This window comes from Jaculus jaculus, chromosome 11 (assembly GCF_020740685.1).
Source record: "Jaculus jaculus isolate mJacJac1 chromosome 11, mJacJac1.mat.Y.cur, whole genome shotgun sequence".
Classification (NCBI taxonomy): Eukaryota; Metazoa; Chordata; class Mammalia; order Rodentia; family Dipodidae; genus Jaculus; species Jaculus jaculus.
The window spans coordinates 101,996,682-102,232,914 of NC_059112.1; the positions used below are offsets into that span (position 1 = coordinate 101,996,682).

The 236,233-nt window shown below is 45.9% G+C and overlaps 4 protein-coding genes, 1 non-coding gene and 1 pseudogene across 6 annotated transcripts in view; 3 read left to right on the plus strand and 3 right to left on the minus strand.

The window, feature by feature from the left end:
- Window positions 1-109,474, minus strand: part of Snx29 (sorting nexin 29) — a 459,228-nt gene extending 349,754 nt beyond the window's left edge. Inside the window, exons 1-10 of the mRNA XM_045161574.1 lie at window positions 109,421-109,474; window positions 81,805-81,866; window positions 75,712-75,764; window positions 49,950-50,074; window positions 22,585-22,765; window positions 19,908-19,978; window positions 17,667-17,915; window positions 14,111-14,486; window positions 5,994-6,118; window positions 765-854 (exon numbers count right to left, since the gene is read on the minus strand). Coding sequence (XP_045017509.1) covers window positions 765-854; window positions 5,994-6,118; window positions 14,111-14,486; window positions 17,667-17,915; window positions 19,908-19,978; window positions 22,585-22,765; window positions 49,950-50,074; window positions 75,712-75,764; window positions 81,805-81,866; window positions 109,421-109,427 — 1,339 coding nt within the window. The 5' untranslated portion in view covers window positions 109,428-109,474. The remainder of the gene's footprint in view (window positions 1-764; window positions 855-5,993; window positions 6,119-14,110; window positions 14,487-17,666; window positions 17,916-19,907; window positions 19,979-22,584; window positions 22,766-49,949; window positions 50,075-75,711; window positions 75,765-81,804; window positions 81,867-109,420) is intronic.
- Window positions 109,475-111,811: 2,337 nt separating this feature from the next.
- Window positions 111,812-170,165, minus strand: Tnfrsf17 (TNF receptor superfamily member 17). Its single transcript, XM_045161287.1, has 5 exons — window positions 169,932-170,165; window positions 169,696-169,881; window positions 119,741-119,864; window positions 118,674-118,820; window positions 111,812-112,098 (listed from the first exon to the last, which is right to left on the minus strand). The coding sequence occupies exons 1-5, from the start codon at window positions 170,163-170,165 to the stop codon at window positions 111,812-111,814; spliced, it is 978 nt and encodes a 325-aa protein (XP_045017222.1).
- LOC123453408 lies at window positions 130,212-130,319 on the minus strand. The gene has a single exon (XR_006632801.1). It is a non-coding gene; the product is annotated as a U6 spliceosomal RNA (small nuclear RNA).
- On the plus strand, window positions 169,943-214,369 carry Gspt1 (G1 to S phase transition 1). Of its 2 annotated transcripts, none has more exons than XM_004652266.3 (15): window positions 169,943-170,548; window positions 187,182-187,223; window positions 187,341-187,382; window positions 189,252-189,476; window positions 191,298-191,331; window positions 194,387-194,464; window positions 199,205-199,385; window positions 200,153-200,307; window positions 200,677-200,817; window positions 202,159-202,252; window positions 203,660-203,740; window positions 204,858-205,031; window positions 206,035-206,124; window positions 206,353-206,521; window positions 209,775-214,369. In XM_004652266.3, exons 1-15 carry the CDS (start codon window positions 170,206-170,208, stop codon window positions 209,825-209,827), a joined length of 1,902 nt encoding a protein of 633 aa, XP_004652323.2. In that variant the 5' UTR covers window positions 169,943-170,205; the 3' UTR covers window positions 209,828-214,369. The 2 variants fall into 2 exon arrangements, with proteins under 2 accessions (XP_004652323.2, XP_004652322.2); XM_004652265.3 differs by having other exon boundaries at window positions 169,944-170,548; window positions 189,249-189,476.
- LOC105943621 lies at window positions 196,946-198,032 on the plus strand (annotated as a pseudogene).
- A 6,266-nt stretch (window positions 214,370-220,635) lies between the features above and the next one.
- Rsl1d1 (ribosomal L1 domain containing 1) lies at window positions 220,636-234,019 on the plus strand. The gene is made up of 9 exons (XM_045161680.1): window positions 220,636-220,791; window positions 221,468-221,607; window positions 223,667-223,802; window positions 224,787-224,935; window positions 225,021-225,122; window positions 227,160-227,253; window positions 227,339-227,464; window positions 229,858-230,142; window positions 233,347-234,019. Exons 1-9 carry the CDS (start codon window positions 220,690-220,692, stop codon window positions 233,644-233,646), a joined length of 1,434 nt encoding a protein of 477 aa, XP_045017615.1. The 5' UTR covers window positions 220,636-220,689; the 3' UTR covers window positions 233,647-234,019.
- The last annotated feature ends 2,214 nt before the right edge of the window (window positions 234,020-236,233 follow it).

Consider the following 236,233-nt stretch of genomic DNA (forward strand, 5'->3'; position numbering starts at 1 on the left):
AAATATAAAATCATGTGGAGAGAGAGAAGAAGACAGTAAGAGCAACAGCAATGGTGGTGGCATCAGGGAGACCCTGATGGCAATTTTCCCTGTGCCACCAAATATCCTGTGACTTGGGGCAACTCAAATTTCTCTCAAGCTTCTTTAGTTTGAAAAAAAAAAAAAAGACTGGAAAGATGGCTTAGTGGTTAAGACAATTGCCTTCAGAGCCTAAGGACCCAGGTTCATATCCCCAGGACCCACAGAAGCCAGATGCACAAAGTGGCACATGCATTTGGAGTTTGTTTGCAGTAGGTAAAGGCCCTGGCATGCCTATGATCTCTCACTCTCCCCCCTCTGTCTCTCAAATAAATATTTAAAAAACCTTATGTGCTTATAAATTGCCAGAAAGTGGGTTAAATGCTTTAAAGATATACATTAACTGAGTAACTTAAATTTCATAGACTATGAGGATTAATATTATTATCAAATGCAAAGTAAGAAAATAATGACAGCGTGCTCAGAAATGGCCCCAAAAGTGTAGAAACAAGGATGGGGGTAAGAAAGGAGGTTTGATGGGCTCTGTAACTTCTTTCGGGGCTGAGGGCAGAGAGCCGCGGGCATGCTAGGCACGCTCTCTCAACTGAGCCACAGCGGGCCTGACGCCACATTGTGTACAGCCTCTCTGAGGGCAAGATGCCCGTCCTGAGACACGAGAGTGGCCGGCAGGCGCCGCCTGTCCCGGGAGAAGAACGCAGCACAGCGCGGAGCCGTCAGTCAGCAGCGCGTTGCTATGGACCTGTAGCACAGGGCAGGCGTGGGCAGAACGTGGTCCTCCGGTCCTGTCCCGTTCTCCAGGCTTCCCACGGGGACATCTGTGCAGAGAACAATCCACAGAGAAGGTTAGATTCCACTGTCAGCCACTCTGGCTGACAAATGTCCCACGTGTACAGTGGATTTTCATCAGCTACCCATTTCATTTCCTCAGACGTGTTACGATTTGGCACCGTTCACTGATAGAAAGCCCTTGCTCCAACTTCACGTGTGACCTTTTTGACCTTGAAGCAGGTGAAATGATGCATGAAGTCCATATGCACAGCCAACCTCAGAGGACACTTTTTTTGCCTGCAGTGGCTTGTGACGGACACTAGAGGGCAGCACAGACTGACGGTTGGCACGGTCAGAGGCTTTCTACAGAAGTCCGTTTCTCTGCAGAAGAGCACTGGGGGAATGGCATTTCTGAGAAAGGAGGCCGTGAATAATCTCCAGAACCAACAGGTCAGAGATGTTGACAGTTGTCAGATGCATTAGCTGCCATCGCCTCCTTCCAAAAACCAGTGAAAGTCCCTTACGGGACTCTGCAAGGGCAAGGACAGGGGTGGAGAGAGCTCCACCTCCTGTGTGTCAAGCTTTTACCTGGCTGAACCTGAGGGTGCTTGGAGAAGATGAAGAAATGCCTTCCCCCTTCTGCCTTACACCCCACTGTTACGAGTAACGCACAGGCATCACGGGGCGGGCCGGCACGAGGCCCCAGTTCAGTCCCCGAGAGAACGAGGCACTGAATGGAAAATACAGGTCTGCTCCGCCCCTCCCCTCCTTGCTAACCAGTACAGGGGAGTGAAGGGTTCTAGTGAATCAGTGGGTTGTTAAAGGTGCTTGCTTGCAAAGCCTGCCAGTCCAGGCTTGATCCTCAAGTCCCTACATAAAGCCAGACACAAGGTGGTGCACGTGTCTGGAGTTTGCAGTAGCAAGAGATTGTGGCATGCACACACACACACACACACACACACTAATAAATAAATAATTTGCTTTTTTTTATAAAAGGGGGGACTGTTTGTTTTTTAAATATTTTCTTTTTATTTATTTGACAGAGAAAAGGGAGAAGGAGAGGGAGAGAGAAAGGGAATGGGCACACCAGGGCATCTAACCACTGCAAATGATCTCCAGATGCGTGTGCCCCCTTGTGCCTCTGACTAACGTGGGTCCTGGGGAATCGAACTTGGGTCCTTTGGCTTTGCAGGCAAACACCTTAATCACTAAGCCATCCCTCCAGCCCCCGTTTATTTGTTTTTAACTCTGCCTGGCTACCCAACTCTAAGTCCCAGCTTCCAAACTTCAATTCAGCAAACTACCTAGCCTACTTGTAGCCATGAAACTGGCTGGTAGCGCCTGGTCTTGTTTTGTTTCGTTTTGTTTCGTTTTGTTTTGTTTTGTTTTGTTTTGTTTTGTTTTGTTTTGTTTTGTTTTGTAACAGAATATCACTATGTAGCCCAGGTTCTGCTCAATCTCAAATTCTCCTGCCCCAACCAACCAAGAGCTGGGATTATAAGCAAGCACTGTCATGTTTTCTTTCTTTCTTTTTTTTTTTTTTTTTTTTTTTTCAGGGGGAGTAGGTAGTGTCTCTCACTAGCCCAGACTGACCTGGCTTTCACTATGTAGTCTCAGAGTGGCCTCAAACTCTCAGCAATCTCCCTTCCTCTACCTCAAGTGCTGGGATTAAAGGTGTGCGTCACCACACCCAGCTATCTTCATGACATTTTAACAAGGCCTGCCATGTCATTAAATACTACTTTGGTTGTTATTTGGAGACGGGATCTCATTCTGTAGCCTAGGCTAGCCTGGACCTCACTAGGTAGCCCAAGCTGGCTTAGAACTTGAGACAATCCTTCTACCTCAGCCTCCCAAGTGGCAGGATTACCAGCATGCCTTACCACATGCAACCTAAAGTTTATAGTTTTTTGCGTGTATGTGCACGTAGTGTGCCTGCATGCCCATCATTCTTTACCTTGTTCCTTCAGACAGCGTGGCTCACCGAACCCAGGACTTACTGATTCAGCTAGACTAGTGCGGTGGATTGAGTGGATGTCCCCAGTAGGTTCAGGTTTATTAAAGCTTCTGGGATTTCCAGCTGCCTGGCTAGAAGAGGGGTCACTGTGAGCGGACCCTAGAGTCCAGCCCTGAGGTGTTAATGGAGGGCAGATCTGGAATTTCCAGCCTAAAGGTAAGCAGAGTGCTTGGGCTCTGCCCTTGCTTGAGGTGCTGGCGGTGGCATTTCTCTCTGGATGGACCTGTGAAAGGCAGCCATATGGAACTTCCCCTGGATCTGTAAGCTTCAAATAAATCCCTTCCTCCCATAACTTGTGCCTGGTTTGGAAGTTTATCCCAGCAACATGACGCTAACTACAGCTAGCTAGCCAGCAAGTCCCTCGGTGAGGGCCTGAGTTTGGATCCCCATGTCTACAAGAAAGCCAGGCATGGTGCACGCATCTGTATTGTGCTTTGAGTGTAAAATAGACTCGTGTGTTTGAACACTTGGTTCCAAGCTAGTGGCACCATTTGGGAAAGTGGTGAAATCTTTAGGAAGAAGGGAGTCGCTGGGGACAAGCCTGCAGGCTTTGTGACCCAACCCCACGTCCTGTTCCTGTTCCTCCTCTGCTTCCTGTGTGCCGATGTGACCAGCTCTGCCACCTCGCCCTCCCACCACGGTAAACTCAACCCTCGGGAAGAATTAACTCTTTCCTTCCCCAAATTGCTTCTGACCAGGTGTGTGTTTGTCTCAATAAGAAGGTAACCGACACAGCCTGGAACTGAAGTGCAGGAGTGGTGGAGACAAGAAGACCCCCAGGCTTACTGGCTAGCTCAGATCTAGCCAAATCTGTGAGCTCCAGCTTCAGCAAAAACAAATCAGTCATCAAAAGAAAAAAAAATGGTGGAACGTGATTAAGCCATTCACCATCAATCTCTGAACTGCATGCACACGTGCCCGCACACATAAGTACACCCCCAAAAGGAGGGAAGACATGGGAACTGCAACCTGAAGAGTGCCCCTGGAGTTTCAGAAGGCAAGACAGGTAGACAGACAGAGGGAAGAGCTTCATGCGAGGACACGGAAGCAGGCTGGCGTGGCTGAGACACTGAGCAAAAGGCAAAGAGGAGGAAAGGGAGAAGCCAGCCTGGGGGGCCCGGACGGCCACGGTGGAGGCTGCAGCCATGTGTCCTCAGAAGCACAGTGGACAATGGGGAGCGGGCACTCTGCACCTGTGGCTTATGTTCTCAGCGTTCCTTCTGACTGCCAAAGGACGAATGGCCAGGAGCAGGGGACAAGGTGAGAGGTGACGACACTGTTGGAAAGCCATTTTGCAACAACCCAGGGAGGAGACAATGATTCGATAGACTAGGGTAATGGGAGCATTCAGAGGACACTTCCGGGTAAGACGTCGGCATAGCAGCCACACAAAAGCAACCTAGGGAGGGAAATAAGGAAAAAACAACAAAATAGACTCTTCTACCAAAAAGTGAAGGTGCATCAGTTATTATCAACCACAGCAGAGAAGCAGGAGTGAGACTCGGATCTTCTAGAAAGGAGGAAACAGGCCAGGATCCCGGCAAGGCGCTGGCAGCCCGGGCCCGCGCCCGCACCCCTGGCACTGGCCTAGCGTGTGCCAAGGGCCAAGGTTTCATCCCCATGAACTCTGGAAAAGAAAAGGTGGTGACCCGGGTCATACACCTCATCTCTGGGGAGCACCAACAGCATGTCAACAAGAGCTGGGACCCAGGCCACCCCAACAGTGACAAGACAGAGCCTCTGGGTCTTCCAGGCTGACAGCCAGGAACACTGGAAATCTGGGGAGAAGGAAGGTTTTTTTCACAAGGATCTCAGAGGCCAGCCAGGAGCTACATTCCCAGACGCCGTTGTCCAGCGAGAACACCTGGCTCTAGAAGACGGACGTGAATCACAGGCCCGGGAGCAGGTGACCCTCGGCAGCCCAGCCGGACATTTCGGAGGAGTCCAGCCAGGACATGAAGAAGCCACTGAGGCAAAACAGAACGCCAGTGTGTGGGGGTGGGGGGGGGGTCAAGCCCAGCGATCCCTTACAAACCAAGCAACACACAGCAAGACCTGGATCAGCCCTGCAATCCCTTATGAACCAAGCAACACAGAGCAAGAACTGGATCAGCCCAGTGATCCCTTACGAACCAAGCAACACGGAGCAAGAACTGGATCATGAGCAGACAGTTAAGTCTCACGGAGGGTTCCCCACTTGCTCCTAGACCCCACACACACACACACAAACGTTCACACAGCAGCCATGCCTCTGCTGCACGGGCAATGCCAGGACCAAGGACGGTCGGGGGCACAAGGCTCTGGTGGCCTGCGCCAAGAGCAGTCTGGGGATACAGGACTTCTGAAGTCTGGACACGCAAGGCTGATGAATTATTCCTCTCTGGGACTTCGACTGAGACCTGGAGAGACCCCCAAGTGGACATCAACTGCAGTTTTCCACAAAAATTCAGTGACACGGCTGCGCCAATGCTGCTGGCTCCTCAGAAGGGCAGGTGGAAATGGGGGGTGAGAATGAAGGGGAAGTAATGTTTAACAGGGCACAGAGGAGCCCAGGTGCCAGAACTTTATGTACACCAGGGTTTAGGGGGCTCCTCCCATCTCCTACGAGGCATTCATAGTCACCATTTGTGGTGAGCTTTAGCGTAATCGAGTGTACCATCAAGCTACTGAGGCATTCATAGTCACCATTTGTGGTGAGCTTTAGTGTAATCGAGTCACCATCAAGCTACTGAGGCATTCATAGTCACCATTTGTGGTGAGCTTTAGCGTAATCGAGTGTACCATCAAGCTACTGAGGCATTCATAGTCACCATCTGTGGTGAGCTTTAGCGTAATCGAGTGTACCATCAAGCTACTGAGGCATTCATAGTCACCATTTGTGGTGAGCTTTAGCGTAATCGAGTCACCATCAAGCTCCTGGTGGCAGGTGGAGAACCGAGACCTGAGAGTCCCTCCAATTTGCCAACCAGTCCATTCCCATCTTTCAGCCAAGAGCTCCTATAAATGTCCCAGTTCAATAGAAGACCCCCAGCCCCCTCTCAATTCTGGGTGCCCCTGGGCCTCCGACCTCTGGGCTCCCATTCCTACCTGTGCAGATCACTCAGAAACCCCAGCTGGTCCCTGGAGCCAGGGCTCTTAGCAGGGAAGAGAAGGAAGGGGGAGCACCCACCTGCTGGGCTGCAGGAGCCCACTCCGCTGACCGGGAAGAGGACTTCAGCATCACTGCTGCCGTGCAGCACCTGCAGCGGGGCCCAGCTGTGTGCCTGGGAAAGGCACGCGTTCCCATCCAGAGGCCTGTGGCAAGAGAACATAGCTGTGTGACAGAGCCCACCCTGCGGGCTCAGGACTCACCACGGCATCTGCTGGGCCTCCTCAAGTACACAGACCATGATGAGGCTGGAGCAGAAGGGGCCTTGGCTGGGGGTCAAGAGTGTGGCTTCTTGTCCCCAGGGCTTGCTGAGCCTTACCCCCAGTGCTTGCTGAGCCTTCTTTCCTCCAGGGTTTGCTGAACCTTCTGTCCCCCAGTGTTTGCTAAGCGCCTATGAAGTTAGGGGCTGTGCTCACCAGACAGAAAGAGCCAGCAAGACAAACACATGTGAAAATGGAAGAGGAATGAGCTGAGAAGAAGGCTGACAGCAGAAAATGGGGTGGGGGAAAGAGGGCAACAAGATGAGAATGGGATCAAATTGCAGGATGTTCATTTATTTAACTTATCAATAAAAAGATGGGGTTGAGTGGGAGAAGGTCAAGAGAAGTAATGGGAGGGTTGAATGTGACCAAAAGGCACCATGGTATCCATAAACAATATTTACCTAGACACATGGACTGAGAAAAAAAAATGCAAGCCCTCTTATTAAGAACTATATTTTCAGGCTAAAAAGATGGCTCAGAGGTTAAAGGCACTTCCTTACAAAGCCTAGCAGCCTGGGTTCAATTCCCCAATACCCATATAAAGCCAAATGCACAAAGTGCCTCATAGTTTAAAAAGTATTTTATTCAAAAAAGAATCTGAGAGCTGGAAAGATGGCTTAGCAGTTGAGGCACCTGCCTGAAAAGCCAAAGGACCCAGGTTTAATTCCCCAGGACCCATGTAAGCCACATGCACAAGGTGGTGCATGCGTCTGGAGTTCATTTGCAGTGGCTAGAAGCTAGAGGCACCCATTCTCGCCCTCTCAAATAAATAAAAAAATTTTTAAATATATATATTTTTTAAATCTGAGTCTGGAGGGATGTCTAATTGGTTAAGGTACAAGTCTACGAAGCCTAAGGACTCAGGTTTGACTCCCTGGAACCCACATAAGCCAGAAGCACATGGTGGAGCATGCTTCTGGAGTTTGTTTGCAGTGGTTAGAGGCCCTGCTGTGCCTATTCTCTCTTCCCCTTCCCCATAATAAAGAAAAAAAATTTTAAATTCTGAGGCCCAGAAAAACTGGACAATGTCACTGCAACCTGAGCAATTTTGACACTGGACCAGGTCAAGGCCTAGACCCAAACCAAGATGTCATTTCTGCTTCTCAGCCTTTTCATGGAGGCTAGATCCTTCAACAATCCATCAAGTAAACAAGAAAAATATCAAGGAAAAACATGACCACACCACAGGAATCACTTTTACTTGTTTTCCAGATAATTTGCTAACATTCACAAGACAAGTTACAGCAGAAACCTCTATGGATCAGCTTGTTTAAAAAAAAAAAAAAGGCCTAACATAAATAAAATGTATTTTCAATAAAAGTTTAATTTGTAAATTGAAGGGGGAAAAAAAGCCAGAAGATGGTTATGCTGCCCTCATGGAGCTCATATTCTGGTGAAGCCAGACACCCATCAGGTCATCCCGCAGAAGCGTAAGCACAGGTGAGGACTCAGCGGCCAGCACAGTCTCCGAAGTCCAGCTCCACAACAGGAGGCTCGTATCCCAGCACTCTGGAGGCAGAGGCTGCAGGATCACCGTAAGTTCAAGATCAGCCTAATCTACCTGGTGAGACCTTGCCCCTCCCTCCCTCCCTCCCTCCCTCTCTCTCTCTCTCTCTCTCTCTCTCTCTCTCTCTCTCTCTCTCTCTCTCACACACACACACACACACACACACACACACACACAATTTAAATATGGGGGTGGGGAGAGAAATGTAGCTCAGCAGGAGAGAGCTTGCCAACCATGTTCAATGCCCTGGGTTTGATCCCCAGCACCGCAAAGAAAGAAAGAAAAAATAAGAACAGGGAGGTTCAAGAGGCAAGCTGAGGGCTGGAGAGATGGCTTAGCGGTTAAGCGCTTGCCTGTGAAGCCTAAGGACCCCGGTTCAAGGCTCGATTCCCCAGGTCCCACGTTAGCCAGATGCACAAGGGGGCGCACACGTCTGGAGTTCGTTTGCAGTGGCTGGAGGCCCTGGCGCGCCCATTCTCCCTCTCTCCCCCCACTTCTCTCTCTGTCTATCACTCTCAAATAAATAAACAACAACAAAAAAAAAAAAACAATTAAAAAAAAAAAGAGGCAAGCTGAAGGAAGCTGGGGTCCTGAGAGAAGGGGGGACCAGAGGATGTGAGGCAGAGGACGCGGGCTGAAAGTGCCAAGGCACAAGGAGGTGCAGCGTGTTCTGGGTTCTCAAAGAGGGCAGTCACAGGACTCAGGACCGGGCCTCACTGGACCTAGACCCTGGTGGGTAAAAGGACAGGATCGGACTAGGTCATATCTGAGTCCCTTCCCAGCATGGAAGCCAGCTCAAGTATTAACCAGACTCATGTGACCTGTTCCACTGTCTTCTTATCTGCAAAGAAGGAAAGGCGCAAGTGTGTGCAGCCGCAGTAACGCCAGGCTGCTTCTGTTGAGGGTGACCCCACTTGCCCGCTGCGGCATCTGCCGCCTGCAAATCTAGTTGCAATGGCTGCCCAGCCTCCCACCCATATGTGGCTTTTCTTTATATTTTTGTTGCTGTGGTGGTTTGGTTTGGTTTGGTTTTTCGAGGTAGGGTCTCACTCTAGCTCAGGCTGACCTGGAATTCACTATGTAGTCTCAGTATGGCCTCGAACTCACAGCCATCTTCCTACCTCTGCCTCCCGAGTGCTGGGATTAAAGGCATGCGCCACCACGCCTGGCTTGGTTTGTATTTATTTTAAAGCAGAGTCTACCACACTGGAAAGGGTAAATGTTCTAGGCTGCATGGCGTACCCTTGTGTGTTGGAGTTTCTTTACAGCCCTTTAAAACATCACCACCAGCCTGGCTGGGGGCAGGTTTGGCCTGCAAGAGAGCTGGCCAACTCCTCTTTGAAGACTGACCGTGTGCAGCAACACCTCTTAGCCCTCTGCATTTGGGACAGGTCAGACATTTGGCACTGACTAGGAAACCCGGAGGAAAGAATCCTAACAGAACTTTGCAAATGCGCTGTGTAACCCCACAGGACGTGCGATGAGACTCAGACAGCAGGGTGGGAGCCAGAATGGAAATGACTCCCCCCCCCCATCGGTCCTGGCCACTGACCACAGACTCGAGCCAGATCTTAGCTAATGTGGCGATAACCCTTTCCTGAGGCTCTGATCCAGCAGTTGGGGACCAAGGGGAGTGGTCACAAAGGCCCTGCCACACACTCCCAGGAGAAGGCGGCAAAACTGACTCCTTTCTGCAACCATCCACCATCCCTCCACAAGTGAACTTTCTGCTGATCTCAAATACAAGTCTTGCCTCTTCCCAGCAACATATGTGAGTGTGAGATGAAGCCAGGCACACAACATACGGTGAGGTTCCAACTAAAAGTGACCTTCAAGAAATAGCACCAAACCGGGCGTGATGGCGCACGCCTTTAATCCCAGCACTCGGGAGGCAGAGGTAAGAGTTTCACTGTGAGTTCAAGGCCAGCCTGAGACTACATAGTGAATTCCAGGTCAGCTTGGGCTAGAGTGAGACCCTCCCACAAAAAAAAATAAAAAAAATAAAAAAAGACTGGATTCAGTCCTCAAGACAGCTTCACATTAAACAAATAAGTAAACAAACACCACTCAGGACCGAGTTTGGCGTGCAACACGTGGCGGTCCTTTGCCTTTCTACCCCATCTGAGGTAGGAGATCATACTGCTGATCTTTTCTGTGCTCTCCACAAGCTGCCGGGGGACACTCTCCTGTCTGCGCCTCCCACCTCACTGTCAAGATGCTGGGATTACAGAAACCCACCCAGATCAGGATCAGACTTGGGCCCTGCCCCCAACCCTGAGCTTTAAGACAGAAGAGCTGAAAACTCCTTGGGTAGTTGACTGGGACTCAGTGGCTGCACATTTAGATCATCACGTGTTCTGCTTCTCTAAACAAGGACTTTGGTATCTACATGCACAGCTTCTTTCTGAGTCCAGAGAGTGTCCTTGGCCAATCATTACCAGTGGGACTGCTAAAGCAAGGGAGGTAAACTTGCTCCAAGCTCCTGACATTTTGTCAAGGCATTTTTGGCCCTAGCAGCAGCCCCTGGGCAGAGCCTTGTCACCTCCCTGCAAAGCTGCCTATGGGTGCAGGAATGAGGGCCCAGGACAGCCATTTCATCCTGTGCTTGCTTTAGAGCTTGGTGACCCCTACGAGATGCAAGTGTGCAGCCGTGTCTCACGGTGCATTTTGCCTCGTCACTGGGAGATGAGCGTTCACTTGTGTTTGTAGCACTGATTTACCCACCCCCTTTCTTACTGAAGTTAGAGAGCATTTACAAAGTTAATAGGAAAACACCTTTCTGTAATAAAGAACTGGGCATCTGAAGGAAAACAGAAGCACAGCAAACCCTTGTTGTTAATACTGAGCAGGGAGATATCGAGGCAGACAGAACCCAACCTTTGGCCACCAGGTCATCCAAAGCGAGCATTCAACTTTGCTGGCAAGTCTACCTGAGCTACTCCTGGCCTGGCCACACCCACCCTCTGTGCTCCAGTCTCTAGACCTCTCCTGGGACCACAAGCTTAAAATCAAAAGTCAAGTATTGGGCTGGAGAGATGGCTTAGCGGTTAAGCGCTTGCCTGTGAAGCCTAAGGACCCTGGTTCAAGGCTCGGTTCCCCAGGTACCACGTTAGCCAGATGCACAAGGGGGCGCACGCATCTGGAGTTCGTTTGCAGAGACTGGAAGCCCTGGCGCGCCCATTCTCTCTCTCTCCCTCTATCTGTGTCTTTCTCTCTGTGTCTATCGCTCTCAAATAAATAAATAAAATTTAAAAAAAAAAAAGTCAAGTATTACTCGGTAGGCCACCCATTGCTTGACTTCTTCCCAGGTCTCTCTACGGAATGTCCAAGGAAGCACTCCCTGTATGCCAGGGAGAGCCTGTCCATGGTCCGTGCAGAGCCTGGCCCCCAAGACAGTCACCCAGCACTGTCTTGTGCCTTTTACACATCACAATGCCAGCAGCTACCCTGCTAGCAAGCTGCTCTCCCCTGCAGGCTCCACTCACAGCAGCAGAGGTAGGAAGAGCTGTGACTGAGGCCCAAGTACACATGCAGGACCCAATCCAGAGGTGCCTGCCCATATCTATAGAGCCACAGCACACACATTAAAAAAAAAAAAAGCCAAAAATCTAAATATTCAAAAGTGTAGACTGGGCTGGAGGGATGGTTTAGCGGTTAAACGCTTGACTGTGAAGCCTAAGGACCCCAGTTCGAGGCTTGATTCCCCAGGACCCATGTTAGCCAGATGCACAAGGGAGCGCACGCATCTGGAGTTCATTTGCAGTGGCTGGAAGCCCTGGCGCGCCCATTCTCTCCCTCCCTCCCTCCCTCCTTCCCTCCCTCCCTCCTTCCCTCCCTCCCTCCCTCCCTCCCTCCCTCCCTCCCTCTCTCTCTCTCTCTCTCTCTCTCTCTCTCTCTCTGCCTCTTTCTCTGTCGCTCACAAATACATAAATAAAAATTTTTTAAAAACTTTTTTTTAAAGTGTAGAAACATTTAGCAACCCATGACATTGTGATCTTGAAAAAACAACCAACTAACTAGTTACTGCAGAGAAACAGAACCAATGAGAGGAGTTCACTAGCTATAAATACAGATTCGTAACGAAGAACTGGGCTACGTGACTGCAAAGGCTGAGAGAGCCCACAACGGCAGTCTGCAAGCTGAAGCTGACAGTGTGATTCTGAGAACAGAGGTATCAATTCCAGTCCACGGACAGCAAAAGATCAACATCCCAGCTCACGCAGGCAGGCATGAAAGAAGCCACTCCTCTCTTCCTCGGGTTTCTATTCTATTCAGGTCTTCAAGGGCCTGCATGATGCCTCTCCGTGCTGGGGGCAGAAACCTCCTTCAGAGATCCCACCCATATTCCAACACTGACCCCAGCTGGAACACCATCCATGACTTGAGAAACGGGTTCAACCTGGGCATCCCATAGCCCAGTTGCGTTGACCATCAGATAGACACTGGATAAAATAATTACGTAGTAGCAGGGAAAATGTTTGACAGTATAGCCTCTCGGAAGCTGCACATCTGAACACAATGCTAGCTTGGCTGACTGCTTTGCCAAATCTCAACCCTGTGTATCACCCTCGTCTTTCATTAGCCTTGCAGCCCGGGTGGATCACCGCTGGCATGGCCAATTCAAGTGTCCGTGTAAATGACGTGAGCAAAATCTGTTTAAATAGACATAATCTTGTGAGGAAGAAGAAAGGTAATGTTAAAAGAATATGAGGGGAAGAAGAACATAGGCTGGGGGTGTAGCTCAGTCAGTAGAGCGCCTGGCTAGCATACATGAAGCCTGGGGTTCAATTCCAGCTCCAACTAATCAGGGCCTGGGAGGTATATACCTTTAAAGGCAGCTCCCGGGAGATGGAAGGCAGGAGAATCAGAAGTAAGGTCAGCCTTTGCTACAGAGGAGGCCCACGGCTGGCCAAGATATGAGACTGTGTCTTAAAGAGAAATTTTTTTAAAAAAAAGGAGAACATGAAAATCAGAAGCTGAGTAACACCAGAGCATTTCAGTCCCAGGGAAAGAGGCGCTCAGATCGGCTCACCTCGCCCTTGTACAGGCGGGACTGTGAAGTCAGTCAGAATCGGCACCATGCACCCTGCAGCCTGAAAGCAAACTGGTATGTGACAAGAAGATTGGCACCGAGCACCAGAACAGTGACAAGAGGGGTACACCAGCAGCAGCAGCAGCTGACGCGTGCTGTGTCACTCGATGCGCCAGCGTGTGCGACAAAAGCCTTGCATGGATTATTTCTGCCCCCACAACACCCCTACGGAAAGGTGCTACCATGGCCTCAGGTCTCAGCTGAGACCAGAGGTTCTGGGGGGCTCACCCCACTCAGCCCGAGGGCAGCCACCCAGGGAGTATGGTTTTGCCTCCGAGGCCCGCGACCGCTAGGAGCCCCGCTTTTCTGCCGGCGGCCTCCGTGAGCATCGGGCCTCCAGCGTTACGGCAGCAAGCGCAGCAGGACTGAGCTCTGCGGGGAGCACTGGACGCAGCCTGGCCAACAGCTTTACCAAACCCCAATTCTGTGCAATCCTGTTCTCCAGTCTTCAAGAGAGAAGTGGTACCTGCTAACCTCAAGTGACGCAGGAGTCACCTGTCACTGCAGTCATAGGCTGCTGCTGCTGCTGGTGGTGTGTGATAGATTCTTATGTATTCCACGAGAATACATGGAAAGCACTCTCTGGCCTTGGACTTAGTGGCTATGTAGCCAAGGATGACGCTGAACTTCCTCCTGTCTACTTCTACCGGAAGTGCTGGGGTTTTAGGAATGTGACACCACACCCCCATTTATGTGGTGCTGGGGATGGAACCCAGTGCTTTCTGGGTGCTGTGCAACTACCAACTGAGCTCCAGGCCATCACAGTTCTTAGGTTAAGTCTTATTCTCTTGGTCACAAGCCACTTAACTTCTCTCTTGTTCTTTGCAGACCACTAGTCTGTGACTTTTGTCCAGGTCACCCCTGTCTCCCCCTTGAGCTTACCTAGGCTAATGGCAAGTTAGGAGGCAGATTCAATTCATGGAAACAGACTTTTGAGCAAGAAATTCAAAGTACATAGCCTGATGTTAACTTGTATTAAGTACCTTCAAATAGGTTCCATGTCGATGGAGAATGGAATTTCAAAGGGGAATGTGGCGGGGGGGGGGGGTATTACCATGGGATACTTTTTATAATCATGGAAAATGTCAATAAAAATTGAGAAAAATAAATAGGTTCCATGTCCCTCAGTTCTTAGCAAGCTAAGATCCTAAATAAAGACTTGAAGAATGAAAAGCACCCCAAACCAGTACAGAAACCATGCTCCTATTTCACGCACTGCCACGGAAGGGGAAGGCGGTTGGAGCGCTCCCTTTGTGAAGGGCTCGGCAGAACTTACTTCTCGGGTGACTCCAAGTGGATCATGCGCTTCCTGCCGGCTGCGTTTCCATACACGTCATCCTCATCTTCATCCCCATCTTCATCATCGATGCTTTTTACATCAAGCTTCTGGTGCCCCAATTCCCCATTCAATGACAAACTATCAATTTTCCATGAGTTGCTGCTCTGACTTCCATTGGAATTTGGTCCAAAGGGGCTTTCAAAAGTGCACACGACATTGATCGAAGAGCGGTCAGAGTTCTCCTCTGAGCTCTCCCCAGCCCCAGGGGTCTTTTTAAAAACATCCCCAGAGTTCTGCTCATCCTCTTCCTCATCAAATGAGATAATATTGGTCACCTTCTTCTTCTTCTTCCGCTCCTTTTTACATTTAGCATCTGGCAGAAGAAAAGGGCTGATGTAAGAAAAAGCAGGTGAGACACATAGTTTGGGCCGACTCACCTCCAAGTCACAGAAAATCCTCCAGCAGTGTTCTGCTTTTGCCTGTGGAATGTGAGAGAAACAGTGCTGAGTTCTAGAACCCAGATCAAGGGATCTCACAGATCTACTGCCATCCTCTCGGCCAGCTGCCTTGAACTAAGGGATCCAATCTCACTCACTCACTGGATCAGAAGAGTCGCACGTAGAACTGACGCCTGGTACAACTCAAACACAGAGCTGAGCCACCCTGTACTTCCAGTTTAGCCACCAGCTCCCTCCCCATGAAAGAGCCTCAAGAGACCTACAGAGGCAAGGCCACCCCGATGCACAGGACCATAAGACATCAACCACTTCCTTTTACTGTTTCCATATGGAAAAAGCTATAAGCAGCACTGCCCTGGCGATCAGAGCTAAGAGGAAGTCATCTTAACCATCCTTCTTGGATGTCACAACCTCAAGCCACTCCATATAACCAGAGGTGACGTGTGATGCCTCACTGATGTGTGCAACCCTGTTCACAAGCATAGTTCCAACGAGGGTCAGGACTGGTGCTCCATGAATGCAGAAATCTCATTGTCCTTGTTCTGTTTCCCACATTGTTCATGTGGGAGTCTCTGCTGGAAAATGCAAGCTCACGACAGGTAAGTCTCTGTGTGCCAAAGAACTCATGGGGGGAGCCAAGTTGTCACCATCATTCAGACCCAAAGGGAGCAGTGGTGGGGCAGGTCTGAAACACCAGACACTTAGGAGGCTAAGGCAGAAAGATCACAGGTTCAAGACCAGCCTTGGCTACAGAGTGAATACAAGGCCAGCGTGGGCAACTTACTAAGACCTTGTCTCATAAAAATAAAGGAAGCTGGGGCCTGGAGAGATGGCTTAGTGGATAAGTGCTTGCCTGTGAAGCCTAAGGACCCCAGTTTGAGGCTCAATTCCCCAGGACCCACATTAGCCAGATGCACAAGGGGGCGCACGCGTCTGGAGATCGTTTGCAGTGGCTGGAAGCCCTGGCGCGCCTATCCTCTCTCTCTCTCACTCTCTTTCTCTCTCCTCTTCTCTGTCTGTCACTCTCAAATAAATTAAAAAATAATAATAATAATAAAGAGAGCTGAGGGTACAGCTCAGTGGTAAAGCACTTGTCTAGCATGTACAAGGCTGGAGGGTCAATTCCTACCACTAAAAGAACCATTTCAGGGCTGGAGAGATGGCTTAGCAGTTAAGGCGCTTACCTACAAAGCCAAAGGACCTAGGTTCGACTCTCCAGGACCCACATAAGCCAGATGCCCAAGGGGACACACGCATCTGGAGTTCATTTGCCATGGCTGGAGGCCCTGGAGTGCCCATATTCTCTCTCTCTCTCTCTCTCTCTCTCTCTCTCTCTCGCCCTCTCTCTCTCTCTCTCTCCCTCCCTCCCTCCCTTCCTCCCTCCCTCCCTCCCTATTTCTGTGTGTGTGTGTGTGTATATCTCAAATAAATAAAAATAAATAAAATATTTTTTAAAAGAACAATGACAGAGGGATGGCCATGATTATTGAATTACTGCCTTAAGGGATTTGGGGAGTCAGCAACTGGTACTTAACCCCAAAACTTCCACTTCCCAGCAACCCCAAATACTCCAAGGGTGTTTTAAAGCTTTCAGCACAATTGATCTTAACTGAACCAACTTCTGCTTCCCGACAGCCCAGAGTCAGCATGGAGAGCTGTTCTCATTCCTCGGGCCTCTGCTCAAATACCATCCTCATCCTCCCAGCAGAGCCCAAAAGCTTCCACCTGGAAGCATGGCGTGTAGCATCATAACAGTAAGTGTATAGCTCATCTTTAAATATCCTCCACCTCTGCCCTACCCCCACGGAGACTGCACCAGGTGCTCTACACTGAGCACTAAGAACGCAATAAACAGAGGAGTGAATGGATGAAGGGCAGGGGATGGAGAGTGGCCCATCCAGCTTCCTACGGCGGTCACAATCTCTTTTCTATCCCTTATCTCACATTGCAAACTGAAGTTCTCCAGACGGGGAATGTACACTGCGTTACACATTCCGCAAGGATGACTGATCAAAACCTCTGATTGCAGCAAGCCGGAATGTTCAGGCTACGAAACAAATTATCTCAAACTATTTTTTAATTATTAATATATATACATATATATATTTTGGATTTTCGAGGTAGGGTCTCACTCTAGCCCAGGCTGACCTGGAATTCAATATGGAGTCTCAGGGTGGCCTCGAACTCTCAGCAATCCTCCTACCTCTGCCTCCCAAGTGCTGGGATTAAAGGCGTGCGTCACCACACCCTGCTTAAATGATTATATTTATTAAGGAAAGTACAGAGTCAAGGAAAGACACCCATGTGGCTAGAGATCCCATGTGGAGGGCCTGGGGAAAAAGTATGGAAATAAAAAAGAAAAAGTTCAAGGAGCCCCTGCCATGTGCGCAGCTGGGGCTGGGCCTGGACCGAGCCAGGGCAGACACAGCCAAGGGGAAAACTCACCCATAGCTAGAAGTTCCCAAGTGATCAGAAAGAGACTCGGACTATCTTTATGGAGTCCCCTTAATGGTTATTTATTGCTAACCTCTGCATGTGACATAACATCCTTGTGACTATCAGGTAAAATCCTGTTTGGAATGGACAAACAGACCCCTAGCTTCCACTAACCCGAAGGCTAAGCATGTCATGACATAGCAGCTGAGGCCTACAGCAGAGATTTCTCCACTTGGCTATAACCTGCCTTCCTGATATTCCCACTGATGTATTTCAAAAATACCTTGATTTATGACTTTCTTTGTTCCGTTACTATAAAAAGTGCATGAAACTGCTACCACGTTGGAACATGGTATTTGGGGTAACCTAAATCTGTGTTCCCAGGCCATGGTCACTTCTATGGTTCTAGAATAAACTCTCTCATACTCCCTCTGAGGTGAAAGTTGTGCTTTTCCATTGACAGCATGCACATAAGGCTGTCAGCGCCCTCTGAAAGTGAGCAAGGGCAAGAAAAAGAAGTCCAAGCGTGAACTAGATAAGCAAGTGCGTCAGATTCCGCTCCCCTGGAAGGACTTGCAGGTAGCCAGAGGGTCCCGTCCAGCCCACTGTTGTCTTGCCACTGACCCACCGTGCCACCCCGAGGGCCCACTCTGGCTCACCGGCACTGACGATCTTGGACAGGACAGGCAGAGGGTCACTCTCCTGCTCGGGCTTCATGAGGATGGAGACGGCGGAGGAAGATGTGATCTCCCTGAAGAGGCTGCTCACCCCCTGCGTGGACTCCTTGAGCAAGGACGTCATGTTCTGCGTTGACTCTTTTAACAGGTCTGAGACAGTGGGAGCAAACTTGCTCTGCCCATTTAGATCCTTGTTGTCAATGTTAATTGCAAAGAGTATGGAGTTCAGACCTGTCCCCAAAAAAAGGAGAAAACCTGAAGTCCTTGTAGCCAGGCAGCCACACCTCTACCATGAGGAGCAGGACAGACCACAGCACAGTCCACAAGAGGAGGACACTCCTATCTACATCTGTAAAGCCGTCCCAAAGGGTGGGAATGAAGCTCAGCTGCTAGAGTGCTTGCCTGGCATGCACGAAGCCCTGGGTGTCATTCCCAGCACTGTAACGTACCAGGCATGGCGACACACGCCTGTAACCCAAGCACTAGAGAGGAAAGAAGCAAGGGGATCAGAACTTTAAGGTCATCCTCAGCATGTCCCTAGTCTGAGACCGGCCTGAACTGCATAAAACCCTGTTTTTTAAAAAAAAGTCCCGGGCTGGAGAGATGGCTTAGCGGTTAAGCGCTTGCCTGTGAAGCCTAAGGACCCCAGTTTGAGGCTCGGTTCCCCAGGTCCCACGTTAGCCAGATGCACAACGGGGCACACGTGTCTGGAGTTTGTTTGCAGAGGCTGGAAGCCCTGGCGCACCCATTCTCTCTCTCCCTCTATCTGTCTTTCTTTCTATGTCTATCGCTCTCAAATAAAAAAAAAAAAAAAGTCCCAAAACAGGCATGGGCAGACACCATGAGCTGAGTCCAGCTTCCCTCCCTGAAGGTCAGGCAGGCAAATACCAACAAGAACCACCCAGGAGGAGATGACGCTGCAAGTTCTGGAGTCAGGCCACCTGGTTGAGCCCCTTCATGGCCACTTACCAGCCTGAGACCTTAGTCAAGCTCCCTGTAATCTCCCTGAGCTCTAGCTTCCTTACCTGTGACATGAGGACAATGGTCTCTCTTGGGATTATAAATACTGAAGACATCATCTACCAAAAGCACTCAGCTCACCAACCAATCAAAAACATGCACCATGGGCTGGAGAGATGGCTTAGTGGTTAAACACTTGCCTATGAAGTCCAAGGACCCTGGTTGAGGCTCGATTCCCCAGGACCCACGTTAGCCAGATGCACAGGTAGTGCATGTATCTGAAGTTCGTTTGCAGTGGCTGGAGGTCCTAGTGCACCCATTCTCTCCCTCCCTCCCTTTCCCTCCCTCCCTCCCTCCCTCCCTCTCCCCCCCCCTCTTGTTCTTAAATAAATAAACATGCACCAAAGACATCCTTGTAATTACTTGAGAAAAAACTTACACTGGCATCCTATAGCCCACAAAGGAAACCACAGCCAAGTTCTTGTTTTCCTCTCTCATCTCTAGATAGCGCTCAGTATGTGGGTCTTAACAGCAGGTTTTAGAAGAAGAAAAAATAATTCTTTGAGTAGAGCCTCACTCTAGCTAGCCCAGGCTGACCTAGAACTCACTCTGTAGCCCCAAGTTAGCCTTGAACTTTGGTGATCCTCTTACCTCAGCCTCCCAAGTACAGGGATTAAAGTTGTGTGCCACCCTGCCCAGCTAGAAGAAAAGGTTTTAAATGAAGCAGTAAAGAATTTGGAAAAATGACACAAGCTGCCGCTTTCATCTAGCTGATTCCATTTTTTTTTGTCATTTGAGTGAGAGTCAAAGGTTTCTCAGTCCCCCAAGTAGCATCAATCCAGGGCCTCCCCACTGCTGACAAGCCACAGATATGACCCTTTTGGGGGCTGTGAGACAACCCTAAAAAGGTGCCTAGGGAGCTCCCAGAGGTCAGGAGGGGTAATAGAGCTGACAGGATCCAGCCAACCTGGGGCAGGGCCAGAGTACAAGGTATATCTCCCACTTCTAATTCTCTGGTTATTTATATTACACCTGCCAGGCCACGGTCAAAGCCCTTCAACCCAGTGCTTCCTTTGCCAAGGTATCAAATTCTAGATAAATGGTCCCCAAACTTCAAGGAAGAACAGTAACAAGAAACTCATCAAGTCAGTGAGGAGACAGTGAATAATCACAATATCCCTAGGGGCTATAAAACTGCTTCCAGGTCGTCTCTGCTCACCTAGCTTCCCAGACCCCAGTGCCCCTAGCCTTAGCCAGGCTTACCAGCTGCCATGGTCGGAAGCATGCTAGACCTTTCTTCATCCATCACAAAAGACCAGTCTTCATAAAAAGTGCTGCAAAATGGGAGAAAGAGGAGGAAAGCTCTTAGTGGTAGTTTTCTGCGTCTGTTCATTAGCCAGGTGGTTCCCTGGGATGGCTCCCTGGAAAAGCCGAGCCTGGTGCGTCATCCCAGAGAGAACATGGTCTGCCTCATGTCTCTGCTGATGTGAAGCTGATGTGATAAACGAAGGTCTGAACACGAATATCTGACAACCTCCTCGTTAGATCGCAGCTTTAGAGGACTGAAATAGACATGCAAATGCATTTACCAAGCAGCAATGCAGAAGATGACAGAGGGGTGGCTTTTCACTCAACAAGGTCTCTGAGAAACAAGCAGGAAATCCAAATTGACCAACAGGGTCTCCGCTGAGCAGGCTAATACAAAAAGACACAATTTCAGAGAGAAATGCCAGAGCCCCCAGGGTTCCATCAGCTAGGGCATTCACTTGTAATGCCTGTCTGAACCACAAACCCAAAGGCCCGAGTTGTTCCTCGAGAGAGCCGGGAGGCTAGCCTGGTTCCATGGATTTCAGTTTGGGGAGGGGTCAGAGGAGCCTACGAGGCCTATCCAAGGTGATCTCGCTAGTAAATGGTACAGGCAGGGCTTAAATGTGGCTCTTCCAAGTCTGATTCAAGCTCTATATGACTCCCTGGTAAGCAATTAACAACCAACTATCCCCATGGCGGGACATCCCTGCCAGGTCACAGAATCCTATAGAAATGGTGCTGAGTGGCCTGTGGTTCAGTGAGAGGTTGCAAAACTAACTGCTGATGAGACTGAATACAACAGAGAGAAAGAAAACAGCTCCACCAATATACTGAGATGGCAAATTGTTAATGGAAGCACAAACCACAAGGTGCAGCTGGCATTTCTACTGCACCTGATTCCCCCAGTTGGGAACCTTTGCGAAACTGAGCCAACGTTCACGCATGTGAATGATCCCTCCCTCTTCCTGTAGAGTTAGGCGGGTAGCTCCTGACTCAGCTAAGTTCTACAGAGACTCTTTCCTAGGAATTTACTTCCCACCTCCAAGGTTCAACTTTGGTACTGAGGATACAACTGACTATTTATAAGTAATCCACTGGGGGAAAAAAAGTCACCAAAACTCATTCTATGAGTCCTGAGTACGTTTCTTGTTAACTAAAGCAGTGGAGTGCTTGGGAGGTGCGGATATCCTCAGGTCCCTGCCTCGGGCAACAGCCATCCCTGCTCTGCAGACCTCCCTTCAGAGTCGTGCTGCACGCTAAGACAAAGTGACACGGGCGTGGCGACAGCTCACGTGAAGGGATGAAAAGACTTCCACATTCTGAGCCAGACCTGGTGGTGCAGACCTCTGATTTAGAACTCGGGAGGCTGGGCAGTAACACTGCTGAGAATTCAAGACCGACCTGGGCTACACAGTGAGGTCCAGGGCAGCTTGGGAGACAGTGCGCGATCAGGTGTGGTGGCGCATGCTTGCAATCCCCGTGCTTGGGAGGGAAACGGAAGGATCAAGGCCAGCCTGGACTACACAAGACCCTGTCTCAAAAAGCCAAACAACAGGGGCTGGAGAGATGGCTTAGTGGTTAAGACATTTGCCTGCAAGGCCAGAGGATCCCAGTTTGACTCTTCAGGACCCACATAAGCCAGATGCACATGGGCGCATGCATCTGGAGTTCGTTTACAGTGGCTAGAGCCCTGGCACGCCCATTCTCTCTCTCTCTCTCTCCTTCTTTCTCCCTCTCAAATAAATAAATAAAAATATTTTTTTTTTAAAAGCCAAACAACAACAAAACCTTCCATACTTTTTCCTGTCAGCTTAGGACTGAGGAAACAGGAGACTCACAGATAAAAACTCCATGACACAAAGATCAACCCGCACCCTGAGACAGCAGCTGGGCCCCAAGTCACGGGAACCGCGCGTGCTGACGGAGTGTTAGCTCCCTGCACTGGCATCCAAAGTCCCTTACAGACATGTGTTCATGTGTTGCATGAATGCATGTATATGCTCATGTAGGCATATGTGCGTGCGTGTGTATGCATTGCGTGTGCATACATGTGGGGGCCAGAGATCGACATCAGGTGTCTTCATCTATCCATTTCCAGATTTTTTTAAAGATTTATTTATTTATTAGAGACACACACAGAGAGAGAGAATGGGTGCACCAGAGCCTCCAGCCAGTGCAAATGAACAACAGATGCATGCACCACCATGTGCATCTGGCTTACATGGAACCTGGAGAATTGAACCTGGGTCCTTAGGCTTCGTAGGCAAGCGCATTAACTGCTAAGCCATCTCTTCAGCCCCTGTTTTTGTTTTTTTGAGACAAGGTATCTTACCTGGGCTCACTGATTCACTTAGACTTGCTAGCCAATGAGCCCGGGGGATTCCCAGTCTCCCCCGCCCCAACGCTGGGATTCCTGGTGTGCACCTTAACACCCAGCATGCCTGGGTTCTGGGGATCTGGACACAGATCCCCATGCTGGCACAGAAAGCACTTTACTCACGGAGCCAGCTCCCGGGCCCCCTTGCAGGCATTCTTGAATTTCTTCTCCCACCAAGTGGCCCCACAGCACAGCTGAACGGACCTGGGCTGCGGGAGGAGAGCCCACTGGCCCCCCGGTGGCTGGACTGCTTACCTGAGCCTGCCACGGTCCGCCAGGAGCATGTGCAGGTAGCGCTCCAGGGAGTGCTCGTTGAGGGCGCAGCGCAGCCACGCGCGGCCGCGGCCCACGTCTGCCGTAATGTGGCGCAGGGAGGAGAAGCGCTGCAGCTCGTGCTTGTTGAGGACCTCCTTCACGTAGAGCCAGAACACGGGCTCTGGGGGGACAGGAAGGAAGCAGCGTGTCACTGGTTCTGCGACGCTTGCCGTCTTAGAGCAGTGGTCCCTGAGCAACTCGGCACACTGCGAAAGAGGGGCTTCCTTGGCACAGACAAGGCGGGAAAAGGAGTACTAAAAGTAAAAATGAGGGCTGGAGAGATGGCTTAGCGGTTAAGCGCTTGCCTGCGAAGCCTAGGGACCCCGGGTCGAGGCTTGATTCCCCAGGACCCACTTAGGCCAGATGCACAAGGGGGCGCATGCGTCTGGAGTTCGCTTGCTGTGGCTGGCGGCCCTGGCGCGCCCATTCTCTCTCTCTCTCTCTCTCTCTCTCTCTCTCTCTCTCTCTCTCTCTCTGTCTGCCGCTCTCAAATAAATAAAAATAAAAATAATTTAAAAATAGATTGAGATGGGGAGGTAATATGATGGAGAATGGAACGTCAAAGGGGAAACTGGGGGGGGGGAGGGAGGGTATTACCATGGGATTTTTTTTAATAATCATGGAAAATGTTAATAAAAATTAAATTTAAAAAAATAGAAAAAAATTTAAAAATAAAAATGACCCCAAAACTTGCCATCTAGAGACCCCTATTACTAGGTAATATTTTCAAAAGCTGCCTTCCAGTCTTTTTTTCTTTATACAAAAATCAACATTTGTAGAAGGCTGAATGATATCCCCAAAGATAACCATATTCTACTCTCTGGAATTCTTGAATGTCACCTACTACTGCAAAAGGGTCTCTGCAAGGAAGGTCAAGGTAGGATCTGGGAGTCAGAGTGCAGCCTGTACAGCCCGTGACCCCAACTGACAGCAAGTATCTTTAGGAGGAGGCAGAGAGGTTTATCCACACAGAGGAGAATGTGGGACAACCAGGGAAGTAAAGGTTAGAATGATGTGAGGGCTGGAGGCATGGCTTAGTGATTAAGGCACTTGCCTGCAAAGCCAAAGGACCCAGGTTCAATTCCCCAGAACCCACATAAACCAGATGCTCAATGGAGTGCATGATTCTGGAGTTCATTTGCAGTGGCTGAAGGCCCTGGCACGTCCATTCTCATTCTCTCTCTCTCTAATAAATAATAAATATTTTTTAGCCGGGAGTGGTGGTGCATGCCTTTAATCCCAGCACTCAGGAGGCAGAGGTAGGAGGATCGCTGTGAGTTCGAGGCCACTCTGAGACTACATAGTGAATTCCAGGTCAGCCTGGGCCAGAGTGAGACCCTACCTCAAAAAACCAAAAAAGAAAAAAAAAATTTGTTAAAGTTTCAGGGCTGGAGAGATGGCTCAGTGGTTAAGATGCTTGCCTGCAAAGCCTAATGGCCCAGGTTTGATTGCCCAGTACCCACATAAAGTCAGACGGACAAACTGGTGCATGTAACTGGAGTGCATTTGCAGTGGCTAGAGGCCCTGGCATTCCCTCTCTCTTCTCTGTCTCCCCATCTATCTCTATCTCTCTGTTTGCAAATAAATTTTTTTTTAATGTTTTAGCAGTAGGAGGATCTCTGAGTTCAAGGCCACCCTAAAACCACATAGTGAATTCCAGGTCAGCCTGGGCTAGAGCAAGACCCTACTGTGAAAAACAAAAACAAAAACAAAAAAAAAAACCCACAAAGTTTTAGCAAGGATGGTGGCCTTTAATCCCAGCACTTGGGAGACAGAAGTAGGAGGATCACCTCTACTTCGAGGCCAGCCTGAGACTACATAGTAAATTATACATACATAGTAAAAAAAAAAAAAAAAAAAAAAAAATTAAATGTACATTGTGTTGTATGGTTGTGTATGCATACATACATGTACGATTTTTATATTCTGATTCATTTTTTCCTAGAGCATTAACATTTTCCCAGCTCAGCTAAAAGTCTTCAAAACACGTCTTTTATTTTTTGTTTCTTGGTTGGTTGGTTTTTCAAGGGAGAGTGTTGCTGTAGCCAGGCTGACCTGGAACTCATTCTGTACACCCAAGGTTGGCCTCAACTTCACTGTGATACTCCTGCCTTGCCTTCCCAAGTGCTGGGATTAAAGGTGTACAGCACCCAGCTCTATTTTATTTCTATTTATTGCCTTTTTTATTAAAATATTTTTTAAATGTTACTTATTTGAGAGAGAGAAAGAAAATGGGCACACCAGGGCCTCCAGCCACTACATCTGGCTTATATGGGTCTTGGAGAATCAAACTGGAATCCTTTGGCTTTGCAGGCAAATGCCTTAACCGCCAAGCCATCTCTCTAGCCCTATTGTTTCTTTTTTTAAAAAATATATTTTATTTATTTATTTGAGAGAGAGAGAGAGATGCAGATAGATAGAGGCATGCCAGAGCCTCTAACCACTGTATACAAACTCCAGATGCCTATGCCACCTTGTGCATCTGTCTTACGTGGGTACAGGGGAATGGAACCTAGGTCCTTTGGCTTTGCAGTTAAGGCAAGTGCTTTAACCACTATGCCATCTCTCCAGCCTTTAGTGTGTCTTTTGAATGTCATAACATATTTTATTTTGATGCCTTCCCAGTGAAACCTAGTTTAGCTATCCTCAGTTACTGCGAGCCCAATTCCCTCCATACAGCAAGGTCTGCCCTGGCATCCTTGTACCCGCCTCATTTCCAGATCCTTAGGAGAGATTTCCATATGCTGCTATTGAGTCCAAGGTTAAGAGCAGGGGGCACTGGTGCTTATCCATAAAACCATCACTCTTACCACTTCTGGCATCATCTCCTCAAAGCTACTTCCTTAGCCTCATGCACACGTGAGCTTTCATAGTGGTAATTCTAGCTGATAGCTCATTTTGTGATCTGCGTTCTTCACACCCTTTTGGCTCATCAATGGTTTTTCCATGCTGCCATTAACACAGCAACAATGGCACGGTTTCTTAAGCATGAACCAAACACGTCACGTCTGACTCCACAGGAACCAAGGCCATCTCCCTATCCAAGACAAAGTCAAGTCAGAAGCCTGGGCAAGTCTCACCCACTTCTGACACACGTTGGTAAGCAGGACAGGTGACCAGAAGATCCATGCTAAATGCAGACTCTCAACCCCCTTCTGCCTCTGCCTCTGCCTCCATGAAAACGAGCTTGCTCCTGACTGCTCGATATACTGCCGGGAGGGAGCTGAGCCTCTGCTGCCACACCCAGCTTCAACCCAGCAGCTCGCAGGCTTGCCCATCTGTAGAATGTGAGCGCCATGGGGCCTTTCTTCCAGAAGGGAGTAAATGCACACAGCTCCCACCACCAACCTCCAGATTACCAAGTTCCCTCCAATACTCATCTGGGACCCATGGCATCCTTCCAGGGAGCCCTGAGTGAGGTGAGGCCAGGCTGGAACAGCAAGGGGCTTCCCAGCCAATGGGCAGGAAGGACAAGCAGTCAAAGAGATCATTCAGTTAAATGATCCTGGCAACTCACTCAGCCATGCTGAGCCTCACATTCTTGTCCTGTGAGCATGGCAGAGAATGGCCTTGGTTATGGGCCAACTGGAGAGCAGGGGAAGGCAGAGCGGTAAACACAGTAGCCAGCCCGGGACGGCCATCACCCACCTGCCGAGCAGGCCCGTATGCTGTCAGCAGCAGCACTGAAATGTGTGTGCACGCGCGTGCGTGCATGCGTGCGTGCGTGTACACGCATAGGTACTTGGGGATCCAGCCATCTTTTCGGATCTTCTAAGCTAAACAGCAAAACAGTTCCCTCAGGTCTGTGACCTCTCCATCCTCATATGTCAGACGTCGCCCCTTCGCAAACTGAGGCTCCGCAACCACACAGAGCGGCTGCGTCCAGCTCTCTCCCCGCCTCTCAGGGCTGTGTGGCCATTTCTTCTGAATTGAACATTGCCTCCGGGAAACAGGGAGGGATGCTCACAGGACTTCCAGGGCTCAGGAAGCTCATGAAAGTACTAAGGGCCACGGCTGGGAAAGCAGTAAGCAGAGGCCACAGAGAGGAGATGCCCTCCAGTCCCAGGATGCCTCTCTCGTGAGTCAGCATCTGAGCTGGGGTGCGCTTTTTGATGAGTCACCCGGCTCCTGTAAGTGACCCCAGTAAAGTCGCTGGCTCACCAAACTAGGTGGGTGGAATCATTTTTGTGGTCGGCTGTCCTCTCCTCTGTGGGGTGAATAAATGTTTGTTCATGTGTCCCCAGGAAGTCACAAAACACTCAGAAACCAGCAAGGAGCCGGGATGGGGGGGGTGGGGTGAACTGGAGAGATGGCACAATGGTTAAGATGCTTGCTTACAAAGCCTGATGGCCCAGGTTTGATTCCCCAATACTGACATAAAGCCAGATACACAAAGTGTCACATACATCTGGAGTTACTTTCCAGTGGCAGGTGGCCCTGATGTGCCCATTCTCATTCTCTCCCCCTCTATCTCTCTCACTCTCTCTAAATAAATAACTAAATTTTTTAAAAATGGCACAGAGGAATTCTTGCCTTGCAAATAAAAAAAATTTAGCCACCAGGCATAGTGGTGCATGCCTTTAATCCCAGCACTTGGGAGGCTCACTGTGAGTTGGAGGCCACCCTGAGACTACATAATGAAGTCCAGGTCAGCCTGGGCTAGAATGAGACCCTACCTCAAAAAACAAAATGAAAATGAATAAAATATTTTTGTGGGTTTTTTTTGTTGTTGTTTTGTTTTGTTTTTCGAGGTAGGGTCTCACTCTGATCCAGGCTGACCTGGAATTAACTATGTAGTCTCAGGGTGGCCTCAAACTCACAGCGATCCTCCTACCTCTGCCTCCTGAGTGCTGGGATTAAAGGCATGTGCCACCGCACCCGGCAAATAAGATATTTTTAAAAAGAAACGAGCACAGGAGAACTTGGGGGGATATGATCCTCAGCCAAGTGTGTGGAAACACTCAACCTCCTATGTTACTGTAACATTTCAGGTCAAGTGATCCTGTCTTCCTCAAAAAAAAAAAAAAAAAAGTCACCTCCCTCTGACCTCAAGTACCAAGAAACACCTTACAGTGTGTTTTCACCTTTCAATTTTGCAAATTGCTTACTGCCAAGAATCCTTTAAAGCCTGTCAGGGAGACGCTGAGGATGGTAGAAATTTTCCCAGCGGGGTCCCGCTTCCACTGCTGGAATTAATGTGCTCTATTTAAAGCGCAGTTCACCTGCCTTTCAGAGCAGGCGGCAGCCATAACTGAATTTGGGGATATATACTGGCTGCTTTGAACCATGGATCAATTCCAACAGTGTGCCAGGACCTCTGCTTCAAAATACTGGAAAGCCAGTGGCCAGCAAGAACAAGAGCCAAGAAACCTGGGGGTACCACTCAATAGCAGGTGACTGGTAGTACCAGTTTCTAGTAGGCCTCAGCTTTTCATTGACAATGCCAGGATTTCATACTTTGGGGGCTATGAGAAAGACAAAAGCTCAGCTCAAATTCTGGTTCAGGTATTGCATGGCCTTGAGTGACTTACTTTATCCTCAGTGGTTCCCATCTGTTCAATGGGAATAACAGCATTTATCTCTAAGGGGAAAATGAGAAAATAAAACACAAAATGCATATCTAGTACAGGCAATCAATCAATGTCACCCATAATGAACCGAAATGACATATAATGTGTTTGCTGACAAAAAGCTATTAATTTCAAATTACTGGGCTGGAGAGACAGCTCAGTCAGTAAAGTGCTTGCTTTGCAAGCATCAAGACCTGAGTTTCACCCACATAAAATGTCAGGGGATGGTGACACATGGCTGCAATCCAGCATGAAGGAAGTAGAGACAGGAGGACCCCTGGGGCTTGCTGGCCAGCTAATCTAGCCTAGCCTAATTGGTAAAGTCAACAAGAGACCCTGTTTCAATGCATATCCCACAGCCCCATGGGGAATAGTTGCAACCCCACTGAAGAGGTTTCCCCAGAGAAATGGGGACAGGGATGAGGGGCAAGAGGGAACCAACACGTGATGTACCCATATAACATGCTGTTAATAACATTTTTTAAAAAAGATGTGGATAGGGCTGGAGAGATGGCTTAGCCGTTAAGTACTTGCCTGTGAAGCGTAAGGACCCTGGTTCGAGGCTTAACTCCCCAGGACCCACGTTAGCCAGATGCACAAGGGGGCTCAGGTGTCTGGAGTTCGTATGCAGTAGCTGGAAGCCCTGGCGTGCCCATTCTCTCTCTCTCTTTCTCTCCCTCCGCCCTTCTCTCTGTCTGTTGCTCTCAAATAAGTAAATAAACAAAAATTTTTAAAAAAAGATGTGGATAGGGGCTGGAGAGATGGCTCAGCGGTTAAGCACTTGCCTGTGAAGCCTAAGGACCCTGGTTCGAGGCTCGATTCCCCAGGACCCCATTAGTCAGATGCCAAAGGGGGCGCATGTGTCCAGAGCTCATTAGCAGTGCCTGGAGGCTCTGGCGTGCCCATTCTCTCTCTCTCTGCCTCCTTCCCTCTCTGTCGCTCTCAAACAAAAAATTAAAAAAAAAAAAAAAAAGATGTGGATAGTGTTCCTCTGGTGACACTTGAGGTTTTCCTCTGGTTTTCAATCACTCATACACACACACACACACACACACACACACACACACAGGCACGCATGCACATGAGCATTATACGTGGAGCCAAAGCCCAGGTTCAAAGGCACATGGCCAGCACCCCATCCCTTTCTTCTGGTACCAGCACCTCTCCCTTGTATGTGTGGAAGCGTGTTCTATATGGTTCCTTGTGAAGGTGCATTTAACACTTTCCTCACCCAAGGACAGCAGGCTGGGAGATTGCCAGGCCACATCAGGGAGCACGGCTCTATGACACACCATCCTCCTAAACCTGCTGGACATTTCCTCATTGGGAGAGTTTTGTTTGGTTGGTTTTAGGGTGTTTGGGGCTTTTTTGCACTAACTTGGACCTTTTAGGCAAGGATCTTTTTTTTTTTAATTTTTATTAACATTTTCCATGATTACAAAATATATCCCATGGTAATTCCCTCCCTCCCCACCCCCACACTTTCCCATTTGAAATTCCATTCTCCGTCATATTACCTCCCCATTTCAATCATTGTAATTACATATATACAATATCAACCTATTAAGTATCCTCCTCCTGTTTTGTTTTTTAAACATTGTTTATTTTTATTTATTTAACAGAGAAAGAGGGAGGGAAAGAGAGAGAAAGAAAGAGAATGACACACCAGCGCCTCCAGCCACTGTAAACAAACTCCAGACACGTGCGCCTCCTTGAACATCTGGCTAACGTGGGTCCTGGGGAATCAAACCTGGGTCCTTTGGCTTTGCAGGCAAACACCTTAACCACTAAGCCATCCCTCCAGCCCTTTTTTTTTTGTTTGTTTGTTTTGAGGTAGGGTTTCACTCTAGCTCAGGCTGACCTGGAATTCACTATGCAGTCTCAGGGTGGCCTAGAATTTGTGGCAATCCTCCTACCTCTCTGCCTCCCGAGTGCTGGGATTAAACACGTACGCTACCACACCCTGCTCACAAGCACCTTTTAGAAAAATTTATTTATTGGGCTAGAGAGATTGGCTTAGTGGTTAAGTGCTTGCCTGTGAAGCCTAAGGACCCCAGGACCCACGTTAGCCACATGCACAGGGTGGTGTATGCATCTGGAGTTCATTTGCAGTGGCTGGAAGCCCTGGCACGCCCATTTCCTCCACCCTCTCTCTCTCCCTCTCTGCCTCCTTCTCTTTGTCGCTCTCAAATTAAATAAAAATAACCAAAACAAAAAACTTATTTACTTATTTATTTTCAAGCAGAAAGAAAGAGACAGAATTGGTACACCAGGGCCTCCAGCCATTGCAAATGAACTCCAGATGCATGTACCACCTTGTGTCTCCGGCTTTACATGGGTACTGGGGAATTGAACCTGAGCTTTGCAGGAAAGTGCCTTGGCTGCTGAGCCATGAAAATATTCCTTATCTTGATTGCTGAGTGCATATTTTTGGCACCCCTCAAATGTCATGGCCAAAGAGCTGATCTCACTGGCCTCGCAGTGCTATTGGCCTGGATCACAGGACAGGCTCCACGGAAAAAACTTCTTCTTCCTGAACCACTGGAAGAGAGGCCTCGTCTCTCACTGGAATATGGGCTAGGGCCAAATTCCAGCCCGCCATATCTTTTGTAATAAAGTCAAACTAGACTATGGCTACACCGTTGGCTCAGTTAGCATCTACTCTGCCTTCCTGTTCGGCGGGAAAGCTAAGGAGTATGACCCAGAGAGTATGACGCCTTAAAGAAGGAGTTTTCAGACACCGGTCCGAAAAGCAGGACCTCTAATGGTCATGTAACCAGGGATCACCTGGGGCCCTTTTGCCCTCTCATGTAAAGGGACCTCCACTTGCAAAGTCCCCAGTCCACACTAGTGCTATGCTACAAGAGAAATGGAAGCAGATTTAGGGGATCAGAGAGCCCAGAATCCAGCTCAACCCCTAGGGTTCGAAGGGCTTTCTGCCACTCGCAACCAGAAGACAGTTAATGTGCCGAGACAAGGAACAAGGACAGACTTCCTCCAGTGCTTCAGGGTGATGGAGGACGCTGGAGGATGAGGGGTACATCTAGCTCACTAGTGCAAAGCTCTGAGCACTGCCCAACAGGAAACGGACTGCCCATTTAACATCCCAGGCTCCTTGTAAAACTGAAGGGTGTCTTTATCACATCTCTAGACTGGGCGAAGCGGCCGGCTCGAAGTCTCTGTGGGACCAGGAGCTCCAATCCCTCAACAAGGTCACAGAGGATGATCATATCTCTAGGCATCCCAGGCACAATCAGAGAGAAGTAAAGGGGTAGGGAAAGCCCATGGCATCCCCCCTTTCATCAGGCAGGTAAAAGCAATCCCAGAAAACCAGGAGGAAACAGGGTAGAGGAAGAGTATCAGGCCTGGCTGAATCGTTCCTGACCCACGGCCTAAGGAGGACACAGCACAGCCCCAAGCGGAATCAGGGTTCCATTAAGCCAAAGTAAGAGACTCAGTCAAAGACATGTAGCATCCAGTGCAAGGTCAAAGGCAAGCTACACCATCCTTCGTCCAGCCTGAGATCTGGGTGGAAAGAGTATCTCCGTCTATGAGGTGCATCTTCTAGCTGGCCACAAGACCACCTCCTGGAACTAGAAAGCAGGGGCTGTGGTCTATGTAGGAATCACACACAACAGAAACTCAAGGACAAAGTATGTAAACTTGGGAATTTTTTTTTTTTTTTTTTTTTTGAGATAGGGTCTCACTCTATCCCAGACTGACTTGGTACTCATTTTTTAGTCCCAGGATGGCCTCGAACTTACAATCATCTTCCCACCTTGCCTCCAGAGTGTACTGGGATTAAAGGTGTGCATCATCATGCCAGGCTAAACAATTCTTTTATTTTTAAGGTCTATTTTTATTTATTTATTAGAGGCAGAGAGAAAGGAAGAGAGAGACAGTGAGAATTAGCACACCAGGGCCTTCAGCCACTGCACATGAACTCCAGATGCATGTGCCACCATGTGCATCTGGCTTACATGTGACATGGAGAATCGAACCTGGGTCCCAAGGCTTTTTAGGCATACGCCTTAACCGCTAGGCCATCTCTCCAGCCCAACAAATCTTTTTATTTGCTTCCTTTATTTTTTCCTAGAGATAGGGTCTTTCTGTACCCCAGACCTGGAACTCACTCTGTATAGCTAGTCTGGCCTTGAACTCACAGCAATCCCCCTACCTCTACCTCCAAAGTGCTAGAATTAATGACATGTGCCACCACACCCAGATGCTTTTCATGAAATTATGGTATAATACATATAACACAATTGACCATTTTACTCTCCCCACTCCCCCCTTTTTGAGAGGTAGGGTCTCAGTGTAGCCCAGGCTAACCTGGAATTCAATCTTATAGCCCAAATTGGCCTCAAACTCATGACTATGGTTTTATATTAGCCTCCCAAGTGATTGGATTACATGAGTGAGCCACCAAGCCTGGTCACTTTACCCATTTTTTAAATATGTAATTTGGTATCTATTCACAATTTTTTTAACCATCAACACTATCTCTAGAACTTTTTCAGCATCTCAAATAGAAACATATCTTCATTAAATAATAACTCCAATCCCTTCACCTAGCTTCTGGCAACTTTTACTCTCTGTGTCTATAAATTGGGGATCCAAATACTTCTTGTAAGTTGAATCATCTAATAGCTGTCCTTTTATGATTTAGCATAATGCTTTTTATAAAAATATTTTATTTAATTGCCAGCAGACAGATATGAGAGACAGAGAAAGGGAGGAGAGGATGGGACGTGCCAGAGACTCCAAATGCTGCAAATGAACTCCAGACACGTGTACCACCTTGTGCATCCGGCTCTACATGGGTACTGGGGGAATGAACCTGAGTCCTTAGGCTTTGCTGGCAAGTACCTAACTGCTGAGCCATCTCTCCAACCCTTAGCATAATATTTTTTTAATGTTTTTGTCTATTTTTATTTATTTGAGAGCAACAGACAGACAGAGAATGAATGAGGCAGAGAGAGAGAGAGAATGACTGCAACAGGGCCTCCAGCCACTGCAAACGAACTCCAGACGCATGCGGCCCCTTGTGCATCTGGCTTACGTGGGTCTTGGGGAGTCAAGCCTCAAACCAGGATCCTTAGGCTTCACAGGCAAGCGCTTAACCACTAAGCCATCTCTCCAGCCCTTAGCATAATATTTTAAAGTTCTTCTTTACAGTGTTACAATGTATCACTACTAATTCCTTTTCTTCCTTTTTTTTTTTGGCTTTTTATTTTGTTTATTGGTTGGTTGGTGGATTTGGTTCTTTGAGAAAGGGTCTCACTCTGCAGCTTTGGCTGGCCTGGAACTCGCCATGTAGCCCAGGTAGGCCTTGTACTCATGATGATCCTCCTGCATCTTCCTCCCAAGTGCTGAGATTAAGGCATTCACACTCATGACCAGCACTTAATTTTTTTTTCATGGCTTTATGAAAAAGTGGAAAACATGCTGATCAACAATGGAAGCAGGACTTCTGACCATGTGTCCCACCTCCTTTTAGGCGTGTGCTCCATCGGCACTGATGTCATTCTGACAGGAGCAAAGTAAAGGACCCATGGAATTTACAAGCTGGATAATCATGGCCAAAGGTTTACAGTACTGAGGCTAAATCTGAGCCTTGAGAGAAAAAGAAGCAAATACAGAGAGAGAGAGAATGGGCATGCCAGGGCCTCTAGCCATTGCAAACGAACTCCAGACACATATGCCACCATGTGCATCTGGCTTACATGGGTATTGGGGAATAGAACCTGGGTCTATAGGCTTTGCAGGGAAACGCCTTAACCGCTAAACCATCTCTCCTCCAGTCCACGAGTCTTCATTTATGAGATGTCAGGATTCAGCACCTCTGACACAGCCAGAGGTCACAAGAGCCAAAGAACCCAACTACACTCAGTCTGTTTTCAGTACTAGGGATTGAGCCTAGGCTCGTGGCAAGTGCTGTACCACTGAGCCTATCACCACCCTTTGTTTTTTGTTTTGGTTTTGGTTGTTTTGTTGTTTTGTTTTATTTTGTTTTGTTTTCAAGGTAGGATTTCACTCGATCCCAGGCTGACCTGGAATTCACTATGTAGTCTCAGGGTAGCCTCAAACTCACAGCATCCTCCTACCTCAGATTCCCAAGTGTTGGGGTTAAAAGAATGTGCCACCACACCCAGCTAACCAGCCTTCTTTTTACTCTCTATTTTGAGACATGGTTTCACTAAATTGCCCAAACTGTCTTCTAGCTTGCTCTGCAGCCTAGGGTGGCCTTGAACTTGCCATCCTCCTGAGGAGCTAAGATGAGCAGCATCAGACCTGAACATGTTGGAACACACTCATGTCCCTTACATGACCACTGATCTATGCCACCCAGAAGTCAAGTCCCCCACCCAGCGCCCCATAGTCTAGAGACCCATGAGCTTCACAGCTAGCTGTGAGACGAGCACCCTAGCTTATGGCTTTCCCTGTAAGGCCACCATTCTCAACCAGTGAGAACAGCTCCATCACCTTCCCCTCCTCCCCAGACACCCCCCTCCCCCGCCCAGCGGCCCATCAAAGCTCAGTATTTTCTCCACAGTGTCAGGAGACATCCTTCCAAGGTCTCTTTGACCAGAAGTAGATTTTTGAGTTCATGACAATAACAGAGAAACATCAAAAGGGAACTGAAAGTGCCCAGGGAAGGAAGGGTGGCAGAAGACTTCCCCTTACAACCAGAGGGTGGGCCCAGGGCTGGCACATGCACCTTCCTCCCATATCGATTTTCCACAGAAATGAAAGTCACCCAGGGGGATTCAGTGAAGCAAAATATAAAACACCTTGCTCTAAGTTAAGCGCGGTCAACCGTTTCCAAAAGTCCCCACCGAGGATCAAGGAAGCCAGTGTCCATCTGTGAAGAAGTGCACAGGAAGCAGAGGGAGGGGGTCGACTTCCCAGGAACATGGGTGCTATGTCCTGGAGTCGCGATTTTGACATAGTCCTTTAGTGGTCTCTGTGACACAGATAGCCAGTGCAGAGGTAAGGAGGGCCATTCAGAGGCCTCATGGGAGAAGGCCTCAGGACTACTGCAGACAGTCCACATGAACTGGACAGGGAGCAGATGAATGACTTTGGGAAAGAACTTCTATATTTCAAGAAAGAATAGATTAAAAATGCCACGAGAGGGCTGAAGAGATGGCTTGGCAGTTAAGCACTTGCCTGTGAAGCCTAAGGACCCTGGTTCGAGGCTCGATTCCCCAGGACCCACGTTAGCCAGATGCAAAAGGGGGCGCACGCATCTGGAGTTTGTTTGCAGTGGCTGAAGGCCCTGCTGTGCCCATTCTCTCCCTCTCTCTCTCCCTCTCTCTCTCTCTCTCTCTCTCTCTCTTTGTCTTTCTGTCTCTCTCAAATAAATAAAAAAAATGCAATGACAGAACACTTTGTGCCCATTAGGGTGACTATTCATTGTTTTAAAAAGGCAAAATGACGGGCTGGAGAGATGGCTTAGCGGTTAAGCGCTTGCCTGTGAAGCCTAAGGACCCCGATTCGAGGCTCGGTTCCCCAGGTCCCTCGTTAGCCAGATGCACAAGGGGGCGCACGCGTCTGGAGTTCGTATGCAGAGGCTGGAAGCCCTGGCGTGCCCATTCTCTCTCTCTCTCCCTCTATCTGTCTTTTTCTCTGTGTCTGTCGCTCTCAAATAAATAAATAAATAATTTTTTTAAAAAAAGGCAAAATGAAAGTGTAAGCAAGGATGTAGAGAAATCAGAAACTCAAGACGGTGCAGTGCATGAAGAACAATTCAGTGGCTTCTCAAAACATTATTGCAAGATTACCAGATGAGCCAGAAATTCCATTTCTGGAGATATGTGGAAAGAACCAGAAGCAAGGAGGAACAAATATTTGTATAGCCATCTCCTCGCAGCGTTGTTCATACCAGTCAACTAGGGGAAGTAGCCCATATAGTGCTGGAATGTCATCTAGCCTGAAAGAGAAAGGCGAGTGTCTTAGAGAACGGAGGAACCTTGAAGACACTGTGGCGAGTAAAGCCAGATACAAAAGAACAAACACTGTGCAATTCCACTTACAATAGGCACCTGAGACAGAATGCCAGAGGCTGGGAGGAGAAGGCTGAAATTTAATAATCGTGCTTATGGAGTATCAGTAGTGATGATGTTTGGGCAACAATGTGAATGTACTTAATGTCACCGAGGTGTGGATTTTAAATGGTTAGGACAGTAAATTTTATTATGCATCTTATTTCATCATAACTTTTAAGAAGAGATATAAAGAAGCTGGGCGTGGTGGCGCATGCCTTTAATCCCAGCACTCGAGAGGCAGAGGTAGGAAGATTGTCGTGAGTTCAAGGCCACCCTGAGACTACATAGTGAATTCCAGGTCAGCCTGGGCTAGAACAAAACTCTACCTCAGAAAAAAAGAGAGAGAGAGAGATAAAGATAATCAAAATTCAGGCCGAAGGAGTTTGAGATAGAACTAGAGGAAGGGAAGAGGACAAGGGGGTAATGGATAGAAAAGAAAAAGAACACTTCCAGACCGGAAGAATTTTGGGGCAGTAGAAACAACAGTACCATCCAAAAGATGGGACTAAAGGTATAAATCAGTGGCAGAGTGCATGCTTAGCATACCAAGCCCATAGGTTCAACTCCCAACACACAAGATAACATAAACAACAAGGGATTCCACCACCTACTTTGGTAAGAACCACCAAGCCACCAAAAGGTAATGAGTAACCCCAAAGGCCCATCCCTCTGGAGTACCCGGCACTGATGCTCTCACTGCTGAACCGTGAGGAGGCCCCAGGGGCACCAAGGCAGCAGACATGACAGAACGGGATTTACGGGGCTCAGGCCACCATCTGTAAGTGAGGACACTCTCAATTATTGTGCATAGTTATTTCAGCAACAAAAGCACATAATGAGCATGAAGGGGCACAGGAAATGCTCCGTGGAAATGGTCAGCAAGGCAAAAGCCACCACTTCAATTAATCAAAGCGAGCAGCCAATTCATCAAAATGCAGAAGGATCAGGTACCTTTGCCAAGGGTAAAGTGCAAATCACACTTGCCTTTCTGGAACAATGGTCCTTCTGCCACTTTCACTTTCAGGGGCCTTGCTTTTTCCTATTGTTTCAATTCAAAATGTTTCAGTAAAAGGAGACCCAACTCAGAATGGCTGGCCTTACAAAGCACCCAGGGATGAATGACCTCACAGAATGTGCGGAGATAATGTAGCTCCAGAGTTGATTAGTTCAGCCACTCACTGACCTCAGCAAGAATGCCAGCACCTCCGTTTCTCAGCTCAGCTGTCCCTGGAGTGCTGACTTTTGTCCTCTGACTTGCCCATTCTTCATGGCTGCAAGGTCACTGACATAGGCCCAAACACCAGTCTCACACAGCTGCTAAAGACTATCAGATCTGCCTTCTTTGCATCTTGAATGGTAAGGAACTTCTCAGACGCCCCTCAGCACACTAATCTTGCCTTCTCTTTGGCCACAACTGTGTCTTGTGTCAATTTCTAAACCAATTACTGGCAAGCTGATGGTTGTGAAGACTGAGCTACCCTGATCCTGATTCTGTCTTCCTGGGGCAAAGGAGGGAGCCTCCAGCTACCCAAGAAATCCCTGGTCTTCAACATCTGGGTGAACTCAGAGATCCAGTACCAAGAGAAACAGGCCAGGATAGGGCGAACGTGTGCGGACGTGATGACTCAGGCTAGCGTCTGAACTGGAAGGGACAACTCTGCAAGACCAGGGTCTGAGAAAACGGACTCCCTCTCCCACCACCGAATCTGTCACGGACGTAGGTAAATCCAGCCACCAGTCAAAGTCAGAGGGAAAAGTTCCACTGGACACTCGGCTCTCAATTCTGGGATTCAAAGGCAGCCAGTCCTAAAGGAGACCCTGGGTGACTCCACCAGAAGGAAGCCTCTCTGGGTTCTCCATCATCAACATATGGACTCCCTCCCTATTCTTGTGGACTGGAATTGGATGTGGACCCCTCATCCCACAGTGCTAGACAAGACAGAGCTGAGCTGAGGGACCTTGAATGCATAACCTCACGGCAGATGGCATGGTGACAGAAGCATGTGCTAGAGGAACAATCATATTACCAGACCGGAAGTCAGGTGGCCAGAGTACAGGGCAGAGTCAGGCTTAGTCTATACCACCACTCACCAAAGAACTCTCCAAGGACACTTTCCAAGGGCAGTGCCCCACCAAGAACGTCTCACTGGCCTTGCCTCCCAAAGGTCACCGCTGTCTCTCATCATGGCCACACTCAAGACCAAGTTCCCAACAGATAAGCCCTTGAGGACACGGACACACACACACACACACACACACACACACACACACACACCATTTCCAACGCACAGCCCCGGCTTACATAATCACATCTGCATTCTGATGAGTTTTAAGTCAGGGATGTTTACAGAAGAACTCTCCAGGCCAGAAGCGAGCAGCAACCTGAATGCAGGGCCCCCAAAGCAGGGCAAAGACAGCAACCTGGAGTGTGGACTTGTGTGCACACTCACTGAACTGGAGTGTGCACTTGTGTGCAGACACTGACACCACCACAGAGCTGAACAGGTGCTGCCTGCAAACCCCTTTCCCAGGCTCAGCATTGAAGGCAACCGTGGGCCCTGATTCAATTCCCCAGCACCCAAGTAAAGCTAGACGCAAAGTGGTACGTGCATCTACGACCCCAAGCCCCTGACAGTGGAGGCGAACCCAGAACATCCAAAGTTCACAGGCCAGCCATTCTGATGTACGTTCCCTTGCAGTCTGGCAGTTTGTTTGTAGCACCTAGAGACCCTGCCCCAAAGGAGGTGGAGCACAGACACCTCCGAGCTGTCCTCTCCGTACGTGCGCCATGGCTGCATGAAGTGACCCCCAAAAAATCTGAGTAACATCGTACACATTGATGAAAGTGCACCTGCAGTGGGAATCTTTCTACAAAGAAAGCTCCAGCTCTCACTTAATCAGCAAATCATCTCACTTGAGGAAGAAAACTGAATATTGCAAACAAATGCAATGTCATCCAGAAGCAAGCAAGCAAGAAAAGAAAGAAAAAGAAAAAAAACAAGTATTTGTTTCATCAGTTCTTCTGTTGCTGTTGTCTTCATGTTTATTTCATTGATTTCTGTCCTGATCTTGATAATCTCTTTCTATCTGGTACTTCTAGGTTTGGTTTGCTCTTATTTTTCCAAAGCAGTCAGGTGAGAGAGAGAGAGCGCACAAAATCCAACTTGTTTTATGAGGTCAGAGTTATCCCGCTCCCAAATGATGGCAAGAGAATTATAGCCAATACAATTACAAACATAGATGTCAACTATTTAAAAATCAAATCCAGTAGCCAGCAGGTTTATTCTAGGAATGCAGGAGTGGTTTGAAACAAAGAATAATCTCCACAACCACAGAAAAGGCCTTTTTGATGGCCAGGCGTGGTGGCGCACGCCTTTAATCCCAGCACGCAGGAGGCAGAGGTAGGAGGATCTCCATGTGTTCAAGTCCACTCTGAGACTACACAGTGTCAGGTCAGCCTGGGCTAGAGTGAGACCCTACTTTGAAACCTCCCCACCCCCACAAAAAAAAAAAAAAAAAAAAAAGATGTGAGCTGGACATGGCGGTACACACCTTTAATCTCAGCATTCAGGAAGCAGAGGTAGGAGGATCACTGTGAGTTTGAGACCAGTGTGGGTTTACAAAAAAAAACAGAAAAAGAAAAGGAAAAAAAGCCTTTGATAAAATTCCAGACATACTTATGATAAAAACCCTTAGCAACCAGCTATAGACCTGAACTCTCCTAATCTGATAGAGCCCCCTAGATCAGGAGTAAGACAAGTCCAGATGCCCCCAGCTGTTCAGCAGCATACCAGAGGTCCTATACAGTTAACAGAGCAAGAAACAAAAACCTTGCCAGGCGTGGTGGTGCACACCTTTAATCCCAACACTCGGGAAGCAGAGGTAGGAGGATCGCCATGAGTTCAAGGCAAACCTGAGATTATATAGTAAATTCCAAGTCATCCTGAGCTAAAGCAAGATCCTACCTTGAAAAAATAAAAGTAGAACCACTGGGAGAAGTAAAATCCACTATTCCCAAAAAGAAAATGTTGGGGCTGGAGAGATGGCTTAGCAGTTAAGCGCTTGCCTGTGAAGCCTAAGGACCCCGGTTCAAGGCTCGGTTCTCCAGGTCCCACGTTAGCCAGATGCACAAGGGGGCGCACGCATCTGGAGTTCGTTTGCAGAGGCTGGAAGCCCTGGCGCGTCCATTCTCTCTCTCCCTCTATCTGTCTTTCTCTCTGTGTCTGTCACTCTCAAATAAATAAATAAATAAAATTTAAAAAAAAAAAAAGAAAGAAAGTGTTGGAAATGGTGATTCCCTCTCTCTCTCTCTCTCTCTCTCTCTCTCTCATAATTCCAGCTCTCAGGTGGTAGAAACAGGAGGGATCATACATTGAAAAACAGCCCGGGCTACAGAGTAAGTTCCAGGCCAGTCTGGAGTCCCTGCCTCAAAAAAAAAAAAAAAACACTGGGGAGAATCAAAACTCACCAAAGGGCTGAGAAGTGACAGTGGAGTGTTCAGCACTGAGACATGTCTATCACACTCTCCAAGGCTTAGTGACCTTGCAGAAGACCTTGCAGAAAGAATGTAACAGCCAAAGGGAGGGGAGGAGTGCTTTACAATACTGTCTTCCAGATACAAAGTGGCCATGGCACTCATGACCTCACAGTAGCTGATGCTACATCCTGCAGAATAGGAGGGGGAATGAGGACATCAAAACAGAACAGAGGCCAGGCGTGGTGGCACACGCTTTTAATCCCAGCACACGGGAGGCAGAGGTAGGAGGATTGCTGAGAGTTCGAGACCACCCTGAGCCTCTATAGTGAATTGTAGGTCAGCCTGGGCTAGAGTGAGACTCTACCTTGAAAAACCAAAAAAAAAATAATAAAAAGCCTTGAACCGGAGTCTTTAAGCTTCACAGGCAAGCGTTTAACCACTAAGCCATCTCTCCAGACTTTTTTTTTAAGAGAGTTAGAGGGAAGGAGGGAGGGAGGGAGACAGAATTGGCATGCCAAGGCCTCAGCCACTGCAATCAAACTTCAGATGTTTGCATCACCTAGGGGGCATGTGCAACCTTACACTTGACTCACCTTTGTGTGTCCAGCTTATGTAGGATCAGGAGAGTCAAACATGGGTCCTTGGGCTTTGCAGGCAAGCACCTGAACCACTAAGCCTTATCTCCAGCCCCAGCAGAAATTCTTTTTTTTTTTTTTTTTTTTTTTTTTTTTTTGGTTTTTCGTGGTTGAATCTGGCTCTAGCCCAGGCTGACCTAGAATTCACTCTGTAGTCTCAGAGTGACCTCAAATTCACAGCGATCCTCCTGTGATCTGCCTCCCAGGTGCTGGGATTAAAGGCATGTGCCACCATGCCCAGCTCCCAACAGAAATTCTTTATGGTCTAAGAATAAACAAAGATTTCTTAAGCAGAACAGAAAAGCTGGATAAGTAAGAGGACAGACAAATGAGACTATGAAAATGAAATACTCTGTCCCTTAAAAGAAGTGGAGGGGGGAGAAAAAGTGGAGGAGACTGGAAAGAGATGGCTTAGGGGTTAAGACTCTTGCTTGTGAAGCCAAAGGATCCAGGTTTGATTCCTCACATAACCAGATACCCACATAAACCAGATGTACAAAATGGCACATGCGCCTGGAGTTTGTGTGCAGTGGCTAGAGGCCCTGTTATATCTATTCTCTCCCCCCTTTCTCTTTCTCTCCCTAATATATATATTTTGGTTTTTCGAGGTAGGGTTTCACTCTAGTCCAGACTGACCTAGAATTCACTTTGTAATCTCAGTATGGCTTCAAACTCATAGCAATCCTGCTTCTTCTTGATCCCCCTACCTCTGCCTCCTGAGTGCTTGGATTAAAGGTGTGCACCACCATGCCCACTTTGTCTAATATATAATTTTTTAAGAAAAGAAGTGACAAGGGCTGGAGAGATGGCTTAGTGATTAAGGCTCTTGCCTGCAATGCCAAAGGTTTGATTCCCCAGGACCCATATAAGCCAGATACATAAGGTGGTGCATGTGTCTGGAGTTAGTTTGCACTGGCTGGAAGCCCTGGCATGCCCATTTTTTCTCTCTCTCTCTCTCTATCTGCCTCTTTCCCCTCTCTTAAATAAATAAAAATAAAATATTTTTTAAAAAGTAAGGATGGGCGTGGTGGTGCACACCTTTAATCCCAACACTCCAGAGGCAGAGGTAGGAGGATTGCTGTGAGTTCAAGGCCACCCTGGACTCCACAGTGAATTCCAGGTAAGCCTGAACTACAGTGAAACCCTACCTCAAAAAAAAAAAAAAAGAAAGAAAGAAAGAAAGAAAGAAAGAAAGAAAGAAAGAAAGAAAGAAAGAAAAGAAAGGGGAAAGTATGGGGGGGGGAAGGAAGGGAATTACCATGGGATATTTTTTATAATCATGGAAAATGTTAATAAAAATTTAAAAATTTTTAAAAAGAAGAAGAAGAAGTAGGGCTAGAGAGATGGCTTAGCGGTTAAGCGCTTGCCTGTGAAGCCTAAGGACTTTGGTTTGAGGCTCGATTCCCCAGGACTCTCATTAGCCGGATGCACAAGGGGGCACACATCTCAAGTTCATTTGCAGTGGCTAGAGGCCCCAGCACGCCCATTCTCTCTCTCTATCTCTCTCTCTCTCTCTCTCTCTCTCTCTCTCTCTCTCTCTCTCTCTCTCTGTCTCTGTCTCTTTCTCTGTCTGTCACCCTCAAATAAATAAAAGATAAACAAAAACATTAAAAAAATAAGTGAAAAGGTCAAGCACGAGTGGGAAAAGATGTCCACAGAGCTTGAATCCTAGCAGGGCAGGACTTACAACTACACTATACAAAGAACTCCTATAAGTCAAGAACACAGCAACCTAACAGAAAAACAGGCCACAGACTTGAACAACTAAATAAGCCCAAGGGGCTGGGATCAACAGTATTAGTCACCAGTAAATGACAAGGCCACAGTGAATTACTTATCACACACCCTTCAGGATAATACTAGGTGCTGGCCAGGACATGGAACCACAACTCTGGTCCAGAACTAAATGCTGGTGGAAATGCCAACCACAGTCTCTCTGAAGCTCAGGGCACATGAGTCCCACGACTCACTAATTTCACTCCTAGACTCGGGCGAAATGTGTATACACATTCACCAAAACACACGTACAAAAACACTGCTCACAGCCACTCGCGAGAGAAAATGACCCAAATGTCATTATTAGTAAAGCAGGTAAGTAGACTGTCAAACAGGGAACATAAATGACAGCAAATGAGCTCCTGGTGCACTAACAACATCGCAGAACCTCACAAAACAAGGATGTGTGGAAGAAACCAGACACCAGGGACAACACAGTAAGTTACATGCAAAACTACATGAATCAAATCCCTGGTGGTGGTGCAGGTTTTGAAAGTGAATGGGCCGGGCATGGTGGCGCATGCCTTTAATCCCAGCACTTGGGAGGCAGACGTAGGTGGATCGTCGTGAGTTCAAGGCCACCCTGAGACTACATAGTGAGTTCCAGGTCAGCCTGAGCTAGAGTGAGACCTTACCTCAAAAAACCAAAAAAAAAAAGTGAACAGTCATTAGAACTCCCCAAAGCCACTGGTTCTTTGGAGATCATTGTCTTACAACCTGTAAAGAATTAACAGGTATACATAGTCAAGGTGGCAAAACTTTATTCTTAGAAAGTAGAACAGAAGGTCAGGCATGGTAGCGCTCGTCTTTAATCCCAGCACTCTGGAGGCAGAGGTAGGAGGATCACCATGAGTTCAAGGTCACCCTGAGACTACACAGTGAATTCCAGATCAGCCTGGGCTAAAGCAAGACCCTACCCCCCCCAAAAAAAAAGGAGGTGTAGGAGGAAAGAGAAAAAGAAGAAGAAAAAGAAAAAGAAAAAAAGGGAAAGAAAAAGAAAAAGTCGGGTATGGTGGCACACGTCTTTAATCCCAGCACTTGGGAGGCAGGTGTACATAGTCAAGCTGGCAAAACTTTATTCTTAGAAAGCAGAACAGAAGGTCAGGCATGGTAGCACTTTTCTTTAATCCCAGCACTCTGGACGCAGAGGTAGGAGAATCACCCTGAGTTCAAGGCCATTCAGACTCCATGGTGAATTCCAGGTCAGCCTGGTCGAGAGTGAGACCTCGAAAAACCAAGGGGAAAAAAAAAAAAGGAAGGAAGGAAAACAAAGCAGAAAGCTCCCAAGCCGGGAGGGACCCTGAGCAAAACACCCACTTGGACACTGGGACCAGGGGTTCTTACACACTCAGGAGTGCAAACAGGCATCCGGTCGGGTGGCTTGGTTGGTGACTTTGGATGTACATGGAGATTCCACCCTGGGGGATGTAACTCGGGTACCAGTCAGGTGTACTGATTGGATACTGTGAATACACACGGGGTTCCACCCTTGGGGGTCTCAGTCAGACATCACAGGGGCGTTCATTACATTGAATGCAAAACGCTGAAGAGTCAGCTTTCTTGATTAGGTGAATAGCGAAAGAAGCCCCTGGAAACCCAAGATGGTGAAGAGCGCCGAGACTCCACCTTCTTTGGTGCTACCTGGTGGCTGGGCCTGCAAGCTTCCCAAGACCTGCGCATACTGGGTACACCGTGAGCCAATCAGCGCCTCTCACCTTCACTCAAGCCAACCAATCATAGACTTGGGATGGGAGGGCTTTCCCACTCAATAAAAGTTTAATTTAATAGGTGTGCCTTTAATCCCAGCCCTTGGGAGGCAGAGGTAGGAGTATCGCCATGAGTTCAAGGCCACCCTGAGAGTACATTGTTAATTCCAGGTCAGCCTGGACCAGAGTGAGACCCTGCCTCAAAAAAAAAAAAGTTTAGTTCCCATGGAAACTCTGGGTTTTTCTAACTCTGGAAGCCTCCTCCTCACAGAGGAGTCTACTTTCTTTGCCTCTCTGAAATAAACCATTCTTTTAAAAAGCCTTCTTGCCTCTTAATTCCTTAATTGGCAGAGAAAACGGACCCAAGACCCCTACACTGTAACAAATGTATGTGCATGACCCTTGGAGATGTAAATCAGGCATTAGGCCAGGTAGATGCAGATCAAGTTGGTTATTTTGAATGTATGTGGAGGGTTTTGATAGAAAAGGAACAAAGGTGGGCTGGAGAGATGGCTTAGTGGTTAAGGCACTTGCCTGCTAAACCTAAGGACCAGGTTCGATTCCCCAGTATCCACATAAGCCAGATGCACAAGGTGGCACATGCTTCTGGAGTTCATTTGCACTGGCTAGTGGCCCTGGCGTGCCCATTCTCTCTCTCATTCTCTCTCTCTCTCTCTCTCTCTCTCTCTGTGTGTGTGTGTGTGTGTGTGTGTGTGTGTGTGTGTGTGTGTGTCTCAAATAAAAAATAAAACAAAAAGTGAACAAAGGAGCTAGAGAGATTACTCCACAGTTAAGGACACTTGCTTGCAAAGCTTGCTGGGTTTGTTCCCCAGTACCCACATAATACCATATGCACAAGGTGACACATGTGTCTAGAATTGTTTTGCAACAGGCCCTAGCGTGTCTATTCACTCTCCCCATCACCCCCCCCCCCCGGTTGCTAATAAATAAATAAGTAAAATATTTTAAAAATAAAAGGAACAAAGGCTGGTATCAGCTGACATTTTGGTGACTCATGGTGTTGCAGGCAGCTCCACATTGCTGGGATGGAACATCTCACCAGACAGTTGATGGGAGGAAGGAGTTTATTTCAGCTGACAGATCCAGGGGGAGTTCCATCAGTGGTGGAAGAAGCCGCTTCCATAAACTCAAACAGCAGCAAGCAACAGGCAGGAAGCCCCAGAGCTCAAACTGCTCTCCACACACCTTGGGGCTGGAATTAGATACCACCACCATCCAGTAACTCGCCTCCCTGTGCCAAGAGTCTGCCTGTTAGGAGCTGAAGTTGCAAACTCAATGTTAATAAAACATCTGAGTCTTTGGGCCACACATTTACACTATCACATTCAAACTACCACACATGGTGAGTTGGGCTTTTTGGAATTCAGGATCTCAGAACCTGGACTCAGTTCTCTGGACTTGTCTTTTGTGATACTCCTTTGGAGCTTGTAACCCAAACTAACCACTTTCAAATTTGAGGCTGTTACTCCTAATCCCAAACAGTACGAAGAATCAGAGTAACATGTACCTGTGAGGAAGAGGTGCCCAGGTAGCTGGGCCTGGAGTGATGACCTTACGTAGCAGGAACAGGAGTGACAGTGAAACGCTTCACATCTCTGGCTTACGTGGGTCCAGGGAATCAAACCTGGGTTCCACAAAGCCGTCTCTTCAGCCTATAAAGTCTATAATTTTTAAATGTTGGCAACTTTTTATTCCTTTTTATTTTATTTTTATTTATATTTGAAAGAGAAAAAGACAGAGAGAGAAGAGAGATGCAGATAGATAGAGAATGGGTGCACCAGGGCCTCTAACTGCTGCAAACAAACTCCAGAAGCATGCGCCACCTTGTGCATCTGCCTTACATGGGTCCTGGGGAATTGAACCTGGGTCCTTTAGCTTTGCAGGCTAAGGACTTAACCACTAAGCCATCCACACAGCCCAAATGTTGGCAACTTTTAAAAAAAAAATTCCCAAGCACTCAGGAAGTTGAAGTACGAGGATGGCCATGAGTTGGAGGCCAGCCTGAGGCCACAGAGTGAGTTCCAGAACAGCCAGGGCTAGAGTGAAACCCTGACTCAAACGAAAGAGGCCTAAGCACACAGTCCTCCCTGTAGCCTAACCCCAGAGACTATGAAGTTCTGTTCATGGCAGGCAGGCCGCATGACCTACTAACTGTGATTTTCAGCATTTTGACCAGTCAGTACTTGGAGGTTGGACTTCTCTCTCTTCACATGATAATGCATCTTTGTTTGGTTGTTGCGGTGCTGGGGATTGAAGCTAGGGCCTCAAGCATACTAGGCAGGTTGAGCTGTATCCCAGCCTCAAAAGACACAGTCACTTTCCCTTTTGCTAACTGGACCATCACATAGGCGGAGGAGCAGGATGGGCCTGGCCTGCAGGCAGCAGAGCAGGGTCTGTGAAGGGCCGGGACTCGGAAGTCAACTGACTTGACTGGAATCCTCAGCTCTGCCGCTGTCAGCTGTGCGAACTCGGGCAGATTATGAAATAATCTGAAATAATAAGGACACTATCGCCTGTCCTGAAGTTGCCGCCATGTTAGCAGCCTACGCCCATGCTGAGACCCTGTGGCTGGGCACAGAACTTTCTCACCAAGCCCACCCTACCCTCTGTGAGGCGGGTCCTGCAACGTTTCATCTTACCTACGGGAAACAGACACTCAGTCGCAGCTCCAGTCTGACAAGTCCCCCAGTGGCCTGTACCCCGCTGCCTGCCTCCTGAGCAGGGTCTCAACCGCCATGCTGCATCAAGCCCCCAGCCCAGCAGCCAGCAGGGAGGAGGAGAGGAGGGGCCTCATGTCTATCCAGTCCTTCGCTCTGGACTTGACTGTCTTCATTCTGTCCCAAAGGGCTGCTCCAGAAGCTCTAAGAACTACCACAAGAAGTCACAGACCTGATCGTGGCTGATAAGCCAAGACCCCCCTCCCTCAGGACTTTAATCGCTCACTGCACGGGAAGAGGTCTTAATCTTAGCCCAGGACGGTGGAGCAGCTTGGGAATGGTTAATTAACACATCGACAGTGGCAACAATGAAGCCCTTGGCAGCCACCCAACGGCTAAGCTGCTCCACTCTCTTCCCTGCTTCTAACTGGCACAGGCGGCCACACATGCCACTCAGCAGAACGCAGCCAGAGCCTCTGCCCGCCGCCCATCAGCTCTTCAGGGCGGAGGTGGAGACGGCATAGGAAGCCACAGACAGGTTGGAGAACTCAGCACTGCAGAGACTGATGCATCGGGGCTTTCCTGATACTCCGGGGGCCGTGGAACACAGACGAAGGTTCTAGTCTGAGCAGAGACAGGAAGAGCATTCTCCAAGGCCCAGAGGGCAGCGCTTTGGGAGCATGAGGTGAGGGAGAAGGTGAAAGTTAAGGGTGCTGGGGGAGGGGTACAGACCAGCTACTGTTAGAACAGAGGTAGTTTAAGGGCTAGGGAGATGGCTCAGTGGTTAAAGGCGCTTGCTTGAAAGGAGGTGGTCACTACAGCCTGCCAACATCCCCTCAGGGACCAAGTTCTCCTTACCTCACTGAAAACACTTAGACTCGAGAGACTTTCTCAAGGTCACAGATACCCCGAAGCAAGCTTGCCTCTGAGACCAGAAGTGGCCCTCACAGGATAGAAGCCATCACCAGGCTTCTTCCACAATGGTTCCTTGAATTTAACCATGTGCCACCGGGCCCACCCCCACCCCCAGTCAGGATAGAAACAAGAAGAAAAGGAGGCCCGGGAAGCCTGGGGGGCTCTGGGAGAGCTCATCAGGCAGTGCCAACACTGAAGCGCCCCCGTGTGAAGGCCGCTGGGACCACTGCCGACCCATGGGGCTGACATCCGAGGTGGCCAGCACAGTGGGCAGTGAGACCTGCAGGATGGCGAGCCCAAGGCTGGCCTTCCTCTGGCCTGGCCCTGTCTTAGCTGAGCTTTTAGAAGCAGACCCAGGAGCCCTGAAGAAAATTCAACAGCCACATGATCCCCTGGAAGCAGTCCCTGGACCCCAACAGAATCACATGCATTTCTGAAAAGAAGAATCAAAGATTTGCTGAAGGGCTGAGAGAAAAAGAACAAAGCAGGTAGGCAAGCACGTGCCTGTAATCCCAGCACTGGGGAAACTAAGGCAGTGGGATCACAAGTTCAAAGACTGCATAGGCTACATAGTGAGACCCTGCCTCAAAACATATTTTAAAAAGTAAAGGACGTGAAAAGGAAAAGAAAAAAGAGACATAGCAGCCTTCGAGGACAGGCCAAAGAGTCACTCTCATTTCCACAAGCACCTCCGCCGGACATGGTGGCCCTGAGTGTTGGCTGTGAAGGAAGAGAGTCAGCGAAAGAAGACACATTTTTCTCGCAGGAACACTTGCACTGATTAGCACAGGGACAAGAAAAATTCAGGAGCTGGAGGTGGCAGCCACTACAGAGTGGCCAAGAATCTGTCCTTTGAAATGTGGGGGAGGGAAGAGGAGACCCCAGGCCATCATGGAGTCCCATGACATGAGGAACTTCCAAGGCCGAGCCAAGAGCAGATCACTCGTCTGCACTGGGAGGCAGCCAGGGCCACTGTGCCCGAGGTGTGACGAGAACGGAAGCAGCCGACATACACGGAAGGCCATCAAAGGCTCACGCTAAGCACCACGTGGCTCCAGGTGCTGTAACGAGTCTCATTTTCTCTGTCACTGGGGACCTTCTTTATAGCACTGAGCTGGATGGTGCCAGAGCTCGGGGCTCACAGACCTGCTGAAGGCAATCATGTAGCGCCAAGCTATCCCCATGCATAAAATTAAAACATGATTCATGTCCCAGAAATTGCCACACCGCGTTGGTGAAATAAGCCCGTGGCTGGAGGCCGCCGAACCCAGAGGAGTTGGGAGCATGCGGCTCTGACAGTTCTGCACAAAGGGTGACATCACTTAAATTACGGTGCCAGACAGGGCCTCTTTTTTTTTTTTTTTTAACTATAATTAAGACAGGGTTTCTGTACACACAAGCACACAGCTCAGCCCCACGCTGAGTGCCTTGCCCACCACTGAAAGATAAGTAAACAGGACAGCAAGGAAAAGGCTGAGCAACCCCCAGCCGCAGTACCTGTCTCGGTTCTGCTGGCGAAACCTGCCGCCTGCTTGATGGCCGCCGCGGTGAGCGCCAATCCCCGACTCCTCTTCATGCCGTGCTGCAGGACAGCTTCGAACTGGGCACACAGGCAGGTCACCCTGCGGGAGAACCAGGGACTCATCAGCCCACCCTGGGACACGAGGGGCAGCAGGGTGACCCCAGCATCTTCAGGATGTAGCAGGTGAGTGACCAGGAGCAAACCCGGGGACGCCCCTGGACTTGACAGGCAGAGGCTAGGAAACTGACCTGGGCCACTCTACAACACCCCCCCCCAAAAAAGTTTGTGTTCATTTAACAAAATCAGGGATACCCCAAGGCCTCAGCATATGCCTCAGTAACGATGTAGGAGGAACGGGGGAAAGAGTGTGGGAGCCAGGTAAGGAAGGGGAAAGCCGATTGAAAACACACCAGTTTCTATAGGGAAGGGCCAGGGGCTCGCTGTAACCGATTCATAAGTTTCAACTCTTAATTCATATCACATCCAGTCTAAGAAGCAAGATTACATTTTCAGAGAATGAATTCACTAGCCTGCCAAATTGGAAACATTGTGTAATTTCATGGCCTGTTACGTAGACTAAAAATAATATGAATTCCGATTCTTGTTCTTCATTTTGTTATGAGAGATTACATCATGAACTCAGATCCACAGTTGATGGAATTTTCAATTAAGTTACAACTGCTGTGCATTTAATTGAATTTATTTTTCAATAACAAAAAAAAAAAAAAAAACCCAGGAGATTCGGGAACACATCTGTGGAAAAATGAGGTCACAGCTACTACCTTGGGTTCTCAGCATCCATCCAGGGCTCCTGGGCCCGTCTGATCACCACCAATGCTGAGAAACCCAGCACATCTCCCCCATGCCAGGCCCTGCTCTGGACTCTGAGGTACAGAGGCGGGAGTGAGACACAGGCCTTAGTGCCTTTATACTGTTCCAGCAGGGGGAGAACAGGTAACCAGATCATGTCAGTTAATTAAAACTTTGAAGAGAGTCAGCGCGGAGCTGGAGAGATGGCTTAGCGGTTAAGCGCTTGCCTGTGAAGCCTAAGGACCCCAGTTCGAGGCTCAATTTCCCAGGACCCACGTTAGCCGGGTGCGCATGTGTCTGGAGTTCGTTTGCAGTGGCTGGAGGCCCTAGTGCGCCCATTCTCTCTCTCTCTCTCTCTCTCTCTCTCTGCCTCTTTCTCTCTCTGTCTATAGCTCTCAAATAAATAAATAAAAATGAACAAAAAAATTAAAAAAAAAAAAAAAGAAAGTCAACCAGGAGGGTGATGTGGTGGGTCGAGATGAGGCCAGGTCAGGTTTACATCCTGTGGCCTGACTGCAGAAAGCCTTGGAGCAAAGACCTCAGTACCACAAAGGGCAGCAGATTAAACAGAGGCCCAGCGCAAAGGCCCTCAGAGCACCGCCATCCGGTTCAACTTCTAATCACAAGAGCCCCGCCCCCCCCCCGTTGCCACCCCTGTAGTAAGGATACTCCAGCTGTTGGTCACACTGTGGGTGGTGACTCGCTTTCATACCTACTATTTCCCTAGCTCCTCCCATCAACATGTTAATACCTGGAAAGGCAGGTACTATTATCTCCACTTTACACCTGAAGAAACTGGGGTCAGAGACATTCAAGTAGCAACATTTGTACTGAGCACACCTGCCCGCTGAGCCACTACACCCATGCCACCAACACAAACAGCCTCTGCTCTAAGAGCACTTGGCTCGCTCCCACACTCAACCTTCGGCCTGGGTACAGCAGGCCGCTCTAACGTAGCATCAGCACATCCAGAGCTTGGCGCTGAAGTCTCTGCCCGAGACAGACATCACTAATCCATCCCAGCACTGGAAGCCACCACTGACTAGTGCTGAATTAGCCGCTAGTTCCTACCTCCCAGCCTGTCTTTCCTGGGCCCTCTGTACCTAGCTTGGGCCTGGTATCCAGCAAGTGCTTCACACATACCTTCCCAGTGGGTAAGAAGCGGGGAACCCAGAACCGACCCCCACACTGAAAAAGCCATGTAGAGGAGCAGATGTTACTCTTAAACATGAGCTGTGCACTGACTACGTTCTCTCACAGCCACATGGGCATCTATCTGAGAGCTGACAGTACCACCAAAACGACATGACTTCTCAGTAACCAAATATGGAGTGAGACCAGGGCCTCATCTCAAAAAACAACTCTGGGCTGCGCTTAGATGTCTGTGTCGTTAACCACTGCCTAGCACTTGAAGCGGATCTCTGCAAATACAGCCATCCATTTAACCATCTCTGGCAGTTTGCGTGGCTCCAAAGCACAGGTCAATAATTGCGCGGCCAGGTCCAGATAAAACCAGGTCCCTAAGGGGAAAGGAATGCAGACAAGCCGGAGAGCAGCTGCTCAGCCCCTGGGGTTGGGGTTGCCTCATCAGCTGGGCCTCGCCAGGGCACACGGGTTGAACTCACAACACAGTGGAACCACCCAGGTGGGTGCTCCTCTTATAATTAGCTCATTGGCACGCCTTGCTAAATAAAGGGCACTGCAAGCTCAACCCCCTTGTGCTCTCTTCTCACCTCTCCATCTGACCTGAGCTTGTATTTGCTGGTCATCTTCCTCAAGTGTCCCTCCTTCAGGAAGCATTTCAGTGTGTTCTCTGGCTTTCAGCTTTTCTCTAAGGCCCCTTGCCCACCACTCTCAGTGTCAACGATCTAGCTCCACAGGGCCCACTTCCTGCTTCCTGTGAGGTGCCCCTGCACTATGGAGAACGTGACCCAGATGGCCCTTCCTTTTGGAGAACGGAGGTAATGGACTTGATGCGGAGTTTGGTAAGAGAGGCCTCTCAGGAGAGCTGATACAATTTGCAGTTCAAATCCAGGTCGGCTAAGAGTAGGGGAACCAGGGAGAACCCCCTTGCCCACACACACACCAGCCTATCCTGTAGCTTAAGGTGAGCATAAATGGTTGAGAACTGAGTTGTGGTAACAGATGCACAACTCAAAAGATTTACCCAAAAACCAGGTCTCGGAGGCTCAGCATATAGCTCAGTGGGTACGGTGCTTGCCTCACATGCACAAAGTCCTGGGTTCAAATCCCCAGCACCACATGAACCAAGTTGGTGCCACATCTCTGTAATCTCAGCACTCAGGAAGTGGAGGATCAGCTCAAAGTCATCCTTGGCTACATGAGAGGCTGTTTCAAAAACAAAATAAGTCAATGAATTAAGTACTACAAGAGCTAGATTTTTATAGTAAATAAATTAAATCTATTCAATAAAGTCATTTAAAAACAAAAGTTTTACGGCCAGGCGTGGTGGCACACGCCTTTAATCCCAGCACTCGGGAGGCAGAGGTAGGAGGATTGCCGTGAGTTCGAGGCCACCCTGAGACTCCATAGTGAATTCTAGGTCAGCCTGGGCTAGAGTGAGACCCTACCTTGAAAAAAAAAAAAAAAAAAAGTTTCACCGGACGTGGTGGCACAGGCCTTTAATCCCAGCACTTGGGAGGCAGAGGCAGGAGGATTACTGTGAGTTTGAGGCCAGCCTGAGACTACATAGTGAATTCCAGGTCAGCCTGGGCTAGAGTGAGGCCCCACCTTGGGAAAAAAGAAAAAAGAAAAAGAAAAGTTTCCAGGCTGGAGAGATGGCTCAGCAGTTAAGGTGCTTGCCTGTAAAGCCTAAGGACCGAGTGGATTCCCCAGTACCCATGTAAAGCCAGATGCGCAAGATGGCGCATGTGTCTGGAGTTTGTTTGCAGTGGCTCAAGGCCCTGACATGCCCAATCTCTCTCTCTTTCTCTCTGCCTCTTCCTCTCTGCCCCCCCCCCAAGTAAATAAATAAAATATTTAGGAAAAAGAAAATGAAAAAAGTTTCCCTCAAAGTATTTGGGGAAAGCCTGATAAAGTAATAAGGGAACTGGTGAAGAGGAAAAGAAATCGCATCTTCCTCAACTCCATCTTCGCGGCAGCCACAGCTGGCCCACAGATCAGTCACCCACGTGCAGCTCTTTGTCCGTGCCCAGGAACTACACACCCTCCAGGTGACCGGCCAGGAGCAGTCGCCCAACTCAAGGCTCATGTGGCCTCGCTGGAGGGCATCGCCCTGAAAGATCAAGCCGTGCTGCTGGCAGGCACACCGCTGGAGGGTGAGGCCAGCCTAGCCCGGCATGGGGTGGAGGTCCTGGCCCCCCTGGAAGTAGCTGGGAGGTCAAGTCCATGCTTCCCTGGCCCGTGCTGGAAAAGCGAGAGGTCACACTCCCAAGGCGGCCAAACAGGAGGAGAGGAAGACAGGCCAGGCCAAGGGCAGATTTGTTTTGTTTTGCTTTGTCAATGTTCTGCCCACCTTTGGCAAGAAGGGCTCCAGTGCTAACTCTAAAATCCTATGTAATCTTGGCTTTTGCTAATAAAGCCACTTTGCCCAGGCAGAAGAAAGAAAGAAAGAAGGAAACAAACAAACAAACAAACCAAGCAAGCAAGCAGACAGAAAAAGAGAAGGGGAGGGGAGAGAATAAAGAAAAGAAAGATAGGGGCTGGAGAGATGGCTTAGTGGTTAGGCACTTGCCTTTGAAGCCTAAGGACCCTGGTTCAAGGCTCGATTCCCCAGGACCCACGTTAGCCAGATGCGCAAGGGGGCGCACGTATCTGGAGTTCGTTTGCAGTGGCTGGAGGCCCTGCCGCGCTCAATCTCACTCTCTCTATCTGCCTCTTTCTCTCTCTGTCACCCTCAAATAAATAAAAATGAACAAAAAAAATTAAAAAAAAAAAAAAGAAAAGAAAGATAGAAAAAAAGAAAAAAATTGCTGCCACCTGCTGCACTGGAAACTGTACATCAACACCAGCATCGCGGGACACTGCTGGACTTCCCTAGCTCCTGCCAAGATTCCGCAAGCGCCTCCTTCTATAGTTCAACACTGCCTAACGTGCAGTCCTAGAATCCTGCTTAATGGTAAATGCAGGACAGCTAACACGTCAGCCATAAATGCCATCGCGGCTGTGGATATGTGTGTGCGAGAGAGAGAGAGAAAGAGAGAGGTATATGTAAGCATGTTCACATATGTATGTGGACACAATGGACACATATGCATGTGGAGGCCAGAGGTCAATGTCAGGTTTCTTCCTCAGTCATTCTCTGCCTTAAATTTGGGGTAGGTTTTTTTTTGAGGTAGGGTCTTGCTCTAGCACAGGCTGATCTGGAACCCACTCTGTAGCCCAGGCTGACCTCGATCTCATGATGATCATAGTGCTGGGATTATAGACATGAGCCACTATGCCTTACCACACATTTATGTTTTATAAATTAAGTCTATAAAAAGGGTCACACATTTTGCCCTCGAACATTAATAGCAAAAATCAACCCTAGACTACAATCTAAAGTCAGGTAAAGATTCAGTAACAGAACCCCCCCCCCAACATTATTATTTACACTAGTGGGAAGACAGGAACTGCTAAATACTTCATACTGGGGGAACTGGCTAGGTGACCCTAGCACAGGCTGTAATGTAAACAGATGCTGCTGAGTCCTTGATACATTCTCCAGAGCTCATATTAAGTGTACATGTTTGAGATACAGTGAGACATGAACATTGAGCCAGGTATGGAACTTTCAAGTATACTCAGCGACGCCAACACATGCCCACAGCTTCTGAAGGGACTCGTGGGAACCCATGAAGAGCCACTATTCCTCAGGCTTTCCTTGCTGTCACAATTCCCTGATGCTAGCTCATTTTCTAAAATAAGCGTTGAGAACATATCTATGCCCCAGGAACCGGAAGTACTGCTGCCCAGAGCCAGAGGTAAAGAACGGGCAAGGTCAGACAGGAAGACGAAGGCGACGGCTCGCTGGTCGGCCAGTCTAGCAGAACAATGGTGAGCGCCGGATTCAGGAAGCCAGGTGGAGGAGCGATAGAGGAGAACCCCTGACTTCCCCCTCTGGTCTCTGCACGTGTGTGCATCCATGCACGCGCATCTGCCCTCACTGGTGCATGCACTACACACACACACCACTCATACCACACCACACACATACTACACCACACATACAAAAAAGAAAACTGGGGCTGGAGAGATGGCTTAGTGGTTAAGCGCTTGCCTGTGAAGCCTAAGGACCCCGGTTCAAGGCTCGATTCCCCAGGACCCACGTTAGCCAGCTGCACAAGGGGGCGCACGCGTCTGAAGTTCGTTTGCAGTGGCTAGAAGCCCTGGCATGCCCACTCTTCTGCCTCTCTCTCTGCCTCATTCTCTCTCTGTCTGTCACTCTCAAATAAATAAATAAACAAAAAAAAAAACTTACCTATAAACAGTGAAAAGCTTAAAAGAAAATCTAAAAGACCACATGCACACTCTAACATTGAGGAAGTTCTCTAAGTAGATAAGCAGATGTATAGGTTAAAGGAAAAAAGTTTCAACATGCTAAAATACTAGATACCACTGATTGTACTAACAAAGAGGATGACAAGCAGATTTAACAAGATCATTCAGGGGCTGCAGAGATGGCTTAGCAGTTAAGGTGCTTGCCTGCGAAGCCTAAGGACCCATGTTTGAGTCCCCAGATCCCATGTAAGCCAGATGCACAAGGTGGCGTGAAGGCAAGGTTGCACAAGCACACAAGGAGGTGCATATGTTTGGAGTTTGAGTTTAGTGGCTGGAAGCCTTGGCATACCAATTCTCTCTTTCTCTGTTTCTCTCTTGCTCTCATTCTCATAAAAAATAAATAAATAAGGCCAGTCTATTGGGCTTGCCTCAAATATATATACATACATATATATATCACGTGGAGGCAAAGAACAGATGGAAGGTTAGATACTATCATATACAAAGGGGTCTCACAAACTGACAAGAGAATAAATAATCAAATAAGAAAATAGCATGAAGAGATTTGTACACAAAAGAACAAGAAGCCCAAACAGTGGACAAATATGTCCCTTCTTTAAATACTGAGATTCAGTAGCAATTGAGGAAAATGCAAATTAATGTGACAGTGAGTCAACATTTTTTACCCATCAGACTGGCAAAAAAAAAAAAAAAAAAATTCAATAATAGTGATAACTGCTATTAGGGAGAAAGAACGGGGTCAGAGGCCCAGGGAGCTAGCTTAGCAGGTAAGAGCACTTGTCACACAAGCATGATGATCCCCAGCACCCACATACAAAGGTGGGCATGGCCATGCATGCCTATAAGCCCAGTCTGAGTCCCGAGTTCCTTGTGCAGGGGAGGGTAGAGACAAGAGAATGGCTGAGGCTGACTGTTCATCTAGTCTGACTGAAAACACAGCAGCTCCAGGAGCAGAGAGGGGGGGGAGGGAGGGAGGGAGAGAGAGAGAGACCCTATCTCAAGAAAGCAAAGAGGGGGATGGAGAGATGGCTTAGCAGTTAAGGCGCTTGCCTGCAAAGCCAAAGGACCTCGGTTCCACTCCCCAGGACCCATGTAAGCCAGATGCACAGGTGGCGCATGCATCTGGAGTTCGTTTGCAGTGGCTGAAGGCCCTGATGCACCCATTCTCTCTTTGTCTGTCTGCCTCCCTCTCCCTCTTTCTCAAACAAATAAATTTCAAAAGAAAAAGAAAGAGAAAGCACAATAAAGGAGAACACCATTCTCCTCTGGCCTCCACACACATGTGCAAGGGTGCATGCATCTGCACACACGTGTGCATACAGTATACACATACCACAAACACATCAAAAGAAAAAAATTTTTTTTTTTTTTGGTTTTTCGAGGTAGGGTCTCACTCTGATCCAGGCTGACCTGGAATTAACTCTGTAGTCTCAGGGTGGCCTTGAACTCATGGCAATCCTCCTACCTCTGCCTCCCGAGTGCTGGGATTAAAGGCGTGCGCCACCACGCCCGGCCCAAAAGAAATTTTTTAAAAAAGAACTGGTTGATCTTGTGCACAGCTGGTAGAAATGTTAATAAAGCTAGAAACACTCTCTTTGACCTACAATCCAACTTGTGCATCTCCACCTCAGTATATAGGGCAGGAAGTCAGAGGCCTCACTGCAGACAGAACTGGGAAGGGCATCAGGATCCCGTCACAGGCAGTACTCCCTGCTGCAACACCTCCCTCACACAACAAACCATAGGCCCCTTGTAAAATAATGAGAGCAAAATAAGAAAATAATAAGAGCAGGCCAAATGTGCCAACTGGTACAATAGTGGCATGTAAGTTACGAGGGAAACCAAAAGCTCTCTAATTGGATTGGAAGCCTGCTCCATGGGAGGGAATACATGCCTCGTTCTGAAAACCTAGTTTAAAGCCTATGGCAGGGGAGGTCATGAGCGCTAGAAGGTTAATGCCTGCTGGTGTCTGGCTAAATGCATGTATTACATTCACAAAACTGCCCAGGAAGCACTTCTCTTAATGCTCACACCCATATATTAATGCTACTCTCACTTTTGGTTACAGAAGCTTCTCTTTTCAGGTGGCAGTGATCACTTGGATGATGACTCGGAAGGCACCATAGTGCTGAGAAGAAGTGAAGAGGAGTGCTCAGCACTGCAATATCTCTATCACACCTTCCAAGGCTCAGGGTCCATTGAGGAAGAAGTGGTGGAAAGAATGTAAGAGCCAAAGGAAGTGTAGGACTGCTTACGATGCACTCTTCCAGACAAAAAATGGCCTGGTTATCCACAACTTCGCTGCACCTGGCACTACCTACACAAGACCACCATAATAGAAGGACAAGATGATGACAACAAAGTTAAAAAGAAGCCGAGCGTGGTGACACACACCTTTAATCTCAGCACTCGGAAGGCAGAGGTAGGAGGACCACCTTGTGCATCTGACTAACAGGGGATCTGGAGAATAGAACCTGGGTCCTTGGGCAAGCCTGTGAAGCCAAAGAACTTCAGTTCGATTCCCCAGGACCCACGTAAACCAGATGCACAAGGTGGCACATGCGTCTGGAGTTCATTTGCAATGGTTGGAGGTCCTGACATGCAAATTCTCTCTTTCTATCTGCCTCTCTCTCTCTCTCTCTCTCTCTCTCTCTCTCAAATAAGTAATAAAAATATTTTTTAAATGATGACATTCATTTTCTCTCTCCCTCTTTCTCTGTCAAATAAATGTATATATATAATAAAGTATTATTTTAAAGGGATGGAGGAATGGCTTAGCAGTTAAGGCACTTGCCTGCAAAACCAAAGGACCCAGGTTCGATTCCCTAGGACCCACGTTTGCCAGATGCACAAGGGTGAGCATGTGTCTGGAGTTCGTTTGCAGTGACTGGAGGCCCTGGCATGCCCACTCATTCTCTCTCTGTCTCCGCCTCTTTCTCTCTCTCCCTCTCTCTCCCTTTTTCTCTGTCAAATAAATAAATAATTAAAGTATTAAAAATGATGAGAGCAGCTCTTACTTGAGAAGATTTTTTTTTAATTCTATTTATTTCATTTTTATTTTTATTTATTAGAGACAGAGGGAGCAGAGTGAATGGGCATGCCAGGGCTTCTAGCCACTGCAAACGAACTCCAGACGCATGCACCACCTTGTGCATCTGGCTTACGTGGGACCTCAAGAATTGAACCTGGGTCCTTAAGCTTCACAAGCAAGCACCTTAACTGCTGAACCATCTCTCTAGCCCTTACTTGTGAACGTTTCATTTTATTTTTTTGTTTTTATTTTTATTTATTTATTTGAAAGTGACAGACAGAGAAAGAGGCAGATAGATAGATAGATAAAGAGAGAGAGAGAGAATGGGCATGCCAGGACCTCCAGCCACTGCAGACGAACTCCAGACACATGCACCCCCTTGTGCATCTGGCTAATGTGGGTCCTGGGGAATCGAGCCTCAAACCTGGGTTCTTAGGCTTCACAGGCAAGTGCTTAACCACTAAGCCATCTCTCCAGCCCACTTGCAAAGGTTTTAATAGAGGAGTGCCAAAAGAAAAAATAAAAATGCAGAACATTTCTGTCTGATCCAATTTCTATAAAATTTGTATGATATATCCACATATCTTTGTTACATTTGTAAATGATAGTATGAGTCTAGAATAAATAATAAAAGAGCGAAGCTGGATATGGGGGCAAAAACCTGTAAAAGCATCACTTTGGAGGTGGAGGCAGGAGGACCAATCAGTAGTTCTTTTAGACTACCATTGCAAGTTCAAGGCCAACCAGGGCGACATAACCTATCTCAAAAAAAAAAAAAAAAAGTTTTTAAAGCCAGGTGTGGTGACACACAGCACTTGGTAGGCTGAGGTAGGATTACCATGAGTTTAAGGCCAGCCTGGGTGTGGTGGTTTGATTCAGGTGTCCCTCATAAACTTAGGTGTTCTGAACGCTAGTCTCACCAGCTGATGGCAATTGGGAATTAATGTCGCCTGGAGGCAGTATATTGTTGGGGGAGCGCCAACTCCCAGTGTCCCCTTGCCAATGTTTGGCACACTCTCCTGTTGCTATTGTCCACCTGATGTTGGCTAGGGGGTGATGTCCACCCTCTGCTCATGCCATTGTTTTCCCCTGCCATCGTGGAGCTTCCCCTCAAGTCGGTAAGCCAAAATAAGCCTCTTTTTCCCAGAAGCTGCTCTTAGTTGAGTGATTTCTACCAGCAATGTGAAGTTGACTGCAATAGTAAAGTGGTACCAAGGAGTGGGATTGCTGTTAAGACACCTGACTATGTGGCTTTGGCCTTTTGGAGCTGATTTTTAAGAGGAATGTAGAAGGATTTGAAACCTTGGCCTAAGGAATGCCTTGTAGTGCTGTAAGTATAGCTTGATGGACCATTCTGGTCAGAGTTGAAAGGTCTGAATGCAGTAAGAACTATGGAGTGTGAGGTTTGGCTTATGAGGGTGAGAAAGAGCTTTGCTTGGACTGGGCTAGCAGTTTGTGTTAAATGCTTGCTGTTATGCCTGGGTCCTGAGAAGCTGTGTAGGGTTGCTCTGCATAGAAATGAACTGGTGTGAGCAGAGGGATATGGCACGGTAGAAATGAAATCTTTGGGCCTAAATTGCTGCCCACTCACCTGCAATTTGTTTGAGAGATTACAACCTTTCAGATTGGGCCAGCTGACCTGCACTGGGGCAACAGGAAGAATGTAGACTTTTTTGAAGGGCCTGAGTGTTCAAGGAGTGTCCTGTTCTTCAAAGTCTGCTTTATTCCCCCCTGGATTAACAAATTGGCACTCTATCTGGTATTGTGGAGTATAAGAAATGCAGGAAAGAGAGGGTCATTGAATTTGCAAAATGGTCTTGTGTTTTGGAAATGGCCACAGGCAGTGTGAAGCAGGTTTGCTGGATGCCTGCATGGAGACTCCATGGGGCCATAAGGATGAACCATGGATTGCAGTGGAGACCCAGTGGAGATGCCGGGACCACGAGATGGCTGCTAAGGAGAGCTGCCGGCCCCAATGAAGTTTTCCAGGACTGTGAGTAGCCTAGCTGGAGGGGTGGAATTGGAATGCCAGAGACTTATTGCTGGTTAGAATTATCGGACTTGGAAATTTGTCACTGGCTAGAGTTGCTGGACTTGGAGTTACAATTTGATGTTTGCCCTGGTTGTTTTAAATCTGGTATTGGCTGCAGTGTAAAGGTTTATTCTGTGCTATTGTGGTTTGGGGGGGATATTTTGGTATTATGGCTCAGTTAAAAGACCTTGCACTATGGGGATGTATGAGTTTCAGGTCAGCCTGGGCTAGAATAAGACCCTACCTGGTGGGTAGGGGGAGGGAAAGGAAAGAAAAAAGAAAGAGAAAAACACGTAAGCCTGGCAACAGCACAGGCACGCAGGCAGTGGGTTTCAGGCAGGGTGTGAAGGCTGGGGAGCTGAGAGCTGGCCCCTCTGTCCTGCAGACCCCGCCCGTACCCTGCGCATGGCACATGAGACGGTGTCAGCCTCTTTCCCCTCCTTACCGCACCATGCTATGCATACACACTAGATGGCATGATCTATAGGGAGAACACGCATGAGTGTTTTCATGTTAACTATCTTCATGTGGCAAGAACAACACAGAAGCAGCCCGCTGACCTTGGCTTTCTCCGGCAGTGCCACTATGCTGGGCCCAGAGGAGACAGCACTTTGGAATAACACCTCAAGCCAGCCTCTGGCTCAGGATGGTGCACGGACGTGACGTTGTTGTAAAACACAGTACGCAAATGGCCTAGCAGACAAGAGTGTTATCGCTTCCCTGGGACAGCAAACACGTGCATGACAATGCCTTTGCCTCTTCCTGACACCTTCCCACTGGCTGTCTCAGGAATGATCCAGAACTCCCATCCCTCCATTTCACCACTGATGACCCTACAGTCACCCACACCACTGAAGCGTTAGGACGGACCACCACCACTGACTGTCACCACAACTTACACGACCATGCTGTGCTGTCTACAGTACCCTCCACATAAGCACCTACTGGGCAGCAGAATTAATGAGCAATCACCTGGCCTTTCATTTCCAGCAACTACCGAGAAAGGCAGGTACAGATAGGCATAGGAAGAAAATATGTTCAGTTGAGAAAGTTCTTCTTACTGGGCGTCCCAAGCAAACACCACTATAATTACGTATCGCCCCGACCCTCAGAAGTAGGCACAATTATTATTCTCTGATCTCCCACATTGCGGGAGTGGCTCCAAAATCACATAGCTGGTAGTTGGTGACTTATGCCCAAGTGCAAACAGCTTCACACACAACTAGAATGACGAGCACAAAAGCTAACGCTTGTGAAAGCTGACTAGGCTCTGTGTTATGGGCTGCACAAGAGCCTACCTACTACTCCATGCCAAGAGTAGTCTAAACAGCATACCCATTTTACAGATGAAGAAACTGAGGCACAAGAAAGTCCAAAATTTGCCCCAAATCACATGACTTGGTACCACAGTCATACCCGGCTGCAGACTCTGCAATTAAATCCAGGCTCTCTTTAATGGCCCTCAGCTTTCATTTCTATTCGTAATTCTGAGGGGGACACATCCCAACTCTGTTGTGTAATTCTGTATGCAAGAAGACAATGTCTCTGTGGAACAGTAATGCATATCTAACCTCTGAGGTAACTTCCAGGACGTGCTAAGTTCTTGGGCCATTATGTCTGGGAGGCAAAATAATGCAAAGCTATTCTGAAGCCTCACCCTGGGCCAGTGTGACTGGCAGAACATGGAGTGGTTTTAATAAGCCACAAGAATGAACCTTTGTTCTGAGGAGAAAACAGCTAGAAAAGCAGAAATGGCAGCAAGCACTGGGAGAAGCTGGAGGGGCCGAGCTTCCTGAGGCTTCCTGAGGACATTTCTGAAGGGAAGCGCAGACCTATCTCTCTGCTACTTCCCCTAAATGCGGAGTCGCCCTTCAGGAGGATGCCAGATCCTGCTGTGTCAGCCTCACAGGACCAAACAAACCACAGACTCCCATTCTGTGCCCTCACTCCCAGCAGAACACTGTGTCTCGTGGAGGCCCAAACCCAGCAGCAGCTGCGGCCCTGCAAGCACTGTCTCCCAACACTTGGGCCACTTCCTCAACCACTGAGGAGATGACGTGTCATTATGTCTTCAGCTTGTCTCGTTTCACTCATATACATCTGGTTTGTTTGTTTGTTGTTGTTGCTTTGTTTGTTTTTTTTTTTTGGTTTTTTTTTTTGAGGGAGGGTCTCACTCTAGCCCAGGTTGACCTGGAATTCACTATGTAGTCTCAGGGTGGCCTCACAGCGATCCTCCTACCTCTGCCTCCCAAGTGCTGGGATTAAAGGCATATGCCCAGCTTGTTTGTTTATTTTCTTTTAATATTCTTATTTATTTATTTACTTATGAGATGGGGGAAGAGGTAGATAGAATGGGCGTGTCAGGGCTTCTAGCCACTGCTAACGAACTCCAGACACATGTGCCACCTTGTGCATCTGGCTTATGTGGGTACTAGGGAATCGAACTCCAATCATTAGGCTTTGCAGGCAAGCATCTTAACTGCTAAGCCACTTATTGCACACAAAGCCTAATGACCAGAGTTTGTTTCCCAAGTGCCCACATAAGGCTAGATGCATAGTGGTGCATGCATCTGGAGTTCATTTGCAGTGGCAGGAGGCCCTGGAATGCCCATTCTCTCTGTCTCTCTTCTATCTCTCCCTGTTTGCAAATAAATATATATATATATTTAACAACAAGAAAAAGCGATCCACAAGCTTGGCTTAGCTGGGCATGGTAGCAGACACTCAGGAAGCTGAGTGGAACTGGGGGAACAGAGGCAAACCTCTGCTGCTGCTGTGGCCAGGGCCCCACGACATCCCCAGAGTGCCCCACACGCAAGTGCTGCTCAAGCACAGGGCTCTGAGTGCGGCAGCCAGAGGACTGAGATCTGACTGTTTAAAGAGAGAGCTGGAAAACACATATCATTATGAACTATCCTCAGCAAACTGGCATTTGTGTAGGCCAAAATATTATCAAATATTTGTAATTCCATTCAATTTAATACCAAGACAAGTCTTTCCCTCAATATCATTGAGTCTGGAAATGAACAGAAAGGAATTTACTTCTGTGACGTTGAAAACCTAAAATGACATTAAGTACTTGTGGCATGGACCTCTCCCTTTGGGACAGTGTATGCTGAACAATGGGGCCAGAGTGTAAGAGAATGAGGACCACACTGGGAACTGAAGGAATGGCCTCAACTCCCACTCACAACCCATAATCCCCACGCCAGCTCTCAGGGGTGACGAAACTTTCACACCCGTGAAACAGGGCAACAGGCCACCAGCGGCAGCAGCCTGCGGGGCTGCCCAGGGCTGCATGAGGCCACTGACCACCCCCCCCCCAGAGCACCTTCACACCACACAGCACGGCCAGGGGACAGACTTGTCCAATGTGGCGGCCACAGCACACAAGGACTGCGCTTTGGGCCACCCTGCACCTTTCTAAGAGCATCTGCACCTCATCTCCAAGGCTTACTTCTTCCTTGCTACCTACAGGCTTGGGGCACCCAAGGAGACGCCTCGGTACAGAAGTGAACTACCCTACAGAGTTCCCTCAGCCAAGTCCTTCTGGTGGCCAATGGGTAGCCAAGCACCCAGAGACTGGCAGCTCAGACGTCTCTGCCTTGGCATGGCAGTTTTGAGCTGATAGAAAGTCAAAAAGCAGCAGGCATTGACCCCAGTAGCAAGGCTGTTCCTGCTAGACAGCCATTTCTGCAGCATCTGCTCCGGCTTCCACGCCTTCCAAAGCTGCCTAACTCCTTTCTGATTCCAGTGCAGAATTCTCTAAACTCCCCAATAATTCTGAACTTCCTCAATTCTCTAAACTCTTAATTGCTGGAGCCGGAATATGTATGTGTGGTTTGTTTGTTTGTTTGTTTGTTTGTTTGTTTGTTTGTTTGTTTGTTTGTTTTTCAAGGTAGGGTCTCACTCTGGTTCAGGCTGACCTGGAATTCACTATGTAGTCTCAGGGTGGCCTCGAACTCTTGACAATCCTCCTACCTCTGCCTCCCAAGTGCTGGAATTAAAGGCATGCGCCACCACACCTGGCTTGGAATACATTTCTGTTACCTATTACTAAGGGTCCCTGGCAGACACACCAGTCCATTTTCTGTTGCTTCATTAAATACTTGAGATCAAGTAGTTTATAAAGGAAAAAGGTGGGCTGGAGAGATGGCTTAGCGGTTAAGCGCTTGTCTGTAAAGCCTAAGGACCCTGGTTTGAGGCTCGATTCCTCAGGACCCACGTAAGCCAGATGCACAAGTGGGTGCACACGTCTGGAGTTTGTTTGCAGTGGCTGGGAGCCCTGGTGCGCCCATTCTCTTTCTTTCTATCTGCCTCGTTCTCTCTGTCTGTCACTCGCAAATAAATATATAAAAACTTTAAAAAAAAAAAAAAAAGGAAAAAGGATTGTTTATTCAGACTGATGGTTCCAGGAGGTGGGGAACCGAAGGGCAGAGTGCTATTGAAGAACTCACACTCCTTCAACTTGAGGACAGGGGAAGGGCAAGTAGATGCATGAGAAAGAGAGAGGGGGCCTCCCCCCTATGACTAACTTATTCCCAAGAGGAAGGCACTGATCCAATTGCCAGCGCTCCACTGGCACACTGAGGAAGTAGAAATCCAACACATGGATTTGGGGGACAAACTCACAGCACAGCCACTATCCTCTCAGAGATTCCGACTTAGCCCTCCCAGTCAGCTGGACTGTAGATCAAGCAAGGTACCTTGCAGCCCTGGATGAATTTAATTCTTTTATGTATTTATTGATTTATTTTTATTTTGAAACAGTGTCTGGCACAGCTCTAGCCTTGAACTCCCAATCTATCCTCCTACATCCACCTCCAAAGCTCTGGATTGCAGGCTCACACCACTATTAGGCTCTGCCTGGAATTAATCTTTTCTTTTCTTTTCTTTCTTTTTTTACATATCGTTGTTTATTTGAGAGACAGAAAGGCAGATGAGAGAAAGAGAAGAGAGAATGGGCACAAAACCAGGGCCTTCTTCCATTGCAAATAAACTCGATGCATGTGCCATTTCTTGCATCTATGTGGTGGTTTGATTCAGGTGTCCCCCATAAACTTAAGTGTTCTGAATGCTAGGTTCCCAGATGATAGAGATTTGGGAACTAACACCTCCTGGAGGCAGTGTATTGCCGGAGGTGGGCTTATCGGTATTATAGCCAGTTTCCCCATGCTAGTGGTTGGTACACTCTCCTGTTGCTATGGTCCATCTTATGTTGGCCAGGGGGTGATGGCCACCCTCTGGTGGCCTCTTGCCATCATTTTCTTCTGCCATCGTGGAGCTTCTCCTCGAGCCTGTAAGCCAACATAAACCTCTTTTTCCCACAAGCGGCTCTTGATTGGGTGATTTCTACCAGCAATGCGAACCTGACTGCAATAGTAAAATGGCACCAAGGAGTGGGACTGTTGGTAGACACCCGTGTGGCTTTGGCCTTTTGGAGTTGATTTTCAAGAGGTATGTGGAAGGATTTGAAAGTCTGGCCTAAGAGAAGACTTGCAGTACTATAAATACAGAGTTGAAAGACCAGTAAGAACTAGGGATTGTGTGGAGGTTGTGAGAATAAGAAAGAGCTTTGCTTGGACTGGGCCAGCAGATTGTGAGAAGCTTGCTGTTATGCTCATGTCCTGAGAAGTTGTGCAGGGTTGCTTTGTGTAGAAATGAACTGGTGTGAGCAGAGGGATATGGCACAGAAAAAAAAAAAAAAGTCTTTGGGTGAACTGCTGCCCGTTCAGCTGCAATTGAGAGATCACAACCTTTGAGACTGGGCCAGCTGAGGTGCACTGGGGCAACAGGAAGAATGTAGACTCTTTTGACGGGGACTGAGTGCTCAAGGAGTGTCCTGTTCTTCAAAGCCTGCTTTATTCCCTCCCACCCATCCCCCGGATTAACAAATTGATACCCTACCTGGTATTGTGGAGTATAAGAAATGCAGGAAAGAGAGGGGTCATTGAGTTTGCAACATGGTCTTGTGTTTTGGAAATGGCCATAGGCAGTGGGAACAGGTTTGCTGGATGCCTGCATGGAGACCCGATGGAGCCGTTGGATGGGAAGATGCCGGGACCATGAGATGGCTGCCGAGGAGCTGCCAGTCCCAGATGAAGTTTTCCAGGACTGTGAGTAGCCTAGCTGGAGGGGCAGAATTGGAACTCCAGAGACTTGTTGCTGGTTAGGATTATCGAACTTAGAGACCTGTCACTGGCTAGAGTTACTGGATTTGGAGCCACAGAGTTTGGTGTTAGCCATGTTTAAATCATGTATTGCTTGAATATTTCTTTGCTATGTCCAATGCCATATTTTGTAGATGTTTATTCTGTGCCATTATGGTTTTTTTGGAGTTGGGTTTGTTTGGGGTTTTTTTTGGTATCATGGCTCAGTTAGAAATCTTGGACTGTGGGGATGTATGAACATCATTGGAATAGATAAAAACTATGGGGACTTTTAAAGTTGGATGAATGTACTGCATTTTATATCATTTATGATTATCAATTTATGGGGGCCAGGGAAAGAAATGTGGTGGTTTGATTCGGGTGTCCCCCTTAAACTTAGGTGTTCTGAATGCTAGGACCCCAGCTGATGGAGATTTGAGAACTAACGTCTCCTGGAGGGATCATATTGTTGGGGGCAGGCTCATCTCATGGGTGTTATAGCCAGCTTCCTCTTAACAGTGTGTGGCACACTCTCTTGTTGCTATTGTCCACCTGATGTTGGCCAGGGGGTGATGACCACCCTCTGCTCATGCTATCGTTTCCCCTGCCATCATGGAGCTTCCCCTTGAGCCTGTAAGCCAAAAGAAACCTCTCTTTCCCACAAGCCACTCTTGGTCAGGTGATTTCTTTCTTTCTTTCTTTCTTTTTATTTTTTTGGTTTTTCAAGGTAGGGTCTCACTTTAGCTCAGGCTGACCTGGAATTATCTATATAATCTCAGGGTGGCCTTGAACTCACAGCGATCCTTCTACCTCTGCCTCCTGAGTGCTGGGATTAAAGACATGAGCCACCACGCCTGGCTCTTGGTCAGGTGATTTCTACCAGCAACACGAACCTGATTGCAACAATCTGGCTTTGCAAGTAAGTGTGCCATCTCTCCAGCCCTCTGCCTAGAACCTCTTAGGACAGTGAGTTGACAGAAGCATTCAAGGAGATTATTTGTCTTTTTAAGTCAAATCTCTCCCAGTAATCTACTGTTTCCTTGAAGACATTGGTTCTTAGAGTCTTAGAGAAGACTGGTGTGGGGGAGGCCCTGCTCGGGGCTAGGGATATGGTTTAACATACAAGAGGACCTGCATTCAATTCCCACACCTCGGTGGGAGGGGGTAAGGCAAACCCTGTTCTCCAGATGGAGCCAAAAGCACTCACAGTTATATGAAAAGCCTCCACTGTGGGAAAGAAGGGATTCAGTGGAGGGAAAAAGGAAGAGTTGTGGGAGGGAATTATAATCATGGCATATTGCTTATATGTATGGACTATGTCAATGAATTCAGGTCTGGAGAGATGGCTCAGTAGTTAAGACACCTGCCTGCAAAGCTTAAGGACCTGGGCTCAATTCCCCAATACCCACATAAAGCCAAATGCACAAAGTGGCGCTTGCATCTGGAGTTCATTTGTAATGGCTAGAGATCTGCCTCTTTCGTGGCCTTGGTTTCTCTCTCTCCAATAAATAAATTAAAAAAATATTTTTTATGCTAGGCGTGGTTGTGCACACCTTTAATCCTGGCACTCTCGAGAGGCAGAGGTAGGAGGATTGCCAAGAGTTTGAGGCCACCCTGAGACTACATAGTGAATTCCAGATCACAGCGAGATCCTACCTTGAAAAAACGAAAGAAAGAGCACTTAACCACTGAGCCGTCTCTCCACACCCTTTGCCAGGCATGGTGGCACATGCCTTCAATCCCGGTACTTGGAAGGCAGAGGTGGGAGGATTGCAGTGAGTTCAAGGCCAGCCTGAGACTACACAGTGAATTCCAGGTCAGCCTGGGCTAGAGTGAGACCCCCACCTCGAAAACCCAAAAAAGAAAAAGTTCCACTAGGTATGGGAAGGAATCTAGGTCAGCCACATATAAGGTCACCTGTTCATCGTGTTTACTGCAGCCAAGATAAGATTCCCATCAACAGATGAATGGATTAAAAAAAAATGTGCATATATATGCAATGCAGTCTTATTCAGCCACAAAGAATGAACTTTTTAAAAAATCAAAGAAGGGCTGGGCAGTTTCTTGCAAAACCTGATGTCCTGGGTTTGACTCCCCAGTGCCCACATAAAAGCCAGATAGATGCACAATGTGGCTCAAGTGTAGAGTTCGTTTGCAATGGTAGGAGGCTCTGGTGTCCCCATAATCTCTCTTCTTTCTCTCTCTCTCTCCAACCCCCTCTCTCTCACTCCCTCCCTCCCTCCCTCTAGCAAATGAATAAAGATATCTTTTAAAAAACAAAGGAAGGCCAGGAGTGATGGCACACACGCCTTTAATCCCAGCACTTGGGAGGCAGAGGTAGGAGAATCACTGTGAGTTTGAGGCCACCCTGAGACTACATAGTGAATTACAGGTCAGCCTGAACTAAAGTGAGACCCTACTTCAAAAAACCAAAATAAGCTGGGTGTGGTGGCGCACGCCTTTAATCCCAGCACTCGGGAGGCAGAGGTAGGAGGATTGCCATAAATTCGAGGCCACCCTGAGACTCCATAGTGAATTCCAGGTCAGCCTGGGCTAGAGTGAGACCCTACCTCAAAAAAAAAATAATAATAAGGGCTGGGGAGATGGCTTAGCAGTTAAGCGCTTGCCTGTGAAGCCTAAGGACCCCGGTTCAAGGCTCAATTCCCCAGGACCCACGTTAGCCAGATGCACAAGGGGGTGCAAGCATCTGGAGTTCGTTTGCAGTGGCTGGAAGCCCTGGCGTGCCCATTATCTCTCTCTATCTCTCTCTCTCTCTCTCACTGTTGCTCTCAAATAAATAAATAAAAATAAGCAAAAAAATTAAAAAAAAAAAACAAAATAAATAAATAAAGGAGGGCTGGAGGGCTTAGCAGTTAAGGCACATGCCTGCAAAGCCAAAAGACCCAGGTTCAATTCCCCAATACCCACATAAGCCAGATGCACAACGTGGCACATGCATCTGGAGTTTGTTTGCAGCAGCTAGGGGCCCTGGCATATCAATTTTGTCTCTCTTTCTCAATTAAATAAATAATAATAAAAGGAAAGGGAAACTGGCACATGTCTTTAATACCAGCACTCAGGAGGCAGAAGTATGAAGATCACTGAGTATTCAAGGCCACCCTGAGACTACATAATGAATCCCAGGTCAGCCTGAGCTAGAGAGAGACCCTGCCTCGAAAAACCAAAAAAGAAAAGAAAACAAAAGAAGAGAAAAGAAAAGGACAGGGAGGAAAGAAAAGAAAAACAAAATTATGCCAAAAAAATAGACAGAATTAGACAACCTGTTAAGTGAAATAAACCAGACCTGAAAAAAAATATATAGCATATTTTCTTTCCCATATAAAATCCAGAAAGAGATATATATGTGTCAACTACAGAGAGTACAGGAAATCTACATTCTTCAGCATGCTCTCAACGCTGCAGAGGTAGGGTGGGGATGACCAGGGGGGCCATCCTGTGAGGGACGCTGGTGACTGCAAGGGGGACATAGGAGATGCTGCCCTTTGCATTTGTATGGAATTCTGGAGCAGGCCCTTGCCAGGGATGAGGTAAGCTCTTCACCCCTGGAGACCTCACAACGGGTATCTGCCAGGCCCTCTGGGGGCAAGGCTGCTCACAGCATGGACAATGAGGCAGCCTCCTTTCCCTGAAGGTGGCACCTGCAGCCACGCACGGCTTAAAGATGACGCCAGGACTTAGGAACTGGACGGAATGCCCTAAAAGGGAAAGGCGACTTGTCAGAAACCCAGCCTTGAAATCAATTTGCTTGATAAATGTGATGGACAAAGAATACTGCTCAGTCACCCCTCAGTACTTAAGGGGGACTACTTTCAGGATACCCATTGGGTACCAAGATCCAAGGATGCTCAGGCCCTAATATGACCAGGTGTGGTGTTTGCATAGAACCTATGCATATCCTACCATGTACCTTACATCCTCGCTAAACAGCTCATAAGACCTGATAAACATAAATGCTAGGCAAGTAGTTGTTATACTGTCTGAGGATTAATGACACCCAAAGCGGTTGCATCAGTGGAGTGCAAAGGCTTGTTTTTGCTGTGATTGTTGGGGGTGGCAGTTTGGTTTGGTGTTCTGTTTTGGATTAGGGGGTGTGTTGTGTCTGTGTTGTGTGCCAGGAACAGAACTCAAAACCTGGTGCCTCCTAAGCACGTGCTCGATGACTGAGCTATGCTCCCAGCCTCCTGAATTCTTTTCATCTGGGAAGGCTGCCCAGATGCAGACAGAGAGTGACGGTCCACTGCAGAGGCCAAGCCCAGGGCACAACCCTTATCCTAACACTACCAACAGGTTTATGGTCATGCTATGGTTTATATATGAAGAGTTCCCAAAAGGGCTCATGTGTCAAAGGCCTGGTTCCCAGCACAGCAGCATTCAGAGACAGGAATGGGTCTCGAGGGAACTGACTGATCGTAAGGGCTCTGATTTATTTGGTGGGCTAATCCTTCATGGATTATAACTTGGTTTTTTTTGTTTTTATTTATTTATTTGAGAGCAACAGACAGAGAAAGAGGCAGATAGAGAGACAGAGAGAATGGTGGCGCCAGGGCTTCCAGCCACTGCAAAAGAACTCCAGACACGTGCGCCCCCTTGTGCATCTGGCTAACATGGGTCCTGGGGAACCGAGCCTCAAACCGGGGTCCTTAGACTTCACAGGCAAGCGCTTAACTGCTAAGCCGTCTCTCCAGCCTAATTTGGGGTTTTATGAGGAGGTGACAGAAACCTCAGCAGGTAGGGCCTAGTTGGAAAAGTGGGTCACTGGGGGCGACCCCTGCTTCTTCCTATCCTACTGCCCTCCCTCTCCCTAGCTTCCAGGAGTCGAGCAGCTGTACTCCACCAGTACCACGCCCTTCACCAGGATGCCTGTCTTGCCACCCCAGAACAGCAGAGCTAACCAACCACAGGCTGTGGCCATGAGCCACAATTAGGTTTTCCTCCTTTTAAGTTTTTTCGGGTTTCCCATCACAGTCAAGGAAATCTAACAGATACATTGGCCCTATCTTTTGCCCCTGTGAGTCTATTTCCTCATCAGCAAAGGGAAGATAATTCCGCTACATATAAGAGGCCTTAAAGGCTCAGTGCCAACAGAGAGAGAAGCAGGAGCCACGGCAAACAATTATGAGTCCCATTCGCAGGTAGCCATAAACACAAAAGTGCAGCTGTAAACGCTGGCCTAAAACACAAAATTGTACATAATAACAGATACGTCAGGGCTGGAGGGATGGCTCAGCGTTCAGTGCTCTGCCCGTGCAAGTATGAGGGCCTGAGACTGCCAGAGTTCACATCAAGGTCCGATGTACACAGGGACTCCTGCTCAGAAGCAAGTCGAGGTGGAAGAGCAGCTGTTCCCTCCGGCCATCGCAGGCAAGCAAGGGGGCGCACAAGGGCACATATACGTGCACACACCATACACACACGCACAAAACAAAAAGAAAGATATAAAATAAACTATTGCGTAGGAATATAATGGCCTAACTAACATTCAGCATATACTTGCCCCTCAGGAAACAGCACAGCAATGAACAAAATGGTCAAGAAGCCACAGCAAGGTACATGTGTACACCTCATACACACCCACTCACGTACACACTGACAAACCAGGTACATGTGTGTACCCCATAAACACCCACTCATGTACACACACTGACAAGCCAGGTACACGTGTGCACCCATACACACCCACCCAAGGACACACACTGACAAGCCAGGTACACACGCGTGCACCCATACACACCCACTCATGTACACACACACAAATAAGCCAATGTGTCCAGGAAAGGGTGAACCCAGAACAGAACCTGGAACAATGACTGGTGGGGAAGCATTGGGCCCACAAGAATCACCTCTTTAGGTAGCGGAAAGAATGTGAGAGCCAAAGGAAGGGTAGGACTCCTCACAATGTGCTTCCTCCAGACATAAAATGGCCTGGATATCCATGACCTCACACAAGACCATCATAAGAGGAGGAAAAGATGACATCAAAAGTAAAAGAGAGGGCTGGAGAGATGGCTTAGTGGTTAAGTGCTTGCCTGTGAAGCCTAAGGACCCCAGTTCGAGGCTCGACTCCCCAGAACCCACGTTAGCCAGATGTCCAAGGGGGCAGATGCGTCTGGAGTTCATTTGCAGGGGGCTGGAGGCCCTGGCGCACCCATTCTCTCTCTCTCTCTATCTGCCTCTTTCTCTCTATGCCTGTCACTCTCAAATAAATAAATAAAAACAAACAAAAAATTTTAAAAAAAAAGTAAAAGAGAGACTGATTGAGATGGGGAGGGGTATGATGGAGAATGGAGTTTCAAAGGGGTAAGTGGGGGGGAGGGAGGGTATCACCATGGGGTATTTTTTATAATCATGGAAGTTGTTAATAAAAAAATTTTTTAGAAAAAGAATCACCTCTTTACAATGGCTCTTTTTGTTGTTTCTATGTTTTTAATTTCTCCTCCTCTGAGGCAGGGTTTCATTTATCCCTGACTGGCCCCAAACTCGTTTTGTAGCAGAAATTAAACTTAAACTTCTCGTCTTCCTCCTCCTCCTCCCTCAACCTCTGTGCTGAGATGACTAGCATGAGCCACCACATCCACTTTCTGTTCACTGTTTTGAAGGGAATGCCTATTGAAAATCCAATCCTCAGCTGGCTGTGGTGTGCCATCCTGTAACCCTGTCACCCACAGGCTGAGGCAGGCGATCAAGAGAACCCAGGCCAGCCTTGACTGCAAAGATCCTGTCTCGGAAAGTGTAAACTGCCAAGCAAGCCCTCCACAAGAACACACGCGTGCAGTCACACACACGCTCTGACCCTCCAGGTCCACAAGGAGATACGAAATCTGCTAGGTTAATTTACAAGCCTTCCAGATGATTCTGATGTGGGTGGACCTTGGATCCCAAAACGAGAAACCCTGTTCTGACAGAGGGCAGACCTTGTATCAGGCCCTTGGGAAGAAGTGAAGGAGTAACTCTGTGTAACAATGTAGCACCATAAATGTATACTAATATTCTATCATGACAGACCCAAAATATCTGCAGCATGGAGAAGGTAGAAGCAGGAGAAGTGGGAGTTCAAGACCAGCCTGACCTACATTCAAGACAAAAATGTCTTGCAAATCCCCTGAGGAATTAAAAAAAAAAAATTGGAAAGGCAGCCCTTCTGCCCTCAAAGCCAAAGTTCACCAACAGTGCTGGTGGCGGTAGATAAGAGACTAGATAAAAATAACATTAATGGGCTGGAGAGATGGCTTAGTGGTTAAGCACTTGCCTGTGACACCTAAGGACCCTGGTTCAAGGCTCGATTCCCCAGGACACACATAAGCCAGATGTACAAGGGGGCACACGCGTCTGGAGTTCATTTGCAGTGGCTGGAGGTCCTGGCACGCCCATTCTCTCTCTCTCCCTCCGTCCCTCCCTCTCCTTCTCTTCCTCCCTCTCTCTCTGCCACTTTCTCTATCTCTTTCAAATAAATAAATAAACCAAAAAATTTCATTAAAAAAATAACATTAAGTCTGTTGTGGTAAGGATTGAACACAGGGTCTTATACATCTACGTATGTGTTCTACCACCCCCACTAACTTTGCTGTTTTTAAATTTTGAGACAGGATCTCACAAAGTTTCCAGGCTGGTCTTGAACTCATTATGTAGCCTAAACAAACCATGAACTCCCAATGCTCCTTCCTCAGCTTCCTGAGAAGCTGGTATCACAAACCTGTGAAACCAGGACTTGCAGAATATGAATTTTTAAAATTTATTTGTATTTATTTATTTGACAGAGAGACAAAGGAAGAGGGATGGAGAAAGAGAATGGGCACACCAGAGCCTCTAGGCACTGCAAACCAACTCCAGATGCATGCACCACCATGTGCATCTGGCTTACGTGGGTATTGGGGAATGAAACCTGGCTCAGGGTTCGCAGGCAAGCACCTTAACAGCTAAGATATCTCTCCAGCTCAGGATATATATATTTTTTAATTTTCTATTGACAACCTCCATATTCATAGACATTATGACATGATCACAATCCTCTACCATCACTCTCCCTTTTCCTCTTCCCCTGTCCCCCCTCCACTGAACCCCTTCTTCTTTCTAACTAGTATCTCTTCTATTTTGATGTCATATTTTTCCCTCCCAACGCTGGGGAGCCTGAGGCAGGAGGACCTTGAGTTCAAGCCCAGCCGGGGCTACATATGAAAATCTTGCCTTGAGAGGAAGGGAAGCTCCATGCTTACCTGCTGTCAGAATCTGAGGCGATCTCCTTTCTCCCTCCAAAGCGGATCTGGCACTGCAGAGAGAAAAAAGCTGAGATCAGTTGTGGGGATGGGACACTCAAGACAGTGCCAACCAGCCTGCCAGGCCTTCAGGGCGCACAGGGCCTGAAGACTCAGGTGACCCCCTGGGCTCTGGGTGTCAGCCCAAGAGGTAAGAAGTGAACATGGGGGCTGGAGAGATGGCTTAGTGGTTAAGCGCTTGCCTGTGAACCCTCGGGACCCCAGTTCGAGGCTCGATTCTCCAGGACCCACGTTAGCCAGGTGCACAAGGGGGCGCACATATCTGGAGTTCATTTGCAGTGACTGGAAGCTCTGGCGCATCCATTTTCATTCTCTCTCTCTCTCTCTCTCTCTCTGCCTCTGTCTGTCTCCATCACTCTCAAATAAATAAAAATGTACAAAAAATAAAAATGAAAAAGAAGTGAACGCGGCAGGTGCCTCCAGACGGAAGTGCTCACCTGTGGCTCGTGCGGAAGTTGGCAGATAAGGCAGATGGGAAAACTGGCCCACAGTCCTCCACAATGACCTGGAAGCTGCACCCGGCTGCCTGTAGCTGGATACTGCCATAATTAAAGCTTCCACAAATCTGCATTCATGGCTCCTTACTGACAGAGCTCCAGAGTCGGTATGACTGACTGGCTATAAAACTACCACTGCATAGGTCAAGCTCCAAACAAGTCATTCCATTGGACTGAACGACAAAAATCACATGATCATCTCATTAGATGGAGAAAAAGCATTCGACAAAACCCAACATCCCTTCACAGTAAGAGTCCTACAGAGACTGGGAGTAGAAGGACATATCTCAACATAATAAAAGCTATTTATGGGCTGGAGAGATGGCTTAGCAGTTACGCGCTTGCCTATTGAAGCCTAAGGACCCCAGTTCAAGGCTTGATTCCCCAGGACCCACGTTAGCTAGATGCACAAGGGGGTGCGCGCGTCTGGAGTTCATTTGTAGTGGCTAGAGGCCCTGGCGCACCCACTCTCCTCTCTCTCTGCCTCTTTCTCTCTCCCTCTCTCTCTCTCTCTCTCTCTCTCTCTCTCTCTCTCTCTCTCTCTCTTTCTCTCTCTGTTGCTCTCAAATAAAAATTTCTAAAAAAAATTTTTTAAAGGCTGTTTATGGGCTGGAGAGATGGCTTAGCGGTTAAGCGCTTGCCTGTGAAGCCTAAGGACCCCAGTTCGAGGCTCAATTCCCCAGGACCCACGTTAGCCAGATGCACAAGGGGGGCGCATGCATCTGGAGTTCGTTTGTAGTGGCTGGAGGCCCTGGCACGCCCATTCTCTCTCTGTCTCTATCTGTCTCTTTCTCTCTTTGTCACTCTCAAATAAATAAAAATGAACAGAAAAATTAAGTAAAATAACAAAAAAAAAATTTTAAATATTTTTTTAAAAAAGGCTATTTATGACAAACCTACAGCCAACATAATAATAAATGGGGAAAAACTAAAAGCTTTTCCACTAAAATCAGGAACAAGACAAGGGTGTTCACTGTTCCCACTTTTATTTAATATAGTGCTGGAAATCTTAGCCATAGCAATAAGGCAAGAATCACACATAAAAGGGATACAAATTGGAAAGGAAGAGATCAAGTTATCATTATTTGCAGATGACATGATTCTATACATAAAGGACCCTAAAGACTCTACCAGCAAACTGTTAGAGCTGATAAACACCTATAGCCATGTAGCAGGATACAAAATAAACACACAGAAATCAGTAGCCTTCATATATGCTAACAACACACACACAGAGGATGAAATCAGAGAATCACTCCCATCCACAATTGCATCAAAAAAAAATACCTTGTAATAAACCTAATCAAGGAAGTGAAGGATCTCTACAATGAAAATTATAAAACATTCAAGTGAGAAACTGTAGAAGTCACTAAGATATGGAAAGACATCCCTTGTTCTTGGACTGGAAGAATCAAATTGTGAAAATGGCAATCTTACCAAAAGCAATCTACACATTTAATGCAATACCCATCAAAATTCTAATGGCATTCACGGAAATAGAAAAAGAATCCAAAATATTATTTGGAAGCACAAAAAACCTCAAATATCTAAAACAATTTTTGTTTGTTTGTTTTTGTTTTTCAAGGTAGGGTCTCACTCTAGCCCTGGCTGACCTGGAATTCACTAGGTTTGAGGGTGGCCTCAAACTCACGGTGATCCTCCTACCTCTGCCACCCGAGTGCTGGGATTAAAGGCACGCACCACCATGCCCGGCATCTAAAACAATTTTGGGCAACAAAAATAAGACTGGTGGTATCACCATACCGGAATTTAACCTATATTACAGAATCATAGTAACAAAAACAGCACGGTACTGGCACAGAAACAGACATGTAGCTCAATGGAACAGAATGTAAGTCCAGGTAGCTATAGCTACTTGATCTTCAACAAAAATGCCAAAAATACTCATTGGAGAAAAGGCAGCCTCTTCAGCAAATGGTGCTGGAAAAACTGGATATGTATCTGTGGAAGGATGAAATAGATCCTTATCTCTCTCCATGCACAAAAATTAAGTCCAAATGGATCAAAGACCATAATATCAGACCTGAGACTCTGAAACTGACAGAGGAAAAAGTAGGGGAAACACTTAAACATACTGATCTTTCCAAAGACTTTTTGAATATAACCCCAATTGCTCAGGAAATCAAACCACAGATCAACCACTGGGGTCTCATGAAATTACAAAGCTCTTGTATGGCAAAGGACATTGAAGAGAGCAAAGAGGCAACCTACAGAATGGGAGAAAATCTTTGCCAGCTATACATCTTAATATCTAGGATATACCAAGAACTCAGAAAATTAAATAAGAAATCAAACAACACAATTCATAAATGGGCAATGGAACTAAATAGTTCACAAAGGAAGAAATACAGATGGCATATAAACATCTAAAAAAAAAGTTCTAAATCCCTAGTTATCAGGGAAATGCAGATTAAACTACATCTCCTGTCAGATTGGCTACCATCATGAAAACAAATGACCATAAATACTGGTGTGGATACAGAAAAAGAGGAACACTTCTATGCTGTTGGTGGGAAAGCAATCTGGTCCAGCCATTGTGGAAATCAGTGTGGAGGTTCCTGAGACAGCTAAAAATAGATCTACTGGCCAGGAGTGGTGGCGCATGCCTTTAATCCCAGCATTCGGGAGGCAGAGGTAGGTAGATCACTATAAGTTCAAAGCCACCCTGAGACTACATAGTTAATTCTAGGTCAGCCTGGGCCAGAATGAGACCCTACCTCATAAAACCAAAAAAAAAAAAAAAAAAAAAAAATTAAAAGCAGATCTACTATATGACACAGCTATACCACTCCTAGGCATATATCCTAAGGACTCATCTCACTACCTTAGAGATACTTGCTTAACCATGTTTATTGCCGCCCTATTCACAATAGCTAGGAAATGGAACCAGCCTAGATGTCCCTCAACTAATAAGTGGATAATGAAGATGTGGCACATTTACACCATGGAGTAGAGAAAAATGAAGTTTTGAAATTTGCAGGAAAATGATGAATCTGGAAAGGATATACTAAGTGAGGTAACCCAGGACCAGAAAGCCAAATGTTGCATGTTCTCTCTCATATGTGGATCCTAGCTACAAATGACTGGACTTCTGTTTAAGTAGGAAGAAAACTCAGTAGCATAGTCCAGTAAGCTAGAAAGGAGATATAAAGGGAATGGGGGAGGGTACTTAATAGGATGGTATTATATATATGTAAGTAGAAGATCAGATTAATGGGAGTGAAAAGGCCTAAGTGAGGTCAGGGTAAGAGATTGAGTAAAGGAAAGGTGGAGGGAGGGCTAATCAAAATCTAAGAGGATATAGATAAGTCATATAGAAACCTACCTTTTTGGACAATGGAACACATAGGAGCTATAGATTGTTACTAGAAAATTTTCAGTGCCAGGGATGGGATACCTTCCAGTGAGTGGTTAGCTAGGGAGGACCGTGATGCCCCCAAAACATTACAGGTAATTGCCGAGGCCGTTGGTTTCCCACCAGGAATAGATGGTAAGACCCTATTGCTGAAGACTCCACATACTCGGGCTGCAAGGTCACTGAGAAATCCTGCTGGAACTGAGCTGAAAACCATGTAGACCTGCTGGCAGAAAGCTGGAAAAACCCATGCTGCATTCAGCTCAATGAGAGAAAGAGAAATCACCAATGAAGATACTCAACAGTGGACACTGCAAGCCTTAAATTTGGCCAGCCAGGCCAAATGAGCCAACAGGTGCAAAAGTGGCACGTCTGTCATGTTAGAAACCAACCACCCTCTAATTTGACTGAAGGCCCCCTCCTTGAGAGGGAATACATCCCTGATACTGAAAACCTACACGAGGGGTAGTCATGAGCCCTAGGGGTGTAATGTCTGCTGCTGTCTGGCTAAATATATATACTATGCTCATCAAACTACCCAGTAAGCACTTCTCTTAATGTTCATACCTATATATTAATGCTACTCTCACTTTTGGTTAGAGAAGCTTCTCTTTTTGGATGGCAGTGACCTTGGGGTGAATCAGAAGGCATCATGGTGCTGAGAAGAAGTGAGAGAGGAATGCTCAGGACTGCAATATCTCTATCACATCTTCCACGCTCAGGATCCATTGCAGAAGAGGTGGCAGAAAGAATTTAAGAACCAAAGGAAGGGTAGGACTCCTTACAACATGCTCCCCCCGGACACAAAATGGCCTGGATTACCTCACAGTACCTGACACTACCTACACAAGACCATCATAATACGAGGAAAAGATCATGACATCAAAGTAAGAGAGAGTGATTGATTGAGAGGGAGAGGGGATATGATGGAGAGTAGAGTTTCAAAGGGGAAAGTGTGGGAGGGAGGGAATTACCATGGGATATTGTTTACAATTATGAAAGTTGTCAATAAAAAATTAAAAATAATTAAAATAAAATACAAACCACAAGCCGGGCATGGTGCACATGACTTTAATCTCAGCATTCAGGAGACAGAGGTAGAAGGATCACTGTGAGTTCAAGGCCACCCTGAGATTACATAGTCAGTCTGAGCCAGAGTGAGACACTACCTCGAAAAACCAAAAATAAAATAAAATAACCATTAGGCAACCATAGGAACCTCATTAAAAAAAAAAAAAAACTTGCCAGTTGTAGTGGCACACACCAGTAGGAATTTACTGAAGAGGCAGAGGTAGGAGGAGGATCAAGAAATGGAGGACAGCCTGGGCTACACATTTAAAGCCAGCCGTGGTAGCACACGCCTTTAATCCTAGCACTCAGGAGGCAGAGGTAGGAGGATCGCCATGAAGCCACCTTGAGACGACATAGTGAATACCAGATCAGCCTGGGCTAGAGTGAGACCCTACCTAGAAAAATAAATAATTAAAAAAAAAAAAAAGACAGGTCAGAGGTTAAGGTACTTGCCTACAAAGCCTAAAGACCCAAGTTCTATTCCCTAGTACCTACATAAAACCAGATGCACAAGGTGGCACGTACATCAGGAGTTCTGCCTCTCTCTTCAGGGCATGGTGACACACACCTTTAATCCAACATTCGGGACGAGACCGAGGTGATTTCAAGAGTACATAGTGAATTCCAGGACAGCCTGGGCTAGAGCAAAAATCCTGCCTTGAAAAAAAACTATGGATAACAGGTTTGCTTGATGCCTAAACGTATGATCAAAATACATTTAACTTAAAAAGATACTTTTGAGCCGGTCGTGCACCCGGTCGTGGTGGCGCACGCCTTTAATCTCAGCACTCGGGAGGCAGAGGAAGGAGGATCGTCATGAGTTCAAGGCCATCCCGAGACTACAGAGTTAATTCCAGGTCAGCCTGGACCAGAGTGAGACCCTACCTTGACAAACCAAAAAAAAAAAGATACTTTTGGCAAAACTCACAAAACACTACACCTTAAATGGTATATTTTATTTAAATTATGTATCAATAAAATTGATTTTTTTAAGAAGGAAGGAAAACCATTCCCAGATTGAAAAACAACTCTTTGATCACAGAAGGGAAGAAATGATTTCTACATTAAGGCAAGCAAGTGCATTCTTACCTGTTTTACTGCATCTAGCAGTCGCTCCAACAGAAATTGCCTTTTGTCATTACTCTGTGATCCTAAAATGAAAAGAGGATTTGTTACTTCTAGCTGACTATTTGACATTTGACTCTTATTAAGCTTTTCTGACATGATAGTATTCAGCTGACCGCAAAGAAAATGGGTTGATCTTTAATAAAAATATTGGCTGACCTTTAATAAAACCGGTCACAAGCAGAGGTACCAAAAGTCTACATCAGGGCTGGAAAAATGGCTCAGCACCTAAGGCGCTTGCCTGCAAAGCCTAAGAACTCGGTTCAATTACCCAGGACCCAGTTAAGAAGCCAGGTGCATAAAATGGTGTGTGCATCTGGAGTGTTTGCAGTGGCTACAGGCCCTCGTGTACCCATCCCCTCTCTCTTTTTTTAATATTTTTTTGTTTATTTATTTATTTGAGAGTGACAGAGAAAGAGGCAGATAGAGAATGGGCGTGCCAGGGTCTCTAGCCACTGAAAACGAACTCCAGACGCATGCACCCCCCCTTGTGCATCTGGCTAACGTGGGTCCTGGGGAATTGAGCCTTGAACTGGGGTCCTTACGCTTTACAGGCAAGCATTTAACCGCTAACCCATCTCTCCAGCCCCCATTCTCTCTTAAAAAAAAAAAAAGTACCAGGCGTGGTGGTGCACACCTTTTTTTTTTTAATTAATTATTTATTTATTTATTTATTTGAGAGCAACAGACACAGAGAGAAAGACAGATAGAGGGAGAGAGAGAGAATGGGCGCGCCAGGGCTTCCAGCCTCTGCAAACGAACTACAGACACGTGCGCCCCCTTGTGCATCTGGCTAACGTGGGACCTGGGGAACCGAGCCTCGAACCGGGGTCCTTAGGTTTCACAGGCAAGCGCTTAACTGCTAAGCCATCTCTCCAGCCTGGTGCACACCTTTAATCCCAGCACTCAGAAGGCAGAGGTAGAAGGATTGCCATGAGTTTAAGGGCACCCTGAGACTACCTAGTGAATTCCAGGTCAGCCTGAGCTAGAGTGAGACCCTACCTTGAACACCCCCACCACCAAAAAAAAAAAAAAAGCCGAGTGTGGTGGCACACACCTTTAATCCCAGTACTCAGGAGGCAGAGGTAGGAGGATCGCTGTGAGTTCAAGGCCATCCTGAGACTACATAGTGAATTCTAGGTCAGCCTGGGCCAGAGTGAGACCCTACCTCAGAAAATCAAAAAAAAAAAAAAAAAAAGTATACGTCACTAGAAAAACAATAACTAATGAGCCCCAGATTTCAAGATGTGTCCAGGATGGTTTGAGTATCTCAAGTGACATCACAGGGGCTGAGTGTCACCCCTGGCTCCATCCACTCTCGGCTGGCAGCACACACAGCCTCCTGTACCCATACTGCCAAACGTCTCCTGGGGGAGGGGACAATACCGCTCCACTTGACAACCAGAAGTCTCACCCGGCATGTCATTTTCCTAGGAGGACAGGCACCGCCCACCGGACCATCTTACCATGATCATCAACTTCCTACTCCCATGTCACCTTCGGCCAGTCACCCTGGACACTCCAATCACTCCTCTTCTCAGCAACTGAGGCTGAGCTTAAAAGAGTATGGCCAACGAGAAGGAAGCAGAAATGCAGAGATGTGCTAGAAGGGATCTGGGATAGTCCTGCCTTTTTTTGTTTGTTTGTTTGTTTGTTTGTTTGTTTGTTTGTTTGTTTGTTTCTCGAAGTAGGGTTTCACTCTGACCCAGGCTGACCTGGAATTCACTATGTCGTCTCGGGCTAGCCTCAAACTCATGGTGATCCTCCTGCCTCTGCCTTCTGAGTGCTGGGATTCAAGGCGTGTGTCACCACGCCCAGCTAGTCCTGCCTTTTGAGACAAAGAAAAGATGTGAAGGGCATCGTTCCTCCCTCCATCCCCAGGCCTTAATCATAATGGTGCCAGGTGGAGCCACAGCAGTGTCTCGCCTCGATGAAGCCTCACCCCCAGAGGAAAGCTGACAGAGCCACACTGCTAAGCCAGCACGGCTAACGAGGAGCCCTTACCAAACAAACAACTGCATCTGCTCAACCCACCGTGGGCTGGTTGGGCCGCTGCTTTCAGCAGAAAGCACTCCCAAATTCCCGCGAGGAAGAAAGGCCTAGGGCAAGAGAACTTCAAAGTCCCTGGCAGATGGTTGTCAGACTACAGCTGATGCACCCCAGGGGGCCCCACGGGCACCGGTGCCAGGGCCAAGGCTGTGGTGGCACCAGCCCCAGAGCAGTCATTTCAAAGGACAAGTGCTGAGCTGCCCTCCAGCTGCCTCTGTCCTGGGCAGCCCTCCCTCCGTGAGCTGCCCCGGCACGCAGCAGCCAGGCGCCGCCTCAGACAGGGTCAGCGTTGCCTGCAAGCCAAGCCAAGGTCAGCACACGCGAGGCTCTTCCTGCATGCCAGCATCTCCCTCGCTCTTCACAGGCACCTGCTAAGCCAGCAGCTCATGCCACCCAGGGGGAACCGATCCAGTCAGGATTGACTTGACTTCTACCATGTGCCAAATGATGCTCTCAAGTGTTAGAGACACAGGAGGAGCTAAGTGGTTTAACAGTCATCTTCTCGGGGCTGGAGAGATGGCTCGGCAAGTAAGAGTGCTGTCTGCACAAGCATGAGAGCTTCCAGAGGCCCGAGACTGCCTGAGTTTGATGCCCCACCTCCTACATAAACAGCTGGACCTGGCCATGCAGGCCTGTAACCCCAGTCGTGTGGGGAGTGAGACAGGAGAATTGTTGCTGAAGTTAGCAAAATCAGCAGCTCTGGGTTCAGAAAAAGACTCCATGCTGAACCCCATGGATAGAAAACTCATAGACTCCAGAGAGAGCCTCCACTGCTCTCTGACTAACAGTGGGGACACACATCAAGAATTCTCTCAAATAACTACACTCACCTCCTTTAATCCAAGCTGCTCTCTCTTTTGGCTGGAGAATCTGCTTTATTTTACAGTGTACTGGGGAGGTCCAGGATAGATCAATATAACGAGAAAAGATAACTGACTGCCTGTCATGAGATGGGTCACCTCTACCACATCTGCCAGGACCCAGGAGTCATTGCACAGCAAGCGGTGACGTGAGGATTGCCCTCACTAACCTGAAAACCAGTCCCAGGGAGATGGCAACAGACACTGTGGTCACTCAAATCATCAAAACTGAAATGCAGAGGCTACAGAGAACTCAACACTAAATCAGACTTCTGACATGCTGCCAAGGCTCAGGGAGCCTCAGAGAAGAAGTAGGGTTAGCCTGAGGCATGGTGTCGTTCCCCCCCACACACCAGACTGACTGAGGCCTTCAGCACCCCACAGTGAAAACCAATAACCCCACTGATAAAGGCCCTCAAGGTGGAATCGGGTGGGGGAGGGGAAATAAAAGAAAACAACCTTTACCTGAGCGTCGGGCGCACACCTTTAGTCCCAGCACTGGGAAAGCAGAGATAGGACTGCCATGAATTCAAGGCCAGCCTGGAACTACAGAGTGAGTTCTAGGTCAGCCTGGGTTAGAGACAGACCCTACCTTGAAGAGAAAAAAGGGCTAGAGAGATGTCTTAGCAGTTAAGGTGTTTGCCTGTGAAGCCTAAGGACCCAGGTTTGATTCTCCAAGTCCCACATAAACCAGATGCACACAGTGGTGCATGCATCTGGAGTTTGTCTGCAGTGGCTACAGGGCCTGGCATGCCCATTCTCTCCAGGGGCACCACTTTACTAATAAACAAATGAATAAATAAAATTAAAATAAAAATTAATTAAACTAAATGAAAAAGACTCCATCTCAAGAAATACATAGATGAGCAATGGAGGACACCCAACACTCTCCTCTGATCTACACATCTGTGTGTACGCACGCACACACACACACACTAAGTCATAAAGCTAAAATTGTATTCAGAAGAACCAAATCTTGTATAAGTACACTAATGATAAATGAAGTGATGGGAGACAGTCACACTGAAAAGAAAACCCAGACAGAGTTGATGAACACACAGGGAGGTGGAAGATGCCCACTTCAGCCAGTACAGTCTTCAGGGCTCTCTGCACAGGTGACATGGGAACCCAACTTTTTTTAAAGAGGGGAAGCAGCTCTGGGAAGGCACGGAAGGGAGGCATTCCAGGAAAAGCAAGCAGCTGAGGGAGAGGCTGAGGCCGCTCAGGGTCAGCCTCTGGTCTTCCAGGACTAGAAGGAAGTCTTCTGTGACTTGAACAGGAAGTGGAAAAGCAGAAGGGATCACCAGACAGGCCGGCAGGGGCCAGTCACAGAGGGCTTTGCAGTCCAGGGTGCAGAGTCAGAGTCTGCCCTAATGGAACTGTGGCTCTGACGCAGGAATCACCCTTCCGAAGCCTGTGCTGAGCCTAAAACACCCAGGGTTCTTCTAGACCTGGATATAAAAATAAGACACTTGATCCTCAAATGTTAGCCTTGTTGCTTTTTCTGCAAAAAGCTTTGATAAAGGAACACAGACACATTATTCCCACTAGACAAGGAAACGCCTCAGAGCAACATCCTTCGTGATGGGCACAGATAGCAATATCCAAGACCCTCCAGCAACTCTCCTAACATCTGTGCCTGCCCCTGTTCTCTGCTTGGCAGAAAGGTTGGTCTCTGATCTTCCCTCCCCTCCCAACCACCAAGAGAGGGAAGTCGGGCTTGCTTTCTGCCTTTGCCCAAGAGCTACTGCAACGATTCTATTTATACTTAGGCAGTACCACCTACAAATGTTTTCACTATATTTCTCTTATAACCGAAATTGTTCTATTTTTGTATTTATTTTTTGAGAGAGAGGGAAAAAGGCATATATATATAGAGAGAGAGAGACAGAGAATGGGTGAACCATGGCCTCTAGCCACTGCAAACAAAATCCAGACACATTGCTACGTTGTGTGTCTGGCCTACAAGGGTGTACTGGGGAATCAAACCTGGGTCCTTAGACTTCACCAGCAAGCGCCTTAACTACAAAGCCATCTCTCCAGCCCGTAGCAGAAATTTATGTGACAAAAACACAAAATAATCAGAGGAAAATGTATGAGAAAAGCAATCTCTATCTCACTAGTAGCCATTTATTTCATGTGGGTGGGTGGGTGGGTGGGTGGGTGCCCAGGGCCCTGCACAAGCTGGACAAGCAAGTTCCACTGCAATATGCACCCAGACACTACAGAGAATTTTTAGCTCAGGGCTTCTCAAACTTCAGCACCCAGATCTCCTGGGCACCCGGGGAAAAGGCAGGCTCTGACTCAGAATGTGGAAAGTGTGACCAGAGGCTCTGCCTTTCTTGCAGGCTCCTGGCCTACACGTGGGCAGCCAGAATTTAGTGCCCGCCCCACCTCATATGCACCATGCATGATGACCCAAGAGACTGGCTAGGTATTTTGTGCTGCTGTGTGTTCTAGATGGGATGCCCGATGCCCTTTCTTGCCAAGCCCTCTCCTTGTGGCACAGAGAAAAGCCTGTGTCCGAAGCTGTGTGGGTCTCTGCCCAGTGCTCACCACCCTGGCTGGGTGATCCTTGCTGAACACAATCTTGACATCAGCAAAGGTGCCTGTGGCCATCTTACCCAGAACCGACTTATGAGGACTGAGTTTCCCTGGACACAGGGTGACCTCATGACCCCTTATCAATAGCAGAAAGCACTCAAGAGAGCTCCTGGCTGTGAGGAGTAATGAGAGGGGCGCTGAGCAGGAAGTCACAAGGCTTAAGACCTCATCTTGGCCAGACCACTTTCTGGCCGTATGACAAGGACAATCACTTCCCTTCTCTGGACACCAGTCACCGTGTGAGATTATGCTCACCGAGCCTGGCAGTTTGCAAGCACGAGCGCTCTGTGGGGACAGGCAGGCACAGAAGCCAATACTGTCCTTCTCATCTTCTCCAGGGACAAACCCCACATCACACACACACACACACATACACACGCACGTGCGCGCACACACACACACACACGCACGCGCGCGCACGCACACACACACGCTACAACCGGGCCAGAGCGGAAGCTGATCCCACCTCCTGGGCTCCCACGGGAGACTGGCCCATTTCATCCTGACACAGAGGAAGGGGCTCCGCTCAGCAGACAGAATGGAGGCTCCGGCAGGAAAAGATGAGCTCAGGTGCAGCTGCTTCAGGTGGGACCAACCTGTGGCTCACAGGACGTACGAAAGCAGCCCAACACAAACGCAGTAAAGTGTTGCGAGGGGGCTGGGGACATGGCTTAGCAGTTAAGGCGCTTGCCCGCAAGGCGAAAGGACCCAGGGTTGAGTCCCCAGTACCCCCATAAAGCCAGATGCACAGGGTGGCACATGCATCTGGAGTTCATCTGCAACAACTAGAGGCCCCTGGTGTACCCATACACACACACACACACACTCTCTCTCTCTCTCTCTCTCTCTCTCTCTCTCTCTCTCTCTCTCTCTCTCTCTCTCAAATAAAATTATGAGGGCTTTTCCTTTCTTTGCTTTGGTTTGGGGAACTCAATTACACAGTTCTCTAGTGTGAGCTTTGATAAGAACAATGTCATGTTATGTCAGAGAAGGTGGGACACACTAAATCTGCTCACCCTGGGTGCCTGCAACGTAAGTGCAGCAACAGCCCATTGCAAGTGCAGAGCTGTCTCCAGAGGCTACAGCCCAGGCTCCCTACCTCCCGCCATCTCCATCCAACACCAGCACAACCACTGAGCAAGACCACACTTCTCAGATCACCATCAAAATGATGGACTGGGAGCCAGGCATGGTGGCACACACGCCTTTAAACCCAGCACTCGGGAGGCAGAGGTAGGAGGATCGCTGTGAGTTGGAGGCCACCCTGAGACTATGTAGTGAATTCAGGTCAGCCTGAGCTAGAGTGAGACCCTACCTCAAAAAAAAAGGATGTGAGCTGGGCATAGTGGTGCATGCCTTTAGTCCAAGCACTCCAGAAGCAGAGGTAGGAGGATCACTGTGAGCTTAAGGCCACCCTGAAACTACATAGTGAATTTCAGGTCAGCTTGAGCTAGAATGAGACCCTACCTCAGGGGAAAAAAAAAAAAAAAGAAAACGATGGGCTGGGCATGTTGCTCAGAGGTAGAGAGCTTATCCTTGCCTAGCACATGAAAGGGCCCGGGTTCCATCCCAGCACTCCCACAACCCCGCCACTAAAAAAAAAAGCCATCATAATAAAATCAAAATAAAAAGAGGAAATTTATCAGGCATGGTGGCGCACGCCTTTAATTCCAGCACTGGGGAGACAGAGATAGGAGGATTGCTGTGAGTTCAAGGCCAGCCTGAAACTAATTCCAGGTCAGCCTGTGCTACAGCAAAGCTCTACCTGGGGGGAGGGGGAAGAAACTAGGCTTTCCTGAAAAGCCTATGGACCCAGGACTGATACCCCCAGTACCCACATAGAACCAGATGCACAAGCACAAGGTGGTGCATATGTCTCGAGTTCATCTGCAATGGTTTAGAGGCCCATTTCCCCCCTTCCCCCCCCTCAAATAAAATATTTAAATTTTAAAAAACAAGCTGACATTTAAAAATATTTTTTTTAATCTGGGCATAGTGATGCACACCTATAATCCTAGCAAAAAGAGGCAGAGGCAGGAGGATCACTGTGAGTTCGAGGCCACCCTGAGACTATATAGCGAATTCCAGGTCAGCCTGGGCTAGAGTGAGACCCAACCTTGAAAAATAAAAAAAATTAAAAAATAAATTAAAAGAGGAAATATAAAGACACCCTAAAGACTGCCTCCAGGATTCCAAACACACAAGAAACACAGCGGCCCTGCATTTTTATCTCAGAAGTCACGGTTCATGTGAAACTCCACGACGCAGATCAAAAACCACCCAGTTGTCTTTCTTGGCCCTGATTAGATCCTTAAGAGCCAACGTTTATTTTAGAGCTTGCATTCCTTAGGGTCACACATTAATTTTTACCACAAACATCTGGTATGTTGCCCGGAGTCACCATTCACACTGGGTTTGAACACTGACCCACCAGCCAGACGTCCATGAACAAGTTCCTTGACTTCTGTCAGCTTCAGGCATCTCATCGCACAGCTAGCCTTCTGGGACCAGTAAGTGAAAAAACGCACACGCACATCTAGAACAGAGCTTAGCACAAACCAGGCACTCTATACAAGCCCCACAGCATTACTACTGCTTGAAACCAGAAGCCAAATGGCATCAAGATCTCTGGCACCAAGAAGTCCTTTCACCCAGCTACCTTCTCTCCAAAGTGCAGTGAAGCGATCTAACCCACGCCACTGTGATCACCGCCCTCAGAGGAGGAGGGGGAGGAGAAAGAGGGCCCCGGACCGCAGAGAAGGGAAAACAAGCAAGACACAGCTGGCTCCTCTGCAGACGTTCTTTCTCGACTCCTGACGATCATTCCCATTCCAGAGGAGCCCGGGTCACTTCATCCCGGCCACAAACGTGTTTGAGCAGTAGTTGTCACTGCCTCTTCCTGTGAGGGACAGCAGGTGGGGTGGGGGGAGGCAAAGTCAATCCTGATAATCCTCAAATCTGATGTTAATGCGCTACGCAGGAGTGAGAGAGACCAGAGGCCACACTTTCTGTGCCCAGATCGCTGCCCAAGGCTGCGCAGCGAAGCCCGTGCTGAGCTGAAGGTCGGTCCCTGCTTCTGCCAGCAGACTCACCAGAGTGCCAGCACACCACAGCGCCACCAAGATGGCAGGGCTAAAGAAGCAAGAGCTTCATCTGGGCTTCCCAGAACTTCCAAGGGCCGGACAGATGAAGGCAGAGACAGGAGCCCCGGGCCCTGGCACAGGAGGAGTTCAAGGTGGGAGCAACTGCTTGATGGACATGGGATTTCCTCTGAGGGATGAAAATATTTGAGAACTAGATGGGTGTGATGATTATACAGCATTGCGACTCTACTAAATGACAGCGCACTGCTCAATTTAAAAGAACGGTTCAGGGCTGGAGAGATGGCTTAGCGGTTAAGGCATTTGCCTGTGAAGCCTAAGGACCCAGGTTTGATTCCCCAGGACCCACTTAAGCAAGATGCACAGGTGGAACATGTGTCTGGAGTTCATTTGCAGTGGCTGGAGGCCCTGGTATGCCCATTCTCTCTCTCTCTCTCTATCTCTCTCTCAAATAAATAAATAGATAAATGGAACATTGTGAAAAAAGCTTTTCTTTTGGTGGGGGGGGTTTCAAGGTAGGGTCTCACTCTGGTCCAGGCTGACCTGGAATTCACTCTGTACTCTCAGGATGGCCTTGAACTCATGGTGATCCTCCTACCTCTGCCAACCAAGTGTTGGGACTAAAGGCATGTACCACCATGCCCAGCTGAAAAAAAGAATTCTTAAAAGAATGGTTAATTAACTCTGGGTTATAAGAATGTCACCTCAATAAAGAAAATACAGTCAGCCAGGCATGGTGGCGTATGCCTTTAATCCCAGTACTCTGGAGGCAGAGGTAGGAGGATCACCATGAGTTCAAGGCCACCCTGAGACTACAGAGTGAATTCCAGGTCAGCTTGAGCTAGAATGAAACCCTACCTTGAAAAAAAAAGAAAGAAAGAAAGAAAGAAAGAAAGAAAAGAAAATATAGTCACTACCCAAGAAAACACTCCAAGTCAAAGAACAACAGAATTACCCCGAAGGAAGTAGACAGTCCCAGGGAGAACCCAGCCCCACACTGACTCCCACAACAGACACGCTCCCCTTCTCCTACATCTCTCTAGTTGTCAGGGAGGCAAGGTCGACCGGATGCCGAAGTTCCCGACCTCTGGGTAGGTCGGGGTCCCAACAAGAAACTGCGGGGCACACAGGTGAGGAATTCAAGGTGGTGCTGAGAGACTCTACCAGGAGTGGGTGTAGGTAACCTCTCAACCACAGTGACTTCACCTCCTGGAGACTTTCTGGAAGGAGCCAAGCACACCTGTAGTCCCAGCACTCAGGAAGCTGAGCAGAAGGACTGCCACAAATTCAAGGTCAGCCTGAGCTACATAATGAGTCTAAGCAGCCAGGGAAACACAGCAAAACCCTGTCTCAAGAAACAAATGAAAACAGGGCTGGGGAGATGGCTCAGGAGATAAAGAACTTGCCACACAAGCCTGAATACCTGAGGTCAGATGTATATGGGGTGTGTGTGTGTGTGTGTGTGTGTGTGTGTGTGTGTGTGTGTGATGAATAAAGAGGACAATGTGAAGGGAGAAAGAAAAGGATGGGGGAGAAGAAACGAGAGAGTTACACAAACCATGAGACGTGAAAGCAGAGGGAGCGATCAGGAGTGAGCAAAGGGACCAGAAAGAGCGGGGATGAGAGGGGGTCGGGTAGCTGTGTTAGGTAGTTTAGGGTGACAGGGCCCCAAAAGCAGAAATGTCCTTAAGTGTGTCCTGGAAATCCCCACTGACCTAGAGATCAAGAGAAGGATCTCTCCTCTCCTTAGCTCTTAACTATAGGAGTTGCCTAGATCTGTTTTTCCATAAACAACCTGAGTGCCCATCCCCAGGAAGGGAGTTCCCCTTAGCTAGAATTTAAATCTGATCCTGGCGTTGTGGCTGGATAAACTCGGCCACAAACCTTGGCTTCATGGCTGGCCCCTTCCTGAGCAGACCAGCCAGCCCTCGCCGTGGCTCACCTGAGCCCACTGCAATGCGGTCATGAGCAGACGCTTACCAGGTGGCAGGCCCTTCTCCTTGCCGGCTGTTCATCTGTCCTGAACGTCCAGGTTCCTGCCCTGGTAAGCCTCCCCTAGCCAAACCCCTCCCATGGGCTCTCTACACCCCCTCTCTGTACTTGCTCCTCTTTCCTCTCTAAATCCAGCCAGGCATGGTGGCGCACGCCTTTAATCCCAGTACTCGGGAGATCATTGTGAGTTCTAGGCCACCCTGAAACTACACAGTGAATTCTAGGTCAGCTTGAGCAAGACCCCACCTCAAAAAAATAAAAATAAAAATAAAAGGACTGGACAAATGGCTTGATGGTTAAGGTATTTGCCTACAAAGCCAAAGAAGCCAGGTTTGATTCCTCAGGACCCATGTTAATCCAGACGCACAAGGTGGTGCATGCATCTGGAGTTCATTTATAGCAGCTGAAAGCCCTGGCATGCCCATTCTCTACCTGTCTCTCTCTCTCTCTCTCTCTCTCTCTCTCTCTCTCTCTCTCTCTCTCTCTCTCTCTTTCTCTCTCTCTCTAATGAATAAAATAAAATAAAATTTTCAATCAAAAAAATTTTTAATGTGTTTTATAAATTATCTTTCTTAGTCTTGTTTTATCTAATTCTTTGGTTAAAAGCAGACATGAAGTCAGGGTCTGGAGTACTAGGACTATTCCCAAACCCCAGCACCCCATTACAGGGAGAGGCTAGAGCATGAGAATACGTGCTGATGAAAAAATAAAACACCAAGCATGGTGGCGCACATCTCAGCACTTGAGAAACAGAGGAAGATCACTATGAGTTCGAGGCCAGCTGGAGGAGACATAGTGAATTCCAGGTCAGCCCCTAACTTGAAAAAGCAAAACAAAAAAATAAGATAAAATGAAACAATAGAAGGTGGAGGCCAGCTGCCCTACTAAGATAAACAGTAGAAATGAGACTGGAAGACAGGCATCATTTGCCCAAAGAACACCCCAGACGTGACAAAGTCACCGTTTTATCCCAGAGCTCATGCCTTCCAACCTGCAAAAGACCAGGATAGCCCTGAGGATAGCTCTACCACAGTGGGAAAACAGCTCCCTCGGTGAAGTGCCAAGGAAAACCAGGCAGATAAATACCTCACAACACCATTATATAACTATTAAGGTAAGGGGTGGGGAGTGTGCTTGTGATCCCAGAACTAGGGAAGCAGAGACAGGAGGATCAGGAGTTTGAGACCAGTCTCAGCTACATAGTGAGTTGAATGCCACCCTCTGCTACTACATTAGTCCTTGTCTCAGAAAATAAAAACAAAAAATAAACAACAACAACAACAAAAACCTATTAAATCAACTGGAAAACATTAAACTGGCATTCCCCATGTGGTGAATCAGGTGCAGCAAGAAGCAACAGTGGCATGGTGAGACGGAACGGTAACATGGCAGCGGGTCCCATGCACAAAAAGCCAAAAAATATCAAAACATTTGTGGGGGGCTGGGGAGATGGCTCCAACTTGCTCTAGAAGCCTGTTAACCAGAGTTCAGATTGATCCCCAGCACCAATGTAAAGACAGGGACAAAGTAGTATACAGATCAATCATCCCAGAGACAGAGTCAGGAGAACCCAGAAGCTTTAGAAACAACTGAGATTGTCTCAAGAAGTTAAAAAGATGGGGCTGAAGAGATGGCTTAGCGGTTATGAAGCCTAAGGACCTCGGTTCGAGGCTCAATTCCCCAGGACCCACATAAGCCAGATGCACAAGGGGGCACACACGTCTGGAGTTCATTTTCAGTGGCTGGAGGTCCTGGTGCACCCATTCTCTCTCTTTCTCTCTCTCTCTCTCTCTCTCTCTCTCTCTCTCTCTCTCTCTTTGTCACTCTCAAATAAATAAAAATAGTTAAAAAAAAAAAAAAAGAAGTTAAAAAGAGAGGACCAACACCCTGAGGTTGTCTCCTGACCTCCATGCATGATTGTGATATGCACATGCCCACACCCACACATTACATACATGCATACATACATACTCACTCACACATATACAAAAGACTAATAATAGCTTTTGGTTGTCTTAGAAATTAAGCTGAGGGGCTGGGGAGATGGCTTAGTGATTAAGGCAGTTGCCTAAAAAGCCAAAGTACCCAGGTTCGATTCCCCAGGACCCACATAAGCGAGATGTTCAAGGTGACGCATGCATCTGGAGTTCATCTGCAGTGGCTAGAGGCCCTGGTGCACCCATTCTCTCTATGTATCTGCCTCTTTTTCTCTCCCTCTCTAATAAATAAAAAATATACATATTTTTTGAAAGAAATTAAACTGAGGACATGAAAAGATGAGTAACTACCTACCTCACCAGCCCCTCTGTCTACCAAGTTCTAAGTCACCACACATATTACATGCTTGAATTTCTATTTTCCAATGCATCAGAGTCAGAGAAGTGCAACAGATGTCCATCCTCAAGTTCTTCAACAGAGAGCAAATTCCAGGATGTCTGTATCTGGAAGCTTCTTTCACAACACAGACATTTTCACTTTGGACCCTCCAAGAGGGATTAGAAAGCTATATTGCTGAGGCCAATTCCTGCTGCTGCCTGTCTTTTTTAAATAAAGTTTTATTGGAACACAGCCTTCTGCTTCCAGTGCCTGTGGCTGCTCTTGCACTACTATCTGGCCCTTCAGAGAAAATGTTTGCCATCCTGTTCTAGAACATCATAAATGGAGGTTGCTTTCTTTTGCCTCCATGGCAGAAAGGCTGCGTGCAGTGCGTCAAATGAGCAGAATGGGATACAGCCTTTGCCGCTGCTGTGAAGAGAGGGAACTGGAGAAACGCTCTCGAGTAAGGGAAGCACTAGTCCCCATGGAGCTGCGACATGAGCAAGGACAGCAGTGGAGGCCTCCACCGTCCGCAGTTCTAATGTGCTGGGAAGGTGTGTAGACGTGTGTTCACACTTACCTTTAATGTCACGCTGGGTTTTTGCTTTACAAAACCAGCTGAGGGAGGAAGGAGCAAATTTTAAGACACACAGACACAGAAAAAAAAGAAAGAAAGAAAAAGAAAAATGGGAGTGGGCATAAGCCCTGGGGAGTGGGGCAGAGGAAGAACTTCTGCCCAACTTCTGAGGGGTCCTGGGTGGGCACGAGGAAGTCAGGGCCAGGTAAAGGTGCCTCACCCCCACCAGCTTCAGAATACCCCACTTCCCACCCACACACGCTCCCCCAGAAATTCTGGGCCCTTCCATCTGCCTGTCTCAGGTATCACCCCAGCGAGGCCTTCCTCTCATCAAAACCCCAGACACCCCTTCGTGCTTTCTCGGGCACACTCAGTTTTCAGGGGAAGACTTCTAGGGCTCTGGGCAAGCTTCTGACCCGGGTCTGGCCTGCCTTGGGGGTGGGTTAAGGAAGGGCTCCAGGAAGACCCCATGGGCACTCGAGCTCCTGGACTTTTCCTGAACATGTGGGAAAGAGGCCCACGGTTTTACTCAAGCGTCCTTGTGACGGGAGGGGCCCAAGAGCTGCCAGTGGCCTTTGTCCCTCTGTGGATGACAGCTTGCCTACCAAAAACTAGACAGAAGCACAGTCCTGCTGCCTCCTCCACACCTGGCTCCAGCTTGGCCTGAAGCCAGCTAAACCTCCCCGACTTTCTCTCTGCAGGACGCTATGTCCTCCATGTTGATAAACTCACTCTGATCCCCTTCTGCCACATTCCACTGGAGAGACCTGGCTGATACACTTCTCACTTCTCCAGCAAAACCTGTTTGGGTTAGTTTACTCACTTTGCTTCAACAAATACCAACAATGTACAGCGTTTGCTAAGTGAAAAAGAAAAGACTGGGCCGGAGGGATGGCTCAGCAGTTAAGGTGCTTGCCTGCAAAGCCAGAGGACCCAGGCTCGATTCCCCAGGACCCACATTAGCCAGATGCACAAGCAGGTGCGGATGTCTGGAGTTCATCTGCAATGGCTGGGCCCCTGGCGTGCCCACTCTCACTCTCGCCTTCTCTCTCTCTCTCTGACTCTAATAAATAAATAACTTAAAAAAAAAAAAAAAACAAGAAAGAGAAAAGGCCACACAACGCATACTGCTGAATTTCTAGCCGGTCTCACCGCCACGGGAGCCCCTCAGTCACGCCAGCAATTTAAAACTAATGCAACTGCTTTGGCACAAGAAGTGACCACTGCCAGAGACATGATCCAAAGGAGACAGACTCGGCACCACTACTTATCACACCAAGGGAGGGAGGTGGGGAATGAGGGAGGGAAGAGAGAAACAGGTGGAGGGATGGAGGGAAGGAAGAAGAGTTTCCATGAGAGTCACTAGTTCAAACTTGTGCTACTGCTCTCTCTCATGTGGATCCTAGCTACGGATGACTAAAAAATTTCTGTGTGAGGAGGAAAAAACCTCAGTAGCAAAGGCCAGTAAGCTAGAAAAGAGAGATAAAGGGAACAGAAAGGAAGGAAGCGGGGTACTTAATAGGATGGTATTGTGTATATATGAGAAGAATAGATTGATGGGGGTGAAAAGGGCCAAGTGAGGTCAGGGGAAGAGATTGAGTAAAGGAAAGGTGGAGGGAGGGCTAATCAAAATCTAAGAGGATATAAATAAATCATATGGAAACCTACTTTTTTGGACAATGGAACACTCGGGAGCCGTAGATTGATGCTAGAAAATTTTCAGTGCCAGAAATGGGATAACTTCAGTGAGCTGTTGGACAGGGTGGTCCCTGATGTCCCCAAAACATTACAGGCTATTGCCAAGGCCCTTGGTTTCCCTCCAGGAATAGATGGTAAGACCCTATTGCTGAAGACTCCACATACTTGGGCTGCAAGGCCACTGAGAAATCCTGCTGGAACTGAGCTGATAACCTCCTCCATGTAGACCAGCTGACAGAAACCTGGAAGAAGCCATTCTGTATGCAGTTCAATGGGAGAGAAATCACCAGTGAAGATACTCAACAGCGGACACTGCAAGCCTTATATTTGGCCAGCCAGGCAAAATGAGCCAACAGGTACAATAGTGGCACATCTGTCATGGTGGAAACCAACTTCCCTCTAACTGGACTACAGGACAGCTCCATGGGAGGAAATACATCCCTGATACTGAAAACCTACAACAGGGGTAGTCATGAGCCCTAGGGTCTGCTGTCTGGCTAAATGTATATACGATGCTTATCAAACTGCCCAGTAAGCACTTCTCTTAATGTTTATACCCTTATATTAATGCTACTCTCACTTTTGGTTAGAGAAGCTTCTCTTTTTGGATGGCAGTGACCTTGGGATCATCAAGGAGGTCTCCCCTACTGGTGTGGGGGGGTATGACCTATGTGTATAGACAAGGTGGTGGCTAGGTGATGGGTGCTTATCTAGAACGATGTTCACACTGCCATAATTCAGAAGGCATCATAGTGCTGGAAAGAAGTGCCAGGAGTGCTCAGTACTGCAATATCTCTATCACACCTTCCAAGGCTCAGGGTCTATTGCAGAAAAGGTGGCAGAAAGAATGTAAGATCCAAAGGAAGGGTAAGACTCCTTACAACGTGCTCCCCCCACACACAAAATGGCCTAGATATCCATGACCTCACAGTGCCTGACACTACCTACACAAGACCATCATAATAGGAGGAAAAGATGAAGACATCAAAATAAAAGAGAGACTGATTGAGATGGGGAGGGGATATGATGGAGAATGGAGTTTCAAAGGGGAAAGTGGGGGGAGGGAGGGCATTACCATGGGATATTTTTTATAATCATACAAGTTGTTAATAAAAAAACGTGTGCTACCTGCAAAATGATGGATGAGCGACAGGTAACACCATGCAAAATACAGATCTCTATGACGATGATAAAATGACTTCAGCCTGGAGATGAGTTTCTAATTTTTTTTTCATTAGCTTCCCTTACAGGATCATTTTTTTCTGACATTTTCTACTTCATTGTCCCCTCCATGAAATTTTTTTTGTAAAATACTTAATTTATTAATTTGCAAAGAGAGTGAGGAAATATGGGTGTAGCAGGACCTCCTGTCCCACAAACTAACTCCAGATGCATGCACCACTTTGAGTATTTGGCTTTACATGAGCACTGGGGAATTGAACCCAGGCCATCAGACTTTCAAGAAAGCACCTTTAACCTTGTACCATCTCTCTAGCCCACCCCTCCATGAAATCTCAATACTAGATTGATATGCATTTGTACTACATGCATGTCTATGATTTATTCATATGAGCAAACCTTCATATCCCCTGAGAATTATTTCTGCCCAGTCAGGGAGGTGTGGGGGGTTTGGGGCATATGACCTATGTGTATAGGCAAGGTGGTGGTATAGATGATAGGTGCTTATCTAGAGTGACGTTCACACTGTCATAATTCAGAGGCTTCCATAAAGCCTTGGATTTATAGCCTCAAATCTTAAGAATGCTAGGAACTTGACTTCCTATTAGACACCCAGGCAAGTCACACAGCAGAAGGAATCAGTAGGACCCAGTCCACAGCCACTGGCTAGCATAGGAGACATGGAAATGCTTGCTGACTGGGTAACGCTTACATTCCACCGTAATACAGCCTGACTTCATGAGGGGAGAAACGCATTACTAGCATTTCTGCTTTGAATAAAACCACAATATAGGCTGGAGAGATGGCTTAGCAGTTAAGTGCTTGCCTGTGAAGCCTAAGGACCCCGGTTCGAGGCTCAATTCCCCAGGACCCACGTTAGCCAGGTGCACAAGGGGGCACACACGTCTGGAGTTCATTTGCAGTGGCTGGAGGCCCTGGTGCGCCCATTCTCTCTATATATCTGCCTCTTACTCTCTCTGTGTCGCTCTCAAATAAATAAAAATGAATAAAATATTTAACAAAAAAACCCCACAACATTCTTTTTCCATTCAGTTTCAGCTGGTTCTTTGGTCCCAGACCACGTCACTGCTGGAGAGGGCCCAAGTTAATGCCAAAGAGAAAACTGTGCCCTTCAACATTCCAGAACAGTGAGAAAAAGCTGCCAAAATGCAGGCAAGGGGCAGCAGTAATTACCCATGAAGCTCCAAGCTCGGACATCTCAGGCTCTTGGTGCTTGTCTGTTCCACGAACTATCTGACCTCTGGGCCTGGCTTTCCCCACCCTTAAAACAAGGAATTCAGCATCTTGCTACCAGGATTCCTGAGAGAGGACTCACTGATGGAAAGGGGCACACAGGACCTTACACTGCAGCCTGACAAAGGGCACTGTTTGAGCAGTAGTGGCACCAGGAGCCTCCGGGTTCTGTTTTCCCAGTAAAAGCAGACTCATTATCTGGAACCCAGAACTCCTTGGCGTGAAGAGGCTGGCGATCAAGGGTTCCTACCCACTGAAATCTCTGAGAGACAGCGACCCTCACAGGTCTGCCAGCCCCTCCCTTCCTGGCAGCTTACTTATTACACGTGACTCCACATCACTACTTCCCATCAAGGCAAATATTCTGCATATCATTCTATGCCACACTTTTCGTCGAGGTAGAGTCTCGCTCTAGTCCAGGCTGACCTGGAACTCACTCTGAAGCCCAGGCTGTCCTCACACTCACAGAGATCCTCCTCCCTCAACGTCCATAGTGCTGGGATTCAAGCACCCCACTTTTTCCAATGGAATATCGATGTTGCAATACACCTCCAGGGGTGTGTGTAAGTCTACACTATTCCTCTCAACATCTGGAAGGTTGTGTGTCATGTGATCATACCACTCCCTCATAATGGTCCCCTTCCCGTATCTGGCCTCGGGGTGAGCCCTGATCTTGTGTATGCCTTGCCCAGGGCCCTTCTACTGCCTGTGCTTCCTGTACTTGGCCTTGAACCATTATGACCCCTGACTCTATTCACACATTTTGTTTTTTGGTTTATTTTTTATTTTTAAATTTATTTATTTGCAAGCAGAGAAAAGATAGACACAGAGAGAGAGAGAGAGAATGGGCAGTCCTGGGCATCTTTGCACATCTGGCTTTTCATGGATACTAAGGAATCAAACCTGAGTCCTTAGGCTTTGCAGGCAAGTGCCTTCACAGTTTAGCCATCTCTCCAGCCCAGTTTTTGTTGTTGTTTTGGTTTGGTTTTTTTTTTTTTTTTTTTTTTTTTTGAAGTAGGGTCTCACTCTAGCCCAGGCTGATCTGGAACTTGCTCTGTAGTTCCAGGCTGGGCTGGAACTCACAGCAATCCTCCTACCTCTGCCTCCCAAGTGCTAGAAGTAAAGGTGTGTGCCACCACGTCTGGCTCTTTTAATTATTTTTTAGTGGAAAGATTTTATTTACTTATAATTATTATTATAACTTTTTTTTTTTCTTTTAGTAGGGTCTTACTCTAGCCCAGGCTGACCTGGGATTCACTATGTAGTCTCAGGCTGCCCTCCAACTCACATCCATACTCCTTCCTCTGCCTCCTGAGAGCTGGGACTAAAGGCGAGCGCCACCATGCCTGGCTGATTGATTGATTGACTGATTGCCCATGTATACACTCATGCCGCAGTTACTGGCTTTTCTGTGTCCAAACTCAGGTATTCAGTATTGTGCAGCAGAAACTTTATCCACTGAGCCATGTTTCTAGCCCTAAATGGTATGTTTTTGGTCTTTACTTTTATCATTTATGTGTATATGTTATTCCTCAGTCCTCAAAGATGAATTTTTTAAGTTTATGTATTTATTTGATTTGATTTTGTTTATTAATGAGAGAGAGAGAGAGAATGGGCACACCAGGGCCTGTAGCCATTGCAAATGAACCCCAGACACATGCGCCACCATGTGCATCTGGCTTATGTGGGTTCTGGGAAATTGAACCTGGGTCCTTAGGCTTCACAGGCAAGTGCCTGAACCGCTAAACCATCTCTCCAGCCCAATTTTTTTGTTTGTTTGTTTTGTTTTTCAAGGTAGGGTCTCACTCTGGCCCAGGCTGACCTGGAATTCACTATGTTGTCTCAGGGTGGCCTCGAACTCATGGCGATCCTCCAACCTCTACCTCCCAAGTGCTGGGATTAAAGGTGTGCACCACCATACCCAGCTTCCAGTTTTTAAGTTTAAAAAAAAAAAAGGTAAAGACTATACATAGCAAAAACTATTCATTTTTCTTTATGTTATTAGTGTTTTAAAAATTAGATTTAGAGGAAGGGAGGAGGGTACTTAATAGGGTGATATTGTATATATGTAAGTACAATGATTGAGATGGGGAGGTAATATGATGGAGAATGGAATTTCAAAGGGGAAAGTGTGGGGGTGGGGAGGGAGGGAATTACTATGGGATTTTTTTTTTTATAATATGGAAAATGCTAATAAAATTTTTTAAAAAAATTAAATTTAGGAAAGTACCTATTGAATCCATATTGAATTTGTTTCCCAGGATGCTGTGACAGAGTGTCACACAGGATGGCTTCAGACAGAAGAGATCTCGCCTGTCACCTTTCTGCAGCAGGAAGTCTGAACTTAAGACCCCAGTAGGATGTATTCAGGGGGCTTGCAGCAGAACTCCTCCTGCCTCTCCACCACCTAGTGGTCAAAGAACCTTGGGTGCTCTGAGCTGTGGGGACTCATTCCTCTCATCTGCCTGGAATTCACTCTGTAGTCTCAGGGTGGCCTCGAACTCACAGTGATCCTCCCACCTCTGCCTCTTGAGTGCTGGGATTAAAGGCGTGCGCCACCACAGCCCGGCTGCCCTTTTTTTTTAATTACTTATTTATATTCACAAGCAGAGAGAGAGAAAATGGACATGTCAGGGCTTCCTGCCACTGCAAATGACTCCAGATACATGTGTCACACACATTATGCATCTGGCTTTACGTGAGTACTGGGGAATCAAACCCACTCCATCAGGCTTTGCAAGCAAGCACCTTTAATTGCTGAACCATCTCTCCAGCCAGCCCTCAAACAAGTAAAGAATACAGCTAAGGAGCTGGAGAGATGGCTAAGCGGTTAAGGTGTATGCTTGCAAAGCCAAAGGATCCCAGTTCAATTCTCCAGGACCCAAGTAAGAAGGGGGCACACGTGTCTGGAGTTTGTTTGCAGTGACTGAAGGCCCTGGGGTGCCCATTCTCTCCTGCGCTCTCTCTGCCTCTTTCTCTCTCCTGCAAATAAATAAAATTAATATATACATATATTAATTTATATTATATATTATATATTATATTAATTAATATACAAGAATACAGCTAAGGTGCTGGGTAGCGAGCTCAGTCGGTGAAGTACTTGCTAGGTAAGCATGAGGACTACAGTTTAATCTCCAGAATTTATGTAAATGCCTGGGGATGGTAGAACATGTTTATAATCCCAACACTGTGAAGGCAGAGACAGGCAGATGCCTGGGGTTCACAGCCCAGCCAGTCTAGCTAACTAGTAAACTCCAAGCCCATGAGAGACCCTGTCTCAAAGCTCCAGGCCAGTGAGACACCCTGACTCAAGAGAGAGAGGTGGCCTACCTGAGGATGGCACCCAAGGCTGTCCTCTGGCCTCCACACATGCACGCCCATGCACCCACATACATACAAATACGCTTATACATACACGTGCAAAATATAAGAGTGCACTCAACTCTTAAGTGCCAATTTATAGCATATTCAAGAAACGGAAAACCATGCTAGACCATGTCAAAGGGAGCAGTCAGCAAAATCCTGTGAAGACTCCATGGCACAAATGGCCATTTCTTTCAAAGAAAACTGCAAGGGAGCTGGTGCGGTGGTGCACAGCTTTAATCCCAGCACCTGGGAGGCAGAGGCAGGATGATCGCCATGAGTTCAAGGCCACCCTGAGACTACACAGTGAATTCCAGGTCAGCCTGGACTAGAGTGAGACCCTATTTTGAAAAAGAAAAAAAAAATGCAAGGGAGACGGGAAAAAAGGAAAGGGGAACCTACAGTGAAAACAAAAAGACACTGTAAGGCAGGAATGGTGATGTACATCTATAATCTCACTTGTGAGAGGCTGAGGCAGGAGGATCTTGAGTTTGAAGCCAGCCTGCGTTACAATAGTAAGTTAAGGCCAGCCTGGGTTATATAGCAAGACTCTGCCTCAAAAAAAAAAAAAAAGACATTCTGCTCCAGTGGATATCATCAAGAAGGCAAGAAGACAATTCACAGAATGAGAGAGAAGTTTTTAAAATATACTGGTAAGGGACGTGTATCCAGAAATGTTACTGGATCCCAGTAGCTCAATAGTGAAAAAGACTAGCAGCTCAATAAAACATGGACAGAAGATCTGAACAGACATTTCTCCACAGAAAATAGACAACCAGCCCGTGTACACAAGAACCATGCTTAGTCTTACCAGACATTAGGAAAATGCAAATCAAAACCACAGACATGCCAGGCGTGGTGGCGCACACTTTTAATCCCAGCAGAGGTAGGAGGATCACCATGAGTTCAAGGCCACCCTGACATTACATAGCGAATTCCAGGTCAGCCTGGGCTAGAGTGAAACCCTACCTCAAAAAAAAAAAAAAAAAAAAAAACACACAGACATGCCACTTCATACCCACTAGAATATCTGTCGTCAAAGACCGCTGGTGAGGGGGGAGAAGCAGCCAGAACCCCAAATACTGCCCGTGGGATGGAAAATGCAGCAGGCACATTGGAAAACAGACACAGTTCCTTGACTACTTTAAGCAGAGCTTCCCAACCAGCCAGCAGTGCCATTCTGTGCGACGTTAAAGGAGAGAAGTAAAAACAAATGCCCACATCAAAGCCATAGGAAGGAAGGGGCTGAGGAAATTGCTCAGCAGTTAAAGGCACTTTCTTGCAAAGCCTGCAGGCATAGGTGCAATTCCCCAGCACCCACATAAAGCCAGAATCAAAGTGGTTCGTGTGTCTGGAGTTCATTTGCAGTGGCAAGAGAACCTGGCACCCCTCCCACCCACTCTCTCGGTCTGCCTCTCTCTCACATACACACACATAAATAAATAAATTAGTTTCAAAAACAAACTATGGGAACATTCACAGCAACACTGTGTGGGACAGCCAGCAAGTGGAAACAGTCCAAAACCCATCAGCTGATGAGCAGATCAGGAGACGTGAGGCAGCCGTATAAACATCACGTGGCCACAAAAAAAGGAATGAACTATAGATTTGGCTACAGTGGCTGAACCTTAGTGAAAAGTAACAAAACAAAAGTCCATTGCATGATTTCACCTATAGGAAACACAATGGGAAAGTCCAGAGCAGTAGGCGCAGTGGCACATGCCCATAAACCCAGCACTTGGGAAGGAGAGGCAGGGTGATCTGAAGTTCTCGGCTATCCTGGGCTATACAGTAAATTCGGGGCTAGCCTAGGATACACGAGACCCTATCTAAACCAATAAGCAAAGCAGAGACAGAGAGCAGATTGATTAGTTGTGGGGTGGGGGGCGATGAGGAACAACTACCAATAGGGTCCAGACTTCCTCTGTCAGGCAACAGACATTTTCTAAAATTGATCACAGTGAGGCTTGCACATTCTGCGACTACACCAAGATTAACACTTTTAAATATCTCATTCAAATAGACCTAAGGATTGAAAAGACAAACCACCTTGCACAATGCACGTTTGGATCTGAGGCGTGGAAATACACTATAAAAATTATAAGGCAGAGCTGGAGGGACGGCTTAGTGGTTAAGACGTTTGCCTGCAAAGCCAAAGGACCCAGGTTTGAGACCCCAGAGCCCACGTAAGCCAGATACACAAGGTCGTGCATGAGTTTGGGGTTCGTTAGCAGCGGCTGAAAGCCCTAATGTGCCTATTCTCTCCCTCCCTCTCTCCCTCTCTCCCTCTCTCTCTCCCTCTCTCTCTCTGTGTATGTGTTCCTCTCTACTGCCCCTTTCTCTCTTGCAAATAAGTAATAAAATAAAATAAATAAATAATTTTAAAAAATTATAAGGCAGAGCAGGGCACGGTGGCATACACCCTTAATCTCAGCACTTGGGAGGCCAAGGTAGAAGGATCACTGTAAGTTTGAGGCCAACCTGAGAATTCCAGATCAGCCTGGGGTAGAGTAAGAGCCTACCTTCTTTCTCTCTCTCTCTCTCTCTCTCTCTCTCTCTGTCTCTTTCTCTCTCAAATAAATAAGGTTTTTAGGGTTTTTTGTTGTTGTTGTTGTTGTTGTTGGTTTTTTTTGGGTTTTTTTTGGTTTTTTTTGGTTTTTTGAGGTAGGGTTTCACTCTAGCCCAGGCTGACCTGGAATTCACTATGTTGTCTCAGGGTAGCCTCGAACTCATGGCAATCCTCCTACCTCTGCCTCTGAGTGCTGGGATTAAAGGCATGCACCACCATGCCCAGCAAATAAATAAATTTTAATTTTGTTTTGTTTTTCCAAGGTAGGGTCTCACCCTAGCCCAGGCTGATATGGAATTCACTCTGTAGTTTCAGGGTGGCCTCGAACTCAAAATTACAAGGCAGACATGGACACTTGCACATTGACTAAGACAGTTGATGTGCTACGGAATTCTTAGCTTCTTACAGGTGTGAAAATAGAAATAAGTTACATTTTTTTTAAGTATGAAAAAAATTTAATGCTATGCATGAGAGATTGAAATATTCACAGATGAAATAATACAGTGCTTGGGATTTGCTTCAATATACGTAGGAGAGAAGTGGGGAGGGGGTAAGGAGATAAGAACTACTCATGACCTAGTAACTATCAAAGCATGTGACAGTAGCTGCAGTTTATTTACACAATTCTTTTCACATTCGTGATGTTTGAAATGCTCTACTTCAGAAGAGAACAGGGCTGAGAGATGGCTCAGCAGGTAAGAGTGCTTACGGTGCAAGGAAAAGGACATGAGTTTAAACCCCCGTACACACCAAAAAAAGCGCAGGTGGCAAGCCAGGCATGGTGGCGCACGCCTTTAATCCCAGCACTCGGGAGGCAGAGGTAGGAGGATCACCATGAGTTCGAGGCCACCCTGAGACTACACAGCGAATTCCAGGTTTTGGGGGAGGGGAATTGCAGGTGGCCTCACACACCTATAACCCCAGCACTGATGTGGGGGAGGAAACAGAATATCTGGGAGTCACTGGTCAGCCAGCCTAGCAGAAAAACATCAAACTCCAGGTTCAGGGAAATAAAGCTGAGCAACAAAGGACGTCACATCCTCCTCTGGCCTCCACATATGTGCACAGGGAGCAGGCTCATCTGCACATGTATTTATAAGCCGCACACGCACCACATACGACACCCCACGCACCACACATGCACATGGTGGATACCAGGAGAAAGGAAAATTTCCCACGCCATTTATTTTATCACATGTCCCACCAATCCCACTAGAGGAGACTCTTTCATCTGCATTCTCAAGAAGTAGAAACAGCCTGAGGCCTTACCCTGAGGGCAGAGCACAAGGTCAGCAGTGATAAGGGCCCTGAACAAAGAAATGGGCTTTCCTTTGCCATTTCTTCCACCCCAGTGACAATCTTTCCCACAGAAAGCTTTCCTCCTTAACACTCTTTCCTGAAAAGACCTGTGGTATCCTTTTTCTGAGGATTTGTTTTGGCTTTAGAAATAATAACTTTTAACATCTTAAATTTTTTAACTTCCTGAGTTTTGATACTGTCTCTTTGAACGATTAAACTGGAAAAACCAAGAAAGATAAACTGATGGATTTCTTTTAGCTTGTCAATTTCAAATCCTCCTCTGAAAAGGCAAGAGAGATTTTTTTTTCTTTATTTGAGTATGGTGGGGAGGAAGGGAGACAGAGAGAGTGTATGGGCATGTCAGGGCCTCTCTTGCCACGGAAAATGAACCCCAAACTCTTTGTGCCACTTTTTGCACCTGGTTTAAATGGGTGGTTTGGGAATTGGACCCCAGGCTAGCAGGCTTTGTAAGCATATCCTTTTAACCACTGAATCATCTTTCCAGCCTCAGAGGAGAGAATTTCTAATCCAGAAATTTCAGTTTGTGGCAGATTCTGGTCACTTAAAAGGGAAAAGTTGGGACCTACCTCAATAGAAGAGCATGAGGTTAAAATGCATGAGGCCCTGGATTCACTCCTCAGCACCACAGATATTTGCACAGGGACATGGGGAGACAGCTCAGTGGGTAAAGTGCTTGCCACGCAAGCATGAGGACATGAGTTCAGATCCCCAGCACCCAGGTAAAATGCAGGCCATGGCAGAGGTGTCTACAATCCCAGCACTGGGGAGTAGAGTGATTGAGGAAGACACTGAATGTCAATCTCCGGCCTACACACACACACGAACATACATATGCACGTACCACACACATGTGCAAAAGAAAGGATTTTCAGAATGCCAAGTTTCAACCTTTGTATCAGAATGGGCCAAGAAACAACTCCACTCCCCACTGAACCTAGATCTTTATAGAAACAGTGACAGATCTAAGTTCCTGACAATGAACTCTGTATAAAGCACAAGACCAGTTTACCTGAGGGATGTCACGACATCACTGCTAGGCAGGTACTACTGTGAATCTCCACTCTGCTGTGACTTCCAGAAAAGCTAAGTAACTAACTCACAATTACACAGTTTTAAGGGGGTGGTGGAAGAGAGGGGACCAAAAAAAACAAAGAAAGAAAGAATAAGGGGACAAGAACATGGTTAAATTACTGTATGTTTATATATGAAAGTTACCAGTGGGGGGAAAAAGAAAAATTACACAGCTTGACATGGCAGAGTCAGGATTTGAATCCAGGACATCTGGCTTCAGGGCCTGTATTTATGCCAAGGGAAATCACCTCCTAGCAGAAGCCAGTTCATGACATCTTTGCTGTGGATCAGAAACCTTAGTTAGACCCGATCATTTGCTTTGGCGACAGAAGATGGATTATGTCCCAGGAAAAGCCTTTTTACCAGCCCCCTCCTTAAGATCACCAGTTTCACAAACCTTGCTATTGAATAGCAAAAACAAAGGGCATCTAAGTTTTTAAAGATCCACAGAGATACCTTAAAAGTTAGAAACAGAGAAGAACCCTGTTGGCCAGGCACAAGGCTAGGGCCCAGGGGGGATGGATGTGGAGACTGTCAAGAAGAAAAACACACACTCAAAAGAGTGTAGGTGGGTCCTCCAAAGCGAATCCAGATCCCAGAGTGGCTGGAAAGAACGTCAAGGGCCAACTACAAGCTTCCCCTGAGCCACTCCCATCTCCACATGCAACACCCAGGAATGACTTAGCACCAAAACGCCTACAGGACTCTTCAGGGGAGGCAAAGATGTGGACGGAGACTCCAGCCAAAGGACTAAACTTCAGAAGCACTAGGCTCAAACCGGCACACCCACCGCCCTCTCTCTCACTTCCAGCCTCCTCGCCCGCCCATCCCAACCCTTCGCTGGTGGGACTGGTTAGGGCAAAGCGACAGCCCCCACCTGCGATCTGCATTGGGCAAGAAGGGGAAAGGTTGCAGGACCCAAGAGAGACCTCAAACGCTGAGCCTAGGGCAAGAAATGGGCAGGGCTGGGGTACGAAAAGTACCACCCAAATGCAAGAAGCCAGGGCGGGAGAGGAGAGCTGAAAGACGACCAGAGCTACACTGGGGTGGGGGGGGGAGTGTCGGAGGTCGACACCGGGGTGAAGAGAATAAAAGGGACCGGAAGACAAAGAGCTTTGCGAGCTGAGACCTCTGGGGACCCGGGAGCTGCGGGCTCTGGGTTTGCAGACGGGGGCTCCGGGCTCGGCGAACAGTGTCTAGAGATGCTCTTTGGCTCCGTGGGGGAGTGACCGGGTGTCTAGGGCGGGAGAATGGCTTGGGGCGCGGGGCGCCCGGGAGTGTCACTGAATGGAGGGGCTGAGCGGAGGCACGGCAGGTCCGGTGACCGGCCGAGGTGGTGGTGCTGGGGGTGGTGATGGGCTGGGAGGGACTCGGGGAGCTGAGTGGATCCGGCGAGGGCCGGGAGCGTCCGGCCCCGGCAAGTGAGAGCCCTGCAGGGGAGCAGAGGACCACCAGGAGCCGGGGCTGCACCGGGGATCGCGGCTCGGCAGCCAGGGGAGTAATCGGGCCGGCGGGGGAAGGAAGGAGGTCTGCGGGCGAAGAGGCGCGGGGTCCGGGGACCAGGGGTTCGCGGAACGTGCGGCTGCAGCGGCGGCAGCCCGGCCGGGTGACAGCCGTCACTCACCGCTCATGATGCCGCTCCCGGGGCCGCCGCCGCCGCCGCCGCGTCCGCAGCCGCCGAGCTCCACACACAGGCCGGGAGACGGCGCGCCCGCCCCGCCCCGCCCCGTCCTCAGGCCCCGCCCCCTCCTCGGGCCCCGCCCCGGAAGTGCAGCCCCGCGCCCCGCCGGCCCCGCCCCTTCCGAGCCGGAACCAAAACAGCGCGCGCGCCTCGCTCGCCGCCGGACCGCCTCAGGGCGGACGCTTCTCCGAGCTCCCAGCCGCGGACTGCGGTCCCCAGAGGGACACGGGAGCAGCGGGAGCCCCGGCCCGGTGGTAGCCGCCTGACATCCCAGCCCCCCCCCCCCGGGGAGGCTGAGGCCGGAGGATCAGGAATTCATTCAAGGTCGAGCACGGCACGGTGACTCGCGTCTGTAATCCCAGCCCTCGGAGGCAGAGGCAGGAGGATCACCGTGAGTTCGAAGGCCAGCCTGGACTACGTAGTGAATTTCAGGTCAACCCGGGCTAGGCTGAGACCCTGCCTCAAAAAAAAAAAAAAAAGCTGAAAAGGTAGTTCTAGGCCATTCTAGTCTACATGGTGAGTTTGAGACCAAGCTAGAGTAGATGGTGCCCTGTGTGAGAGAGACAGACTGACAGCTACGGAGTGACTTCTAAGCCATCCCGGGCAATTTAGCAAGACTGTATAGCTCAGTGTGAGAGCCCAGCATGTGCAAAACCTAAATCTGGGGCTGGGAAAATAAAGGATTTAGCGGTTATGGCCTTTGCTTGCCAAGCCTAAGGACCCTGGTTCGGTTCCCCAGGACCCGCGTAAGCCAGATGCACAAGGGGGCGCATGTGTCTGGAGTTCCTTTGCAGTCACTGGAAGCCCTGGCGCACGCCTTCTCTCTTTCTCTCTATTTGCCTCCCCGCCCTCAAATAAATACATTTAAAAAAAAATTTTTAAAGCACCTTAATCTCCCCAGCAATCACACACACACAGAGACAAGAAAGAGTGTGTGTAGAGAGAATCCAAAGAGACAGGCAACTGTGCAAACCCCAAAGGCTTCTCTAAGGAGGTGTCAGGATGAAGAACAATAATGAGGGGAGACATCCAGGTGAGGATGGCGTCGGAAGGAATTCTGGAAGGAAGGAGTAGGGCAGAGTTCCGACCTGCCGAGGGGCTGGGGTGTTAGTGGGAGCAGGATGGTGAGTAAGAAGTGGGTAGTGAGAAGGATACGGACTTTTTGGAGGTCAGACCAAAGCGTTTGAGGTTTTCTACCTGCATGTAGGTAGCTGGGGAAATAGAAGGCCACTGCCAAAACTTCAACAGTGTCACAGTTGTGGAATTAGACTTTAAGAAGACATGCCTTAAAAGGAGATATAATGGGAAGAGAAAGGAAGGGAGGAGGGTACTTAATAGGTTGATATTGTATATATGTAAGTACAATGATTGAGATGGGGAGGTAATATGATGGAGAATGGAATTTCAAAGGGGAAAGTGTGGGGTGAGAGGGAGGGAATTACCATGGGATTTTTTTTTTATAATCATGGAAAATGTTAATAAAAGTTAAAAATAAAATAAAAAGAAGACATGCCTCACAAGCCTGGCTTTGTGGTACATGCTTTTAATCCCAGCTCTCCGGAGGAAGAAAGCAGAGGATCTTGAATTCAAGTCCAGCCTGAGCTATATAATAAGATCTTGTCTCAAAACACCCAGGTTCAATTCCACAGGACCCATGTAATCCAGATGCACAAGGTGATACATGCATCTGGAGTTCGTTTGCAGCGGCTGAAGGCCCTGATGTACCCTCCCTCCCAACCCCCCCTCTTTCAAATAAATAAAATAAAGAAAGCAGAAAGAAGGGCTATAAACACTACCACCACTCTCCTATGGCCTCCACTTGCGTGCACAGAGCACATGCCTATACCATACATACACCACACACCCAAAACCCACATCATTTTCTTAAATGAGAGTAAATTGTAATGGGCTGAAGAGAAAGGGCAGCTGGAACTACTGCCATTGGTCCATGCCTGGAGCTAGGGTGACGCTGGCATGGGAAAGGTGGGTGGATATACTAAAAACTCACCCTTTAATCCCAGGCTGCCTCAAACTCATAGTGATCCTCCTATCCCTGTCTCCGAAGTGCTGGGATTAAAGGCAGGTGCCACCATGCCAGGCTTGTTTTGTTTTTGTTTTTTAATTGGGAGTCAAGAATTTAATCATGAAATAAAAAGGATTTTTACAGTTAAGCTCCTGGCAGAAAGAGAGGGGAATAGACCTAACATAGAGTCTCCGAATTCAAGGATGCAAAGCCGTATGATAGCCGATGAAGACATTCGTCCAGAAGAGTAAGAGCATATCACATTTTCCACCTGATGAGACTTTCAAAGTAGCTCAGCACCAGCCGAAAGGTCAATTAGGAGAAATTGATTTCTCTGTCCCATCTGTCCCTGTTGTGACACTTTCCGGAGCAGCTGGCACACTCTTGCAGTAGTCATTGGTTTTAGTGGTGACAAGAATGGTCGCCCCCTCCTCCATGGCTGGGAGCGGAAAGAAGTGGTCAGAATCGACATTTCCCTTGTTCTTGACACAGTCTTCGCAGGTGCACTCTTCGACCGTGTACCCCCTAGGAAGAATCATTTCATCTTCAGTCTTGCTGGGGTCCTGGTCAGCATTGGACATGTCCAGCAGAGCCGATCCTGATGGTACCAAAAGAGAAGCGTCACCTGCAGGCCCTGGGGTGTGGTCGCACGGGGTTAGCAGCAGACATTGGAGCACAGTGCAGTGTTCTATGCGGAAAGTCAGACCAAGACCTCGGGCTGCCCGGGGCTAAGACATGCTTGGTGTGGGGCACATATCATGTTGTGCCATATTTCAAAAATCTAAGAGGTTTCACTTATGGATCTAAACAACTGGACTCTTAAAAATGAGGCAGGTCTAGAGAGATGGCTTAGCAGTTAAGCGCTTGTGAAGCCTAAGGACCCTGGTTCAAGGCTCGATTCCCCAGGACCCACGTTAGCCAGATGCACAAGGGGGCGCACGAATCTGGAGTTCGGTTGTAGTGGCTGGGAGCCCTGGCGCCCCCATTCTCTCCCTCCTTGTCTCTCTCTCCCTATCTCTCTCTCTCTGTCACTCTTACATAAATAAATAAATATGAACAAAACAATTTTTTTTTAAATGAGGCAATAGGGCTAGAGAGATGGCTTAGCAATTAAGGCGCTTGCCTGTGAAGCCTAAGAACCCGTGTTCAATTCTCCAGGTCCCACGTTAGGCAGATGCACATTGTGGCACATGCATCTGGAGTTCGTTGGCAGTGCCTAGAGGCCCTGGCATACCCATTCTGTCTCCCTGTGTCCCTCTGTATCTAATAAATAAATAAATAAATAAAATTATTTAAAAAATTAAAATGAAGCAATAGCTGGACGTGGTGGCGCACGCCTTTAATCCCAGCACTCGGGAGGCAGAGGTAGGAGGATCACCACGAGTTCGAGGCCACTCTGAGACTATAGAGTGAATTCCAAGTCAGCCTGAGCTACAGTGAGACCCTACCTTGCAGGGAAAAGAAATGAGGCAACATAGAAGGGACATGGAAAATATCTTAAAAAAAAAAAAATTCTATCCAGTCATGGTGGTACATGCCTGTAAATCCCAGTACTAGGGAGGCAGAGGTAGGATCATCATGAGTTCAAGGCCACCCTGAGACTACTTAGTGTTTCAAGTCAGCCTGGGCTAGAGTGAGACCCTACCTCAAAAAAAAAAAAAAAAAAGAGGCTGGAAAGATGGTTTAGCAGTTAAGGCATTTGCCTGCAAAGCCAAAGACCTTGGTTTGATTCCCCAGGACCCACATAAGCCAGATGCATAAGGTGGCACATGTTTCTGGAGTTTGTTTGCAGTGGCTGGAGGCCCTGGCATGCCCATTTTCTCTCTCGCTTTGTGTCTGCCTCTTTCTCTCTTGTTCTCTCTCAAATAAATGAATAAAATTGAAAAAACATTGTTTTAAATTTTTTAATTCATTTATTTATTTGGTGGGTATGCCAGAGCTTCTATCCACTGCAAACAAACTCCATGAGTATGCACCACCCTGTACATCTGGCTTATGTGGGTACCGGGGAGTTGAACCTGGGTCCTTATGCTTCACAGGCAAGCATCTTAACTGCTAAACCATCTCTCAGCTCTAAAAGTATTTTTAAATATTTTGAAAGATTTTAAAAGGAGATGTCAGGCGTGGTGGCACATATCTATAGTCCAGCTACTCAGAAAACAAGGGCAGAAAGATTGTAGTTTGGAACTAGCATGTACAAGGCCTTGGGTTCAATCCCCAGTACTGAGGGGGAAAGAATTTGAGATAAAGATATTTCTCATGGAACATTTTTTTAAAGAATTTTTAAAATTATTTTTATTTATTTACTCAAAAGTGACAGAGATAAAGAGGCAGAGAGAGACCGAAAGAGAATGGGCACGCCAGGGCCTCCAGCCTCTGCAAATGAACTCCAGACGCGTGCGCCCCCTTGTGCATCTGGCTAACGTGGGTTCTGGGGAATCGAGCCTCGAGCCAGGGTCCTTAGGCTTCACAGGCAAGCGCTTAACCGCTAAGCCATCTCTCCAGCCCTCTCATGGAATATTTTGAGATCCGGACACAGAATCTCACTCTAGACCAAGCTGGCCTCCCACACTTAGCAACCCTGCTACCTCAATCTCCAGAGTGCTGGGCCACCACACCTGACTGGATTTATTACTATTTACTTATTTGTGTGCATGCATGTGGGGGGTGGGGCACTCCAGGGCCTATAAACAAACACCAAACACTTAGAGTCACTTTTTGCGTGCAGCTTACACTGGCGGCTGGGAATTGAACCTGGGCTGGCAGGCTTTGAAAATAAATGTCTTTGGGCTGGAGGGTGACTTAGCAGTTAAGGCGTTTGTCTGCAAAGCCAAAGGACCCAGGTTCAGTTCCCCAGGACCCACGTAAGCCAGATGCACAAGGGGGTGCACGCATCTGGAGTTCGTTTGCAATGGCTGGAGACCCTGGCGTGCCCAATCTCTCTCTCCCTCCCTCCCTCTCTCTCTGTCAAATAAATAAATAAATAAATTTTAATAAAAGAAAGTAAATGTCTTTAACTAAAGAGCCATCTCCCCAGCCCCTGAAAAAAAAATTAATTTTAAGGAAAGCATCCCGTTATGTTCCTATCCTAAGGCAACTCTATTACACCTGTAATCCCAGCCCTCGGGATCACCATGAGATCAAGGCAGCCTGGTCTACCTAAGTGAGTTTAGGACAGCCAGAGCTTTATGAGTCTTTTGTCTCAAAACAAAAAAAAAAAAGTCCGGGGGGGGGGGCGTATCTCATATAAATAAACTACACATGGGAGAAAAAAAGTACTGCATGGCCTTACTTAAATATGGACGCTGAAACAGCTGAAAACAGAGACAGAAAGTAGAATGGTGGTTACTGGGGCAGAAATGGGAAGGTGATGGTCCGAGGTCCAGAGTGGCAATTCTGTAAGCTGGATGAATCTGCAGGTTCAGTGTTGGACAAGATGGGAATAGTGACTAGGCGTAGATTCCACCTGCTCTCACCTCCAAAAAGAAAGGGAAGCGTGAGGACGTGGGTACGATAATCTGATTGTACTCATCATTTCATCATATATATAAATGTTAATTAGAACGTCATGTCCTACACATAAACACTTTTTCTGAAATAAGAAAGGTCTCGTAGTCCAGGCTGGCCTCAAACTCACTTTGTAGCCAAGGATAACCTTGAAACTCTAATCCTCCTGCCTCTACCTCCTCCGTGCTGGGATTAAAGGCATGTGCCACCGTGGCTTGTTCAGTTGGTGCTGGGGACCACGTCTTAAGTCTTTGTGTCTGCTAGACAAGCACTCTACTAACTGAGCTATATCCCTAGCCTCATACAATTTTTATTTTATGTTTAAAAAAAGTCATTCTTGGAAATAGGGAAATGGCTTTGTGGGTACGAGCACTTGCTGTGTAAGCATAAGAGCCTGGGAAGACTTGAGTTCTATCTCCAGCACACACATCAAAAGCTGGGTATGATTTTTGGCTAGAGAACCTTCACTTTTCAGATGGCAGCAACCTTGGGATGACTCAGGAGGCACCATGGTGCTGAGAAGTGACAGAGGAGTGCTCAGCACTGAAATATCTCTGTCACACCTTCCATGTCTCAGGGTCCATTGCGAAAGAGGTGACAGAAAGAATGTAAGAGCCAAAGGAAGGGTAGGACTCCTTACAACGTGCTCCTCCAGACACAAAATAGACTGGATATCCATGACCTCACAGTGCCTGACACTACCTACACAAGACCATCATAATAGGAGGAAAAGATGATGGCATCAAAATAAAAGAGAGACTGATTGAGAAGGGGAAGGGATATGATAGAGAATGGAGTTTCAAAGGGGTAAGTGGGGGGAGGGAGGGAATTACCATGGGATATTGCTTACAATCATGGAGGATGTCAATAAAAAATAAATTAAAAAAAAATCTTTAGCTGGGTGGCACATGCCTTTAGTCCCAGCACTTGGGAGGCAGAGGCAGAGGATCACTATGAGTTCGAGGCCACCCTGAGACTCCATAGTGAATTCCAGGTCAGCCTGGACTGGGGTGAGACCTTACATCAAAAATTAAAAAAAAAAAAAAATTTAAAAAATTGTAGTAAGGAAGCCAGGTGAGGTGGCACACGCCTTTAATCCCAGCACTTGGGAGGTGGAGGTAGGAGGATTGCCACGAGTTTGAGGCCACCCTAAGACTCCATAGTGAATTCCAGGTCATCCTGGGCCAGAGTGAGACCCTACCTTGAAAAAAAAAATTGTAATAAGGGCCAAAAAGAAATTTTTTTAAAGCTGGGTATGAGCCAGGCATCGTGGCACACGCCTTTAATCCCAGCACTTGGGAGACAGAGGTAGGATCACCATGGAATCAAGGCCACCCTGAGACTACATAGTAAATTCCCCAATACTCACATAAAGCCAGATGCACAAAGTGTTATATGCATTTGAAGTTTGTTTGCAGCAGTAAGAGGTACCACACCTGTGTTCATACTTTCTCTTTCTCCCCCACCTTCCCTCTCTCAGATAGAAGGAAAGAGAGAGGGAGGGAAGGGGGGAGGAAAGGAAGGAAGGAAAAAAAGCTGGGAATGGTCACGCAGGCCTATAACCCTAGTCCTATGGGGTCAGAGACTAGAGAATCACTGGAGCTCCTTGGTCTGCCAGTGAGAATAAATGAGTAAAAATGTGGCAGCTGCAAGTTCATGGAGAGACTTCTCTGGAAACCAGAAGTGTGATAAAGAGCACACCCAAATTCTCCTCTGGCCTCTGCACACTTGTAGTTCTGTAGATGAATGAATCTGAGATTGCTATACACACACACACACATACACACAAATCATTCCCAGGACCAGGGAGATGGCTCAGCACTTAAAGCACTTCCCTGCAAAGCCTAACAACCCAGGTTTGTTTCCCCAATGACCACGTAAAGCCAAATGCACAAGGTGGCACATGCATCTGGAGTTCATTTGCTGTGCCTAGAAGCCCTGGCACAACCATTCTCCCTCTTTCTCTCAAAAAAAATAAATGCATATTTTCAAAAATCATTCCTGGGCTGGAAGATAGTTTAGCAGTTAAGTTGCTCTGCCTGCAAAGCCTAAAGATGCAGATTGGATTCTCCAGGTCCCAAGTAAGACAGATGCACAACGTGGCGCATGTATCTGGAGTTCGTTTGCAGCAGCTAGAGGCCCTGGTGCACCCATTCTCTCTCTCTCTAATAAAAATAAATTTTAAAAAATTAAACAATAAAAAAATCATTCCCTTGTCTATACCCCAGGGTGGAAGAAAGGAGATTGCTTTACAGACTGTACGGGAACAGTGACTATGCCGAGAACCAGAACAGTGGCTATGTGTCTGAGAGGTGGGTCATGGGGAAAGGTGCTGTGGAAATGCCTTGATGCTAACTGGCCCACAAGTGTAAGATACACCTCTGAGACAGGCTCTCTGCTGCTTAACAACTGTTCTTGAGATGGTTAGTCAATCCAGGAGCAACTGGTTACTCATTTCTAACATTTTTGGTAGGAAACTGTTGACCTAAGCAGACGGTCCTTACATTATTGTTCACAAAGCATGACCATGGGCTGGGGCGGTAACAGTAAAGTGCTTTCCCCAGGACACACTCAAAAGACCCGGCCGAGTGGGGTACCTGTAACCCCAGTGCTGGGACGTGGAAACAGAAGGATCCCAGGGGTTCACTGGCAGCCAGTCCAGCCTACTCAGCCAGCTCTGGGCCAGTGAGAAACCCTGTCTCCAAAGAGGTGGACAGCATGCCTGAGGACAACACCTGAGATTGTCCTCTGGCCTTCACACACACATGCACATACATTTCTTTCAAAAGCAGGAACCACTGATCTTGCCAAATGTGCTTGCCTGAAGTAGCAGACTGGGCCAGAAGTTTCTGACAGCAGAACATTGAATCCATATGCTCACTGCTGTCAATACAGCAATTAATGAAGGGAAAAATTGGGATAGCTTAGCAGTTAAGGCACTTGCCTACAAAGCCAAAGGACACAGGTTCACTTCCTCAGGATCCATGTAAGCCAGATGCACAAGGGGGGCACATGCGTCTGAAGTTTGTTTGCAGTGGCTGGAGGCCCTGGTGCACCCATTTTCTCTCTCTCTCTCTCTCCTTCTATCTCTCTCTGTCTATCCCTGCCTATTTCTGGTCTCTCTCTCAAATAAATAAATAAAAATAAAATATTTTTTAAAAGAAGGGGAAATTGGAATTGGAGGTGCTGGCATTGGAAGGAGACATGCAAAGAAAGTGTCAATACCAGAACTTATTTATTTTTTCCAAAGTAGAGTCTCAATGAGGCCAAGACTGACGTGGAACTCACTGTGTAGCCTGAACTGGCCTTGAATTCACAGCAGCCTCTTAGCCCTGCCTCCCGCTGCTAGGATTAAAGGTGTGTGCCGTTATATGCCTGGCTTCTTTTTTTTTTTTTTTTTTTTGAGACAGTCTCATGTAGCTCAGGTTGACCTCAAACCCAGTATGTAGCCAAGGATGACCTTCAGCTCCTGTGTCTCCTGCCTCACCTTCCAAGTACTGAAGTTACAGGTGTGCACCACCACACCCAGCCTAGAATTTATACTAAATATCTACTAACACTCTTGAAAGTACTGTAACCAAACAAAATAGTCAAAGATCAAAAAAAAAAAAAAAAAGGAAATGAAACTCACAAAAATAGACTTCAAAGATTCACCTTCGAACCAACCTGTGCTCTGAAATCCATCCTTCAGTGACTGTGAGCTCACCTTCCTGAGCAGGAAGAGGACTGTGAAAACTACCAAAGAGACCACCACGCTCAGGCCCAAACACGTCCAGTGAACTGCACTTGTTCCTTTCACAGAACTCCTTGTGCCTTCGGGAAAAGAACGTCGCAGAGATGGTGAGGGGAGAACAGAGTCACACCGAGGAGGAGTTCATTGGCATTCAGTTCCCCTAGTTCATTAGCGCCTGACTTCTTGTTGGGTTTGTTTGGTTGGTTTTTGGTTTTCTGAGGTAGGGTCTCGCTCTAGTCCAGGCTGATCTAGAATTTACCATGTAGTCTCAGGGTGGCCTCGAACTCATAGAGATCCTCCTACCTCTGCCTCCCGAGTGCTGGGAATAAAGGCGTGTGCCACCACGCCCGGCTCCATTTCTTTTCTTGAGACAGGTCTTACTTTGTGGCTGAGGCTAGCCTAGAACTCACTATGTAGCCTAGGCTAGTCTTAAACTCCCACAGTCCTTATGCTTTGAGACGGGTCTCATTCTGTAGCCCGGGCTGTCTTAGAACTCACTACCTAGCCCAGACTATCCTAGAACTCTACTTAGCCTGGGCAAACCTTAAGCTCACGCAATCCTCCTGCCTCAAGACAGGTCTTCTGTAGCCCAGGCTGGCCTAGTACTCACTAGGTAGCCCAGGTTGACCTCAAACATGCGGCAATGCCCCTGCCTTAGCCTCCCTGTGATGGGATGACGGGCGTGTACTGCCACCCCTGACTTCATCAGCATTGATTTTTAAATTAGAAACATCATTCAATCAGAAGAGCTGCTCCAAGTCTATGTCACCAGCAGTGCTGGGTAAAACTGAGTTCAGTCCTGAAAAATCACTTTGTGTCCCGGAGACATTTAAATCATTACTTTGTTTCCTTTCTGGTTTTGATTCATTTTATAAAGACACGCACACACGCGCGTGCGCGCACATCTTGCCATCTTCCCTATATATTCTCTGAATAAATAACAAGTCACTATCTAGAGAACACATCACACCGAGAAATCTGCTGACACCGCCTTACTTACTTGTGTCACAGTACCGCTGACATGTCACAGGAGGGGTGTTGGAACAGCGAAGGTGACAGGGTTTGCAAGCATGCAGCAGACTGTCAAAATACTCATTCTGGAAGCACGGCTGAGCCATCTGGAGCTTGTTTGCAAAAAGCGACAAGGGCACAGCACAGAGAGCAACATGGAAGGACAAGGGACTTCTCAGCAAGGGTTCTCGCGCAGGCCAGCCGTCCGTCCGGGAAGGGAGAACGCCCTTGACTTTGTTGGCTGTCACGAGGGGTGCCTCTCTGGTGGCTCAGGATTTGAATACCACCTTTAATCCATGTTTCTGAACTGGAGGCTCAGAGAGGTGCGGGTGGATAACCCAGCAAACCACACCCGAAACAGAAACTCAATATTTTTAGAGAAAAATGTCTAAACCAGGTGACAGTTGCCAGATGAAAACAAGCTGAGGGCATCAGACAAAAGTTCAGTGGCCATTTTCGAACTATCTGCTTAGGAATGGTGCTGTGCGATAGAAGACAGAGAAGAGAAAGGGCTGTACCCCTTAAGAACTTCAGTTCCAACAGGGAACACAGACGGAGGCTCACAGCCATGAGCGTGGTGGTAACAGATGGAAAAGGGAAGGAGGAGTCAAACATGAGAGTCAGATGCCAAGCCTGGACAGATGCGCAGCCCTTGGACAGAAGCAGGGTCAAAGCAAGAGCTTCAGGTGGGGCTGGGAGATGGCTCAGCAGTTAAAAAACACTGGTGAGCAAAACCTGCCAGCCTGGGTTCGATTCTTCATGTAAAGCCAGATGCACAAGGTAGCACATACATCTGGAGTTCTTTTGCAGTGGCTGGAGGGCCCATTCTTTTATGTTCTATCTGCCTCTTTCTCTCTCTCTCTTACAAATAAATAAAATAAATAGTTTAAAATAAAAAAAATCATTAATGAGACTTGAGCCTTGCATGGTAGCACATGCCTTTAATCCCAGCACTTGGGAGGCCAAGGTAGGAGAATTGCTGTGTGTTTGAGGCCATCCTGAGACTACATAGGGAATTCCAGTTCAGTCTGGACAAGAGTGAGACACTACCTCAAAAAAAATTTTTTAATTTGTTTTTATTTTTATTAGCATTTTCCATGATTATAAAAAAGATCCCATGGTAATTCCCTCCCTCCCCACCAAAAAAAAATTTTTTAAGATAGAGGGCTAGAGGGATTGCTTAGTGGTTAAGGTGCTTGCCTGCAAAGCCCAAGGACCCAGGTTCAATTCCCAACCAATGTAAGCCAGATGCACAAGGTGGTGCATGCATCTGGAGTTTGTCTGCAGTGGCTATAGGCACTGGCATGCCCATTCTCTCTCCCTCTCTCCCCCTTTCTCTTTCACACAAACACACACAAATCAAAAAATTATTGAAAAAGAAAGATGGAAGGAGAGGACAGATACCCTGAGGTTTTTTTTGCCATCCACATGCTGGGCATGGTGGTGCATGTCTTTAATCCCTGCACTTGGGAGCCAGAGGTATGAGGATCACTGTGAGTGTGAGGCTACTCTGAGACTACATAGTGAATTCCAGGGCAGCCTGAGCTAAAGTGAGACCCTACCTCAGGAAAAAACAAAAAATAAAATAAGTCATCCATGTCTGCAACAATTCAGTGAAGATTCCTGAAAAGAATCAAGCTTCCAATCTCCACCTAGAACCTGGTTAGAGATGTGGATGCCTGTAATGGCTTGTGTTCACATTTGTTATGCTGGACTCCCATAACATCAGGGCAACGATTCAAGATTGAGTAACATGGTGGTACACATCTGTCATCCCAGCACTTGGGAGGCAGAGGTAGAAGGGTCACAAGTTCAAAGCCAGCCTGGGATACACAGCAAAACCCTATCTCCAAAAAAAATAAAATAAAAAATCCAACATTGAAGCTGAGTGTAGTGGCAGGTATATATGGTCGTAGCTACTCAGAAGGCAGAGGAAGGAGGATAGTAAGCCAGATGCACAAGGGGGCACATGCATCTGGAGTTCATTTGCAGTGGCTGGAGGCCCTGCCACGCCCATTCTCTCTCCCTCTCTCTCTCTCTCTCTCTCTCCCTCTCTCTCTCTCTCTCTCTCTGCCTCTTTCTCTCTCTGTCACTCTCAAATAAATAAATAAAAATGAACAACAAGAAATTTTTTTTTAAATTTTAAAAAGTAAGAAGAAGGCATACCCATTCTCTCTCCCTCTCTCCCCCTTTCTCTTTCACACAAACACACACAAATCAAAAAATTATTGAAAAAGAAAGATGGAAGGAGAGGACAGATACCCTGAGGTTTTTTTTGCCATCCACATGCTGGGCATGGTGGTGCATGCCTTTAATCCCAGCACTTGGGAGGCAGAGATAGGAAAATCATAGTGAGTTTGAGGCCACCCTGAGACTACATAGTGAATTCCAGGTCAGCCCGGGCTACAGTAAGACCCCACCTTGAAAAAAACAAAACAAAACAAAAACAAAAAGTAAAAAGATATTGGACAGATGGCTTAGCGGTTAAGTGCTTGCCTGTGGAGACTAAGGACCCCCGTTTGAGGCTCGATTCCCCAGGACCCACATTAGCCAGATGCACAAGGGGGCGCACGTGTCTGGAGTTCGTTTGCAGTGGCTGGAGGCCCTGGCGCGCCCATTCTCCCTCTATCTATCTGCCTCTTTCTCTCTCTGTCTCTGTCACTCTGAAACAAACAAACAAATAAATAAATAAAAAATAAAAGACAAAACAGATACTTTCACACTATACCGCATGGACGCAAAGACTAATGGCAGTCAGGTATGATTCACACCTGCAACACAGCAAGCACTCGGAATGGACACTGAAGAAGGAAGATCTCCGGTTCAAAGGCAGCCTGAGCCACAGACTGAGACCTGGTCTCAAAGGAAACGAAAAGCCTAGCTGGGGAGATGGCTCAGGGGATCAAGCACGCCGGCTGCACTAACGTGAGGAGCTGCATTCGGGTCTCCAGCACCCCAATCAATGCAGGCGGGCATGGTGGCCCATCGTGCTCTGGAGGAGAAGGTGGGATCCAACTGGCTGGTAGGTTAGCTCTGGGTGCAAGGGAGAGACCCTGCCTCAGTAAATTGGGTGGAAAAGGGTTGAGCAAGACATCTGACTTCAACTTCTGGTCTCCATATGCATGTGTGCGCATGCACACACACACACACATACACACACACACACTCATGTGCACCTGTACCCACACATTCCCCTCACACATGCAGGCATACATACATATGCAACAAATAAATAAAATTTTAAAATAGGGGCTAGAGAGATGGCATAGTGATTAAGGCACTTGCCTACAAAGCCAGTGTACCCAGGTTTGATTCCCCAATACCCATGTAAAGCCAGATGCCCAAGGTGACACATGCATCTGCACTTCGTTTGCAATGACTACAGGCCCTGGCGAGCCCATTCTCTCTCTCTCTCTCTCTCTCTCTCTCTCTCTCATATCTTCTATCTCAAATAAATAAATTAAAATTTTAAATCTTTTAAAAAATTTCCTTAAGAACTCTACACATTATTTTATTGCTAGTATTTCTGACTGGTTTTTTTTATTATTTCTATTTCCTTATTTATGTCTTGTATTGACCTCATTTCATTAAATTGGTTTCCTGTGTCTACTTTCATTTCTTTGATTTCCTTTTTGATTTCTCTGAATATATTTATCATCATTCTTTTGAAATCTTTCTCAGGCATTTCCTCTAAATCAGTCTCACTGGAGGTCATTTCTGACGCATTAATACTTTTTGGTGGAGTTACACTGTCTGGATTTTTTTGTGTTTCTTGTATTATAATGTAGTAATTTTTGCATATTAGATTAATTTAGTGCTTGGATTTTCTAATTATCTGCAGTATTATTAGATGTATCAATCAATCTAATGTTATATCTCTTCAGGGCAGGAGCTTAAGGTGCTGGGTGTGGCTCTTAAGTCTGCGCATTCTTTTAGAGACACTTTCTCATCCACATTCACTGCTGCTCTATCCACAACAGCTAGGAAATGGAACCAGCCTAGATGTCCCTCAACTGATGACTAGCTAATGAAGATGTGGTATAATTATACAATGCAGTTTTTGGTTTTTTTTACCTGTAAAGAAAAATGAAAATTTGAAATTTGCAGGGAAATGGATGGTTCTGGTAAAGATTACCCTAAGTGAGGTTACCCAGGCCCAGAAAGTCAAACACCACATGTTCTTTCTCATATGTGAATCCTAGCTTCAAATGTTTAGATTTTTATGTGAGTTGGAGTAACAGTCAGTAATGGAAGCCGGGAAGCTAGAAAAGGCTCATGAGGGAGGGAAGAGAGGGGAGAACTTAAGGGGAAGGTACAGTAGATATTTAAATAAAGGGGAAGAATATTAGGAGGGGAAAATGGTCTAAGGAGATGGGATGGAGAAGAGGAGGGGGTGCAAAGAGAGTTCATCAAAATTTAAGATTGCCGGGCGTGGTGGTGCACACCTTTAATCCCAGCACTTGGGAGGCAGAGGTGGGAGGATTGCCGTGAGTTCGAGGCCACCCTGAGACTCCATAGTGAATTCCAGGTCAGCCTGGGCTAGAGTAAGACCCTACCTCGAAAAACAAAAAAAAACTTAAGATTTATGAATAAGCCAAATGGAAATGGCTAGCCAATAATATATGCTAAAGAGAGAGAGTCTGGACAGAAGTACCTTGTAGAAGTGAATAATATTGTATCCAGAAGCCATAAATTGTTATTAAAAAAATTTCAGTACCAGGAGCTGGATACCTCCCAGCAAGATTTGGCCAGGGAGGCCCTTGATATTCTCAAAACATTACAAGCTATCATTGCCAAGGCTCTTGGTTGCCCACCAGAACAAGATGGAAAGACCCTATTGCTGAAGACTCCACGTGCTTGGGCTGCAGATCACTGAGAAATCAAGCTGAGCTGAGCTGGAAGCCTCCTCCCTATTGACTAACTGGCATGATGCTGGAAAGTCCTATGCAGCCGGTTGGGGAAGAAAAGTCATTAATGGTGTTAATGAGCAGCGGATCCTGTCAGTTTTACAGCTGGCCAGGCAGGCCAAATGTACCAACTGGTACAATGGTAGCATGTCTGTGATGGGGGAAACCAACTAACTGCTCTCTGAATGGACTTGAGGCCTGTTCCATGAGAGGGAATTCCTGCCTGGTAATGAAAACCTAATCAAATGTCTATGGCTTGGGAGGTCATATGCCCTAGGTGGGAAACTCTGCTGTTATCTGGTTAAATGGATATATTATGCCCACCAAACTGCCCTCTAAACACTTATGTTTAGACCCATTGATTAATGCTACTCTTGCTTTTGGTTAGAGAAGCTCCTCTTTTCAGATGATGGTGACCACTGGGGTGACTCAAAACTCACCGTAGTGCTGAGAAGTGACAGTGGAGTGTTCAGCGCTAAGTGAGACATCCCTATCACTCCCTCAGGGACCATAGTGGGAGAGGTGGTGGGATGTAAGATCCAAAGAAAGGGGAGCAGAGCTTACAAAGCTGTCTTCTAGACACAAAATGGCCTTGAGATTCATGACCTGAGAGTGGCTGATGCTACACAAGACCTTCGTAATAGGAGGAAACGATGATGACGTCAGCCTAGAAGGGTGACTAATTGGAAAGAAGTGACTCATTGGAGGATGGATTTGGGAGGAGGGATGGGATGTGGGAGGAAATTATGATGTATTGTCTACACTTAAGGCAGTGGTCAATAAAAAGTGTTTTTAATGCCAGGCCTGGTGGGGCGTGCCTTTAATCCCAACACTGGGGAGGCAGAGGTAGGAGGATCACTGTGAGTTCGAGGCCACCTGGAGACTACATAGTGAATTCCAGGTCAGCCTGGGCCAGAATGAGATTCTACCTCGAAAAAACAAGAACAACAAAAAAGTTATTATTATTATTTTTTTTTTTTCATGAGAGAGAAAGAGGGAGAGAGAGAATTGGCATGCTATGGCCTGGAGCCACTGCAAACGAACTCCAGATGCATGTGCCACCATGTGCATACAGCTTACATGGATCCTAGGAAATTGAACCTGGGTCCTTAGGCTCTGCAGGCAAGCTCCTTACCTATTATAAAAACTTTTTATTGGGGCTGGAGAGATGGCTTAGTGGTTAAGGCACTTGCCTGCAAAGCCAAAGGACCCCGGTTTGATTCCTCAGTACTCAATGTAAGCCTGACGCACAAGGTAGCACATGCATCTGGAGTTCGTTTGCAGTGGCTGGAGGCCCTGGTGCACCCATTCTCTCTCTCTCTCTCTCTCTCTCTGCCTTTCTCTCACTCTCTCTCAAACAAATAAATAAATATTTTTAAGGTTTTTTTAAAAAGAAATATTTTATTTTTTTAAAAAAAAGAAAGAAACCGGGCTGGAGAGATGGCTTAACGGATAAGCACTTGCCTGTGAAGCCTAAGGACCCTGGTTCGAGGCTCGATTCCCCAGGACCCACGTTAGCCAGATGCAAAGGGGGCACATACATCTGGCATTCGTTTGCAGTGGCTGGAGGCCCTGGTGCACCCATTCTCTCTCTCTCTCTCTCTCTCTCTCTCTCTGCCTCTTTCTGTCTGTCATTCTCAAATAAAGAAATAAAAATGAACAAACAAATAAAAAAAAATACCACCACCACAGCCTCAGCACCCATAACAGCCTCTTCAACTTCAAACAGCACAGGCCTCCTGCATAAGGAACTAAAGAGGCAAGCAGCCCTGCTGAGAGGGACCTCCCTCCCTGTCTCCTTCCTCCTTAGATCTCAGCCCATCCCTCCAGAACCTTGTTTACTTGTGGATGTGAAAAGGCTGATTGGATTTGTAGCTGTTTTCTTAGAAGATTCCCTTTGAAGTCCAGCGCTTATGAAGCTTTCATCCCCATCAGAAACCACACCACATTTTGTCAGCTTGTTAGAAGTTTTCAAACAAGTGTCAGTTTGACATCCAAGATACCCAGATTGTTCACAATTGCAAGGCATGCCATGTCAGTTGAAGTCTGATTTCATTTCCTTTTTTGAAAAATATATTCATCGCTGGACATGGTGGCGCACTCCTTTAGTTCCAGCACTTGGGAGGCAGAGTTAGGAGGATAGCCATGAGTTCAAGGTCACCCTGAGACTACATAGTGAATTCCAGGTCAGCCTGGGTTAGAGTGTAACCCTACCTCAATAATAATAATAATAATAATAATAATAATAATAATAAAAGAAATTTATTTATTTGAGGGAGAGAGAATGGGCGCACCAGGGCCTCCAGTCACTGCAAATGAACTCCAGATGTATGCATCACCTTGTACATCTGACTTACGTGGGTCCTGGGGAATTGAACCTGGGTCCTTAGACATCACAGGAAAGCACCTTAACCACTAAGCCATCTCTCCATTTCTCTTTACTTTTTTTTTTTTTTTTTTTTTTTTGATTTTTCGAGGTAGGGTCTCACTCTGGTCCAGGCTGACCTGGAATTAACTCTGTCATCTCAGGGTGGCCTTGAACTCATGGCAATCCTCCTACCTCTGCCTCCCGAGTGCTGGGATTAAAGGCGTGCGCCACCACGCCCGGCTCTCTTTACTTTTTAATCACTGACTTCTCATGGTGACCCTTTTTCTTCCACTTGAAACATCAGTTCCCATGAGACGCAGAGCATACCAAGAACTGTATCATAAGGTGAATTGAGAAGCTAAGAAAAGCTATCTTCCGCCGGATGTAGTTGGTACACGCCTTTAATCCCAGAACTTGGGAGGCAGAGGTAGGAGGATTGCCGTGAGTTCGAGGCCACCCTGAGAATACATAGTTAATTCCAGGTCAGCCTGGACCAGAGTGAGACCCTACCTCGATAAACAAAAACAAAATCAAAAAGAGAGAGAGAGAGAGAGAGAGAGAGAGAGAAGAAAAGAAAAGCTATCTTCCATTAAGTAAAGTTTTTGTTGCATGTATATATATGTGTGCATATGTTACGTGTGTATGTGTTCCTATTGATGCAGGATTTGGGAGTTCAGACGGGGTCTCCCATAATTTATGAACCCCAGGTTTTGGGTTCCATTCTACCTTTAATAAAGAAATTGTGGGGTTTATTTAAGGGAGATTGGGGTCTAGGAAGAGAAGCTAAACACATGGGAAGTAGGAAACACGCTCTTATGTGGAAACACTGTATAGGTTATAAGGTGCATTTAAGAGAAATCAAGGTCTTTAGGAAAAGACGAACCGAGTTGCAAGCACGTGGGAAGAAGAATTTAGATGTGTGAGACTCAGAAAGAACACACGTGGGCTGGAGAGATGGCTTAGCGGTTAAGTGTTTCCCTCTGAAGCCCAAGGACCCCAGTTCGAGACTCGATTCTCCAGGACCCACATTAGCCAGATGCACAAGGGGGCGCATGCATCTGGAGTTCGTTTGCAGTGGCTAGAGGCTCTGGCTTGCCCATTCTCTCTCTATCTCTGTCTGTTGCTCTCAAATAAATAAACAAACAAACAAAATTTTTAAAAAACACGTGACATCCGGCATGTGCTTTGCTGAAGAAGGAAGGGCTTAAAGCTGAAGAGAAATTGAAGGTTTGGGGAGGAAAGCTGGAGTAGAACCACAAATATGTGGATGGAGCTTATATGCAGACTCAAAAAGAATACATAGCATCCACTATGTGCTTTCCTGAAGAGGGAAGGTATCAAACAGACCAAGAAAGTTAGAAGAGAGGCTGGAGAGATTGCTTAGCAGTTAAGGCACCTACCTGCAAAGCCAAAGGACCCAGGTTCAATTCCCCAAAACCCACGTAAGCCAGATACACAAGGGGACATATGCATCTAGAGTTCGTTTGTAGTGGCTGCAGGCCCTGATGCACCCATTCTCTCTCTCTTTCTACCTCTCTTTCCCTCTCTTAAATAAATCAATAAAATTAAACTAAAAAAGAAATTCAGAGGAAAAATAAGTGATGAAGAGGGTTACGCTCATGGTTACCCTGAATTTATAATAAGTACACAGGTAGCAAGGCTGGAGTTGGGGAGAACACCCATGTGGTAGATTCAGGGACCAGAGTAAAATCATGCGTGTGACTAAAGCAAGAAGTTAACCAAACTAGAAAGCAGAGGCAAGTAGAAAAGTTTAAATTAAGAAATAACACAGTGCGGGCCGGAGAGATGGCTTAGAGGTTACAGCGCACGCCTGTGAAGCCTAAGGACCCAGGTTCAATTCTCCGGATCCCATGGAAGTCAGATGCACATGGTGACACATGCATCTGGAGTTTGTTTGCAGTGGCTGGTGGCCCTGGCGTGCCCATTCTCTCTTTCGCTCTCTCTCCTTCCCTCTGTCTCAAATAAATAAAAATAAATCTTTTTTTAAAAAAAATAATACAATGCTCTTCCATTCCCAGATGGAGGCCAGACCTCATATATGTCTGAGCAGCACAGGGTAAGAGACAGAGAGACACACACACACCTGAGGTAGCATGAGAAGAAGAGAGAACAGAGGAAAAAGGGGAAGGGAGGGGGAGGGGAGGGGAGGGGTGGGGAGGGGAAGGGAGGGGAGGGGAGGGGGGGAAGGGAGGCAATACTGTGATATGCACACTACAAGATAAAATGTAGGGATCAATGAGACTAGTCAGGATGTTTCTGCACCCCACAAGTCACGCCTTGGATGAACCTGAGGAAGATTCAGGTGACACAGTGTTTATTCATTTGAACTCCTGGTGGCAGTAGTGCCTAAGGTTAGTCACTGTGGGACAACTCACATACTCAGGCCAATAAATTCCTTTTCATGAAAATGAGCTTGCTTTCTCTCTCACACACATTATCCTTTTTTTTTTTCTATTTTCTATTTTTTGTTTATTTTTTAATTTTTTTTTATTAACAACTTCCATGATCCCCCTTTTTAAAAGCAAAGTTGGGGTTTTATTAAAGATAATTTAGGGCTGGAGAGATGGCTTAGCGGTTAAGCGCTTGCCTGTGAAGCCTAAGGACCCCGGTTCGAGGCTCGGTTCCTCAGGTCCCACGTTAGCCAGATACACAAGGGGGCGCATGCGTCTGGAGTTCGTTTGCATAGGCTGGAAGCCCTGGCGCGCCCATTCTCTCTCTCTCCCTCTATCTGTCTTTCTCTCTGTGTCTGTTGCTCTCAAATAAATAAATAAATAAAAATACTTTAAAGATAATTTAATATAGGCAGTAAGTACCTGTAAGCATGAGGGCGGACAGAAAGCTGGGCGTGGTGACGCACGCCTTTAATCACAGCACTTGGTAGGCAGAGGTAGGAGGATCACTGTAAGTTCAAGGCCACCCTGAGAAAACAGAGTGAATTCCAGGTTATCCTGGGCTAGAGTGAGACCCTACCTTGGAAAAAAAAAAAGAGAGAGAGAGAGAGAAAGAGAGGCACTTAGAAGGAAAGTAAAAACACACCCCAGAGCAGGGGTTTGGGCTTCTCAAAGATTCACAGAAAGTAAGAGTGTGTATATGGACCTCAAACTTCACAAGGGAAAGTCACCTCTCAAGTCATCTCTTTTTTTCTTTTTCTTTCTTTCTTTTTGTTTAATGGAAAACGCTTCATGAATTTGCGTGTCATCTGTGTGCAGGGGCCATGCTAAATCTTCTCTGTATCATTCTAATTTTAGTACATGTGCTACCAAAGTGAGCACTCAAGTCATCTTTTTGTGTCCTTGGTTTTTTTTTTAGTCTGTCTTTTTTTTTTTTTTAATTATTTATTTATTTGAGAGCGACAGACACAGAGAGAAAGACAGATAGAGGGAGAGAGAGAGAGAATGGGTGCGCCAGGGCTTCCAGCCTCTGCAAACGAACTCCAGACGCGTGCGCCCCCTTGTGCATCTGGCTAACGTGGGACCTGGGGAACCGAGCCTCGAACCGGGGTCCTTAGGCTTCACAGGCAAGCGCTTAACCGCTAAGCCATCTCTCCAGCCCTAGTCTGTCTTTTTAATTTACTTTATTATTAGAGAGAGAGAAAGAGAATGGGTACACCAGGGCCTCTAGCCACTGCAAACAAACTCCAAACACATGCACCGCCATGTGCATCTGGCTTACGTGGGTTCTGGGGAATTGAACCTAGGTCCTTAGGCTTCACAGGCAAACACCTTAACCACTAAGCAATCTCTCCAGCCCTGTGTTATTTTTAATTTTTTTTTTAAATTTATTTGCAAGAGACAAAAATTGACTATGGGCATACCATGGTATCTTACCAGTACAAATAAGCTCTAGATGTATGTGCCACTTTGTGCATCTGGCTTTATGTGGGTACTGGGGAATTGAACCTGGGCTGCCAGGATTTACAAGCAGTCTCCTTTAACTGCCAAGCCATCTCCCAGGCCTTGTATCTCGTGTGTGTGTGTATGTGTGTGTGTGTGTGTGTGTGTGTGTTGTTTTCTGTTCTGTTTTGGAGATAGGCTCTCACCATGTAACCCAGGCTGGCTTCGAACTCACTGTCTTTCCTCCTGCCTCAAGCCCCACCAACCAGTACTGGTATCACAGGCATGTGCCATCGTGTCCCGCTTGTCTCTCTGCCTCAGCAATGCACTTGATCTACTTCTGGATTTCCTTGATGGACACTCATCCCATAAACATTATTAACCAAAACATAAAATCTCTGACATAAGCGCAGTTAACAGGGGAAGTGGATTGGTCAGCACCTCACTCCATCAGAACACGATGCGCTGACTGCTGCACGCAGCGCTGTGCATGGTCGCAAGGCGCTCCTAGGTGTGCATGTTATTCCCATACCCTGAGTCATACTTATTTCCACTGAAGCTACACCTCAGCCCAAGCTGGATGCTTCACCTATCATTTGTGTGTCTCCAAACCTATCTATAATAATTATACTTACTCTGTTTAAAATTTTTTGTTGTTGTTTTTTGAGGTAGGGTCTCTCTCTCTCTCTCCCTCTCTCTCTCCGGCCCAGGCTGACCTGGAATTCACTCTGTAGTCTCAGGCTGGCCTCAAACTCACAGCGTTCCTTCCACCTCTGCCTCCCAAGTGCTGGGATTAGAGCTGTACGCCACTACACCAGGCATTACTCTTTTCTCGGTGTGTGTATGTGCAGTATGTGGTGTGTGTGCATGCATGTTTGGTGTGTGCAAATGCCCACACCCCAAGCACGTGTGCCAGAGAGGGGCGTTGGGTGGCCCCTCTATCACTCTCCCACTTCATTGCTGTGAGACAGTCTCTTGTGAGCCTGAAGCTTGCCGTTTCTCACTTAGACTGGCTTACCAGTGAGCCCCAGTGACCCTCCTGTCCCTGACTCCCTCAGTGCTAGGGTTAGAGATATGTGCACAGGACACCCCCCTCCCCGGCTTTTTACGTAGATGCTGGGGATCGAACTCAAATTCTCATGCTTGCATGGCAAGCGCTCTTCCCAATGAGCTATCTCCCTAGCCTTGTGGACCTATTCTTATATCTAGGTATATAAACATCACACAGTACTGATAAAAATAAACAGAAACAGGGCTGGAGAGATGGCTTGAGCGGTTAAGACACTTGCCTGCGAAGCCTAAGGATCCAAGTTCTACTCTCCAGATCCCACATTAGCCAGACACACAAAAGGTGAGGCAAGCATGAGGTTTCACACTAGGTGGCACAAATGTCAGGAGTGCAGTTGCAGTGGCTGAGGCCCTGGCATGCCAATTCTTTCTCTCTCACTCGTTCTCTTGCTCTCATTCTCTCTTAAGAAAAAAAAAAAAAAAAAAAAAGTCCTGTTCCGCTGCTGCTTGGATTTTTGCGGGGATCCGGAAATGTGGACAGGGAGGCGTGTCTTCGCTTACTCCGTGTGGCCTCCCCACATGTTTACCCCGGCACAGTGAAGCACACCGGTAATCGCAGCTACTTGGGCAGCCGAACAAGGAAGACAGCAAGCTCAACGACCAACATCTGAGAGTTATCCTCTGACCTCTACATGTATGCCAACACACACACACACACACACACACACACACACACACACACACACACATACCCCTTTTGGCTTGTTTTAACCATCTAGCCCAGGCTGACCTGGAAGTCACTATGGAGTCTCAGGCTGGCCTTGAACTCACGGCAATTCTCTTACCTCTGCCTCCCAAGTGCTGCGATTAAATGCATGCACCACCACGGCCGGCTTGGTTTTGGTTGTTTTTTTTAAAAAAAAAATTTTTTTTCGAGGTAGGGTCTCACTCTAGCCCAGGCTGACCTGGAATTCACTATGTAGTCTCAGGGTGACCTCGAACTCACGGTGATCCTCCTACCTCTGCCTCCCAAGTGCTGGGATTAAAGGTGTGCGCCACCACGCCCGGCTTTTTAAAAAGTATTTTGTTTATTTATTTGAGAGAGACAGAAAAAGATGCAGATATATAGAGAGAATACACACGCCAGGGCCTCTAGCCACTGCAAACGAACTCCAGACACATGCACTACTTTGTGCATCTGGCTTAGTTGGTACTAATCTAACCTGGGTCCTTAGGCTTCATAGGCAAGCACCTTAACTGCTAAGCCATCTCTCCAGCCCCCATCCTTGGGTTCTATCTCTGTTTCAGTCAGCTTTGCATTGCTGACAGAAAACACCCAACCAACAGTAACTTGTGGGAGGAGAGGGTTTATTTTGGTTTACAGACATAAGAGGAAGCTCCATGATACCAGGAGAAAATGTTGGCATGAGCAGAGGGTGGATATCACCTCCTGGCCAACATCAGATGGACAACAGCAGCAGACAGTATGCTAAACAGCGGCAAGGGGACAGTGGCTATAACACCCATAAGCCCGCTCCCAACAATACACCGCCTCCAGGAGGCTCCAGTTCCCAAATTGCCACCAGCTGGGGACCTTGCACTCTAACACATCAGTTTATGAGGGACACCTGAATCAAATGACCACAGTTCCTAACACTTGCAGCAACCTGGCGTGATGGCACACACCTGCAAGCCCAGCACCTGGGAATAGAAGCAGGAGGGATCAGAAGCTCCAGGTCATCCTTAGAGTTCATGGCCAGACTAAGCTACACAAAACCATGTCTGAAAGAAGAAAGAGGGCAAGAGAGAGGGAGGAAGGGAGGAAGAAGAAACATTCTGACACACATCCCAACAGGAAGAAGCCTTGAAAACACTGTACTAATTAAAATAACCCTGACCCTAAAGAGGCACACATGGCCCGACTGCGCTTACAAGTCCTTATGAGGCATAGAGAACAGGTAAACTCACAAGGCAGAAAACAAACCAGGAGTTGTAGGGGACAGCAGAAAGAGGGGGATGGGGAGTTGGTTAATGGGTTTGGAGTTTAAAGAGAAGGAAAAAACTCAGTAGCAGAGGCCAGTAAGTTAAAAAGGAGATATAAAGGGAAGAGAAACGGAGGGAGGAGGGCACTTAATAGGTTGGTATTGTGTATATGTAAGTAGAAGAATAGATTAACAAGGGTGAAAAGGCCCAAAGTGAGGTCAAGGGAAGAGATTGAGTAAAGGAAAGGTGGAGGGAGGGCTAATCAAAATCTAAGAGGATATAAATAAATCATATGGAATCCTCTGGTTTTGGACAGTGGAACACTCAGGAGCCACAGATCATTGTTAGAAAATTTTCAGTGCCAGGGATGGGATACCTCCAGTGAGTTGTTGGCCAGGGAGGTCGCTGATGCCCCAAAAACATTACAGGCCATTGCCAAGGCCCTTGGTTTCCCTCCAGGAATAGATGGTAAGATCCTATTGCCAAAGACTCCACATACTTGGACTGAAAGGCCACTGAAAAATCCTGCTGGAACTGAGCTGATAACCTCCTCCATGTAGACCACCTGACAGAAAGCTGGAAGAAGCCATTCTACAGGTAGTTTAATGGGAGAAAGAGATACCACCAGTGAAGATACTCAACAGTGGACACTGCAAGCCTTATAATTGGCCAGCCAGCCCAAATGAGCCAACGGATACAATTGTGGCATGTCTGTCATGGTGGAAACCAACTGCCCTCCAACTGGACTGGAGGTCCACTCCATGGGGGGAAACACATCCCTGATACTGAAAACTTAAAACAGGGGTAGTCATGAGCCCTAGAGGTGTAACATCAGCTGATGTCTGAAAAATGTATATACTATCCTTATCAAACTGCCCAGTAAGCACTTCTCTTAATATTTATACTCTTATATTAACACTATTCTCACTTTGGATAGAGAATCTTCTCTTTTCAGATGGCAGTGACTTTGGGATGACTCAGAAGGTATCATAGTGCTGGAAAGAAGTGACTGGAGTACTGAGTTACATCTTGATCACACCTTCCAAGGCCCAGGGCCTAATGCGGAAGAGGTGGCGGAAAGAATGTAAGAGCCAAAGGAACACACGTTCCCTCCAGACATAAAATGGACTGGATATTCATGACCTCACAGTGCCTGACACTACCTACACAAGACCATCATAAGAGGAGGAAAAGACATCAAAATAAAAGAGAGACTGATTGAGATGGGGAGGGGATATGATGGAGAATGGAATTTCAAAGGGGAAAGTTGGGGGGGGAGGAAGGGTATTACCATGGGATACTTTTTATAATCATGGAAAATGTTAACAAAAATTGAGGAAAAAAAAAAGAGTTTGGAGTAATAAAAATTTTCAGTACCAGGCTGGAGAGATGGCTTAGCAGTTAAGGCACTTGCCTGCAAAGCCAAAGGACCTCAGTTCGATTCCTCAGGACCCACGTAAGTCAGATGCACAAGGGGGCACACACATCTGGAGTTGGGTTGCAATCGCTGGAGGCCCATTCTCTCTCTGCCTCTCTACACCTGCCTATTTCCATATGTCTTTCTCTCTCAAATGAATAAATAAATAATAAAATTTTTTTTTAAAGTTTAGTGCCAATCATTCACAACCTTGATTGATGCCACCAAATTGTATACTTGGAAATGGTTCAAACCAAGCTGGGTGGGACTATGTATTCCTGGAGCCTCAGCACTTAGTAAGTGTAGATAGGATGATGAAGAGGTCAAGGCCAGCCTTGGCTACATGAGACTCCGTCTCATAAAACCAAAACCATGGAGTATTAAAAAAAAAAAATAGCTGCCAGGCGTGGTGGTGCACACCTTTAATCCCAGCACTGGGGAAGCCAAGGTAGCAGGATTGCTGTGAGTTCAAGGCCACCCTGAGAGTACATAGTAAATTCCGGGTCAGCCTGGGCTAGAGTGAAACCCTACTTCAAAGAAAAAAATAGCTGGCCAGAGGTAAATTGAGGCCACATGTAGGTAAAGCCAATAAGAACAAAACAGAGACCCAGGTATACAAAGCACTCTTCTGCACTCCACCCGGTAGCCCAAACACCTTCCAGTGAAAATGATCAAAGACTTACATGTTTCAGCCCAAGAGTAAAGCAAGGGCTCCAACTGTCCTAGAGGCAGTTGTTTGAAGGGCTGAAGCAGGTTGCCTTGAGGAAAACAAGGCAGGCCTGAGGAGAAAAGAGAGACTGTGGGGAGCGTGGAGACTGTGGAGAACCAGAGCAAGCTGGTCCCGTGGGCCTGATGCTGCTGGAGCAATCTATTTGCTAAAAGAAACTGAAAGTCTGGATTTTTGTGTAAATTGGCCTGATTTTCAAATGCTAGCAATTAATTTTAGAATGTTCAACACCACAGTGCAGCCAAACACATGTCTGGTGGCCACTTTCACACAAGAGCAGTTTGTGGCTTCTCTGTCTAAGCTCATTATTCTGAAAACTGACGAGATGCAGGAACTCCACTCCTTGCCCTCAGGACCAGAAGCTCAGGTTGAGGACACAGTCACACAGTTAAGACTTCAGGCCTCTCTCTTTTCAATTTCCTGCGTGGCTTAAGCACATCATTTTCCTACCCTGGACTTTAGGAGCATTGTCTAGAAATGAAGGGTAGACCAGATGTCCTCTGAGATCTCTTTCATCTTTGATATTCTAACATTTGATCTCTCTTCACACTGCCCCAGATTACCCAGGAAACAGTCTGTTTTGGATTTGTGGAAGTAGATGGAGCAGGGGCATTGAAGCAGGGTCTCACTCTGGCCCAAAATGATCTGGAACTCACTCTGTAGCCCAGGCTTGCCTTAGACTCATAGCAATCCTCCTATATCAGCATCCTGAGTACTAGGATCAAAAGCATGCACCACATTCCCTGCTTATTTTTTAAAAAACACAAACCTCCATTCTGCAAGTTTTCAAGCAAGTTTTTTTTTTTAATTTTATTTTTATTTATTTGAGAGAGAGAGAGAAAGAAAGAGAATGGGCATACCAGGGCCTCCAGCTGCTGTAAATGAACTGCAGACACATGCGCCCCCTTGTGCATCTGGCTTACATGGGTCCTGGGGAATCGAACATGGGTCTTTAGGCTTTGCAAACAAGTGTTTAATAGTTAAGCCATCTCTCCAGCCCCCTGCTCATTTTGTTGTTGTTGTTTTGTGTGTTTTTCAAGGTACAGTCTCACTCTAGCTCAGGCTAACCTGTAATTCTCCATGTAGTCTCAGGGTGGCCTCCAGCTCATGGTGATCCTCCTACTTCTGCCTCCCAAGTGCTGGGATTGAAGGCAATGCCACCACACCCAGCTGCCCCTGCTCATATTTAATTGACAAATAATAATTTATAACTCTGACATAGTGACCCACATGGAGGTAATGGTGGCACATACCTTTAATCTCAGCACTTGGGAGGCAGAGGTAGGAGGATTGCTGTTGAGTTCAAGGCCAGCCTGAGACTACATAGTGAATTCCAGGTCAGCCTGAGCTAGAACAAAACCCCTTCCTTGGAAAAAAGAAATCTGGGAGTGTAGCTCAGTGATAAGTGCTTGCCTAGCATGCACAAGGCCCTAGGTTTCATTCCAAGTATCACAATAATTAATAATAATATGTTTATGAGGTACAAAGTTATATTTTGCTATATATATATCCTTGTTATAAGATAATTAAACCCAAGCTAATCAACTTACTCATAACCTCATGCACTTATATGTTGGGTGTGGGATTTTCTTTGTTCATTTTGGAGGCAGCTCAAACTGACCTGGGACTCACTCTATAGGCCAGACTGGCCTTGAACTGGTGGAGATCAAAGGCATGAGCTACCACACCCAGCTGGGTACAGTTCTTTCAGTAGTATTAAAATGAACACATCACACAATCTACCATCAGTGACAGTACAGTCGTGATGTGTATAACCACCACTACAATATTCCAGAGTATTTTCACCATCCTTCATGCTCTGCATCTATATCTCATGTTCTCAGCTTGCCAGGAAAGAAAAAGAGTCCTAAGTGTGTTGATTTAAGAAAAAGAAACACCAAGCCTCTTGTAAGGTGGTTGAAGGAAAGCAAAAGAGCCAGGGATGCCTCCCTTTGGAGCGGCCGGGTGGCAGCCCCTTGGGTCTCGGGGGGCTACCACATCGTCAAGTGATGCCCATGGCAGTGTTGCTGAGCTGTGACCCCGCATGGGGTCCCAATAACATCTGAGCACAAGCAGACCCTTGAGGCCTTGGGCCCATCTGTTATTTTCCACTCTGGTGGAAAATATTTCATTCTACTATTCCACATGGAGAGCTATGAGCGGGCAAGTCTCTTCCCTCCTTCCACAGTAGGATTAGAATGAGGGCTTCCAAACAGACAAGGTATCAGCCTCCTAACGGGTTGGGCTTAAAAGCAAGCACCACCATGCCCAGCTAAGATAGACTGTTTGTCAGAACCCAGGTCTATAGTCAGCACATTCTATTCCTCAAGCCATAGTGAGGCCTGTGAATCATGGGACCAGGACACTTTGCTGCAGACAGTTTGAAAAATGGGTCCTCATTCTTTTTTTTTTTTCTTTAATCCTTATAGCAGGGCATGGTGGTGCATGCCTTTAATCCCAGCATTTGGGAGGCAGAGGTAGGAGGATCATCAAGAGTTTACAGTCAGTCATAAGAGGAGGTAAAGATTATGACATCAAAATAAAAGAGAGACTGATTGAGATGGGGAGGGGATATGATGGAGAGTGGAATTTCAAAGGGGAAAGTGGGGGGGAGGGAGGGTATTACCATGGGATTTTTTTTTATAATCGTGGAAAATGTTAATAAAAATTGAGAAAAAAATAAATAAAATGAAATAAAAGAGTTTACGGTCACCCTGAGACTACATAGTGAATTCCAGGTCAACCTGAGCCAGAGTGAGACCTTACCTTGAAAAACCAAAAAAAAAAAGAAGAAAAAATAAAGAACCCAAATGTCCTTCTGCAGGTGAATGGTTCAACAAACTGGTACATTCATACCACAGAAGTTTATTTTGCAATATAAGAAAAACAGCTATTCATTTCCAGAAAAGTTTGGATACATCTCCAGGGAATTATGTGGAGTGAAAATAATAATAATAATAATAATCAGCCAGGCATGGTGGCGCACGCCTTTAATCCAGCACTCGGGAGGCAGAGGTAGGAGGATTGCCATAAATTTAAGGCCACCCTGAGACTACATAGTGTATTCCAGGTGAGTCTGAGCTAGAGTGAGACCCTACCTCGAAAAAACAAAAAACAAAAACAATCGCCAGAGATTACACAGTATGCTTGTCTCTCCTCCTCTCTCTCCCTTTCTCTTTCTCAGTAACATACACACACACACACACACAAGGTCTCACTATGTAGCCTCTATCTAGCCTCTAATTCACAATTTTCCTTCCTCAGCCTGCTCATTGTTGGATTACAGACATGTGCGTCTGTAGTGGTTTGAATCAAATGACACCCAAAGTCTCATGTATTTTGAATACTTGGTTCCCAGCTGGTGGCAAATTTAGGAAGGTGGTGGAGCCTTTGGGAGGTGGAGCCTTGCTGGAGGATGTGTCAGTGGGCTCAGACCTTGAGGGTTTTTTGTTTGTTTTTGGTTTTGGTTTTTTGAGGTAGGGTCTCACTCTGGCTCAGGCTGACCTGGAATTGACTATGCAGTCTCAGAGTGGCCTTGAACCCACACCAATCCTCCTCCCTCTGCCTCTCGAGTGCTGGGATTAAAGGCGTGCACCACCGCGCCCGGCCACAAACCTTGAGGTATTTTTATTCCAGTCCTGATGAATGTTAGGTAGCTCTCTCACTCTTGCTACTACCTCCCAGCTGATGTGACAAGATGTGACATCCAGCCTCTGCTCTGCTGCGCTTCCCCTGCCGTGATGAATTGTCTCCTGTAAGCTGAAATAAACCCTGTCCCTCCCATTAGTTGTTTTTGGTCAGGTATTTTGTCCTAGCAATGAGAGGGTAGCCAAGCTCTATTCTGTCCTTGTCATGACAAAAAATGTAGGAAATGGAGGATAGATTGTTGCTTGTCAGGCATCAAAAGCAGACAGTGACAGTGAGGGTGTGCCTGATAGAGCACAATGTATCTTATGCAGGTGGAACTGCTTTATATATTGACTGTGACATTGCCCTACAGTTTTGTAAGATGTTACTATGTGAGTTACTTTATCATTACTAGGACAAAATACCTGACCAGAAGCAACTTAAAGATGGAAATGGTGCCAGGTGTGGTGGCGTTCACCTTTAATCCCAGCACTCGGGAGGCAGAGGTAGGAGGATCGCCGTGAGTTTGAGGCCACCCTGAGACGACAGAGTGAATTCCAGGTCAGCCTGAGCTAGAGTGAAACCCTACCTCATAAAACAAAGAAACAGAAAAGATGGAAATGGTTTGTTTTCAGCGTACAGCTTCAAGCGCAAATCCATCCTGGAGGGGAAGTACGGCGGCAGGAGCTGATCACTTCCAGTCCACAGCAAGGCTGCAGAGGTGAAGGATGCTGCTGCTCAGCCAGCTCTCCCCTTGTTGCACAGTCCAGGAACCCAGTCCACAGAACGGCACCACCCACAGCACTGGGCAGGGGAGGTGGAGGGCTAGAGGCAGGAGGATCAGCAGTTCAAAGTCATTCTTTGCTACATTGCAAGGATGAGACATCTTGGGAAACTTTGTTTCAAAAAGAAGAGCAGGGCCAGAGAGATGGCTTAGTGCTTAAGGTGCTTGCTGGCAAAGCCAAAAGACCCAGGTTCAATTCCCCAGAACCCATGTAAGCCAGATGCACAAGGTAGCGCATGTGTCTGGAATTCATTTGCCATGCTGGAGGCCCTGGCGTGCCTGTCTCTCTCTCTCTCTCTCTCTCTTTGTCTCTCTCCCCTTGGCGCATGCTTTAATCCCAGTACTCCGGAAGCAGAGGTAGGAGGATTGCCATGAGTTCGAGGCACCCTGAGACTACATAGTGAATTCTAGGTCAGCCTGGGCTAGAGTGAGACCCTACCTGGAAAAAAAAAAAAAAAAGTGGTACTGGGTGAACATGCTTATAATCCTGCCTGAAGCAGAGGCAGGAAAATCTCAAGTCAAAGGCTGGCCAGGGCTATATAGCAAGACCTTGTCTCGAAACAATCAAACTCAAAGCTGCTATACCAGTGCAGCAAGCAACACAATAAAGAAATACCCCTTCTGGAATCATGTCACAAAGTATTTTCATTCAATGGAACCTCCTGAGTCCTTACCATGGACTAAGGACCATGCTAAGTGCCCTTCCTCTGTGGAACCTTCCAGCTTCGCTACAGCATGTGCAATTGGTTTCCAAGGTGGACCCCATTTACAGAAGCTTGGCGAGAGCCTGCTTCCCCACTGGGAGCCACATGGCCCACAGCTGGAATTTCCCTCTCCAGAAAACAGCGTGGAGTGAAGAGCTTGCTGATCTCTGTTAAAGGCTCCGGAGGGCACTGTTCCCACTCACGGTGCCAAGATACAGGGGTCAGCAGAAACCAGACCTGGACTTCCCCAAAGAGGAAGGTTGACAACTTTGAGCTGTCACTATGGTCCTCCTCTCCCGTGAGAATTCTGGTTCCAGGAGGAACCCCAGCTCTGTTATTTATAGTGCTCGGATCACCAGCTGTAGAGGAGCTCCGTTTGTTTATTGTCTACAGATGACTCAGCCAGAGACCAAAAAGAAATTGCCTGCACCCTAGTCAACTGTTGGGAAGTGAAACTAGAGAGCGTGACTCTAGAAGCCAGCAGAGCACACATGCGCTGTGTGGAGGCACCCAGCAAACCTGGGGTCTTGCTCATGGAAATGCCCATTCCTGGCCGGGGGTGCTCACCAGGGTCTCTCGTCACTGCGAATGCGTGCGCCCTTTTTTTGTGTTGCTGCAATGAATGCCAGATGCTTACGCCTCTTTGGAATGGTATTGTACATATGTAAGTAGATGAGCAAATTAGTGGGGGTGCAATGGCCTAAGCAAAGTCAGGGGAAGAGATCGAGTAAAGGAAGGGCTGGGGAAGGATTAATTAAAATTTAAGAGGGAATGAATAAATCATATGGAAACCTACTTTTTTTGACAATGGCACATCCAGAAGCCATACATTTTTATGAGAAAAATTTCAGTGCCAAGGATGGGATACCTTCCAGTGAGTTGTTGGTCAGGGTGGTCCCTGTTGCCTCCAAAACATTACAGGCCATTGCCAAGGCTCTTGGTTTCCTACCAGGAATAGATGGTAAGATCCTATTGCTGAAGACTTCACAAGCTTGGGCTACAAGGTCACTGAGAAATCAAGCTGGAGCTGAGCTGAAAACCTCTCCCCGTGAGCCAGGTGTGGTGGCACATGCTTTTAACCTCAGCACTCTGGAGGCAGAGGTAGGAGGATCGCTGTGAGTTCGAGGCCACCCTGAGAGTACATAGTGAATTCCAGGTCAGCCTGGGCTAGAGTGAGACCCTATCTCGAAAAACAAAAAGAAGGGCTGGAGAGATTGCTTAACAGTTAAGGCATTTGCCTGCAAAGCCAAAGGACCTTGGTTTGATTCCCCAGGACCCACATAAGCCAGATGCACAAGGTGGCACATGTGTCTGGAGTTCATCTGCAGTGCCTGGAGGCCCTCATTTGCCCATTCTCTTTCTCACTCCCTTAAATAAATAAATAAATAATTTTTTAACTAAAAAAAAAACAAAACTCCTCCCTGTTGACCAGCTCACAGAAAACTGGAAAAAGCTATGCTGTATGCATGCATGCAGCTCTTTGGGAGACAGAAGTCATCACTGGATGTAAACAACAGTGGACACTGCAAGCCTCAAGTTTGGCCAACTGGGCCAAATGAGCCAATAGGTATAATAGTGGCATGTCTGTTATGGGGAAACCAATTGCTCACTAATTGGACTGGAGGCCTGCTCCATGGGAGGGAATACATCCTGGTACTGAAAACTCATGATGGGGGAGGTCATGAGCCCTAGGAATGTAATGCCTGCTTTTGTCTGGCTAATTGCATATATTATGCTCACCAAACTTCCTGGTAAGCACTTTCTTAATGTTCATACCCATATATTAATGCTACTCTCATTTTTGGTTAGAGAAGCTTCTCTTTGTAGATGGTAGGGACCTTGAGATGACCCAAAGGCACCATAGTGCTGAGAAGAAGTGACAGAGGAGCGCTCAGCACTGAAACATCTCTCTCACACCTTCCAAGACTCAGGGTCCTTACAACGCGCTCCTCCCAGGCACAAAATGGCCCGGATATCCATGACCACACAGTGCCTGACACTACCTATACAAGACCATTATAAAAGGAGGAAAAGATGATGACATCAAAATAAAAGAGAGACTGATTGAGAGGGGGAGGGGATATGATGGAGAATGGAGTTTCAAAGGGGAAAGTGGGGGGAGGGAGGGCATTACCATGGGATATATTTTATAATCATGGAAGTTGTTAATAAAAAAAATGAAAAAAAAAAAACAAACCAAGAGGTATGAGCCAGGTGTGGTGGCACATACCTTTTATTCCAGCACTTGGGAGGCAGAGGTAGGAGGATTGCCATGAGTTCGAGGCCACCCTGAGACTCCATAGTGAATTCCAGGTCAGCCTGGGTTAGAGTGAGACCCTACCTCAAAAAAAAAAAAAAAAAAAGAGGCCTGGGGAGGGCTAAGAAATGGCTCAGCAGGGTCAATGTGCTTGCTTGCAAAGTTGGCTGGCCCAGGGTCAATCTCCCAGCATCCACGTAAAGCCAGATGAAAAAAGTATCACATGTGTCTGGCATTTGTTTGCAAACCAGACCCCCCCCATATGCACGTGTAAGTAAATAGAAGATAAAATTTTGAATTAATTTACTTTTTATTGACAGTTCCATAATTATAGACAATAAACCATAATAATTCTCTCTCCTCCCCCACTTTCCCCTTTACAAATCCACTCCCCATCAAAGGTCCTTCCCCTCTTACTTAGTCTCTCTTATTTTTTAAATTTAAAAAATATATACATATATTATATATATATATATATAATATATACGTATATATTATATATGTATATATTATATATATATATATAATATATATGTATATATTATATACGTATATATTATATATATATATATATATATTTTTTTTTTTTTTAGGTAGGGTCTCACTCTGACCCAGGCTGACCTGCAATTAACTATGTAGTCTCAGAGTAGCCTTGAACTCAGGGCCACTATCTCTGCCACCCAAGTTCTGGGATTAAAGGCGTGTGCCACCATGCCTGGCGCCTAAATATTCATTTTTAAACTTATTTATCAGAGATAGAGAGAGAGAGAAAGAGAGAGAGGGAGGGAGGGAGGGAGGGAGAGAATGGCACGCCAAGGCCTCTAGCTACTGCAAACAATCACCAGATGTATACACCACCTTGTGCATCTGGCTTACATGGGTCCTGGAGAATCAAACCTGGTTCCTTTAGCTATGCAGACAAGTGTCTTAACCACTAAGCCATCTCTCCAGCCCAGTTAGTCTTTTATTTTGATGTCACCAGCTTTTCCTCCCATTATGAGGGTCCTGTGTAGGTACCAGGCATTGTGAGGTCATGAATATCAAGGTCATTTAATGTCTGGAAAACTGATTTTAAAGAGTCCTACCCTCCCTTTGGCTCTTACATTCTTTCTGCTACCTCTTCCGCATTAGACCCTGAGCCTTGGAAGGTGTGATAGAGATATTGCAGTGCTGAGCACTCCAGTCACTTCTTTCCAGCACCATGATGCCTACTGAGTTATCCCAAGGTCCCTGCCATCTGAAAAGAGAAGATTCTCTAACTAAAAATGAGAGTAGCATTAATATAAGAGTATGAACATTAAAAGAAGTGCTTAGTGGGTAGTTTGATAAGCATAGTGTATACATTTAGCCAGACAGCAGCAGGACTCATGACTACCCCTGTTTTAAGTTTTCAGTATCAGGGATGTATTCCCTCCCATGGAGCAGGCCTCCAGTCCAACTGGAGGGCAGTTGGTTTCCACCATGACAGACATGCCACTATTGCACCCGTTAGCTCATTTGGCCTGGCTGGCCAAATATAAGGCTTGCAGTGTCCACTGTTGAGTATCTTCACTGGTGTTTTCTCTTTCTCCCATTGAATTGCATACAGAACGGCTTCTTCCAGCTTTCTGTCAGCTGGTCTACATGGAGGAGGTTATCAGCTCAGTTCCAGCAGGATTTCTCAGTGGCCTTGCAGCCCAAGTATGTGGAGTCCTCAGCAATAGGGTTTTATCATATATTCCTGGTGGGAAACCAAGACCTCTTGTTTTTTTAAAAAAAAAAAACTATTTTATTGCCTGAGCTACAGTGAGACCCTACCTTAAAAAACAAACCAAAAAAAGTATTTATTTATTTCAGAAAGAGAGAATAGTAGGGTCCTGTCAATGCTTCCTGCCCACCCCCTGCCACTGCAAATGAACTCTAAACACATGTGCCACTTTGTGTGTCTGGCTTTAGGTGGGTACTAGGGAATCGAACCCAGGCTGTCAGGCTTTGTAAGCAAGTGCCTTTAACCACTGAGCAATCTCTCCAACCCCTTGTTTTGTTTTGTTTCTTGAGACAAGATCTCATTGTGTAGCCCAAGCTAGCCAGGAACTCCCAGCATCCCTCCTGCCTCTGCCTTGAGTTCTGGGATTACACGCCTGGTTTATTTTATTTTATTTTATTTTATTTTGGTTTCTTGAGGCTGTCCTGGAATTTACTATGTAGTTTCAGGGTGGCCTCGAACTCTGAGATCCTCCTACCTCTGCCTCCTGAGTCCTGGGATGAAAGATGTGCGCCACCCCGCCCGGCTACACGCCTGGTTTATCAAAGTGTTTCCACAGTGCTGTTCTTAACACCTTATGAACCGTAAGGAGCCAGAGACAAACACCCAGTGTGTGGCAGAAACAATCTCAGAAAAACATTGCAGCAAACATTGTCCAGGCAGTGTCAGAAATGTCAGATAAGCAATCCTCCACCAGATCTGTGTCTAACTAGAAATCAAGCTATGGAAACATTAAGCCTATTGTGAGCAAACAAAACTTGCCCATAAATATTATTTGTCTGGCTTGCTAATTATAAATCAGCCAATCTTTCCGACGGGCAATTATCAACGGCCTCTAATCACCCAGTTGGAAATGAAGGCGATCGGTGATTTCCAGCCTGGCATTGCTGCTGTTATTAGCTTGGTAACACAAGCAGTATTTAGAAACAACCACGAAGATTAGCACCCACCAGCTGGGCTAATCTGACAATGGCAATTTCAACCTGGAATAGACAGGGTGTAATTATATTTATAGGGGGTACAGCAAAAAAAAATGGGTTCCTGTGCACTAAATTAATATCCCACCTCGCTGTCTCTGACAGCTATGGAAGCGGTGCTTTGGCTCCAGAGGGCACTGGGTAGTACAGACAGAAAGGTTCCCAAAAGCAGGCTGGGGGGCTGGAGAGATGGCTTAGCGGTTACGGCATTTGCCTGCGAAGCCAAAAGACCCGGTTTGATTCTCCAGGACCCACGTATCCTAGATGTACAAGAGGGCATATGTGCGTCTCCAGTTTGTTTGCAGTGGCTAGAGGCCCTGGTGTGCCCATTCTCTCTCTGTCTCTCTTCTCTTTATCTCTCTCTATGCTTGCAAATAAATAAATTTAATTTAAAAAACAATTAAAAAAAACAGCAGGCTGGGGATGTAGCTCAGTCAGTATGGTGGTTGCCTAAAATGCAAAAGGCTCTGGGGACCCTTCCCAGCACTGAGTATCTGGGCATGGTGGTGCCTGTAATCCCAGCACTCCAGAGGTAGAGGCAGGAAGATGAGAAGTTCAGGCTCATCTGTGGGCTATATAGTGAGTTTGAGGCCAGCCTGGACTATCTGAGACCCTATCTCAAAAAAAAAAAAAAAATTGGGGGGTGGAGAAATGGCCTTGCATCTGGCTTCCGTGGGTTCTGGGGAGTCAAACCTGGGTCCTCAGGCTCTCAGGCAAGCTCCTTAACCACTAAGCCATCTCTCCAGCCCCAAAATTGCCTTCTTTTTTAAGGTTGGATAATATTCCGTTGTGTGGGGCTGGGGTTGAGTACTTGCCTTGCATGCATAAGGTGATGGGTGTGATTCCCAGCACTGGGGAGTAAAAACAGAAATTCCATTGTATGAAACTGATGTACATTGTTCATGTGTTCATCTTCCAATGGACACTTGTATTTTTTTTAAGTAGCTTTTTCAGGCTGGAGAGATGGTTTAGTGGATAAAATCCTTGCCTATGACGCCTTAGGACCCAGGTTCCATTCCCCAGGACCCACATAAAACCAGATATGCCAGGTGGCACATACGTCTGGAGTTCATTTGCAGTGGCTAGAGGCCCTTGTGTGCCTAATACTCTATCTGCCTCTTTCTTTCTCTCTAATAAATAAATAAGTAAAATTTTAAAATATAGCTTTAGCTGGGCATGGTGGTTCATGCCTTTAATCCTAGCAATTGGGAGACAGAGTTAAGAGAATTGCTTTGAGTTCAAGGCCATGGTGAGTTCCAGGTCAGCCTGGGCTAGAGTGAGACCCCACCTCAAAAACCAAGCAAACCAACACAAAAAGGCTTTTTCCGGGCTGGGGAGAAGTCTCCATGGGAAAAGAACTCACATGCGCTGCTTGGTCATCTGGCTTTCCTGGGTGCTGGGGAATCAAACCCAGGCCATTTGGCCTTGCAAGCAAGTGCCTTTAGCCACTGAGCCATCTCCAGCCCCAGGATTTAAAACAATGATTTGTGGGTGTATTTATATGTGGATGTGAATATGATGTGTGCTGCAGTGACCTTCTCATTGCTGGGATAACACACCTGACCAAAAGCAGATGATGGGAGGAAAGATTTTTATTTTTATTTATTTTTTATTTCAGCTTATTATCTCCAGGGGAAGCTCCATGACGGCAAGGGAAAGCATGGCATGAGCAGAGGCTGGACATCACCTCTGCCACAGCAGGAGGAAAACAGCAGCAGCAGAGTGAGCTGAGTTCTGGCAAGAGGGAGCTGGCTATAACACCCCAAAGTCCACCCTCAACAACACACCTCCTCCAAAGAAACACACTTCCTCCCACACTGCCATCAGCTGAGAACTAAGCATTCCAAATACACAAGTTTGGGCTGTAGAGATGGCTAAGTGGTTAAGGTGTTTGCCTGCAAAGTGTAAGGACCTGGGTTCGATTCCCCAGTCCCCATGTAAAGCCAGATACACAAGGTGGCACATATCTCTGGAGTTGGTTCATTGCAGTGGCTAGAGACCCTGGCACGCCCATTCTCTTGTCTGCCTCTCTCGCTCTATCAAATAATAATCAAATAAATTAAATTAAAATTAAAAATAGGGCTGGAGCCATAGCTTAGCAGTTAAGGCACTTGCCTGCAAAGCCAAAGGACCCAAATTTGATTCCCCAGGACCCACGTAAGCCAGATGCACAGGGGGGCACATGCATCTAGAGTTCATTTGTAGTGGCTAGAGGCCCTGGCACACCCATTCTCTCTCTCTTAGATAAATATTTTAAAAATAAAAATAAATGGCTAAAATGCCCAGTGTGGTGGCACATGCCTTTAATCCTAGCACTTGGGAGGCCAAGGTAAAAGGATCACTGTGAGTTTGAGGCCAGGCTGAGGCGACATAATGAATTCCAGGCCAGCCTGGGCTAAAGTGAGACCCTACCTGGGAAAAAAACAAAAACAAAAAAAAAAGGTTAATATGGTCTTATGTTATGCATACTTTATCACTACATCATTTGAAAAGCCAGATTTTTTAGAACTGCTACTGACCTTGTTTAGACAGGTATTTCTTATACTGCTCAGAAAGGAAAAATCCCAGGAGTGAGTCATGGAGGAAAAATAACTTATCTGTGGTAAGGGAGGAAGCTCTGAGGAAGGCTGAAGGAATGCTAGTGAACTCTTCCATTATGACGTCAGTGGCTCTCTGTCTGGTGGATATTGCTAATTGCTGGCCTCAATCCCACAATCCTTCTATTCAGCCTCTTGATTGCTGGGATTATGGGTGTGTTTGGATTTACTTTCTTGTGACTGGGACAAAACACCCCACCAAAAGCAGCTGATGGGAGGAAAGTTTTTATTTGTCTTACAGTCTCGAGGGGAAGCTACATGATGGCAGGGGCAAACATGGGCAGAGGCTGGACATCACCTATGCCACAGAAGGTGGAGAACGGCAATAGGAGAGTGAGCCAAACTCTGGCAAGGAGGAGCTGGTTTATAGCACCCCAAAGCCCTCTGCCAGCAACACACCTCCTCCAGCAAGGCTTCATTTCCCAAATTGCCACCAGCTGGGACTGCATGAGTTTGTAGAGAATCTGATTCAAACCACCATAAGGAGTATGCGACCACTTCTTAAAACAAATAACACTACTAGCTGTGTGTGGTGGCACGCACCTTTAATCCCAGCACTCAGGTTGCAGAGGTAGGAGGATCACCATGAGTTCGAGGCCAGCCTGAGACTACATAGTGAATTCCTGGTCAGCCTGGGCTACAGTGAGACCCTACCTCAAAAAAATAAAAAAAAATACATAAATAAAATAAAAATAACACTATTTAAGCTGGGTGCGGTGGTGCATACCTTTAATCTCAGCACAGAGGTAGGAGAATTGCTGTGAGTTTGAGACCAGCCTGAGACTACATAGTGAATTCCAAGTCAGTCTAGGCTAGAGCAAGACCCTACCTTAGGGAAAGAAAAAATACTACTTAGAGCAGTTCCGTGTGTGTGTGTGTGTGTGTGTGTGTGTGTGTGTAGTATGTGTGATGTGGTGTGTATGTAGTATGTGTACATATAAGGCATGCACATGTATGTGCAGTTACTTTCTCATTGTTGAGATAAACACCTGACCAGAAGCAGTTTATGAAAAGAAAAGGTGTAATTTGGCTTACAGCTTTCTGTTAGCTGGTCTACATGGAGGAGGTTATCAGCCCTATTTCAGCAGGATTTCTCAGTGGCCTTGCAGCCCAAGTATGTGGAGCCTTCAGCAATAGGGTCTTACCGTCGATTCCTGGTGGGAAACCAAGGGCACCTGCCCAGTTTTCATTCCTCAGTACCCACATAAAGGCAGATGCGCAAAGTGGTGCAAGAGTCTGGAGTCCATTTGCAGTGATAAGAGGCCCTTACCCACCCAATCTTTCTCTCTAGAAAAAATAAATAAATATATTTTTTAAAAAAGTAAGGTGGTGCTGGGCGTGGTGGCGCACACCTTTAATCCTAGCACTTGGGAGGCAGAGGTAGAAGGATCGCCGTGAGTTTGAGGCCACCCTGAGACTCCATAGTGAATTCCAGGTCAGCCTGGGCCAGCGTGAGACCTGCCTCAAAAAAAATTTTTTTTGATAAAAAAATAAGGTGGGAAGGCTGGAGAGATGGCTTATCAGTTAAGGTGCATGCCTGTGAAGCCTAAGGACCCAGGTTTGATTCTCCAGTTCCCACATGCACTACCTACACAAGACCATCATAAGAGGCACATGCATCTGGAGTTTGCAGTGGCTAGAGGCCCTGGTGCACCCATTCTCTCTCTCTCTCTCTCTCTCTCTCTCTCTCTCTCTCTCTCTAATAAATAAATAAAATAAAATTTAATTTAATTTCACAAAATAAGGTGAGGAGTGATTGAGGAAGACAACTGACATTAACCTCTGGCCTCAACATACACACACACACAAAAAAAAAAAAAGGAAAAGAACTGGTCTGGAGAGATGATTTAATGATTAACATATTTACCTGCAAAGCCTAAGGACCCTGGTTTGACTACCCAGAACCCACATAAACTGGATGCACTAGGAGAAGCATGCACATGCACACAGGTGGCACATGCTTCTGGAGTTCGATTACAGTGGCTAGAGGCCCTGGCACACCATTTCTCTCTCTCTCTCATTAAAAAAAAGAACTGCATTCAGGAAGGTCTGTTTAATCCAAAGCTCATGGTCTAACGTATCAAGAGGTACTTTCTGTCCATTTGACACCACAGCCTCTCTCCACTGAGACCAGGAGCCCTTGACAGCAGGGACTGTCCTTCATCACCTATGGCCGCTCAGTGGCCAGCCCCGTGACTGGCATATATAACAAGTGTCAGGCAATAGTTGCTTTATAATTGAATTTTAATGGAATATTAGTGGAGAGCCCTCTGATCTCCTTACCCTAGCTTTTCTTTTTAGATTGAAGCACATATTTAATACAGTTGTATTTGCCACATCTATACCAATTGCATGTACCTTAGATATATGTTAAAATAGTATAAGAATCATTTATCTTCATCAGCATTTTCTTTTTAAAATTATTATGAGATATGCCTACCCCACCTTTTTTTCTCAATTTTTATTAACATTTGCCATGATTATAAAAACTATCCCATGGTAATACCATCCCTCCCCCGCCCAACTTTCCCCTTTGAAACTCCATTCTCCATCATATCCCCTCCCCATCTCAATCAGTCTCTCTTGTATTTTGATGTCATGATCTTTTCCTCCTCTTATGATAGTCTTGTGTAGGTAGTGTCAGGCACTGTGAGGTCATGGATATCCAGGCCATTTTGTGTCTGGGGGAGCAGAGCACGTTGTAAGGAGTCCTACCCTTCCTTTGGCTCTTAAACTCTTTCCACCACCTCTTCTGCATTAGACCCTGGGCCTTGGAAGGTGTGATCGAGATGTTACTCAGTACTCCAGTCACTTCTTTACAGAACTGTGATACCTTCTGAATCATCCCAAGATCACTGCCATCTGAAAAGAGAAGATTCTCTACCCAAAGTGAGAGTGGCGTTAATATAAGGGAATGAATATTAAGAGAAGTGCTTACTGGGTGGTTTGATAAGCATAGTATATACATTTTTCAGACATCAGCTGATGTTACACCCCTAGGGCTCATGACTACCCCTGTTTTAAGTTTTAAGTATCAGGGATGTATTCTTTCCCATGGAGCGGGCCTCCAGTCCAATTGAATGACAGTTGGTTTCCACCATGACAGACGTGCCACTATTGCACCCGTTGGCTCATTTGGCCTGGCTGGCCAAATATAAGGCTTGCAGTGTCCACTGTTGAGTATCTTCACTGGTGTTTTCTCTTTCTCCCATTGAACTACATGTAGAATGGCTTCTTCCAGCTCTCTGTCACCCACCTTTTTTTTTTTTTAGGACAGTACTCCCAGGATTTTATTAGAATAGTCATCACTCTTTCTTTTCTTTTCTTTCTCTTTTGTTTTGTTTTTCAAGGTACAGTCTCACTAGCTCAGGCTAACCTGGAATTCATAATTCACTATGTAGTTTCAGGGTGACCTCAAACTCACTGCCATCCTCCTACCTCAGCCTCCCGAGTGCTGGGATTAAAGGCGTGCACCACCACAGCGGACTACCCCAGCTTTTAACTGAAAACACATCTATGCTAAAATGACAGGAGAGAGAAATGACAGGAGAATAGACGGACTCACTTCAACTCTGTCCCCAAAGTTGCTGCCACAGCCTCTCCCCACCCCCAACCCTCCTGGCCATGGGTCAGTTCAGAGACTGTGAGATCCCACTTAATTCCAACCCCAGGCTGTCTCAGAGCTATTACATTCCATGAATCTGATCCTCCAATATCACTTTTCACAGCCAGGCTCTGTAACCGAAGGCTCCATTGGCGATCCTATGGCTTCCTGGGCGGGATATCTCCTCCTGCCCATGCCCTGTTCCTCCTTCTTCCGTACCCTGAGGTTTATCTTCTCAACTGGTTCTCTCACTATGATGCCTCTCATGCAACCTCTCCCCTACAGGAATGATTCTGTTGTTAGTTTTTTATATGTTTTTAAAATATTTTATTTATGTATGTATTAAAAGAGAGAGAGGCAGACAGAGAGCGTGAGATAGAGAGAGAGAATGGGCATGCCAGGGCCTCCAGCCATTGCAAATGAACTGCACATGTATGCGGCACCTTGCGCATCTAGGTTAGGTGGGTACTGCGGAATCAAACCTTGGTCCTTAGGCTTCACAGGCAAGCATCTTAACCACTCAGCAATCTCTTCAGCCCATTTGTGTGTGTGTGTGTGTGTGTGTGTGTGTGTGTGCACGCACATGTGTGTGTGTTGAGATGGAGTTACACATAGCCCAGGCTGGCCTTTAACTTGCTATGTAGCAGAGACTGGCTTTGAACTCCTGATCCTCCTGTCTGTCTCAGTGATGGGATCTCAGGTATATGTCACCCATACGTCCCCTGTACTGAGTCTTCATTTCCTTCATTTCCTCCAAGGACCCTCTCTGCAAATTAACTCCAGACACATGTGCCACTTTGTGCAACTGGCTCTACATGGATACTGGGGAATCAAACCCAGCCCATCAGGCTTTGCAAGCAAGCGCTTTTAACCACTAAGCCATCTCTCCAGCCCCTCCAAAGACTCTCTTAATGTTCTCAAAGTCCTGCATTATGACTTTTTTTTTTTTTCGAGGTAGGGTTTCACTCTAGCCCAGGCTGACCTGGAATTCACCATGTAGTCTCAGGGTGGCCTCGAACTCATGGCGATCCTCCTACCTCTGCCTCCCGAGTGCTGGGATTAAAGGCGTGCGCCACCACGCCCAGATCATTATGACTTTTTTACAGCCCTGCCAATGGCACTCAGTGCCTCATGTGCTGGGTAAATACTATACCACTGACCACACTGGGGCCCCAACATTATGACCTGGATTTGTCCTCCGTAAGAGTGTCACTCCTCTGCAGCCCTTATTCCTTGGTACTGGATCACAATTAGCTCAAGGGATTACATTTCTGGTCCCTTGAAGTCTCCCTGCAGCTTCCCGTAAGAGAAGCTCTTCCTCTTCGCGCTGCTCAGAAGGGAAGAGCATCGAGGTGCGTGGTGACAGACCTGCCGGTGCTTCCTGAGGCAGGATGGGGCCCCCAGTGGCCCCTGAGCTGTTGCTCCAAGGAACCCGAGAAGCTTGTGGTGCACACGGATGGGATATTAAATCACACTCAATCCCATCACGAACACTGTTCCTTCCATCGTCTTCTGGGTCTCCTGGTAGGTTCTGAAAGACAGTCTCATTTGGACTCTACTGTGTCCTTGACATACATCTAATGCTTGCTAATGTCCATTTCGAACAAAAAGAGTGAGACTCAGCAAATAATGGTATCTGGCCAAAAATGGAACAATATTCTATGACTTTCATATGTAATTTCAAAATTACCTTCTTTTTGTAAAAAATATATATATTTCTTTTGAGTGAGTGAGGACACCATGCTTTAATGAAGGAAAGCATTTTGACAATCTAGGTCTGATTCATTTAGGACATCTATTAAGCCATGAACTCATAGGGAACAGGCTCCAGCAGCTCCAGCTCTTTTCCATTAGTCCTCACAAAATGCGCATCTCTGGGCGGAGCGGGCTGCCGCTTCAGCTGCACCTAGATTCCCTTCTCTTTGGCCTCCTTCTTCTTCGGATCATTTTCCTTCACCCATTTCAGGAAGCTGTCTCGGCTCTTAGAGTGCTTGATATGCTCGATACGCACATTAATTCTCTTGGCAAGAATCTTGCCCTTGGGCTGGAGGGATGGCTTAGCGGTTAAGCGCTTGCCTGTGAAGCCTAAGGACCCTGGCTCGAGGCTCATTTCCCCAGGACCCACGTTAGCCAGATGCACAATGGGGAGCATGCATCTGGAGTTCGTTTGTAGTGGCTGGTGGCCCTGGCGTGCCCATTCTCTCTCTGCCTCTTTCTGTCTGTCGCTTTCAAATAAACAAAAATAAATTTAAAAAAAAAAAAAGAATCTTGCCCTTGACTTGCTTGTTCACAACAATGCCAACAGCATGCTGCGTGACATTGTAGACTCTTCCAGTCTTCCCATGGTAACATTTGTGGGTCATTCCTTTTGGGACAGTACCCATTCCCTTGATGTCTACAATATCACCCTTTTTGTAGATTCGCGTATACGTGGCCAATGGAACAATCTGTGTTTTCTAAAAGGCCTGGAGAACACATGCCGGTGCCTCGCCTAGTTCCCTTTGTGTTTGTCATTTTGGCAAATTACTGGAAGATGGTGGCTCTAGCCGAAAGCAAAATTACCTTCTTTTCATGACAACAGACAACTCTCTTTTTCTTTCTTTCTTTACTTCTCCACCTCCCGCCCCCAACAAGCTTTCATGTAGCCCTGGCTGGTCTCTAAGTCACTGTGTAGCCAAGGATGATCTTGGTCCTCCTGTTTCCACCTTTAGGGTGCTGGGATCACAGGCTTCTGTGCTACCGCGCCCGGTTTATGCAGTGCCTGGGGCTGGACTCAGGGCAGGCAAGCACGCTACCCACTGAGCAACATTCCCGGCCCCTTGTTTGTGTAGTTTTATTTGTGTGTGTGAGCATGCATGCCACGCGGTGTGTGTGTGTGGAGGGGAGAGGACTACTTTGAGATGTCTGTATTCTGTCTTCTTTGAGACAGGGTCTCTTGCTGCTACAAACTAACTGCTAGACTGCACACAACGGACAAGCTAGCCGGCTTGCAAATGCTGAATTCTCCGGGCCCTGTCTCCCACTGTAACAGGCGTGCTGGGAATCACAGATTCAGGTGCCATTTTACATCCAGCTTTATGTGAGTGCCAGAGACTTGAACCCTGGGCTAGCAGTCTTTGCAAGCAAGTACCTTTAACCCCTGAGCCATCTCCCCATCTTTTTTGTTTTTTGAAACAAGAGCTCATTCTATAGTTAGGGCTGCCCTTGAACTCACAGCAATCCTCTTAGCTCAGTCTCCCAAGTGCTAGGATTATAGGTATGCCAGCCTGGGCCCATAGTGAGATCCTACCTCAACAAAAAAAAAAGAAAGAAAAGAAAACAAGGCCCCACCTGGGCTACAGAGTAAGGCTCTGTCTTAAAAAACTACAACAGGGGCTGGAGAGATGGCTTAGTGGTTAAGCACTTGCCTGTGAAGCCTAAGGACCCTGGTTCGAGGCTCGGTTCCCCAGGTCCCACGTTAGCCAGATGCACAAGGGGGCACACGCGTCTGGAGTTCGTTTGCAGAGGCTGGAAGCCCTGGCGCACCCATTCTCTCTCTCTCCCTCTATCTGTCTTTCTCTCTGTGTCTGTCGCTCTCAAATAAATAAATAAATATTTTTTAAAAAGACTACAACAGTGGGGCGTGGTGGCATGCACCTTTACTTTCAGTACTCAGGAGGCAGAGGTAGGAGGATGCCATGAGTTTGAGGCCAGTCTGAGACTTCATAGTGAATTCCAGGTTAGCCTAGACTAGAACGAGACCCTACCTTGAAAACCAAAAACAAATGGGCTGGAGAGATGGCTTAGTGGTTAAGGCACATGCCTGTGAAGCCTAAGAACCCAGGTTTGATTTCCCGCAGGACCCATGTAAGCCAGGTGCACATGGTGGCGCATGTGTCTGGAGTTCATTTGCAATGGCTAGAGGCCCTGGTGCGCTCATTCTCACTCTCTCTCTCCCTCGCTTTCTGACTGTAATAAATAAATAAAAATAAAACCTTTTTTTTTTTTAAGCCTACAATAGGGGCTTGGGGGAATGCCTCAATAGTTAGTTACAGGTGCTTGCTTGCAGAGTCTGTCAGTCTGGGTTCAATTCCCCAGTCACCCATGTAAACTGGGGCTGGTGTTCCTTTGCGGTGCCAAGAGACCCTGCCATCACATACACACTACACACACACACACACACACACACACACACACACACACGTATAAATAAATATCTTTTAAAAATAAATTTATTTCTGACAAAGAGCACTAGTTTAAAGAAAAACCAGCTGGGCATGGTGGCACATGCCTTTAATCCCAGCACTTGGGAGGCAGAGGTAGGTGGATCACCGAGAGTTTAAGGCCACTCTGAGACTACATAATGAATTCCAGGTCAGCCTGGGCTAAAGCAGGACTCTACCTCAAAAAAGAAAGAAGGAAAAGAGGGAAGGAGGGAGGGAGGGAGGGAGGGAAGAAAGAAGGAAGGAAGGAAGGAAGGGAGGGAGGGAGAGAGGGAGGGAGGGAGGGAGGGAGGGAGGGAAGGAGGGAGGGAAGGAGGAAAACCATTAAGAAGATTTTTTTAACTTTTTAAAAAATTTTTTATTCATCTTTATTTATTTATTTGAGTGTGACAGAGAGAGAAAGAGACAGAGAGAGAGAGAGAGAGAGAGAGAGAGAGAGAGAGAGAATGGGTGCTACTGCTAACGAACTCCAGATGCATGCGCCCCCTTATGCATCTGGCTAATGTGGGTCCTGGGGAATCGAGCCTCGAACTGGGGCCCTTAGGCTTCACAGGCAAGCGCTTAACCGCTAAACCGTCTCTCCAGCCCAAGAAGATACTAAGTCGATGACAGTACATTGGAAGTACAGGTGGCAAAACTGTGAAGACGCTATGGAAACTATAGTGCAGCCTGCCATGGTGGCTCATGCCTTTAATCCCAGCACTTCAGAAACTGTGGTTCAGGAATCCTGGTTTGGGATGGGACTGGCCCAGTTACTTCACCTGCTGCTGTGACCAAACATACAAGAAGCAGCTTAAGGAAGGGTTTTATTTCTGCTCAGGCCGCGAGAGGATGCGAGGCAGCAGGAGGCTTGCTGCTCACAAGGCATCCTCAGTCAAGAAGCAGGAGATGGGCTGGAGAGATGGCTTAGCGGTTAAGCACTCGCCTGTGAAGCCTAAGGACCCCGGCTCAAGGCTCGGTTCCCCAGGTCCCACGTTAGCCAGATGCACAAGGGGAGGCACGCGTCTGGAGTTCGTTTGCAGAGGCTGGAAGCCCTGGTGCGCCCATTCTCTCTCCCTCTATCTGTCTTTCTCTCTGGGTCTGTCACTCTCAAATAAATAAAAAATGAACAAAAAATATTAAAAAAAAAAAAAAGAAGCAGGAGAGACTGGGAAGAGGGGTCAGGCTACTCAAGGCCTAACCCCTTTGTGTCTCACTTCCTCAAGGTCCCACCTCCTGAACTTCAACAATCTTCCCTAGCAGTGCCACTAGCTGGGAACCAAGTGTTCAAACACCTGAGCCTATGGGGGGCATGTCCCATTCAAACTACAACACTCAGCTTTGACCTGCAGCTCAGACTGCCGTGGGGCTACTTACTGAAATGACTTAGGCCGAGTTGCCTCTGGAGGAAGTGATACCCTTGTAGACAGTTCCATGAGTTCAAAGAGATATATAGCCAGTCATACAGATGCAACCAGAGAAGCACAAATGTGCCCATTGCCCTCCCAGCTCTCTGCTAAGTCCCAGTAAACACCAGTCGGTTTTCTCTCTGTAGGTCACAGTGCAGGCAAGGTTTTTCAAGGTTAGTCTCTCACCCCTGCTCACACCCTCATCCTGACTCCTGCTCCTCCTTCCTCTCCTCACACATCTCTTTCTCTTGTATCTCCTCATACGGCCAAGTCTGGTTACCAGCTTCTGATTCTTCCTCCTGAGTTCCCCTAGCGGGATCTTTAAATATTTTATTTTTATTATTTATTTATTTGACAGAGAAAGAGGGAGAGAAAGAATGGGTGCGCCAGGGCCTCCAGCCACTGCGAACGAACTCCAGATGCGTGCGCCCCCTTGTGCATCTGGCTAACATGGGTCCTGGGGAATTGAACCTGGGTTCTTTGGCTTTGCAGGCACACGCCTTGACCGCTAAGCCATCCCGCCAGCCCTGCCCCATAGAGAGATCTTTGTATTCATTTGTTCACTGATGCAACCTATGCTCCTATACTACAAGGAACCTGGGCTATAGCGAGGGAGTTGGGGAGTGAGGCCTGCTCTCAAAGCATCTACTCACAGGTTTTACAAAGATGGGACTGAAGAAGATGCAAAGAGATGAGGCCATTTTCAATTCTCTCTTTTTTGTAAAGATTTATTTTATTTATTTGAGAGCGACTGAGAAAGAGGCAGAGAAAGAGAGGGAGAGAGAGAGAGAGAATGGGCTTGCCAAGACCTCCAGCCATTGCAAATGAACTCCAGATGCATGTGCCCCCTTTTGCATCTACCATTTTCATCTGTCAGACCTCTTCCACACCCCTCCCCCCTGCTCCCTCCTGCTGACTGCCCTGAGAGACTGACCTATGAGAACACCATTCCTTAGCAAGGCATGTTTTCTTTTAAAAGATAAAAATTGCTTCAAATTTAGTTACTTGTCTTTTTTTCTGAGATGGAGCCTGATGTATCCCAAGCTAGTCTCAAATTCACTATGCTGTCACAGATGATCTTGACTCCTGCTCCTTTTGCCTCCACCTCCTGAGTACTAAGATTTACAAGGACCACTTTTTTTTAATATATTTATTTATTTATTTATTTATTTGAGAGTGACAGACACAGAGAGAAAGACAGATAGAGGGAGAGAGAGAGAATGGGCGCGCCAGGGCCTCCAGCCTCTGCAAACGAACTCCAGATGCGTGTGCCCCCTTGTGCATCTGGCTAACGTGGGACCTGGGGAACCGAGCCTCGAACCGGGGTCCTTAGGCTTCACAGGCAAGCGCTTAACCGCTAAGCCATCTCTCCAGCCCCACTTTTTTTTTTTTTTTTTTTTTTTAATGAGAGAGAGAGAGAATTAGCACGCCGGAGCTTTGAACTCCAGATGCATGCACCATCCTGTGGTCATGTGTGACCTTGTGTTACCTTATGTGTCTGGCTTACATGGGATCTGGAGAGTCGAATGTGGCTCCTCAGGCTTTTCAGGCAAGCGCCTTAACCGCTAAGCCATCTCTCCAGCCCCCTTTTTGTTTTGTTGAGCAAGGCTCTCACTACTAGCCCCTGCTTTCTTTTTATTTTATGTTATTTTTATTTTTTGGTTTTTCAAGGTAGGGTCTCACTGTAGCCCAGGCTGACCTGGAATTCATTATGTAGTCTCAGGGTGGCCTCGAACTCATGGAGATCCTCTTACCTTTGCCTCCCAAGTGCTGGAATTAAAGGCATGCACCACCACCCCCGGCTAGTCCCTGCTTTCTTTGAATTCATAATGCTCCTGCTAATGTCTGAGTGTGTGTCCTGGGTCAAATTTAGTTGATTTCTTTAAATTGTCACCTGTGTGGGTTTGGGGGCACCAGAGTCTCTTGCTGCTGCAAATGAGTGCCTGCCCATCTGGCTTTATGTGAGTGGTTGGGGAATTGAACCTGAGCCAGCAGGCTTTATGAGCTAGTGTCTTTAATTGCTGAGCCATCTCCCTGGCCTCAGATTTATTTATCTTAGTTGGCTTTTTCTTTCTTCTTGTTTTTGAGACAGGGCCTTGTTTTGTTGGCTGATCAGACTTGTCTGGAGCACATGTGTTACTGAAAACTGAGTCATACAGAGCAGCACTAGAAACAGAGAGGATCAGAAAATGTTTTCATGTTGACATAGGCCCAGGGGAATAACTTACAAATCTGGGTCCTGAGCTCGGATCAATCGGAGTTTTCATCAACAGTGTGACAGTCAGACATCACCTTGCATTTTTTACTCTGTTAGTGGATTGTAAGTTTCTAAGGTTACATGATTTTGGGGCACAAACAGAAAATTCTTTAGCAGTAAGGTCATATATATATATATATATATATATATATATATATATATATATATATATGAAAATACAAATGTAGGCCAGGCATGATGGCACACACCTTTAATCCCAGCACTCAGGAGGCTGAGGTAGGAGCATCCCTATCAGTTCAAGGCCAGCCAGAGACTACATAGTGAATTCCAGGTCAGCCTGGGTTAGAGTGAGGACCTTACCTTGACAAACCAAAACCAGAAAAGAAAATACAAATGTAGAACAGAAAGCTGTTTGCTCAGGGGCGTTTGTGTCTGGGGCTGCGCTAAACAGATAGCGTACAAGCAGGGTGCGGCTGCATAGATACGGAGGAGACCCAGGGTCACGCTGTCTCCCCGGTAAAGGCCAGTACATAGAAACTGTGTTTTAGAGTATCATCTGGGTCTGGTTTATTTGTATAATTTCTGGGGTTTTTTTTGTTGTTGTTGTTTTCAGTTTTGGTTTCTTGAAGTAGTATCTCACTCTAGCCCAGGCTGACCTGGAATTCACTACGTAGTCTCAGGGTGGCCTCGAACTCATGCTCATGGTGACTCTCCTAACCCTGCCTCCCCAGTGCTGGGATTAAAGGCGTGCACCGCCGCGCCTGGCTATTTGCATAATTTCTTCTAGCAGAGCTGGAGACATGCTTAGTGGTGAAGGCAGTTGCCTGTGAAGTCTAAGGACCCACGTTTGACTCCCCAGATCCCACGTGAACCAGATGCACAAGGTGACGCATGTGCAAGGCCACACACGTGCACGAGGTGGTGCACGCATCTAGAGTTTGATTATAGTGGCTGGAGGCCCTGGTGCACCAACAATTGTCTTTAGCTCTCTCATTTCTCATTAAAAAAAAAAAAAAAAAAAAGGCCACTCTGTTGGGCTTGCTTAAAAAAAAAAAAAAATGTTTTTCTTCCACACATGGACTCAAGCAACCCTCTCACCTCAACCTCCCAAGTACCAAGAAATCCAGGCAAGTGTCACTAGTTCCCGTTTGTGTTTTCTTTGTTTGTTTGTTTTGGGTGGTTAGGTGTTTGAGACAGGTTCTCATGCAGCCTAGGTTAGCCTCAAACTGGCTATGTAACCAAGGGTGACCTTGAACCCCTGGCCCTTCATTTTTTTAAAAAAAAATATTTATTTGAGAGAGCAAGCATGCATGGGCATGCCAGGGTCTCTTACCACTGCAAACTAACTCCAGACACAAGAGCAATTTTGTGCATCTGCCTTTACATGGGTACTGGGAAATTGAACCCAGGTTGGTAGGCTTTGCAAGAAAGCAACTTTAACTGCTGAGGAATCTCCCCAGCCTTTGTTTTTTGGTTTTCTTTGTGGGGGGGGGAAGGAATAATGTTGTGCATTAACATAGCACCTCACCCATGCTAGGCACACATTATAACACTGAGCTATATCCTCAGATCCCATTTGGTTTTATTTATTTATTTATTTATTTTGGTTTTTCAAGGTAGGATTTCACTCTAGTCTGGTTTTATTTTTGTTTTTAAAATCAGGCAACTTTTCGTTCCATAAAACAGAGTAAATGTTTCCACAGGCTAAGCAAAGAGAGCTGGCTTTACACACAGAAAAGGCCAGAAGAAAGCAGAAAAGACCAAAAGGTGGGGTGATCATTTCAATGTGAATTTTTTTTTCTTCTTGTTTCCCCCCTGAAAATGGGGACTGAACCCAAAGCTTCACACAACTGCTCTACCACTGAGCTGTATCCAGATCCTCTTTTTCCTCTCAAGGTATAGTCTTACTCTAGCTCAGGCTGACCTGGAATTCACTATATAGTCTTGCATCTCAGATAGAGAATGGTGCTCCAGGGCCTCTATCTGCTGCAAACAATCTCCATATGCATGCGCCACCTTGTGCATCTGGCTTACATGGCTCCTGGGTAATGGAACCTTGGTCCTTTGGCTCTCCAGCCCCAGTGGATTTTTTTTTTCCCTTTTCTTTTTTCAAGGTAGGGTCTCACTCAAGCTCAGGCTGACCTGGAATTCACTATATAGTCTCAGGGTGGCCTTGAACTCATGGTGATCCTCCTACCTCTGCCTCCCAAGTGCTAAGATTAAGGGCATGTGCCACCACACCTGACTTTAATCATTATAATGAGACAATAATGAGTCCAAGACCATCTGGCATGCCAACATGTTTATAGGAGCCACATGATCCAAGGCTGTGATTAGGTGATAACTTAGTGGACAGCTAGGAGATGTGATTATCAACATTCAACTGTCATTTTTTTTTGTTTTATTTTTATTTATTTGAGAGTGACAGACAGAAAGAAAGAGAGAGAGAGAGAATGGGCACGCCAGGGCCTCCAGCCACTGCAAACGAACTCCAGATGCATGCACCACCTTGTGCATCTGGCTAACGTGGGTCCTGGAGAATCAAGCCTTCATCCAGGGTCCTTAGGCTTCACAGGCAAGCCCTTAGCTGCTAAGCCATCTCTTCAGCCCCAAGTGTCACTTTTTTTCCCCTAGAGGGTCTCACTCTAACCCAGGGTGGCCTTGAGCTCATAGTGATTCTACTTCTGCCTCCAGCACTTTTTTTTTTTTTTTTTTGGACATGGTCTTCCTATGCAGACCATCTATCCTTGAATTTACAACCCTCCTACCTCATCCTCCTGAGTGCTGGGATTACAGGTAAGCACTATTTTTTTCAAATTTTTATTAACAACTTCCATGATTATAAAAAGTATCCCAGGGTAATACCCTCCCTCTGCCCACTTTCCCCTTTGAAACTCCATTCTCCATCATATACCCCCCTCTCAATCAGTCTTTCTTTTATTTTGATGTCATGATCTTTTTCTCCTCTTAAGATGGTCTTGTGTAGGTAGTGTCAGGCACTGTGAGATCATGGATATCCAGGCCATTTTGTGTCTGGGGGAGCAGAGCACGTTGTAAGGAGTCCTACCCTTCCTTTGGCTCTTGCATTCTTTCCACCACCTCTTCTGCATTAGACCCTGAGCCTTGGAAGGTGTGGTAGAGATATTACAGTACTGAGCCCTCTTGTCACTTCTTTCCAGCACCATGATACCTTCTGAGTCATTCCAAGGTCACTGCCATCTGAAAAGAGAAGACTCTCTACCAAAAGTGAGACTAGCATTAGTATAAGGGTATGAACATTAAGAGAAGTGCTTACTGGGCAGTTTGATAAGCATAGTATATACAGTTAGCCAGACAGCAGCAGACGTTACACCCCTGAAGGCTCATGACTACCCCTGTTTTAAGGTCTCAGTACCAGGGATGTATTCCCTTCCGTGGAATGGGCCTCCATTCCAATTAGAGGGCAGTTGGTTTCCACCATGACAGACATGCCACTATTGCACCTATTTGGCCTGGCTGGCCAAATATGAGACTTGCGGTATCCACTGTTGAGAATCTTCACTAGCGATTCTCTTTCTCCCATTGAACTGCATGCAGAATGGCTTCTTCCAGCTTTCTGTCAGCTGGTCTACATGGAGGAGGTTATCAGCTCAGTTCCAGCAGGATTTTTCAGTGGCCTTGCAGCCCAAGTATATGGAGTCTTCAGCAGGGTCTTACCACCTATTACAGGTGGGAAACCAAGGGCCTCGGTAATGGCCTATGATGTTTTGGGGGCATCAGGGACCTCCTTGGCCAACACTCACTGGAAGGTATCCCATCTGTGGCACTGAAAATTCTATGACTCCTGAGTTTTCCATTGTCCAAAAAAGGAGGATTCCATGATTTATTTATATCCTCTTAGATTTTGACTAGCCCTCCCTCCACCTTTCCTTTACTCAATCTCTTCCCCTGACCTCACTTTGGGCCTTTTCACCCCTATTAGTCTATTCTTCTACTTACATATATACAATACCATCCTATTAAGTACCCCCCTCCCTTCCTTTCTCCTCCCTTTATATTTCTTTTCTAGTTTACTGGCCTTTGCTCAGGTAAGCACTATTATCTCAGGCTCTGACTAGAACTTTCGCAAGCACATGGCATAGCTGACAGGGCAAACCTGCTGTTGGTAAATTCCAGGTTCGGTCTAGTGATGACTAAGAGACTGTGAAGATAGGCAGGAACCTAGAGTGAACAGTAGAAAAGCCAGGCTTTCAGACATAAACCGGAACAAGCAATATGTTAATGTCTTGGGAGCAATGGTCCCTGACTGGTGCAGAATGACTGAACTTTTGATGTGAGTCAACTGATTATTATCAGGCTTTCTCTGTGCTCTTGGGTTACAGGTCTTTTACATGCTCAAAGGGGATGTAATGATACAATCATTACCAGCGCGACAGCTATTCCCCATGTAAATCAATGAGCCAGTTCCACCTGGGGACTGTGCTATTTAGACATCTTTTAAGGGCTGAGCTCTGTTACTACAGAGGCAGAGCTGAGCACAGCTGGCCAAGGCCTTAAGAGCTCCCCGTTCTATTTCAGAGTGATGGTCCCTGAACTACCAGACACCTAGAGCTGAGCAACGTTACCACCACTCGGCTTCCAGTCACAGGAAGGAGGCGCTGCAGTTCCGTTTGTACAGCCTCTTCCTTTAGACAGAGGAGCTTGGAAAGGCGATGGAAGAGGTGATGCTGGGAAGACTCTGATCTCCTGGGAAACCACAACAACTGGTTTTTGCAGCAGTTCATTGGAAAGGTGGCTAGCCCACAGGAGATGGCTAGGAAGCCGATTTCAGCATCTGGACCTCAATGTCACTGCGATCGTTACACGGGTACTATCAAGTCCTAATAAACTCACCACCATCTTTCCTTACCACTTATTTATCTTGTGTGTTTTTTCTTCTTCTTCAAGGCAGGGTCTCACTGTGGCCCAGGCTGACCTGGAACTCAGTCTGTAGTCTCAGGCCCCAACTTTTATCTGGTATACATCCCTTTTGGAGATTTATGTATGATATCTGCAGCTCACTCTGGTTCCAAATTTCTATATAAAAGAGCATTCTATATAAAAACCTGACTGAGGACTCCATGGGAAAAGAGTTGAATACTGCAGCCGGGCGTGGTGACGCACACCTTTAATCCCAGCACTAAGGAGGCAAAGGTAGGAGGATTGCTGGGAATTCAAGGCCAGCCTGTGACTACAGAGTGAATTCCAGGTCAGCCTGCGCTAGAATGAGACCCTACCTTGAAAAACCAAAAGGAAAAAAAAAAAAGTTAATATGCAGGTCCAACCCTAGACCAAGTAAATCAGAATTTTTTGGTTTCTTAGTTGGGTTTTTGTCTTATTTAATTATTTATTTTGAGACAGAGTCTTGCTGGCTGTCTTGGAATTCACTATGTAGTCCAGGATGACCTCAACCTTATGGCGATTCTCTTTCCTCTTCCTTGTGAGTGCTGGGATTACAGGCATGTACTTATCAACATACTAGTTGAGTCTGGCTATTACAAAACAAAACAACGAGTGCTTGAAAGGGTCTGAAGAAATTAGAAAACTTGTGCATTGTAGATGGGAATGTAAAAACATAGCTGTGTAGTGCTTTATAAAAATAATAAATATATAATTAACATATGACCCAGTAATTAGACTTCTAGATACATGCCTGAAGAATTGAATGGGAAAGGGGGAGACCAGTTATGAAGGTTCTCAACTGTAATCCCAGCACTTGGGTGGGTGAGACAGGAAGATTGTTGTATTTGAGGTCAGTCTGGGCTACACAGTGAATTCCAGACCACTGTGTGAGACTTTGCCTCGGAAAAAAAAAAAAAAAAAAAAAAAAATGGTGGGTGGGGGGGGGGAAAGGAAGAAATAATGAAGGAAGGACGAAGTGAAAGCTAGCAGACTAGGACTGTAGCCTACTTCAGAGTATTTGCCTAGAATGTGCAAAGCCCTGGGTGTGAGCTCCACCACCTTACAAAATGAAAAACAAATATAACCCCAAAGAAGGGATTTAGACAGGTATATGTAGATCCATATTCATAGTTGTTCTATTCACAAAATCCAAAATGATAAGCAACCCAAGTATCCCCAGCAAATGACTGTGGTGTATACAGATGATATTAGCCAGTCTTTCAAAGGGAAGAAAAGCCTGACACATGCTACTAAATGGATGGTCTTAAGCACATTAAGCTCTGTGAAATAAGCCACTTGGTAAGCTGCAGAGCCCAAGGCCAGCTGCGGAGCTCGGTAGCGATGTGAGCCATGAAGGTAAGGCACAGGACCTGTTCCCAATGGATGGATCAATAGCAATGTGAATGGGCTGCATCAAAAGTGGGGATTGTGCTAAGCCAAAACATTGGGGACAATCAGGAGTTTCCTGCCTTGACACAAGCACCAGTTGGTCCAGTGACAACAGATCAAAGCCAGGGCAGTGGCAGATGTTCTTCCTTTTATAGGAACCAGGTGAGGGTGTGTGCTCTTTGTTAGTCATATGGGTTTGATAAGTTTTTCTGCTAAGGTTTTTTAAGGTTCTTAAAAAATATTTGAGAGAGAGAAAGAAGATAGAATGGGTGCACCAGAGCCTGCCTCTAGCTATTGCAAATGAACTTCAGACACATGTACCACCATGTGCACCTGGCTTACATGGGTACTGGGGAATCAAACCTGGGTCCTTTGGCTTCCCAGGCAAATGCCTTAACTACTAAGCCATCTCTCCAGGCCTTTAAAGTTGGTTCCTCCCCCGCCCCAAGGTAGGGTTTTACTGTAGCCCAGGCTGATCTGGAGTTCATAATGTAGTCTCAGGGTGGCCCTAAATTCATGGTGATCCTTCTACCTCTGCCTCCCAAGTGCTGGGATTAAAGGCGTGTACCACCATGCTCAGTTGAAGGTTATAAATTTGATATGGAATCTAAGTGTTTAGAAAACCTTTTGTTACCATAAGTGTTTTAACATTTTGCCTTTTTATTTTGAAATTAACACTGTGGACCAGAAGAATTTGAGAAAGCAGTAGAGATCCAGTGCCCCCATTATGCTGAGGAAATGCAAATAACTAGAGCACTTTTTACTGGTTTCATTTGCTTACTCCATCTTTTAACTTCTTTAGGTCATGTGAACTGAAGTTCTCAGGACACAGCCTCACCTGTGTTAAAGATTCTACAAGGGTGACTGACTGATTAGAACTTGGTTTTTTAAAATAATTTTTTCTTTTCTTTATTTATTTACTTGTTTTAGTTTTTTAAATTTTATTTATTTATTTGCAATCAGAGAAAGAGAGAGAGACAGAGCAAGAGAGAATGGGCACACCAGGGCCTCCAGCCACTGCAAACGAACTCCAGATATACGTGCCTCCTTGTGCAGCTGGCTTATTTGGGTCCTGGGGAATTGAACCTGGGTCCTTTGGCTTCATAGGCAAATGCCTTAACCGCTAAATCCTTTCTCCTGCCCTAGGACTTTTTAATATTTTTAATTTTATTTATTTGCAAGCAGAGAGAAGAGACAGAGAGAGAATGGGCACGCCAGGGTCTCTAGCCACTGCAAACAAACTCCAGATGCATGTGCTCCCTTGTGCAGCTGGCTTATGTGGATACTAGGGAATTGAACCTGGATCCTTGGGCTTTGCAGGCAAGCACCTTAACCGCTAAGCCATCTCTCCAGCCTGATTAGAACTTCTGTGATTTGGAGAGTTGGAAGGTTGCAGGCCTGGAGCCAAATGATCTTGGGCTATCTTTACATAGCCATTCATCGCCCAACTGTGTGTGTGACTCACATCCCTTTTCACTATCAGGTAGAATCTTTTTCAGGATGTTCAGACAGACACTTGGCTTTCACCAATCCACAGGCTAAGCGTGTAATCAGCATCCGAGGGCTTTCCTTAGTGGAGAGTTCTCTGACTGGCTGTAATCATCCTCCCTGATGTTCCTACCAATGCTTTTTCAAAATACTTCATGACTTTCTTTGTTCTGTTACTATAAAAACTTAATGAGGGCTAGAGAGATGGCTTAGTGGTTAAGGTACTTGCCTGTGGAGCCTAAGGACCCAGGTTCAATTTGCTAGTACTCATGCAAGCCAGATGCAAAGGTGGGCTAAAGGTGCGCTCATTCTTTCTCCCTATCTGCCTCTTTCTCAAATGAATATTTTTAAAAAACAATGTAACTCTTACCATGGCATTTGGGACAACCTGAGTATGTGTTTCCAGGACATGGTCACTCACATTTGCTTCAAGAATAAATTCTCTTATTCCCTTTGAGGCGAGAGCTTTTTTTTTTTTTTTCCTCTCCTTTTGTATTAAAAAAGTTATTTGAGAGAGAGAGAGAGAATGGGCGCACCAGGCCCTTCACCCGCTGCAAATGGACTTGATGTGCATGTCCCTTGATGTGCGACATGGTGTGCTTTCCCCACTGCCTCTGGCTTAGGTGGGACCTGGAGATTCAAACATGAGTTCTTAGGCTTCTCAGGCAAGCACTTTAACCACTAAGCCATCTCTCCTGCCCCCCCCCCTTTTTTTTTTAGTATTTTCGAGGCTGAGTTTTGCTCAATCCCGAGTGACCTGGAAGTCACTATGTAGTCTCAGGGTGGCCTCGAACTCATGGCGATCCTCCTACCTGTCTCCCAAGTGCTAGGATTAAAGGCGTGCACCACCACGCCCGGCTTGTAGGATCTTAACAAGCATCTATTTTCTCGATACTTCACTCTGTAATTTCCAAGCAGATGAGCTGCATTCTGTCTAGACAGACTCCTTTCAGGGGAAAAAAAAATAAATAAATCAACAATGTTTTTGTCTTGGGCTTCACATGGGCGAATGACAGAATTTAACAGGTCCTAAGAATAACAATTCCCGCTTGTGGTAAGACGAAGTGCAGTTGTCTTTGCTTTTCACCTTTCCCACAGTCGACCTGAAGGCAACCTGCCAAGTGCGAGGTGCAGTCATTTAGGTGCTGCGGGGACACTTGGACAAGTAAGGCCATCCAAAAGGAAACCAGTGCACCTAATGGCGGATAAGGAACTAGGTACACCCGAGGAGTCAGGTACTGCCAGACACACCGTGGAATATGGCAGTCCTGTTTTATTTGCAAACCTCCTGGCCGGAAGGAGGGAGGGAGGGAGGGAAAAGTTTTGGGTGAGGGCTTTTAATGACTAGTCAAACAAACCGTGAGTCACTGAAAGTTTCCAGTTAACAGCCCTTTTCTGTCCCGGCCCTTTTACGAGCCACGCTGCAGTGGAAGTTGTAACATCTCACGGCTTTACTGACTCTTCCCCCAAACGAACTCATGAAAGGAAAGACGCTCGGCACCGGCTTTGAAATGTAGGACAAACCGTGGCCGGAAAGAGAACAAGGAAGGGGGACAGAGAGAGGCAGAAGAGGTGCTGGGAAGAAAGGCAAGGACTCTTGAGAGTTGGGAGCATTCTCTTTTTTTTTCCCCCACGTTACAGCAGCTGTCCGTTTTCCTTCATCCGGTGCCCAGCCGGACAGAACGGACCCTAGCGGTGGCCTAAAAGCCTCGCTAGCTGGCCCGCCCCTGCCCCTACCCCCACCCGGGATGACAGATGGGGCCGCCGCTCCTCCACCAGACCTCCGCCTCCTCGCGCTGCCTGCCGGGAGCTCCCTGCCGCTTCCGGTTGCGCCCGGGTTCCTGAACTCCGACTCCCGTCGGCCCCTGGGAAAACCGCAGCGGGGCGGGCGCGGGCGCTGTCGGGACTTGTAGTTCCGTCGTCTGCCGAAATTCGTAGCCGGAAACGGGGGCTGATAAGGCCGGGAACTACCGAGGCGAAGGTACGGGTGGGGGCGAGGGGTCAGTCCACGCCGGGCGTGGGGTTGGCGGTGAGGCCGGCGGCGGTAGTTGGGCTTGGGTGGGAGGAGATCCTCTCGCACACACGAGGAGGGTAGAGCCGCCTTCTCTGCCTTGGCCGGGTGCGGACTCGGGACCGAAGCCACCGCCGAGGACTCCGAGATCGAGTCGTTGACCGCCGGCTCTGCTGCCTTGCCCGTCTTCCGTGGGTCAGCGCGGCGTGCTCCTCCCCGGCCGGACGCCCCCGCCTCCATTTCCCGCCCTCTCTTCATCACACACACGGCCCCCCCGATCATGGATCCAGGCAGCGGCGGCGGCGGCGGCGGCGGCGGCGGCGGCGGCGGGGGGAGCAGCGGCAGCAGCAGCGACTCGGCGCCCGACTGCTGGGACCAGGCGGATATGGAGGCCCCCGGCCCTGGCTCCTGCGGCGGCGGCGGCTCGTTGGCCGCGGCGGCCGAGGCCCAGCGTGAGAACCTCAGCGCGGCCTTCAGCCGGCAACTCAACGTCAACGCCAAGCCCTTCGTGCCCAACGTCCACGCCGCCGAGTTCGTGCCGTCCTTCCTGCGGGGCCCGGCCCAGCCGCCGCCATCCCCGGCCGGCGCTGCTGGCGGCGACCACGGCGCGGGAGGTCTTTCGGGTAAAGGGCCGGGCCGGAGCTCCACGGGTGGGGTGGGTGCGAGGGACCGAGGCGGGGAGGCGCGGCCGCGAGCCCGGCCCGCACGTGTGGGGCACGCTGGCCGCGGCGCCGGCCGGTCTGGGTGGGGCGCGCGGGGCGCCCGGGCCGGGGAGACCCGGCGAGGCGCGCCCCTGCCCTCCGCTGCCCCGGGGTCGCGGTTCCCCGGGAGGACGGCGCCGTAGGGGACCGGGCAGTCCCGCGGCCGCTCGGTGCCACGAGGCCCAGAAGTGAGGACAGATGGAGCCTGTGGTCGGGCGCGCGGGTGGGCGTTGTGTGAGCCTGAGAGTTGGGAAGGACAAACGCCCCGTTTCTCCCTTTGCCTTGGGCCTGGCCTAGGGAGCTTCTCCCGCTGCCGTTTCTACTTACTGGGACTGTAGGGTCCGGTTTAAATGTCTATGGCACCGAACCGACCTGAAGGCATCCCAAGATGCATTGCAAGCTGTTGATCGGCCACCCTGTTGGCTGTCGATACAAAGACCTTTTTCCACCCCCTGAACGTTTAGGGTACTTAACAAAGTTCGAAAAGTGTCACAGAGATTCCTCAGCCTTAACATGTTATGGGAAGCTTCGTTGGTTTGTGTGCAGTTTTTAAGTGGGACTTAAGACTTTCCGTCAGTGACATGTTGAGAATTTCCATCGCTTTAAAATCGTTGACCTTACTTGGTATAAAGCACACTTAGTTCGTGTGTCTGTAGTCTAATGTCACTGGAGACACGAATATTTCTGGTAACTTAATAGTTGTCACATTCAGTAGCTACTAGACCTACTTTGCCATTTCAAGTTTTAGCTTTTAAACATTTTCTTGTATCTAGAGCCTGGAAAGGTAGCAGGCTTTCAAGTACTGGTTTTGTCGAAATGACAAATAAATGAACTCAACTAATGTCCTCGTGCTGGTGCATTTTTTGAGGAACTGTGATAGAGTCTTCCAGAGAAACACAATAGACAGAAAAGGCAAAGGACATTGGTGGGCATGGTCCTAGACGGTCCCAGCTCCTCTTTACTGGGAGGACATTGTTATATTTCTCTGTTTAAAATTCTGAACTTTAATCTGGTGTGGGGAGTATGCCCTCTGTATTGCCAGTAGTATAATCACTCTGGAGGCTGAGGTGGGAGGACAGTGAGTTGGATGTCAGCCTTGGTAACATGAGACACTGCCTAAAACAAGTTTTTTGTTATGTTTTAACTTAAAGAAAGGGGACTAGGGCTGCAGCTCAGTTGGTAGAATGCCCATCATGAAAGAAGCCCTGGGTTTGACCTCCGGAGCTACATGAGCAAGGTGTGGTTGTATGCACCTGGAAACCCAGCAGTCAAGAGATGGAGGCAGGAGGATTAAAAATTCAGTCATCCTTGACCACACAGAGTTGAGGCTATCCTGGGGTACAGAAGACCATGTTTTTGAAGAAGGAAAAAAAAGTGTATGGTAGAACTTGCTGTAAGTAGCAGTATCAAACTGATCTCTGGTGTGGTATGTGTATATAATTCCAGCACTCAGAAGGTCGAGGCAAAGATCAAGAGTTCAAAGCCAGCCTGGACTACATGGCAAGACCCTATCTCAAAAGAATACAAATGAATGAATAAATGTGCTCTTGGAGTTAATTAAGTTTCTCCAGAAACTTGGGCAACTTGTTTTCTGGAGGGGAAAAGATTAAGGGGGAAAGGCTCTTTTGAAGAATAGGTGAACACATTTAGGATTTGGCAGTTTTATTGATTGCGTTTGTTTTATTTGTGTGGGTCGGTGGTAGATACTTTCCTTTGAACAAGGAAGCTCAGCTTTTATTTCGTTACATGCTAAACCCGGTCCTTCCAAGTTCCTAAAAGTGCCTATCTCTACCTTGCTTGCAGGTTCCATTTGTGCAGCCATTTTCTCACTTGGCTCCCCCTCCCTATGGTGTATCCCATTCCTCAGAACTGAGTAGACTTGAGCCTTCACGCAGAGAACTACCGTGCACAGAGCTCTAATTTGTCTTTTTTATAAAAAACATTATTTGGGCTGGGGCAATGGCTTAGCGTTTAAGGGCACTTGTTTGCCAAGCCTGCATCCTGGGTTCAATTCCCCAGTACCAACGTAAAGCCAGATGCACAGAAGTGGCCCTGTGTCTGGAGTTTGTTTACAGTGGCAAGAGACCTTCATTGCCCATTCTGTCTCACACATGCTCTCTCTCCTTTGCAAATAACTATCTTATTTCTTTATTTGGTGGTGGAGCGAAGCATGTAGAGAGAGAGAATGGGTGTGTCAGGGCCTCCAGCCACTGCAAATGAACTCCAGTTGCGTGTGCTGCCTTGAGCATCTGGTTTATGTGGGACCTGGGGAATCAAACTTGGGTCCTTTAGCTTTGCAAGCAAGCACCTTAACCACTTAGCCACTGAGCCAACTCTACAGCCCGAAATAACACTCATTCTCTATCTGCCTTTGTTCTCTCTCAAATATATAAAATTAAATTTTAAAAAGTATTTATAAGAAATTATTTCTATGCATGTATGTTTGTGTGTCTTATCACTGCAAACCAAACTCCAGACACTTGCACTACTTTTTCTGTTCAGCTTTTTCTTAGGTGGCTGGGTAATTAAATGTATAAGGAAGTGTTCAGTAGTGAGAAAGTCCCTGTATAAGGACTAGAGAGATGGCTTAGTGGTTAAGGCGCTTGCTGTGAAGCCTTAAGAACCCAGGTTCTATTCCCCAGGACTCACATAAGACAGATGCACAAGGTGGTGCATGCATCTGGAATTTGTTTACAGTGGGTGAAGGCCCTGGCATGCTCATTCTCTCCCTCTCTAAATGCCTCTCTCTCTCTCAAATAAAATAATTTTTTTTTTTTCTGAGGTAGGGTCTCACTCTAGCTCAGGCTGACCTGGAATTCACTATGGAGTCTCACAGTGGCCTCGAACTCATGGCAATCCTCCTACCTCTGCCTCCCAAGTGCTGGCATTAAAGGTGTGTGCCACCATGCCCAGCTAATTTTTTTTTTAAAGAAAGAAACCAATTTTGGTGTTATTGAATAGACAGTTGCTTTACAACACGACATCCAGATTTGTTTAAAGTGGCTTACACTTGGGGATACAACACTTGGGATACTGGGCTAGAATAGCCTGGGCCTGTGTAGCATGTCTGGAGAAAATTTCCTAAGTTATGATGCAGAGCTGTGTGCATTGTTGGCTTGGGTGTTCAGACTATTCAATGAGTCTTGTTCTGGGGAAAGGAGAAGACAGCTGTAGCACCTGACTGTAGCTCACAAAGTGTTGGGGGGGGGCATAAGGTTGTGGCCCTGTTTTCTTTTGTTGTTAAGCTGACATTTGTGGCTATGGAGAGAGAGTAGAGCTCCAGAATGACCTTTAAAACGTGCCTGTCTGTGATGACTATCTGCCCTCTTCTCCTGGAAATAGGCTGGCTGCGTTTCTTTTTTTCTTTGAATACAGTGCTGCTCAGTGCAACGAGTAAAGGAAGGGGATTTGGTGCCAAGTGTCCCATCTCATGGGCAAGTTGTTGATACACCTGTCTGCAGCCATCCCAAGACAGAACTAGGGATTCAGCGTTGGTTTTAATCTCTTTGAAAATAGAAAATTTCAGGTTTTCAAAGAATGATTAAGAACTCATTTAAGTGTAGTTGAACATAATTTATTTAAGTGCAATTTTCTACAGAATCAAGTAAATTAACCAAGTGATTGTCATTAAAATAGAGGTCTCTGGCTGGAGGAAATGCCTCAATGGTTAAGGCACTTGATTGCAAAGCCTAACAACCTGGATTTGATTCCCCAGCACCTGTGTGAGCCAGATGGACAAAGTGGTGCCTGCATCTGGAGTTTGTTTGCAGCAGCTAGAGGCCTAGTGTATCCATTCTCTATCGATCTCTATCTCTCTACTTGAAAATAAATTTAAAACAAAATTTTAAGGGTCTCAGCTACACATGCTTGGAGGCTGAGGTAGGAGGATTGCTGTTGAGTGTGAGGCCAGCCTGGGCTAGAGTGAGTTCCAGGTCAACCTGGGCTAGAGTAAGACCCTGCCTCAAAAATCAATGAATAAAAATAGGTCTCAAAACTTAGAAGACAAAGTTTATTGTGTGCTAGGACCAACATTTTCTTACAATGTACTTGAGTTCCAGTTAAATGCAGCTCCGAATGAGAAGTGGTGGAGCGCGGGGTGGTAATCAGGGTACTTGGCTTTCTAGAGCAGCCCAGCCTCCCGGGTGCTAGTGTTGGTAGTGGTGGTCTTTGCACTCTTCCACCTCATGTCTCAGCTCTGCCGTGAAAGATGAGTGTAGGGCTGGAGTAATGGCTTAGTGGTTAAGGCACTGCCTGTAAAGCCTAAGGACCCAGTTTTGGTTCCTCAGTACCTGTGCAAGCCAGATGTACAAGGTGGTGCATGTGTCTGGAGTTCAATTGTAGTGGCTGAAGGTCCTGGCGTGCCTGTTCTCTCCTCCCCGCCCCCAAGTAAATAAAATAGTTTTTAAAAAGAGGAGTATAGAATAAAGCTGATAGTCTCAGCAACTCTTTGGAGTAGGAATTGTATCTAAAGTGTAGTAAATGATAACAAAATTTACATTTTAAAAATGTTCTGCTCTGTAGCATTGGTTTTGTGGAGAGATTTATTTATTTTAAAAAATTGAGGCAAGCCCAACAGACTGGCTTATTTGTTTAAATATTTTATTTATTTATGAGAGCCACTGCACACAAACTCCAGACACATGTGCCCTCTTGTGCATCTGGCTTACGTGGGTCCTGGGGAATTGAACCCCGGTCCTTAGGCTTCACAGGCAAATGCCGAAACTGCTAAGCCATTTCCCTTGGCCCCCTACCTTTATTAATGCAAGAGCAAAAGAGAGAATTGACACACAAGGGCCTCCAGCCACTGTAATAGAACTCGGATGCATTCCCCACGTTGTTTGCATGTGCATCCTTGTGTGCTTGCCTCACCTGGTGTGTCTGGCTTACATGAGATCTGGAAAGTTGAACATGGGTCCTTAGACTTTGCAGACAAGTGCGTTAATCACTAAGCATTCTCTCTAGCCCTAAATATTTTATTTATTGCAAGCAGAGAGAGAAGAGAGACAGAGTGGGAGTACCAGGACCTCCAACTGCTGAAAACAAACTCAGACGCATGCCGCACTTTGCATCTGGCTATATGTGGGCACTGGGGAATCAAACCTGATCATTAGGTTTTGCAGGTGGGCTTCTTAACTGCTGAGCCATTCCTCCAGCTCAGCTTCTTGTTTTTAATTGTGTGTGTGCGTGTGCACCTACTTAAAGAGATTGTCTGGCTTGATGTGGATAGGTGGGTGGCTAGGGAATTGAACCCCCTGACTATGTTTTTATGTGTCCTCAAAGTTATAACCACTTATCACTTGATGGATCCATTCCACACCCAGACAGGGTCTCATGTATCCCATGCCAGCTTCAAATGCCAATATGTTCCTGAGCTTCTGCCATTTCTGGCTCTCTCTGCTCCTTGTAGGAGCAATTTTACAGGTTGCAGGCACACATGGCCACAACCAGCGGTTGAAAAAGGACTCTAAAAATTTGTGATCTCTTGCTTGTGCAAGATGCACACTTAAACCACTGAGCCATCTCTCTAGCCCCCTAGTGATAAGCATTGTTGTCTGCAGCAATTTTCCCTGCCTTGGCTTATTTGATCTTGGCTTTTGTTTCATGGTTTCACATGTATGGGTGCCTTGAACATGAGGTTTTAGGGGCAAGTGGTCTGCACTAGTGTTTGAAATTTTGACTGGAATCAAGCTTGTTTGGAGCATGTTTCATTTACTGGTGTATTTATCTTACTGCATTCCTGTGTTTTTTACTTTTTTCTAAAATTATAGTGCATAGAAAAACAGCAATTAAAATTAATCAGACCAAGCTGGGCGTGGTGGTGCACACCTTTAACCACAGCACTTGAGAGGCAGAGGTAAGAGTATCACTGAGCTCGAAGCAACCCTGAGAGACTACATAGTGAATTCCAGGTCAGCCTGGGCTAGAATTATGAGACCCTACCTGGAGGGGGGGTCATCAGTCCAGCTGGGAGGCTGGGTATGGTAGCACACGTCTCTAGTACTGGGGTGGCAGTCAGGTAGGGAGGATTGCTGTTGAGTTTGAGGCCACACTGAGACTACATAGCCAGGTCAGCCTGGACTAGAGTGAGACCCTACCTTGAGGGGTGGGGAAGAACAGCAGGGGATAGTGTAACTCAGTGGTAGAGCATTTACTAACAATTGAAAGGTTCTGAGTTCGATTCCTATCACCATAAGAAAACAAACAAAAATAAAAGCTTGGGGCTGAGGAGACAACCTAGTGGTTAAGCGCTTGCTTCACAAAGCCTGCCAACCCGGGTTTAATTCGCCAACTACTCACACAAAGCAGACCAAAAAAAAAGGCACAGGTGTGTCTGGTTGTTAGTTTGCAATCACAAGAGACCCTCATGTCTTCCCTGAGCACCACCCCCCCCACACACACCTGCCAATGAATAAATGAAAAATACAACTTTCCAAACTTTCCAAGACAAGTTAAGGAAATATTGTAGAGGGCAACATTTAAAACTTGATTTGCTGAGGAAGAAATGTCTTCCTGGTTGAAAAGAAAGAAATGAAACAGATTTGATAACCTTTCAGAGTGAATTAACAGTAGAATGGAATTTTTTTTTTCTTAGATACCTGTTTTAACAGTGAACAACCAGTACAGGCAAGGACACTTGGAGGAATATCAGGATGAATACATTGTGGTCCTCCAGGAGTCTAGAATGGGGTCAGATGTGTTTAGTGGAGACTGGTGTTAAGAGGGCCCTACAATAGAAGTAGCCAAGGAGAGAGGGATAGGCCCTGTCTGTGAATAAAACTAAAGAGAGCCCTATTTTCTGCTAGTTGTCTTCATGAATACTTGGTTTTTGTCTTTTTGAGTCATTCTTGCCTCAAACTTACCATCCTTTGGCCTCAGTCTCCCAAGCGATGAGTAACTTGTTCTTTGAATTCTGATTTACACATAGAATCCCCTTTCCCATTGTTTTCCAGTTTGCCAGGAATTTGCTCAAGTAGACACCAGTTATCTTTGTACAACTTGATTTTCCCACCAACCTGCAGAGGATAGTCTGACTCTGTCCAGGGTATTTGGGTTTTGTTTTTAGCATGTTAACTTAGAATTTGAGTATGCTGCCCTCAATTCTTGAAAGTCTTTGAGAAACAATTTGCCACTAGGTGGAGAGTGGCCCTAGGAGTCTTGGTTGTTTCTTTGAGGCTCTCTAACCCAGGCTGACCTGGGACTTAACTCTAGCTCAGGCTGCCTCAAAGTGACCCTCCTGACTCGTTAGCTGTAAGGTGTTTATTTTATACCAGGACTGCTTAAGTTTTGTCCTTATTTTCAGTAGATTCTAGTAAAGCATAGCTTGATAATAGATGCATCTTGTTACTGTTCTCCAGGTAGGACCAGTTTCCCATTATAATTCTTACAGGGGCAAAGAAAGGAACAGTAAGCATTTCCTGAGCCTCTTTCAGCACTCTAGCCTAGGAGTGGTGATGCTTAATTCCAAAACATAGCCTAACTAGGTAATTGTATGTCATTTCACTTGGAAAAGAAAACAAGAATTGCATACTAAGCAATCTCTGTGCATATCTCCTTTGGGGAGTAGAAAAAATGTTTTACTGTTCTTTTTGTACCTTATTGGGGCAATCTAAAATGGCTTTTTAAAATATATTTTAATATAACTTGTTGTTTTTGAATTAGTATAGAAATCCAAGACATTAAAATTGCTTGAACAAAGTAGCTTTTGTTACTGTACAGAAAGTCTCATCTGGTTGATAGGTGTCATTGCTTTAATGACTGAATAACTAGGTTCTTAGAATGTGAAGACTGGAAATGATTTCAGCTGTAATACAATCTCAGTTTTGAATAATCTGAAGCCTAGGCATGCTAAGTTGTTATCTAAGGTCACTCACACAGAGTTAATGACACAGTTAAATCTAGAATCCAGATTGCCAGCTACTAGTTTTAAGGCTTTTTCTACCATAGCATTCTGTTTGATAATAGAACATAAGGGCATGCCTATAGCTAATTACTGCAACCAGCATGGACTTTCTGACAGAGCCCTGGAATTTGCCTTTATAATGTTGGATTCTTAAAGGTTTTTATAATTAGTATGGGACTGTAAGAGCTCCTTGTGATAGTTGTTTCTTGAGCAGTCACTGCTGCCTAATTTGCCCTTTGATCAGTTAGTCTCTAGTATTTTTATTAGGTTTGTTTCAAGGTAGGGTCTCACTCTAGCTCAGGATGACCTGTAATTCAGTATGTAGTGTCAGGGTGGCCTCAAATTCACAGTGATCCGCCTACCTCTGTCTCCTGAGTTCTGGGATTAAAGACATGTGCCACCATGCCCAGTTTATTATTTTATTTTTGAGGGAAAGAGAAAATGGGCACGCCAGGGCCTTTCAGCCACTGTGAACAAACTCCAGATGTGTGTATCCCTTGTGTTGCATGTGTGACATTGTGCACTTGCGTTACTGTGTGTCTGGCTACATGGGACCTGGAGATTCAAACATGTGTTCTTAGGCTTCACAGGCAAACACCTTAACCACTGGGCCATCTCTCCAGCCCAAGTACTACTTTGTAATTGCTTCTTGCTGCATTTAAGAAAATGTTGGTGTAGATTACTTTAACTGGCTAGTTTGCCTTTGTACTTTTTTGTATGAATGTGTGTGCAGAGGTTGATGTCCAGGGTCTTCCATTTTTCCCACCACCTTATTGAGACAAGGTTTCTTGCTGAGCAGAAGTCTCCCACCCCCATAGGGTTTTCACTCTAGCCCAGGCTGACCTGGAATTCACTATGTAGTCTTAGGGTGGCCTCACACTCTGCCTCCTGAGTGATGGGATTTAAGACATGTGCCACCACAGCCGGCTTCTTGCTGAACTCTGAATTTAGAGCTCACCAATTTGCACTGTCTCACCTGACATTTTACATGGCTGCTGTGATTTGAACTCAAGTTCTAATGCTCGCATGGCATGCATTTTACCCACTGAGTATCTCCCCAACCTTCCTTTGTACTTTTGTTCCTTCCTTACCTCCCTTGCCTTCAGGGCCTGGCTATCATTGTCCATGCTAGTTTCAAGTGATCTTCCTGCATCTGTTTCCAAGCTGGGCCTTAATTGATTGACAGTCTTGCTCTCAGTTCTGAGTGCTGGACTTGCTGTATTTTCATTTTTTTATTTTATTTTTATTTTTTCAAGGTAGGGTCTCACTAGACCAGGCTTACCTGGAACTCACTCTGTAGCCCAGGCTGGCCTTGAACTCAGGGTGATCTTCCTGCCTCAGGCTCCCAAGTGATGGAATTAAAGACATAAGTCACCACCACACATGGCCATTTTCATCTTTAGAATGTTTGGTAACTGAATCAAATCACTGGCATTTTTATATGCTCTGCAAACTTTATTATAAGATTTTATTTTATTTATTTATTTATTAAAGACAGAAGGAGAGAGAGTGTGTGATGTGCCAGGGCCTCTAGCCACTGCAAACGAACTCCAGACGCATGTTGCACCATGTGCATCTGACTTACATGGGATCTGAAGAATCGAACCAGAGTCCTTAGGCTTTACAGGCATGCGCCTTAACTGCTAAGCTATTTCTCTAGACCTCTGCAAACTTCTCTATGAAGTTTGTGTTTACTGTTTTCCAGTATTGCCTGTGTAGAAAAGTGTAATTTTGTTGAGACGATCTGGTCTCCCGAGTGCTAAAGAAGTTTTAGTTCTTTATTTAAGCTACACTTCAACCTGTCTTAGTACATATTAATAATTAGTAAAATTAGTAAATAATTTGTAAAAAATTAAGTGACTGTATGGGGGTGGGCAGAAAAATGTAGTGGTAAAATTACAAGAAAAGCAGTATAACAACCAAAGGAGGGTTGGAGAGATGGCTTACTTGCCTGCAAAGCCAAAGAACCCAAGGTCATCTCCCCAGGACCCATGTAAGCCAGATGCACACGGTGGCGCATGCGTCTAGAGTTCATTTGCGGTAGCTGGAGGCCCTGGCACATCCATTCTCTTTCTCTCTCGCTCGCTCTTTCTCAAATAAATAAAAATTTAAAAAAGATTTTAGCCGGGCATGGTAGCGCACATCTTTAATCCCAGCACCCGGCATTGTGAATTCCAGGCTACTCTGAGACTTCATAGTGCATTCCAATTCAGCCTGGCTAGAGGGAGACCCTGTTGGGTTGGGGGAGACTATGTAGTCTCAGGTGGCTTCAAACTCATGGCAGTACTCCTACCTCTGCCTCCTGGGATTAAAGGCGTGCATCACCACGCCTGGCAGCCAGTAACTTTGTTGTTTTTTTTTCTTTTTCATTGTTGTTTTTTCGAGGTAGGGTCTTGCTATAGCCCAGGCTGACCTGAAATTCACTGTGTAGACTCAGGCTGGCCTTGAAATCACAGTGATCCTCCTACCTCTGCCTCCCTCATGCTGGGATTAAAGGTGTGCACCACCACCCTGGGCTTTGTGATGATTTTTGAGGTAGAGTTTTACTATGTAGGCAAGAGTGAACTGGATTCATGATCTTCTTGAGTTAGCCTTTGAAGTGCTGAGGTTATAGGCATGCACCATTATAATTGTCTTGATTAAGCATTTTTGAAGAATTAACCAAGCATTTGTGCTTAAGACATATAGTTTGGATCAAAATACAGCCTTTATTACCTATGTATATGGCCTTGACCAATTTATGTAATCTGGCCAAGTCATAGTCTCCATGTTCAAGTACTTTGGTCCTTGATAAAGCCTTAAAACTTTTTTTTGTGTGTGTGAGACCACGCCTGGCCCTTTAAAACATTTATACCATAGGTAGGAATTTAACTCATTGGCAGAGTCCTTGCCTAGTGTGCAGAAGGCCCTGGGTCTGATCTCTAGCACAGAAGAAGAAATGTTTTATTTTGCCCTTAAAAAAAAAAAATTATTAGCAAGAGGGAGAGAATGGGCATGCCAGGGACTCTAGCCACTGCAAATGAAGTCCAGATGCACCACCTTGGCTTACGTGAGTACTGGGGAATCAAACCTAGGACTTCAGGCTTCACAAGCAAGCACCTTAACCACTAAGTCATCTCTCCAGCCCAGAATTAAATGTGTTTTGAGGCAGGGTCTCATTGTAGCCCAAGATGACCTGGAACTCCCTCTATAGCCCAGGCTACTTTAACTTCATGGCTCAGCCTCCCAAGTGCTGGGATTACAGATTACTGTTTTAGTTAACTTGGATGACAACATGGCAAGACTCCTCACTTATCATTTTAAATCTGGGTACTGCAGTAGCATTAGCTAGTTCTTTCCTCCTCTATCTGACATTGAGGCCTTTTAATGTGGAGTATGATCATTGTGGTGGTGTTTTTTGAGGGGGATATGATCATTGTATTCGCTGGTGCGCTCTGACAGTGTTCCCCACATAGGTTTAAAAGTGCTTAGTAAAGGTGTGTTTCTGAACTTGAACTTAAAGCTAAGAAAACTTGAAGGCACAGCTTCATTTCTTAGGATGGTTGCTAGCTTCTTTCTCGAGCAGAGAATGAACTATGCAGGAAGTGAGAAAATAGGCCTCGGTGGTCTTGCTCCATAATTGAGAGCATCTAGAAACACTCTAAATCCAGGCTCATTAGTAGCCAGTAAAATTGAATGCCATGTGCTTTATGAAATAAAATGAATGAGCAAGAATTAACTATGTGTGTGACAACTACATACAATCATATCAAGTTTAAAGAGCATTTTGTTATATACCCTGTGGTTTTTCTGGCTCATTCCAAAATCTTTGGTACACAGATGTCACTAGCTTTGCATTTGGTTTTTGTGACCAGTGACCTGAATGGAGAGTTTTCCCCCTTGACTGTAGGAAGCTATGTTCAGCTTGCTTTGAAGTCTTTTAGTTTCATCATTAACATGCATAAGCACTTGATGTTCTCTTTGCCTCTGTAAGTTCTGCATGCTTACAAATGTCCTAGATTGGAGGATGTTTAAAAGACAAAACCACGAACAGATTGTTACTATGCTGCGTGACAACCACCGATAGTCTTATGATAGATGGCATTGTCCTGAGAAGTCCCTTGCAGCCACATCCATGGGGCACATATGTAAACTGAAGAGTTAGTGCTAGAATTTAAGAGGTGAGGTCCAAGTATCTTTGGTTTTAACATGCTCACATTTAGGGGAGAACCCCACTCTACCAGTCATCCAAGTGTTTATACTGCCTTAAGAAAATTGATACAGCTGGGTGTGGTGGCTCAGGCCTTCGATTCCAGCACTTGGGAGGCAGAGGTAGGAGGATCATTGTGAGTTCAAGGCCACCCTGAGACTACATAGTGAACTCCAGGTCAGTTTGAGCTAGAGTGAGACTACCTTGGAGGGAGAGGAGGTTTGATACATTGTAGCTACATCACTGCTTGCTTTACTGCTACAGGTTTTTTTGTGTTCATTTTTATTTATTTATTTATTTACTTGAGAGTGACAGACACAGAGAAAGAGGCAGATAGAGAGACAGACAGACAGACGTTGGTGCACCAGGGCCTCCAGCCACTGCAAATGAACTCCAGATGCTTGTGCCCCCTTGTGCATCTGGCTAACGTGAGTCCTGGGTAATTGAGCCTCGAACCCGGGTCTTTAGGCTTAACCGCTAAGCCATCTATCTCTCCAGCCCCTACAGGCTTTTTTTTTTTAGGGGCTATTTGAGGAAAGACAGGATGGCACTTGTATAACTTAGGAAAAAAACCAGTTAATTCTGATATGTCTGTATATTAAATAGTAGTGATTACAGTATCTATGTCATAGGGCATTTTGAAAGAATAAACAACATATAATCAACATTTGAAGGCTTAGTAAAAAAACAGTTGGTCGCTGGTTATGGTGGTGCACACGTCTAACTAGTAAGTTCCAGGCCCGCAAGGACACTTTCTCAGATAACAGAAGAACAAAGGAGGAGTGTCAGTTGGCATTAGGATAAATTGCCAGTACTTCACTCCTATCTACATCACTGGAGTTCTTTGGATCCCTGTCTACCCATAATAGGTACTCAGTAAATGCTAATTGATAGAATTGAACTGGAGGTATTTATGTAATAAGTGGAAACAGACATTAGTGAATTATCTACTAGGTGCCATTTCTTAAATTGATACTAAACAAACGTGTTTTCTCACTTAATCCTCTCAGCAGGCCTGTCAGCTTGATGATACATCATTTCCCTAACTCTAGTAAATGAAGTAACTGCATCTCACAACTTGTAATTGACAGGCAAGGTCAGCTGAGTCCAACAGTCCTATCACTGCCTTTACTACTACCTCTTTTTGTTTGTTTGTTTGTTTTTTGTTTTTCTAAGATAGGGTCTCACTCTGGCCCAGGCTGACCTGGAATTCACTTTGGAGTCTCAGGGTGGCCTCGAACTCATGGCGATCCTTCTACCTCTGCCTCCCGAGTGCTGGGATTAAAGGCATGCGCCACCACGCCCGGCTGTACTACCTCCTTCTTAAACAGCTTATGAACTTGTGTCACTGACTGGCTTGTTCTGAGGTGTAAGTTTTCCTTATTCTTACAGTTTTCTTCAAAACAGGAAAGGAAGACCAGCCAAAGTAACACACAACTGTAATCTCAGCACTGCAAAATGAGTATATACACCAAATATACTTGGGATAGGGTTCATGTAGCCACGGCTGGTCTCTAACTACCTGTGTTGTTGAGGATGACCTTGAACTTTGGGCCCACTTCCACTTCAGCACACACCACAATACCCAGTTTTATGCTGTTTTGGGGATAGCATCCAGGGCTTAATGCATGCTTGGCAGGTGTTCTACCAACAGAGCTATATATATCCCCAGCCCAGGAGACCTATTTTAATTTTTTTAAATTTATTTATTTAAGAGAGAATGAGAAAGAGAATGGGTACACCAGGGCCTTCAGCCAATGTAAATGAACTCCAGATGCCTGTGCCACCTTGTGCATCTGGTTTATGTGGGTCCTGGGGAATTGGACCTGGGTCCTTTGGCTTTGTAGGCAAATCCCTTAACCACTAAGCCATTTCACCAGCCCCCCCCCTTTTTTAAATTATTTATTTATTTATTTGAGAGAGACAGACACAGAGAGAAAGACAGATAGAGAGAGAGAGAGAGAGAGAATGGGCGCGCCAGGGCTTCCAGCCTCTGCAAACGAACTCCAGATGCGTGTGCCCCCTTGTGCATCTGGCTAACGTGGGACCTGGGGAACCGAGCCTCGAACCGGGGTCCTCAGGCTTCACAGGCAAGCACTTAACCGCTAAGCCATCTCTCCAGCCCCCCCCCCCTTTTTTTTAAAGCCAGGCTTGATGACTAGTGACTTTATTCCAGCACTCAGGAATTAGCTTAGGCCAATCACTGTGAGTTTGAGGTCAGCCTGGGCTACAATGAGACCCTGCCTTAAAAACAAAACAAGCTGGGCATGGTGACATCCTTTAATCCCAGCACTTGGAAGGCAGAAGTAGGAGGATCACTGTGTGAGTTACAGGTCAGCCTGGGCTAGAGACTACAGCTTGTAAAAAACACAAATAACCAAAAGAAAAGAAAGAAAGAGAAAAGCAGAACAGAAGTCACCTCTATTGTGTGAAGACTACAGTTTGTGTCCATTTGCAACTGTAGTTTACCTATTCCACCTCGTATCTGCTAATGTCTTACTTATCACAGCAATCCTTCTACCTCTCCAGTGCTGGGATTTAAAGCATGTGCCACCATACCCAGTGTGTGTGTGGGGGGGGGGGGAGGATATAGGCACATCAGGGCCTCTAGCCATTGCAAGTGAACTCCAGATGCATACACTGATTTGTGCATCTGGCTTTACATGGGTGCCAGGGGATCAAACTTGAGTCATTAGGTTTTGCAGGCAAATGCCTTAACCATTGAACCATCTCTCCTACTCTTCCTTTCTCCTGACTTCTACCAGGTGTTGCTTCTGCTGTGTGCACTGTCCACATTGCTCAAAGGTGTGCTTCCTTGCAGTGGTGATAACTGTGGGTCTTGTTGCTAGCAGTGCCTCTCACATCAGTGCATTCATTCAGAACATTCTTCCTGATGCTCTGAGCATATCACTTCTCAAAAAATCTTGAAAAGGTCTGGAGAGATGGCTCACTGGGTAAAATGCATCCCTTGCAAGCATGAGGACCTGAGTTTAGATCCCCAGAACCCAGGTAAAATGCTGGGCATAGTGGTGTGCACCTCTAATCTCAATGCTGGGTGGAGGTAGAGACCTGAGTTCCACAGGGCATGCTGACTGCTTGTCTGGGTGAACCTGTGAGCTCCAGGCTCAGTGAGAGACTGTCTTAAAAATAAGTTTCAGAGCAATAGAGGGAGGACATTTGACTATAGCTTGTAAAAAACATGCATGTGTATACCACACACAAAGCAAAAACAGTACTTAATGGAGCTGCAGAGATGGGTCATCAATAAAGGGCTCTTGATAACAAAGTTTGAAGCCTGGGTTCAATTCTGTGCTGTTCCCATAAAGCCAGATGCACAATATTTAAAATAATCATATACATGCTGAGCATAATGGTGCTTGCTTGTAATCCCAGATTCTGAAGTCTGAGGTTGGGAATGTAGCTGACTGGTAGAACACTTGCCAAGTATGTAACAGGTCCTGAGTTTGATCCTTGATAGGATACTGCATTGCCACCGTTTGTTTGTGGGGGTGGGGGAGGTTTGGTGTTCTGTTTTTTTTTTTTTGAATCAGGGTCTCATGTAATCCAGACTAGCTGTGAACTCTGATCTTTCTGCCTCTACCTCCAAAGTGCTGGGATTACAGGTATGTGTCAGTCTTTCTGTGTTGATTCTTGTTAGGTGGTAATACATTCTGGGCAGTGGTTTTAGATATTTGTTCCTCCCTCTCCCAAGGTAGATTCTTGCTGTAGCCTAGGCTGACGTGGAATTCACTATGTAGTCTCAGGCTGGCCTCAAACTCATGGTGATCCTCTTACCTCTTGCTTCCTAAATGCTGGGATTAAAGGCATGTACTACCATGCCCAGTTTAAATATGAGTTTTATAGGTTACAAATTTACAATTTTACATTACTATATGAATCATGTGATGTCAATTTTTTTGGCATATTTCTGTCTTGGGAATATGTGAGCATTTTTCATATACAAATGTCATTTACATTAACCAAATATAAAAACAGACTTAACATACATAGTTCTCCTACAGCTTTCAGGGACACCATATGTGGATTTGCAGTTTGACAACTGGAATCTGAATTAATGCTTTTAAGAGTTCTAGAGTAGACAAAGCTGGCATAATAGGAATCACTTTTTGTCTTTTTCCTTTCCCTCCCTCCCTTTCTTCCTTTCTTCTTTCTTTTGTGTGTGTGTGTGTGTATGGTTTTTTAGGTAGGGTCTCACTTTGGCCCAGGCTGACCTGGAACTTATTTATACTTCCAGGCTGGCCTTGAGTTCACAGATCCTCCTATCTCTGCCTCCTGAGTGCTGGGGTTATAGGCATGTGCCGCCATGCCTGGCCATCCTAAGACTACAGGTCAGCCTGGGCTAGAGCAAGACCCTATCTTGGAAAACAACAACAAAACAAAACAAAAAAAGATAGGTAAAACAAGCTACAGGTTAATTTCTAATCAAACTTTTTTCTGTTAAACAGCACCTGTGGAGTCCTCTCAAGAAGAACAGTCCTTGTGTGAAGGTAATTATTTATGTGGTTCTCTGGAAGCCTACTCAAGAAAACATGAAGTTGTCTGTGGTGTGTAAAGCTAGATACTGGTTTGTAAATGTATATATTATATCTCAATCTCTTCTCTAGGTTCAAATTCAGCTGTTAGCATGGAACTTTCAGAACCTGTTGGTAAGACAATTTCTGACCATATTAATACAGTAGTATGAAACTTTCTCCAGATTTAAGATGCAAATGTAAGTTCTGATCATTGTAATGCCTATGTTCTTGCTATTAGCATTTATTTAACAGTGTCTTGACAAATACAGTGATTGCAAATGGAATTGCAGTGGTCAGTTTAAATAGTTGTACTTGTTCCATTCACTTTGTCAGAATTTCACTTCCTGTTTATTACTTTATTACTCTTAAAAGGATGCCAAAGTCTTACTATTTGAAAAGGAAATGGGAGCCAGGCATGGCACGCAGGAAAATCACCATGAGTTTGAGGCCAGCCTGGGCTAAAGTGAGACCATGCCTCAAAAAAATAAAAAATAAAGGAAATATATTTCCTAAATCCTTTTACACTTTCTCTGTGTTAGGATTTTATTATTTGTGTTTGAGGTGGGTGCCTGCATACTGCCACATGTATGTGGAGGTCAGAGGACAGCCTCAGGATATTAGTCCTCTCAACCTTGTTTGAGACAGGGTCTCTCGTGTTTTGCCACTGGGAAGACCAAAGTAGTTGGTTTGTGAGGTTCAGGACTCTCTTAACTCTACTTCCCATTGCCATAGACCTGTTGGGATTACGTAAGTAAGAGTTACTATGTGTCTCACTTTTTACATGCTTGTTGGGATTTTGAACTCTGTTGGCGGGTTTATGGGGCAAGCACCTTTAACCATTAAATGATCTCCCCAGCTCCCATAAATTTTTTGCTTGGTGGTGTGTTTTTGTGAATGTGCATGTTGTGTGCCTTTTTTTTTTTTTTTTTTTTTCCCCGAAGTAGGGTCTTGCTCTAGCCCAGGCTGACCTAGAATTCACTATGTAGTCTCAGGGTGGCTTCAAGCTCATGGTGGTCCTCCTACCTCTGCCTCCCCAGTGCTGGGATTAAAGACGTGAGCTGCCACACCCTGCTTTGTGTGCATGTTTGTATGTGTGTAGGCATGAAAAAGCCAGAGTACAAACTCTGATATTCTCCTCACATATAAGTTGCAGAAATCCACATCACTGGGGTGCAGGCATGTGACACTACACTCAGTTTTTATGTGGGTACTGAGAGATCGAACTTGGGTTCTCATGCTTGAGGGACACTATACCTTTCTCTGGTTCCCTGTGTTCTGGTCTTGAACTTTTGTCCCACTGGAAGAGCTGGGCTACTGGGAGTATTAGGCCTCTTGTTTACATTTGGTTTGCCCTAAGGAAATGCAGCCTTACTGGTCTAGATGTCTCCCAAGGTCTCTGAATCAGTTTTGCTGTGAGCAGTGAGGCCAGCATGAAAACTTAGTATTTCAGTTGTGAAAGGATTTTCCTGCTTTGTGTGTGAGTGTGGGTAGGTGGTGGTAGTATCCTCTGTTATGTGGATTTTCCTTATTTTTATTTTTATTTTTTTGAGGTAGGGTCTCACTCTAGCCCAGGCTGACCTGGAATTCACCATGGAGTCTCAGGGTGGCCTCACACTCACAGCAATCCTCCTACCTCTGCCTCCCAAGTGCTGGGATTAAAGGTGCACACCTCCACGCCTGGCTCTTTTTTTTTTTTTTACTTATTTATTTGAGAGTGACGGAAAGAGGCAGAGAGAGAGAGGAGAGAGAATGGGCACGCCAGGGCTTCCAGCCACTGCAAACGAACTCCAGACCCCTAAGCCCCCTTGTGCATCTGACTTTATGTAGGTCCAGGGGAATCGAGCCTCAAACTGGGGTGTGGATTTTCTTTTTGTGTCTCTGGACATTAGGAGATTAAACTTACATATTCCATTTATTTGTTTGAACTGCTAGCAGATGTGTTTAAACATGCTTTAACATAAGTCTTTTCCAGAATTGAGTTAGAATGTGTTTCTTCAGTAGAAAATGGAGAGACAGAAATGTCCCCAGAAGAATCGTGGGAGCACAAAGAAGAAATAAGTGAAGCAGAGCCGGGGGGCGGTTCCTTGGGAGATGGAAGGCAACCAGAAGAAAGCACCCAAGAAATGATGGAGGAGGAGGAAGAAATGCCAAAACCTAAATCGGTGGTTGCACCACCAGGTGCTCCTAAAAAAGAACATGTAAATGTTGTGTTCATTGGGCATGTAGGTAAGTTGTATTTTAGCAGTTATGAAGCATGAGCAAAATCAATGGGTCCATCACATCAGATCATGTTATTTATAAGGGAACTTGGAGAAGTTAGTTGACCCTGAACTGAAATAATCTAAAATGGTGTGTGTGTGTATAAAAGTAAGTACAGGGTTGACCCCAGGGTCACACATGCTAAATGCTTTGTTGTTGTTTTTAACTTGTGAGATCTCTTCTGGCAATAAATAAATAAATAAATGCAGGTATTTTATTAAGTTTTGGTAGAAGAACAATTATGTAATAGCATAGAGGTGGGAAGAAAGTAAGCTGACATAAATGGGATGGATAATTAGTCTGTAAGCCATTGATGATGGTTTAGCAGGCTGATATTAATTAATATCCTAGAAAATGGGTGTGTTTTTCACCTGAACATTTAATTTATTCATTTTAGTGGGATTAACCTTATTAGTAGTCAGTTTAATTTTGTGTGAAGAAAGAAATTATTTCTGGGCCCTTGTCAAGTTTCTCATTTAGTCAAACCAAACAAAATTGCACTTAATTAGATGTTTTCTAACATCCTCAAAATTGTATTAAGAAAATACAAGGAGTCTGTGATATTTTTCTTCCAGGGACACTCCCCCAACCCCTTTTTTTTCTGTTTTTTTTTTTTTTTTTTTTGGTTCTAGCCTATTTATTGAGGTAGGGACCATGTATGTGGCCCGGGCTGGCCTTGAATGCATGCTCTTCTTGTCTCAGCCTTAGTTCAGGTATTACAGATAGGTCCTGTCATGCCTGCCTTTTTTCCCCCTCAATATGACACACTAAACTCCTTTTATAGAAGAAACTTTGAAATGTAGAAAGGAATGCATATTCTGTTTGAAATGAAAGAAAGATGCCATAATATGGCCCAGCATGATGGGGCACATCTGTAATCCCAGAACTTGGGTGGTAGAGGTACAAGAATCAGGTTCAAAGTCAGCCTGAGCTACATGAGATCCGTCTCAAAAAGGAACATCAAATAGAAGAGAGACTCATTAAAAAGAAGGAAATTCAGTGTAGGGGGATTTGGGAAGGTGAAAAGGGAGAGGCCAAAAGCAATTATCATGGTATCTCGTCTGTATGTGTGGAAGTTGTCATTAGGTAGGGTCAGGTGGGGAGGATGACTACCTGTCATAAACAGCTCCTGCTCTTCAGCTGCTGTTGCTGTTTTGTTCTCTCGGATTCTGCTTAGGCAGTGTTTTGTTGCTGAAGGACCTTCACCTCCCCTACATCCCCTCCCCCCCCCAGGTATGCTCTTACTGTAGCCCAGGCTATCCTTTAACTCACTATGGAGTCTCAGGTTGGCTCAAATTCACAGCAGTTCACCTACCTCAGCTTCTCCAGTGCTGGGATTAAAGGCATGTGCCACCATGCCCAGCTAGAACCTGCCTTTTAAAAATATTTGTTTATTGGAGAGAGAGAGAGAGAATGGGTATGCCAGGGCCTACTGCCACTGCAAACGAACTCTAGATGCATGTGCCACTTTGTGCATCTGGTTTTATCTGGGTACTGGAGAATTGAACCCTGGCTGTCAGGCATTGCAAGCAAATGCCTTTAACCACCAAGCTATCTCTACAGCCCCTAGAACCTGTGTTTTATTATCAGTAAAATATTTCTGAGTCTTAGTACCCTTGTTGTCCAAGGGAGAAGGTCTCTAGGCTTTCTACCTCAAATTCCTATAACAGTTTAGTTGCTTTGACAAGGTTTGATTATACTTGCTAGATAGTAACTGTACTTGTTGCTTGCATTGTTAGTTTTGCTAGCTTTGACTTACGGTTTACATTTTATTGATGTTACTTTTAGATGCAGGCAAGTCAACCATTGGAGGACAAATAATGTAAGTCTGTCTTTTTTTTTTTTTAACTTTTAAAGAATAAAATTTATTTTAGAGTAAGAGGGAAAGAAGGAAAAAGCAAGCTTCTCACAGAGGAGGGGCTTCCAGAGCTGAAAAAGGCCTACTTTTTGAGAAATAATTCTTAAAAGATATTTTATTTATTTATTTATTTGAAAGAGAGAGAATGAATTCGCCAGGACTTCCAGCTACTGCAAATGAACTTCTGATACGTGCACCCCCTTCTATATCTGGCTTACATGGGTCCTGGAGACTCAAACCAGGATCCTTTGGCTTTGCAGGCAAATACCTTAATGGCTAAACCATTTCTCCAGCCCCCAAACCGACGGTTTTTGTGGGAACTAAACCTTCATTGAAAGGGGAAAGCTCACCTGTCCTGAGTGTGTGATTGGTTGGCTTGAGTGAAGGTGAGAGATGATGATGATGGGTTCAATGCATCCAGTACTACACGGGTTCAGGACGAGCTGCAGGAGTTTGTCTATGCCAGCAAGACGCTACCGCCCCCTTCCACCATCTTGTATTATCAGCGGCTCAGCTCTTTTCCTGATCCACTTAACCCAGACAGCTGTCTCCTGCGCTGTTTCAACCCCCCTTTCAGAGGCCACCCTGACTGCTCTTAGGGAAATGGGCTGATGACCACTCAAAAGTGCTGAATGCTAGTGGGGAGCGATGTTAGGCTACAGTAGTTAGGGTTTTTCTGGTTAACTGTAGGGAGGGCTAGCTACAAGCCTATGGTAGAACATTTTGGTTAGATGGTCAGCTTTTGGTCCCTGGAGTGTCTGTCTCTTTTATATTTTTGGCATTTAGAACTGTATCTGAAATACACACAAAGGAGTGTTAGTAACAAAAAATTGAGATAGAAGTGTCAAGGAATCAGCTTATTAAGACAGAAAACTGGAAAGACAATTGTCATTGCTATACTGAGGTATGGTAATACCAAGTTGGAACAAGGGTTACTTTTTTTTTTTTAATATTTTACTTTTATTTATTTGTTTATTTGAGAGGGCAGGAGGGAGAAAGAAGAAAGGAAGGACACACCAGGGCCTCCAGCCGCTGCAAACGAACAAATGAGGCATGTGCCACAGTGCATGTGGTTCCTGGGGAATTGAACCGTGGTCCTTTGGCTTTGCAGGCAAGCGCCTTAACTGCTAAGCCATTTTTCCAGCCCAGGGCTGCTCATTTTTAAGCACCTTAAATGTCAGAGGTAGTCAACTTCCTTACCTTGGGTTTGAGCCAGTTGGCATCTGAAGAGCAGCTTAAGGTCTTCTGGAGGATCACAGGTATAGTCAGGGCCTCTGGCCCTTTTGTCTGGAGGGTCAGTGGAAACTGGGAAGGGTCTAAAGCAGTCCTTAGTTTGTGGCACGTGTGATGTACCCCCAAGTCTAGTCTTGCTACTCACACTGCAAATCTGTGTTGAGATGTCTGGAAACCGTAATGAGTCCCCCAAAATGATACTGTCTAGGGATTCTGGGTTCGTATTCTCTACCAATTAAGGAAATAAGAGGCTGGAAAGTACTTTATTAGAATAAAGTTTATCTTAGAGTGAGAGGGAAAGAAAACAAGCTCCTTACAGGAGGGGGCTGCCAGAGTTGGAAACAAACAAAAAACCCAGTACATCTTTTAATGGTACAGTATAATTTTTAAGACTGAATTAATATCAGGCAATGTAAGCATTCCTGTAGCAATACAAAAGAAGCAAAATAAGTGACCCTCTCTTCAAGTTAAGAGAAATTAATAAATCATCTCTAGAGAAGCTGAGGTGAGGTAATTTTTGTGTTGTAATCATTGTTAGGATTTTAATCACTGGAATATTAGTTAAATGTATTTCTGAAAGCTGTCTCCAGGACCCACATAAGGTAGATGCACAAGGGGGCACATGCATCTGGAGTTTGTTTTCAGTGGCTGGAGGCCCTAGTGTGCCCATTCTCTCCTCCTCTATCTCCCAAAAAATGGAGGTCTTGGTCTGCTCGGATTGTATAGCCTCTGGCATTAAGTAGAAACCATATCTGACAGTCATTCCCCATATTTAAATGTCACACGACATTTAGTTGCTATATCTCAATAGTCTCAACCTGTGACTTTTTCTGTCTTTCCTTATCCTTCATGACATTAGTAACTGTGTGTGTGGTGTATATGCACTGTGATGGTGTGCTTGCTTAAAAGAACTTTGGGTATTGTTATTCTTGCTCTTCTGCTCATCCTTTTTCAGCAAAAGACTCTTAGTGATCCCAGAGCTTCCTCCCCCCCCCCCCCACAAATTCTATTCTCTTCTCCCCACTAAACTGGGGTTATGGACTTATGTGGCCATATCCAGCTGCTGATGTGGGTCCTGAGGCTTGCACACTTACACAGGAAGGGCTCTTAACCCCTGAGCCATCTCTCTAACTGACCAGTTATTTCAAGAATATTTTTCAGAGAAAAAAAAAAAAAAAAAAAAAAAAAAATATATATATATATATATATATATATATATATATATATTTTTTTTTTTTTTTCCTTTTTCAGGCCAGGTGTGGTGGCACACGCCTTTAATCCCAGCACTTGGGAGGCAGAGGTAGGAGGATCTCCATGAGTTCAAGGCCACCCTGAGACTATATAGTGAGTTCCAGGTCAGCCTGAGCTTGAGTGAGACCCTACCTCAAAAAAGTTTTTTTTTTTTTTTTAATTTGTATTGTTTCATTATAGCTAGATAAGTATCACAGAAAGATATGCTGTGTTCTTTTCTGTGGGGTTCCTTGATATCAGTAATCATGTTTTACTTAGTATGTTTTATAAAGTACTGAGCTGAGTCTACTTGCTTAAGGTTCTGTCTCTGTCAGTGTCTTCTACTATACAGTGTTAGTTTTTTTCCTTTATCTGATTTGAGACTATGCAATACCCTTTGTTTACTTAAACTTTCCATGATTTCAGTATCATTTGTGGTGATTTACTTTAAAATAGCTATTTTCTGGAGTTGAAATTGCCTTCAAGGGCTTTAAAGTTTTCCTTACTTCCCTGAGTAATTTGTGGGTAATTGTTCACTTTCTTTAACAATTTTCAGGTATTTGACTGGAATGGTTGATAAAAGGACACTTGAGAAATATGAAAGAGAAGCTAAAGAAAAAAACAGAGAGACTTGGTATGGTAAAATTTTATGACATTATGAATTGCTTTCAAGAAAACACTGGAACCTTAATGGTTTTATGGTCTGTTAAAACATAATTTTTAGCCATGCACAGTGCTTTATGCTTGTAATCCCAGTCATGAGGCTGAAGCTAGAGGATTTTTGAGAACAACCTGGGCAACATGGTGGGGTATAGTCTCAAGAAAATGTGCAAAGCAGAGTTTTGTCTGAAGTGTTGTCAAAATAAAGGAAAAGTTTTCTTTTCCCTCATAATATATGTAACTCACACACAGAAAATTTGGAAGTTATCCAACTACCTAGTGATAGGAGATTTGCTGAATAAAGTATAAGCCATGTATTTAGTTTGATAACCCAGTTTGTACATTTATAAAAAGAATATATATATTTAATTTTTTTATTATTAGAGATAGGGAAGGAGAGAAGGAAAGAGAGAAAATGGGTATGCCAGGGCCTCAAGCCACCGGAGAAACAAACTCCAGATGAATGTACTATCATACACATCTGGCTTATTTGGGATCTGGAGAATTGAACCTGGGTCCTTCAGCTTCACAGGAAAACACCTTAACTGCTAAACCATCCTTCCAGGCCTGTACATTTATGAAATTTATAATGAGCAGGGATAGAAGTTAGGAGATTTTTTTTAATTTTAATGAGAAAGAGAAGTAGCATTTGAGTGCCTTCAGCCACTACAATCTTGTGCACATGTGTGACCTTGCATGCATGCATCACCTTGTGTGTCTAGCTTATATGGGCTCTGGAGAGTTGAACATGGGTCTTTAGGCTTTGCAAACAAACTCCTTAACCTCTAAGCCATCTCTCCAGCTGTGGTGGTTTGATTCAGGTGACCCCATAAACTTAGATTTTAGCTGATGGAGATTTGGAAACTAATGCTTCATGGAGGCAATGCATTGTTGGGGGCAGGCTTATGAGTATTATAGCCAGTGTCCCCATGCCATTGTTTGGCACACTCTCCTGTTGCTATTGGCCAGGGGGAAATGTCCACCCTGTGCTCATGCCATTGCTTTCCCCTGTCATTATGTGGGTTCCCCTCAGGTCTGTAAGCCAAAATAAACCTCTTTTCCCACAAGCTGGTCGTGGTTGGGTGATTTCTGCTAGCAGTTTGAACCTGACTGCAACACCAGCCCAGAAGTTAGGGTAATTAAAATGATTTAAAAAGTTGCAACTTTTAGAAGTCTGGGGGGATGGATCAGTGGCAGAATGTTTACCTATTATATATGAGAACCCAAGTTCAATTTCTAGTACTACAGGAGAAGAAAAGTCTTACCTTAATGATCACTGCAGCTTGTGTTTGTTTGGGGCATGCTCTCACCCTAGGCCAGGCTGGCTTCCAATTCCTGACAAGTCTCATATTTCAGCCTCCCAAGTGTTAACATTATAAAGGTGAGCCACCATGGTCATTTTTCTTTTAAAGATGGTATTTATTTATTTGTTTTGTTGTTTGAGGTAGGACCTTGTGCTAGCCCAGGCTGACCTGGAATTTGTCTCGGGGTAGTCTGGAACTCACAGCAATCTTCTTACATTTGCCTCCTAAGTGCTAGGATTAAAGGCATGCACCACCATGCCCAGGCTAACCTAGAATTCACTATGTGGTCTCAGGGCGGCCTCAAACTCACAGCAATCCTTCTACTTCTGCCTCCAAGGGCTGTGATTAAAGGTGTATGCCACCACACCTGACTTAAAAATCTTTGTGAAAATTAGAATTAAACACGATGTCTATTATTCACCTGAATCATAAAGAGCATGGGTGAAATTTTAAAAAAAGAATTAAACATTGTATTACTATAATTCAACTATATATGTGTGTGTATGTTATATATAATCTCCAAGCTAAGTAGTCTTAATACTAATGACAATATCACTGAGTAGAGGAATGAGTTCATCATGTCACCTTTTAATGATAGTAAAAATTAAGAATAGTAAGGTAAGGTGCAGCAAAGAGGATAGCCTATAAGTTCTAGTGCTGGGATTAAAGGTGTGTGCCACCACGCCTGGCTTTTCTTTCTTGCTGTTAAAGAGGAAAATCCTAGTCAGTGTTATACTTCAAGAACACAGGAGGTTGAGGTAGGAGGATCACCATGAGTTTGAGGCTACAGAATAAGTTCCAGATCAGCCTGGGCTAGAGTGAGATCCTGCCTCAGGGGTTTGGGAAATCACATGCTGAGCTGGGCATAGCTTGGACAGTAGAATGATTGCCTTGCAAGCACAAAAACCTTAAAATCCATGTGTCGGGCTGGAGAGATGGTTTAGCAGCTAAGGCACTTGTAAAGCTTAAGGACCAAGGTTTGATTGTGCGTTACCCATGTAATCCATATTGCCAAACTGGTCCATGTGTCTGGAGTTCCTTTGCAATGGCTAGAGGCCCTGGCACACCCATTCTCTCTCTATCGCCCCCCCCCAATAAATAAGTAAATAAAATATCTTTTAAAAAATAATTCACCTGTAGCCTGGGTCATCATGGCGGCCTTCAGAACCCGTGCGTTGCTGTGGAGGCTGCTGTCGGGCTGTCGGCACTCACAGCGGCTCCGTATCCGAGCTGGAGCGCAGCCCCAGCCGCCGCTCTGCTGCAGACGCTGCCTGGGCCTCGGCTCCCAGGCGGAGTCTAGTACTGCAGAGATGAAGAGACCGACATTTATGGATGAAGAAGTCCAAAGCATCCTCGTCAAGATGACAGGCCTGGACCTGCAGAAGACTTTTACGCCAGCTGTACAGAAACTGAAGCCACCAACCTACAAGCTGATGAACCAGGCACAGCTGGAAGAGGCTACCAGACAGGCAGTTGAGGCCGCTAAAGTACGATTAAAAATGCCACCGGTTCTGGAAGAGCGAACACCCATAGATGATGTGCTAGCTGAAGATAAGATTTTGGAAGGAACAGAAACGAACAAATATGTTTTTACTGATAAATCATGTACCAAACCGGGAACGTTTTGTTGTCAGAGAACCAAATGGCACACTTCGTAAAGCCTCTTGGGAAGAACGTGATCGGGTGATACAAATATATTTTCCAAAGAAAGGTCGTAGGGTTTTGACAACTGTAATTTTCAAGGAAGAAAACCTTAAGACCATGTATAGCAAGGATCGACATGTTGACATCCTCAATCTTTGTGTTGCCCAGTTTGAGCCAGATTCTGCTGATTATATCAAGCTTCATCACCAGACCTATGAAGATATAGACAGACATGGGAAGTACGACCTCTTACGCTCAACAAGACACTTTGGTGGAATGACTTGGTATATTGTAAATAAGAAAAAGATTGGCTTGCTTGTTGACCAGATTCAGAGAGATTTGATCGATGATGCTACCAGCTTGGTCCAGCTGTATCACATGCTCCATCTCGACAGCCAGTCAGCTTCCTGAAATCATTAAAAACATTTCATTAAAAAAAAAAATCACATGTAAAAGAAGCTGGGCATGGTGGCACTTGTTAATCCCAGAGTCGGGGAACCAGTGACAGGCAAATCTCTTGACACTTACTGGCCAGCTATCTTTACTGCTTCTGCTTTTTGGGGAGCGAGGAAGGTGAGGTAAGGTCTCACTTTAGTATAGGGTGACCTGGAATTTACTATATATTCTCAGGGTGGCCTCGAACTCATGGCAGTCCTCCTATCCCTGTCTTCCAAGCACTGGGATTAAAGGCATGTAACACCAACATGCCTGGCTTGGCTTCTGTGAGTTTGTTTGTTTGTTTTGTTTTTTCCTTTTTGGTTTTTCAAACTAGGGTCTCAGTCTAACCCAGGCTGACCTGGAATTCACTGTGTATTCTCAAGGTGGCTTCAAACTTATGGCGATCCTCCTACTTCTGCCTCCTGAGTGCTGGGGTTAGAGGCATGCGCCACCATGGGCTTCTGTTTTTAAAACAGGGTCTACCTCTGTAACCCAGGCTGGCCTAGAACTTACAGGTTATCCTCTTTGCCACACCTTACCCTAGTATTCTTAATTTTTACAATCATTAAACTTCACACCATGTAACTAGAAAGGTGAAATGATGAGCTCATTCCTGTACTTAGTGATACTGGCCTTAGTGCTAAGGCCACTCTTTTCTTGCCGGGGATGGGGAGACAGGCTTATTGTGGAGCCCATGCCGGCCTCATACTAAGACCCTTCTGATTCAGCCCCACCACTGTTGTCATTACAGGTGTGTACCACCATGCCCAACACTCCATGGCTTGTATTACCAGTTTATTTTCATGACAATGTTTGCTTATAGACTACTTAGCTTGGAGATACATATATATGCTTCGTTTGAATCACAATAATACATATTTAATTCTTTTGTTAAATTAAATTTTCACTCATGCTCTTTATGACTCAGGTGAATAGTAGGCGTGGTGGCGCACACCTTTAATCACAGCCCTAGGAGGCAGAGGTAGGAGGAGCACTGTGAGTTCAAGACCACCCTGAGACTACAAAGTGAATTCCCGGTCAGCCTGGATTAGAGTGAAACCCTACCTTGGGAAAAAAAACTATTTATTAGCGGAAGAGAAAAAGAGGCACATAGAGAGAATGGGCATACCAGGGCCTCTAGCCACTGCAAATGAACTCCAGACATGTGCTGCCTTGTGCGTCTGGCTTACATGGGTACTGGGGAATTTAACCTGGGTTCTTAGGCTTTGCAGGCAAATGCCGTAATAGAGAATCTCTCCAGTCCTAATTCTACTTTTCATAGTAGAACACCTTTAGATATAATCTTATGTTCTCAAAAATTCTTCCAGGTACTTGTCATGGGCCTTAGATACCAATCAGGAAGAACGGGACAAGGGTAAAACAGTAGAAGTGGGTCGTGCCTATTTTGAAACAGAGAAGAAGCATTTCACAATTCTAGACGCCCCTGGCCACAAGAGTTTCGTCCCAAATATGATTGGTGGTGCCTCTCAAGCTGACTTGGCTGTGCTGGTAAGAAGGATAGTTCTACTCCCGTGTGTGTACTTATGAGCAACTGAATGTCTCATGTCTTCAACCCTACCTAGGGCTGAAGTTTGAGTTCATGTTCTTGAGTATTACGGGACAAGTGCTGTGCCATGAGCTTCACATGGCCCTTACTTAGCTTACTGTGCCTAATGTTTAAGTTTTGATTTCTCTTCTAAATGTCAAAGATTAGGTTGCAGTGAAGTAAAACGATGTACACAGGCATAAGTCAAGAAATCTCAAGAAATCTCAAGTATACATTTTCTTTCTCAGTGCCATTACATGTGTCAGAACTTAGTGTTTATTAAATGCTAGACACACTAAGAACGAGCAATACATCACCTGTTTCTTCTTTTTCCTATTCATCCTTGCTTTATAGCCCAGGCTAGCCTTGAGCTCACAATCCTCCTCCTCAGTGTGTTCTACCATGCCTAGCTTATTTTTATTACTAATGTGGTGCTGGCAATTAAACTGAAGGCTTTGTATATGCTAAACACATGTGTGATCTACATACAAGTATGCAAGATTTGGGGAGATTGAGGGAATAGAAGTAGGTTTGGGGGGTATGGAGGTACCTGGCTATTTGACTGTGCCTGCAGCTAAGATATCATTTGATTTGACATTCTAAAGCAGCATGTCTGTTTAATCCATTTAGTTATGTTTTCTTGAAAAATCTGTATAACTAAAAAGATGTTTTACTGCCAAAAGGATATGCCTGAATCTGTAAGAATAAATCAGTTAATTTCTTGAAATAGGTAATCTCAGCCAGAAAAGGAGAGTTTGAAACTGGATTTGAAAAAGGAGGACAAACAAGAGAACATGCAATGTTGGCAAAGACGGCAGGTGTAAAGCACTTAATTGTGCTTATTAATAAGATGGATGACCCAACAGTAAATTGGAGTAATGAGAGGTGAGTCCAGATGCCTTACTGTTGTTTTATAGTCATCTCAGTGAAATAGGGATGGGTTTTTGTTTGTTTGTTTATTCTTATTTATTTATTTGAGAGTAACAGACACAGAGAAGAAGAGGCAGATAGAGAAAATGGGTGTACCAGGGCCTCCAGCCACTGCAGACGAACTCCAGACACTTGTGTCCCCTTGTGCATTTGGCTAATGTGGGTCCTGGGAAATTGAGCCTTGAACCGGGGTCCTTAGGCTTAACCACTAAGCTTTCTCCCTAGCCCTAGTGACGGTTTTATATGCATTTTTCCTTCAAGTTTTTCTAAGCCTTAATCTGTTTATAGAGTTCATTTGGGGACATTATTTATAAATATTCACAGATATGAAGAATGTAAGGAGAAACTAGTGCCATTTTTGAAAAAAGTTGGCTTCAATCCCAAAAAGGATATTCATTTCATGCCCTGCTCGGGACTAACTGGAGCAAACCTCAAAGAACAATCAGATTTTTGTCCTTGGTACATGTGAGTAACCTTTGATTCCTTTTTAAAAAATATATATATTAAACTCAGGTTGGCAAGCTTTACAAGCAAGTACCCAGTCATATTTTATTTATGGGGCGGTAGATAGAATGGGTTCGCCAGCCAGTGTAAACAAATTCCAGACTTAGGCACCACCTTGTGCATCTTGCTTTTTATGTGGTGGGTACTGGGAAATTGAACCTGGGTCCTTTGGCTTCATAAGTAAGAGCCTTAGCTACTGAATCATCTCTCCAGCCCAGACTCCCTTCTTTTGACAAATAGTCTCTTTTCTATTTTGACATCTCATTCTTTCATTGATCCTCTTTTATCATTTATCATGGTGTCTTACACTTATAATTCCAACAGTCAGGGAGGCTAAGATGGAAGATTGCCTAGAGGTTGAGGCTGGCCTGGGCTAGAGTGAGACCCTGCCTCCAAAAGCCAAAAATTAAAAGACACACACACAAAAAAAAAAAGAAAGAAAGAAAAAGAAAAGATTTAACCTTTTATTTTTAGATATATTTTATTTTGAGTTTATTATTATATAACAAAATTGAAATTGAAGTCTTTGTCTGAGTTCATTTGCTTTCACATGTGGATTCAGGCAACATTTGCTGAAAATATTCTTTCTTTATTGAGTGGATTGTCAGTTTTGGGAAATTAAATGGCCATAAATATGGATAATTATTTCTCAGTTCTCTCATGCCCATCCATTTGTCTAAGGCAATAGTCTTGATTATTGTAGCTCTAATGTTTCAAATCAGGACTAAAAAATTTCTTTTCTAAATTGCTTTGGCACCAGACAGTTGTTTTACCATCCAGGTGAATGGAAAATGTAATAGAATCTTACCTATTTTTTGTAAGAGTTGATAAAAATTAAATTTCAGAGTTCAGAAAAATTGGGTAATTAGGGGCCTGGGGAGATGTCTCAAATGCTTGTAGCATGAGCAGGGGGAATCTGATCAGCCCCCAGAACTCAGGTAAGAGCCAGGGATGGTTGGGCCTGTAATCCCAACACTGAGACAGGGGATTCCTGGAACTGGTGTGCTAATCTAGTTGTTTTAGGTCTGGTGAGAGACCCTGTCTTAAAACTAAGGTAGAGGGCAATTGAAGAAGCTCACCTGCTGTCAACCTGTAGCCTCCACACACATGCATAAATCTATACCCACAGGCATACATACACTCCACACATATGCCAAAAAAAATTATGTAGTAGAATTGAATATGGTGTTACATGCCTGTGATCCCAGCAATTAGAAGGCTGAGTAGGAGGATTGTGACTTTGAATTTAAATTTTTGACAATTAATACTGAATTTCTTAAATGGTTATTGTTGCATTCTCAGTGGTTTACCATTTATTCCATATCTGGATAATTTGCCAAACTTCAATAGATCAGCTGATGGACCAATCAGGCTGCCAATTGTCGATAAGTACAAGGTACCCAAAATATTAATACTGTTTGGTTTTTGTGGGGAATGAAATAATTGTTTTATGTTTGTTACCTGTTATGAATCAACTAGTAATAACACGTTTCTTTTTATTTATTTGAAACAAAAAGAGACAGACAGAATAGAGTATTATCAGGGTCTTGGGCTATTGTAAAACCAACTCCAGATGTATATGCCACTTCTTGCATCTGGCGTTACATGAGTACTGGGGACTCAAACCCAGGCCTCCAGGCTTTGTAGGCAAGCCCTTCACTGTTGAGCCATCTAAGCCACTGCAAACAAACTCCAGATGTATGCACCACCTGCACATCTGGATTACATGGATACTGGGGAATTTCAAACCTGGGCCTTTAGGCTTCGCAGGCACGTACCTTAACTAACTGCTAAGCCATCTCTCTGGCTTTATATTTTGTATTTGCAAGCAGAGATAGAGAGAGAGCAGAGTACCTGGACCTCTCGATGCATATGCCACTTTGTGCATCTGGCTTTTTATATGTGTACTGGGAATTGAACTCATGTCATCAGGCTTTGCAAGCAAGCACCTTATTCTGAGTCATCTTTCCTACCCCAGATGTTTCTTTAAGTGTACTTAATTTTTTTTTTGGGGGGGGGGAGGGTGTTTCTTGTGGTTTTTTTGGAGGTTAGGATCTCACTTTGTAGTTCCAGGCCGGAACTCACAGAGATCCTTCTACCTCTGCCTCCCAAGTGCTGGGACAAAAGGCAGGTGCCACCATGCCTGGCTGACTGTTTAACTATAGTTTTAACTTGATTTATATGTACACTTTTTCCTTCTCTCCCAGTATTGGGACTTGAACATGCAACTGGGACCTGGTGCATGCTAGGCAGCCATTCTATTAATGGGCTGTATTAGTAGCTCAATAGCTTGATTTAAAGTTTCATAGTAACTGGGCCTGGTGGCACATCTTTAATCCCATCACTTGGAAAGCAGAGGTAGGATTGCTGTGAGTTCAAGGCTAGCCCTGGGCTAGTGAGTCCCTACTGCAATAAAACAAAAATAAAAAATCAAAACTTGAGTTTCACAGTAACGGTTTGTGTAATGTTTACTCCTCAACTATTTTGTCCTTTCATTAGCTTCTTTCTAAATAAAGTTCATAACAAAGTATCATTTTTCTGAATTTATTGCCTGAGGAAAGGGGCTTAGAGATCAAAACTTTAATGCATAAAACTGCCATATTATATACTAAGTGTTACTTTTCAATCTTAGACATACTTGTGCTTATGCCTATGACTTAATTTATGAGCATTTATAGCCTCTAGTCCAATGAGTTAAGCCAAAGTTTTTCTTAATGTTAGTTTTTCTTAATGTGGAGTTTCACTTTGGGTATAGAGCAGCAATACAAATCTGAAACTTAACTTTTTTGTTATATTTGAATAGGATATGGGCACTGTGGTCCTGGGAAAGCTGGAATCTGGATCGATTTGTAAAGGGCAGCAGCTTGTAATGATGCCAAACAAGGTAAGAATTTACTAATGCTCTTTGTTTTTCCTCTTGAAAATATTAGTCTGAACTTTTCAAAAGTTCAGGGATTTCCATTCATAATTTTTTTTTAATTTATTTGGAAGCAGAGAGAGAATGGACATACCAGGGCCTCTACCCACTGCAAACAAACTCCAGATGCATGTGCCACTTTGTGCATCTGGCTTTATTTACATGGGTAGTGGGGAATTACCTGGATCCTTAGGCTTTGCAGGCAAGTGCTTAACTGCTGAGTCTCTTTTATCTGCAAGCAGAGAACATGGGCTCTTAAGAGACTTCTAGGTACTGCAAACTCCATTGCATGCACCTGTGCTTCCTCCAGCTTTACCTGAATTCTGGGGAATCAAACCAGGGTTGTTAGGCTGTGTAGGCAAGTGCCTTAGCCACTAAGCCATCTCTCCAGTCTCCATACTTCTCCCCCCAAAAATATTTTCTTTATTTGAAAGAGAGAGAGAGAACGAGGCAGAGAGAGAGAGGGAATGGGCATGTCATGGCCTCTAGCCACTGCAAATGAACTCCAGATACATGTACCACCTTGTCCAACTGATTTACATGGGTACTGGGGAATTGAAACTTGAGACATTTGAGGCCACCCTGAGACTACATAGTGAATTCCAGGTCAGCCTGGACTAGAGTGAAACCCTACCTCAAAAAAACAGAAAAAAAAAAAAAAAAAACATGGCTTTTAGGACCTGGGGAAGATACATCAGTTGGTAAAATGCTTGCTTTGCAAGCATGAGAACCTCCGTATGATCCCCAGAACCCATGTAACATGCAGGGCATGGTGGCATACACCTATAGCCCCATCACTGGGGAGGGAAGACAGGAGATTCCTATGGTTTGTTGGCCAGATAATCTAGCAGTTGGTGAACCTAGAGGCCAGAAACTCTGCCTCGGAGAGGGTGGACAGCTTTCTTAAAGATTAACACTTGACATTGTCTTCTGACCTACATATGCATGTGCACTCATGAATAAACACAGAAAAAAGAAAATCCATGGTTTTACAGTCACAGTTATTGTGGCCAGTCAGCAGTTAGTTGTGATTTTAGCTCCTTAGTAAATGAGCATTAAGGTATTTTATATCCTGTCAATGTAGCACAACGTGGAAGTTCTTGGAATACTTTCTGATGATGTAGAAACAGATTCTGTAGCTCCGGGTGAAAACCTCAAAATCAGACTAAAAGGAATTGAAGAGGAGGAGATTCTTCCAGGATTCATACTTTGTGACCTTAATAATCTGTGTCATTCTGGACGCACATTTGATGCCCAGGTAAGTATGAAACATGTTACTGTAGTTCTCTTCAAGAAGCTAGAATTTCAGTGCCTGCTTACTTGCGATATGCTGCTTAACCAGTTTAGGCATTAAAATACTACAACCATGAAGTGTCCTCTCACACATACGGTTTCACAGTGGAGCAAGAAATTATTTAATGAGGGAATTTCTTTTTTTTTTTTTTTTTTTTTTTTTTTTTTTTTTTTTTTGTAAATCTCTTTTCTTTATTTTTTGGTTTTTTGAGGCAGAGTCTCACTCTAGCCCAGGCTGACCTAGAATTGCCTGTGTAGTCTTAGGGTGACTTCAAACTCATGGCCATTCTTCTATCTTTGCTTCCTGTGCTGGGATTAAAGGCATGTACCACCATGCCTGGCTTTAAGTTTCTTTCATTTTTTCCAATCTTGGGTGTGTGCATGATGTGTGAGCTTGGGCATGTATTTGCTCTAGGGCATGTGTAGAAGTCAGAGGACAACCTCAGATGTCAGTCCTTGTCTTCCACCTTGAGACAAGGTCTCTTGTTTTATAAATAAATAAATATGTTTTTGTTGTTTCCGAGGTAGTGTCTCACTCGAGCTCAGGCTGACCTGGAATTCACTATGTAGTCTCAGGGTGGCCTCGAACTCATGGCAATCCTCCTACCTCTATCTCCCAAGTGCTGGGATTAAAGGCATGCATCACCATGCCTGGCTAAGGTCTCTTGTTTATTGCTACATAGCTTGTGGGTAGTTCTTCTGAGAACCCATTAATTCCATGAGGAACATACTGGAAAGGCTTCTCAGAAGAAAGTATGCCTATTGTATACTATATAAATTGACCGGGCACATGTTTAAATTTATGCTTTGAGGTCAGCTAACTTGACCCAGCCTATGAACAAAATAAGGTACGTCTCAAACAAGTTAATGTTCCTGCTGTAATGGTCAGTTCCATTACTTACATGCTGTCTTCTAACACTTGAGTTCTTTCTTACCTTGGGTTAAATCTGAGAACTTTTTCTTGACAGATAGTTATTATAGAGCACAAATCCATCATCTGCCCAGGGTATAATGCGGTGCTGCATATTCATACCTGCATTGAGGAAGTCGAGATCACAGTGAGTTTGAGTTTTTTGTTGTTTTTGCTGTTTTGTTTTGTTTATGCTTTCTTCTTTTGAGATAGTGTCATACTATTAGGCTGACTTGGAATTCATGAACCTCCTGCCTCAGCCTCAGCCTTCCAAGTACTTGGATTATAGCCACACCCATGTTACAAAAGTAACTTGAATTTGACACTTTTATTTTTATTTTATTTTTTAATCTTCTGATCCTTTTTTCTTGAATAGGCCTTAATCTGCTTGGTAGACAAAAAATCAGGAGAAAAAAGTAAGACTCGACCCCGTTTTGTGAAACAAGATCAAGTATGCATTGCTCGTTTAAGAACAGCAGGAACCATCTGTCTTGAGACCTTTAAAGACTTTCCTCAGATGGGTCGTTTCACCTTGAGAGATGAGGGTAAGAGCTTTGAAATTGATGTGTCTGGCCTGGGTAACCTTTATTATCTGAGTACTATCCGTATTACAGCAAAGAAAATACAGATTGAAAATGTGTTAAAGAGCAAACAATTGACTATAGAGCTAGGTGTAGTGGTGCACACCTTTAATGCCAGCATTTAGGAGGCAGAAGTAGGATTGCCATGAGTTTGAGGCCACCAAGATTACATAGTAAATTCCAGGTCAGTCTGGGCTAGAGCGAGACCCCAACCAAAAGAGAGGGGGGAGAAAAGAATTGATTGTAGACTAAACAGTAATACTCTGAAGACTCTTACCTTTGCTATTTTGTCATTAGTAAGTTTAGACAGTTAGCCTCTTGGGCAGTCACATTACTTCATTATTTTAACTACTTAATTCATGTCCTCAGAGGTACCCTATGCAAAAGAACTATAATCTCTCACGGCCATGAAATTCTTTGGTATAAAAGTACCTGGACTGGGGAGATGGGTTAGTGGTGAGGGCACTTGCCTGAAAGCCAAAGGACCCAGGTTTGATACCCCAGGACGCACAAAAGCCATATGAACAGGTGGCAGATAACATCCGGAGTTTGCAGTGGCTGGAGACCCTGGCATACAGACACACACACACACTCTCTCTCGTTCTCTCATAAGTAAAAAATAAAAGAGCAGAGCTGGGCGTGGTGGCACACGCCTTTAATCCCATTTGGGAGGCATAGGTAGAAGGATTGCTGAGTGTTTGAGGCCACTCTGAGATTACATAGTGAATTCCAGGGCAGCCTGAGCTAGAGTGAGACCCTGCCTCGGAAAAAAATAGAGAAATAAATACAAATAAATAAAACTTAAAAAAAAATTAAAAAGCAAAGTGAGTGATAGGGAACATTTATATTTGTGAATGCATGTTTCTAACTTACCTAAGTTTGGTCTTTCATTATCTGTCACTTTCAAATAAACATAAAACAAAAAAAAATGAAGAAAAAAAAAAACAAAAAGAATAACCTTGAACTTCTTGTACTCCTGAGTGCTGCTTTGTGTATCCTAGGCAAGCACTCTACCAACTGAGTCACATCCCTTAATTGTTTGTTTGTTTGTTTTAATATTATTTGAGAGAGAATGGGCACAGGTGGGTACTTTGGCTTTGCATGCAAGCACCTTAACCACTAAGCAATCTCTCCTGCTCTTGTCTGGATTTAAAAAATATATATTTTATTACTTATTTATTTGCAAGGAGAGAGAATGTGCACACCAGGGACTCTAGCCACTACAAACAAATTCTAGATACAAGCACCACTTTGTGTGTCTGTCTTATGTGGATACTGGAGAATTGAACCTGTGCCTTTAACCACTAAGTCATCTTTCCAGCCCTGGATTTTTTTTTAATTAGTTTTCTATTCAGCAAATACAGACAGTTTGGTACCATTATTAGGCTTATCCGTGACCTACCCCCTCCCCAATGGCCCCTCCTTGTTGATGCATATGGGTCGTGCATTGTGGAGTTAGCCCACAGTTATTGGTATGATAAATGTCTCTTCATATCATGATCCAACATGTGGCTCTGACATACTTTCCGTCCCCTCTTCCGCAAAATTTCCCTGAGCTATGTTGGGTTCATTTTTGGTCTGCTTCAGTGATGAGGTGTTGGGGGCCTCTGAGGCTCTGGCTCTCTGATTTGGTAGGAGATGATTTTTCTCTGTGTTGGTCTCCTTCCCCCTTGTGCTGGTATCTGGTTCATCAGGAAAACAGCACCTTTGCTTGTCTTGCCAATTTTCCTTAGTTTCAATCAGGGCCTTTTTGAGGTATGATGTGGTCAGCCCTGGGTTTTTTAAGTTTATTTTCAAGGAGAGAGAGACAACTCCAGATGCATGCACCACCTTGGGCATCTTGCTTAACATGGGTACTAGAGAATTAAACTCAGGTCATCAGGCTCCACAGGCAAAAATGCCTTCATCACTAAGCCATCTTTCCAGCCCTAATTTTTTTTTTTTTCCCCCCCGAGGTAGGATCTTATCTAGCTCAGGCTGACTGGGAATTCACTCTGTATTCTCAGGGTAGCCTTGAACTCATGGCAATCCTCCTACCTCTGCCTCCTGAATGCTGGGATTAAAGGTGTGTACCAACCATGCTCAGCTTTCCTAAAAATACTTTTATTTACTTACTTGCAAGCAAAGAATAAGAATGAGGAAGAGGGATGGTGTGTGAGAGAGAGAATGGGTATGCCAGGGCTTCTTGCCACAGCAAACTAACTCTAGTTGTATGTGCCACTTTGTGTATCTGGCTTTGCAAGGGTAGGTGGGAATCAAAATTGGGCCAGCAGGCATTGTTGCCTTTAACTGCAGAGCCATCCATCTCCCCAGCCTATTGTGAGTTTTTGAGACGGGATCTCACACAATACCCCAGGAAGGCCTGAAACTCATGTAGCCTGGCCTCCAGCTTACTGAACTGTTCCTGGTGCTTTCTATCCCTGAGTGCTAGGGTTATATTGTGAGCTCCTGTATAAAGTTCTATGGTTCAGCTGAAATAGAGACTTAACTAATACCATTTAGGTAAATTTATTAAACCACTTTGAAAAAGTGTTTTATATCATAGATAATGATACAGTTCCTGAACTCTAGGAAACAGTGTAAAAATACTATTCACAGGGCTAGAGAGATGACTCAGCATCTAAGGCACTTGTCTGCAAAGCCTAATGACCCAGGTTTGATTCCCCAGTATCCATGTAAAGTTGGGCACATGTGTCCGGAGTTAGTTTGTAGCAGTTAGCTGTCCTGGTGCACCCTTTCTTTCTGTCTTTGAAAATACTTTTTTAAAAAATATTTTTAAAATAGTATTCATTTATCTTACAGATTTGTTCACAGTGAAGGTGGTTGTTGGATTATTAGCATAACAAAAGTTTTGATAATGCTGTTTGAGGCAACTCTTGCTATATAGCCCAGTTAGCTGTGAACTCAACATCCTCCTGCCTCAGCCTCCTAAATACTAGAAATTATAAGCATTTGCCCCCATCCCCAGCTCATAATGATTATTTTAGATAATGATTGTGCCTAACAAAATCAGATGGAAGAAATTAATGAAGCAGGGATTTCCATCCTCCGAATTAATTTTTTTCTGAAAAGTAATTTGGTGTTGAGGTTATTGCCCAAGCATAATAATGCATTAATGAGTTGTTTTTGCATAGTAAAATTATTAATACACTTTACTGCCTTACATGGAATTACTCTTAGCTACTCGAGTGTTTTATTTTCAAAATTTCATTTCTAGGTAAGACCATTGCAATTGGAAAAGTCCTGAAACTGGTTCCAGAGAAAGACTAAGCATTTTCTTGATGACCCTGCACAATACTGTGAGGAAAATTGACTGCAAAAGCCTACTTCACACCGCCTTCTCTTATTTTCTGCCCATTGATAAATCTCTCCCCATATTTTGCAAAGAAAATTCACAGCAAAAGTCCACATTATGTCAGCTTTCTCATATTGAGAGCTCTGCTATGCCACTGTTGAATTTTTCCCCCCTTTCAAACTTTGCTTCCTTGGACAGATTTGGCAATAGCTTTGTAAGTGATGTGGACATAATTGCCTACAATAATGAAAACCTACAGAAATTTTTTTTTGTATTTTTCATTTTCCCCTTAGGCATAATTAGTCTTTTTTCCCCAGGCAGATCATTCTGAGTGTGCGAGTGTGTGTGCACATGTTAAAAAGACAACTACCATGTTAATAAAATATTCAACTTGAAACCCTTTTCGGTATTTGAATTGCTTTTGAATACTGTTTTTTATCCGGATGTAACATTGTTGCATTAGCTTTTTAACTGCCAAGTAATTGAATACATTTTATTACTTGGATTTTTCTAAACTCTCCCTACCCACTCACTTTAAATGAGGCATTTACAAACACCATTCAAGTTTGTATTAAAGAAAGAAAGAGTTTGATCCTTCTTTTGGTGGTTAACGCATACATGCAGTTAAATACCTTTATGTGACTGTGGCACTGCTTTACTAAGTAGGTCTATTGGGTATGTCCTGCCGATTTATATCTAAATATGATTTCTGAAACAGTAAGTTGTCTTGAAATGAAAACAGCATACTGTTGTTTTTATAAATAAAGCATAATAAAAATTTACCCCTGCCTACAGAAAATTCCAGCAATGGAATTCACAAAAGCATGTTGAGGCTGGCAAAAAAAAAAAAAAAAAAAAAAAGCCTTTTAGTATTTATTAAGAGCTGCATGTGTTAGTATGAAAACCATATCAATTATGAGTGCCAGTTTTACAAGTTACTCAGTTTATTGTTTGTATCAGTAACTTGAAAGGTTGGAAGACCCTTGCTGGTTAAAGCTAATTCTCAGTCCAGCGGCTAAAACGAAAATATTTAAAATCATCCAACACCGCACAAACTGAAGTAATAGTGATGAATCAAGCACAGTACAGTACAAGTTTTATTGTAATTATTTGAAATAGTTTACTTAGATACAAAGCTGGAATTTGCTAACCATGATTTGGATGAATCGCAGTGCAACACTGTGTTGGTGGTTTTTAAATTAAAAGTTGACTTTCTGCTATAGCTATCATGATTTTGAAATTTTTCATGAGAATAAATGGGAAATGGGATAGACAGTTTCTAGGTTTGTCAGAAGCCTCTTTCATGTTGAGTGAGTGTTGCCATTTATCAGACATGGCCTCTTACATTGTGATTGATCTCTAAATAAGATACTTTGTATGTTTAATTACATGTCCCTTCCCTTGCTCCCCTGAAAAGAAAACCCTAGCCTACTGTATTTCCAGTCACAAAACAAAACTTGACTGTTTTCTTAACTATGAAATTCTGTTCAAGAGAAGAATGAGTCAATACGTTATGGACAGGCAAAGTTACTGCCGTTCAGCTTCTTAGACTACACTTATGGCTGTCAACTTGCATGGAACTTGAATTTTGTTATTTCTGCTAATTTCTGGGCTTTTATTTTTCTGTGAAATTTGGGAGCTTTAATTAGAACAAAATAGTTCTTTTTATACTTCCATGTTAAGGAGATATACTAGCAAGTGTTTGAGTCTTAATGAATAATCTCTAAAACTTTTGAGCCACTGAAATTATTTCCAAAGATAGACTTTCTTTTGAAATCGAACACATTTTTAAACCCATTTCTGTTTGGTATTAAAATACACTGTTAAAATACTATGTGCATGTTGCCAAGACTCTTTAGTAAAATGACTTGGAAAACAACTGTGAAGGGTTTACCTCTACAAAATAAGAATAGTAAAAATACAAAGGTCATTTAAAAATTCATTGGAATCTTAACACATCTTCAAGATGTATCAACACCATGTGTTTCAGGGGCTTTGAAACTCTTCAGAGTATCTCCATGTAGAGTTGACACATTTAAACTATAGAGTATATATGGGTTTGTCATTTGAATAAAGAGATTAAATGTCTGAAATAATTTTGCAGTGTATGCAGACATTGAAGTTTTAAAGAGCAATACAGATTTCTATGCTGTCACACTGTCCTCTGCAAGTGCAAACATCATATGGTTCACAATGCAAAATAGGGTAATTGCCTACACATTCAGGACATTAAAAAGCTCTATAGGTGTTAGAATTATGGTTGTATTTGTATCATTTTACATCGATGGTTTTTTTACATAACTATCATAGTAGGTTACTTAATTAAATCTTAAGTTTTCAGACTGGATTTTAGAGATTTCATTTAAAAACAATTGCCATCTTAAATCCTATTTCTTACTGTGGAAGAAGGGAAAATATAACATTTTTTGTTTATATTTTACAAGAAGAACTTATCCAGTGAAAAATCTATGTAAAATCAAATCACAAAAGTTGGACTCAGTGTCTGTTGCCAGAAAATTAACTGGTAAATATTAAAGTGTTCTTTTGAATGATTAACCTATTTTCACTCCTTGTTTTCAATTCAAAATCTTGAAATTGAATGTAAAAACTTTGTAAAGCTAAAGTGCAGATTATTCACTGTAAGAGGTAATTCATACTTGTCTGCTAGTTATGAAAACAATACAAACTGCTTTTTCAATGTGGGACTTTGAAAGTTATTTGAACAATTACTGGCCTCCTCTCAGTTGAAGTTCTGCAAATATTTTGGCACATATTTGCAACCTGATGGAGTTTTGCCATTTAAGAAAAAGCTGAACCTTTGGTCAAAAACTGCTCCCATGAACTTCTTAAAAAAAAAAAAAAAAGCCAGCTGAACTCCTTTGGCTCTTCAGGAACACTAGTAATTACTCCGTGATCTTGAATGATTGTTACACATGACAGCACTCTAGCACATTTCCTCATTGGCATGGACTTGCTCACGGACTGCTGCTTCGTGGATGACAGCTTTGTTGCTTTGGGTAGATTCAGGTAGTTAAGGGACAAATCTGCAGTATTTATTATAGTTCTTATATCAGGCAACCTTCGACCTTTAAACCATTTGTGAAAATTCTGGTTATAGCACTATAGGTCTGACTGTAGAATGATCAAATGTTATATTCAGTGTTGGCCTACTATTAGAATAAACTGTGCAATTAATCCTCTCACAGACATATATGTAAGGTAGATAGCAGTCAACTGGATTTGGGAGATGATTATCTCCAATATTGCATTTATTTCCTCAAGCTAACTTTTTGGCGATTCTAACAGATACCATCTAGTTACTTATTACCTTATTTCTTTCTTTGGAGAGCTTGCCATGGCAGCAGCTTGTTAAAAAATGTAATTACATATGCACAACTCAAAAGACTTTAGTAGGTTTAAATTTAGCAGTTGATTGTATTAGATTTCATGGTAAGTGCAATAGGAAGTGTTCTTATTTTCCAGTAGTAATTCAGTCAATTGCATTTGAACCAATTTATTGCCAGGATTCAGATAGGGTAGATTTGATACTTGATGGTTGGGGGTCTAGGATATCTTCAATTTCCAGTATCCTAGAACTTATTGAGTCTTCCCTTCAATAAACATACTTACCACATACCTCTAATCCTATGCTTCCTTGAAACAGTAATATGCTAGCTGAGTTGTTTACTAAGGATTATCACAAGGGCCTGGAGGAGGTGAAGTAGAGATTTAAACCTTTTTTTTCCCTATGGTGTAAGGGAAAAGCAGATAGGCACTAGGTCTGATTAGGCAGAAAATGACAGGATTTTTTAAGCATCCCCAAAATGGCAATTGCTTTTTTTTTTTCTGCCTTGTCACACATGCCACTGTGCCCTTTAAATTTTAACATGGAAACCTCAGGTTTGTGGACAGCACAGGTGAATGGCATATTGTGCTTCCTGAGGCTCCCCTCTGCCAGGCACATTAGTTTTGTGCTTCAGATGTCAGCCCAAGTCCTTGCTACCTCCTTTCCTGCTGCCCCAGGAAGAGTGTGCTGCAGCCGGAGCTCTGGCTCCTCAGGTGATGGCCTCCATTTCTTCCACATGCGTTAGGTGAAACTGAGCTCTGAGCCTGCAAGGTCTGCATTTTAGGGACTCATATTGGGCTCTCCAAGATGTATACTTCGTAACTAGTTTCTTCTGTTTGTTGTAAAGGAAATATGGATCTCTCAGGCCAGGATTTAGTAACTGGTTTTTACTAGACAACTGGTTAATACGTAGATCTCTCTCTTTTTTTTTTAAAGGATTGATGGGAACTGATTAGGATTGCTGGGTTTTTTGAACCCATTTCTAAAGCATGTGAGAGTATTCTCAGTAGGAAAAAGACCCTTTTCTTATGATTTGTAGCTACCTACTGTGCCTGACGTGGTGCCTGTGTGAGGATTAAGCCCTTAGTCTGCTCTTGCAATTATTCAAATGACTGAAGTCTAAAATGTTTGCTTTTGTATTAACAATAAAAGTTGTCATCTTCCCTTTTGACATACTTGTCTGTGTGTTTATAATCACTGTGTTGTACCATTCTATGTCCTGTACAATATTTTTGTATTATTGAAAATTTCTATTAGATTTGTTGGACCTAAGAAGCTGTATGTCAGGACTTCACAACAATGTTTTCTTGGTGTACACGGCTTGTGTATGGTGTATATGACAAGCATAGAACAGCAGCAAACACTGCCCCCAAGGGTGACAGGAAATGCTTGATAAATAATCATATCACGGTACGTGGTTTGTGGGAACAGTAGAGCTGGGAAAAACATCAATGATCATTCTGTGCAAACTAAGAACCTCGTAAGTCAGGATTTTTAATAAAGATCAAGAAACCAAATGACACTTGCCCTTCTTTATTGTCCAAGGGCAAGAAACAGTTAATGGTGAGCAGAGATGTTTGCACAATGGTTTACTGAATTATAGCAATATGTTCCTTTGTATATTCTTGTTTCTGTTCTTGGTGGGTGGGGGATGTTTTTTGAGACCACTTTGACTGTAGACCAGGCTGGCTTCCAGCCTGTGGCGATTCCTGCCATTGCCTCGGCCTCACGAGTGCTGGGACTCAGGTATGCGCTGCCACACCCTAGTCTCTCATTTCCTGCAATAACGCTCCCGTTTTAGCTATCCTTAGGTTTGAAAGGTAATGAGCCTCTGTCTAGTAGTAGTATACCAGTCTAAATCAAAAGTTGTGATCAAGCTTGTGATAAAGCAGGGACTCAAAAGTGCTAAATAAACAATGTGACATTTCCCAGTACTTGCTTGACTACATTTTTCTATTCTTGAGTGACTAAGCTTGGCTTCTCACACTATGCATCAGTGTACCTTGATGTTCCCTGTTACTCATTTCCTTAACCATTGTCTTTAGGCACCTCATAGAGGTGCTTGCTTCAGTGGGCACAATGGAGAGTTTTGTAATTAGGGGCACTTGAAGCAGGCTGTTTTCTTCCAAGGTAGGGTTTCACTCTGGTCCACACTGACCTGGAATTCACTATGTAGTCCCAGGCTGGCCCCAAACTCACCATCCTCCTACCTCTGCCTTCTGAGTGTTGGGATTAAAGGTGTGTACCACCACACCCAGCAATCCTCCAATGTTTCTTAGGCAGAAAAATAGCATCAGTACATTGGCTGTTGTTGCTTTGTGGCGACAGGTTCTGTGTACAGAACAAATGGTGGCCCAAACTAAATTGTAAAGTTTTCAAAAGGACCTACAGAAAAATGTTTAACATCTTTATTCATTAGAAAAATAGTTTTCACCAGGCATGGTGGTGCACACCTTTAATCCCAGCACTTGGGAGGCAGAGGTAGGAGGATCACTGTGAGTTCTTCGCCACCCTGAGAATACAGAGGGAATTCCAAGTCAGACTGGGTTACAGTGAAACCCCTACCTCCAAAAGAAAAATAGTTTTCATTTGTCTACAGATTGTTTATGGATGGCCTTTATGGCGCTTCTAAACTTAGGAAGAATTTGAAATGTTACACTCTTATTTCTTCTAGTCTGTAGACTGCATGTTAACTTTGAAGGTGAAATTTTTCTGTGTCTGATGTCATTGTGCACTTATTTACATGAATTGTTCTGTTTTCTACTAGAAACGAGTACTTGTAAGTGCGGGTACACATCCCATGGTAAGTGTGCAGGGCAGGGGACAATTTCCGGGTGTTAGTTCTTGCATTCCATCTCATTTGAGGTAGGTACCTGGCGTTTCCAGCTGCGTCCCCCAAGCTACCTGGTTCGCTGAGATGGAAATTTTTTTGTAGGGAAGCACCTTAACCACTAAGCCATCTCTCCGGCCCCCATCCCTCCTCTATCTATTTGCAAAGGGAATGAGAATGGGCGTGCCAGCACCTCCGGCTGATGCCTATTGTGGTTATCTTCTCGTTGAAAGGAGAAAAGCATTTATTATTGTTTTATCATCTTGAGTGCAAGCTCCATGGTGGCAGGGAAAAGAAAACATGACCAGAGGCAGGACATCACCTCTGCTGCACAGCAGGCTGCAAACAGCAGCAAAAGTGAGCTGGCACTGGCAAGCTAGAGGTCAGTAAACCTAGAGGTCCACCCCAAGCAACACACCTCCCCAGTTACCACCAGTTGACCCACTGTACAAAACATGAGTTGATGGGGTACATCTGGTGCAAACCATCACATGATCTGAATTACACAGTGTAAGAATGCCTAGCCTAGCGAAGGTGACCATATTAATTTCTAAGCTGGGACAATTTTCAAGGATGAATACTAAAACAGAATATACCTAGTGGATGCAACTAGGGCTCATGGAAATGTGACGGTTTTGTTGGACTTCCTGAGAAGGGAGCTGTAGCCATTCTGAGTGGCCACCTCAGAGCTAAGGTTTCAGGCATGTATGGCTGTGTCCAACTTACATGGATGCTAGGGATCAGAATTCAGGTCCTGCCGGGCGTGGTGGCGCACGCCTTTAATCCCAGCACTTGGGAGACAGAGGTAGGAGGATCGCCATGAGTTCGAGGTCAGCCTGAGACTCCATAGTGAATTCCAGGTCAGCCTGGGCTAGAGTGAGGCCCTACCTCGAAAAACCAAAAAAAAAGAATTCAGGTCCTCATGCTTGAGCAACAAGCATTACTACTAGCTGAACCGCCTCTCTAGTCCCAAATATGTCGTCATCGTGACAGTCATAACCCAATGATGGTAGTTGAGCATAATCAGGTTTGCATTTTAGAAAAATCATTCTAGGGGCTGGTGAGATGGTTCAGTGGTTTAAAGGACTTGCTTATTACCTGGGCTTGGTGGCGCACACCTTTAATCCCAGAACTCAGGAGGCAGAGGTAGTAGGATCGCCCTGAGTTCTAGGCCACCCTGAGACTTCATAGTGAATTCCAGTTCAGCCTTGGCTACAGTAAGACCCTACCTCAAAAGAAAAAAAGGCTCTTGCTTATAAATTCGGATCCATGTAACAGCTAGATACAGTGATACATGTGTCTGAAGTTTATTTGCAGTGGCAGGAGGCCGTAGGGCACCCACACAATATCAACTTTCTCTCCTCTCTCCCCTCCTTCTCTGAAAACAAAATGAAAATCACTCTTAAGTTAGGAATCATGGAGCATACTGATCCTAGCACTCAAGCCGAACCTGGTCACACACACCAGGATGCCAGCACATAGAAGGTGTAGACAGGAAATCAATAGCTCAAGGCTAGCCTTGGGTATATACTAAGTTTGAGGCCACTCTGAGTTACATGAGACCCGAATCAAAAAAAAAAAAAAAAAGACAGATGGAAGTCAGAACACACTATCATGCAAAATCAGAGGCAGGAAGGCAAGACAAGAAGCTGTTGCAATAATATAAGCCAAATAACGATAATGGCCAGTTCTGCAACTTGGCAGCGATTAAAAAGAACTGAGTGTGAAACAGTTAAAGCAACAAGCAAGACTATTACTATTTTCCATTTCTTTTTAATATTTTTTAGGTTTTATTTATTTGAGATGAGAGAGAGAATAGTCACATCATGGCCTCTAGCCACTGCAGACAAACTCCAGATGCATGTGCTACCACATGCATCTGGCATACATGGGACCTGGAGAATCAAACTTGGGTCCTTAGGCATTGCAAGCCAGCACCTTAACCACCAAGCTCTCTCTCCAGCCCTTAATATTTTTACTCATTTATCTGCAGGGATAGAGAAAAGAGAATGGATGTGCCAGGGCCTCTTGCCACTGCAAATGGACTCCAGAGGAATGCACCAGTTTGTGCATCTGGCTTTATGTGACTACAGTGGAATTGAACCCAGGTATATTAGGCTTTGCAAGCAAGTGCCTTAAGTGCTGAGCCATCTCTCCAGCCCCCCCCCCCGCTTTTTTTTTTTTTTTTTTTTTTTTTTACCAAGGTCACATCTCGCTGTAGCCCAGGCAGACCTGGAATTCACTATGTCATCTCAGGATGGCCTTGAACTTGTGACAATCCTCCTACCTCTGCCTCCCAAGTATTAAAGGTATGTGCCATCACACCTGGCTTGCTTGTTTCTTTTCTCTCTCCTTTTTTTTTCTCTTGAGAAAAGGTCTCGTGGAGCCTAAGCTGGTCTCAAACTCACCATGTAGCTGAGGCAAGCCTTGAACTCTTGATTCTTCTGCTTCCATCTCTGATGTGCTAGGATTATAAGTGAGTCATCACAGCAGCACCAAGACTATTAGTAACTATATTTGGGGATAAGGAGAGTGAGTTAAGGATAATTTCCATATTTGTCTTTTTGGTACCAAAAGAAAAGAAGAGGAACAGTTTGAATAGATGGAAATGAGTTCTTGGTGAGGATGGGGTATGAAAAAGACTAAATAAAGACATATGGACAGGTTTGAAGAAAGGACTATAAATCTCTTATCAAATCACATATCTATTGGTGAGCAGGTGGGAGACACCTTTAATCCCAGCACAGGTAGGGGGGCCTGAGTTTGAAGCCAGTCTGGGACTACAGAGTGAGTTCCAGGTCAGCCTGGGCTAGTGTGAGACCCTACCTTGAAAAAAAACCTACCTTTCCTTTTCCCTCACTACCCATTCAGAAACCTTGTAATTTTAGAGCTGGGCATGGTGGTGCACTTTGGGAGGCAGTGGTAGGAGGGTTGCTACAAGTTTGAGGCCATCCTGAGATGACTTAGTGAATTCCAGGCTAGAGAAGACCCTACCTCAGGGGCAGCGGGGGGGGGGGAGGGTAGAAAAGAAAAGGGGGGTAGAAAAGAAAAGCAAGGTCTTTATAAGACATTACCAGAACTTACTTTTTTTTTTCCAGGTAGGTTCTCACTCTGGTTCAGGCTAACCTGGAATTCTCTATGTAGTCTCAGGGTGGCTTAGAACTCACCACGTTCTTCCTACCTCTGCCTCCTGAGTGCTGTAATTAAAAGTGTGTGTCACCATGCCTGGCTTTAGTAGAACATTCTTAAATGGAAGAAAGATTTTTGGAAAACACTAAATAATGTAGCTGGGCTGGACATGGTGCCTCATATTTGTAATTCCTTTAAGAGGTAGAGGCAAGAGGATCACAGTGGATACTAGACTAGCCTGGGCTACTTATCAAGACCTGTCTCCAAAATAATTAATTAAAAACTAGTGTAAAAGCTGGAGAGATGGCTTAGCAGTTAAGATGCTTGCCTGCAAAACCTAAAAACTCATGTTTGAATCTCCAGGTCCCACCTAAGCCAGTGACACAAGTGTGCAGTGTCGCACAAGGGCACAAGGGGGGAGTCGTTTTCAGAGTCTGAAGGCCCTGGCATGCCCATTCTCTCTCAAATAAATAAACTACTGTAAGTGGGGCGCGGTGGCCCACACGTTTAACCCCAGCACTCAGCAGGCAGAGGATAGCCAGTCTACCTTGAGATTACTAGGTCAGTATGGGCTAGCCCTACCTCGAACCCCCCCCAACCACCATTTTTTTTTTTTTTAATGTTTGTGCATGGTATGGTTGGATGCCATTCAGACATGCAGAGTCTCTCGGCTGCAAAAATGGGTAAAGGCACTTGCCAGGAAAAGCCAGCCAAAAAGTGTTTGGAGTTCGTTTCATTCCCCCCCCACACACACACACAAATAATTTTTTTTTTTAATACCCGGGCGTGGTGGCGCAGTACTCCCAGTACTCGGGAGGCAGAGGTAGAAGAATCACCGTGAGTTCAAGGCCACCCTGAGACTACACAGTGAATTTCAGGTCAGCCTGAGCTACAGTGAGACCCTACCTCAAAAAAAAACAAAATAAGTTTCTTTTCTAAACGAAAAGCTTGTCTAAGCATGCAAACAACATTTCTGGAAGGCTCCTGAGGTCCTGGTTGCCAGCGGTGACCTCTGGACGCGGGGGGGGGGGGGGGGCGGGGTTGGAGGGACACTGCACTAATCCATAGTTTCCCAGGCTTCACACTCAAGCATAGTGGAAGGTCTTACCTTCCGCCGAGGCCCCCGGGGACCGGTCAGGTTCATCGCTCCGTGCGTCACGGCGCCTCCGGGGTCGGTCACTCCTTATTAGTTCAAGGAATCGCCGTCGGCCCGGAGGACTGCGCGCAGCAGTCAGGATTCGGCGCGCTGCGGCCCGCAGTGGACTCAGACCCTGCAAGATCCGGGCCTCGAGCTCCAAGAAAGCGGGCGGGAAAGAGAGCAGCCGCCCCAGGGAGGAGATTCTGACAGCAGCTCGATCCATCGACGTCACTGTCTGCGCCACGCCTTGGAATCAAATTTCGCGCTCTTCCGGAAATGACGCGCGGCACGGGGCTGGCCCGTTGGCCTCTTCCGGTTCCGGGCCTCGCGCGCATGCGCAAGAAACTCTTCATCCCCGAGTAACGTGCGCGTGCTTACAAGAGGTGAGGGCGCCATGGAGGGCCCGGCCTCACCTTCTGCTTCCACAGCGGCTGCGGCGCCCTCCCCGGAGACTCCAGCGGACCCGACCTCCCTGGAACATCTGGACAAAGAGCAGGCGAGTGTCGGCTGGGAGAGTGGAGCGGAAGCAGGGCGGTCGAGGCCGCGCTGCGGCGAGGCGCATCGGGCGGCGGCTGAGAGGCCTGATAATCCAGTGCTGCACCCACGACTTGCGCGCACTTTCCGCCCGGGAGCCGGAGGACGGGTCGCGGGCGGGCAGTGCCCTGTGTCCGCCGGCTCCGCTTGGTCCCGAGGCCTGTTCACCTGTAGCGAAGCGGGGCCCTTCTGCCCACCATCCTCGAGCTTGCAGGGCCCTGGTAGGCGCGTGTAGGGCAGGACCAAGGGCTCCCGCCGACGCTTCCCGATGACTGCTTTCCTCGCGGAGGGAGGGTCCCGAAGCTCTCCTGTGGCCGCATCTGTAGGAAAGGGAAACAGGGGCTTAGGCGTTGCTTTTTGTGATGGGTGCTTAAATATGTTGTGCTCTGTAGAAATTGCAGATCCTGATACAGATGTAGATGTTGCCTATTAAAATAGAGCGAGGAGCCGGGCGTGTTGGCGCACGCCTTTAATTCCAGAATTCGGGAGGCAGAGGTAGGAGGATCACCATGAGTTGGAGGCCATCCTGAGAATACATAGTGAATTCCAGGTCAGCCTGGGCTAGAGTGATACCCTACCTCGAAAACAAAAGAATGAGAGAGGGCAAATGTTAACTTACTTATGTCTCCATTTCACAGATTAGAAAAGCAGTGGAAGTTCTCCTGGCACAGTCCAGATCCAGAAAAAAAGATAATGGATTGCTTCTGAATGAGAAGGAGAATTTGTTCTTAATGGTAATATTATGGAAAATTCCAGAAAAAGAACTGCGGATCAGATTGTAAGTTCTAATTTTCTTCCTTTGTGGAGTTTTTTGAGGCTGATATGAAATTCACTACGTACTCTAAGGCTGGCCTCGAACTCACTGCGATCCTACCACCACCACCCAGCCAGCCTTTTTATTTCTGTGTATGTTATGTGCATGAGAAAGTGAGAAGTCTTCCATTAACATTCTCCACCTTAATTTTTTGTTCTGAGGCAGGGTCTTGCTCTAGCCTTTAATTCCAGCACTATGGAGACAAAGGTAGGAGGATAAGGCTACCTGAGACTACATAGTGAATTCCAGATCAGCGTAGGCTAGAGTGAGACCCTACCTTGGCAGATGAGATAAATAAATAATGAAATAGGGATGGAGAAATGGCTTAGCAGTTAAGGTACTTACCTGAAAAGCCAAAGAACCCTTATTCAATTACCCAGAACCCACATAAGCCAGATGTACAAGGTGGCAGATGTGTCTGGAGTTTGTCTACTAGAGGCCCTGGTGTGCCTGTTCTCTCCCTCCTTCCCCCCTTTCTCTTACGTAAATAAATATTTTTTAGAAATAATAAAATAAAATCTGAGAAATATAACATGGTTAAAAGAACAACATGAACTCGCACATACAAATTTCTAGAAATTTTAGTCAGGTTTGGGGGAGCTGTTAGCTGTTGATTTAAAAACCTAGGTAGTTTTGTGTATACTTAAGACAGCATCCCATTATGTATCCCAGGCTGACCCATTCTTCACTCATTCATCCTCCTTAGTGCTGACATTAGAGGCTGGGAATTACAGGTGCGTTATCATGCCCCGCCTGATGATCTTGGTACCAATCTTGGGTCACACAGATTCTCTTTCTGTATGTTTGTACTATTTTAAAGAAAGATGTGCTATGAAAGGTTTTAGCATAAGTAGGTCCCATGCAGCATTTAGAAACTGTTTTACTTTGTGGTCAATGTGAAACTCAGATTTAACCCAGAGTCTTATATTTTGGGTGGCATCCCCTGCTTTTCTATTACAGAAGTAATTTTGCTTAAGAATGCAAAGTCAGGGGCTGGAGAAAAGGCTTAGGTAGCAGTAACATGCTTGCCTACAAAGCCAAAGGACCCAGGTTTGATTCCCCAGGACCCACGTTAGCTAAATTCACAAGGGTGCACACGCATCTGGAGTTTGCAGTGGCCGGAGCTGCTACCCCTTCCCCCCACCCCCCCGGCTATTTCTGTATATCTCTCTCAAATAAATAAAAATACTAAATAATAATAATAATAAAACGAATGCAAAGCCAGGCTTGGTGGTGCACACTTTTAATCCCAGCACTTGGGAGGCAGAGGCAGGAGGATCACTGAGAGTTCAAGGCCACCCTGAGAATACATAGTGAATTCCAGGTCAGCCTGGGCTAGAGTGAGACCCTACCTTGAAAAACAGAACAACAAAAAAAAAAAAGCAGTGTATGGTCTGGAGAGTTAGTTCAGCACTTATAAAGTTGCTTGCTTGCAAAGCCTGTAAGCCTGGGTTCTATTCCCCAGTCAGTACCCATGTAAAGTCAATTGCACAGAATGCATGTAGAATGCAGTATGTGCCTGTAATCCCAAGGTTAGACAGACAAAGGTAGGCAAAATCCTAGGGGTTACTGGCTAGCTAGACGAGCCAAATCAATGACTTCTGGGTTCAGTTAGAGACCCCATCACAATAAATGAAGTGGAGGAAGACTTCAGTATTGATTTCTGGCCAATACATGTGCACATACTCATATGTACATACATGCACCAGAAAGGCAGTATGCAGGGCTGTAGCTTCTTATGGTTTTTTTCTTGTTTTGGTTTTTTGAGGTAGGATCTTGCTCTAGCCCAGGCTGAACTGGAATTGTCACCTCCAACTCATGGTGATCCTCCTACCTCTGCCTCCCAAGTGTTGAGATATTTTTAATGGTGTGTGCCACCACGTCTGGTTCCCTAGATGTATTTGTTTTCAGTGTGGTATTTGCTTAAATAGTATAATGTTAAACAAGATTTAATGTATGTTCTGACTAGTGTACATTTTCTGTAATAATGCTTCAGCCCTAGTTCTTTTTCTCTTGTTTATAGGCCTTTGCCTCATAGTATTCGAACTGATTTGTCGGAAATCTGCTTATTCACTAAGGATGAGCGTAAATCATCTGAACAGACTGAGCGATTCTATAAGAAACTTTTGAATAAGCATGGAGTTAAATCCATTTCTCGGGTAAGTAGCCTCTTAATATTCTTTTCAGGTCATTTCACAGTCATTGAAATGTAATGATAGGTGTGCTAAAGGTACTAGTTTTTTATTCTGCTTTTCTCTTTTTATTATTTACTCTTGGGACTGTAGGTAGGATGTACTCCATCCAGCTTGTGGTGGTGTACTGTTACAATAAGTTTGAGTTTGCAGGGTATCTTGTTATTCTGTACTTAGAGCATAATGCAGAGCGTCATGTATCAGCCAGCCTTTGACTACCTGTTGTGTACTTTGTATACTTTATAACCATCTGGTTCTTTTTATTCCCCTAGTACTGGGGTTTGGACTAAGGTTTCACCCATGGTAGGCAAGTATTATACCTTGGGGTGACATCTCAGCCCTTTTTGTTTTTCCAAGATAGGTTTTCACTCTAGCCCAGGCTAATGTTGAACTTGGAACAGTCTCCTCTGCCTCCCTAGTGCTGGGATTAAAGACATGTACCACCACAATTGGCTTGTTTTGCTTTGAGATAACTTATCACAAAGTTGCCTGAACTGACTAAAAATTTTCTATCCTCATACCTCAGCCTTCTAAGAAACTAGGATTATAGCATATATTGCCATGCCTAACCTACTCTCTGGATATTTTAAAAAAATATTCATTTGAGAGAGAGAGCGAGAGAGAATGGGTGCACCAGGGCCTCTAGCAACTGCAAAAAAAAAAAATTCCAGATGCATGCACCACCTTGTGCATCTTGCTTATGTGGGTATTGGGGGATTGAATGTAGGTCCACAAGCTTCACAGGCAAGTGCCTTAACCACTAAGCCATCTCTCCAGCCCTGGATTTTTATCTAGGGTCCTTGCTTATTTATCTCAATGTCTTCAGCACTTAGCATTTAATGTACATTTAATGTTCACTGCACTTTGAGAGCCATAGCTCTGGGATAATTCAAAATCTGAATAGCAGCTGTTCTCTAAATTAACTTTCTGCATTTGTGTTTTTGTTTCTAGATTATCCCTTTCCACACTTTAAAAACAGAATACAAAGCCTATGAAGCGAAGCTTAACCTCCTGAATAGCTTTGACTTCTTCCTTACTGATGAAAGAATTAGGCGGCTTTTACCCACGCACATAGGGAGACATTTCTATCAGAGGAAGAAGTAAGTTACTTGGCAGTGACTGGACTTGAGTGGCATTAGATTATAGGTTTATGTACTGTATTCTGATGTCTGTATGTTTTTGTAGAGTTCCAGTGCCTATAAACCTTCAGGCCAAGAATTTGTCCCAAGAGATCAGCAACTGTGTCAGTGGAACGGTCTTAAACATCTCCAAAAGTGGATCTTGCAGGTAGCAAAGCTCTTCTGATTTACATGTCATGCTGGTCGGTTTTTTTTTTTTTTTTTTTTTTTTTTTTTTTTTTTTTAATGAGGATAGCGTTAGGCCATATCATTCTGTTGACCCTTTTTTTTTTTTTTTTTTTTTTTTTTTTGGTTTTTCAAGGTAGGGTCTCACTCTGGTCCAGGCTGACCTGGAATTAACTATGTAGTCTCAGGGTGGCCTTGAACTCATGGCGATCCTCCTACCTCTGCCTCCCGAGTGCTGGGATTAAAGGCATGCGCCACCACGCCCGGCTGAACCCTTTCTTAAAGCCCGACATGGTAGCAGACCCCTTTAATCCAGCACTTGGGAGGCAGAGGTGGGAGGATTGCCATGAGTTGAAAGCCACGCAGAAACTACATAGTGAATTCCAGGTCAAAAAGGCCCAACGTCAAAAAAAAAATATTTTTTTTTCTTAGAAATATTCAATCCAAGCCAGGCATGGGGGCTCACACCTTTAATCCCAGCACTCGGGAGGCAGAGGTAGGAGGATTGCTGTGAGTTCAAGGCCACCCTGAGACCACATAGTGAATTCCAGGTCAGCTTGGGCTAGAGTGAGACCCTACCTCAAAAATGAAGGATTTAAAAACGTTATTGCCATTTGCCTGTAGGAGAGAAGCCCCTAATTGATTGAAGATAAGTCATTAGGCATTCTCCTTGGACATGGATCTTCCTCGTTATAGGTTGATGTGATTAGAAGCTGGGTCAGTGGGATCAGTTAGTAGCTGCGAGAAGGAATGGGGGCTCATACCTCTAATTCCAGCACTTGGGGGCTGTGGCTAGATTTCCTATGGTTTGAGAGCAGGCTGTGCTACACAATTAGAGGGAGGCTCTTTTATCATTGCTGTCATCTTTTCCCAGCACAGTAGTTTCCTTTCATCTCCCTACCACTTGCCCTCTCCTTGTGCCATCTACCCAGAGAACTTTTTGTGCTCTGGAAAGTAACTGACAGGCACATGAGTAAGCTGAGCCAGCTGGTGGTTGAGATGACAAGTGGGAGCCCCAAACTGTCTTGTCCTCCGGACTTGGCTACCTTCACCATAGAGCCTGCCTTTTGCTCACGTGGGGAGCGTGAGCTGGCAGGGCCGATGAGCCCAGTGCTGTGCCAGGTATCTTCTGGGCTTCTCAGTTGTTGCCTGTGCCCTTCCCTTCAGCTTCAGGGATGTTTTTGGGCTTGCCAGAAGGTAATATGGTACATGAGAGACGGGCAGTCTTCAGGTTAGGTGGCAAGCAACTCTTCTGGAGTTGATTCTGCTCAGAACAGCTTGATCTGTGTGCTTTGTAGAATAACAGCAAACTTCTGGCCCTTCTGACCGTACCTGGTTAAGTGCTAGCTCTGGAATCATCTTTTTTTTCTTTTTTGTTTTTCCCCCTGGGGAATGATTGCCTCCCTTTCCTTCCTTTCATTCTAATTCATACGTGCACACATACTTGGTGCCAGGGATGCACCACTTTTGTGACCAGCTTTACGTGGGTGCTGGATAGTTGAACATGGGCTGACAGGTTTCGCCAGCAAGTCTTGAACTGCTGAACCATTTCTCCTTTTGGATGGCCTTAAACTCTAGGTAGAATAAAGATGGCTTTAAACTGATGTTCCAGTTGCTAGGATTACAAATGTGTACCACCATTCTTGGTTTATGTAATGCTAGACAGACTCTCAGCCTCTACCTGTGAACTACATCTCCAGAACCCTCAGGGAAGGAACATTCTAAAGCATGTGAGCTGATGACCTCCCTTTAAAATTTATTTAGATACCGGTTGTGGTGGAGCATGCCTTTAATCCCAGCACTTGGGAAGCAGAGGTAGAATTACTGAGTTTGAGGTCATTCTGAGATGATATAGTGAATTCCAGGTCAGCCTGGGCTAAAATGAGACCCTTACTTTGTAAAACAAAAAATAAATAAATAAATAAATATTTAGAGTGTAATGATTTAGTTTTTTACCTTTTAAGGAATACTCTGGGTTTTCTACTTATGTTTAAAATGTCTCTCTTCTGTTACATTCCAGCACTGTACGAATTGGTCACACTGGAATGCAGACACAGCATGTCATTGAAAACATTATGGCTGTCTTGGAAAAGCTTTCAGAAAAATTGCCACAGGTAGTCTGACAGATTCATGAATCTGTTGTTCATTTGAAAGAAGCAAAATGCCTAGGTGACATTGTTTTTGTTTTGTTTACTTCAGAAGTGGCAGAGTGTGAAACTCCTCTTTGTGAAAACTGAGAAGTCAGTTTCCCTTCCCATCTTTTCCTCCTTTGTCACCTGTCGGGATGGAAACCACATTGTGTTCTTACATAGTATGAAGAAGAAGGTTAGTAGACGTTTCGATACTGGATGGGCTTATGATCATGGTGAAGGGAAGCAAGAGGGCTCATGTGCCTGTTACCTTAGCACTTACTTAGCAGAAGGATCACCGTCAGTTCAAAGGCAGCCTGTGATGCAGAGATAGTGAAACCTGTCATACAAAATAAAAATAAGGGCTGGGATACGGCTTAATGGTTAAGGCATTTGCCCACAAAGCCAAAGGACTCAGGTTTGATTCCCCAGGAATCATGTTAACCAGATGCACAAAGGGGAGCACACATCTGGAGTTCTGTTTGCAGTGGCTGGAGGCCCATTCTCTCTCCCTCTTTCTCTGTCAAATCAATTAATAAATTAAAATATTTAAAAATAAATTAGAACCGGATGTGGTGGCTCACGCCTTTAATCCCAGCACTCGGGAGGCAGAGGTAGGAGGAACACCATGAGTTTGAGGCAACCCTGAAATTACATAGTAAATTCCAGGTCAGCCTGAGCTAGAGTGAAACCCTACCTCCACCCTCCCCCCCCCCAAAAAAAAAAAATTAGAAGTCTGGGGAATGTAGCTTAATGGTAGGGCTCTCGCCTTTTAAATTTATTTGCGTATTTTTGTTCACACACTCACAGCAGAGACTCTTGCTGCTGTACAGGAATGGCACATACTTTACATGAGTGGCTGGGAAATTGAGCCCCAGACCTGCAAGCTCTGCAAGAAAAAGCCTTAGACTTGGTGGGGTGGCATTCATCTTTTAATTCCAGCTCTGGAGAGGTAGGAGGATCACTATGAGTTTGAGTCCAGCCTGCAGCCTGGGGAATACAGAGAAAGTTCCAGGTCAGCTTGGGCTGGAGTGAGTCCCTACCTGGGGAGAGAAAAAAAGAAAAATGACTGTCTTTAACTGCTAATTTATTTATTTAAGAGTGAGAAAGGGAGGGCCACCTTGTGCATCTGGCTTATGTGGGTTCAGGGTAATTGAACCTTTGTTGATATTTGAGGTTGGGTCTTGCTCTAACCCAGGGTGGCCTTGAACTCAAGCAATCCTCCTGCCTTTGCCCTCCAAGTGCTGGGATTATGGCTTTGGTTTTTTGAAGCAGGGTCTGGCTCTAGCCCAGGCTGACATGGAATTCACTGTTATCTCAGGGTGCCCTCAAAACTCTAGGTGATCCTCCTACCTCTGCCTCCCAAGTGCTGGAATTAAAGGCATGTGCCACCACACCCTACAGTATCTCATTTTTGTTCTGTGTTTTTCGAGATAGGGTCTTATTCTAGCCCACATTGACCTGGAATTTACTATGTAGTCTCAGGGTAGCCTCCAACTCATGGCAATTCTCCTACCTCTGCCTCTCAAGTGCTGTGATTTATGCACAACCAATCCCAGCCATTCATAACTTTTTAAAACTTTTATATATTTATTTATTTGTCAAAGAGAAAGGGGCAGGGGGGCAGAGATTGGGTATACCAGGGCCTTTGCCCATTGCAAACAAACTCCAGACCCATGTGCCACCTTGTACATCTGGCTTATGTGGGTTCTGGGAAATTGAGCCTGGGTTTTTTGGCTTTGCATGCAAGCACCTTAACCACTAAGTCATCTCTCCAGCCCCATTAAGAACTTCAAAAAAGATTATTTAAGAGAGAGACAGGCACAGTATGGACAAACCAAGGCCTTTAGCCACTGCAAACAGACTCCATGTGCATGTGCCACTGAGTGCATCTGGCTTTATGTGGGTACTGGGTAATTGAAACCAGGCCATCAGGCTTTGAAAGCATGTGCCTTTAACCACTGAGCTATTTCTCTATCCTCCCTCACTAATGGTTTTTTTGGTTGCTTGTTTTATTTGAGAGACAGCCAAATAGAGAATGGAGATGTCAGAACCTCTGGCCACTACAAACTCCAGACTCCTGTCCCACCTTGTGCCTCTGGCTTGCATAGGTACTGGGGAATTGAACCTGGGTTTTTAGATGAGCCATTTCTCCAGCCCCTAAATGACATCGTACTTTTTGCTGGATCTCCACATATATTTCACATAACCAGCATCTAGTTTACTATTTAATATGCTTAATTGATTAAGGGTCAAAACAGTAGGAGCCAGATGTGGCGACTCACACCCATAATACTATTAGCCAGGCAGGTTAACGTAGGAGGATCACCATCAGTCAAGACTGGCCTGGGCTAGAGTGAGGCTCTGCCACAAACACCAATAAGAAAGTGGCAAGTGGAAGTACATGCCTGCAATCCCAGCACTCAGGAGACTGAGGTAGCCTCAAGTTTGAAAGTCAGCCTGGGCTACATATTGACACCTCCCTCCCCAAACACAAGTTGAGGTTCAGGTGCTTGGAAATGGGGTGTATATGCCCATGTTTTTCCAACAGAAATATTCATTGCTAAACTTCTATCTGTTCTTTGGTAGATGGGAAAGATAAAAACAAAAGAGAAATACCAGGGAAAACAAAAGTTGAAGAAAAAAAACAAAATGTTGAGACAAAGGGCCAAGAAGGCAGCGTCAGTCCTACCTCGAGTTAAAAGTCATGAGGTCAGCGGTGCTGCAGTGAAGGGCCCTGACTCCACGAAGAAGAACAAGAAGAAGAAGAAAACTGGGAAAGTGTGTGCCCAGCCCAAAGTCACAGGCGATTCTGACGATGAGATTCCACAGCTGGTACCAATAGGAACAGCTCCAGCTACAGAAAACGTCAAGGTATTTTTATTTATTTATTTATTTTTTTTACTTAATACTCATCTAGTGATGAATGATGATACATTAAACCCAGGAACCATGAAGATAGTTACTGTGGTTTACTCTTCCCTTAAACAAGGTGTCTTGAATATACAGGCCTGTATCACTTTACAGTAGCCTGTCTTTTGAGAAGAATGTGGTAGGTTTGTGTGAATGTAGAGGGGTATAGGTCTGTCTCTGGCCTCTGAGTGCAGTTAAGAGATGTATGGGACAGCTGACAGTATACAACACAAGTAAGGTTTTATTTTTGAGACACTATTACTGTCTAATCCATGCTGGACTGAAGCTTATTGTGTAGCCAGGGCTTGTCTCAAATTCTCAGGAGTCTACCTACCTGTCTTGTGCTGAGAGTACAGGTGTGCATCATCATACTTGACAAGCTTGCATAGGTACTAAAATGTGATATATCCGAGCCAGGTGTGGTGGCACACGCCTTTAATCCCAACACTCTCGGGGAACAGAGGTGGGAGGATCACTGTGAGTTTGAGGCCACCCTGAGACTACAGAGTGAATTCCAGGTCAGCCTGGATTAGAGGAAGACCTCTCACTTCCTCATGCACACAACATACACAGAAATAAAAAGGATAACAAGGTGGCTCGGTATATAAGAGTGCTTGCAAATATGAGGACCCAAATGTAGTCTCCAGGACCCATGTAAAACTCTGGGTATGGTAGCATGTGCGCCCCGTTGCTGATGAGAGCAGAGACAGGAAGATTGCTGGGGCATGCTGATCCGCACAAGCTCTAGGGTTAGCAACTGTCCCGAGGAAGTGAGGTGGAAAACAGTAGAGTAGGCACCCTTGGTCCTCTGGCCTCCACACGTGTGCAAAGCCGGACAGCCAGTGTTTGGTTCCCCAGTACCCACATTAAAGCCAGATGCACAAAGTGGCACATGCATTAGGAGTTCATTTGTACAGGCAAGTGTCCCTGGTATGCTCATTCTTTCTCTGCCTCTCTGCAAATAAGTCAAATAATTTTTTAAGATTTATTTTTATTTATTAGATACAGAGAGAGAATGGGCATGCCAGTAACTCTAGCCACTGCAAAGAACTCCAGGCACATGTACCACTATGTGCATCCGGCTTACGTGGGACTTGGAGAGTCTAACCTAGGTCCTTAGATTTCACAGGCATGAGCTTAACTGCTATGCCGTCTCTCCAGCCCTAAAATAAAATTTTAAATGTCATAATTGGCCAGGTGTAGTGGCGCAGAATTTTGATCCCAGTACTTGGGAGGCAGGTATAGAAAGACTGTGAAGTTTATGACCAGCTTGAGACTAGAGTAGCATTTCAGGTTAGCTTGTGTGCACCACCATACCCACTTGTATTTTATTTACTTATGTATGTATTTATTTTGCTATTTCAAGGTAGGGTTTCACTCTAGCCCAGGCTGACCTGGAATTTACTTTGTAGTTTCAGGGTAGCCTTGAACTCACGGTGATCCTCCAACCTCTGCCTCCTAAGTGCTGGGATTAAATGTATGTGCCACCACGTCCAGCTTCATACCCACTAAGACTTTATGTATTTGAGAGAGAGAGAGAGGCAGATAGAGAGACACCAGGGCCTGTAGCCACTGCAGACAAACTCCAGATGCCACCTTGTGCATCTGGCTTTCCATGGGCACTGAGGAATTGATCTTGGGTCCTTTGGATTACTGGCAGGTCCCTTGAGTGCTAAGCCATCTATCTGTCCAACCCAGTATCCACTTTTCCCAATCAAATCTTGAACTCAAGTTGGTGAGAAGAGAGGAGAGCAGGTATGCCAGGGCTTCTTGATTCTGCAAACAAGTTCTAGGCATATGTGCCACTTTACGTGGGTAGTGGGAAGTTGAACCCAGGCCCTCAGGCAAGTTTTTATTATTATTTTGTTTTTATTTATTTGAGAGAGAGAAAGAATGGGTGCACCAGGGCTTCCAGCCACTGCACACAAACTCTGGATGCTTGCACCACCTTTTGCATCTGGCTTACATGGGTCCTGGAGAACTGAACAGGCCCTTTGGCTTTGCAGGCAAGTGTTTTAACCACTGAGTCAGCTCTGAAATTTTTTTTCTCTTCCCCCTCGAGTTAGGATCTCACTCTAGCTCAGGCGGACCTGGAATTCACTATGTAGTCTTCTCAGGGTGGCCTTGAACTCAACAGTGATCCTTTTACCTCTGTCTCTGAAGTGCTTGGATTATAGACGTGCAACACCAGCTTTTGTTTTTTTCTTGATTAATGTCAATAGGCAATGATAGTCATAACTTTGTAAGTACTTTTTAAGAAAGTAAGCTGTTGGGCTGGGGAAATGGCTTAGTGGTTAAGGCATTTGCCTGCAAAGCCTAAGGACTCTGGTTCGAATCCTTGGGTCCCACATAAGCCAGATGCACAAAAGGGTGCATACATCTGGAGTGCATTTGCAGTGGCTAGAGGCACTGGCACCCCCATTTTTTTCACTCTCTCAAATAAATAAAAAATATATATGTAAAAAGAAAGCAAGCCATTTTTGATACAGTGTGAATTGAAAAGTTGGCAGTGTAGCTCGGTGGTGGTAGAGACTTAAACTAGCATGTACAAGCCCTTTGGGTTCCATTCCCAACACCGTGTATGGGGAGAGGATTATATTAAACAAAAATATGTTTTATGGGGTTTTGTTTGTGAATATAACTGAAGAGTCCACCCTTGGATCTGTGCCAGTAGTCATTAGGACTGTTTGAAAAACCCAGGATTGTGGTATGTGGCAGTGCCCTTGAAGGGCCTATGACTCCAGCACTGGGGAGTAGGTTCCTAACAGGCACTTGGCTAGATTGTATACACACAGTTTAGGAGCCCTTTCCTGGCCCACCTACAAGAAAGTCACCTGACAAGGTAAAGCAGCATATCCATTTTCCCACTGTACTCCATTACTTGCTTCCTGGGACTCTACCACAGGCAAAGGCAGTTGTCCTCTCATTGGGCAGGAGACCTCTAGGATCTTCTTCAGTTATTAACAATGGGATGTAGCCACCTTTCAGAGCGTCTGCTATACGCTGTGTATTGTGGCACACACTTGTAATGCTAGTACTCAGGAGGCTGAGGAAGGAAGATGATGAGTGGGAAGCCAATCTGGTTTACATAGTGAATGTCAAAGGAATCAGCAGAATGAGACTGTCTCAATACAATAACATCTGATAATTATCTTGCTTTCTTAGATACAAGAGCATGTCACAGAAAAGTCTCCAAAAGAGAGTCCTAGTCCCAGCACACCTCTGAGCAAGAAGAGAAAGGCCCTGCCTATTGCAGAGACCTCAGAAGCTTCCAGGCCTGGGGACCCAGGGAACAGCCCAGGGAAGAAGCCAAAAATGGAACAAGAGAAAGAAAGAAACTCTTCACTGGCAAAAAAAGACCCAAGACAGACTCCAAAAAAGCCAGAGGCCAAGTTCTTCACTACTCCCAAGAAATCTGTAAAGAAAGTTCCCAAAACCCCCAAACAAACAGTGAAAAAAGTCTAAGTGTCCCAGTCAAGCTGAAATCAGTGCCTCAACCAGAAAAGCCACAGTTTCCTGAAGTGTGTCATAGCACTCAGCTGGTGCTGGACTGCATGTTCGGAACCTGAGCCTGGGCTACATCAGGACTAACAAAACGGGGGGCAAAAATAAAACAGTCGCATATATAATTAATAATACTGGGTTCTGACTCCCATTGCAACCTTTCAACAGTGATGCCTGGACAATGCTTTTTTAAAATCTCACTGATAATTCTGACACGTTTCTGTTTGTAAAAAAGTGGGTTTGAGGTAAAAATCTATTTTTAATTGTCTGATGTACTTGCTAATAGAGTGCTTCTCCCTGATTGTATTTCATATTAAAAAGTTTGATATCTGTCTGTTGGTAGGCATATTATTGGTGTTCCCAGTCTTACTGGATTAATTTGAAAAGAAATGTTGTGACCCCTTTCCTCATTTGCAAATGATTCATTCACGTGGGTGGGCTCCTGTGGAAGAAACATTGCCTAAGTGCTCAGCAAGGGGTTCTCTGAAATGAACAGCAGATACTGAACAGAATGTGGCTTGTGTGCTTCCTAAGAGTTCACGTACACAAGTCAGTAAGGGAGTTAATCTGCAGTAGCTAGGGGAGGAAGTGTACTCCTTTGGGAGACAAGCTGGAAAATCACAAAACAGAATTGGCTACATTTTTTTTTTTTTTTTTTTTTTTTTTTTGGTTTTGGTTTTTCAAGGTAGGGTCTTGCTTTAGCCCAGGCTGACCTGGAATTTACTATGTAGTCTCGGGGTAGCCTCAAATTCACAGGAGCAATCTTGCCAGCCCTGCCTCTCAAGTGCTGGGATTAAAGGCGTGCGCAACCATTCCTGGTGCCTTTTTTTTTTTTTTTTTTTTTTTAATTTGTTGAGTGACAGACGAGAGGCAGGGAGGGCTGGAGAGATGGCTTAGAGGTTAAGCGCTTGCCTGTGAAGCCTAAGGACCCCAGTCAGAGGCTCAATTCCCCAGGACCCATGTTAGCACAGTTCGCATCTGGAGTTCGTTTGCAGTGGCTGGAGGCCCTGGCACGCCCATTCTCTCTCTGCCTCTTTGTCTCTCAAATAAATGAAATTAAAAGAAAAAAAAAGACAGAATGGGTGCACCAGGGCCTCCAGCCACTACAGATGCATGTACCCCCAGGTACTAGGGAATCAATTCTTGAACCGGGGTCCTTAGACTTTATAGGTAAGCACTTAACCACTAAGTCATCTCTCCAGCCCCTTTTTGGTTTTTCAAGGTAGGGTCCAATTCTATCCCAGGCTGACCTAGAATTGATAATGTAATCTCAGGACAGCCTCAAAATCATGGCAATCCTTTTGCCTCTGGCTCCCAAATGCTAGGACTAATGGCGTGTGGCAGGCTGATGAAGTCCCAACATTTTCGGAAGCAGCAATTTTTTTTTTTTGTTGTTTTTGCTGTAGGCTCTAGTTCATGCTGACCTGGGATGGAATTTAGTCTCAGGCTAGATAAGAACTCACTGTGACCCACCTACCTCTGCCTCCCAAGTTACGAGATTAGAGGCAAGGAGAGTGCCAAGAGTGTGGATGTGCCAGAACCTCTAGCCACTGCAAATGAACTCCAGATACATGCAGCACTTCATGCATTGGGCTTTGCATGGGTGCTAGGGAATTGAATTCAGGTCATTAGGCTTTGCAGGCAAGTATCTTTTTTTTTTTAATTTTTTTTGTTCATTTTTTTATTTATTTGAGAGCGACAGACAGAGAGAAAGACACATAGAGGGGGAGAGAGAGAATGGGCACGCCAGGGCTTCCAGCCACTGCAAACGAACTCCAGACACATGCACCCCCTTGTGCATCTGGCTAATGTGGGACCTGGGGAACCAAGCCTAGAACCGGGGTCCTTAGGCTTCACAGGCAAGCGCTTAACTGCTAAGCCATCTCTCCGGCCCTTTTTTTTTTTTAAATATTTTTTTCTTTTGTTTTACTTTATTTATTCATTTGAAAGGAGAGAAAGAGTATGAGAGAGAGAGTGAATAGGCCTCCAGCCACTGCAAATGAACTCGACATATGTGCCACCTTGTGCATATGGCTTACATGGGTCCTGGGGAAACGAACCTGGGTCCTTTGGCTTTGCAGGAAAGCGCCTTAACCTCTAAGCCATCTCACCAGCCCTGCAGGCAATTATCTTAATCACTGAGCTATCGCTCTGGTTTCCTGACCCCCTTTTTAAAACTTAAGAATAAGTATGACCATATCAGTGCCCACTGCCATTGCAAACAAACTTCAGATGTGTGTGCCATTTAGTGCATCTGGCTTTACATGAGTACCGGCAAATTGAGCCCAGGTCCTTAGTCTTTACATGCAAGCCCTTTAACGGCTGTGCCCTCTATCCAATTCAGTCTCAGTATTTGTGTTTTTTGGTTTTTTGAGGTAGGGTCTTGATCCAGTCCAGGCTGACCTGGAATTCACTATATAGTCTCAGGGTGTCTTTAGGCTCACAGTGATCCTCCTACCTCTCCCAAATGCTGGGATTAAAGGTGTATGCCATCACACTTGACTAATCTCAATACATTTATATTTCTGGTTTTTCAAGATAGAGTCTT

What these genes read in the sequence shown, in the direction of transcription:
- Tnfrsf17 (XM_045161287.1), bottom strand. Translation starts at nt 170,165, where the DNA reads ATGGAGGCGGGGGCGTCCGGCCGGGGAGGAGCACGCCGCGCTGACCCA. An exon ending in GGCAGCGCGAGGAGGCGGAG is followed by an intron (nt 119,865 to 169,695) that starts GTCTGGTGGAGG and finishes TTTGCAAACAAG; the next exon opens with CTCCAGATGGCTCAGCCGTG. An exon ending in TCAGCGGTACTGTGACACAA is followed by an intron (nt 118,821 to 119,740) that starts GTAAGTAAGGCG and finishes CTTTTCCCGAAG; the next exon opens with GCACAAGGAGTTCTGTGAAA.
- Gspt1 (XM_004652265.3), top strand. Translation starts at nt 170,206, where the DNA reads ATGGATCCAGGCAGCGGCGGCGGCGGCGGCGGCGGCGGCGGCGGCGGC. An exon ending in GTAAATTGGAGTAATGAGAG is followed by an intron (nt 200,308 to 200,676) that starts GTGAGTCCAGAT and finishes AAATATTCACAG; the next exon opens with ATATGAAGAATGTAAGGAGA. An exon ending in CAATTGTCGATAAGTACAAG is followed by an intron (nt 202,253 to 203,659) that starts GTACCCAAAATA and finishes ATATTTGAATAG; the next exon opens with GATATGGGCACTGTGGTCCT.
- Rsl1d1 (XM_045161680.1), top strand. Translation starts at nt 220,690, where the DNA reads ATGGAGGGCCCGGCCTCACCTTCTGCTTCCACAGCGGCTGCGGCGCCC. An exon ending in AACATCTGGACAAAGAGCAG is followed by an intron (nt 220,792 to 221,467) that starts GCGAGTGTCGGC and finishes TCCATTTCACAG; the next exon opens with ATTAGAAAAGCAGTGGAAGT. An exon ending in AAAGAACTGCGGATCAGATT is followed by an intron (nt 221,608 to 223,666) that starts GTAAGTTCTAAT and finishes TCTTGTTTATAG; the next exon opens with GCCTTTGCCTCATAGTATTC.